This window comes from Homalodisca vitripennis, chromosome 4, assembly GCF_021130785.1.
Source record: "Homalodisca vitripennis isolate AUS2020 chromosome 4, UT_GWSS_2.1, whole genome shotgun sequence".
In the NCBI taxonomy this organism is placed as follows: Eukaryota; Metazoa; Arthropoda; class Insecta; order Hemiptera; family Cicadellidae; genus Homalodisca; species Homalodisca vitripennis.
Window position 1 is genome coordinate 67908203 of NC_060210.1, and position 252362 is coordinate 68160564.

Genomic DNA, 252362 nt, shown 5'->3' on the forward strand with positions numbered 1-252362 from the left:
GCTTGTCCTTTCGACTATATTAAGCTATGTTTTAAAGGTTATTTGTAGTACAGTTTATCATGTTCTTTTGATCTTTATTAGTTTGGTTATATAAATTTATGGTTCTGAAATTTCTTCCCAAACATTTGCTGCTCTACAAAATCTGCCGCTTCTTATATAGCCCTTTAAGCCCATTTATAAACCTAGTCCTGCCAGAGGTTACATTTCCGGGGAGGTCAAAAACATTTGCGATTGTCCCTTAAAAACTTTTGGTGTGACTGATTAAAATGCCACTGGCGTAGAAAGAATGTATTGAAATAATGAGAGGTACCAAGCTGAAACCATTGTACGTGAGTTTCAAGGAATGGTACCCACTTTTCTACCTTCTCTCAATAGGCGCCTTCTTTTGTCTTCCCCGAAAAATAGGTGGTCCTAAAGTTGTATTGCCAAGTTAGTTATGGTTATGTCATATTTCATTCCTCTGATTCTTACTTCTGATTACCTAACTTACTACTGCCTCATAAAAATGTATGAAATAGTGTTATGAACACTAGCATCTCACTTCCCCTCCGTTCTTATGATCTTCCGCTAAACCTATAATCTCCACTAGTGAGGTAATTATATTTTCTTACGAGCTCTATGATCAAGGCTACATAACAGATAGGATATGAAAGTCTTGCATAAACACTGTTTACAGCGCTATCCAATGGCATATGAACTACCTTTGGCGGGACGTAGTGCATCTCTAGTTAATGCCATGGACTGGTCTTAGGGTAAGAACAGAACAAGTGGGTCGCGGTAGAGGTGGAGGTCGCGGTCGCGGTCGATGTCGACATCCATGTAAAACAAACACGTTGTAGTGAATGGAAGAGAACAGAGCAGGTAAGTCGCGGTGGAGGTTTAGCGCGATGCCATCCCGGAGGTTTACATCGATGCTTTTGAAAATCAAATGAGTTTGTTTTACATGGATGCCTACTGCGCGGTCTTCAAGGATGCTTCGCTGTGATTGGCAGGTTCAAGGCCAAGTTGTCAACCCCCCTCCCCTACACCACACACCCCAACAGCTCGCATGTAGTCTGGCGTCTGTCATCCCGTGCGGTAATGTACACTTAAATCTTTGTTGCGTTGTTTTGTTCAAATCAAGTATGAAGGAAGAACTCATAGCGATTGTGCATCTCACTCCCGTATTGTGGGACAAGACCCACAGACATCATAACCGGCATGTTCTAGAAAAGGAGTGGAAGATAGCAACTCAACTTGGAACGACAGGTAATTGATACAAGTTAACAATACACAAAATAAAAGGTATCCAGTTATTATAGAGACATATTATATAAGTGTTTTTATTTCAATTATCAACAAAAAGATTTTCTATAGTACATTTATAATAGGCTATTTTATTATTTCATAATTTATATTTATTTAACATTTTTAATAATACCGCGGAACACGGAGTGGGCTTCGCGGCACTCAAAGGGTTAATCTAGAGTTGTTAAATAGCAGTCAACTGTTCTTAAATAATTAATAATTTTTATTAAATTTACTGTACAGCTGTATTACAAAGGTATTTTTACACACTAAATTGGCCTATCTTTCTAGTGGATTGTTTACGAAATAATTTACAAACTTTCTTCTTATACTCTTTGCTTCTTTTGCGGCCGCGTTTCTTGATCTTCCTGCCCTGTTGAGGTTTGATCTTGCTGGAACAAGTGGAAGGTCTTCAACGTCACCACAGAATCCATCCATATCAATAACTAAATTATGTAAAATACAAACTGCTTTAATAATATCATCCGCAGTGGAAGGATTAGTTTCAATACAATTACTCAGGATACGCCACTTAGCAAATAAGATTCCAAAAGCACATTCGACAGTTTTTCTAGCCCTTGATAGTCTTTTGTTAAAAATATCTTCAGCATCGCCTAGGTTGTTTCTTCCAAAAGGTCTCATGTCTCATGATGTTTTCTTTTAGTGGGTAAGCTTCATCTGCTATGTACACATGTGGAACTTTGATATCGGTAAAGGGAATCTCCGTGTCCTCAGGTATAGGTAATTTATTATTTTCCAATAAACGACCAACATCGGAAGCAGCAAACGTACCCCCATCACTTTGTTTCCCATAACCTCCAACATCAATACACACGAACTTGTAGTGGTCGTCGGCTACTGCTTGCAAAATAATAGAAAAGAAATGTTTGTAGTTGAAATACATGGAGCCAGAATGAGTGGGACACTTTATTCTGCAATGTTTTCCATCGATTGCAGCAATACAGTTTGGAAAGTTCCACACTTCATTGAACCGTTTAGCGATGCGTTGGAAATCTGAAGTAGACGGTGCAGGCATGTGGAGAGGTTGCAGAACCTGCCAGAAACACTTGCAGACATTTTTCACTATAGCAGCTACAGTTGATGCGCCCATTCGAAAGGAAAATGCAAGGGATTTAAAGCTACATCCTGTTGCTAGATACCTGAAACAAAATAAATTCACTTTCAATTTACTATACATACATATAAATAAATTTATGTATAGTATAAATGTGTATAAAAAATATATATATTTTTTTATTCTTTATTTTCAGATAAACAAGTGAGACATGTATGGAAAAACCTTCGCCAGGAATTTGGGAAGCAGCTAAGGAAGACCTTGAAGTCAGGATCAGCTGCTCCAGATGAGCCCTCCTCTCATTGGCCATGCTTTTTTTAACTGATCATTTCATTCCTAGACCATCCAGTGGAAATCTTGCCACTAACTACGATGATAGCAGTGTTATCGTATCAGAAGATGGGGAAGAAGAAGGAAATGGGGATGATATCCAGATTGAACAGTTAGAAACTATAGAAACAGTTAGAAACAGTTTCACCCTACAAATGTAGCCTCAGGAAATCTGACTAATGTAGCAGAATCCCGAAATGTATCAAAGACAAAGACTGGATACATCAAACGAGTAATACCTCAAACTGTTATTGGACAACAGCTGTTGGAACTAGAAAAAGAGAAACTGAAAATGAAACAGAATAAAGCAGCCGAAAACCCGAATGATGAGGATATTGGTTTCTTTAATTCTCTGTTACCACACGTAAGAAAACTGTCTCCACGTGACAAATTACGCTTTCGGATGCAAGTTCAAGGGATCCTTTTTGACATGGCCTACCCACATCAACAACCAATGACAGCCTCGAGTACTCCATACATGGCACTTTCCCCACAACATTCCGCAACTTCAAGTTCAACTTCGTTTTATCCACTTTATGAGAGTGGTCACGAAGACGCCACGACTGGTAACACAGCTGCGGATGGTGGAAAGTATTATAAGTTGTAATTAATTTTACTGTATCAAAACTATGTCTCAAACCAATAAACTTGGGTTTATAAATTAGCGTTTCATTATCAACCATAAACTAAAACTCTTATTGGCCAACCCAAATGTAGCTAAAATATTAACTAAACCTAAAAAACGTGTACAATAAAAGCCATAATTACTATATAAACAAATTATGTTAAACCTAGTTTGATTTTAAAAATCAATAGATTGAAATGAAAATTCTTTTCTTCTGAAAATTATTGTCAAGAGCTCGTCAAATAAATAAAATCACAAAAGTCTGAATAATAATAAATGACTGTATGACTCTGATTTTATAAATTACTGCATTACAATAGTAAATAACTTATAAAATAAGTACCGTAGCCTAGGGGCGTACTTTATAAACAAATAATAATTTATTCTCATTTTTACAAACTAGGTATTAATGTTATTGACTCAAATGATCAATGTTAAATTTTGAAATAATATAGTTAACCAAATATTTATAATATCACGTATTAGTTACCTGATTGTTACCACCAACTTTTCTTCTGCTTCAATTGGAGTTCGATGAAAGTTGTGGTGAGAAACAGAGCAAACCAAAAACGGAACGGATGTTTCCAATAAGTACGAGAATGTCACAGGCGTCATTCTCATATAAGAATGAAATCGTTCCGAGTCATTTTTCAGTTCGAGAAAAAGACGATGGTATTCCCCTGGACTGCTTCTTCTCAAATTTATTGGATGCACTGGAAACCGTCTGTTGGGTATATTACCTATCAGCCACCACTTGGTGACAACTGACATTTCATCACTGTCATCACTTGACTCACAAAGCATAAAAGCACAATCTAGTCAGTAAAATTTTATCAAACGAATTCACTTGACAGTGGTCGTAGCTTGACTGAGCAGCGTTGGTAACCTCCTTGCTATGTGCTCAGTGCTGTCGACATCGACCGCGACTTAACTAGTAGCATCCACCGCGACCTCCACCTCTACCGCGACCCACTTGTTCTGTTCTTACCCTCAGTCACAATAGTAAGAATACGTTTGGAAAGTGGGGCTGGGATTGGATTGTCCTTGGTCTAGGCTGTAATAGGCTTTCCCAGTATAGGGTGTTGTTCGCAGTTCACTAAAGTTAAGAAGTAACTGATTCTGGAGCCGTGTATATTTTCCTAATAAAGGAAATAAATGTTGTATATCCAACAACATTTCTTAACACAACATTTCTTTTCTTAATACAATTTTCATTTACCTACACTATAGTAAAGTTGTAAATTTGCTCATAACTAAAATGTCTTATCGCTCTTGGTGTTAAAGAAATAATCAGGCTACAAATCTCTACAAAGACAATTAAAGAAGAAAAGTAAACACCCTGAAATTGCATTGGAATGGAATGGGGAAAGTTTGTACTGCTTAGTGGCGTTGATCTGGCCTGGCCTGAGGCCTGACTGGTCTGATGTGCTGTGCTGATACGTGTAAGATTTAGGCTGAGTTCGATGTGTTACCACCTTTGAAATGTCATATAACTTACAATCCTTGAGAGTTAATTTATAAAAGAATTCTTAATTTTGATATGGCAAGTATCAACGATTATTAACGTTCTTATCTACATACATTTATTATAGTTAAACATCTCTAACCTCAATAATAGAATTGTTAGTAGTCCTCAGTAAATTAATTTTATAATAGTTTTTTTGAGTTGTAACATAATTCTTTTGTAAAATTATATTTTAAAGGTACAACTTATATTGACCACTATTTTCATTGATTTATGTAGCCTAGGTGGATGCCTAGACTAAATTGAAAATTAACTGTTGCTGATAAAACATTTGATTAGTTATAATTTAAACCACTTGTGCACCCTATACTTTAGACACTAATCCTCTTTTTCTTCTTTTTTATTGTTTTGAAAATGTGCCTAGCGTATGTGAATGCTTGTATAAATGGGCTGTTTAAATGATGGTGCATATTTGTTTCATATCTTGCATAGGATTCCCTGAAAAGATTGGTCTATTTTACTGGTTTGTTATTTTTTACTATCTATTGGGATGTACAGTGAACTCTTGATCTTTGGGTTAGTCAAGATTAATCCTTTACATTCAAACTCTTTCTAGCCACCTACCCCATCAGTTCAGCTCGTATTTATTTTGGTATATTTACTGTAAGCAAGAGGTAGACTTTAATAAGCAGCCTACACCCTTTATTTGGTTGGTTTTATCGAATGGTTTGATTGTTTTTATCCAAATGAATAATTCAATATTACAATTTATATAACAAAACATAGGATCCCTAATTTTTAATTCAGTCATTTGTCTTGTAAAGGGAAGGGCTGCAGTATAATAAGCTCCCACCAACATAATCAGATGATGATTATCTTATCGAATGATTCGAATCATCAATATTCATTACCATGTAAAGGACTGAAAGCAAAATGTTGGGTAATTCTAAGCAATATATGGGTCAACCTCGATTTTTCTCATATTACAATATAATGTTCCAATAGTCAATTAGAAACGGAAATGACTAGAATTTCTTGCCGGAAAGCAGTTATAGGGAGCAGGCAACTCATATTACAATATAATGTTCCAATAGTCAATTAGAAAAGGAAATGACTAGAATTTCTTGCCGGAAAGCAGTTATAGGGAGCAGGCAACTCATATTACAATATAATGTTCCAATAGTCAATTAGAAAAGGAAATGACTAGAATTTCTTGCTGAAAAGCAGTTATAGGGAGCAGGCAACCGCGAGAATTACCTATTAGTGATCAGGGGCACTGACGTGATCTGGGCTTCAAATTTGGAACTACTCGAGTTAATTTTTTTCCTAAAAGAGCAAGCAGCGCGAAGCGCTGCGCAGCGGGCAAGCATCGTGCGTGATCTTTGTCTATACTGAATTGATTCAGGCCAAAGGAATGACACAGATTCCTTTACCAGATTTTTACGGAGATTTTGTATTGGGCGGATTATATTGGTTTACTTTGCTTTCCAGCATGTAATTATGTGTTTAAAATTGTTTTACATACATTACCTACATTAAATTGTAATATGTAATAACAATTTATCAGAAATTTTTAATAAAAAAAAGGATCACGCACGATGCCTGATTACATAATTACATGCTGGAAAGCAAAGTAAACCAATATAATCCGCCCAAAATCTCCGCGATCTGTGTCATTCCTTTGGCCTGAATCAATTCAGTATAGACAAAGATCACGCACGATGCTTGCCCGCTGCGCAGCGCTTCGCGCTGCTTGCTCTTTTAGGAAAAAAATTAACTCGAGTAGTTCCAAATTTGAAGTCCAGATCACGTCAGTGCCCCTGATCACTAATAGGTAACTCTAAGCAATATATGACCGTCTGGCGGTTGCCTGCTCCCTATAACTGCTTTCCGGCAAGAAATTCTAGTCATTTCCTTTTCTAATTGACTATTGGAACATTATATTGTAATATGAGAAAAATCGAGGTTGACCCATATATTGCTTAGAATTACCAAATGTTGGACCAAATAACATAATAGATATTTCAAAGAACTATATGGTTTTGCTAGTTTCCACTTAGAAGTAGCGTAGTACTTAGCAATCTGAAATGGTATTTCTGAAGGTACTTATGTTGTTAAAAGAACACTTATTAATTAAAAAGTCATAGTTTGTTTGATTGCAACTAAAATAGTAACTTACACGATTTTTCATTATATTCTTAATACCAAATGTAGAATGTTCCAAAATGATCTACTCAAGATTGTTTTTAGATACTTGTGTTTCTTCTTACTTTTCTTGCAGCAAAACACTATTTGATTTCCTTTAATTCTAGGTTTTATCTCTTCAATACAAAGTAAACAATTTGGATTTTAAAGAACAAGGTCATATATATATATATATATATATATATTTATTTATTTATTTATTTATGACCTATATATATAATATCTGTATTCTCATACTAATGACACGGTGTGACACAGGCACTTCAGAAGAAAAATGAGCCATGAGCAATTACTAGCACACAGAGATGTGAGTCTACTAACAATAATTATATTTCAAAATATTCTAATGGATTTAATATTTATAATATCAGACATATTATCAGTAATACTGAAGGCAGACAGACAAGATGACAAACTGAATCATAATGGGTTATGCTATATATTTTTGTTTTAATTGCTTGATGGGTAATTGTAATACTTGTGTTACTTGTAGGGAACTGGGACAGATGATGAAGTAACCCATCCGGTAGAGGGTTCACCGAAGCAAGATTCTCTGTTAATGAACAGTATGGAGTCTGGGAGTCCAGCCACTGACAGCTCTGGGAAACGTATGCGGTCTGAGAGTGATGAGTATGAGAGCGATGACTCTGCTGAACTGGTCTCGGACAAAGCTCCTGGTCCATCACCTCCAGGTTTGTTTGAATTGTTTTGTATGTTTAACAAACACTATGGAGTCTGGAAGGCCCAGTCACTAACAGCTTAGGAATATATATGCGGTCTGAGAGTGGTGAGTATGAGAGCGATGACTGCTGATCTGGTCTTAGTTAAAGCTCCTGATCTATCACCTCCAGGTTTGTTTGGATTGTTTTGCATGTTTAACAAACACTGGAATATAGGAGGCCCAGTCACTAACAGCTGTGGAATATATATGCGGTCTGAGAGTGGTGAGTATGAGAGCGATGACTCTGCTGAACTGGTATCAGACAAAGCTCCTGATCTATCACCTCTAGGTTTGTTTGGATTGTTTTGCATGTTTAACAAACGCTATGGAGTCTAGTCACTAACAGCTGTGGAATATATGCGGTCTGAGAGAGGTGAGTACAAGAGTGATGACTCTGCTGAACTGCTCCTAGACAAAGCTCCTGGCCCATCACTTCCATGTTTGTTTGGATTGTTGTGCATGTTTAACAAACACTATGGAGTCTAGGAGGCCCAGCCACTGGCAGCTAATAAATACCTCACTCTCCGTGAACTACAATCGTTCATTATCTTTTTGTAAGCAGTTTACCTAGAACAAGTTTGTCCGTGTGATATAAGATGTTAAGCTTAACCAATCAATGGCTACTACGGTTTCAGCCATGTTGATTAAATTTTAGCCAATCACGATAAATCCCTGCCTCTTCAACTCACCTGTATAGATGGATGTGTCATTGGCAGTTGCGGTTTAAACTCTATTGATTGAAATAACTCTGCATAGCGAGGTAAAAATATTATAAAAGTTCAATTGTGGTAGTAATGTTTTGACTTGGTGTGAGCTGGAGAAATTGTTATTTTTGGGTTACATGCCCATTTTAGATTTGTGAATATTATTACTTTTCAGATGTATATTCAGTTGTTCTTGCATATATCCTTCCTAAAATCTATATATGCACAAAAATAATAAAGTGTGACAGGTTTTATCAATCTTGGATTTTAGCAATTCGGGATGGACAATAATTTTAAACCATAGTTCCCTAATTTGTAAGGACTTTTCAAAAATGTATTTAAAGTAATATTTTAGAAATTGTTTCAGATCCATTACTAATAGAGAACTTTGACGAGCACTTGCCTCCCACTGTATCCTTGCTACAGAATCCGAAAGGAGCCAAGGTCTACCTTGTTGGCACTGCTCACTTCAGTGTCGAAAGTCAAGATGATGTCTCAATGGTGAGTCACTTGTGTCCAGGCCTCACTTAATATAAAAATGTTTAGTGGACTCTTCCACTGATTTTTTTACAACCAGAACCAAATATCAAGAGAAGGGATGAATGAATAACAAAATAACTTCAGTGAAGGAATGGATATTCTAAAATATGAATGTTATCGATAGTTTGAATAAGATATTTGTATGTGTCTTTGATCCAGAAATAATAACTGGAAAAATTGGTAGAGAATTCTGGGACACCCTGCATGTACAACTCTTTACCCCTACATATAGGTCCAGCAACGATAATCCACACCGGTTTATAATTCCTTTGTACCACTGGGTATTTTTTCCTATAAACTGAAACAGAGTAAGGTCATACCTATTCATAAGAAAGGATCAAATAGTGACTGTTCACATTATCGTCCGATCTTCATTGTGCCTACAGTATCAAAGGTCCTTGAGTGCCTATTCACTCCAAAATAGTTGAACATCTAGAGTCTAATAATTTATTTTCCGAAAGACAGTTTGGTTTTAGGCCTAACCATGGTACCACCAAGACTGTAAACTTTTTGCTTACTACTTTTTTGAAAGGCTTGAAATCAAGAACAGTTCTCTTTAGATCCTATGACATGTCTGAGGCATTTGACACTGTAGCGCAGGTAATTCTTTGGAACAAAGTGCTCTTGTACTCCTTTGAAAGTGTTGTTGATTTTTTAACATCTTATTTAAGTGATAGGAGGCAGTCTGTATATTTGAATGGTTCCTCCTCTACTATACAATTTGTAAATTATGGTGTGCCCCAGGGATCTATCTTGGGGCCTACTCTGTTTATATTATAGTGTATATTAATGATCTTCCTTTTAGTTCGAGTTTGCTAAGCAGCCCCAAAGCTCAATGATTTTTGTTTGCAGATGACTTAGATCTATGTGTACAGGACACCTCATTGTTTTCTGCCAATGATTTCATTGACACTAAATCTGAGCTGATCACTGGCTGGTTTAATGCAAATAAAATCAAGTTTAATGATGACAAGGTTCATGACCTAACACTGTCTTAGTAATAAGCAAAATGTGACATTCATTACATTTTTGGGTGCAATTGTACAATGTAATCTAAATGAAAACGTCACAGACTCAATAGCTTCTAAATTTTCTAAGGGCATTTTTATGGTGAAATCCTTAAATAATAGTTTAAGCCTTGTCATTCTCCATATCATATATCATATACATGTACACAGTCATCTAGCATAAAAAACTGCTCTGTGGGAAAATTTTGGTTACGCTGACAAAATATTTATTTTGCACTATTACCTACAAGCAATTTATTATATTAAAAAAGTTCATCTGACACTTAGTAATACTTCCAATCATCTTAGATAGAATAAGTACTAGAGCAATAGGACTAACAATATATAGTTATTTATATTGTTCTTTTCTACATTAAAAAAAAAATTTATTGGTTTTATTAATTCAACTCTATTTGTAGGTTATCCGCAATGTTCGCCCACACATAGTGATGGTGGAGCTCTGCCGAAACCGAGCTAGTATTCTACAGATGGATGAAGAAACAATAGAGAGAGAAGCAAAAAATATAACCTTTGGTAAGATTTTTGAAAATTGGTAATCTAAATTGTGACTAGTACATTCAGGAGCAAATGTGTTACTGTGTGGTCTGAGTGCAGGGTTCTTTTCCATTGTATCAGTTATGTTGGTTAATGGTTATGGAAACAGGTAGTCTCCCAAGACTGGCTATGCATTTTAAATTGTATGTAAATAAACCGATGTATCATTTCCAATTGGCATTAGTAAATGTTTTAGTTAGGTAGTGTAAGTAGTGGTTCTAATTTTTAACAGTTCTAGAATATGGCTATAAATGTAACTTTTAATAATTCTAGAATATGGCTATAACTGTAACTTTTAATAGTTCTAGAATATGGCTATAACTGTAACTGTTTTGTATGTTCTGCAGATTTGTCATAATTAATCAGATTTAAGTAACTGAACCCATTGAAGACATTAACAGCTTACCATGAATTCGCTGATGTACTACTGTAACTTTGTTAATGAACTTGTTTATAATTATAAATTTTTGAAATTTTGAAAAAATAACTTTTCTCACTTGTTTTACCTAAATAATGCTGTTACTATGTTCCACCTTCAAGCAACCAAGCAAAAACATTTGTTACTTATATTCTTTTATAAGCTTATTAATATTCTTATTAATAACTTACATTTGTCTAAAAACGTCTTTTATCACTTCTTTCTATATAAAAAAGTAGACAATAAAAAACAAATAATTAAAATTTTTCTTTCATTTTTAAATTTGTCAAAAGTGTTTATTGTTTAAGGTTTGCGGGGAATGTTCAATAAATCAAAATACTAAAAGTGTAGTTTATTTTTTAAATGTGTGTTTTATTGGTTCAACGTTAGGAGGAGTATCCTTTGTCAGTTCCTGATGATGAAATCCGACATCTGTTTGTCTGTACATATGATTACTGTAGAACAAAGACATCTAGAAAAATGAAATTTTTTAGAAAATCTAACTCTATTGGGTCATTCCATATCAAATAACAAAGGGGAATAAATCTAACTACCTCAGAATTTGATGAAATTTGGTATGAAGATAGTCTTCATATAGATTATGAAAATTGCCTATTTTAGGCCAAATATCCCAACGTTATCAAAGTTACGGCTATGTAAATTAATATGAATTAGTTTGACATATTATTTGATCAATATGTTTATTCCAACTAAGGTTAATATAAAAGTTTAAATTTAAAAAAATTGTATTTTAAGTTTTTAAATATTATTGTTATTTGTAAAAATATGAGGCTGAAGCATATTTCTATTTTATTATGTTGAGAAGCACATAAAGTTTGGTTTTTCTATGTTCAATATTAAATCATTGTCCAAAAAAATACTGTTGGATACTTGACAATAATAAATTGTGTTTAAACAGTTGCTCCAAGTTTTCGTGTCGAGTCTTTGCTGATACTATGAGGTTCGAATCATCTGCATAAAAAGACAGAGCTAGCTTTTAATTTAATCAATATTATGTGTAACCTCAGGCATACCTTGAATATAGCAGGTATACAACAAGGAGCCCAAGATAGATCCTTGTGGAACTCCATATTTTAATTATTTTTTCTTTGATGAATACTTTGTAAGTTTGAAAGGAATCTAAGAATTTTCAACTAATTGTTATATGTTACAAATATAAGATCTAAACTAACTGAGAGAATTTTGTTTATACCTAAAGACTGTAATTTATTTAATAATTTTTCATGAGAAATACTATTGAAAGCCTTTGAAGTCCATGAATGTTCCAACAATTTTATAATGATTTTCAACTAAATCTACAAGAAATTTAGTTAAATTTACCAATGCTGTCACTAAAGATTTGTTTTTTTTTCAGAATACATGCTGTTGCTTATCAAAAAGGTTATAGTGCTCTAAATATGCTACTAATGATTATACATATCTTGTGTAAAAATTGTTGATATTGATGGCAGAGAGGAATAGGGCAATATTTAAGAATATATGTGGTTCCTTCTTTTTTAAATGTAGAAATTACTTTACAAATTTTAAATAAAAAACTAACTGAAATAAAGAGGGACTTTACAAGATAGACTAAAACTTCTTTTGATCATTTAATTAATGTTATGAAAATCTCATCATAACCATTGGATAACTTGTTTTCAAGAGAATCAGTGATTACATAATTTGTTTCAGTCTATTGAAGACATGTTGTATATTAGAGATTTTGCACCCCTGCATAACTACTGCATTTTATACAGGTTGTTTATGAAGCAATAATACATAAAGTAATCATTAAAAGCATCAATGACTTGTGTCGGATTGGGGATATGTCCATTCCCTAAATTAACAGATACGTTATTTTTTTACACCATCCTTCTTTTTTCCTGTTTCCTTATCTATAATATCCCATTTTGTTTTATAAAATTTATTTGAACTTATTATTTTATTATGAAAGAATTATTTTTTTACATTGGTTATCAAACCTTTGTACTGTTTATGTTTGTTTTGTATTTACATAATTCTGGGGAGTTTGTTTGTTTTCTTCATGTTAAATTTAAAATCTTATTTTTTCAGGTTTAACTTCATTGGTTACCCGATATAAATTAAATTTGTTTTTTTTGTTTGTTTTTTTTTTTTTTTTTGAAACTTTTGTGAATACCAAATTAAAGTAGTCCATGGAAATGTTACTGAAAACTTCAAACTTTTAATATACAGGAGCAACATAGACAGAGCTCCAGTCATCATGTTGCAATAAATTTCCAATTTTTTGTTATTTAAACCAAATTTACATATTTTCAATCCGCTTGAAACTGCAAAAGTCATACAAGGCTTTTCTGCAGTTCCAAATAACATAAACTTGCTCAACAATTCCAATTATAAAGTTCATTAAAAATGCTGTTATTCAAGATAATGACTAGAAATCCTATTACACTACAGATTCTCCAGAAAATAAACAAACTTAAAAATATGTTATATCACAAATCTTATAATATCAATAACAAAGTAGATCATAAAGTTATAAGAAAATAGATGAAAATCCCTGAAATATTTGTGAAATCCTCACTAGACTGTCCCAGATAACGAATATAAAACTTTAACAAAAAACATTAATAGGGAATACAAAATCTGTAGCAACATAACAAAAGAGCATTATAATAAATAACAAAATATAACAACAACTAAAATATCCTAATATAATAAACAACAATAAAAATATGTTTCTTAAATTACCATTTCAAATTATACTACAGCATAACGTCAGTAACTTTATCTCAATTAATATTTTTAAACGTCCAAATAGTTTCATATATTACTATTTGAGAATTTACTAACAATGAAAGATTAACCTTATTTTTTATATCGTTGTGCCTCATACCCAATTTACTCAATGCAAGAATTTGACTATTACGGTCAGACAATGCTGTGACTATTCCAGAAACATTTATGTTTTACTTGTTTTTATTATTTAAATATAATGTTGTTCAAACAAGATGCAGAGTTCGCTATGACTCTTGTTGGAAAATCAATTAGTATGTTCACAATATATTTTTTTATAGAAAGTTTTTTTTTTTAAGTAAAATCGAAAATTTTATTTTTTTAAGTTCCTTTTTGAAAAATTTAAAAATAATTAAAAAATTATGAAATTATGAATTATGAAATTTTGATACATCATTCTCTAAATTGTAATGTGGGAGGCTAATGCGTTCATAGTTAAATAATAATTTAAGAAAGGGTGTTTTACAAGTTTTAGTACAAATGTAATACTATGTTGCCTTACTTTGCATAATTTATTTTGGATTATGATTATTATCTTAATTATTAATTCAGTACTTGAAAAAGGGTTGCTCCTAAGACAACAATTTTGTCATTTACAAATAATTTGTTTAGTTGAAAATAGTTTGATTATTTTAATACTTGCCAAAAAATATCAAATTTCCACCTACCTCTACACCATACCACATAATATGAAAAGAAAGCATCCTACATCAGAAAAAGTTATTCAACAATCTATCAGAATTCATGAAGACTCTACAAGGGTAGAAGGAGAAGATGGCCCAGACAAAATGGCTAACTAGCAGGCCATTCTACTCCCTAGAGGATTTTTTTGACTGGAGAAGAGAAACCAATACGACTTGAATTTGTTATTTAGATTTACGAAAATTGACGCATGTACATTTCTCAAAGAAATTGTGATAAAGACTTGACCATCATGCGTTTTATTTGAAATAAAGAGACGCTTCTAAATAATAATTCAGAGATTCTGATCTACACCATTCATCAAATGGGTGCCAAAAAATCTTTATTTCTCAGGCGGATGTGCTGCACAGTATAAAAATAAGAACTTTATTAACTTATGCTATCACAAGAAAAATTTCGGTGTGGAAACAGAGTGGAATTTTTCAGTTACTGCCTATGGAAAAGAACCGTATGTTACAGTCAGGGGCTCAGTGAAGAGGTTGCTGCAAGAGCAAGTCTACCACGTTTATATGACAACCAAATTTTATCTCCTATCCGACTTTATGAATCAGTAGTTGAGAATATATCTGGAATTAATTTTACCTTTTCCACTGAAGATGAGTATGTTTAATTTAAGAAATTTCTTAATAATTGTTTTAACCAAGTAGGAACTATTAAGAGAACACAGCAGTAGCATGCCTTTATCTCTGTAAGTTCAAGTATGCCAACGATGTGGGTAAACATATTCTCTGAAGAAACAACGGAGAAAAGTGTGATCATCCAAAAAATGCTCTAAAAAACTAAAAATGACAAGCTATCCAATGCATATAACAAACAAGAATATGTGCTGGAGAAGAATGAAGAAGAAGGTAAAGTAATCTATGAAACCAAAAATATTGTGGATACCACTGAAAGATGTACTTTCTAAATGTGGTCCCACTACTCCCACAGGAAGGATTTATATAGTAACAAGTGAAAAAGCCATAAAAACTTCACAAATCTTCAATTCAGAATAACCTTTGCCTGAACAATTAACAAACATAAACATTAAACATTAAGTTAAGTAACATTGTAAGTGTTAAAAATTTATCTTTAAGTTCATGATTAATGTAATGCAGTAAAGATATCTGTTGTAGGTAGGCATTTAGCATAGTATAACCTAAACAAAGCTATAACAAGCTGTAAACGAAGATAATAAACCATACCCATGATGTATCTCTAATTTTCAAGATGGCTAGATGAAGACAATATTTCTGGCAAGTCACTGTAACGTCACTATTACTAAAACAGTAAAACAAATTTCACCATTGAAATCAGCAATTCTTTCTGTTTAAAATAGTATATAAATAGAAGTGGTAGTGTTGCTTTATGTACTATATGATCTGTCAAAACGTGTGTTAGATTGACATTATAATGTCAATTGCCACCCATAACTCGATTCAGGTCGACATTATAATGTTGATTGACAGTTCTAGGGTTAAAGAGAAATAACAAATGCTACATCTAATTATAAGCCTTTTGATATAATTAATTTAACAATTAATTACTAACAAACGGATCTAATGAAATTTAAATGAAAAAGTTCAGTTCCAATGAAAACTGAAGCCTGAACTGTGGCCTCATGTACAGTTGGCAAATTCAGGTTGGGTGTGGATTTGTGATAAGTGTACACTGATGTTAGCAGATTGGACACGGACTAAGATTGGAGTTGTGATGTGTTGCATCATCTGAAAGACACCTGTTTCTTGTTAGGTGCACAAAGCGCTAGATTACTTGATGTAATTTTGTCTTGTTTATGTTTGTACAATTATATTTTTATTTAGTGTCATCATTTTTGTGTTATTTAATTTTTTTCTTTAAAATTTCCCCTGAATTGATTATAATTTTCTGCAAGCAATGCTTGTGATATTGGGCATATTCTGCACCTGCAGAAACATTGATAGTAATATTTTATTCATATCTCTGTGCTCATACATTATCAATATTATCATCTGTGGGAAATGGAGGCACAATCAAGACAGTTTACAGTTGATGTAAAGGCCTCCAACAACAATAGAAAGAATGTCAGATGGCCAATTGCTTTCATAAGTTGTGCTTGTAACCATAGGAAGAGACATTTCTAGCAAACCTATGCTTGTGCATAAGTTATAATTGCAGTAACTTTTCGACTCCACTTCGTTAGATGAGATAGAGATTTAATTAGGCTACAACCATTAAAATTTTATTACCTTATAGTTACAAAAATGTATTCTCTACATAAGGATAAATAAATTGGTTTAATCTCTGTTTAGAGAAGATCATGGCCACAATCAAGGAGAATGGGGTGTTCCAGGGATTGATGTACACTCTGTTCCTAAACCTGTCAGCCCAGCTGACGAGGGAGCTTGGAATGGCACCAGGTGGCGAGTTTCGCAGAGCTCTCGCTGAGGTAACTTTGCCACCACACTTCATCCTTTCATATCTGTAAGAGAAATCCCATTATAAAGTATCCCGCACATTTTCCTGCTTATAATGCCTATTAAAATTTTTATCGCTGATATTCACAGGCAGCACTCACGAAAGGAGAGCAGTGCAAGGACCTGGACAGTGACTTCGGTGATGGTGAGGTGAGGTGATTTGCGCCCAGTCTCCATGGCCAAAGAGCTTGAAAGGCTCCAGTGTCAAGACTGCTATGCAAATACTCTTATTCAATTATGGCAACCATGAATAAGTTATGGATTCTTAAAAAGTTTTTAAATGAATGAAGCCCAAAAGCTGAAATTCATATTATTAAATGAATTTCAATTATATATTTGAAATCTTTGGGTGTGGTACAAAGATATATAAAACCTGATGTAACAGTTTATTTATAATTTGAATTAAAAATATACAACAATTTTACATGCGTGATTGTTACAAAAACGGTTTGCAATATTTAGTTATCACACAATAAAAATAAAGATATGTTTTTATTTTATTTTTTTAAGACGTTCTTTGTTTTCACTGTAATGCCTAACCAGAATCTACATGCTTAACATACATAATAGTACAAATAAACTTAATAACATTTAATTTTAAAAACGTTCCTTTTCACCAAAAAGTAAATGCAAGTACAAAGGAACATCAGGATCCATGAAGTTTGAGTGGAAAGGTTTAAACATTTATAGACATAGGAAAAAGTGTTTAATTGTTTACATTGTTTTGATTAAGATCATGGTAATACTGTTCCAGGTAAGAATGTTGCAGAACTGTGTGATTCACTTTGGTGACCGACCGATCCATGTGACTTTGAAGAGGGCTTTGACAGTGCTCAGCTGGTGGAATAGTATTCGACTCATCTGGTGCCTCACTTTTTCCAACAAATATCCTACGTACGTTCCATTCTTTTCTGTAAATTCTATATTTATAATAAGTGCCCCATGTATATTATTCAATGTTTAAAAAACAAAGAATCCTATGTTTATTACTTTATTCACGGAACATTATAATTTACGAACATATTTTTTTTTTTTTTCTTTTTTTTCCCTTGGGGCGGCCTACTGCCATGCACTTAAGCCTCAAGGGCTTTTTGCGCACCACGGAAACACCATGAGGCCCACCAGTCTACATCTTCAGCAGTTCAACAAACCGCCGAAAACAACCTATCAAGTCCTCCTGGGAAAATTCACCACCCCTGTCCAAGCTACCAAAGATGGCATACCGCTCTCTTGCTATTGCAGGGCAATCAAAGAGCAGGTGCTCAGCAGTCTCCTCCTGCTCATTACACCTTCCACAGAGCGGATCCTCCTGAAGGATGCCAACTCTGTATAGGTGATTCCTCAGGTGACCATGCCCCGTAATGAGACCAATGACCTTAGAAGACATTGATCTGTTTAATGAGAGAAGGTCCAAAGACACCTTGGAGGAAGGTGACTGTAATACCATTCTACTCACTCTCAAACCCGGATGCAACCTCCACCTTCTCCCATGCTCCGCGCGAATCCATTTCGAGACAACCCTAGAGGATTCACACCTTGGAACACCGCAGAACGGTTGAGGGCCCGTCAAAATTGTTGCTGAGCCCTGGTTGGCCAGGGCATCAGCTCTTTCGTTCCCAAGAATCCCCTCATGACCAGGAACCCAACAAACGGTTACATTGTTGATTCTGGCAAGGGAGGAAACGGTCTGATAGCAATCCCAAACCAGTTTGGATTTGATTGTGCAAAACAACTGCCTGACTGTTCGTGAAAATGTTAATCGTCTTGCCCCTATATCGCACACGAAGATTCTCACGAGCACATTCCATAATGGCTGCGACCTCCGCTTGAAAGACTGTCGGATACGGACCCATAGGAACCACCAGCTCCCTACATGGTCTCACTCCCAGAATTCCATCGCCTGTGCCACATTTTGTTTTGGAGCAGTCTGTGTACCATTCGAGCTCCGCTGGTGAAAGAGGTTTCTTCCCCTCTGACCAATCATCCCTTGAGGGTAAAATAATCCTAAAGGGTTTGTCAAAGGAAAACTTTTGTGGCATCTGAACAGAGATCATGTGCAAGACATCCTCCTGTATCAGAGTGCTAATTCTGCAGTGCCCACCGCTGCAGCCCGACCAGAGTCCCATCTGCTGAAGACAGTAGGCACTCCTCCTGGCCATAGCTCGAATGACAATGTCCAGGGGGTGAAATTAAGACAACAGTCCAGAGCCGCGCCTGGCGCACTAGGAAAAGCCCCAGTGATAGCAAGGCAGGCCATCCTTTGGATACCTGTCAGACGTGCTACCACCGTCTTGGCTTCCGTTTTTGGCCACCATACGACAGCTCCGTACATTAGTGCAGGTCTGACCACGGAATCACAAAGCCAGTACAAGAGCCTCGGCTTCAGTCCCCAGGGCCTACCTATCACACGTCTGCATTGCATTAGAGACCACTTACCCCTGGCAATGACCCTTTCTAGATGAGGTCCCCAGTTTAGAACCCTATGTAGGATCACGCCCAGGTACTTGACCTCAGGCTTCAGCTCAACGGGTGAGCCTTTAAATAGAAAGGGACCAATACCCTCCATCTGTCGCCTTCTGGTAAAGGCAACCACGGCAGCCTTGGTGGGGTTGACGGTGAGGCCAACCTTATCACACCAGTTTCCCACCATGTTCAGAGCAGCATTTGTCAGTTCTGTGATTGTTGTGTTGAACTTGCCACTCAAAAGAATCGCAATATCATCTGCGTACCCTTGTGCAAAGACACCGCTGCTATTCAAAGAATTTAGCAGGTCATCCACAACCAGGTTCCACAGAAGAGGAGAGAGGACGCCGCCTTGCGGACAGCCCCTCGTAGCCTTCGCACTAACACTTGCTCCCATGAGGGTTGTAACAACAACCCTGTCCGTGAGCAAGGCCCCTATCCAGTCGCACACCTGACCATCAATGCCACGTCTTGAGACCGCATTGATAATCGCCTGAGTGGCTGTATTGTCAAAGGCACCTTCAATGTCTAAAAAGACTCCTATGGCTACCTCTTTTGCCGCCAGCGTCTTCTCAATCCTGCATACCAATTGATGCAGGGCCAAGTCGCATGACTTTCCTGGAGTGTAGGTATGCTGGTTAGGATGCAAAGGTCGCTCCAGAAGAGCTCCCTCCCAAACAAACCTGGCAACCATTTTCTCCATGGTTTTGAGAAGGAAGGAGGACAGGCATATCGGCCTGAAAGACTTCGACCGATCCATGCCCGCCCTCCCCTGCTTCGGTATGAACACCACTCTGGACACTCTCCAGGATAGTGGGATGTACCTGAGAGCCACGGAGGCTCTGAACAGTCTGCACAGCTGGGGAAGGAGAATGTCCAATCCCCGCTGCAAGCAAACCGGTCTCACCCCGTCGCCCCCAGGAGCCTTGTAAGGACTGAATGAGTTAATAGCCCACTCAATCCTACTGAAGGTAACAATACAGTGCGCCAGACTCCACTGCAAATGGGTGGCGCGACCCGCATGTCTCCCCTCACTTTCGGGTGGTTGTTCACCCTCATGAACAATACAGTCCGGGAAGTGTGTTCCCATCATAACTTTCAGAACTCCTTCCGGCTCAGTAATGTAAACACCTTGATCGTCCTTGAGACTACCAAGTGGCGAGATGGGATTCTTTGCTAATAGCTTTTGTAGCCTTGCACAGCCCCGCACACTGTCAATATCGGTGCAGAGCTTCTTCCAGGCTAACCTCTTAACCGTACGAACCTTGCGGTTGCACAGTGCAAGAGCCTCATGGTAGGTGTCCCAAGTGCCCCAAGTTTTGGCTCTCCTGAATAGAGCCCTGACCCTCTTCCTCAAAGAGGCCAGTTCAGAGCTCCACCAGGCTACCTTTGATCTGTTTTTGTTGATAACCGGGCAGCTGAGATCGAAGGAGCCGACAATCGCAGAAGTAAGACCGTCAGCAGATTCGTCAAGCTGCGCCGCGCTGTGAATCCGTTTCCCATCAGTGGAATCAGAATCCAGCCGTGCCCTGAGGTTTTCCTTGTATGATACCCAGTTTGTGTTCCTCGGATTCCTATACTGAACTTTTTCCAGCATCTGTTCACCGATCTTAAAACAGATGTGAGCATGATCAGAGAGGGAAGGCTCGTCAGACACATGCCAGCCATGCATCCGACCAGCCATACCCTCCGACATCATGGTCACATCTAGCACCTCCCTTCTTGTCCTCGTGCGAAACGTGGGCACATTTCCCACATTTGCAATCATTAGACTACGGGACATTATATATTCTAGAAGTAACTTACCTCTGTTATTGGTGTTGGTGCTGCCCCACGCCTCGTTGTGCGAGTTGGCGTCGCATCCCACCACCAGTTCCGCTCCACTCCTCCCAACATGGTCCACCAAGGCAGCCAGTTCCCTGGAGGGCGTAGACTCCACATCATCATACGATAGATATGATGATGCAACTAGCAGGGCTCGTCCAGTACCAGCCACCATCAGCCTGACTGTGGGAGATCCCTGCAACAAAATTCCAGAACAGGAATGCTGTCCACCTTGTTGCTTACAACAATACATGTCCTGGGATTTTCAACCTGGGCACTAACAATTTTCACCCCTGTCATTGAAAGCCCTGATATTTTTCCCTTGCTGATCCAAGGTTCCTGTATCAGAGCCACATGAAAATCTTCCGACAGGAAGCGTCTGCAGAATACAGCCGAGGCAGCCTTATTGTGCTGCAGGTTGATCTGAAAAACCTTGATCCCCATGATCAGCCGCACCACCCCGCGCCCTCAGCTGGACCTGCTCCACACCAATGAACACCCTCCAGCCCCTCCCCTTAAGAGTGGCTGAAGATTGTTCATCTATTAAAATTACGAGTGTTCTGGAATCTCCCGTGTGGACATCTCCAACAACCCTCCAGTCCGACACAGAGATCCCAGCATTCTGTTGAGTCCTTCTCGGCCATGGGACCATCAACCCTTAAGAAGACCTTGGTAGATCTTATGAGGTCTTTGTAGTCCCCACAGATCACCCCTATTCCCCCAGGGCCACCGATCCCCAGCCCCGGAGCCAGACCCCGCAGCCAATCCCTGGTTTCGTCACTGCCACACAGCATGACGAGAGCCCCCCTTTCCGGGAAACACCTCTTGAACTGCAGGCACACACCCTCTGCTGAGAGTATCTCGTCGAGAATGCGCCCCCGAAGCTCCATAGCCTCCTCCTCTGAGAGGCGCCTCTCAGGAAAGTTCGCAGGGACCAAGACTAGTTTATGTCCTGTCAGAACCTCCCTGAATGTTTCTCCCAATCCCTCCTCCGTTGAGGGATTGGTACTCCTCGCACGTACGAACATATACCCTATGCATTTCCTTTACATATCAACTCTTGTTTTATGTACATTACATATTGTCATGTATATTCTTTATAAAAGCATCCTTCATGGAAGGTTTATTATATTATACAATATATTTAGATTCAATGGAAGAGTGTTTAGTGAAGTCTTTCTTATTTGTCTATGATGAAATCCAATTTCTTTATATTTTTACAGTATGAATAATAATTGTCGAACAAATTGACCTAGAGAGTTGTAATTTGGTGTGAAAAAACCACATCAATATTGAAAATAGTTAAAATTGGTCCATTGGGAATCTTGATTTCAGCCTCTCAAAAAAGTAATCCTGGTTAAATTGGTTGAACGGGTAACCATGTTGGTATTTGATTCAATATATCCCACGATTTCAGTAACACTTGAACTATTTTAGACCAATCTATAGGAACTCCAAAGTCCAAAGTGTAATATAATAGGGTCCTATGATATTTTTTAAATGGAATTAGTCATTGTGCACCCATTTCTCAGGGTTCATGATTAAGAGGACCAGAGTTTGAGCAAAATTGTGAGTAATTCTTATTTTAAGTTTCCACTTCTAGTTCAAATTAATTATATTTCTAATGCAAAATTGTAGGTTGCTATTTTCCCCCGAGAAACAATATATATTGACTTATATATATAATTTTGCAATGAAGTTGTATTCAAAACGGTACTGGTTTTCTAAATTGGATGGATAAAGTTATTATTATTGAAAATTAAAAACTAAAATCAACATAAATAATACTAACACATTTCAATACTTACATTGTGACAGTTATCCATTTTTACGATGTAATTGTCATCCATATGTAAAGTTAATACATGATGCAGTAAAATACATGTTCTTGCTTCCAAATCTATGTTCGCAATATCGTACTATTTCCTCGGTCCTGTGTAGGAATTAGCTGTATTTATATACCTTATCTGCATTGTATACCTCCCCCTCTTGAATTTCTAACCAGAAAGAACATAAGATGAGTTATGCAATTATAGAAATAATAATAAGATGTACACATCATAGAGATTCATGAATACAGTTTATGATGTAATGTGTTAATCTCAATACGTTCTATCAGGGATTTAGTGTTGGATCGGTATGATCAAGATTTTTAATATCACTCACGTTAGAGATGAATGTAAGAAAGATTAAATTTTAAAATATTCACACACACACACACACCCAAATTTGAAATTAATGGCTGAATACGATTATGTTGTAGTAAGGAAGAAGTGGAACAGTGTAAACAGAAGGACTTGCTGGAACAGATGCTGAAGGAGATGTCGGGAAAGTTTCCCGAACTAGGTAGAGTGTTTGTGGAGGAGAGAGACACTTACCTAACTTACTCTCTGCAGCTGGCCTCGTGCCATCAGCCTCGCAGGATGGGACCTGGAGGTACATAACCACACTACCTTGCTCAGTACTAGTAAGTAGCACCGTATACTAGTGATTGGGCAAAGCTGAATCTCAAATCCACTGAATCTTCAACAAAGATTTGGATTCAGAATCGATCCTCATGATTCGACATTTGAATCTGCGGAGATTTACAGCATCATTTATTATCAGCTGATGGACAATACACAAATTACCGATTGCTAAAATGTGTTTGCCATATTTTATCTTTTCAATACCGTAAACTCATTACCTAACGAAATAATTATCGTACTTTTGTAAATAATATTTTGCTTGTAGTTACACAAGTATTACCAATTGCTAAATTATGTTTTGCTGTACTTTGTGTTTAAAAAATGGTAAATAGATAACCTAATATTTTGTTTTGCAATTAGTATTTTCTGTATTTATGTTTGCATGAGTCTGCTGTGTTTATTGTTGGACAACAGCTGATTGATATTACGCAAATTACTGATTGCAAAAAGTGATTTCTTTGTACTTTGTGTAAAAAGCTCCTAAAAGAGTAACCTAAGTAACAAACTATCGTACTTATGTAAATAAGATTGCAATTAGTATTTTCCATATTTATATACTCCCAACATTGTGAATCTGCCTCATCTGTTTTTGGACAACTTCTGATCAGTATTACAGAAATTACTGATTACTAAAATGTGTTTTTGATGTATTTTGTGATTAACTGTAGATAGATAAAACATTATCATGCTTTAGAAAATATTGTTTTGTTGTAGTTCTATTTTTAATGTTTACGTTTCTTCAATGCCATGTGCCTGTTGCGTGTAAGTTCGTATGTTAGCAGCTAATTTATGTTCTCTTCATAATTTATGTAGTTGAACAAATAATTTTATAAATTATCTTATATTTATATTATCATGACTAACTGAGGTTGGTTTGACAATTTTAAGATTTTTTTTATTTAAAAGAGATTTAATAAACAATACCAATTTATGCCCTTCTTTGCAGATTAAATGCATATATTCTGGAAGCTAATATAATCTGTCAAGTTACCATATTGTAATCTATAAAATTAAAGTAAAAGGTAGGAGATAATGATTTTGTTCTACAAATATAACTGCTTCTCTGAACTTCTGAAAATCCATTTACAAAGTAGTGGTATTCTTTGATTACATTTGATATATCAAACAGTCTTTAAAAGTTTAAGAATGGCATAAATTGGATTGATGATAATTTTCTTTAATCATACTTAGGTTAAAAAAACGCTACTAGAATTGAAAGTTTGAGAGTCGGGAATTGATTTTTAAGATTTGGAATTGAATTTGAGATTGAATAATTCTAGACTTTCCCATCACTATAATACACTGAACACTGGGTGAGTAATTATACGTAGGATTACTTCATGATCAATGTTTGTTTGAACCACTTTATATATTTACAATATATGCTGTAAAAATCATGCACTGAAGGTTTTACTAAATTATCCAAAAGGCAGAAAACCTGTTAAAAAAAATCATTTTTTTTAATCCTGTGAAATTTTGTTATTAATTTCCATTATTTAAAGTTACTCCTTGGTGCTGGACTTTTGAAACAGCTATATTAAGGGTCTATGCTATATTTTTAAATGGTAAAATCCCATCTTGAATGTAATGTGTTATAAACATTGTTAAACATTTAAGTTGTTAATTTTCCTGCAGCAACTGAACCAACCAGGGTGGTGGGCATTGTGGGTATGGGGCATGTGGCAGGCATCACTAAGCTCTGGGGAACTGTCAAGGACTCTGACATACCTCCGATAATGACGTAAGTCTACATGTCTGTTTCTCTTTAGTTTGTGTATCACCTTCCAACTCTTATCCTAACTACATTTGTGTATTATCCAACATATCGCATATTTTGTTTAAATCGGAACTGCTAATTTAATTTTTTGGCAGTAATTTGTAAAATTCGATTTTTATGAAGTCCACTACACGTTTCAGGTGTATGTCATATAAATAATATTGGTGTATTATAAAGTTGATGTTGACTGTAAATTAATTGATAAATATCTAAAAGAACAATATGACTGTGGTGGCTATCAAAAACCCTACATGGCCTTCTTGAAATCACACTGCCTGTCTATCCTTTATTGTCCATCCATGCGATAAATATCGATAGAAAGGTCTCAGACACTTAAAACTTTACTGTAGGTTCTTCTTGGTCCAAGGAAGAGCTCTATTGACTTTAGGGTTAAAAAATAAAAGGGCAGTCTTTCTGTCTGTGCACTACCTCTTTGTTACATTCTGTCGGATCCTTCAACACTCTGTTGTATTGGTTTATTTGACATTTTAATTTTTAAAGAAAATGAAACAGGTTTTGAGAATAACTGTCTACACTAGTATTTAATCAAGGAGAAAGCCTAAATATAATGTTTAAGAATACAACAAAATAAAAAATTGTTTTCATGAGGATAGCAGTGATATTATATTGCTATGTAACAGTTCCATCAACTGAGAAATGCATAGATATTAATGTTTCATATTCTTCCACATAAGCTTTGTTAATAAAACATGAAACATGTTTTTCAACAGAATTGCTAATATTTGTTACATCTAATAAATTTTAAATTTCATATTAGTTAATGTGTATCAAACTGAACATGGTTATTTTGTTTATTACCACTGCATGTAATTTGTATGTAATAGGATTCCCCCACCATCGAGATCGGGGCAAGTGGTGAAGGCAACTATTAAGGTGGCAGTGGCAGGTTTGGTGTTGTGGGGTGCCTACAAGTTGTTCACGCCAAAGGCAAAGGCAGTGTCGGAGGCTATTGGTAAAGTGCCTAGGTGAGCCTCATTTTATCAATACCATGCATGTTTGGTGCACTTTTTACAAGCTACTTCGCATGTTTCTGAAGTTAGCGAACATACAACACAAGATATGTTCCCTCTGTTGGTGGGTGGGTGCATCAGGAGATGTTAGATCTCCAGGTAATTCGGTAAATTCAAGTAGTGTTGCATCCTTGTACTACTTCAGAAACAAAAGTCACTTATATTTTTTTTAACAGACACTATGCTTTTGACACAGAAATTGTATGAAACCATGCAATAACCAACACAAAATTCTTGGAGTGAAAATAATACTTTTGATTCAATAGTGATTTTTTATAAACACATTCTCTCCAAACTTGAGTCCTTGAAGGTTTGAAAAATCTATCATTTGAACTGAAATGCTGTTGTAATTCTATTAATATATATGACTTGTATATTAGATCTCCAATTTCATAGTATTAAGAAAGTACCATTTTAACAAATGTATTTTGGTTTGATCTGTTGCATGCAATGTGTTTAAGGATTATTAAAATCTGCTTTGATCAACTAAATTTGTAATTCACTATGTTTTTTGTATTCTTTTGTTGTTGTTGTTGTTGTTGTACAATATTAAGTGTATGTGTCTTGACAGAATGTTATTTCTATAAAAGTTGAATGAATTGCCCACAGATAGTTTTGTGATAAAATTTTGATGCATAAATTAATAAAAACCATCAAATTCAGTTACAGATACAGTTAATTCAGTTGGAAAGATACAGGCTAACCCAGTCTATTTTTTAGTGTAGAAAATTAAAAACAGTTGTTTTATATTTTATTTAACACTTTGTACCCTGAGCCCGAGTATAGATCGGGCCGCGTCGGCAGCGCCTGCTACCGGCGCCCGAGTATAGCTCGGGTCATGTTATTTAATTGCATTACTTAGCTCAGTCATCTTATTTTTGGATTCAAACATTTTGATTATGTTCATTGGTTGTCTAAGTTCGTTTTTGTTGGTTTTGAGATCCCTGGGTCACGTTTTAGTAATGAAATACGTATATTTATCGTTGTACTACAAGCGAGTCTAGACAGCTGATCGTAGGCGCCGCGGCTGATCGCCGGTACTGTCAGTTTGCTTTGTAGTGTTTCACGTTTTGAGTCTTAGTGATGTCTTACTAAGTTTTCTACAAATCTTGCCGACAAATACTGAAGCAAATGTTATTATAATGTATTATAAATGTGAATTTAACTGTTTGTAAATAATCAGAACTTTAGTTTCTTACTGAATGAAGTAAAGGCAATGTGAGGTTATCCGTGTGTTTTGTTTTGTATTTACACTCGCTTTGTTCTTTTTTCTCGACTTTCCGTTGATTTTCTTTTATATTCTTTACTTATTATTTTCGAGTTTAAATAATATGGGTGATGAAATCAAAAGTGATGCAATTCGCGATCTTTCGTTTGACTGCGAGTTGGAAAGTGATGATGATTTTGATACACACCTGGGACCAAATATTTATTTTATGAACGATCTAAACGAAAATGTGCGAGATCCTGTATTTGATTCAGACCATTGTGCTTTAAAAATTACCACACTAAGGCGAACTACCTGAACTAACAAGTTATGTAGCAAAAACTTTTTTTGTATTTTTTACATAACATTCAATAGTATGTAATAATTTTATTTTGAAAATAAACTTTATATTTGTATACATTTAAAAAAGTATGTATCTCTATCTTTAAAAAGATATATAGTATGAGTTCATAACATAATTACTGTAATAACACAGAATTTTTAAAAGCATCATAAACCCCCCAGGGAGCCACGCGGAAACATGTATTAAGGGCCCAGGGTACAAAGTGTTAAATACCACATAACAATGTTTGTAGTTTCTAAATTTACTGAAAGAGGAAGGTTAATCTCATTGAATCACCCATTGCATACATTATAATATATAAAAGTGTTTTCTTATAAAAATAGCAAAAATACTTCAGAATTATAAACATATTAACACAGAGAGTGATGGCTTTGAAATGACATAGCTCTTTATAGAAAACTGGTTAATTATTAATAAGAAAATATACATTTTATATAGTTTAAGCCTTATATTATTAGAATTTTCTTTTTCTTCCTGATGGTATTAAAGTTATTTAATCACATTAAAATTATGGTAAAAATGTTTGAATGCATGTTCTTTGAAACAATATTTATAAAAGTAATCTGAAAGTAATCTAACTATATTTATTTGCAACAGTTAACCCTTTTAACCCCGGCCATTAAATCAAGTGATGTGCTAGAAATTCCAAGCCATTTTCAGACAAAATGTAAGGGTTTTGTAAAAAATTCATAACTCAGTTATTTTTTAAGATATTTAGGTAATTCTTTTTTTGTTTTACTTCTTTATACATGTAGCTTACAGAAATATACAAATAAAATTATTTTGAAAGTAATTTTTGTTACATACATATACATATATAAAAAATAAATAAAAATGAAAAGAATTCAAGTTTGATCATGGAAACCATATAGATAAAAAAATATTTGACACAAAAATACCCATTTACTTTATGATATATTTAATCCTTAATAAAAGGAAACAAAAATTATAGGCCTACCTTATTTACAAGTGGAGTAACATCAATTTTTGTAAAGCCGTGTAAATTTTTCTTTTTGCCATTTCTGGGCAAGGCAATGTAACAAGACCTTTGAAATTCACAGTACTTAAAATAAACATAAAACCAAAATTATTTCTGACAAAATAACTAAAACTGTTTATAATCTAAATTTTAAAAAAGTTTTAAAACAATATTTACATCAGAAGAAATGTTTTCAAGATATCCATCACTCAAATCGTCGTCACTAATCACATCCACACCATTTGCAACTAGGTTACTAATTAGTGTATTTTCACTTACGGGAGACTTTGAACGATGTCTTTTACTCATTTTGAAATCAAACAAATAATAAACTAAACTTTAACTGCCGTACTTTACACTGCTTTAACCTAAAACTGTGAAGAAAACGGAATATTCACAACCACGTGATATACAGCTGTCTGCAACAAGCATAAGCAGTCAGTCGAGACGAACTGCAATTGCTCAGTCACAGACTGACAAAATACAAAGTCAAACCATTACAAACTAATATATTTCGATGCAAAATATCTTTGTGCACAAGTCTGTGAAATTTCAAAGCATTTGGTGAAATAGGTGGCCAGTAAAGAAATAAAAAGTGCACATCCGCACTATACGGACATCAGGACGCCATATTTACGACGTCCTTATAGTACGGACGTTGGGGTTAAAAGGGTTAATTATTGTTTATATGCATACAACTAATTTAAATACAATTTATCAACAAAATGTGCTATAATATGCAATTTTGTAATGATTAGGTAGATTTTTAGTATTTTTCATTTATTCGTAAAAGCTAATTTTTGCTTCTATAATTCACATATATAGTTTAAGGAAGTTTATTTATAACACTCGGGCTCTATATCAATATAACAGCTTCACTTAGCACGGTTTCATAACTTTTGTTGCATAAAATGAGCACTCTTAAAAAATATTGTCCTTGTTGAATAATTTATTTTATGTACATATTCCTACTTTTTAATTAAGTATAGATTTGAATAAAGACAGTTCCATTATAAAATACTTTTTTATTTACCTAATGTGATAATATACAGACAATTACAACATAAGTTTGAGAAGTGTTAAAACTTTTGTTAATTTAATGATTTAAAGGATTTGTTATACTTTTTTATTGTTTTTTAGTGCATTTAATTTACTATAAAAAATCAAAATCTCTATGTTTATATAAACAATGTACACTGTTTGTAAACAAGAGTCTGCAAAACTGTAAAATTTCACATTTTTACATCTCAACAGACTGCAGGATTGAGTGGTTAGCGCTCAAATGGTTAAGTAAATGGCTAGACCAAGTTAGTTGTTTGGGTTTATTAGATCAAAGGAGTCATAGTACCAAAATCACTATATGTTTTCATAATTAATGTAGACACCTTATAGTTTAATGAATTCTATTCACAATTGGCATAAACACTGTATGAAACAAGTTTTATGCAAGTACAGTTCCAGATCCAAACTATTTTTCCTATATAATATGACTGCTCGTGCTTGCTAATAAACCATGAATTTTAGCCAAAATTAATAATGGTATCAGAATAAATGTTGACCCTAAATAGTTCTTTAGTGCTCTTTAATCTAAGGAGGCTGTTGTTAAGCTCAACACAGTTTCTTAACAACAATCCTGAATGTATTAGGGGTCCATCAAGGATTAATCAAAATTAAGATTGACTTTCTGGGGACAAAACTCCAGATTAGAGACCATTTTTTACAATAGTCCTGGAAGTCTGATGGAGTCATAGATTTTGATGAACATTAGAGTGGTTTTCTTTAAAGTAAATTATAATCTTTAAAATTTGGTGCTTTTAGGCTTTTGGTAGGTTCTAGATGTAGGAATCTGTCAGAGGCAAGGAAAAACCATCGGTAGAAAACTTTGAAATGTGGGGAGTTTTGGTCCACATCATTCAAACAAAGGCCATGAATTCTTAGATGCTTGACTTTGTTCTAGGAAGTTTTAGAGTTAGAAATCTCTCAGATGCCAGTAACTTCTACAAGTTAAAGTAGTATAAAGGCGGCAAGCTTCCAGAGGCTAGTGTCTTCCAAATACCAAGAGTTGGCAGAGATCAGGAGTCCCAGAATCCCAAAATATCTACAAGCTCAGAACTTGCTTTCTGAGGCTGGAACATTTTAAGTTCATTTTGAGAGAATTTGAGTTCTAAAGAAAAGAAGTTTTCAGAGATTGGAAGCTCCTTTAATCCAAGTGACTCCAAGGATTGAGAGTTGACAAATGTCAACCAGATTTCAACCAAATCTTTGTTGAAGATTCTTTGGATTCGAGACTCAGCTTTGATAAATCACTTCTTTTAACTATCTAACTACAGTAGCAGGACTACAGAGAGTGTGTAAACTCATTCTATACATCACTTATCTTATTTAAAGTGTTTGAATACATCTTGATACAAAAAACACAGCCTTTCCAATAAAAAAGTCTGTTATTAAGCAATATTTTTTATCAATCATATTTTTAACTTATAATCCTTTCAAGAACTTTGAGTGTAACATACAACGTTTCTTTAATCTACCCTTATATTGTAAATAATGTTATTAATCATGTATCACATAGATAACGAATAATAGTATCCCAATGTAATAATTGTGTGTTGATTACTAGTGAAATTCTTTAGGATGAGAGTACAATCATGATATAATAATTTCTCATCACAATAGATCTAAATTTAATTGTGTTAAGGAATTTAATAAAAGATTATTCGTAAAGATGTTTGTACATTAATAAGTTCTATTTTATATTTTAGGAAAATCAACTCCTTATTGAAACAAGTACAAGTTTACGAAGCATCCTTGGCAAATCAAAAACTAGTTTAAATATTTTCTGTGTTTAACTCTGTACCTTTGTGTGACATGTAATATAATAAAACTAACTGATTTAGTAGTTCTATAATTGTTTATTATTTTGTATATTGTTTGTGGTAGTTTTAAACATTGTTTGTGCTGTATATTTAAACCCACTACATATAACAAATATAAAAAAAAAATACTAATACACCACACAACAATATGTCACAAAAATCCATTGTGCGCTAATAGAGCTGGATTGTACCTTTAATTTGGCATAAATATTTACCTACACATATTTTATGAATTCCACTTTACTATCATCTAAGTTTTCCAATTAATATAGTGTTGAAGCCGTGTTAAGACAATTCAAGTCTTGAAATATTTCAGCCTCTCTATAAGATGACTCTCCACACAAGGCTGAAGTATTTCAATATTTTATTTGCATTAACATTCTTTTGACACAGTGTAAACTGGAAAATTTAGCTAATAGTCATAAAACTGGCCTTGTAAGCCTAAGATCTAAGATTCCATTTTGTTTTAGTATCTGTATGCGTATTTGTTTTAACTTGAGACTCCAAAAATTAAATGTTTAAGTTTTTTAAAGTTGTAATTTTGGATTAATCTTTACCTCACTGTAGGACCTAATTATATGAAATTAAATTTTAATATTAGTTTAAAAAGATGGCCATGTTAAAAATTATTTGAAAATTAATTGAAACCTTCATTCATAGGAATTAAAAAAGTTTTCCAAAACTGGACAAAAAGTTTGATTGTCACTAAAGCTGATAAAATTTATTGAAGAATATTTTTAGCAACATTGAAGCCACTTTTATTATATTGTCTTATCTTGCACTGATCTTCAAAAAAATAATAAGAAGACATTATAAACAATTTCTATATTTCGGTTTAAACCAGCTTCAGAAAATTAAACAAAGTTATAGGAATAGGGCCATAAGAACATTAAAAAAATAAAACATAAACATCAATAGAAAATCAAAATGAAGAATTAATGATGTAGATTTTGTAACATATAACTTGATTTTATAAATTCACGTTGTTAACTAAGTCATCTTAAATTTAATCCACTTTGAAATTTTTATTTGGTGACGAGCTGGTGGGATCGATCCATGGTTCTTAGGTTGTCTGTACTTAAATTTTGTGACATTTTTCTTATTGGTTTGACTGAATATACTTCTTCAAAATTTGAATTATGCATCAAGCCATGTGCCATTACAGGTTGCTCGGTCTTTTTATGTTTATATGCATACCTATGCCCTGTCATTCTTGTTCTCAGAGAATTTATTGTTGAGCCAGTGTAATCTTTAGGGCATAACTTGCATTGAATTTGGTAAATAATATTTTTTGATTCACAGGATAAATCTTCAAATATTCTGTAGGATTTTTGTGTAATACTACTTGTAAAAGTTTTTGAAGTGGAGCACATGTTGCATACTAAACATCTGGGTTTGTTGCAAGGATGTGATCTGACTGTTATACTTTCTTGTTCCTTGTGTTTATTATGTTCAGGTAATTTTGGGTGCACTAAAATGTCCTTTAAAACTGGTGGGATTCTGAATCTTATTTTTTTAATGTGTTTGAAAATTTCTTTAGTTGAAGCAGAGCTGTCCAATAATATATATATACAGTAGAGTCCCGTTAATCCGACCTAATTGGGACCGAGCCCTATTCGGATTATGTGATTGTTCGGATTAGCCAGAATTACAGAAAAATACGGTTTTAAACTTGAGATGGGTCTATTTTGTTATAGAATTGAATTATCAATATTGTTTATTAAAACATGTTTTCTGACTGTTGCATTGTATTTCTTGACAAATAAACGTGTTTGCGAATACTAAGCACGTTTACCGTATTTAGTGTGAGAGTTCTATTGTTAAGCAATGTGAGCGTACTGGATATTGTACGGGTCCACGCGTTCAATAGTTGTACGAAACTACGCGTCATCCAATAGACTCCCTTCAATGCGACAGAAGAGAATAACTGAATTTATGTCTTTTAACATTTAATATTGTACTCAATAATAATATCAGTACTGTAGTCCAATTTTTGTTTGATTTCACTTCTTAATACAGTAATTTAACTCATACTTAACCTATAAGTCTTAATTTGGTACTGTATTTAATTTCATTATTTATGTACTGTACCGTACACAATTTGTCTATTTAATTAAAGTTTTCTTTGTTTATGTACGAAATGATGCACCCATTTTCATTTTGTATGTAATTAGTTCCTATAACTGTTCATTATCGTTATAAATAATTCCTCCTGGACCTGTTCGGATTAACCGACATTCGGATTACACATGTTCGGATTAGCGGGACTCCACTGTATTCAAATTAACAAGCTCTGAATACTGGAAGGAAATGTACTTAATTTTACTTTGCTTATTAACGTAATTCTTATGACAACTGTTTCTATAAAAATATTTTCCAGGTTACAGTTTGTGATAAATCATGTTTACATGTTACAATTAGGTATAAATGGTGTATATTTTACTAAATAATTGACATAATAGGACACTGTGTTTTGGAATGCCAACTAACATCTCAGAACTATAACTTTATAAATATAGTAGTATTGTCAAGCACCCTATAGCTCGACACACTGGGTAATCCAGCACGCAACAACGCAAAACATCAGTCATTTAAGACACAACTATGTTTTTTATCCATTCGTGGTGGAGACAGCGCAAACAAAAAATAGGCTAGGCATCATATTTGGCCAACTTCTGGTGATATCGATTCACGTAACTGACCATGGCCGTTGACTATCACCGAAGGTAACCAGCTGCACTTTCGTGATAAGACAAGTATCAACTCAATTGAGTCTAGTAATGGTAGGTCAATTCCACAGTTAATGTGCTCAGCACAGGTTTGAGATGGAAGGACGACTCTGAACGACTGACATCTTAGGCAAGCTTAGGGGTTGTGATGAACCGGAATGGTTGTGATGCAGAGACTATGCACTGTAATTAAACCATTACAAAAAATAGTTTCTCTAGATCCACATATAATGAGGGTTATTTGAAGATTATATTTGAATTTTAAATATATTATATTTAAAAACGTAAGCAGATTTGGATTTTGCTCTTGCTTACCTTATTAAAAAGTAAGTTTTGTATCCTATTTAATAATGGATGATATATGTAAGGTGTGCAGTTTAACTGAGCAAAGGTAGATTGGGGGATTCTTGTTCTTCGTTTGAGTATCCATAATTGAATATGTAAGGTCTGCAGATTTACTCAGCAAAGGTATATTTGGGTTTTTAATATTCTCTGCTTAAGCATTAGTAATTTATTTTAAGTCTGCTGTTTAACCAAGCAAATGTAGATTTATATGGGATTCAGGTTTTCTGAATAGTATATTGATTCTCACAAACCTATACTACAGGATGAAGCAAAAGTCCGGATGCACCCTTATAAAAGTTTAAAAGTGCAAGGAATCATAATGGTATCTGGTGTGAAGGATCTGTAGATGGGGGTTTGCAGGTTTTAATAGCTTTGGTCATATTTAAATCTGCCATCTCGGATTTGGGTAGAATGTTTCAAACAGGAAAGTGGCATGTGGCACATTATTTTGATCTGCTTCATTTTCATTAATTTAATATGAAATTTTAAAAGATGTATTTATTTGTATATTAGTTATGACTTTTAAATTCTAACTGGTAGATTTTAACAGGTTTTAACTCCTACTAAAAGAAAGATATCTTCAAACAGATTTGGTATTTGTATTCCTGAGAATTGTGCGTTTAAAGTAATGTACCACATGACTTCTCATTTGACCAAAATCCAAGGTGGTGGATTTCAAGATGGCTGCCACTGTCGCCATACCTCCTAAACGTTGTGTACCCACCTACAAACAGACATCAGTATCACTCCTTGCACCATTAGACTTTTATAGGGGTGTATCCAGAATATTGCTTCATCCTGTAGTTTCCTCTGTTCTACAGCTCCTGATTTAAGTTGTAATAACTTGTGTTAAACACATAGTTAAAAGAAATATGCTGGAACTGTTAGTGTGATAAAATTTAGTATTTTTGTAGTAAATTATTAATACTGAAAATATTTTTTAATAGTAAATAAAAGTTATATAAGCTTAATAATAAATTATTTATCTCTTCAGAAATGCAGTTTAAAAATTTGACCTACCTGTGGTTATTAAAGAATAGTTTACCTTCTCTTCTTAGTAGTGTTGTTTGTTATGAACACAAACTGTGCAATACTGCAATCAAATTTGGTGATATATATGATAAAGTATTTTATTACAAACGCTAAAAATGTAATAAATTTGAAATATGTTATAAACTAGATTTAAAATTATAACAAAAGACGTGTTAAATACTGAAATTAATGGAATATTTATTCAACTACGTAAAATACTTCTTTATTAAACTTATTAGTATTACTATGAATAACTAATGTGAATTTTTCTATTTACAATAACATAAATGAAGCAGAAGAGTAGAAGAGCTAATTGGCTGATCCTTACAGTTCTGGTGATTATTTAACCTAATTTTAGATGCCTTAGACAGACCTTTAATATTTCTCTACTGCTGAGATATGGAGGCAAATCCGCCATGGAGAAACAATCAATATTCCCCAGAGTATCTAAGTTTGGGGGAAGTTAAGGAAGCAGTATCTAGGCTGGCCAGCATCTACAGGATGGTCTGTTCGGCCATTAAGAGAGTGCTCTCATCGTTAAATGTTATAAAAATAGAGCACTAAGTTTCGAAAACTTTTTGTTCTCTTAGGACAATATGCTGAGAAACCTCTCACTGCTCTTAGTCCTAAAAGGAACTTAAGTCAATCAACTTGAAAGAAGGGGAGACCAGCTCTGTACCAGCTTCTGCAGACAAAGCGGGCTGGGGTAACACTCCCTTATGTCCAGGCTAGCAACTGATTGTAACACTTAGGAGACCCACCAACTCCCAACAGTCATCCTCTGCAGTAGACTAGACCTATTGATCTACTCTTGCACCCTAATATACCCTTGCACATCTGTGGTCAGTGATGTGCCACTTTTGGACATCCATAGGGTTATCCAGATTTAAGACATTGATTTTTCTGTACTCAGTGTAGTTTCAACTGTGAGGTTTAAACCAGCCAGAAGTGAACCCTCCTGGGTGTGTTTTGAGGATTCAAATCCATTCTCTTTTTCTGGAGTGAAAAAACCTAAACTACAAGGATAAGCAAGTGCGAATGACGCAGGAACAAGCAGTACATAAAAAAAACTCATGCATATACATGAGGATCCAGCACAACTTGTTCTGTTGTCAGCTGTTATTGTACATCTCTAAAATCCTGTTATCATTTTAGATCATCCATTGTCAATCAATTTTAAATAAACAAGTGCCCCAATGCTTTCCCAAGTACTGCCTTAGAATGCTGACTTAAGTTTGCTCCGTGCATATTGTAACCAAGGTTACCTCTAGAAAAATTGTATGTTGTGTTTAACAGACTCATCCCTTAACCCTTTGACCGCCGTGAGCTACTATAGTGGCTCGCTGTATGCGGTACCTTGAGCGCCGCGGGCCACTATAGTGGCTCGCCGTATGCGGTACCTTGAGCGCCGTGGGCCACTATAGTGGCTCTGTGAACTTTACGTCTTTGTCCTTATAGTTTAAACATAATATATATAAAATATATTTATATCAACTTTCAATTGTATTGCTCTGCTTCATTTCAACTATAAAATATTGATATTTACTTGTTTCTATAGTAACAAGTGTATCTTCATCCTACAGCGAAATTTTTGAAATTTTATTAATTTTACTTAAATTACATTATTTTATGCAATTTCTGTGGAATATATTTGTAACTTTTAGTATATGCTCAAAACAATACGTACTTTTAGGTTAAAAAACGTTATTTGAGCCCAAGTTACTTATTCAGTGTGTTTTTGGACCTCAAACTTAAGATTTTTTATTTTTTTAATTACGACAGGCATACATACTACTAAACAAATGTAAAAAAAAAAAATAAAACTGAAAGTACATCTCTTCCCCTCAAAAACCAAAACCAAAACTAAAAGGCTAGCTCAAAATTTACGAAAGTTATGTAATTTAATATGTGACCATGCAAAAAGGGGGATTTTGCCGTGGCGGTATTGGATCCGTGCGGTGCTCAAATGTCTGGCGGTCTAGCGAATGACGGCGCGCGGGAGCGGCGGCGCACAAAGGGTTAATGCACAGTGATCCATGAAGAATATGATGTCTTGCACCTAATCTCTGATCAAATGCCTAAAAAATTTCCTTTGACAGGTCCCTCAGGGTTGTGATTCTCTCAGAGAGGATTGCTCCAAGGAAAGTGTACTGCAGCTACTATAAATATTGAAAATATTAATAAACAAGAATTTTAGATACCTTTAGAGCAACAAAGTGCTGAAGATAACTTTGGGTGCTGTTGAGGTCTTTAAAATGTTTATTTAATAATCTTTAAAATATTTATTGTACGTAAAGTAGACACCACACCAACAAATGATCATTGGTTCAGTACAATATTGTTAGTGGTATAAAATTGATCTCATATAATACAAAATAATATTTATATAAATTAATGTTTGTTTTTTTTTCAGTAGATATAACAGCTAACAAGTGTACACAAAATATCAGTTTTGAACTGAGAATAACATGTATTCTGTACATGCTGCTATTATTGTAAATAACAGCATTATGTTTAAAGGTTTTCTAGGGGAGTGGACCAGAACGGTTTATTTAACTATTAATATACAATATTGAAATGTGATTGTTATTTATATACAATGAACTCGTTTTCAGACGTTGGTACTTAAAAAAAAGTTGCACTTTTTGTTTGGAAATGATTAATTATTTACAAGTATAGTAAATCAACATGTTTCTAGTTTAGTACTTGTAGTTTTATAGTAATTTCTGTAGTTATACACTTTAATAAAAAAAATGCTGTCATTTACACAATTTTTATATTTTACACACATATTTTAACTTCAAATATGTTAAAAACTTTTAGTAAGATAAGCTGTTAGATTATTTTACGTTTCAAATGTTTCTTTTTAGACCATTTAGAGAACAAAATAAAATTGCTTTATTTATCTCTTAAAAGAAATGTACAGTATGTTTTTAAACAAAACCAGCATATTGGAATTTAAAAAAATTCTGCATGGCATGTCTAGCTACCACATCATTAAGCAGTTGGCGTCAAAAGAATATAGATAGAATAGTTTTAGTATGAATCTCTGAAAAGCAAGAAGAACATGAAACAATTTCTAATAATTTAAAATAAATCAAATTTATCATGAAAATATGGACATTATAATTTCAAAGAAATACAAATATACACATTTTTGGGTGCACGAAAACAGTGTTATATAATTATGTAGCACTTGTTGCTAACTGAAATGTACTCCCTTTAGCATAAATAAACAAATCCGTAAATATTGCATGCTTTTTTCAATCACTAAACAGCATCTACACTTGTTTCACCAATGTGTAATTTCATTGATTTGTGACTCTTGTATGTTTCAGAAAGTTGTCAGTACTTATAACGGGGATAATTAGACAGTAAAAGACAACAACACAAATTTTCTCAGAGTTTAACACAATGGCCGATATGTACGGAATGGATAACTACACTCATGTGGACCCAGCAATATACTACAGCGACACTAACATACCAGGGCCGGGCGTGGAGCCAGGATTGTGGGAAGTTTCACTATGTGTCCAATGCACATGTGTGGATGAGTGCGGTACGACCTGCGCATGCTTGGAGGCTTCAGGAGGTCAGAACTACATCAATCGCCTCGTATCGGATGAAAAGCTATCAGCCAGTTCACTCTTGCTGGAATGTAACGATCTTTGTAAGTGTTCGATAAACTGTGGGAACCGTGTGGTACAACTCGGTCCTAGAAGATCGCTTTCCACTTTCCTCACCAGTCTACGAGGTTATGGCCTCAAGACTACTTCACATGTCCAGCGAGGGAGTTTCATCTGCGAGTATGCAGGAGAAGTAATCAGCCGGGAGGAGGCTAGGCGTCGAGCTCTGCATGACGGTGTCAACTATATATTTGTTTTAAAAGAACACACTTCCAATTCTGTCTCTGAAACAATAATAGATCCTACTTGTATCGGTAATATCGGCCGTTACGTGAACCACTCTTGCCAACCCAATGCTGCCGTTGTCCCTGTTTATATAGACTGTCCAGTTCCTAAATTAGCGATTTTCGCACTCTCTGATATTAAACCTGATGAAGAAATAACGTACGATTATGCCAGTGGAAGTGCCGAAATTGGGACGTCTCCATGTTTTTGTCAAACAAAAAGTTGCCGTAATTTTCTTCCTTTCAATAAAGATCTTTTGTGTTAAATCCACATTCCACAACTAGCATGTATTATAATGTAAATAAATTGCAAAGTTTTATATTTTTACTTGTACGTCTGTATTGTTGTTGATGAAATAAAATTCTATCTTATTACAACTGATAAAAACATTGTTTTGTTTTTATTAATTGCAATATCCTCTCATTTAATTCTGCAAAATGTATGTTGTTTATGCTGTTTGTATTATTGTATAAAAAATAACTATTATATGTGAGTATTTTGTAACTATTTTGAGAACAAAATAGTTTTCACATTGGATTTTGGGTTTTTCATGAGAAATATATAGGCTGTCATATTTGTTGGTGTCTGTGTTATCCAACACATAATGTAAGGGTAAGACAAAAAATCTATGATTGAGCAGTTACAGATACATTCTTGGAAGGATTACATTTATTAGTTTAATAAGTTTGGACTGTTTCTCATTAACACATTCAGTGCGGGTGGATCGCCGGCGCTACGCGTTGCCTAGGAATGCAAGACTGCTCAGTTTTTTCAGTATCCAGTGATCCTTATAGGCGAAAATTTCGCAGTCAATGAGTTAAAGCATTCAATTGATAATCAAATTTTATTAGCATTCCATTTTTCCTATTAAAAAATTATTTGTAGTCCAAGAATTCTGTGATCATCAGTGTTTAGCATTTAGTAGAAAGGAATAAATTGTTACCAATGCCAGACTTCAGGTTAGCGTAAAAGGCATCGTATTTGCCCCATAGTTGCCAATATCCTGTCCAAGGGAGTGACTCCCAATAGACCGATGTTTACCATTTTTACTTTTGATATAGGGAGTAGAGGTCCATGGGCTGGGTTCCAAATTTAAAGACTAGTTTTTTGAAAAGTGAGTTTAAAATTGATACAAATTTGAATATAACAGACAGACAAGAAAATGAGTTAGTAGAACTTTCAAACTACCATAGGTGACATCTATACTCTGTCCATTCCATTTTTTATCAGTAATCGCAGTCAACAAAACAGAAATATAAACTGTTTACTGTTTAGTTTGCAATGATAATGACATTGCAGTTTAACACCCTTACTGTGACATGGATCATGTACCGACTTAAAACAGTTGGTAAAGTAGTGGTGTGTATGTCCCCCGTGGACAATGAGTTAAACTGTGATACATCTCTAGATATATTATATGTTAGTAACACCTTCATTGCAACAAGTCATGTACAGACTTAAGGACAGGGAGAGCAGTAGTGATGTGCATCCACAGCAGTCAGTGTGTCAACTACTTGTTGAATACTTCTTGTAGTGATGTGCTTCCACTGCAGTCAATGTGTTAAATACTTATAGAATACTTCCTGTAGTGATGTGTGTCTACCGCAGTCAATGTGTTAACTACTTTTAGAATACTTCCTGTAGTGATGTGCGGCCACCGCAGTCAATGTGTAAACTACTTGTTCAATACTTCCTGTAGTGATGTGCGTCCACTGCAGTCAATTTGTTAACTACTTGTAGAATACGTCCTGTAGTGATGTGTATCCACCACAGCCAATGTGTTAACTACTTGTAGAATACTTCCTGTAGTGATGTGTGTCTACCGCAGTCAACGTGTTAAATACTTATAGAATACTTCCTGTAGTAATATGCAGCCACCTCAGCCAATGTGTTAAATACTTGTTGAATACCTCCGTAGATGCTTAACATACAGAAACAATCTGTATGGGTTACTGGTCTTTGGGAAAAAAAGTGGTAAAGTCAAGATGGTTTGTAAATTCTTACATAAATGTAAAATAAATAATTGTTTTGTACATTACTCTTTTTCTCTTTTATAAAACAAACAATTCATATTTTTCTACTTTTTACGGGATATACAACCAAACTATTATTGTAAAATAAATTTTAATCGAGCAAAAATAAAATAACACGATTTTAAATTTTTTTATCATATGTTAATAGCTTCCTTAATGGTCCATATATTTTACTTACTGTGAACCTCTAGCAACAATTTACATAATAAACAGACTGTCAGCACCCTTGACTGGTGGTTTATATCACAATAGTCATGCACCAAAAAATCAAGTTTAGTTTTTGACTCACTAAAACTAACAGGCTATGGTGTACAAAGGATAACTCTTAGATAAAATAACTGTCTGTTTTAAATTAAATTAGTATTTTTAATTTTTTAATAACAAACAAAAATACCAAAATTTGATAAATGAATGATTATTTGTTAGTAACTTTATATATATATATATATATATATATATATATATATATATATATATGTATGTATGTACTGGTGAAAGACTCAGAAAGATCACTGGCTTCTGTAAATATAGAGCAAACATGTACCTTTTGGAGATTTTAATAATGTTAGAGGCTTGGACGCATTTGGAAATACACATCACATTGTCAGAAAATTCATTTGAAAAGATTTTCTTGCTTTATTCTGTACAATAATAATATTGCTAAGCAAATTTTATTTCCTAATGACTTATAGACCATAAATTATTCCATCCACCAATTACATAAAAAATAGTTCACTATGTAAGACAAATGTAAATAAACTATGAAATATAACCAGGTGATTGCTGTTGCTAGTTTACTCTTCTGAAACATATGACAAGTCACAATGAATCAGTGAGGAATTAAAATTGAAAAGAAAATAAGTAGCTGCACTCTGTTAGCCTGTACAGAATGGACGAAACATGTGGGGTTGGAGATCTCTGAGGTTGTAGTAATAAATACTTGATATGCAAACTTTACTTATAAGTTTAATTATGGTAAATAAAACCTACAAGCAGCACTTTTAGATGTAAATAATAATATGATTCGCCAAGTTGTTGCCAAAATAGTGTTATATGAACTAAAATTATATCTGTGGTGGGAGGGGGTCTAGTGGTTCCAGTATTCTTTGAAATTATGCCTATGGACTTAATCGTTAAAGAAACTTTAAAATTAACTTCCTTCACGTTGCTGTTGACTTACACGCATGCTGTCTGTGTCTTGGCTCAACATTGCAGCTGTACTTTTCAGAAGGATGTTACTACAACTTATATCATATCAGTCTAGCAAATAAAAGATCACAAGCAAGTTACTTTACTATTTACAAATTTACTTTATAATATATTCAAAATAGAAGTTTTACATGAACGGGCTAATTTATAATATGAAAAATGTTAATTTTAATTACAGCCAAATGGTGCATGAGAAGTTTCTCGGCAGCCGGTTGGTTAATAAGGTATAAGGTTCAAGAGAGAATAAAATTACTACACACGTGCCAATTAGGTTATTATTTAGTTCCAAGATCATCAGAGAAACATAATACTAACCAGTAACTAGTAACGGGGCTGCGAAAATATACATATAAGGGTACATACATACAACTAAATAACAGCACAGATCACAGTGGAAACTACATGAAAGTGTTTTTAAGTTCTGTGCTATATTGTATATGTATTCAGGTAAACAATACAGGAACTTTTTTTAGTGATGTAAAGTATCCCACAAATCAATCAGAGCTACTTCTTGTGGCACAGCTTCTTCTTTACTTGACTTAAGAATAGTTCTGTAGTTAGCACCAGCCACTAAGTTGCGAGAGGCATACAAAACAACCTTTTTTTCCAAGTATCATAACAAAAGGAATTTTTGTTTTTAGAGAATTAAACTTACATCATTGAAAAGAGTTCTTTCAAAATACATGGTTATTTATTAGAAGACTAGGAGTTTTCTTTACACTATTAAAACATATGTTTCTCTGTGGCCAGGAACTTATACTTAGCCGTTTTTGTTTTGCTTAATAAAATCTGAAAGGATATATTTTTTAGGATGAAACTAACATATTTCCATAGTAGAAAAATTTATATAGTAAATAATGTAACATATACAGGGTGGCTGGTCATCAGTGTTACAAACATTTTTGGGTGAAATTACAAAGTAAATGAAGTGTAATGATGCATGCAAGAGGTTCCAAGTCAAAAGATTGGCTTCAAAAAGAATTATTTTAATTTTTTCTAAAATAACCATGTTTTTATACATATTACAGCAATTTCTCAACTACCTGTAAACAGATATGAGTAAATGACGTAATTTTCGTATTATCCATTAAATTTTGAATAGGAATAAGTGAAAATTTTAATGGATCAATAATAAAAACTCCATTGCTAATAGTTCCAAAGTTTAAAATTTCAGTATCTGTTAAAAATTAAAAAAAACATTGGTCTATTGTATTTTTCTACACCCTGTATACAAGAAGGTAGCTAAATATTTTAAAAACTGCACCATTTTATAAGCTTTCCAACCATACACTACTATTGAAGTTTGAATCTGAATATGTTTGTTTCAGTGGTTTGCATACAAGAAAACACAGGGAACTTAAAAACTGTTCAAACTATAACTAAAACAAAAGTTTCGCTGAATACATACTTACTATTTAAAAAAAATCTTAACAACATTTTTTTTGAAACTCTTTAACATGTTAAGACAAAGAAAAAAAAATTTAAACATTAATTATTTTGTATTTATACAATTGTTATTATAATTGCACATGATTCAAAAAATCTAATAGTTCGCTTTTAATTGGATTGGGCCTAATGTTTTTAAAAAAATACTTGATTATGCATGAACATTTACCAAATGGGCTTATATTAAAAAAATTTTATAACTGGTTAAAAAACTAAGTATACACACATTGTATTTATTCATTATAAAAGACAAGCAAGCAGTGAAAATACAGTATGATTACAATCATATCGATTTGAGAACACTCTCTACTTTATTTTATGTTCAAATTGCCCTCCATTTTCCCGAACACAGGCTCTTGCTCTTTCCCGAATGGCACGCACAGTAACCTTGTGAGACAACTCATCCCTCACTTTGTTTGCAGTGTCAAATATACGGTCGTGCAGATCCACTTCGTTGGGAACGACTGTCTTGTACACCAGGCTCTTCGTGTACCCCCAAACATAAAAGTCTATGGGGTTGAGATCTGAGTCGCCAAGCAACAGTCCCTCCTCGCCCAATCCAAGTTGGATAGTTTTCATTCAACCACTGCCTTACATTGTTGGAAAAGTGAGGAGGTGCACCGTCGTGTTGAAAAATTAACTCTTCTCTTTGTTGTCGAGTGAGTTGATCTAGAAGTTGAGGCAAGTTATGTTGTAAAAAGTCAAGATACTTTTCTCCAGTTAAGCTTCCATCAATGACATAGGGTCCCAAGAAAATATCACCAACTACTCCCGCCCACACGTTTATTGTGAACCGATGCTGAAAAGATGATTCTCTCATAGCTCTAGGATTTTCTGTAGCCCAAACATGCATGTTATGGGAGTTGAAAACACCCTCTCTTGTAAAACTGGCTTCACCTGTCCACAATATTTTTTTCAAAAAGTGATACTCTTCAATGTCTTTGTTTAGGAGCCATCAACAGAACGTTCTTCTCGATTCAAAGTCATTTGGTCAAAGGGTGAAATGGTATAGGTGAAACGTATTAGACTTCAAAACATTAGAAACTTTCCAACGAGTAAGGCCAGTAGCTGTATCTAGCTGTCTAGTACTTAGTTCGGGATCATCCTCAACCCTCGCTAAAATATCTTCATCTGCTTAAACATCAATATTAGGACCTACCTCTCTTTTCAACTTATGGAAAGATCCTGTTCCTGTTAAGCGCCGGTGGAGTCTGGAGAACACTTGTGAACTAGGAGTAACACGGTCAGGATAGCGAGACCTGTACTCCCTCTGTGTCGCTCGTGCATTACCGTCGCACAGCCCGTAGATGAAGTGCATGTCATCGTATTCGCGATTTGAGAAAGACATGGTTCTAGCGTCACTGACAAAGAAGAACTGACTGACCACAATGTTTTATCTATGCAGGTATTTGCTTGATCAGAAGATAAAAAATAACATGAAGAAGAAAGCAGGAATAATACATTTTATCTTATCATTATCTAATAGATAAGAATAATTCAAAATACCAGTGTTATCTTGATAGTTAGATAACGATTTATGGCCATGAAATGAATAGAAAATTAGTTTTTGATAATCAAAATAGATTAGTATGACACTAGTAAATTAATACAACTTCGTACGTTAGATTACCCCTGTTTTGTTATAAATTGCCTTTTAGCAGTTTTTCTGCATCCCGTGTTTTGGAGATTTCAAAACACTAAAACGAAAATATGCAGATCTAAACCTCAATAGTGTAGTGTATGGTTGGAAAGCTTATAAAATGGTGCAGTTTTTAAAATATTTAGCTACCTTCTTGTATACAGGGTGTAGAAAAATACAATAGACCAATGTTTTTTTTATTTTTAACAGATACTTAAATTTTAAACTTTGGAACTATTAACAATGGAGTTTTTCCTTTAAAATTTTCACTTATTCCTATTCAAAATTTAATGGAGAATATGAAAATTATGTCATTTACTCAAATCCGTTTACAGGTAGTTGAGAAATTGCTGTAATATGTATAAAAACATGGTTATTTTAGAAAAAATTAAAATAATTCTTTTTGAAGCCAATTCATTTACTTTGTAATTTCACCCAAAAATTTTTGTAACACTGATGACCAGCCACCCTTTATATTATGTGTGTGTGTGTGTTTTACTATTATCATTTAAGTGTTTTTTTCACATAATTTGTAATATCAAAATTTATGTATTTTTATGCTGTGGTGTTTTAATTCAATGTTTCCACCTTTATTCAGGTGAACATTTACAGCATGTATTATATATAAATGGAAGCCTTACGTTCTACTCTATGTGATAAAATTATTGGTTTTGCAAAAATCATTTTTTCAAAAATTACCATTATAGCAGATTTTTACCTGATATTTTATATTTTTGTAATCAACAGTTTTTTTTCTTTTTGTACCAAGACTTGTAAAGTTACATTTAATTGATGAAACACAAGTTAGGGATTATATGATATAACACATGTGTTTAACAGCTTAGGTTGAGTGGTAGAGAGGGCTTAATAGCCCTAACTCCGCCTCTTTAATAAAGGCATTTTTCATTTCATTTCATGTATTAAACATGTTATGTTGACCTATAAAAAACCATTACGTTATGTTTGTATAGTATGTAAATCTTGTATATTTTTACAGTGTTACATATTTTTTTATTGGGTGATAGATTTTGTGTCTTTTGGCTATTCTGGGTTTATCATAACATTTTTGGAACACAACCAGGAAACTCAATATTTATGCTTTTGCTCTAAAATTGGTCGGCAACCTGCAGTTGTTGCAAGGTAATTATTTTATAAATGGTAATATTTTTTCCAGTTTGAAATTAAACCTGGCAAATTTTGGCAACACACACACACGTCTACATTTGCATAGAGTATGTATATTTTATAACAGTCTAGACTATAACTTGCAAATCGTCTGAAATGAGACGCAGTACAGAAGTTATTAGGCAAGATGGTTTAAAGCAAATAATTATCGTAAATCCAAACGATAAAATTTATATTTTGTACAAATTACAACGTTCTACGTGTAAAAGACAGAACATGTTCCAACATTTTTTAACTGTCTGAAAATTATATTATGGCTGAGCACATGAGCGTGCATGTATAGTGTCAGACTAGTCTTCAGTAAAAATTATATCTTTCAGTATTTGGTGAATTTTTTCTTTGTACCCTATAGAAAGAAGTTAAAGATGAAGATCTTATTTTCTTTTAAAATAAGTAATTGTTATTTATTAAATAAACATTTAATGAGAATACATTATCACATGACTCATTGCTATGTTCATTATAATTATAACTATTCAGTTTGAATGAAACACATGATTCTGACAGTTCATTCCTGAAATTGACAAATGCAAGGTGACCTAAAATGATTTTTCCAGTAATAGTTCCAGTAGCAATCGAAATTAGAAACTATCAATTATTCACATCAAATCTGTGCAAAATAATAAAAAAATCCTGCAGTATTAGTCTCTTGATCGGTTTTGTAGTGCTCTTTACAAGTCTTATTGACTTACTGTTTAAAAGTTATGACAATGAACTCTCAGCGATATACTTGATGTGTTCGTTTCTGGCAGGGTTTGCCTTGTTTTCATTCCTAGGAGTGATGGGAGCTGTGAGGAGAGACAAGTGGATAATCTTGGCTGCCTTCGTCACCTGGCTGGGGGTCCTGCTCCAGTGGCTCTGCATGTGTTGTATCTTGTTTGCTATTTGGGACAGCATCCCGAACATTTGCATCAACCGGCGTTGTCCAGACAACTTATGGATGAGTGACTTCTACTGGCAAGCTTTCCGACCCACTGAAGAGTCTTCAAGCTTTCACAACTATACTTCAAACTCCACACAAACAAACATTGCTCTAAAGAAGAACTCATGGTACCTCAATCTCTCCATCTTGATTTTCTTGAATTTCATGTTTTACTTGTCAATGCTGGGCAGTATGCTTTGGAACTACTTCCAGGCCCTCTGTACATGCATGGATGAGAATCAGCAAACAGTGGATACTCCAGTTATGTATGTTTTGGTCGGACGGTAAGTACTCAGGATTTCTCTCACTAGTATTGATATCTACAGGCATTATTTTCTTCCTTGGACTGAGTGATTGTCCAATGACCTACATGCATGAACATTTATTCAACTACTTAAAATGTTCATATGTCATTTTTATCAGTTAAGTTCTTTATATCATTGAAATTTTGATACACTAGGGATCCTGTGGAATTTGAGTCATTTCTACAACCTTTTAATTTTTTTAAGGATACAACACACAATCTTCAATTATATGTATGTAATAACTTCTTGATACATATACTACTAACACATAATTTATGTGTGTGTGTGCTTAATAATGGTGGTTATTGAATTATTTTCACAATTGTCACTAGTACTGACGCACTACGTCATTTTATTACATTCCTACTTGAGAAGAAAGTTGTGTATGGCTGTTTAAAGACTAGCCATCCCCCTCAATGGTCAAGAAACAACTATCGATGTGGAAAGTAATATACATACTTTTCTTCAGAAGCACGAGACTGGCTATTAAGATGAGAGAGAGAGAGAATTTTCTTTATTCCAAAACATACATTGAGCTACATTAAATATAAACATAAACTGTACATGAATAGCGTCAATATCTATAAAAATCTAAAACAAACTAATACTAAAACTTATATTAAAACTAACACTAATATTTACAATAATTTTTTAAGTAGTTCTCTGCTGATTGTTTGATAATAATTCTCCGATTGAGTATAAAGCTTTATTTGTGAAATATTTCTTTACTTCACTATCAAACTTTTTGCCATTGTAATCTTTTATTTCTTCAGGTAAACATTTAAAACATTTTTTCCCCATATATTCTGTTTTCATTTCATAGAATGTCAAGTTATGTTTGTCAGTGCTGATTTTATTACGTATATTGTAGTCATGCTTTACTGTTAAAAATTTTGTAGAATTACTTTTAACATACGAGTATTTAATGACCTCCGTAACGTAAAGACTATAAATTGTTGGAATTTTGAGCTCACTAAACGGGTGTTTTACTGAATCTTGTCTGTTTAGGTTTAATATTATTCAAACTGCTTTTTTTTGCATTTTTAGTATCATGTCAAGATTTTGTGTTGGATGTTGCTCCATAGATACTTATTCCAAATGCTAAATGTGAATGAATGAGTGCGTAATACATTTTTTTTAGAGCACTTTGGTCACATAACTTTGACATACGCCGTAAGGCCAGATTCCAGATGAAATTTTATTTAATACATTGTTAACATGTTTATTCCAAGAAAGGTGTTCATCTATGATTAAACCTAAAAATTTTGTACAATTTTCTTGTGTTACGAGATCATTGCCAATTATAAGTGATGGTTCAATTTTGTGCCGATTTTGTTTTGTCCAGAACGTTATGAAATTGGATTTTTTAAAATTCAATAATAGATTATGATTTTTTAAGAATTCTTCAATGGCTGCTAGCTCAATATAGGCAGACTTCTCTATCTCTTCCTTCGAATTGCCCGTTACTACCATACTACTGTCATCTGCATATACACATTTTACTTTGATTAATATTTTTGGTTATCCCTCCAAGATAGCAAATAAAAAGTAGGGGTCCCAATATTGAGCCTTGGGGAACGCCTTACTTGATTGTTTGTTGGGCTGAGACGACCTTCCTTAAATAAATATTGCCCTTGATATTTTCTGTGAACTGTGTTTCCACATATTGTTGCCTATTGTTAAGATAGGAAGTAAACCAATTTAGTTCTTTTTTTACTATTCCTAAATTTTTTAGTTTGTTTAACAACAGCACATTGGATACACTGTCAAAGGCACGTGATAAATCAAGGAAAATACCTGTAACTTTTTCTGGCATAAACTGAATTTATAATATTTTTAATGAATTCTGTACTTGATGTAATAGTTTATGTGCCTGGTAAAACACATGCTGTTCTTCATCTAATAATTTATTTGATTCTAAAAATTTAAGTAATTCATTATAAACAATACGTTTGAAGATTTTTGAGAAGGAGGGTAGAATCGACACTGGTCTATAACAAGAAACTTCTTTTGTATCATCTTTTTTAAAGATTGGGATGACTTTTGATATTTTTAGTTTTAAGGGAAAATGTCCTGAAATAAGAGAAGAATTAATTGAATGTGTTAAAGGTTTCCTTGATGAATTCTACTGAACCTTTAATTACTGTCATTGGAATTTCATCTACACCAGCAGAGTACTTACTTTCAAAAGAGAGAACGATCTTTTCTACTTCTTTTTCAGTTACTGGTTTAAAGGAAAATGTCTTTTTCATATTGTAATGAAGTGACAAAGGACTATCATAGCAAGTTGTTACAGTGAACAATACTTGCCAGAAGTTCTTCAGGACTTGAACATCAAGGGTTTAATTTTGCACCAAGTCAGTGCCTCTTCTCACACTGCTGCAAAAACTTTGGAAGTTTTTGCCAAAAATAGCATCAAAATGATAGAACACTCCCTTTATTCACCCGATCTTGCTATGTGTGACTTCTGGTTATCTGAAGAAACATATGCACAGTTGTCGCTTTTCTTCGGAAGCCGAATTTGATGATGATATTTTTAAGTATTTTGACTCTATTCCAAAAATGGAGTGGCTGGTTGCTTTCAACAAGTTGAAAATCCGACTTTAAAAGTGTGTTGAGGATATGTAACTTAAATATACCTAACATTTGCAAGTGTAGCACAAAAACTATTCATACATCTCAAAATTTTCAGAGTGATCCTTGTATGACCTTTCTTAAACCAGTAATTCATTTTCCACGCTGCTGCAGACTTTAATCCTATCTTGTTAAAAAATACAATTTGGTAATACAAAAATTGTAAATTAAATAAGTACAACTGAATTAGGTCCAAAATATTTTGCAATCTTTTATTTCAGGCAAAGTTTTATTTTCAGAGCTTTAGAAGCTTTGGAGGTACCTTCCAAAACAGAGGAGAAGACAAGGACTCCAAATGTAAAGGCAGTAGATGATTCCACATCAAAGGCACAAGTATAAACATAGGAACTGAGGTAAAAGTCAAAGGGTGATGAAAAGCAATTTGTTGTAAAAATAGTCAGTAACATACTTTTAAGTAGTGAAATCAGTTTGTTTTGACCTTTTTACCTAAATTACTTGGATTTCAATTATCTGGATCAATTTGAACCTGGATATTAAAATATACAGTTAGTTAGGTTTCAATAAAAAAAGGAAATATCTCAAGAAAATATTTACTCATAAAATTATTTACTGAATTTAACAATAAAAACAACTGTTATATAAACAATGATGTAGCGCTACTGGAATATATATATATATCGGTCAAAATAAATTGTTTTGCCTCATTCATTTGTTTCCTCCTCACATCCAAATTAATATATTCTTGATAGTGACTCTTGGCTGTTGCTTTATCCATTTTAAATATATGGTATGGTATACAGACGACTCACTATAGATGAGCCGCATTGAAAGCGACCTGCACGAAGATTTCTTGCGCATGGGGGGGTGGAGGAGGAGCAGGAGCTTGACAACGATTACCGCCACGCCCTCTTTCACTGTTTCATCTATTTCTTGCTCTATATCTTGGTGCTTTGCTTCCCTGTGTTAGTGTTTTGGAGCTTCACGCTATGTTTTGTTGTTCTCGTTGTTACATAATAATAGTGCATTGCGATTTAATATGTCAGTATAATTAGGAAGTATTTAATAAATGTTTATTGTTAACATGTTATTATTACTAGGTTTGTAAAACATCTGTTATATAACACATACCCTAAGAGTGGTAAAGTGGTGACTGAGGATTGGTTGGTAAGGAATGTGGAGGGGGAAGTGAGTCCGTGCTTCTCCTTCTCCACATTTCTCTCTCATTCACCCCCCCCCCCCCGCACTGTACACTTAATAGGTAATTTTCAAAGCAGCTCATCTATAGTTAATGTTCCTACATCAGGTTTGTTGAAAATATTATCATCCTCTGGTTCCGCACAGCTGTAGATGTGAGAACAAGAATACAAGTCATCGTTATGTAGGTAGCATGGTATTGGTATACTATTTTTTCTGTGGGACAATTATATCTTTTAAAGAGCGATTTGATTATTGATGTCACCCCTGATTATTGATGTTCCCGATAATGAGTTCGGATGATTACAGTTCAACAATAAGTCTTAAAATTTCCTAAAACATAAGGTTAGAATTTGACTCTGAAGACTCCCTTTGAAGCAGTCGACGACAAGAACTATGCTAGATAAAATTTTGCTGGACTGTCTTTTACTGTAAATTTATAGACTGATATAAAACCCTTCTTAGTTCTTTTTTGATAGAAGTGGGCTTCTCTGATCTGTGTTATATATTTTCTTGATCAGGAAACAAAACATAGAACTAAGTAAATTACAATGTTCATAATTATAAACTTATTGACATATTGTATTGTGGCAACAAGCAAACTCAAAATTGGCATAGGAAATATAATTCACTCAAACCAGCAGTGGTCATAAACGTGCAACGCTTACTAAACTGCGTGCAAAGCAGCGGGTAACGCTAGCAGTGCAGACGTAAGAGACAATGTTTTCTATCTTTTACTATACATTTAAAGACTATTATGAAATCTATCTAAGTTGTCTTTTAACAAAAGTAGACTTCTTAGAGCTGTGTACATATATATATATTTTCATAATCGGGAGAGAGGCAAAATCATCTTTGGGACAAAAAATACTGACTGGAGTAAATTAAAATGACCATAAATATACACTTTTTTAACATGTTTTCTTGATTGTGGAAATAAGGCAAACCATTCAACATTGGCATCAGAAATATAATTCACTTGAACCAGAAATGTTTATACAGATGCAAAACATGCAAAATTGTGTGCAAAGCTACGGGTAAATGCTAATTTTTAAATAATAATACAAATTTTCAATCGGTTATCATATGATCAGTGGCGTAGCGAAGGGGGGGGGTCCAGGGGGTCCGGACCCCCCCCGAAATTTTAAGACATATTAAAAAATAAAGCATGGAGTAGGAGAAAAAAGGAGAGTCATATCATTTACTCTTGTCTACAAACATTAAATTGATTGATTTAATTGATTAAAGTGACCGTTGTTAAAAATATATATTGTCCTTTCGTTTAAATCATAAAGTATCAAACGATACTTTTGGGCTCGGCCTTTCGGATAGTGTAGTCTAATCACGGTATTGCTATAGAGCGCGGTCACGTGACGTCGTAAAGCAACCTAAATTGTAACACAGCGGAACATTCGACATCAAGCGCTCGTTGTGTCAACAACTCCTGGAACAACATGAGTGACATCTTCAAGAAGATGGGACAGCGTGCCTTTGGAAGCCCCGGGCAGCCAGCTAAGAGGCCTAGCTCTCCACCTGCCAGCTCTAAGAAGGTCGCTGCTCCAGCAAAGGGCCTTTTTAAAGGCCACAACGTCACCACTGCTACTGTGACATCTGACCAACCTACGGCTTCGGTTTCTACGCCCAGGATACCCTTGCTATTCCTGGACAGTGTTCCGGACTACGCCAAGAAGTTGGAGGAGTTGGCGCGGGACGGCCTGACGACAACGTTCCGCGGTGTTCACTATCGGTTGAAAGTGACCACCGTGGAGGACTTCAGGGCAATTCAGCGGTACCCATGTTCCAAGAAGCTGCCCTTCTACACTCACAAACTTGGGCGTGAAAGATCGCTTAAGGTTGTGATCAGCGGACTGCCCGACACCGATGATGTGGAGCTCTTCGATGTGTTAACTGACGAAGGCTTCGCCGTCGACGAGGTTGCACGACTTCGGACAGCCCGAGGACCTACCAGGAGCTGGCTGATCACGCTGACCAGGGACAGTGAGCGAGAGAACCCTGACGCCAAATCTACAACGTGACAAACCTGCTCCACGTCAGGGTCTCAGTCACTGTCTACAAGAAGCCGGTCGGCCCGCCGCAGTGCTACCGGTGCCAAGGTTTTTTCTGCGTCTGCTACGGGGAAAATCATCTGAAGATGAACTGCCCCAAAGTCTCGACGGAGAAGGGTCACTGCTGCAATTGTGGCGGCGATCACAACGCCAACTATCGTGGGTGTCCAGCCTACAAGAAGGCCAGAGCGGCAGCTGTCCAGTTAGGCCGCAAGTCCCGGCCAACCAAACCAGCGGCGAGGCGATCAACGGCCCAGCCGCCCAAGCAACCAGCGCGGGACGAGTCACCAGCGGACTCCGTATCGGAGAGTGAAGCTGAGGACGACATACCGCAGAAGAAGAAGCGCCGGAGGAAACCCCAGAACCCAGCCAACCGACTTCATCGCCCGCCAGCATCTTTGGCTGACCTTCCGGTCACACAGAGGCCAGGGCGACTCCCAGGCAGAAACTAGAGTGGCCACCTACACTAGCCACTCCGCCGCAACAAACGGAGGCACCAGCAGGTGATGCAGCAGCAGAAGCAGCCGCCCCCGCCCAGCGCAGCCTACAAGCCGTCTTGAAATAGCTGCGCAGCTGACCGCCTTCACCCGGCTCTCAATGAAGCAGTGGTCCTCAGTGGCACACCGACCAGCTGGTAGACTGCTGCAGGAGCAAATTATTCCAGTTGACAGGCAAGTCTTTGAGCTCAACTGCTCAGATACTGCACACAGACCAGGAGGAGCGCCCAGAGGCCATCCTAGCGACCCGACTTGGACTTGGACAGTTTAAATTAGCGACCACTTCGTTCAAATTCGTCTTGGGGACGTAAAATGGCTGCTTAGAATTGTCACGACGTTGGTTTTGGTGTCATTAAACTGTAGACGTGTGTAGAATTATCGAAAAAATATAAAAAATCACTTTCGGTTGGAAAATACACTTTAAACGCTCTACTGGTAAGAAGTTCCGACTACTTTGGATTTCACTGACTGAGATATTATTTCATTTTCCTTGGTATATTCCGATCGGAAGTGATTATTTTTGTTTTTTTCTCGATAATTATATACGTATTAGTCAGCGTTGAATTAATACCTAAAATCAATGTCCTAACAAAATTATAAATACCACTCTTACCTCAAACCACTCCACCGGTGAAATCCAAAATCGTCAAAACTTGAATCTGTAGAGCTTTTCTTCGGTATTTACCGACCGGAAATGATTTTTCGTCGATAATTATATAGGTAGTCGAGTACAGTTTATTGATAACAAAAAAATCGTCGTCCTAACTCAATCAAAAATACCACGTTTACCTCATTAACTGAAGTCCGAAGTAGTTGAACTTCTAATTAACCCGAGCAACGCTACGCTCGAAAATTGCCCTCCTTTTCTAAAGGGTTTCGGCCGTCAGTGGCCCAATGTCCCCGAAGGGATATTTAATTTTTTCCACAGAATATAGTTGTATCAATTATACGCTTGAGTGAAGCTCTGTTTTGTTCTTTTTCTTTCTTATCCAGTGAATCCAACATCACTTTGGTGCCTTATACTCGGCCAGAATCGAACTTTGTAAAGTTTCTGTAGCTATACACGAAAATTTGTGGTACTAGAGTTGCTGTGAGAGTTGAATTTGCCTATTACATCTTTACACTTTCTATAAGGCGTAGTTACTAAAGCCCATATATTTGGTATTTACCTTTTACCAGTGAATTCATTGGCAAATAACACACAAAACTTCCCCCGGATCCCCCGGTTTCGGACCCCCCCCGAACGAAATTTCTGGCTACGCTACTGCATATGATTTTTGTTAGTGTCTTTGTGTTATGTGACATTCATTATCTCTACTGCTCAGTGCGTAATATCAGAATTGCTGCAGTAGGCTGTGCTAGAGTCATACATTAACACTTCTCTAGTTACACTATACAATGTTATACAATCAATCTGATTACAAAACGCTGCAGTATCTGACACAAACATTGGTGTAATAATTAGTGGTTAGCATGTTAACAATGTAACTTGGAAAATACTATAGAATTTTAATTTGAAGTGTTAATCTTAAAATTTGTAATAACTTAGAAATTTAAAGTGGAAGATAAATGGATATTTTAGTTGATTATCATGTATATCTTTATTAAAAGTACAAAAAGTGATTAAAAAATTATATTTTTAAAATGTTGATCTGGCAGTGAACACTCAGCTGCCTTTTAGACCACACAACTATTAATTTAATTTGTATTTACTTTGCTGGTTGACCTTTTACTTCTATTAACTTGTTCTTTTGAGCCTATGAAACGATGGTGTAAGGTATCCCCAATATTCCACGTGCAGTCTTGCTTATTGACTTTTCGCACAAGTAAGAGCACTTTCTTTCTCACTGCATGCATCCTGTTGTGACTCATTGAGCCACAATCTATTCCTTGCAAGTTTCCTTTTGAAAACATTACTACATTTTGTTTGTAAATCATTAAAGTTAAATAATGATTTCCCATGAAGAAGAACAGCATGGCTGTTTGATTGGTGATGTGCAAAAAGAAATAAAAAGATATCAGAAAAGCTAAAATCCAAGGTGATACCTGTGTGATTTACATATGCTGAGAACACTCGAAACTTTGTGTATTGTATTGTTGTGATGAAGAATCACAAAGTGATTAAAGAATGATGATATTCAATATAATTATTGCTGCATAATATTTATAATTTTGAAGCATATTCAGTATGATTAAAAAAGGATCCTTGATTTGTATTTATATTATTATTACTGTATTCAAATGGAATATTATTACTTCTTAAATGTTTTTTATATACTCATATTCATCATAATTACAATATTTTATTTTAACTAACGTTATTTATGTAATATTTTACAAAACACCAATAATATTGCACTCCAATTGGACTTTATAGAATTACTGAAATGTTTAATCTTTTATTTTCAGTCATTAATTTAAATATGCTTCGATTTTTTATAAATTTGTATTAAATCTCATAAAACAAAGAAAATGTTTGCTTAGTCTAAAAGAAAAGTCTTTTGTTACTGCAACTTATTTCCTAAAGCATGGTCAAAAAAGTAAGCTTGCACTGGTGGGTCAACTTATATATATTTTTTGAAGTTAACTAATTGGTATTTAGATAATTTATTATTAATATGTTTCGTTCACTTAATTAATATCCAACTATACGATCCAATATGCTATGTAAATAAACCTAGATTACGTTCACCCCACAAATGACAAGTGACATTTTTTGGGATGAATGAAAAACAACCGTACATAATTACAGTTTTATTGGCATTACGTAACATAACAATAATAATAAAGAACACACAAACATACAAGAATCAGCAGAAACTTTCACTCACAGACTCAAAGTGAACAAACACTTTATCAGCAGATAAGTCAGTGAATGGGCAAGAATTACAATTTATACCAACACATTAGAAATGTGGCTCGTCTTTCATAAACAATACTACCATATTGGTTATCAGAATGGAGATCTACGCAATCATAAACTCATAGAAGTTTGTGATTGTTTAATACTATTTATGGTTACTTATACTATACAATATTCATGATAGTTATTTTGCAACAATATTTACTTTTGTTCATGAGGCTACTGTTGTATCACTGAACAATGGGAAATGTTTGAAAAATTGTGTTACCTTTACTATTCTTTCATAGTAAAAACACAATTTAATGAGAGAATATATTATTAAACATAATTTCCTTTTACTTTTGTGGTTTTATTATGAGATTTTGATACATAACAAAATTTAGAAGAAATTTCAGGACAGAACAAGATGAGATATGCTGTTTTGTTATTATATCTCCATAGAACCTAGAATCATAAAATTGTGTATAGTAAAAAATACTTGTAGGATGATAAGTTGGCACAATTCAAATGGACCACATTTGTGTATTGCCACAAAACTGTAGTAATGTTCAGCAATATTGGCACCATACAGTCCAACTTATACACTCCATGTACTATATATATCAAAAGTGATCTAACCAAATCTTGTTTCCACTCACAAAACTGATAATTATTTTGAGATTGGAATATTTAAAACTTCTTTGAAAGCAGCAAACCTCTATTTGAAAACAATCCTCATTTTAGAACTAATCACCATACAATTGCTATTTTAGAAATGTTAAGCAAAGGTTTTTTTCATTACAAACATACATTTTAAATTTGTATTATACGTTTTTTAAGTAATAAGTTTGGTGTCCTAAACATTTTGCTTTGTGATATGAAAACAAGAATATATTTTGAAAGCTGTTGCCAATAGATTAGAGGAACATGATTAAATATTCAGCACATTCCTCACAGCATTCTTGACATAGATTGTTGAATTAATCAATTAAAGTTAGAAATCTATATAAACAAATATATTAAATATTAGATCCATTGTTCCACTGTAGATTTCACGTCAGCAGAAAATAAGCTCTCAAGTTTCAGTATTTTGCTAAATTCTTTTCATAAATCATTCTGGGAATAAATAAATAACACAAACACAATTATTCACAACACAACACTGATTCCACCAAATTCATAGAAATCAATCTGGATCAAGGTTTTTCCTGGGATAACAATATTGAATGTTAATGCTTCAGATTTCCTTAATTATTTTATGTTCTGTGTTATTTAGCTAGCCATTGTTAATCCAAAGTCATTAGAACAGTTTATTTCACCCCCTTGTATACAAAATTTGGCTGGAACAAAAGTTGAATCTTGATCCGGCATTGGATTAAATACAAGTCATAAGTTGCCTGGCCTGCTGAGAAGAAAGTGAAGAACAAACAGGTGATCCATTTAAGTTGTAAATGTGGCTTTGTGTGGTTACAATTAAATATGGAGTAAGCAAGAAAGATTTGAATGTTGGAAGTCCATACATTAATAAAATCAATAAGTAGAAAGGTCATTACCAAAAGCATACAAGTATCTGCTGACAAGGTATTTGTTTCTCTTTCAACTTTATATTTTTATAGCTAAATGTTAAAAAAAAATCACAATAGATTTACAAATAATGTTGCCACTGCCCAGCCTATATGCATGAAGATGACAATAATTTATGTTGGAGCAACTATAAACACTGAACAATTTTGATTAAATAACTTTATGTGAGCAAAGTACAGTTAAACTAATGACTAATCTTACTATAATAGTTATAGTTACTATACAGTACACGCACATAGCACATGAGTTAGAGCTGGTTTGTACATGTTTATAAAGGCACTTTATCACTTCATTAAGTCTTAAGTACACAGATATTAATCGATTTGGAAATATAAAATATACAGTGATTGATAAAAATATTTACACTAAGATAGTTAATTTATTGTTGAAAACGTGGTTTAAATTTGTGAATTTGTGACAACCTCTTTATTTTCTTATACAAGTAGACCTATATTGTACTACTCTGTTCATTTATTCATCACGTGAAATTAAAATTACTAAAACTGATAAGTTGTAACATTTAAATTTATAAACTCTATTTCTAAGACTCGCTTTCAACTCTGACATTTATTAATTGGTTTAGGACTGCCAATATGCAACAAAACGATCTTTGATTTTATTCAAATAGTCATTTTCTTCAATCCAACTTTTTGTCATCCGCTTGTAATAAAATAAGTAACCTTTTAAAGGTTTGAAAAATTAATAAAATGTAACACTGTGTTCATTTAGTTAAATGCATTTTTTGATATGCTAAATAAAGGATTCTTGCTGGGAATAAGAAAAGTCAATTATGCACCAACAAATGTAACAAGGAAAATATACTTACAGTATTAAGTACAAATATTCCTACAGAATAAAATAAAACAGAAAAAGAAAAGGTGAACAAATAATATTACTTTAATTAACCTCTTTACCCTGTTCATTTTGAGGTAAATCAAATTATATTTCTGAGGTTTTAACTAAGTTTTCACTTTACAAACAATCTTTTTGTATAAAACCAGAGATAAGAAATGAGGACCTAGATCACATTCCAAAATCCTCGGAAAATTAAATCTGTATTTACAAAAGTATTCTATGGTAATAACGTATAAAATATGCTCTTAAAGGTAATTGGTAGATGAGTAAAATATTAAAAAGAGACGTCCGCTGGATAGCTTTGAGGTTCCGCCCGCGATCGAGGGGTGGGTGTGTCCGGCACGGCCTGACACGATTTGGCACCGCGTTATGCGAAGTCGCATGCGCCTAGCCGCGTTTCATCTTGAGTACAATGAGACTTATGGAGAGAAACAGCACGATCCAGGTGATGGTGGAGAGAAAGCCCATCCACACGTCAGGTTCCGTGATGAACCAGCCTCGTGTGAGGATGGAGCGCAGAGACGTTGTGGCCAGAGTCAGCGGCAGGCAGGCTGAGATGTACTGGAGTACTATAGGCATCCCCTCCACAGGCCAGATCACCCCTGGACACACCATCATACCATTCATACACTGGTATTGAGAGAGTTTTATAATATTGATACAGAACTCGGCTATTTTCCAAATGGTACAGAGAGGATTAGAGAAAGACTTTAGTCAATGTAGAACACTCTTAAGTGATGGAATGCATTAATAATACATTGAAATACACTTATTCCAAAAGTACATTGCTTGCTGTGCCAAGCTTAGACACAACACAGCTTGCAGTTAGGAATTTTCATTGTTAGATTTCTTACAGTTTATATTAGATGGTTCTGTCAGCATGTAAATATAACAAATGGTTTAAAGTTTATTCAAAATCTTCCTAAACAAATCCTTTGGAGGAAAACATACTTCATTTTATTGCTTATTAATGTTAGCAGATTACCATCTGTAACTGAACAATAATATATTTTAACATGATAGGGATTCCTGCCAGTTTCCATGTAAAACGTGCATGTAAAGCACAATAACTGATTTTTTTACTGAATTATTATATAATATAATTATTATATTAAAATTATGTACGTTTAAATCCAGTAGTAAATATAAAATTGTTGAAACACGTATTCTAATTATCCTGTTAAATACAATAAAGCTGAGTTACAGAACAGTGTCATGCCTTCATATTTTGTAATCAATAAATAAAATAACAATATTCTGCATAATGTGATAAATTAATTGCATAGTATTAAAAGATTTATTACCAAAGAGGTCATTAAGGGGAATGTTGTAATGTCACTGTTAGTATTTACAATTCCACGCAATAATGCTTTTTACGAAAAAATCATTTTACTCATAAAATTGTTTATGTTCAACTATTATAATGATGTATAAATTTACAAAATCTTTTTGGAACTATGTGTTACCACCCCTACTACATATACTAGGCTGTAAAAAAAAAAAAAAAAAAAAAAAAAAAAAAAAAAAAAAAAAAAAAAAAAAAAACTGGAATATGTTATATTGTTAACAAAAAATACAATCAACCAGACAGAGTCAAGTTTAACACAGTGACAATGATATGCACCAGACTTTGATGACATAATGGTAGCTCATGGCTCATTGGTAAGAGTGATAATGTAATCATCAGATATATCACTCTAGAGGGAAAATATTTTTCATGTTGGGAATACTAGGACTAAACATCCAACAAAGATGAGAAAATATCACTGTAGGTCCATCTACAAGAAATCAAGCCTTAAAATATATTTACTCACTGAATGTAGATGGTCAGTAACTATGTAGTCAGCATCAATCAATAGTTTAATATTTCACTGGATCATGTCTACACATCAATTAGTTAATGCTTATTCAAATTAAAACTATCTTTACTGTACTTCATCTTTATATACAACTTACATTGGAAAAGAGCCAGAAAGAATTTGCAACTATAACTAACTTAAACTGATTACAATATATCCCTTTTGGGAGTCAACATTCTGATTAAAAAAATCCTCAATTAAATAACAAGGAAATAATCAAATAAAACTAAAAATATTTTGGAATTATACATAATATTTTTAAAATTTTACTGGATTATATTATTCTAGAAACTTTTATTCAGTATGCAAATATTTTTGTATAGAATCCTAAATTATATTTACTGACTTGAAATCAGATATTATAATTTTTAGTATCAGTGGCAGATTTACAAATAGGCCCACTAGCCTGGACCTATTGTTGCAATTTTGTTGTTGTTATCAACAGTAAAATGTTATCAGTAAAACTAATCAGCAATATCTATTTAAAATGTATATACACACATGGTAAGGAGCCAGTTAACTACAACTTATGGTGTTTGTTTGTTAGTAAACAAACACTCCTCTCCAACAGTTAGTGTGTTCACATCAAACAGTTGATTATTTTGAGGTTAGATTATTGTACAAACAATAAAAATGCAATAAAGAATTGAATTTTTTCAACATAAAAATTCAATACACCCCATTGGGCGTACAACACGCCTAACGTAAAACTGGTGTGTACGGTGTGTAACGCCTTATCTGATGCACGTTGTTGTGAACGTGTTAATATCAATGATAAATTTTGGTATTTATTTGTTAAAATGTAAGCAGCTAATGAAATAAACACTTTTAAGAATATTAATTTAAAATAATATGGGTTTTGATACAGAAATTATTTGGTAGAGTACAAATTATTAGAGTACAAAAATTACATTGATAAACTTATAAAAAAACATGTTATACCAGATTTTAAACTGTAAATTTGGTTATAAGGAAGTGTTTCTTCAGTGAATGTTGCAGTTATTGAACTTCTATCTGTCACAGCAAATTACAAAATGTACATTTAAATTGGCATTAGCAGGGTGTCCTGTCACACTGTCTCTTACCACTAAGTAGCAATGTGGGGTAGAAGCTGCCGAGGGCCAGCTGGATGGCGTTCCTCTCTAACTCACAGATAGCAGAGATCACGAAACCTGCAAACAAATTGCAAAAGTTATAATGTTCACAGTACAAGAATAATACTAAATTTATTTTTTTATAACACTGAATCAAGATTAAAAGAATAAGAAAAACCGTAACTGTGTATTAATTGTAAAATTAAAACTTATGAGTATCAAATAAAACATAGTATACACTACTAACACGTTTATAAATTTAATAAATATTGAAAGTAATTCGGCCGGTACTCGAGGTGTGTTTGAAAGGTATTCACCCTTACTTAATATTACACATGAATATGGCTGGAATGAGATATGTACTAGCACATTAGACGCAATCAACTGTGTGCAGATGCGCAGGCCGGGCACTGTGGTTCAATAGTAGCATTCTCGTCAGCCAAGTGAACGATAGAGTGATCATGGCAACTCTCACGATGTACCACACTCTATGGCGTCTGCTGCAGTCATTGTGTTAATAGGGAATATTTGAAAATGTTCAAAATTAATAAATTAGAAATAGATAAGAGGATTGATATATTGCTGGCTTGTTTTGCGTCTCTCTACAATTTTATTTACTTTTCCTTGCCAGAAGGATTAGAGGATACAAAATTTGAGAGTGCACATCAATTGAGCTCTGGTGGTTATCTTTTGTTATACTTATGTTGAACTGGATGTCTTTAGTTTGAATCCCCCTAAATATCCAATTGCAATACTCACCGAAGCACATGCCACACAAGCCCTGCAGTATGGTGAGGATGATGACCAGGAAGATGTCCCCTTTGCACTCCACCTCGAATACCAGGATCATGAAGATGAGCACCAGGGCTGTCTGGCCGCACATCACCACAAACTGGGTGATTACGTGGGAAAACAGTATTTCCAATGGTGTTACACCTGCCCAATAAAAACATTATAAAATACAATGTTTGATGCCAATACTGGGCTAATTTTAAGTATAGCCACAGTATTATAATTTTAAATAAAACTCCAGGTCTGTCTGGATTACTTAATAAGGTTATCCAACTCCACCCACAATCCAGAGGAGAAAACAAGTTACACATTGGAATCTGTTTTGATACCAAGTATATGTAAAGTATGTGCTTTTCAACTTTATTTACACTAATTTTTTTAGTACTAGTAATGTTTTTGTTGCTTAAACAAGAGATTTATCAAAGACAATGTAAAACAAAATCTATTAGTGCCTTAATATAGTGGATGCTATGATAAGAAGCCGAGAGGAGGAGGTAGGAGTTCCGATGGCCGAGTGGATGTCAGATTTTGAATCTGTTTTAGACACAGTGCAGGTTCAAATCCTGTCTGTGACAATTGGTACCATCCACCTTGTACTGTGTTGACTTTACCCTTTATTCTGTTTAATAAGATACCTCACACAGACCAATAGCCCATGGGGACAGGCAGAATAAGGCTTAAAGGGGGAATGGCTAAAACTAAAGATATTAAAAACTTACATTCATAATTTTTTGACATGGTACATAAATACCACATGACCAAGTTTTACTAACAACTTTTGTTTATGTTCTATTTTACTGTGTTTCTTTCCAAGTACTTTTACAATGTAGAATTTTTTTGGTCATTAAAAAAGTCTTTAGAGAAGTATTTAGAGTATTTTCAGGATATTGTTTATTGTATTCTGCTGAATCATAATTTAAAAATTTATTGTGGAGGAAAAATTAAGTAGAACATAAAACGAAAAGTAATTTTGTATCTTTTACGTTTTAATACAACATATAATTTTTGTGAGATTGGGATTTATATGTGAGAACCAACTAAAAGGTCTGGCACGGAAGCAGGACAAGTGCTAATCTCAGCTTTCTGCAATGCACTCACATCTTCAACTAAGATATACTTAGTTACCTCAATTCAGACACGATTTGTTCAAAATCACATCTGATGTATTTGATTTAAATTATTTTATCAAAACTTCTGTTAAATCATCCTCTGAGAGGTGGATTGATAAATATTATATTAAAGAAAAATACTTTTCGTTGAGCTTTAGATGCATGTCCTAGAAATTAAGGATTCAAATACAATCTATATGAGAATTTGAATTTACTTTAGATACTTAACCTGTAATGGACATGGAACTGGAAAAATTCTGAAATGTGAAGATAATACAATGGATAATAATGGCACGGAAAAAACGAGTGCATATCAATGTATGATTGAAACTAGCTGGAATTGTACCTGCAACCCAACTTCTGTCCAGGAGACCTTCAGTCCGTTCGATGATAAGAGCCGAGGATGTCAGAGCAACCGCCAGGAAAAACACAATTCTGAAATATAAATTCACATTCCATTAAGTCATGTTTTAACCATAATGAAAAGTATTGAATCATCTTCGGATAAACATTATATAACTATAAAAATTTAATGGACTTGCCTAGTTGCATAATCACATTATCAAACTTAATAAGCCTTAATCACATCTGATGAAGTTTTTACAATTTGTGTATAATTGAAAGTATACTGTAAACATTTTAAAATCTAACAAACAAGATTGATCTTTACTCTATGTTGTTGAGAGTTTAGCTAGTACATAATTATTACAAAATTAAAATTATATTATCTGTACAAATCAATAAAAAAGTAATGCAGGAGTAAATAGAAATAAAATATAAATAACTAACATGGAGTAAAAAATATAACAGTGATATAAGATATATGTGTAATGACAAGAAACAACATAAAAGAGTAATAACAGAAACAAAAATATCAAACACCATTCCTTAAAAATGTGAACTCTGAAAATGATTGTGGAATGCGAGTGAGAGTGTGGCCCATGTGTAGTCTGTGTTCATATGTGTGTTGTGTCCACTCATGGTCACTTTTGTATTATGGTTGTGTACGTCATACGTGGAGTTGGATCCGTCAGTTGACTTCAGATTGTAAGATTTTTTAATGAAGATGACAATGCATTAGGTTGAAACAGTCAAGGACATGGTGCAGATGATTTCCATTTAACTGAATCCTCAACAAGTATTATTGGAACCATACATTGTGGATACAGATGGCTTTGGAGTAAAATGCTTGAAACCGAGAGCCACTAGTGATCGTGAAGTTTACAATAGCAAGGCTATCAGTTTTAGCATTAGCAGATGAAATAGCAATATCACATCCTGGGTAAAGTGTCTGACCTCTTGAATTTTCAAAATTGCATCCGCTACATCTGTTGGAATATCCAAATAACTATAACAAGTTCACGCTACAAAAGGAAAGAACTGTATCTGCACCAGTTAATTTATAACATAAAGCTTGTGGTGAGATCATACAGCACTGCAATATTTAATGTGTATTCGAACTAAGGAAAAGTAACATCTGTAGGTCATAGAAAGATTTACAGTGTCCAAATAAGATCATAATTCCAGGTTTTGGTGCAGCTAAAATTGTACTTAAATCCTCAGTTTATCTACAGAGAATTGTTAGCAACAGAGTAGCGAAAAGCACAGAGGAAGTCTTACGTTAAAGGAAATAATCATGCACTTGACGAAGTTAAACAACATAAAGATCCAGTTACAGCACCCTGCCTGCATTAGAAGATCTTACTGAAAGAATAAAGCATCCTGAAATGACGAGATTTTATAAAACAGTTTAAGTACTCTATAAAGAGAATGTGACTGTATAAAATTATCTGTTGACATTAGGAGAAATGACTGAGATTGAGATTTTGATCAAAATTGTATCAGACCCAATCAAAGATTTCCAAGTAAGAAAGTTGGACACAACTTATTGATTGGGCTTTATTATTTTATATACAAACAATGTCTATGTTTCAAATATTAATTTTGTTAATAGTTTGAAGGTTTAACCATTACTCTTCTCAACATATTTAACTATATAGGGATGAGTGGATTCAGTTGGCAAAAATAGCATTCTTCAGTAAAAAGTATAATATGTAATCATTTTACTCCACACAAAAATAATAAAACAAAGAGGTGATCAGGTCAACTGAAAAACTAATTGTGTAACTCTCTGTAAAACGTTTCAAATAATTCACAATTTATTCCTTACTAAATAAAGGAAAGAGTTCTATTTGAAAAATTAAATGATTTAATTATTGTAAAAGTAAAAATGGCTAAACAAAGATAAAATCAAACTTACGTTAAAATAACACCTGGAGCTACAAAGTCAGTAAAACTGGGATCATTACTTCCATAGATTGGTTCTCGGAACTGAAACAAATATCTGTTATGAAAAACCTTGCTAAAATTTATTGTCAACTTTAATTAGAATAACACCATTTCAGAAATCCTATATGCTACTGTTCAAAATCAGTGTAGAAAGTCGTAATCACTGTTATAGTGATATCCTTTCAAATCATCTATAATCAATAAACTGTAGAAAAGAAACTTTAAATTTTTAATAAAGAAGATATGACCCATATAAGTTATAACAGCTTTACTGTCAACACAGAAGACTAAATGTTAGTGAAGTAGGTAAGTAATCCCAATACTTCTGTTATTGAGGCAGTTTATACTGGATTTGCCCATCCTAGTCTGTTAAACTCTCTCTATGACATGTTGTGATCTGTGTAATAGCTTTTTACAAGATTAATCATTGATTGATATTATTGATTTATTATTGTTATATTTTCTTTCTTACCTAACTTGATTCCAGATATTATTTAAGTATAAAAGATTAATGCTTGTTCCACATTCACTCTAGATGGTCAGTTGCTGTTCAGTATTTACATAATTAGTAGATCTACTTAATATTTTTGATTTTACTGTTACCTCACTTGTCAGTAAGACTATGATTTAATATTAGTGACTACATATATTGTATAAAAATGCTTAAATTTGTCATGATTGTTTACTTAGTTAATTAGTTATTACTATTACTTTTTTATTTTATTGTACTATTTATTATTTATGTATTAATTGGCACATAACTTAAAAAAAAATATAAAGATTGACATATATGAGTATATATATTTGACAAATGTAGAGGCTGTATGTAATCACTACATCTTCATGCTGAATAAACACGTTCGGAACTGAAGCAGGAAGTGCAAGAGAACCGCCTCATCGGTCTAGCAACTGGCTTATCCGTATTGTATCTCTTACTCTATTAATATTTAGTGTTCTGTGACTGGGAATGATAATAACACAAAAAGAGTCATTATAAAAATCTGTACCTGTATTGGGATATCTGCCAGTTTGGGATTGTTGCCACAGTCAGACAGCAACTCCTGCGCAAAGTCTCGGTAGGCTACCTGTAGGTCTCTGTTTAACATTAGTCCAATCTGCTGATCTGTCAACATACCACATCAAATCCATCAGTGCAAAGCCACTTTAGTTTTTATTTTGCTACACATTATAAGTTACTTATTTACATTTAAACACATAAACCAATATTTAAAACTTATTTTTGTGAGGCCTTTCGATAGCAAGGCTATCTTCGTTAGACACATCACATAAGCTTCTTCATCTCCGACTTTTTTTAATTTTTCAGATGAATATGACTTCAGATTCCAGAAGAAGGGTGAACAGGAGCTAAACTTAACATTCGTATTATACTTTTCATGATATCTCAACTGATGGATTGTGTCACTGATGACACATTACAACTTCTTGAGTGTGCCTTTTGCAACCAACTCTAAATATGTCACTGCTTACTCAAAATCTTGAACACTATAAGGAAGTACAAATCTTTAATGCATGGAGAAAGGCAGCTAATGACGTAAAGCTAAGGTTTACAACAGGAGAGGAAATTAAGTATAGGCTATGGTTTTAAAGTGTTCTTCAATATAATAAACCCCATTTTTCATGGACTCTTGAGATTTGTTATATTGAGAGTATAGTCCACTAATGTCATTCCAAATTTAACAATCGATAAGCTAATTGAAAACTACAAATATGAATTAATAAAACCAGCTCACTTGACATGTCAAGCCAGACACGCATCTCGCTTTGGTCCAGGGTTTCGTTGTCAGCTTCTTTGCCAAGCGCCATGCGTGCGACTAGTGCGTCAGTGAAGTTCTCGGTGAAGTACAGTGCACCCCATGCATCTCCTGTCTCCACCGCATATATCGCACTCTGTGGTGTGTTGTAGTATTCCTTTGTGACACAAAATGACCATTATGAATCTATTTACACCACATCCTCTCAAAGCTTCTTTATAATATACATGAAGAGGTTATGCAGTTGTTTTAAATAGATATAACAATCATATTATCACCATAGATTGTCCTAGGAAGCACCACTGATGCTACAGCACCACTTTACTGATATATTTATATATAAGTATAAGTTCTGTGATAACATTCTTATTAAACCAAGAAATATATTAAACTTATTATCTTTAATATAGCTGCATCACATACTCACTGAACAGGCATCAACTTTCAAGTCAGTGAGTGCCAATCACCTGCATAAATACAGTTAAACCTATGTTTCATGATTTTTACAAATGTACCATTGTAAAATGTATAACCTTCCATGTATTCATAAAAATGTTACTGGAAAGTCAATTGATCTAATATTAAATGATTTTAAGAATGCTAAAATCAAAGAGAAGAATATAAGTTTAAAATTTATAGTTGCATACGTTGCCTGTCAATATTCTATGTTTGTTGGGCAAAAACAGAAAATCTTGTAGTAAACTTTACAAGATAAAAGAAAATTCAAGCAGTATTTTCATGAAAATATCTTTGCTATCTTAAAAAAATTATCTTTTTTCCAAAATCACTTATATAGTTCCTAAGAACGACGGTATTTATTTAAGCAACCTGTCCAAAGTAGGTGTGCTTTGAAGATATGAATTTATAGAGCCTTAGTCGGAAACTTGGCAATGATCAGTAAATTCATCAGAATACAGTGACAGTGGAATTACCATCCAGAATAAAATCCTTAATTTTCAGAAGTGGAAAGTCACATGTGTTTAAGAGACATCTGTTGGTTCTGCTTTAAAAAAAATTGTAATAATCTAATTTTGGACCATGTTGTGGATAATTTAAATTTTCAATTTGCTGAAGTGTTATCTCTTAGTGACAGGAGAAATGAGGAATTGATAAGAATGTAAAATTAAGAATCTTGACATCTTATTAAACAATATTAAATGTCAATGCTGCAGAATTTAAGAACTAAATACAGAATTTAAGATGTTAAAAATCATGGAAACATATTGAAAGTGATCTAAATTATCCCCTTACTGATACAATTGATTATCAAAATTGCAATGAATTTCAACCTATGTAAATTGAAATAAAGTTAGTTATAAAGTTTACATTATACTTGCAGTTAATAAAGGTAGATTCTTCTCAAAGATGAGTGTTAAAAATTTAAGATCAGATCTACAAGATGTCAAGATATATTTGCAAAACTTAACACTGTTTATCGAAAAAAATTAGCTGGAATTGCAAGAACATGATATGTAATGTGATATTGGTAGTTGAGTACAAACCGTGTCGATAGTGTGAAATTTTGTCATAAAGGTAAATTTATTACCATCATGGCTGTGTTAATTTAATGATCAATTCATTCATACAAAAGGAAAGGGAAAAGATTTATTAAAAATTAAAACGTAATTGGATATTTTAACGTAAGGAATAATTCTGCTCACTTTGACTATGGTATCGTTGCGTAAGTGTTTTATGTATCTACAGCTGAGAGAAGTAAGGTTACAGTTGGGATAGATGGGACAGTCCTGGGTCTCCCAGTTCATCTCATGGTTGACAATGGCTATGTGGAGGCCAGTGGGGTCCCGACCGATGGCCAGGCAGAACAGGATCACTTGCATCACCGGGAGAGCGAAGATGAACAGCATAACACTGTCAACAGAACAGCTCTTATTCTGTTTATTAAGATCTATATCAAACTAATCTGGTCTATTAGTCCTGTATATTAATTTTATCACATTTTAGCTCATATGTAAGACTAACGTATTTAACTAAACATGAGAGTCATAATATACGTATAATAGAAGTACATGATTCTTAGTTTACTCAAAAGTAAATAAAATAAGCTTTCTAAAATCTTGTAAATCAAAAGGTACACTCAGATTGTTTAAAAAATAGTCTTCAGAAAATTGGAGTTAAAGTTTTTTAAATGATCTATGGATGAGTTAGTTCACATTCAAGTATCAGTAAGAATTAGTATAATGTGCATTAGTAATTATTTTATAAACCAAAATGTTCAGAAATGAACTTATAATACGGAAAAAAAAACTATTTAAAAGGGTAATAGTTTTTTAAATGTTTATAGAAATGTTAGTTATAGAGTATATTCAATCAAAATCATTAATATCTAATATATTAACAAAATTATAGTTTTCTGACAGTTCAATGATACTTTAGATAAAAAAATTAAAATGCCTTTTATTCAGCGAGTGTATTTCAGTGATACATAATTGTTTTGCAAATCAACTCTTGTCAAATCAAGAGCTATACAACAATATATGGATTAGAGTGATTTAGATAACCGTAATTAATAGAAATTACACACAAACTTAGCAACTAAGTACTGATTAACTTTCATCCAGTAGCTAGGAAGATTTTAGAATAGTTATGATTCTGTCAACTAAACCTGTCTGGGGGCAGATTTGGAATCCCATATAAATATAAATAAAGCTTGATTACAAAAAAAAGGAGTAATGGATGTTATCTCCTGGTTGCTTGAATTGGTTTTGTCAGTTGTGGTATTGTGATAACACTGACTGCTTTGATAAAATTAGTTAATATTGGACAAAATAATGTAATATTGACATATGTTACTGGTATGCCCATCATAATAGTGCCTCTCCACTAAAATGGTCAGAACTGTCCAGAGGTATATTGCTGTAATATTGCTGTCTTTACAATGTTGAATACTGTTATAATTTCTTCTTGATATTAAAAATATTCCAAATTCCTGTACACATTCAAAGAAAATAATTTCAAAAATATAAATAATAACATAGATTTTGTTTGTGTACAATTGGTAACACAACTTTTTAGATCACCTAACTACAATTTTGCTGGATTATAATTTATTTTTTTGTTTCTGTTTGTATATGGGTTAACTTAATGTATACATTGACCTTCTAATCATGCATTTTATTTTCAAACATATATTTATAGGCTACAATCATAGCTCACCCTACGTTCCGCCACATCCTCAAGAAATTTTTCTGTAGCAAAGCCTTGGTCTTGCCTTTGGTGGTGAGATGGCAGCAGTCAGTACAGTCATCACACTGGAGGGCACTGCTGCTGCCTGCTCCGTGGCCAAGCTATGTACAGATACAACTATCTCTCAACATCTACTTATCCATCCCTTCTCTCTCTGTGTTATCATGCATTTACATTCTTAGAAATCCCATTTCATAGGTACAATTTGTAGTTCATAGAAAAGGGATAGATTAATTTTTAGTTTCTTCTCCATATATTAAATACATAAACATACTGTGAGCTTGTTTCAGTGAGAAGATTTGAATTTGAAACTCCATAGTCAAAAATGTATTACTGGAAAATGTCTTCCGGCATGTTCATGGAGCCAAACAGAACGATTTTCACAAATTTGGCATGTGAGCCCACAAGTTTAAAACCCAAATAGATTTGAAAATTTTATTTTTACAGTTTGTATGTAAAAACCATGCCTGTAGTCTTAAAAATCATTCTAAAATATAAAGTGAAATAAGATGAAATACCTGTTTATTATAGAAACAAAATTAGGTCTTAAAAATTCTCTCTGCCACTTAACCTAAAGAGTCAAAGTTTAAGAAGTCAAAGACTAAGTTTGTATTATTTATAACCCAGTAGATGCTTAACAACATAACACAAACTTTATCTCTCAAAAACAAAATTGTTACTCAACATTTGCAAAAATATATAGTCTAGAAGCTAAAAGCCGATTTACACTGTAAAGCACACAAGCTAGTTTGGTCATGAAATCGATTAAGAAATTTCCCCCAAGAAGGAAATAGATCGTCAGGTACGTTAATTTTGGTGGAGGTCAAAATGAGAGGGTATCAAAAGGGTTAAAAACATCAAATGATAACTGTAAATAAATGTTTAATACATTTTACTTGTCTAAATTTCTGAAATGGTTCTGACATTTTATTTATAACTTGTTTTATTTTGAAGCCAAGCTACAGAAATAGAAGAAATTAAATTAGAAATTGATATTTCCTTGCTACTTGAATATTTTTAAAAGAAAGAAAACTAAGAAAGACACACTTAATCAATTAAAGGTTACAGTTTAATGATGCCTAATGTGGCTTACCTCATAATGTCCATTAGCGTTGTCTTGTATGAGAACTTCTTTGGACTGATGAAAGTTGAGACCCACAACACCACTTTCCTCCGTTACATAAACTGGCTCATCTTTTTTGCCCCATTGTAGTGTTGCCTAAAAGCACAAAATCCATGAAATAAACAACTTTAATAAATTACATAACTGAATATGTTACATGTATTTTATACATGTTTGTGTGCTTGTGTGCATGTATATTATGAATACTTGTAACAAAATCTATTTCCCACAGTTTCATATACACTTTTTTATTTGTTGTCGAATTTTTCAATAATTATGGCAAATAAGTGTAATCATTTTTGTTTACTTTAAACGTTTAAGTGCAACATGTAGGCTTTGCAATTTCACACAAAAATTATCATTTCAATATGTTTTTTAAATTTTTCTACATGTACCCCAAGGGTACCTAAAAAACCTAATTTAATCACCATAAAACTTAATCAATTGTGTGCCCGACGGGGTACACAACATTCTGAGGTATTTATTTAAGTGCGGAATCAAATTTAACAAACCACCAAGACACGTAAACAATATAATTGCAATAAGGAAATGCATCTTAACGTGTACTCCATTGTGCGCACGACACGCTTTACGAAAGCCTGGTGTGTACCCAATTGGGTACACACCAGGTTCAGTTGTGAAAGATCATATGAACGTATTTAAAAAATGGATACGTATAATAAATTTACTATTTGGAAGATTTAAATTCTTTACAGTAGTAATTAAGAATGATGTACTACTAAAATGATAGTATATGGAGAAAAATATTAGCTTCATGTATAATTTAAATATATTAACAAATACACTATAAGCAAACACATAGCAATCTACATTATGCTTGTATAGTTATAAAACTATGTACTGTAAAATTAATACAGTTTACAAATTGGATTTTGTATTTCAAAGATAAAGAAATGAATAAAATATTTCATTGACTTAATATTTTATTTTCGTATTTGAAACATCAAATTCTTGATCAAAACAAAGAAATTTCTTTTAGATAGCCTTTGTGCTTAAAAAAAGATCCCACTCTAATATAAATATTACTGAAAAAGTAGCAATAAATTTGTATGAAAAAATTCTATTCTTGTGTAAAATGTAACATACCAGCTTCTTAACACCTGTTGCACAACTCCAACAGTAACACGAGCAATTACTAGCTGTTTCTTACTCTTACTCAAATATGCTAATTTATGCAATAACACAGTTTAACAATTAATTTTTAATTCTGAGATTCCTGGATGGAGTGAAATGGTAGGACATACCAGGGAAATGTTATTTGAAAGGTTGATGTCTTGGGCTGTGTCATTGCCTTGCTTACGGCTGAGCTTGAGGAACACCTCCTCCAGGCTCTGGCAGGCGTACATGGACAGAAGCACCTGTGGAGATTCCTCAGCCAGGAGGCGGCCACTTCGCATCAGACCAATCTGGGAACCCAACAATTTCTTAATAACATAGGTCGATTTTGAAAAAATGCAACTAAAAAAGTACCATCCTAATTAGATTATAGGAAAGGAAGATACTTTATATGTTGTTAAACTTGTGAAGGAGTCAACTCAAAGTATATTGAATACTCACTCCTTTACTACAGAAAAAATTCCCGGTTTTGGCACCAAACGGCCTGAACATATGGTATGAAAGTGAAGGCTACTCACCGTGTGGGCCTGCCGAGCCTCCTCAATGTAGTGGGTGGTGATGATCACAGTCTTGTTCCCATCCTTAGTAATCTGCACCAGGTGGTTCCATATACTGCCATAAGACAGAAACAAGTGAAATAATTAAAATTAGGCTTAAAATATGAATAAAAACTAATTTCTTCTGTACCTAATAAAGATATCTGTACCTTTTAGAAACATTCTAAATGCTGATTTTGTAAGTTTTAAAATAGCAAAATTTTTTTCTGTGATTCCAAATTTTTTTTTATTTAATTGAGTCACAATAAACAGTTTTATACATCACAGTTAAATTTACAAGTTAAAACCAATAGCTTCCTTCATGTAGCCTACCGTAATACAATAATAGGACATTTGGCAGGTATAGAATGAACCCTATTGATGATTGGTGGCACAGAAGTTTGTGTGTGCCCATTGTGAACCGTTAAGGTGTTACAGGCATCAGCCAACTTTTTGACCTTCTTGAGCAACATCTGCTCAAGGTATAAATTAGAATTCTTGTACTACGGTTTATACATCTCATAGTGATCTGATGATGTGGGGCATATGGGTAACTGAGTATTCACAAGATACTAATTTTTGTTCAGTTTTATTTTGTAGTTTCAGTTTTTGCCAAGAACTATTGTAGTTGGAAATGGATTATGCACTTGTGTATTAATTTTTGTATAGATCAAGACACTTTTTGTAGTATAAAAAAAATTAAAAACAACAAGAAATACTTTTTACTTTATTAACAAATAAAATATGTAGATCCAGAGTGATTCTTTTATTTACATGTCTGTATTTACACCAAATAAAAAACATAAATAACTCATCATATAATCTTAAACATTTTTTAATGTATAATAAAGGAGTTACAAAAGCAAAAAAGACGGTTCTATTAACATAAAATGTATATGTATTTAGGTTAGGTGGTATAAACTATTCAATTAGATAAGAGCAATATTCGAGATAATTAAATATTTTTTGAAGGCAAACCATTGTATAAAAAATGGACTGGAATTTAAGAGAATTGTGTACCAGGACAACATACCTCTGTCGGAGAAGAGGGTCAACCCCTACTGTGGGTTCATCAAGGATCAGCAGCTCTGGATCATGCATCAGCGCCACAGCAAAAGATACCCTCCTTTGCTGTCCTCCACTGCAACATTGATACAAATGAGATAAACCCCTTCATTAACAAGTTATATATTAATCTGGTCTAAATAACATTTGATTCTGATTTCTTTATGTCTAATCTAACTTTGTAACTATGACTCAAAATAGATCAAGATTTGAATCAAGGTTTCCTCAACAGTGACCATCTATAATTTTTAAAAACATCATATATTTATAATTATCCTAATCTAATTGTTGTGCATGCTAGTAAGCTGATGTTTTTAAATGTAAACTTTTGAATTAAAAGCAGTTACGCTTCTAAAACCCTAATTCCTGACTCCTGGTTAGATGGTTGAGCCACTCCTTATAATACATTTTTGATGATAACTTCAGTGTTTCATTGAGGTAACTACCTCAATTAGACATGATATCTTTACTCAAAATTTTTTATTTAGTAACTAGTTAATTATATTAACTGAACATTAATGAAAATTAACATTTTTTATCCAACTGGTGGAGAGGAGGATTCTAAATACAGATATATATTAAAACAGATGTTTTCCTAAGTAATAAATTAATGCGATGAGTTTCCAAAAAGCTATTAAATTCTAGCCAAGGCCATAATTTCTGATTTCTGTCTAGAGAAATAGTTTTAAATTACTTACCTGAGATTTTTAACGAGTCTGTTTTGACTAGGTAAATCAAGGAAATTCAGCAGGAATTGTAGCCTGTCGTTGATTTCTGTTGTTTCCATTCCAAATATCCACCCAAAATACATCATTGTTTCTTTGATTGAGAATTCTCCATAAAGGGCAATTTCCTGAAATAAATAGAAGTTTGTGTAAAATATAATACAGAAAAGTTCTATTCAGCTAAAAAAAGACCAAAATAATTCTGTGTTGGTAGGGTAATTACACAAATTCCCTACCTCTTTGTGAAACGTTTGTTGTTTCACAAACACAGAAAAATTAACACTCATCGACAGTAATAAAACAACTAAAACTCATTAGAAAAAGTACAAAAAACCTTTTTTATATTTTAGAATAAAAACTAAATTTTGTCACTCTCTTAGCCATTTAGTAACATTGCATTTTTCCTACGTAGGCTAAAATCTACTAACTATGAGAGCTAATTGTCGGCCATTGAGGGGATGATATCATAATTAGATTTTATTTTTATATTTTGACCAAAGGATGATTTTACATTACCTGCGCTTGTTTTATTTTCCTGCTTCAGTCAACAACAGTACTATAAAGTTTTATGTAAATAGGTACATAATTAGAAAATATTGCTTCTGAATACACAAATTGTTTAAGTTATGTTACTACTTTGTTGTGGGTTGCCTTAATATTATGAACTGTTATTTTAACATCCTTATCTTTATCTTTGTGTGAACATAACAGCCATTCTTCAGAGTTTCCTGCTAGACCGTTTTTGTTAAAATTTGGCCAATGTGCTAGTATGTATAATCTGTACCCTCAGGCTGTTTATTGTTGACCTCAAGTACTTTGTTATTTGGAAACAAATATTTTTCTCAAAAATGGTCTAAACAATTTTTATTAAACTTTCAACATTTAAAAAGTAGTATAAACCATAGTTTTCTAAATAGTTGGTATTAAAATGACATAATGATTAAATTTTGTTTGGTTGTAAATTAAATTCAACCATGGTATAGAGACCATATGGAAAAGTTGATTTTGATTAAATTCAACATGTAGTACTAAGAGAACACCCTCTAAGAATGCATTTGAATAAAAACATACCTAAATGCCAATCTGTCAATCTGAATAGACTTTTTTGAACTAATTAAAGCATTACATTTATTTTATAAAACATGTTGTTAGGGTGCAAACATTATTTCTCAAAAATAGTGCTAATATATTTTCAAAACAATAGCTATTAAAAACCACGTTTTTATAAACATTCCAATTAAAAGACACATAACTTTGATATTATATGCAAAAAATTAGAATTATTGGGCTTTGGATAATACCCTTAAACCGACTAAAGCTTTCCAAAAGACGTTGTTAAGTACGAAACACAAGACAATTCGAAGGGAGAGTCTTTCTGTATTTTGACACTAATTATTAACATTGTATACTGTAAATGTAAACATGTTATAGTCAATATTGCTATTCTATTTAAAATTGCTCAATGAATTTCTCATGGAGCCATTTCTGGGATAATGCTGTTAAAATAAAAATGCAGGTTGTGTTTCAAAATTTCCAGTTGTCTGAGACCCAGCAAGTTTAATATTTCAAATTTCAAAACTATTGTAAAGCATCTAAAAGTTTGTGGAATTAAATAGTTAAGTCAGTCATTGGTATTGCAGCACTTTATAATATATTAAGAAACTGTTTTAAAACCTTAAGTTGGTTTTAAATTATTATAATGTGTCATAGTTTTGGTTGAATTTTTAAAAGCCAAAGGTTGATAAAAGCCAGAATCTTACAGGCTATTTTTTAGAATGCGAAGTATATGAGTCTGACCTGAGGCATGTAGCCAACCCGTCTCCCTGGCACGCCACTGCCCTTGGTGCCAGGCTTGCCACCTAACACCCATATCTCCCCGGTATCCAGACGCCGTCGCCCCACAATACAGCTGAGTAGAGTTGTCTTTCCACAGCCACTGGCTCCCAGTAGTCCGTAACTGTCACAGAAACACAGGTTGAGAGTCTTCAAAACATAGTTGTATATATGTACAGATATATAGTTTTATATACAAAATTTAAAATGATTAAAAATGTGATGTGTAAAACAACAGCTATATTAACCATACTGTGAAATATTTAACACTTGAACTTGAGAACATACATAACATCGTGAGGAACAACATTTAAAAGCACATCAGCAGTCAACAATTATAGGTATACTAATGAATGATTGGCCAAAAATGGGCAGATGGCATTCAAGTGGTGAGCAAACCTTGAGTGTGTATCTCCATGACATACTCATTTACATAAACAAACAGCTGGAGTGACTTAGCTGAAAGATGTGAACCACTTATATGTGACCTCTAGAATAATTTAGAGTTCATAAGAGTCACACTATTTTTTATATGTGCCCAGATGATATGCATTCTGAGATAATTTTGCTATCCTTACGTATTGTAAGAGAATCACAACATGGTTTCATTAGAGAAGCTTTCCAGCTGCGCAAGATATGCCAATTCATCACTTCTGAGTTCATAACAAAAATTTTTTAAGTGATCATTTTTAGCAATTCAAAGTTGATTTATACCAAGAGGGGTGAAAAAATATTTTTCAATCTCGTTATTGATATTGAATTTGTGTTATTCTGTGTAGTGGTACTTTGGATTTGAAGAGGTCATGAGGTCATTCCGGAATGGGAAATAAGTTAAAGGCTATAATGCACTGCTTAGTAGGAAAATTAGTAGTCGAGTTTAGTCTCCAAAACTGGCTGGGATGGTACTCAAAAAAAGTTTGAACTGCACAATCCTCAATTGAGTACACTGTAACGCAGTGACAGCTGAAATCCGCTGTCTATCTGCGTCTGAAGAGACAAAACAACGTTGTTTTTTGATAGCTTTTTTATACAGGAACAATCCGTTTTAACTCTGAGGAGCTACGAAGGAGATTACAAAGAAAATCCTCATCTAGTGAGCAAGAGGACAGCTTGAGCACGACCAGGTAAGAAAGAGTCTAAAATTGCTGTATTTCTTGGTTACTAGAGAAATCCCCACAACCAGAAGATTGTTCATCATGCTCGGGTTCACACCCTCCAGATGGATGGGCCACTAAAGTGATAAACTATGCCGGCCGCCACTTAGTATGATTGCATAGGGGCACCAACCCTGTGCTATGCACCCAGCTTGCTTGGAAAACTAAGTTTGAGCAAAGGAGTAGATACTCCGTCTAGTGAAGATGTTTTAATGTTTTTTTATCTCCAGACACAGATAGACAGCATATTTCAGCTGTCATTGTGTTACAGCGTACTCAGTTGAAGATTGTGTACTTTGCACTTTCTTCGAGTACTATCCCAGTCAGTGTAGGAGACTAAACTCTAGTACTAAACTTTCCTGGCTAAGACAATTTTTGGGAAATCTGACATATTGTTTCTCTTAGGGTAGCCAAAAATATGACAGAACTCAAGCTTCGTTTAAAAATTGATATTTATTTGATTTTAATGTCAAGTAATTTCAAAACGTTAAAAATTTAAATTAAAAGTCTGCTGGAATTACTTTCTTGTACCATACGACCAAACATTTTGAATAATCCTTGTAACAAGAACACATAACACAACACATGAGAACATTTTGTAAGAAAAATAAATAACTATTGAACTAAATGAGAGGGAGATGAGAAATGATGAGAATCAATTGTTTAATTGAACTAGCATTTACAGAAATTCACAATTATTACTTTCCTAAATCTTTTAAAATGTAACTTTCACCCCATTACGCGATTTCCCAAAGTAGTTTTAAAAGACTTTTATGGTTTATACACAATATCTTAACAAATAAACTCCCTTAACTGAACATTGAATGAAGAAGTGTTATCACTAGGAGTAGATTTTCATGGTTACTACCTTGTACACCAAAAAATAGAAAGCGACAAAACAGATCTTTGACAAATTTTTTAGGTGAAGGTGTAATTAAGAGTATGATAGATTTGTTTGAGCTTTAACTGCACCTGGATAGTATAACTAACCTCACGGCATACCTGTAAAGTATATAATATTAAAACAAAATTGCCTATTAAACTTTAGGAAAGTTGTCAAAATAAGCATATAATATGATGATGATGCGTTTCACTATCTGGCTACATGTATGTATAAAAAAATACTTAGTATTTAAAAATATAATGAATAATAAATACTTGTATCAAACATACCAACAATATTATTTTAAAAGATAAACATAACACTTTAAGTTGTCTCTCTGTTCTAAAATGCAAGGCAGTTTTCTGTATTTTTAGTAAGATAATTTATTTCAGTATTTTACAGTGTGTTTTTGTTATTAAATAATTGATTTAGCAATGAGCTCAAATTTCATAAAATATAAATGTTACAAGACAACAATAAATAATAATTTATTGAAGACAACAGTCTTCAGAGACCCTATTTTTAGATTATAAACTTATAAAAAAATTTATTTTAAAATGGTTTTTGATGATACTCGTGTAATGCAAAGCAACAAGGTCAACTAATTTCTTACTAGATATACTGCACAAAGGTTTGCCTTTTAGAAGGAACTAGTCATAGTTTACATGTTATTATTTCCATATAAAGCACAGTTTAACATAATTTACCCGAAATACTAAAACTGCAATAAAACCCAGAGATTTTTAGCTAAACCAATTATGTCTTAGTGCAAAAAAATATTCCATAATTATGAATAATTATCATAGGTTGTTTTCTGTTTGACGTAATTTGATCTGTTAGCTCATTTAATTAAAGGTTATTTTCCAGCTGTGGAACTAACAAATTAAAAAGCAAACAAACGTCAAACATTTCACATGTCAATGTCATCCAGATGAAAATGAATATGGTGACTCACATAGTCCCCTTAGCAACAGTCATGTTGAGGTTGCTGAGGACGTGGTTGGGGTTTTTGCTGGGACCGTAGTGCTTGTAGGCGTGTCTGACGCTGACAGCATTCTGTCTGCGAGTCCACACCGTGCTCTGCTGGCTCTGTAGGGGCGGGTGTGTCTTGCCATTCCGCTGCTCTGTTGTCACCACGTCCGGCGAGTCCATCATCGTATTGCCTTCCCTGCAACACAAAACAGGACGAGGGTTATATATTTCTCAGGTCATACCACAAAGAAATGAAAGGAGTTAAATCTGTTTTATTGCATGTCGGTTGAAGTGTTATCCAAGCAAACAACCTCAACCTATATGTGCCAGTGTTAAGTAAGCTAAGTTTTTACAGAGTCTGCTAACCCTGTAATGTACATTTTACAAGATTTTGTATTTTGTCACGTTAATAAGAAGCGTGTGTGATTTGATATTCTGAACGAGAAATATTTTGATACTCCTTGTCTCTCACGAGTATGAAAATCGTGTAATATTATTGTTCATAAAGTCCAGATGACGATTTGGTGACAGGTGTGAACGTGTCATCTGAAATCTGCATTTATATGCAGTAATGTAGAACAGGCTAATAAATTGGACACCGATTTCAAATTCTTGTTGTATCATAACATTATCCGACCTCTTAAATTGCACTCAATTAAATGTTGTGCGTCTTAGAATAATATTTGGTGTTGCTTGGTTTTGCTTCTCTGAAAGGAAGCTGATCCTGCTACAGTAGGAGACTCGATATTGCATGAGCTAAATTGTAAAATTGTACTTAAATATGCATACATTGTTATACATAATGTAAACATAAAAAATCAGTTAGAAGAAAAAGCGAGGGATTGATTTGGGGAAAAAAATACTATAGACGTTAGATCATGCTTACATATTTGGAACAGCTATAAAGGCAATGAACAAAATGTCTTTTTAATAACGATATATACCATACTACAATATTTAAAATCTGTTAATTGACAACTAAACATCATAGAGGAAAATATTTAGAAATTTAGTACAGTTGTTAAGATAGTATCATGTATTATATAATTTACATTTCTTTCTGCTTTGGAAAATTTCGAGATAGGAATAATATGGTGGACGCCATGACCAAACCACAACACCGTTTAGTTGTATGTAGGCTTTTCTTCATGAAGCCCATTCCTACGTCCTCTGTTGTTTATTACTTACCTTTAATCAGCTGGTGTGACCCTGACAGCCTGTTCACCTTGGCTGCTGGTTATTCTTCTAATTGTACGTTATTATAATGCTTTTCGAGAGCGTTTTATCACGCGCTGCTCAGGGAATGCGGATTCTGGCTCAGCATCGCCATTTTTTCGGCCACTGCACTCTGCGGAGAGGGGTTCATAATATTTCTGTCCTTAAATGGTTTTATTTCATACATGTAAAAGTTTATTTAGTCAACTTATTTAAGTTAAGATTAGTTTATTTAAAACAGGTATTGTTGTAGGTATTTAAATGCCGTTATAAGAACGTAGATTTACATTTAAAGTAGCTGTTACCCATGGATACGCACCACACAATTTCCTGGTGAATAACAGGGATATCATATACATCCGTTCTAAATAACATAGCACCCCTGAGTAAGTATTGTGTAACCTAATATAGACACATAAAAACATGATTCAGATTATTAGTATTATTTGTAATTAAAAGTAGTCAAATCGATAGAGTCGTTCTCAAGTAATTGCTTACCAACGAAGAGCATTGGATTTTTATTTATATCAATAAAAGAAAATATATTGTTGTTATCACTGAAAAGGTTGTTGTCATAAGAAACACATTCAGTGACAAAAAGATCTAGAAATAAATTTCTTATAAAATCCCCCGGCTCATAAGTACCGGTACACAACGTATGCTTTTGTCAATAATCGCTTTACCACAGATCTTTTGAATGGGTAACAAAAGAGCTAATCATGCGTGAAATCTAAAGTACGGGCACGTAATATTACTTATTAGTAACAATGATAAGTTAAGCAAAATGGAAGCGAAGAACGCTCGACCAAGGGGGTATTGCCAATCAGGAAGAGTGGATGTCGTGAATATCGGATTAGTCGACATTATTATCATAGCAAACGATCATGACACTCGGCGCGCAAGCCAGCCAAGGTCATTCACTGAACTGCTGGTTGGAGCGCTAGTGAAACATCTCTACTGATTGTAGTGACACCTAGTAGCAATTGCAAAAAGTATCATTACTTCCTCAAAACTCCCTCTATTTTCAAGCCAATAAATTAAAATAATATACAGTACTTTTAAAATTGTAATTTTACCTCTGTCAGTTCAGAACAGTTTTCGGATCAACGTCAACAGGAATTCTACATCTGTATATTATAGGGAATCTCTCTTCTTTTAGTAATTGTTATACTTTACTGTTGTTTGAGCCTCACACTTGGCAGATAGGTTAGGGAAAGATGAAGTCAAAATGTTACGAAAACAAATACAAAAGTAGTTAATAGTGAACAATTCTGTTGATGGTCTTTTCAAAAGCTACGTATATTATTATAGCTATGTATACTGCATATAATTTTTTTTTACTGTCAGTGAATGTAACATTAGTGGATTTTTGAAGGCAATAGACAGGTCGTTTAAACAGTTCTCAACTAATAACATTTACACTGTGCTTATTCTGCTGTTTTTTATCTTTAGCCTACTATATTGCACGCTTGTAGTAATGTAAACTTCTAAATGACGTGATTGATGAAATATTCAAGGACAAAACGAGTGTAGTTTGTTGGGTTATTCGACATCAATGATAAAACTATGAAGTTTCTCTTGGATTCTAAAATAAAGTATTCCTAACATTAAAGTTGTATTATACATTCTAAACTATAAGCAAAATAATAAACTTAATGGCCATGCAGCTCCCAAGGAAGACTCAGATGGCGGTGAGAAATCTATCACTATAATTATACTTACTTTTCAGTATAGATAGTAATTATTATTTTTTTAAATTCCAAAACAACAAAGTATCAGTATAGATAGTAATTATTATTTTTTTAAATTCCAAAACAACAAAGTATTTCCATGTAAAGCTTATGGGCCACTCAGGATTTTTTTTAACGACTACACAATTATATGTTATGTTCAGAATTAAATATAAGGTTGCTTACATGTAGAGAAAAAATATAGTTGAATATAGGCTACCAGTAAAGTTCACTCTTTAAGATGATTTTAGGTAAAGAATGGTTACTTGTTTACGAAACCTCTGAATGACATACAAATATTGTATTTAGCTCACTTGAATTTAACTGTATGGAATAACTACAAACAGTAGTCGGATAATTTTCTCGCATTGCCATCTTGCTTCTATCGTTCTTAAGATCTACGACAGCGTGAAATGTTAAACAGCAAAGAAAATAAAAGTTGATATTCGAAACCACTCAGCGTGTACTACCACTTTCTACAGCAAAAGAAAATATATCCCCTAGCTCAGGCAACACTAATTATATTTTTAGTAGTATCCAGTTTTGCTGAAGTAGCAAAAAAGTGACAATTTTTCGTTTTACGGAAGTGACATGGTTAATATCTTCAAAATTATCAATATCTGAAAATCGCCGTATCCGGCTTCGTAAATCATGTATATATCCAGTTTTGAACGTTGCCTGGTTTCGAATCTTCACTTTGGTCTTGTATTAGTGGCTAACAGTTTGGGTGTTGAAGAAAATTCGAAGTCGGATATAGAATAGCTGACTTCTTCATTAAATGCTTGAAATCCATTCTTTTTTGAAGAAGAAAAAACTCTACTAGAATTTTATCAACTGGGTGTCGGATTTAGTGATTATACCTCTATGTACTTGGACTCTATGTATCTCTTTCCAAATAGGTCTGATGGTAGCGGCCTCTAAAATGCTCACCTAATTGACTCGTTATCATTACACAATGCCATCTGAATCTGTGAACAGTATATGGTACGGCACGAGGACTATATCAACTGTGATGTTTGATAGTTTTTGTCGTAGCTACATATAAAGTAGTCCAAGGCAATCAGAGGCGAACCTTGGACCACCTGTTTCGTTCCTCGATCGCTTTCCACAAATACCAACATTCAATTAAATTGGAGGAAACTTTTACGGCTCTGTTTAATATTTGGATTGTGGCGGCCATCTTTTTCAGAGAGTGTCAATGCTAGAATATACATGTCTTTTCCCGCATGTTTATGTCATTAATCATGTCATTTGAGGCATATCCGTATCTGTACTAATTTGTGCTCCTCTTCCTAACAACTACCATCGTGCTTCTGTCAGGTGAATTGCCGCAATGCCATATTGATTTTTTTTCAGTCTCCCACCTTCTTCGGTGTGTGCAGTACGTGTTGTGCAGTACGCCTGTATTATGCAGTGATCTATTTCGTACTGTTTTGGATGTTCAGGTTTATGATTTTTGTTTACGTAGTCACCAAATAAATGGAAACCGACAGAGAAAAAGGACTTAAATAGGAAGGAAATGCCTGATAGTATGATGTTCCTGTCCACAACACTGACCCATCCATTCATCCTATGGATCCATCAATTTTCCTCCACATTGGTTGGATGGAAAAAAAACTATCTGAAACCGAGCAGCCCCGGCAGCTCTGGCCGTCTTCTTGTACTACATACTCATGGTAGATCACTCACTGTCACGGAGAAACTTATTCGTAATTGCCCTAAGAAACCTACCTATCAGACAATCTTTTTTATAACACACTCATACACTTTGAGATTAACAAATACCATAATAAACCAGATTTCGGACGTAAATGCAATTGTTTAGGCAAAACACTACACTTCTGAGACAAAATATGTCTTGATAACAGGTTACCACGATAATTAGCCAACTTTACAACGAACAAACCGATGAAATAATAGACTCCTCTCATTGCCATGGTGCCAATAAAATGTAGGTTGTCGCCCTTTTGCAGACGGAATCGGACTTACGCCTTTGACGCTCAGGAGGCCACAATTCTAAAGAGCTACGTATTGTATGTGTTCACTTTGTATTAAAAGTAGTAAGATGTGTTGATATTGTATAGAAAAATAAGGGAGAGAAGTAGGAGGGAGAGAATTGAAGCGAACGGCTATCTCTACTCACTACTCCCTAGACGGAATGGTTTTTACTTGTACAATAATTTTTTTTACTTTTTATGGGTAGTCATAAAATCACAATTGATATAGTCAAATACTTTTAATATGTCTAATTACTTAAAATACAAATACATTAAAATGTAGCAATGACCTAATACCAAATAATCACACAGAGACCTCACTCATTACCTCTTTAAGTGACGTTTTAGTTTGTACTTAAGATGTGTAATATTTTAATTATTTTCTGGTTTACATAAAGACTACAACAAAAATATGAAATATATGTTGATTTTTAAAGACCACAATTATAGTGGATTGACCAGGAAACAGGCAAGTGTGAACATGCCACTTGAATGGCACAGACCCGTACTAATACACAGAATTTTCCCGTCTAATACACAATCACTGAACAGAAGAGATTTTATTTTCCGATCGTTAAAACGTTTTAACACATCGTATCTGTAAGGAAGTAACAGACATGATCCAACGACACAACCTAACTAGCTTCAGTTGCAAGTCCGCCACTACAGAACTTCGCTAACCCTTACCTGACTTGCCGAGAAAAATTAATGGCGTTTACGCAACAAAACGCGCGCCGCGCCGCAGCGGTACAAAAAAATCAAGGAAACAACTGTTCATACAATAATTTGGCGGTACCAACCGAACACGAGTGGAAACCGTGTAACAAAGACAACCCGTAGAGGTGATTGGCCGGATAACTACGAGATCCGTGACGTCGGACACGGTAACGTTCATCATTTCGTCTGTCGTAGTTATGGTTATTATAGAAATTACCGGACGGAGAAGAGTAACCTAACCTAACTGGTGGCTTCCTAGTGGGCGCCGCGCTGGCGCGATTGCTACGATCAGCTGATTGCTAGTCGGGTATTCAGGTTGTGTCACTTTCGTCTATGATTAATTTACTGTTTAGGTTTACTTCCTTTTTGTTTGATGCAAGCGACACGAGCAGTTCTTTACTGAAAAATATCCTCATTCCGTCTCCTGAATTTCTCACACTAAGCACATGTTAAGTACACGCTTGCTTATGTTACGAGTACTATATTTTTATAAAAAGTGAAATAAACTGGAGCGCGCTCTGGTAATTTTCTCAGTGCAATTCGAATTTGAAAAGTATTTTGAAAGATAACTTCAGTATGCTAATAAACATTTTTGCTTTTATTTGTGAAATTTATTAGTCATTCGTTTAGAGTTACGGACAGGGCCGCATTTACAAATTCGGCGCCCCTAGGCCTACAGACCAAAGAGCGCCCCCCCCCCCCAGAGGACTCTGATTACACTGACGTAAAAATCCAGTAAATTTCTTAATTACGTAATTTTGATGAAAGATAATTACAATAGTATATATATATATATATATATATATATATATATATATATATATATATATATAGGAGTGTTTTGAATAAATAAAAGCAATAAACCAATGAATGAGTCAACGTCGCACCCCGGACCTAGTTGACCTTGGCCACCCGCCCCGCCGAGCGCCAACACCACCCGCCGCCGCAACTTTTTTCTTTTGTGTACTTTAAAATTTATGCGCCCCCTAAAATTTTGCGCCCTAGGCCTGGGCCTAGTGGGCCTATAGGGAAATGCGGCACTGGTTACGGAGGCAATACATTTTTAATAACAGCAATTGTTAATACAGAATATTTAATTTGGGTTAAAAACACCAACCTAGTAATGTTCCATTCTTTGTACGACGATACTATTTTACCAGAACGGACTGTACAGAATTAATAACACAGTAATGGGAAAGATTATTGGATTGAGGTTTTGGATGGCCTTGTAGTGATAAAAACTGACTGGAACTGGAACTACTAAGTGGACGGGTAGGAAGCGGCCATGGAGGAGGCCGACAGGTCTTAACACGCCGGTCAACCCTGGTATCCCCGGAACTGATCATCGCTGTGACTGTGACGTGTTTACATTGATCTGTGTGATACTCAACCTCCCCAGACAACATTACATTGATCTATGTGATCCTCCAACCTCCCCAGACAACATTACATTGATCTATGTGATCCTCCAACCTCCCCAGACAACATTACATTGATCTGTGTGAGCCTCCAACCTCCCCAGACAACATTACATTGATCTGTGTGATCCTCCAACCTCCCCAGACAACAATGTAACGGTTATGTAGAGTGGATCTTAATCAAAAGAAGGTATAGTGTTCTCGGGTATAATATTATTACAATAATATAATATACCTATAAATTATACATCCTGCTAATGTCAAATGTGACAGTCTTGATGTATTCGCCATCCAATTTCGTAAAAACTGATGATTGCTCTCATAAAATCCGAAGGAGTTCAAATTTATTTTGAGTGAAGTTAAATTCAACACAGGAATAATAGGTCTACATAACTTTTGAAATCACTATTGGTATCCTGGATTATGAAACCTTCTAGATTCCATAATCAAGGCTAGTATTTAAATGTCCCATTTGACGATTGGAGACGTAAAATGGTGAAAGAGGCATGTTTAAAAGTATTAATACTTCTTAGGCTATTTAGAACAATTTATCAAATATCAAGAACTTGTCAAGATTTTGAAGTAAATTTGATGTTTCAGTTGAACACTATACTAATTCAGATTTAATAAATATTAATCTTACAGTGTTAAGGGGAGAGGGAGAGGGTTTTCACACAAATGTACTGAGGCGAAACGAACATCTCTGCGAGACTACAGTCTAATGAAACAGGGGAACCAGTTCTTCATGTCTATTTCAAAGGTTACACATATGGACCGAACGCAAAATGAAATATTTCTAGGACCGTGGATTCAATCGTATGCACTTATAGAATGTAGTTAGGAATAAATAAGACATTTAAAACACTTTGTGGAAGCCAAAATAGTACTGAATTTTACAGTAATTGAAATTTACATCGTAGAATTACATATTACAAATTTCTAATTTTTCAACTTCCAAATTTCCTCATCTTTCAAATTCAAGTACATATTTAGTTTTATAACAAACTGGTTATGATTTTGTAGTTTTTTTTGTATGTATCAAAATATTAATCTTACTGCATCTGCGTAACATATAAGGAGTAATGTAAAAGTTCACATTACCGTGGCAACATTTTTAAGATGATACAAAATAAGAGAAATTTTGGGAATATAGTCGACAATCACACCTAATGTTTATTTATATACTGAGTGTCCATAACTGAAAGGAGAAACTGATTTTTTTATAAAGTTATTTCTTTTTTATAAACTGAATATCAAAATATTAAATGACCACATAAATTAAAATGAAAGATCTCGTGTACTCAACAATGATCAGAGCAAAAAAGTGATCAGGGGAGAAAAATTATTCCAGTACCCAAGGGACATATCCAGCCGATTCCCCGGACCTACTCCGGCTCACGCTGCCTGCTTATTCCCTGCCTTTGTAAGGGAACAAATTCATTACACAGATAATGGTGGAGAAATCTTTTTAGAGCCTTATTAACAATTGAGTAAAGAAGGTTCATTATCAAAATTTTACATTAAGGTTCAATGTTAAAATTTAATACTCGGTAAGCATCTCTTTTGATTACAGAGTAGAAATTGTTAATGTAATAAATACGAACCCTAAAATATACCATTTTAGATATATTTCGTAGATTTTATAAACGTCTGAAATGAGTTTTACTGCTTTTTAATTAGATTACATGCATTTCAAAATGACCATTTAAACATATAAATTTGCATTAAAATTTCAAAAGCGCATGCGTTATTTGGTACTAATAGATAAAAAAAACTTGTTTTCTAAAAACCTATCTTCTCATTATACTTGAAGCATATTAATTTTTTTTTATTCGGTTAATTAATTTTTTTTAGGTTTCATAAGCCTTGAAAGTTATAATGATTGTCAAGCGTGATAGTAACACAAATTCACATTATTAACCATGTTTTTTTTTTTTTTTTTTTTTTTTTTTTTTTTTTTTTTTTTTTTTTTTTTTTTTTTTTTTTTTACAAGAAATAACTCAACTAATTAAACATAATCTGAACTATGGGATTTTACAAAGAAATTAATTATTTCATACCCTTAACGGATGGTTGCATTACCGGACGTGGTTACATCAACTGCGTAGCTATAGTTAATTAATCTCGAACAGCACACGCCACCGGTAACAGGGACTATATAGTTAATGGTTGAATGGATTCTGTCGACACTGGTGATTAATAAGTTAGTAATGTGGTCGAGTATAGTTTTGAGTTCACCCTTGGCAAACGTCCTTGTTTACTATGTTGCTAGTACTAATTTTCACAATTAATAATAATTTACGTTCAGTTCTGCTTCCTTTCGGTCACCATTCCAAAGTAACATCATCACCAACAATATTCTTTCATGACTTCAAGAATAACGTGTATCTCCATTAATATAAATTCACTGTCCAAACATCAAAACTGAAGTAATAGTTATAATATACGAACAAAATTTATTGAAAATAATATTCAACTCTGTAAAAATACAGGGTGTTCCTCTATTTTTGGGACACTCTATATTTTTAATCTCACAATGTTCAAATGCAAACACACATTCTACAGTTCTTTTGCATCCTAAAAATTTTGGCGAAGTGAAAGTTTAATCATCTGTATTAGTCTTAAAATGGTAGTATAAAGTATATATGAAGCAATTTTTTGGGGGTTTTTATTGCTACTCCTGCATAACAAACCCAACAAAATAAAAATGTTTTCTATACTTCATGACATAAGCTATTGAATAACATGGTCTTAACATTGTTTTACCAGTGTAAAATTTTGTTTAATATAAAAATGCCACTAACCCAGTTGGGCATTAAAAAAATATAATTAATTGGGGGTTTTTGCCACAGAAATACAAAACTATGCATTGCAGAACTGAATAACTTTCACATTCAAAGTTCTTTCAAAGTTCACAAAAAGCCCAACTTACTGGACCAATGTTTTTAAAGGTGATACAAAGTAAGAGAAACTTGCGGAAATATCTTTAAGTCACTGTCACCTAATGTTTGGTAATTAATGGTAATAAATAATAAAAAATAAACAAATCTGAGAGCTATTAGGCCCAAATCAGAGATTATTAATTACTTGTTTTCTACACGTATAATATGAATAAAAAAATATTAAACTGACATATAAATCAAATCAAAAGACTTATTTCAATGTAATTCAAATCAAATCAAATCTTTTTTATTGCATGGACAGTTCTTACATTGTATGGCAAAGGTCATGGATTTTTAAAATTTCTGACATTCATACAACAATACACACTCACACATACAATTTTGCAGTTACGCCTCTTTCATACATCGCCAATGCTACCCACTCAGTACAGCGGAGTCAGTTTTCTAATTGGGCGGTCTCCCAGACGAATGCCAAAAACTCACCTGCATTATAGAATGCTTGTGACACCAAGAAGCGTTTAAGGCGAGTGTTTAACGCCTAAGGCGTTGGAGAATCTTTAATTGAATTGGGCAGTCTGTTGAGGAAATGAACACCCACCTGCGAGGGCAGGCGTTCATAAACCACCGTTCTGTGTCTTCCAGTTCGGTAGTTTGCTCTACCACGTTGTATTCAATTCAAAATTAATTTAATTTAAAATAATGTTTGACTTATAAAAGAACTTTATTTTCATGTGTTAACGCCAACAAAAGGTTAACAATTTTCAATGACGTATTTTCCTCCTGTATTTTTTATATTAGATATATGTGAAACGCGTGGCGGATGTTGTACCAGCACTTGCAGATTTAGCATAGCATTGTGTACCGAGATGAAGCTTTGAGATGTAATTTTCCGAACGAGTTAGAAGCGAATAGATTGAGCTCGTCATGGTTGCAAAACAGCTGTGAGGGTTCCAATTAAAAATTTCTAGTTGGAAAGCATCTCTCTTTGTGGTACAACTTTTGGATACGCCAAAATTAAAGAAATATTACTTAGGTTATCTTTTTCTTTACACCAACTTTAAAAATTAAAAGTAAGGTTGACTGTTTGGTCATTCTGTATACAAATCTAAGTTATTTAGTAAATCTTTTGAACTAGAAGACAAAATATGTGTAGCTGAAATAAGCTTCAGTTTCAAATAACTTCAATAAATCTTTCGACAAAAATTTCTGGCCCTCTGCGAGTAGTAAGCATAGTCTTAAATTCTATGGACGCGGAGACAAAGTGATAAAGTCAGTTTGTTGAAAAATTGAAATGAAAACCTTAAGAGTTATTAACAAAAAATGTAACACTAGACAGATAATTTACAATTCGAAGTGAGAGAAGAATTTGTTGAGAATCTACTGTAAAAATGTCCCTCTTACAGTTTAATACGTAATTGGTTCCATATAAGTGAAGAAACGTCTTCTTTTGAAGTAAATCTCTACAGTGATGTACTGGCCTAATATAGTCTACTTCAGTGTGTGTCATATTGTGAAAAAGCCTACTGACTTCAGTACACTCTTCAGAAAAAAAATCGGCAATTCAAAATGTTGTACCAGAATAAATAACATTCTTGTTGTCCTAAAAGAGTAACATACCTTGTAACAGAAACTTACGTTTCTCATTATAATAGTGCTTATTTTTAAATCTTGATGGTTGTGGGGTTTTCTGAATGAGCAAACATTCTTTCCCAAGGTTAACTTCGTCAACTCTCAACATGTTATGTTTATTTTAGGCAAATCAGTGTCAACAACACAACTCGCTGTAATTCCCTTCCCGCGTCATACGTTTACATAGCTGAGTTTCCCGTCAACCACTTCGTCAGGTTGTGTCCGCCTGTGTCGAGAACACACGGGTCCACTGCGTACAGACGTCATTCACCCGCCTCTCTTTCGTCGTTCAACGTCAATATTATTTTGACGTATATAAAGAGAATATTTAATTGACTTGTTCGAATTATATTCTTAAGAAAGAATACAATTCTTACTTCACCCTGGTAAGAACCAAGTGTAAAGTTTTTACAAATATCTCAGGAGCGAATGTTTGTCGTAAAGAATGACAAAACGATAGGGATGTTTAATAGATAGATTTGTCACAAAATCCCAGAGCTTGCAAGCAATCTTACGATATAGTTACTGATTCCAGAAGAGGTTGAACTTTTATTTAGAGCCCTATGGATAACGTCTTCGTCCACCTCCCCCCCCCCCTTATGATTCTGACGGTGTCACAGGTTATCCTTTTACTTTGGTGGGCGTTTATTATATTTACACTTGGGGATACAAGACAAACTTCTGGAAACTGATCAACACTACATTGCGCTAAACATATTATCGTCGTCATGCTATGCATAGTGGACGCCAGTATATTGCTCGTATGTACACAATTGCTGACGTAAGACGTTTTCGAATATAAAATCCCAGAACTGTCGGCTGTAGCAATCTCTACACAGCGAGGCAGGATTATTTCTAGAATTTATTGCGTAAACAATACATCTCTGGGTGTGAACTGGAAGATGTTAGTTTATGTTTATGTTAGTTACGATGTCTGCCGCGTTAAGTCCCAGAACTGATAACATACAATAGCAGAATTGAAAAACGATATGTATGAATAGCAAAAAAAATCAATAGCCTATTGAATCAGCACGATTGTGCCGTAGTTGTTATTAACAATTACGACGTGCAGATCCAGGGTGCAGTTGCATCATTGTATGACTTCAGTTCACCTTTATACTTTACTGTAAGCAATCAGAATGAACGATCCAATTAAGTGACGTAATTTGTAATGGTGTTAATGAATGTAGAAAGTGAAAGTACAGCTGTTGTGTTGTTAACTGCGACACTGTTCCAGAGAACTAATTCTCGAATTACTGCTACCGTCTCCGGTACTCGCGCGTGTGCCGCTGAGCGCGCGTGCGGAAACAACTCGCGACAAAAACTACTCGAGCTATTTTGTATTTGCATTCGTACCGTATCGAATTACCTATCTATAAGTGAGTACCTACGGATTTGCATGTAATTAAATAGATCATTTCCTGATGTGGTGTGTATTCTGCTTATCTCTGGTATAACAAATCTTGCTAAATAACAACAGTTAAAATATGTCATGGACGTTATAATGCTAAAGAAGAGAAGGCAAGCGAACCCAGCGAGCTAGCATTGCCGATCTCCCAATAAAAATCTCTCTTTTATAAACATAGTTATAAAATATTATTTAGGGTTACCCTGTACATTGTTGGGTAGTTAGTTTAATCATCATACTCTCTGGTCAATACAACTACTGGGTAGTAAACTTGCCGTTCTCAAAGTGCTAAAAATTCAAAAGCATGATTACACCAATAACACAGATATTATATATAATTTTATCTATAATAATTTACTCTAAAAGAATACGAACACAAATCACGTTTCATTTTTAAGTATCGGCATTGATTCCAATGTAGTCATAGTCTCCTTTTGACCCATTGGACCACAGTCCTATGGGAGGATCTCCTAAAGCAGAAAAAAATAAACCAATAGTATCGATGGACCCGACAAAGCATGGGCAGAGCGAACGAGTAATCACATAGACGAACAGAGACGGTTGGGTTGGATTGATTTTATCTTTGTCCCAAAATCAATAGAGTTCTTTTTTGGTCCAAGAGGTACTTATGTACCTCAAATGTCTGTGTTTCAAACGTAGAAGACTTTTCTGGCGAGGATTATCGCACAGACGGATAGACAATGACACGTTTAGCACGAAAGCCTAATCTGGTCCTTGCGGTGTCATACGGTACGAGTTGCACAGTATTTATTTGAATACACGTAAAATGTGTTCCTGTCATAAACATGATTTGAACATGAGCTGCAGAAATCTTTGAATCTCAATCTGATAGCTTAAATCGAGTGGTGCTTGCTCATCTTTTTGGTTCTGAGAATAGCTGCACGCTACTAAAAGACACGTCTATTTTTTGATGAATGCTGGAAGTCTATAATTTTAATATGTATATATATATATATATATATATATATATATATATCAATTAATTATATATAATATATCATATTGAGTGATTAACCTTTTAAATTATCGCCCACCGAACAGGGGTTGAATCTGAATTTGTATATTATTATCATCATGCATTGTGTGCACTTAAGCAAGTTTCGCCGAAACACTGTCTAACATATGCAACAATTGTGTTTCTCTTTTATTGGTTGAGCGTTAGCGAAGCCCATCACTCCAGGTACTGCAAACCTTTTATTTCTGTAAGTCTGTCTGTCTTCCACACGATGTGAAGGAACTGACCTATAAACTTGAAGCTTTACATGAAGCTTCATTTCTATATAGGCAACACAGCGTTCGATGGTGGTGCTCACTTTATGGCTGAGCGTTAGCGAGAACTTTCACATCGGTCTTTTCGATTACAAACTGAGAAAATTGTAGGGTAAATAAATTTCATAACGAATTGAGTGCAATCGTATGATATTTTAACATGAGGCGTACTACCACACGTGCCCTAACTAAACCACACATTGGAGTACAAGAATGTTAAGAAATGGTGTATGGACTTTTATTATTTAAAACCTTCTATAAAATCCAATTTAATGAACAAAAAAGTCAAAATATTATGTGGCAAGACATCTTGAGAAATATTTCGTCTTTAGGTTTTAAATTTTACATGACACTTTATTTCTGTATCTACATAGACAATAATGAGTTGTATAATTGTGCATGCCGAACCATGGCTGAGCATCATTGAAGCCCATCACTCAATAGGCTGACACAATTTCTCTTCAGTCTGCCGGGGGATGTGAAATTTCTATTCTGTATGTTGAATGTCTGCCCGTCTGTCCGCATCACACCGATAATGAAATGAGCTATAGATTTGAATATTTCATGCAACCTCTGCGAAGCCGGTTACGCGACAACGGGTTGTAATGTACTCCTGTCTTGTTAATATCTACAACTATTTTATTATATTTTCGTAGTAGCTTTAACTTTATTTATTTCACGCCTCCTACCTTCATTTATGGCGTTGTCGATTAACAACCACCGTTTTCTGTCGTGCTCCTTATCTAGTTTATTACTCTTGTATATTTCATTATCATTCCTACAAAATACAGTATTTTTTTCATAAAGGCAATAGTGTTGTACACAATTAAAGTTTTGTTAATGTTCATGTGTTATCAATACACAATCCCTACAATAAATACTGCCATGCACAATAGTTAGATCCAATTATTCTAATAAAAAGTAACAAAAACTCAAAAGATTACGAGCTTTGTTGATAGATTAATTCAATAAATATCTAATCTATCTATCTTTTCTCCCATCCTATTCAGCATATCTTCCTTTCTTATTTTCTTAATCCATATTGTGGCCTCCAATCTCTTCAAAATCCACTTCACATTTTTTCGCCTTTCCTCCCAAGAGGTATATTCAACTCCATGCATAGTGCAATACACAGCAACTTAAACTTGATCTCTTCTTTTGCTTTGTCGTTGGACTTATTTGGACAAAGATTTATCAATTCTTCTATATCATATATCACCTGACCTTACGAAACAGGGTGGAAATTACACAAAGTTAGAGCATATACGACATAAAATACTGTGGAAAATCTAAAATACACTTTATTAATACACAGCTACCATTGCTAATCATTGTAGCTTCCATCACATTGTCAAAGATTATCTTGATCTAATCTCAATATTAATGATGTAGAAAAACTGGAGAATGAGGGAAAGTCCGTTAAATACAAACATTCCGCGCTCTAGATACAATCATTATTCATTACACTCAGGGAAATATTTGCCACCACTTGTTGTATCAATCATATTAACAAGTAGTTTAAACGCGAATCTCTACAATCTCAACGTTTGGTAATTGTCAACTGTATTCCCTTATCTTTTTTGGTAAATCACAACTGTTGTCACGTTTTTATTAGGCCGTAAAACGTGAAAATACGTATTTAGCAGCTATTGTGAAAAGTGCATTTGATTACGAGTAGTATGTGTTGTGTTTTGTATTATTTTACTAATAATTCAATTCTATCTTTCCAAAAAATTCATCCTTCCGCCCATAGAGCATGCACGAATTCACCTTAGGGAGGGAAAGGCCATGTACACTTCCCTGATAGTAAGTAGCCTGATACAGTATTTAAAATAGGCCTACCAGATCCTGAATATGAAAATGAGCCACTCAACTTGAACTTGTTAAGTACCAAATCAAACTTAATTACTTAAATAATTAAACTGATTACGGAACAGATACGGAAGGACAAGGTCGCCAAAGTTAACTGGCCAGAAATCTGTGCAAACTGGTCAGAAACCGGAAACTGAGGTCATAGGCCGAGGTCAACGGAAAGCGGACTCCGAGTTTGCGAGTTTAGCAACAAAACCGCGAGTCAAAAAAAAAAAATGTTAATAAGCAGCTGCATTACTGATAGCAATTATGCATAAGAATGTGAATAAGCTACTATCGTTATTTGTTCCGAATATGCCAGCCAGATTGTAGAGCGATAGACGACGACACATGCATAAATACGTACTAAGCTTAGTAGTGCTAAATATTTCATTTCTCTAGATTTCCCTGGATACAGAGAGACTAAACAGAGAGATTAACTGTTGAAATAAGAAGTGTTGTTATTATAAATAATATATGCCTTCACATAACAAAAGTAAACAAATTGAAAATAGTATTTAATTTAATTTAACATACGGTTGTCCGGCCATAAAACAATTTTTATACTGAAAAATTAAAAATGCACATTACTTACATTTAAAAGATTCTTTCAATTAATATTTTGTAACTTTAGAGACCAAAATGGGATTTTTCGCTACTTTGGTGGTGCATAGCCAGGAAGTTTTAAAATAAAAATAAGCCTATACGAATCAGGGAACCTAAGTGTCCATGCAAAATTTCAGTACGATCGCTTGAATACCCGTGAAAGCGTAACACACAAACTCACTTTCGCATTTATAATATTATTTAGGATTGTCACTCTCGGTGTTGTTGAATAAAACAGCGAGGCATCACTCAGGAAGAAGACTTGCACCGAGCGTGGTGCATTGTATCAGAGCTCAGGCTGTCTACTGCATGTGCAGATTATATGTGACAGTTTTGTTGGTTTTTGTAAATTTTATTGTACATCGACATAAATATTCCATTTCCACTTGATCATTTCATTGCTGCATTATAATCGTAGTTTTAAAAGTAACATTAAAACATGGTGTTCATTTTCAGGAAGAGCAATATTAGCAGGGTAGAAACAAAGAAAATAATTACAAAATAAAACACTTTCCGGCTACTATAACTAATGTTAATATTGCTTTAAATCTGTGACATACGAGTACATGACATCATTTATCCATCGTCTTTAATCGCAAAAATAAAGAAAAGCACTTTTGCGCATAACATAGGCTAAATTATAGAATTTAAATTATAATAGGATGTATAATAAAGGTTATGTTTTTGTAAAATAAAGAAACGTAAGGAAATCAGAAATATACCTGTTTTAGAATACCGTAATCTATGTCGATAAAAATACTAATCTATACGATTTCACCTGTTATAATTCAAGGGAAATATTGTAAGACTAGACAAAAAAACCTTGATATCGTTCTCTAATTCAAGGTTTATAGTGAAGGTTTAAACTATTGTACAAGAACTGTCTAGCTATAATACGTGTAGTTAATGACAAGAATATATATAAGCACTTCTTTCGTAGGAAGTTGTATGTGGAGGTTAAATAGACCGACTGTAAAAAGCTGCCGGTACTTTTTTCATTTTTAAAGATTGCTTCCAAGGTAAGAGAAGAATTAATTGAAATAGCAAATAATTATGTTGGTGAATAATTAGAAATCACACAAACTTTGTGTTTTCCTTCCCTGCACAAACGTTGTAAATTATGTATTATAAGGATAGAATAGCGTTAACAGGAAGGAGACAAGGTGGAACACTTGTTAGTATCCACATGTGTTACAGTTATCCTACAGACGTTACCCGAATAGCTAATCCCTAATCCACTCCCCACAGCTGTAATAGTGATTCCAGAAAACACAACTGAGGTGTGAGGTCTCCAGGCATCCAAACGACCAGATAGTCTAACATGTGTACATAACGCATACATACAAGTTGTAGACGATTGGTTGCAGCATCTGCAATATTTCTCCATGTAGTAAAACTACTTGCCTAATAATTCTCCCTAGATCTATATTACGATTTTAAGAATACAACTTTACTGAATAATGTGTTTTAAAGCAGTCGTTAAAATATTTAATAACGTATTGACATTCTCGTAAAGTGTAACTTTTTGTGGATATTTAAAAGATGCAATATTTAAAAGTTTGAGATGTTTTTTTCTTAGAAACCAATAAAAATGTCAAAAATGTACAAAGGCGTTTCGATGCGTATTCATTTTTAGTTTTAAATGAGACACCTTCCAGAGTTCTACAAGCATACAACAAAGGGATAAGCGAGTTTGAGATTTAACGCGTTCTTCTGAGGCTGAACAATGCTGTAATTAGACTTACGAACTTTGAGAACCTCCTCCTGTTCTCAGAGAAGTGAAATGTTTCTCAATGTCATACCTCTCTCAGTATAAATGTCCTGAGAATCCTAGATGGGACAAAAACTGGAATGGTATGACAAGTTGTGAAATAATAACATAATGACGGCACGGTAGTTAATATCTGATTACGTAAATGACAACCGCGACACAAGGTGACTTCGCAGTTTCGCAGGATTTGCAACAGTTCTACTACGCACGCTCGGTACACTATCTTACTAAAAAATAGTTTTAGATATTTAAAATGTCGTATTTTCGTGAATGAACTTTATTTTTAACAGACTGTTGCTTGGAAGAGCATGTATTTCCAGTGTTTCTTAATAACTTAGTTTTATTCAGATAAATGATTGATTACAATTACTTTTAAAGTTATAATCCAAACTGCTATTACTTAAGTAATTGATGTGTTGATAATAAACTACTCGCCCTTTAACGAACAGCTAAAGTAGTAAATGGGGCTAATCTAATGTAAGTTCAATAAGTCCGTCACCTATGATAAAATAACGTTGGAACGTTTGCAGACAGTTCACTAATACTTGGATGAAAGTTTCCAAGTTGCAAGCTACTTAATATTATAGGAGACAACCATTCCACTTCACGCTAGAGTGCACGTCTCCCGACTCAACATTTTCAAATCGTCAGTTATCAACACGAAAACCACGATTTGGGGAGGGGGGGGGAATTCAGGTGTATCTGGTCTTTTCGAGATATTGAAGGTCATATGTTATTGGGCAAATGCAAATGCTCAATCTTGCAAGTTTTTAACGTGATAACTGTGTTAGCCTATTTGGAATATTTCCTTAAATAACAATAATGCTTTAGACAATTAAATGGATTGTGAGGAAACTGGGACTCCTCAGCAGTATCTGGGAGAATCTAGAGACCGACAAACTATAGAGAGTTCCCACACACAGGTCATCACAGTGGTTTGTGATCCGAGAGGCTATCAGACATTCGACGGTCCAGGAAGTTAGGGAGTTCTAATCTCTCGGTAACAGACGGAGTCTTCTGTAGGCATGGTGGGGCCAGAAGGTAGTACTCCTAGGGACACAAAACGACATGAAATTGCTAAAGAGTAAGTGATATTATAAAGTAAAGGAGAAAATTTTACTTTAAAGGATTGTATTTACTGTATGTCGGGGCTCTCTAAAGACAGTTTGTCCTTAGAAGTGCATCCTATACTAGATATTTGGAGAACATTGTGCAGCTTCCTGGCCAATTCGTCTTAGAAGCAGACAACTGTTAGAGTTCAGTAGCTCGTACATACAGTAATCCACGGAACCTGACATCCAAGGGTCTGGATGCTTTCATAGTCTGTGACCGGAGGTTCAAGAAACTGGTTAAACAACTTAATCTTAAACACCAGTGGGATGAGTATATCATAGCCTATAATGTTAAGGTTGTCTAAGGGTGGTGTACACTCAGACATATGAATCTTTCAAGCGTTACGGGGTTAAAACGAAATCATATTTAAAGTCATTTATTTTTTAAGTTACTAAAATATTCTACATTTTTTACCAGTAAAGATTGTCCCATGACTCATAGTTGAATCTGAGAAGCATCATCGAAGGGACTTGCCATTTAATTAGAAGTAACCGTTACTTGTTTTGTCTTGAAGTAACCAACATACTCGTCCTTCAAAATGTGAGGAGTTTATGAAGAGCCCACACCTCTCCTACTAACTACGCTCCTGTTGCCTTGGTATCATCAGATAACGACTAATACTCGTACGTTCGAAGCCTCACCAAGGATCTTCCGGCGTAGAACCAGCGTAACTAATTAAAGTCTGAGAATACTCGTATTTCTAATGTATCTTAATTAATGGTTTTTACCTGTTACATATTTATTTATTAAGACCTCATCCATTACGTCAGTAATGTTCTTTTTATGACATCAGAAGAATAATACAACGTACTTACAGCACCCGCCGAAAGAGTTCAAGTCCAAGACCGTGCAATAAAACTCGCTTATCAACTCTCTATAGATGTCATGTGATTCAGGTTAGAAACCAAGAATCATAGCTGTTAACACTATCGGCCTTGGCACTTTCACTGAGGTTAAGTCACCGACATGACTCGACGCCGCGGCGTCGTGATCTTCTTAATAACTGCCGCCATTTTGTCTGTACGCTCTAGCTGCTGTCTCACTTCAGATCTCTACTGAACGCGGACACTGTGGTTACGTCTTAGTACAGAGGAATCCACAAGAAGACTCCCATGACTAAGAGATTCAAATGTATCAAAGAGTATTTGACTTTGACTATTCTTTGCTCTCATAAGGTGTGCATTGGGTGCAGAGTTTACTTAAAAGTTTCTATTTGTGGTCAAACCGTTCTGTCTTTGAAAGTCATTTAAGTAATACTGAAAAATGTCGTAACAGTATGAGAATAATAAAAAAATAGACTTTGGCATTAGTAGTATTGCAGCAACATAGTAATTTGTAAATTGCCTTGGTTCGAGTCCAAATTAAAGCTATAAGACACCTTTGCTTGTCGTTGTTTCTTTGAACATTGCTATCAATCTCAGAACGTAGCCAGAAAAAAATTGGGGGGGAGGGTCCAGGCAACTGATATTTTTTCCCGAAGTGGACAGAGAGTAAGGCCCCATTTTGTTCCTTAAAAAATTCTTAACCAGTTTCTTTGTTGAGAACGATATTTCAGCAGTACATGTAAGTTATGCTAAATTATTTCAATTATAATAATAGTTTACTAAAAAGTAATTGAAATTTTTGAAAAAATGGGGGGGTCCAGACCACTTTTGACCTCCTCGCTGGCTACGTCCTTGCCATCAGTGATACTTTCTCAAAAGAACGCCTGCAACACCAATGTTAATGTTTAATGATCATCCTAATTTTGATTTACTTGTACTTTGGATACGAAACTGATTCGATACTTGCTTCAGATGGAGATCCTTTTAACACAACCAGGAAGATGAATGGTGTAAGCTCTCTCTACTTAAATATCAATTTATTTAATGCGTTACTTCACTACATTAAGTGAAGTAACTTCCAAACAAGAATCGTTCAAATTTTAATTATGTAACATGACAATTAAACAGCACAATACGTTTGTTTATATTAGACTAATAATAACACGATGTCTTTGAAAAACGAGAAATTGACTGACTAATGTTCTATTTAATATAAATACATTTAAAATCAAATACAAACATTACAGTTGTATTGATCTTTCTTTCAAAAAGAAAATTTTGTATTACTTCAGTTCAGTTTATTGTAATTTAATAATGTAGTATTGACTATACAGGTAACTGTAGGAGGATCGGCATCTTACAGTCAAACAAAGAACTAACCTCATTTCCATCTCTGGCGGTAACGACAACAAAGTCTTGTGCTACTATAGTCCTGGCGGCCGCAGTTGTAACTGACAAAAGAGTTGAAAACAGTACACAATTGAAATATTTCCACTCGGATGTATCCGCTCCGGCGGCATCGCTAGTGTTCGCTTTTCACTCGAATGTCTCATTATTGCCTGTTTCCACGCCAATGGCTAACCCAAATTGTCAATCTATGTATCAAACATTGCCAAAGCTTTTTATTTTCAATATTTTAAACAGATAAAGAATATATTTTTTCAGCATCGAATATGCGTTCGACAACGGCGTAGTTTGTTGTTTTTATGATTTGTGAATACAATGTTTCCGTTAGTACCTAGCTTTTTATTTATTGTATAATTTGCGTTCATTTGCAGTTATCATTCTACTAAAGATTTATAATCTTTACTAATGGCGAGAATACATTTAATGTCGGTGTTAGTATCGTTGTTTTATAACGAGTATCGATGTCTATCACTCAATCCAATCGAACAATTCGGCCTTCAGCAGAGATGAAACCGCATCGAGAGACCCATACAATTTAAATTATTTTTATGAATACTTAATTAAATCGAATACCTCACAATTGGATAGCCTAACGATAATAATAAAGCCTTATGTACAGTAGGTAAATTCATCCAATCTTAGTTTTATCAGTGGTTTTAAATAGGATGTCAAAACTATAAGGTTATTTATGGAACTAAACGGGTTAATGAAAACATATTTCTAAAACTGCGAATAAAATGTTATGGTTGTTTCTCTCAAGCATTGATAAGGTACATGAGCTGAGTCAGAGATAATTGTGTCTTACCTAAAATTACTGAAAGAATCTGGCTCATATTTGTGTGAAAAGCTGCATACACGATATAATGCCTACGGTTCTTTTAAGACCTTGTGCACTAGGTCACTTATTGCATTCTAATTTGGGGTTTGGGTTGTGTTATAGGTAAATAAAGAGAACTTGAGTAAGATTTTGTGGAACTTTCTGTCACTTATTGCATTCTAATTTGGGGTTTGGGTTGTGTTATAGGTAAATATAGAGAACTTGAGTAAGATTTTGTGGAACTTTCTGTCACTTATTGCATTCTAATTTGGGGTTTGGGTTGTGTTATAGGTAAATATAGAGAACTTGAGTAAGATTTTGTGGAACTTTCTGTCACTTATTGCATTCTAATTTGGGGTTTGGGTTGTGTTATAGGTAAATATAGAGAACTTGAGTAAGATTTTGTGGAACTTTCTGTCTCATCAGTTTATGAAGTAGCGGCAGAAAATAGTAGAGACATACTGTAGATGTCATCTTCCTACAAGTACGTAGAGTACCTGATTACGATTATTCTAATTATTTTATTGAATGGTTGTATTTTTAATGTTTAATAATAAAAATAATAAAACTAGAGCTTCTAGTTTTTATATGGCGACTATAATATAGAAATCTTGAGAAATGATGGATGTTAACACGCATGTCCTAGAACATTTATTGATTAGTTTTAATTCGTAAAATACAGTATGTAAAGTAACTAGACCTATCTTATCGGATGTAAGTTATGTACGTGTAATTGTAATATCTGCCTATACATAAATAGTATTGTATCTGCTACGGTAGAACCAATTTTATTATGTGATTGCCATAAAATTGCAGTTAAGAGTAAGCTATAGTTAGTACAAATTTGTAAATAATTTAATGTCAACGTGATGAGTGTTTTTAAATACTTGCGTTAGGAATAGTTGATACAGCGTTTCCACCTATGATAATAAATGAAAGCCTGATAAGCCAAAATGATAACTCTAGACTCGAGAAAACTCAAATAAAAATGTCTGTTAATGAATAAATTATTTCAGAGTACTGTAAATGTAATTTTTGTAGATTCTTACAAGGCATTCAGGCCACGTTACAAGAAATATGTTTGGAAGGCGAAATTGGCTTTTAATTGTAATATAGCACTTAGAGCTAAGGATAGACCCGAAATTGGACGATTTTGAAGGAATGAGGGGCCATCAATTAGCAAAATAATTAACGAACTTGTAATGGATTAAATATTTATTTCCTTAACAATATTGCATTAACCAGAAGCGATTTACTGTACTACAATATCAATATGAGTATTGCATAACTGAGTAGAAATTACATAATGTGGTAAGTATAGGCTTAATGTAAAGATCACTCAACCTGTGTATGTGAGTGTATATAATGATTAATGAGGGAAATTTGACATAATGACCATAGGCAAACGGACAAGACAACTCGCGGCGGGAACCAAACACTCAAATCGTGCACCTATCACCCACTGCGACGCTTGCTCAAACTAAGGTCCTCTTCTCTGTAAATGTTTGTTTCTCTGATACTTTACACAACTGACATCCCTAATATATTTACATTTATATTAAGTTATACTTAAGGTTTGTGGTTGTAGTCGAAAAATATCTGTATATATTTTTAAATACTAACAATTTCAGTATTTAAAATGCAATTACTGATTTCCTCTAACACTTTTTCCTCTTATTTATAAAAAAAGTCATCCAGAACTACCATTTTTAATTACCGTGACATTTATACACAGAAAGTTTAATTATTTTATTGTGAATCAGAGAAATAGGATTTAGTATTTGGCTTAAAAACGTTATTTACAGAATTGTATGTTTTAAAATTTGTACGATAAAAACTAAAAAAAAACGAAAAAAATCATAAATTTAATTTTTAACTTCTGTGTTTGTAGTTACCATAAATTCTCTAATTTAGTGAACTATTCATTGAAAATATTAACAAAGTTAAGAAAATAATAATGATAACAAGTTTGGTGATGGTGCATAACCCCTCAAGACGTTCGAATAAAATTTACGCAACCGTTACCTCCTACCCATCACTGGATAATCATCTTAATATCCATGCCTATGGTCAATCTCAGACCCTCTTCCCGTCGCTCAAGTGTTGATCCGAACTAAAAGATCCTCAGAGCCCTGGCGGGTCGTGCTACACGAAGAGGCGAAGGAAGCGCACGCAACAGTTGCTAATTGCAAGATTTGTTACCACACACGCGCACGCGCGTACAGTAGCCACTGGCCATTGAGCATGACACTACACTCGCTCTGTTAGGTTAGGTTACATAAGTAAGTCCACTACAAGTAGGTCACCGCGCGCGGGAGTAGGACACCTACCTACATTTCGTCAGCTGACACGCCGCCACAATCAGCTGATCATTACAGTAGTCGCGTCATAACAATCACTTTGTTAGGTTAGGTCTGGCGGGTGCAAGTCAAAAGAGAGTGCGATACAAAGAGATAGATATAAAACACGAGATAATAATTTGAGTGCCAACTGTTGTTCCGTAGTTACAAATATGAAATGTTTTTCTTATTGTTCTAGTGTTATTGAAGTAACTACGTCTTTTGGCGGGCTATGGATGGATGTATGGTTTGCACGGGGGAAAACTTTCGTTTCGCGTCACGGAACGCCACGCATGTTTATGTTTTCCATATGCTTTCAAAGTAGAATGGCAGCTTTACCGAAACGTAAACAATTCGTTATATAAACATCTGATCTGAACTAACATGACATTTAAAGCATGTTTTACTGAAACTACCAGCACTCAACAAACTAGGCAATGAAAATGTAAGAGCTGTGACGGAGCGTATATATATTATTATTGTTATTTGAATTCATATGTAGTAAATATTTGTATATTTCTTTTTCAGCTTATAATATTGTAATGGAGGAAAACGAAGACAATTATTCCGATTCATCCACAAAACGAAATAAAAATTTGATGAAAGTTCTGAAAACAGCGAAGCAGAATTTGTGATTTCTAAAAGGCAGAAAACAGAAGTAAGTGTAAATGAAAATACGACTGACGAAGTGAAGCAAGCAAGGCAAAAACAGTTGGTTAAATTACGTTGAAAAGAACTTTCAAGACAACGTTGGTAAAGCTATTCGACTACTCATAATGAAATTATAAATTATACATTATTAAAAAAAAATAAAAATAACCATTTAATAATTAGCAAACGTACTTTTTCAGACATATATTAAGAGCCAGATATAAGAAGTAGTCACTTCTGTCGGTCAGTCCCGCGAATGCCTTACTATTTCTTTTTATATCAAAACAGTTCTCTATTCTATACTAATATATTTATTATGTTCCCAAATTTATGTTTGTAAAGTGGAGTAAAACTTATGGAGTAAAACATTTGAAAAGCAAATACCACACTTACACTAAACAGGCAAAATATTTTAAATATCAAAACTGTAAATTAATAAAGGCCTACTGTTATAAAAGCTCAGTGAACACTGATAAAGTAAATGTTCTGAAACACCCATTATGGGCATTTTATATTTACTCGTACAATACACATTAGTTGTATTGAATATAACTAGTCACTAGACACTCAGGTCACGTTGCGTGTGCAATTAATTGTATGGATGCTGTATAACGGAAACAAATGTTTGCACATTTACTCTCTCCCAAAACAGGCCTATAGCAGTCTTGCTCTAAGAATTGAGGCCAATGTTAACCGAACGACTTGCTAAATGTTGCGGCTTACTTTCTGGCGGTGCTTTCTACAACTGTCAACATCGGCCTGCCTTAGATAAGTCGTCACCAGCCAGTGGATGTTGTTTGTTCGAACGCGAGGATGTCAACATCGGCCTGCCTTAGATAAGTCGTCACCAGCCAGTGGATGTTGTTTGTTCGAACGCGAGGATGTCAACATCGGCCTGCCTTAGATAAGTCGTCACCAGCCAGTGGATGTTGTTTGTTCGAACGCGAGGATGTCAACATCGGCCTGCCTTAGATAAGTCGTCACCAGCCAGTGGATGTTGTTTGTTCGAACGCGAGGATGTCAACATCGGCCTGCCTTAGATAAGTCGTCACCAGCCAGTGGATGTTGTTTGTTCGAACGCGAGGATGTCAACATCGGCCTGCCTTAGATAAGTCGTCACCAGCCAGTGGATGTTGTTTGTTCGAACGCGAGGATGTCAACATCGGCCTGCCTTAGATAAGTCGTCACCAGCCAGTGGATGTTGTTTGTTCGAACGCGAGGATGTCAACATCGGCCTGCCTTAGATAAGTCGTCACCAGCCAGTGGATGTTGTTTGTTCGAACGCGAGGATGTCAACATCGGCCTGCCTTAGATAAGTCGTCACCAGCCAGTGGATGTTGTTTGTTCGAACGCGAGGATGTCAACATCGGCCTGCCTTAGATAAGTCGTCACCAGCCAGAGGATTCGAACGCGAGGATGTCAACATCGGCCTGCCTTAGATAAGTCGTCACCAGCCAGTGGATGTTGTTTGTTCGAGGATGTCAACATCGGCCTGCCTTAGATAAGTCGTCACCAGCCAGTGGATGTTGTTTGTTCGAACGCGAGGATGTCAACATCGGCCTGCCTTAGATAAGTCGTCACCAGCCAGTGGATGTTGTTTGTTCGAACGCGAGGATGTCAACATCGGCCTGCCAGTCGTCACCAGCCAGTGGATAGGATGTCAACATCGGCCTGCCTTAGATAAGTCGTCACCAGCCAGTGGATGTTGTTTGTTCGAACGCGAGGATGTCAACATCGGCCTGCCTTAGATAAGTCGTCACCAGCCAGTGGATGTTGTTTGTTCGAACGCGAGGATGTCAACATCGGCCTGCCTTAGATAAGTCGTCACCAGCCAGTGGATGTTGTTTGTTCGAACGCGAGGATGTCAACAAGGTGTTTCGCACCTTGAACTAAGAAATTGAATTAGGAATAAAATACTAATTTGATATTCTAAAGCCTAGACTGAAGACTTGCCCTGACATTATTCGAGATGCTTGATGTGCGGGAGAATTGTGTTACCCTAAGCAGCACCTATAGCTCTGGTGGTTATCTTATTCAAGCTACTAAAGTAGGAGAATCCTAGTCCATGATTCCAATATGCGACCGAGATTTCAATCTCAACAATGTGACAACTTGATTATTCGCCAAATTATAAGGCATGATAATAAAAACTATTATTATATAATATATAAATACATCCTGTTTACATTATAATTATGAAAATTTGTCATGTCAAAAATGTATCTGAAACGTTATAACGTACAGTGTAAAAAATTAGCTGAAAATAATTTATTACTTTGACGTAAAATATATCAACAAAGTATTTTACAAGATTGTGGTATTTACAGAAACACGATTAGGCTAACAGTCGTGGAAAAATACAAGAAGAAAACGCGGGAAAACCCTACGCCTATAGGTCCTTGATGATGCCATTGAAGTTATACTCGTACATTAAAGTAATAAACAGTTCAAGAGGGGTTCTTACACGTTGGAGCTTGGTTATGCTATACAGGTTGACTTAGAAGTTACACTGTCCAGCCATTTATGGATTCTAGTTTCAGTGTCAAATATTACACATGTTTTATTTTAATTCTGCTTCGTTTACTATCTGCCTGTCTGAAAAATTAATTGCAGAGAACGGTTAAATAACATTGTTCTAAATTTGTTCAAATAGAATTTGGATTATTCTTCGTTTGGAAATGGGAGTCATTGTATGATTTTTAAATTTCACAAATACTGAAACAATAAAAAAGTTATTACACACAAAGTAAAACCATTGCTAAAGGGGACTTTTAATCATTATTAACATCTAATTACAAATGGCAGAACATGCACTATGATAATCAGTTCCACGCTAAAGCGTCCTATAACATTAAACATGTTTTCTCATCATTTTCGACTAGTAGCCTATAAGGTGGCGAAGATATAGTAACTAGTTCAGTTATTGGTCTATAGTTGTATTATTTAGACACCCTTATAGTTTTACGGCTTGAAACTGGATGTCTATGATATTGGGTGCCTTAGCCTATTCTTAAATTGGTGTCCATACAAATCGAGGAAAGTCTTTGTAATTGATAAAAAATTACCTACTATTTTAATGGTATATTGTTAATAAAGGTTACTTGTTACTCGCAGAGTAAGTGTCTGACGATTTTATCGTGTGTTGACAAATGTCAATGTTCACTTATACATTACGACGTTTCTATATTTTATTACATAGATTAGGCTATATATATATATATATATATATATATATATATATATATATATATATATATAAAACAGTTCCAGGTAATTTTTAAAATCAGATTGCGCGATTGTCTTCGAATCTGTACTGAAGTAATGACTTATATTGCCTAACTACTTCCCTATGTTCTTAATTACGAAAGTCTAACGATTCGAGCTTACTTAATAGTTCAACCTACCATAAACATGTATTAGGGACATAATATGAGGAAACAAACATTGTTTTTCTAGCTCTTCTCCATTTGATGTTAATAAATGATGTTACATTTATTTTTGTAATAATTTATGTCAATCTCTCAATTTTTTATGTAGGATTGATAACATTCGACAGTAACAAAAAGGTCACCAATACATAAAATGTACCTTAAATTTGTCCTGTAGGACAAAAAACTTTGCAATTTTATATATAGGCCTACTTAATAGTTTTCAGTTGTTTACCAATTATTTTGTATACACATGCAGAAGGCTCGTGTTTTTAACATTTATACATGGTTTATGTTATTTTGTGTTTATTGGATTCAATTAACATTTTCAATAATATTATGAAAAGAGTACTAAAAATTCCTGCTCAAAGACCTTTTATAGTTAAGTAGGCGTGATCTAGAAGAGAGTAAAGGTGGTAACGTATTAGGCATTTTATGGTGGCAAATAGGAGAACTAATATAGAATCAGCTGATGCAGACAAACATAACCCTACTTTCACTGTGGTTGTGCAACGCCAGCAAACATTCCTTTTGACTTGGTCAACAACACTGCTGAGTCTTAGCCTGTGCTGTTTGTCTGTCAGATAGTTGGCAGAGGCCAGGATAAGTAGTAACGCGCATGCGCGCACGTCCGCGGCCAATGTCTCAAGACCTCCTCACCTTGTGCCTGCTGCACACGGCCTCGCCCTCGGCGCAGAGGTTGGCCCAGCTACTCAAAACGAGGAGTTCAATGTCGAATTTCCACACTTTCGTGAAAAACTGGCATTTCTAAAGTTTCTACTTTGAATATAATTCGCGGTATTGCGCACTTAACACTGTCAGGACTTGTATAGTAACAATTCCTGACACTCTCGTCTGCCGAAGACAAACGTTAAGTTTGGTGCATTTGAAAAGAAAATATATACCTCTGGAATGAAAAAAGTGATTCTGGATAATCTCTTTTTATCTGAAAGATATAACTTAAAGGTTTAGAATGTTATGTTTAAGTATGTTTTAAAATTACCTCTTCCATCCCCGAGGTAGACATTTCTTTTAATTCCAATACATCAAACTTTAGGTTTCGTTTTTGGCAGACGAGAGAGTCTGGAATTTGTATTTTACGCGACCTGACTGTATTAAGTGCGCAATACCGCAAATTATATACAAATTACAAATTTCAAGACCGTCAGTTTTACACGAAACTGTAGAAATTAAAATATAAACTGACATAATAATTGTACGGAAACTTGGAAAACCTCGTTAATGGTTCAGGTTGCGGAACACTGCCACTATGTCTGTAGCCAGTAGATATTTTTTTCCGGCGTCGGTTCACATAGTTGTCAACTTGCCTGTGCCTGTTTAAATTTTTTTATCCAAACTGGTAATATCGAGGTAGTGTATTATTACTTCATAAAGCTGTTCCACGAGGATTTAAATAGGCTTTTGAAAACACACACACACACACACACACAACAAATAGTGCGATAGTGCTAGTGTGTGTTTCGATCAGAGAGAGATGTGAAAACCTTCGCATTTTCCTTGAAACTAATGTTATGGCCAGAAATTAACCTCCATATTATTGACATTATTAACTACCAATACAGGATTATCTTGAGATCTGTATCAAAAAAGGCACCTAAAACCTCTTTAAAAACATTTTATTTCACATACACATTTTTTTGGCATTATACCATATTTGTTGTACATAAACCTCTCCTTATTAGTTACACATAATAAATCTAGTTCAGTCAACAAAAACTGTTGTCTGATATTACGCAGAGAAATTGAAATGTAGTCAGTGTTGTATACTGGTTTACGGATCTATAATGTAGTTTAGTAGCATGACGTAGAATTGTCACTATTACTACCTACCTGATAAAATTGCGCCAATCAAAGTGACGAATGCGATATGAGTAAAAGAAAGAGAAAGTAAATCTTTCCCAATTCATTTCCTCTGTCGTCATGCTCAGTTGCGACAGTAGATTTACGAGCTTATTTAGAAGAAATAAGTTTCAGTTGAGTTTCCACAACAATGGAGAACAGAGACTGTATGTGGAGGTAGCTGGGTAATATCTACTACATTATCTAGCGTTCATAGTCCGCATATTCCTACCTTTCTCGTTTTTGATTCCTTATCATGGCATTTAATTCCAAAATAGACATAATGGGTAACCTGCCACCTTAAATAGAATAAGAGCACTATTGACTAATAATATTCCTACAAGTGAAAGTAACAGATGATATCTTGTCAAAAATAAACAAGGAAATAACTTGCTTATCTGACTTCATTGTTGTTCTAATCAGCTGTGTCAACATGAAAGCAGATTCAGCTGTTTAAACCATGAAAGTTGTGTCATGTAGATTGTTTGTTACAATATCGTTTTTAAAGTTTAATAATAATTATCGTATTTAATGTTTTTTTTTTCACCCGAAATAACTTTTTATTTTTATACTGCCTAAATACTTACACCAACTTTTGAAACAAGAAAAATACTTTAATTTTCTGAAACTTGCAAATATGATAATTATGTTATTAGGTTAAGAAAAACGCCACAACTTTTTTATCTCTTGAGCGATTTCAATAAATGAGGTACCGTTTGTTTTTGAATAAAATGTATATATTTTTTAATTGACGATCTTTACTAAATTAGCATATTCTTTAAAATTTTAACTTTCTACCTTTAATGGTTGTTTAGAAAAACCTTAATGTGACAAACACAAACAGATGGATAGACAGGGTACATTTTAGGAGATACATTTATGGGAATTTGGTTTGTTTTGACCTCAGTAACAACCTTCTGAGGTTTGTCGGTGTATTTCGGTTACACTCTGTATATAAATAAATAAGTAGCGTAACTTGTTTAACATATCCCATAATTAGCAAAGTAAACTGGGACTCTAAAAATGTAATCTATCAAATTACTTGCAAATTTTGTAACAATCAGTACATTGGGAAAACATCTAACCACCTTAGAGTCAGAATAACAGGGCATAGATTTGATATTTTCCATAAAGACAAGGAGAAACCATTGGCCAAACATGCTGCTGAGCACAAAATTGAAGAGTGTTATGATCGTAAAGGGATTAATAAGGTCTTCTCTTGCCCGGAATAAAATGTAAATATTTTAAAATAAACAAATCTCGAACAAGCCCATCAGTTACTTCTAAAATCTAAATACCCAAATGGTTAAAATTTAAGATAAAAGTAACATTTCCAAATGTCCTTCTGTGCCAATAATGATGTAACAGCTGGGACTGAATGTTTCAGTTGCGTATTTACATTTGTGGTTATTTTCTTCTTATTTGTTGTGTTTCTTGTTCTTTTGAATATTCTTATTTTGCTTCCTGAAGATTGGGTATAGACTCCCACGAAATATAGAAGCTTTATATCCTCGTTTTTATTTAAATAAGTGAAACACTATATATATATATATATATATATATATATATATATATATATATATATACAGACTATAAGTCACTGTTATAGTATAAGTATAAAGTCAGTCTAATAACTAATAACAGACTAATAATATATATATATATATATATATATATATATATATATATATATATATATATATATATATATATAAAACGAGCGTATCTTCACAATACTATTTAATGGGGATTAACATCTTTTAAACGTGCTGTACAATGTATATGGAATGACAATATATGATACCGTATAACAGTATCAACAGGGAAGATTTATTATTATTAAATAATTACAGTAGGTAATTAGTTTAATTACATTTTTTCATAGTTATTCTGTCGGTCTTATTCTATGTACATTATGAACTAATTTCATTTGTTTAAGACAACTTAAAAATAAATCAAAATTACATTAGGGTTTAATGAAAGCTCAGAAAAAAATCGAACATAAAACTAGTGTTTTTGCGGATAAGAAAAGCGTCTGTTAATTTTCAGATCAGTAAAAACGAACGGCACGATAACGAACACGACTTGAGACAAAAACTTGGCCGTTGACCGCAGGATGGGAATCCCACAGGCGTCACTCCAGTCCGAACTGTCGGTAATAACTGCTCTCAACCTCTGTGATCACAACTCGTAACCTGGGCTAGAGCGCGCTTCAAGTCCATTTATTTAATAGCAGTCATCTACTTCAGACAGCATCACACCATCAGCGCTACTGATACCACCAAGAAGATAGGGGCTGAGTGTTTTGACGTCATAGACAATAATTGTATAGTACTGTATGTGTATAAGTTAGTTAAATAAAGAACGTTCTTATAATTTATATGCATATATGTCGTATACTTTTTTGGTTCATAATGAATACTATGGGTATAATATATGTACTGATTCCAAAGCCAGCATGATTCCATTGTAATCACCATTTATAAATGTTTTGGTGAGTTAGATATAAGATGATTAGATGCAGTTAGAGTTAATTCTTTGTAGCTGTTGACTAATGTCAAGACTATTTTTTGAGCGGCTTTGTCTATTATTATATATTTGTGATTGTTGTAACTATTTTATTATGTATAATCTTACAGATTTAATAGATCGATAATTTATAGCATGTTAGGATTTAACAGACAATCGTATTAAGAAATGAATTTCGGTTTATTTATTAACTGCTCATATAGGTTATTATATTACGATTTATTAAAAGAAAATTGCTAATTTTATAAACATAATAAAAAGGAACGTTTAGTTTAGGACTCTTTCTGAATGAAAATATTTGATATTTAGGCCTTAGAATTTATTAAAATAGACACTAATAAAGAATTATTGTATTGGTGTATTGATGACAATTTTATTTTATGAGAAGTTATAATCATGCGTTTGTTATTCGCATTATGAGAACAAGCTGTATGCATGGGTTTGTTATTTGCATAATGAGAACAAGTTATAAGCACAGGTTTGTTATTCGCATTATGAGAACAAGTTGTATGCATGGGTTTGTTATTTGCATAATGAGAACAAGTTATAAGCACAGGTTTGTTATTCGCATTATGAGAACAAGTTGTATGCATGGGTTTGTTATTTGCATAATGAGAACAAGTTATAAGCATAGGTTTGTTATTCGCATCATCAGAGCAAGTTATATCCATGAGTTTGTTATTTGCATTATGGGACCCTGTTATAAGCATTGGTTCGTTATTCACAGTGAACACCTTCACTGCAACTCTATACTGTCATACTGAGTGGTGTGTTCCACAATCTGACTTTGTAACGCCGTCAACGTGTTAACCTAAAAAAGCTATTTATAAATTAAATAAATAATCTTTCAAACTTAAAATATTAATAAATAACAGTGCTAATATATATTACGCCTTCGGAACAACCTAAAGTTCAATTCACTAAACTAATGAAGTCCAGAACAGAATAATAAACAAGATGAAATAAATAAATTGGTGTATTAAATACATTATACATTTATACGAGGGTGTAAATAAAGTCCTGATACGCCAGGATATATTCCAAACGGATTCAGCTATCAATGTACAACCTTCACCATACTTATGAAAATACTTTTGTGGCTTTCTGGAAGATAAAAATCCCCCCCCCCCTCTTTTTAAAGGAGAATTGAAGGGGGTAACTTTAAATTTTTAAATTGCAACCCCTATCTTGTTATCTGTCATTTTAATGGTCTATTACACAGTGACACGAATAAAACATGTTTACAGATACTTTTTACTATTCATTTTTTCAATGGTTACAAAAAATTCAAAACTTATGAATCTTTATGTATTCTATATTATTCCGTGTTTTAATGGTTACAAAATCAAGACCACTGCATTTCTAGAAACATTTTTGTATTTAGTATTATCCCATTTGGAAAATTTTATAAATTGTTTAAAAAAGATTAAACCTTTGGCGCATGGTGTAATAGGACCGAAGGAACACGCACAATCGCGTGGTTTATACTTCCGACTTCGCAACAATCGCTGGCGCTGGTGTTGTCAGTTATCTAAGAGTCGGACAGTTGAGGTGTAGAGCGTTCTTATTATGTCATGCAGCGCGGCTGTCCGGGCCTCTCTCACTTACTTGACACTATCATATAAAAACAGTAATAAAAACTGATGTTGCAATCTAGATCAAATTAAACTAAATGTATCGAATTTCCCGAAATTTGTGAGGTTTACGCCATTACATATAGAAATGTATGGTAAAGTCCATACGCAACAACGAAGCTACGTTAGATTACAATACAATAACTAGTCTACAGTTAATAAGAAACTATATTATATTCTTAGTTAATTATATACTATTAATTATATACTTAATACACACAAAGTCCATGGGAACCTAAAGTAAAGTTTTTCATTACGAACATACATTATGACTCACCTACATTATGTATGTATGTCATTAGAAGACAGGTTGTAGTCCTCTACACATTGTTTTGTCTATTTGTGTAATGTATAACAAGAGACAAATCCTGTTATCCGTTATCCTGTAAATTATTGATCTTTTATTATAAACTTTGAACAAGGAACAAGGAACCGTAAGTTAATTCTGGGATTCCCATTGACGCTTCCAGAGAGCTCACGGATCTGGCCCTGAGTTGGAAAACTTTCCAGATGTCCTTCGCTGGCCTGCGCGACGTACACGCGATATATGCAGGTCTATTAGATACACTACGATAATTAAACATAACAGGCGTAACTTTATATTTTCCAAATCTTTAGTACGGTAAACATCATCCTTTGGGTTTCAAACTTCGGTGATTAAAATTAAAAGTTTTTATTTGCTTCTTCAGGTGTTTAAAACTCGCTTTGAAGAAGTCAACCTTGTTAATATGAAAGGATCTTTTTCATATAATATGCAATAGACGTAGATTGAAAACAAAAAGCGAAGTATTTAAAGCGTGTATTTCCGACGCAACGTATGAAAAACAGGAAGAGGTTCCCTATATCTTAATATCATAAACAAGTTCTGGAATAATACAATTATATTTGCCATATGTTTCTATGGTCAAGTGAATATCTCAATAATGTTTCATGGCAATAAAATTTGCCAAGCATGAATAAAAAAAAATTGTAAAGACGCCATAGTAAAATGTTAATCCATTTAAATAAAACAAGTATTTTAATGTGTTTAATTAAATGACTCAAAATTTAGTTTTTTTAATTTTTGAATGAATATTTACAAAACGGATTCCAATGTTTTGAATAATAAAATGTATAAAATCGGTAATTTTTAGTAAATTAATAAACTCCTCTATAAATAGAGTTTATGATTGACTAGCAGTTACCCGCGGCTTCGTATGCAAATTGGCACTGAAAAACAGAGACCTAGTGGCATACTTTTTTAAATGGTATTGTAAACGCTCCAGAGTAAAGTCATAATTAACTGAAAAATATTCCAATGTTCTCATTAATTTTAGATTTAAGTATAAAGAGCAAGTTTCTGCGACCCTCAAGTCGGAGAGTAAATCAGGTTTTATCAGAATCTCACCAATATTTCATGATATACGGTTTCTGTAACAATTAAACTATTTTAGGTCAGCATGAAGGAATCCTAAAGTCGAGTTCTTATCAGACAACATACTCATGATGTAATGAAAATGGATCTTGATTTTGAGTTGATTCCCCGATCAAGAATATATACACGTACTACAGTCTATTTTGGTCAAAATGTATACATGTATTCCCATTGTAGGTTATTCTGATTTAAGGTATTTCTAGTGCTCTAATTAAGTTTGTCTAAAAGGCCTATTCCAGCAAAAAATTACTAAGATGTGTGTTATAGCAGTTTTTAAATCTTTAAAAAATGTTACATAGTGTCTTTGATATCTACTTACAGTACTGATCAAGTACAGCATACTTAAAATTTGATGAAATGTACTATTAAAAGTATATGTTTACTAAAATTATTACATCGTTTTTTAGGTAAGATTTTTGATAGACATATAATATACTTTTTACTAAAACTTCATATTTTATTACATTAATAACCTGTGTGCTCATCAGTGATTACATAAACGATTAAAATAAGAAGTCTTGTTACTTTTAAACTTACTGTATGCTTTTAGTACTATACACGTAAAGACATTTAAAATTATATTTAAATAAATTAAACATATGATAATGTTGTCATACTATAATGCTTACGAACATTTACTATTTTCTGACTAAGCCGATAAGGGAGTCTTCAAGACCAGTGGGCCCGGACGTCATATAATTTTATTTGTATGTTTGCAATCACGTATATTTTTTCTAAAATTCATATTATTAGCAATCACCATAATTTTTAATAACAAGTGTATTTCTTTATTGTTAAGATTTCAAAATTTTCATATATATATATATATATATATATATATATATCCTAATAAACTGTCCCGACGGAGCAAGTACTTTTTGCGATTCAATGTTTATTGAATAAGGCTCTTGCCATTTATACAAATTTAATGTATATATATATATATATATATATATATATATATATATATTCATGTTCCACAACAAAAGCGTTGTCTATGCTTCCGTAAACTTTCAGTTATTGTTTTCTACTCTCAATATTAGATCCCAAACGCCATAAAACTACAGTGTTTATTCTGACGAGCCTTACTTAATACTATTTTACTTTTTTTTAATTTCAACAATAAATAAAGGGCTCAAATAATTTCGATCCAATTATACGGATTAGTAAGTAATGACACGGATTAGAGTTCCATCTAAAGGACGTCATTCTGTGATATAAATGTGTTCCAGACATAATTAATTAACAACCGTATAGGATAGGTAGTTTGTGTTTTTATTGTTTCCTGTGGGAAGGTTACTTTTTCATAATATCAAGGACATCAGCTTAAGTTTTCTCTCTCTAATTTATGAATAATAAAACATTATACAGATAGTTAGTCATTTAATAATTCCATCAACAGCGACGTTCTCAAGGTTAAATTGCATAAATTTTATTCTATGAACTAATTCGTACTTATTAATCTGTCATGAATATTCAATTTAACTGGACTGATGACATGTTCTGGATATTTAGAGGTCAGGTTTGTGGATTGATTGATGACTTGCAATTGGTCTATCTGACGTCCTCCCCAACCCTTGGTTATGAAAAATTTAGCAATATTTATCCAAGTCACATTTGTGTTATAAACGCATGTAATTTAGCTGTTAAATTTTTATTTCACCAATCTGCCACTATACAAACCAAAATAATCTCGGTTCGGTTTCCACTTAAAATTATAGAGCATTCTGAATCGGTAATAAACGATTCAATTTTACAATCATTCAGTATGCATATTGTTCAATATTATTATATTCATAAGTTTAACAGTTTATAATTCTTTCTTTAAAGTTAACGTGTAAACACATAGCTTGTGTATGAAGCATTACATAAATATTAAAACATTGATATATCTTGAGATATCAGCAAATACAATACATCTCTGAGTACAATAACAATAGATTTAAGTGAGAAGAACTTAAATGAATACAAATGAACCTTATTGTCGTTTTAATCTGCCATCCCTTACATGTAAATCATGAAGCGTAAGGAACGCATTGTTGATTTTTTATACTGCCAATGGGTTCAGGACAGAAAAATAACAAAATATAACGTGTAATATAATATTAATCTTTATTCAAGGTTAAACCATGGGTAGACGAAATTTAGACCAAGAAAAATATTTAAATGGTGGGAAACCAAAAAGGAATAAATGACGAAACCTCTACTTATAATTCCGCGTTGACTTTTGCTTAGATTTTAGAATACTGGTTTAAAATCTATTCCATGTATATGTTATGCATGTGATTAATCATTCCAAAAACTACTACTATTTAAATTTATACATTTAAAATGGATTAAAAAAATACTGTGCCCTTGATTTACCACAGGAAACAGTGGACGTTCAGAAGTTTACCTTGGCCCCGAACCATTTCAGGACAAACCATATGATCATTCTAATGCGGGTAATCCCATAGCAGGAGAAGGCATTACAACGCCCGCACTTCTTCTATAAATGGCTTTACTTAACGGTTATAAATACCTAAGTAAAGGAAGATTATAAACTTCAAGATCTTTCTAGTTTCTTTTCGTTAAAAATTTGACTACTGAACGGCGCAGTATCTGCTAGTGATTGGTCTTTTTACTAGATCAATATTTTAGTAGTCCTGATCTCAGCAACTGTATGCTGAGGGAGTGAATGTGTTAATGTTAAAAATTTGACTACTGAACGGCGCAGTATCTGCTAGTGATTGGTCTTTTTACTAGATCAATATTTTAGTAAGTCCTGATCTCAGCAACTGTAATGCTGAGGGAGTGAATGTGTTTAATGTTAAAAATTTGACTACTGAACGGCGCAGTATCTGCTAGTGATTGGTCTTTTTACTAGATCAATATTTTAGTAGTCCTCTGATCTCAGCAACTGTATGCTGATTTGTGGTTCTTAAGGAGTGAATGTGTTAATGTTAAAAATTTGACTACTGAACGGCGCAGTATCTGCTAGTGATATTGGTCTTTTTACTAGATCAATATTTTAGTAAGTCCTGATCTCAGCAACTGTATGCTTTGAGGGAGTGAATGATGTTAATGTTAAAAATTTGACTACTGAAACGGCGCAGTATCTGCTAGTGATTGGGTCTTTTTTACTAGATCAATATTTTAGTAGTCCTGATCTCAGCAACTGTATGCTGAGGGAGTGAATGTGTAAATGTTAAAAATTTGACTACTGAACGGCGCAGTATCTGCTAGTGATTGGTCTTTTTTACTAGATCAATATTTTAGTAGTCCTGATCTCAGCAACTGTATGCTGATGGGAGTGAATGTGTTAATGTTAAAAATTTGACTACTGAACGGCGCAGTATCTGCTAGTGATTGGTCCATTTTTACTAGATCAATATTTTAGTTAGTCCTGATCTCAGCAACTGTATGCTGAGGGAGTGAATGTGTTAATGTTAAAAATTTGACTACTGAACGGCGCAGTATCTGCAGTGATTGGTCTTTTTACTAGATCAATATTTTTAGTAAGTCCTGATCTCATGCAACTGTATGCTGAGGGAGTGAATGTGTTAATGTTAAAAATTTGACTACTGAACGGCTGCGAGTATCTGCTAGTGATTGGTCTTTTTACTAGATCAATATTTTAGTAGTCCTGATCTCAGCAACTGTATGCTGAGGGAGTGAATGTGTTAATGTTAAAAAATTTGACTACTGAACGGCGCAGTATCTGCTAGTGATTGGTCTTTTTACTAGATCAATATATTAGTAGTCCTGATCTCAAAGCAACTGTATGCTGAGGGAGTGAATGTGTTAATGTTAATAAATTTGACTACTGAACGGCGCAGTATCTGCTAGTGATTGGTCTTTTTACTAGATCAATATTTTAGTAGTCCTGATCTCAGCAACTGTATGCTGAGGGAGTGAAATGTGTTAATGTTAAAAATTTGACTACTGAACGGCGCAGTATCTGCTAGTGATTGGTCTTTTTACTAGATCAATATTTTTAGTAGTCCTGATCTCAGCAACTGTATGCTGAGGGAGTGGAATGTGTTAATGTTAAAAATTTGACTACTGAACGGCGCAGTATCTGCTAGTGATTGGTCTTTTTACTAGATCAATATTTTAGTAGTCCTGATCTCAGCAACTGTATGCTGAGGGAGTGAATGTGATTAATGTTAAAAATTTGACTACTGAACGGCGCAGTATCTGCTAGTGATTGGTCTTTTTACTAGATCAATATTTTAGTAGTCCTGATCTCAGCAACTGTATGCTGAGGAGTGAATGTGTTAATGTTAAAAATTTGACTACTGAACGGCGCAGTATCTGCTAGTGATTGGTCTTTTTACTAGATCAATATTTTTAGTAGTCCTGATCTCAGCAACTGTATGCTGAGGAGTGTGAATGTGTTAATGTTAAAAATTTGACTACTGAACGGCGCAGTATCTGCTAGTGATTGGTCTTTTTACTAGATCAATATTTTAGTAGTCCTGATCTCAGCAACGTAAGCTGAGGGAGTGAATGTGTTAATGTTAAAAATTTGACTACTGAACGGCGTCAGTATCTGCTAGTGATTGGTCTTTTTACTAGATCAATATTTAGTAGTCCTGATCTCCAGCAACTGTATGCTGAGGGAGTGAATGTGTTAATGTTAAAAATTTGACTACTGAAACGGCGCAGTATCTGCTAGTGAATGGTCTTTTTACTAATCAATATTTTAGTAGTCCTGGATCTCAGCAACTGTATGCTGAGGGGAGTGAATGTGTTAATGTTAAAAATTTGACTACTGAACGGCGCAGTATCTGCTAGTGATTGGTCTTTTTACTAGATCAATATTTTAGTAGTCCTGATCTCAGCAACTGTATGCTGAGGGAGTGAATGTGTTAATGTTAAAAATTTGACTACTGAACGGCGCAGTATCTGCTAGTGATAGGTCTTTTTACTAGATCATATTTAGTAGTCCTGATCTCAGCAACTGTATGCTGAGGGAGTGAAATGTGTTAATGTTAAAATTTGACTACTGAACGGCGCAGTATCTGCTAGTGATTGGTCTTTTATTTACTAGATCAATATTTTAGTAGTCCTGATCTCAGCAAACTGTATGCTGAGGGAGTGAATGTGTTAATGTTAAAAATTTGACTACTGAACGGCGCAGTATCTGCTAGTGATTGGTCTTTTTACTAGATCAATATTTTAGTAGTCTGAATGACTCAGCAACTGTATGCTGAGGGAGTGAATGTGTTAATGTATAAAAATTTGACTACTGAACGGCGCAGTATCTGGCTAGTGATTGGTCTTTTTTAAACTAGATCAATATTTTAGTAGTCCTGATCTCAGCAACTGTATGCTGAGAGGAGTGAATGTGTTAATGTTAAAAATTTTGACTAACTGAACGGCGCAGTATCTGCTAGTGATTGGTCTTTTTACTAGATCAATATTTTAGTAGTCCTGATCTCAGCAACTGTATGCTGAGGGAGTGAATGTGTTTATGTTAAAAATTTGACTACTGAACGGCGCAGTATCTGCTAGTGATTGGTCTTTTTACTGAGATCAATATTTTAGTAGTCCTATGATCTCAGCAACTGTTCATTTTTTTTTTGCTGAGGGAGTGAATGTGTTAATGTTAAAAATTTGACTACTGAACGGCGCAGTATCTGCTAGTGATTGGTCTTTTTATCTAGATCAATATTTTAGTAGTCCTTTGGGGGGGGGGAAATATCTCAGCAACTGTATGCTGAGGGAGTGAATGTGTTAATGTTAAAAATTTGACTACTGAACGCGCAGTATCTGCTAGTGATTGGTCTATTTTACTAGTTCAATATTTTAGTAGTCCTGATCTCAGCAACTGTATGCTGAGGGAGTGAATGTGTTAATGTTAAAAAATTTGACTACTGAACGGCGCAGTTATCTGCTAGTGATTGGTCTTTTTAACTAGATCAATATTTTAGTAGTCCTGATCTCAGCAAACTGTATGCTGAGGGAGTGAATGTGTTAATGTTAAAAATTTGAACTACTGAACGGCGCAGTATCTGCTAGTGATTGGTCTTTTTACTAGAATCAATATTTTAGTAGTCCTGAATCTCAGCAACTGTATGCTGAGGGAGTGAATGTGTTAATGTTAAAAAAAATTTGACTACTGAACGGCGCCAGTATCTGCTAGTGATTGGGTCTTTTTACTAGATCAATATTTTAGTAGTCCCTGATCTCAGCAACTGTATGCTGAGGGAGTGAATGTGTTAAATGTTAAAAATTTGACTACTGAAACGGCGCAGTATCTGCTAGTGATTGGTCTTTTTACTAGATCAATATTTTAGTAGTCCTGATCTCAGCAACTGTATGCTGAGGGAGTGAATGTGTTAATGTTAAAAATTTGGACTACTGAACGGCGCAGTATCTGCTAGTGATTGGTCTTTTTACTAGATCAATATTTTTAGTAGTCCTGATCTCAGCAACTGTATGCTGAGGGAGTCCCTTTTTAAACTAGAATGCTGAATGTATTTAAGTGTTAATGTTAAAAATTTGACTACTGAACGGCGCAGTATCTGCTAGTGATTGGTCTTTTTACTAGATCAATATTTTAGTAGTCCTGACCTCAGCAACAGTATGCTGAGGGAGTGAATGTGTTAATGTCATTGTCTTAGACGTTTTCGTGCTTTTATTAAACATAAATTGTTTCATGAACATAGTTCAAATTTTGCAGGGAAAAGCTACAATATATCACCATGGAAGTAATTTTATGAATGCTCATATATTGGACTACCGATTAGAATTTAGACATACACGTTAAAGGTAAAAAACAAACACAACATTTTTGAACTAAAATTCAACCAAAACACAAATGTTTTACGTTTTTGGACAAACACTATCGAGAATTTACGTTAAAATAAATGCATTATACTTAGCTATTCATGATAATAATGATTAAATACATTCTGAGAAAACTTTGATATTTGTACAAAACACAAAGAAATATAGTTTTAGCTTTCGGAGTCTAATAGCTGTAAACCGTATATTAATCTTAAACAAATGAAAAGAATTGATACGGATATTAGCAAAATACATATGAAAATATCTATTTGGAGGTAAGTCGGTGTTGTACCTTTACTTTCACACGTGCACTTTCTTTCCTATAAGTTTTGTATACAAGGCAATTACAAATTACTGACTTTATGCGTCGTAAGAGCTGGCTATAGTAAAACGACCTTCATTTTAAACCCGTAAGTGTAGTTTCACACTTCAGGTCCTTACTGTTTGTTGTAGAATACCTAGATGTATGTGTGTTCTTAAAGGTACTGTTGATACGCATCAAAAATGCTTTAAGTTTTCTTGTAAAGTGCATACGTTTTCAATATTTAAATACAAAAAAAATTGGGATTAAAAAAATAACCAATAACAATTATTGAAAACATTATAAGACTATTGGATGCATATTGAACATATCATTAGAATGTGACATATCCTATAATTGTGCGACTGAAAATAAGGGCGTAACAGTTTTTTGAAACTAAACATTGGTCTTATGATGTTGGAAGCCTGAAGCTAAAATTAAGAAACAGCGAGTACAGCCGACTCTTATTGATCAGAATTCTAAATCATTATTAGGCTAAGATTCAATTTAGTTGCTTACTTAAATTATCCATTCATTCTATTTGAAATCAGTTTGAAAAAATAACGTTTTAACACTTTAGTTTCCAAACACATTTTTACATAGAATTTTCTCAAGTACAGTTCACTGATCACAAATAACATTTTAAACTGTTAGGCAATAGTTACTTAATAGTTGCCACTTCGTCTGGGCTATTGTGGCAGAGCTAAGTAAACCATTTCCTGCATGTAGTTGCACATGTAGCCTTGCCGTCTCGCGACCCGTCATCGTCACATAAAGGCGTTCTAAAGTTCCAAGAGGATGAATGACCAAGGTCACTTCGTTCAAAGTAAAGAGAACCAGTACAGAAGAAAGTTACCAAGGATATTTGAAGACGAAAAAAATATGCTCTTTCTATCTTTTCATGTGTAAATCCACAAGATATTATATTATTTTTAGATGACACTCATTTTAGCCGTTTCATCGGTCACCTTGAACGCCCTTTGGAAACTCTTTATCTTTTGTACCCAAGAAAGCCTCTTTGGTGTGTTCTTAACCTCGACATAAGTTTCCGCGTAGGGCTGAAGGTCAGTTGCGACATACTCCACGCACAAACGGTTTCGTCTTGTACACAATGAATGAGCGGAAGTTCTCCTTGATATTTGGGCGTCAAAGGCGGGCCACAGACCCAGGATATGAGTGTCTTGTGGTTCTGGCAGCGCTGCCACTTGTCCTGGGATTCTGGACACGATTGTGGACTCTCGCTCCCACAAGGCCTTCCGTCCTTGGGCCCTCGACTACGGCAAAGTCAAGGTAGTCTACAATTATTATGACAGGAAATTTGTTTAACAGCTTAATTAATTATGAATTCCCTTGGCAAAGAACTGGATCTCCTGTCAAAAAATAAAATAATTTTAAAAAACCTGTGTTTAATAATATATTGTACCTTTATAAATCGTCCTTTTCGAGATTATGTAACTTTGCAGAGTTTTCTGTAGTTTCGTTCTTAAATAATGAAGTCAAAAATAGATACGAGTGCCTTATTGTGTTAATTACTTATGCCTGATGAATGTTCGCTTGAATTTTTCAGTTTACAAGCCTTTACAGGATATGCACCTTACTGAATGCTGCGTGACTTAAATTCTTTTACAGAGTTTAAATTGCATGTGAGAAGTTTCCTCTGTAAGTGGTGGGAGTCATAAAACAACTGTGTATTTAACGATTTCGATCAAGCTAAAATTAAAGTCCATTAGGTCGTTTTTGCTAGATGTAAGTTCAATAAATTTGATTAAGTTTCATCATTTTTTTAATAATTAAAAGGGATTTTTATTATCAGTGAATGTTTTATTATGTTTACAGTACCAAAGATATGTACGAAAAAAGCAAAGATACTGTTTAGAAGTTGGACCTAAATCTACGAAGCGCTCCAAGCTAAGGGGATTGAATATTTTATCACGTGATCGAGCACAACGACAAGATGGTGTTATTAGCCTCGACACTGTACTTCTGACACAGAACGAGTCTCGTGATGGAATATCTCGATACTTTCGCGCATGTAAACTTCACATACAATGTATTTTAGAACCTGAATATCAATGACACTTATGTCGAATCTTGTACAAACCACTATAAGGCTGACAACGTTGTTATTCAGTGTCCTCCGATCAAGATCAGACAAAACCTTACTCACTGACTCGCATACAGGTTTAAAGCGATTGCACGCCCGTGTGAATCCTAGTAGTGCTCTTTGGCCGTTTGGGCACACAAATTTAATAACAAATAAAGGAAAAAACTGCCAGATATCACAAGTGTGGCCTGTATCGTGGAACAGAACTCATCCCGCACTCCTTCATTACCAAAATTCTCACAAAAACTTTCAAAAAGGTTGAAAGAAACGTGTTTGAATATCTCATGTAATTAGCGTTGTATGATTAGGTTTACGATAATTCTTTCATAAAAACGTTAGTTTCAACTATATTGCATGCCTGTAACGTTCAAAGGATCGACGATTGTTGGTTTTTCCAACAATCAAACCTTTCTAACAGCTGTCATTTTTGTCACGATCATAGAAATATTATTTCCTCAACCTACTTTAGAACATACAACTTCATTCATTCACATAGGTTTTCTCGGATCTATTATTAATGAAACATTTGATAGCTTCCATACAAATACAACGACGGCACTGCAAGTACTTTCCAGATAGAACATTATAATTGAATATCGAGTATTGAGACATGGAACTCATGCCAGATGGTAATCAAGGTTATGTGACATATCAGTCATAATTAGTGTAATAATGACTTATATGCTCATATAACCGATTGCTCCATGATAAGCTTAGAGAAGGTGTCTGACTTCTTCACTTATTCTTGTAATGAATTGATCAAAGCACCATCTGGGGGAGGGGCGTCGGTTTTCTGTTTTTTACTTCATGTGTTTTAATCTGATCTTTATTATATTTTCTATCTAAGTGAAATTTATAACCGTTTGTAGGAAAGCCACTATGTAATATCAAATATTAAACCCGAAAATATATGTATATTTTAATTAATTGTAAGAATTGCGTTAGAACAAAGTTTTATTATTTTTAATACTTTACACTTTATTCAGATACTTCAGTTTTCCAACCTGCATTTAGAACGTAGGCTTGTAATTTGTTGTTGTTGAAGTTGTATATGTGCCTATTGCAGTCGCCTTCATGACGGAATTTCCGTAACAGTTTTTGCATTTTCTCCGATCATGACACACTGGCTTCTTATTGTATGTAACATAACGCAAGTTTGTGAACACGGTAATTGCCGCAATTTCTAAAATATGAAGGCTAAACTTGGTACAGAGACAATATTTGTATATATCTTGGATAAGTTCATCAGCTAGTATTAACCAATAAAACATTTAAATATGGCAGCCATTCTCATTCGAGCAAAACTGGACTAATTCACAACATAGACCTAACACAGTACACAGTTTAAATATATTAGTCAATTATAAACAAATTTTACTCACTCAATTTTTCGATACCCTCTTAAGGTTTCCTCTTTAAGATTCTGAGATGTTTAACATTCTCAGTACAATAGTTATAGTCAAATTGTGTATACACTGAAAGTGGCTAAGACATCCGTAAAACAAAAGAGTTTTGGAATTTTAATCATTTACAACCAAGTTTATTGCTATTGTAATCATTTTTCCATCTTTGAAAAGTATAAGTTAATAATTGAACACGATGGCTACTGCAGTTCTCAATTCCAATACAATTAATATTAAAATGGATGTACTTGCCTGTATTTTTTGACTGCGTAGATTATCATTGTTTCGTTAAAATGTGTGAGACAGCGAATATTTAAATAAATTTGTGTTTCATGTTGTCTCCGTCTTCCTTCATCATATACTAAAAATATAACTCAACAGAGAAATCTTATTTTATTTAATATATTTTTTGTTTCTCAACTTCACTATATTGTAAAGTTTCAAGATAACGACCATTAAATTACACAAAAAGTATACAATTACTTATAATTGAACAAAGCACCTTATTTTTCTTGGTTGTGATAGAACATGTACTCAAGCCTGGAACATTATAGATCGACTGACCGCAAAAAGCACTGATAATCATCGCGATAGAAGCATGTTATCTATAAAATATTAAAATAAAGTATAAACAAACTCCAGCCTATCTTAAATTCCCGGAAATTTCCCAAGACACTCCACGACTACGAAGTTTTAGTCACGTGTGAAACGGCTTCTAATTATCAATAGCCATATGACGGACAGTCACTATCATTGGGCAATTAAACGAAGCATTTTCCGAGAACAGCTTACTGAAGCTATTATCGCGCCATCGCAGCAGTTCACTACCAGTGTTCTTATCTTACAACCATCTACTCAGTCTGACTGTGACTCATTCAGGGCGGTAGAGTCTCAAGAAGTTGCATGAACTCCGTCGACGGCACTTACATTGTTTCCGACATTCGATGTATCTATAAATTGATACAAACACGTATATTTTTCAGATTTTTTGTATCACATAGCAAAAATGTTATACTTGATGTAAATCTGAATGAACTTTAATTGAAGAAACGTGATTAACATCAGATATACAGATGCTGAAAGGGATTATATTATTCCTCTAGCCTTATTACGTGTGGGAGTTTTTACAGGCCCGGCATTCAAAATTTCAAGTTTATATTTAGCTTATTTCATTAGGCTACTTGTGTAAGATACCATGATGTTAAAATGTCATCTAACCGTACTGGGTTTGTTGACAAATTTATTTATTCCCATAAGACACTAAGAAGATTACCCATAAGGCCAATGTAGAAAGTTTTCACGAACGCTCAGCCAAATTCTATGGAAGGACTGCACCATCATCGATCGTGTTGTTGCCTAGGTAGAAATGAAGCTTTGTGTAAAATTTTTATAGGTAGGTAGTTCGTTTACGAGATGCCGTGTAGACTGATTGACAGACAAGCAGAGAGAAATTAATTTTTCCAACTCCTCGAGTAATAAATAGGCTTCGCTGACACTCAGCCAATAAAAAGTGTGTCAGTATTGAATTTCTTATCATTTATTTAATCACCTACGCCATCTGTTTCCGTACATACTAACCGTTTTGAATGTAAAACTGTCAACATAAGGGAAGTACGTAGCGTCAATTGAATTTAAACATTCAGCCCGAATAGTTCTCTAAGTGTAATTTATAACAGATACAGACAGACAAACAATTGAGACACTTCTTGTTAAATCACTTGAGCTAATGGCTTCAGTAACTCTCATCCAATAAACACTACACAAAACTCTGTTGATCAGGGATTTCCGAATCTCTTATTTTCTTGCGTGAGTAAATAACTCGTGATTAATTAGGCAGTCATTCTATAACTATGAGGCAGCCAAGGAGAGTGTTAATTGGTTAATTAACAAAACAGTGAAACAATATCTCAGTACACACATAATTTAATTAATTAATTACTCATCAGGGGAAGGTCAAATATATTTTTACTATTTTATCCAGAGCTTTGGCGAGACTACTTCATGGAAAACCCAGAAGACCAAATTGTGTAGTTATGCGGTACATAGGCTATTGGTCTTCGGTTCATAGACTACGGTTTGTCGCAGTGAATGTGTCAACGGAAGCAAAATACTCCTCGTATAGTAATTTTGTTTCTTCTTCTCGACTTTACCCAGCAAAGGTTAACTGCCGTCCTCACCTTTTACGAGTGGAGGTTAAGGTTCTAGACCTTCCTTTATAGGTTTATTGTCTGGACAATACAGAGGCTCTCGAATGAGATCTTGAAACACGTAACGTTTTAGTTTCGAACAGTAGCAGGAGCCTAAGTATATATACCTGTTGCCTTATCATCGTGTCATCATTTACGTATTCGGTTACTCTTAACGGATGAGACTTGAGTAATAGTCTTCCGCTCAAGTGTCGGGAGCTGTGGCCTTGAAAGATAGAGGAGGCCGTCAGCCGTCTACGATGGCCTCATAGTCTGTAGCACAGATTGGGCAACAACCCGTCCTGGCCTTCCCCGCTCGCGCCCGTCTATCTCTGATATCGCTCCACTTTACCCGGCTGCAAGAGAATAGTGGAGACTTCGTTACCCGCACATTGTGACGTCACACGCCTCCACACAGTTGTCCTCATAGTCTGTAGCAGAGATTGGGCAACAACCCGTCCTGGCCATCCCTCTCGCGCCCGTCTATCTCTGATATCGCTCCACTTTACCCGGCAGCAAGAGAATAGTGGAGACTTCGTTTCCCCCACAACGTGACGTCAAACGCATCCACACAGTTGTAAAACATACCGCTGTATATCTGCTACTAAAAAAATATATTTGTTAAAGCACATATAATTTAGTAACGTTAAGAAACCTAAAGATCTTTTGTGCCGTTTAAAAAGGATTTTATTTTATGTTGCAACTTTTTGGTAACAATTCCGATAACCTTGCCTACAAATAAGCAATGAGGGTACAATGAAAATTAAAGGTAGGATACCTACCTCCATATTAAGCTTCATTGTAATCAAATATAACCAAAAAGTTATAAAATATTAAATTCTAAGCAAATTATACAAGAATTGGCTAGGTAACTCTTCTGATTTGACTATGCAATATTTAACTTTTATTAGTACATCTGTTATACTATTAAACACTGCTACGTTGTAACAACCAGATGCTTTGATTGTGTAACAGTATTTGAGGATAAATTGCGTTCAATGCTAAAAACTGTTCTAAAACGCACAATCTGAAGGAAAACGAAATAAAAGCGGTTATAAATGCATTACATAAGAGTATTAAAAATCTATATTGAGTAAACTATAACAATAATAAAACATACCAACAGTACAAATTTAATTCATGAAGTGAGGTAGTTACTATAAGATTAAAATGGATTACTTAAGTGTTAGCAAAAGCGCTGCTGAGCAGAACTAGCTCTACCGAACAAAATTACTGCCACACAATGCCCATATGGGTGCACGATCTACCGATCTTGAGCTTGCTCTAGAGACTGAAAGCCACAACACAAAGTGTGTCTTACGATAGGATAGGTTAATGAGAATTGTAGAACTTTGAGGGTGTCGTAAACTAAACCCAGGTAGCTGCGATATTATGTGTAAAGTGATAAAGTTCTTTACTTTATACTCGTTTATACTATTCAGAACGCTGAAAAAATATGTATTTCAAAATTTTATTAAATTAATATCTTCCAAAAAGCGACTAGGTTCGCTAATCTAGGATGCTCACGATGTAGAAGGTTATGGAACAGCCAAATTATTATATAAATCAGCTGATTGTGTAACGTAAAACCTGTGTGTTAAGTACTTTTTAACACAAGGTAAGTTACACCACACAATTTGAGAGCCTGATACAAGGCCGCAATAACAAAAATCATAGGAAAAACATCGCTAACCCGTTCTGGAACTTTTGGCCGTCGTTTTTGGCTTCGTGATCTTGTGAACTTCTTTGTTAGATTTGTCAAGAATCATGGATGGATCTTGGTAGGTTTAATTCCCACAAGTATTTAGTAATAGTCCATTTAGCGTTCTCTACTTTTTGTTATGATAATCAGGCTTTTTGAATCACCGAGCTATTATACGGCTTGTTTCTTTATTCTAACACAAACGTTTTTAATTTTGGTGTAAATAGGAATTAATTTATTTTATTGTAACCAATTAAAGTTACATAAAAGGATATTTATTTCTCTGAGTGGTGATAAAAGAATGTTGTAGATACATGACATTTACGTAAGGTTTTTTGTTCTCAACATTACTCAAAAGACGAACATAAAGGTACACATCTAAATTTATTTCATTTTGAGAGCTAACTAGGATCATTTCAAAATGTTAACTGTTAAAAGTTAGCTAGCCACCTGGTAGGAAATCTAGTTACTGTACTATAATTCATCGGTTTGAGTCGTCAATATACCACATTTCTGAGAAAATTAAACGATCGCGGCACAGATGGTAAAAATTCAAAAAATTTTTACAATCAAACAATCAAAGATTGCTGTGAGATTTTTGTGTTGCTTTTTTATTTTTAGTAGGTGGTGCTATAAATTTATGAATGCGTTTCTTCTATAAAAGGTGAAAATTGGTTGCAAAAAGCGTGCTGAAATTAAACTTAAAAGTTGTCTTTACTTTTCTGTTACCAGCTTCTAAAAACCTTATGTTTAATAATATATTATGAATATTTTACGTGGTATAAAACGATAAAATAAATACTTAATTGAGTTATTTATTGCGGTATACTTACAGTACGTTTAATTATTTTAATTGTAAATAAAATAATATGTAGGGCTAAATTTTCTGTTTATTACATTTATCACATCCATATATCACATTTGAAGATACCAAGATGGGATCGGTTGGGTAAATTATAAGAGTCACATACAACATTAAAAAAATTAGGTTTTATAATTTTTAAAATGTTTGTCTTTGTATGGAAATGAACTTATATCTATACGACCTTCGATGATTTAAAAAAGAAATATGTATTACAAATCAATATTAGTAAATCGACCTCAGCTAATACGCGCATTTGTTCAACCATCCCTGTTATTTTGTATTTAATCAATAACTATTCCATATTCTCACACTAGATAAGATGTTGACACCGCATGTTGGTGGTGCATATCCTTATCGATATGATCCTTTTATCAGCCTGCCAGTGGGGCATGGTTTTGTTGATTTGCTAAAACAGGTAGCATTAGGTTCAGGTTTGATAGGATTATGGCATCAAAACCTAAGCCGTCGGGAAGGCTACATAGTGCACAAATTGTATCTCAAAATAGGATTTTACCAATTTAATGGTAAAGGTTGGACTGGAGTGACTAAGAAATAGCATCACATAATCTTACCCAATATCACCACTAATGCTATCCCACGCTCTTGTACCTGTTGTAGGATCCTATAGTGTAATCCAAAGGCAAGTGAAGCACTCAAGTCACTGATCACTGAACGACGCGGGCCGGACCGCGGTACTGAGCGCGGACTGACTGACTGACTGACTGGCGGTCGCGGGTCGCACCTCCCTCCCTCCCCCCCTCCCTGCTGGCTTGCACACGTCACAGCGTCCGTCACCAGCGTGTTGTCAGCTGTCAATGTCAATATGACCTGGAAGCCGAGTGGTTCCCGAGAATTCAGACACGGATGCAGCACTTCTTACTAATTACTTGGTTTATTGTGAGTGTGCAAAATCGTAAGTCTGCAAGACCTTCGTGGTAGTGTGTGTAGTCAACTCAATCGAGAGTCTGTGTGTGGTCGGTTGCGAGTTGTGGGTCAAAGGGCGTACTAAAATATTGTTGTGACTTTAGACGAGATGATGGGATACAGAAACTGAGAATACTCAGAAGCTGGGGGTAACTACAGGTTGTGAGTAGAAAGAGATTAGAGGTACCTAAAGATTGATGGTACCTAGAGATTACATGTGCCCAAAAACTTGGAATGCTCAAAGTCCGAGATGCAGTAACCAGAAAATATGGAACTTCCTTCTGGTGGCAACAACAAAAGCATGGGGGCAAATAAAATCTGGAAGGGTGCAGAAAAACTGGAGTCGTCTAGAATCGCCGTAGTTTAAGAAGCTGGGATGCCTTGAGCTTGCAGTCCCAAAGTGCTGAAAAAACGTATCAAGAAAGTGGGATTAAGAAGTTTGGAGTGAGTGAGGTTGAGAGAGGGTTCTGCCAAAACCTGAAAATGTCCAGTAGCAACCCTTGACCTTTTAGTGAGAAATTCTTGAGTAATATCTTGACTGTTCATTAGATTTCATGTTCGAGGCATTTTTTGTTGTGTTTCACTATGATCAGTATCCTTAATCTAAAACCACCACAGTGCGAAAAATTGTGTATTTGTGTATGGGCTTATGCAATATGATATGGAGTTGTGAACACGATAGCTGCCTTGTTTTGCAGACTTGTACAGATGTACTATTCACACATAGCTTGTATAAGTTCGTTAGGCAGTTTCAAACAACTCAAATTGCCAAAACTGCATGGCGGAATTCGCATTTTTGCAAAATATTTTACAAACTATTTCTCTACATAGACCCAATTTAACCCAATGTAACTAAGAATGGTTATATATTAGTGATTGAATATCGCAGAACAAAATGGAAAAGTGCTTTAGAATGAAAACACAGGTCATTTACAGCAATGTTTGTTTTAACGTTTACAAAGTTGTTTTAGATAACGGCCGTATAAAAATTCCACAAGTTTACACTAACAAAGCGTAAAATACGATTAAAGGCAATAAAACTGATTACCGTAATTTATACTTGAAACTGGTATAAGGTACATATTAAAAAAACTGCATATTAAGGTAAGTATATTAACCTTTGTTAAAATCGTATGTTGATCAGATATAAAAGTATAAAAATGAACATCATCATCGGGAAAAAGTCTGCTTTACAATATATTTCTCGGCATCTTGTATAAATTGTACAAATATTGGTGAACTATACTAATTTAAGTACATCTCACTGCTAGTAATGGATTATTCAGAATTATTATAAATACATTTATTCAAAATGTGATATAAGTTATGTTAATACGTAACAATAAAGAAGTAGAACTTTTGAATTGCATAGGTAAGGTATATGAAAGGTATAACTCCAATGTAATAAACTTTCCAACGCCTGTGCAAGGAATGGTGATACGTAGATGTACAGATCAAATCACTGCCTAATATAGCTATTTGACAATGAAGGACGAGATGACGACGTAGGGAATGATTGATGCAATGAAGAGTAAATAAGGAAGAGAAGGCGAGGGCAGAGAAGGGAGCCGTGAAGGTGAGTCCAGCCGGAAATGACAAAAAGATGAAGAGATGACATTTCATTTCAAAATGCTCCTGAGCACATGCGGGGCTGTGAGGTGGATTCATTGCATGCAATTTGTCTCCTTTATTACCGCTTGCATATTACACAGTAGAACTTATGTTCCTACTATTTTGAAATACACGTTTTAAACAACTGTGTTTCCACTTAAAATGCAGTTGCAATTTAAATCCCGTAGAATACAGTGTTTAGACAGCATTCACAACCCTCATTCTGGATTGAAATTAAACGTTGAGAATTCGAGATCTCTGGTCTAATTACTAATTTACTTGAGTGAAGTTTTCACTTGAAAACGTGTTGTGGAACAAACACGGCGATTAGCCGTCGTTGAGATTGGTTTTCATTGTTGTTCTGGTGTTCGAGCCGAAATGTATAGGTTATGTGTCCTAGAGCCAGCTGATAAATGGTTTGGCTTTCGCACACCTATAATATTATATAAAAACTTACGTGTGCGCGCGTGCGTCTGTGTGTGTGTGTGTGTGTGTGTGTGTGTGTGTGTGTGTGTGCGTGCGTGCGTGCGTGTGTGTGTGTGTGTGCGTGCGTGTTTTAATCACGCACAAACTACTAGAACAATTGAAGGGTCCAGGGGAAAAACGATCAAAGTCAAAAAACAAAAAAAAATTGACATATTTATGTTTTTGTAAAGCTGAGTTGGAACTCTACAACACAGCACTGCTGATTTTGTGGAAAAAACGATCATAGTCTAAAATATTAAAAGAAGAAAATAATACACACAGGGACAGGGGAAAAACGATCATGGTCACAGCGCTACTGTGAAAAAAAAGATCATAGTCAACTTCCTGCCACCTGGTCGGTCGTGATCACATGATTGTCTTGATTTGTTTTAACACGTTGCATTTAAGGTTAAGTTGGCTCGCTTACTTACAGTGCACTTAAAGTGTTTACTATATTGGTATTTTAGTTTCTAAGTGCAGTTTTTTAATAATGAGTAGTGAGGACAGTGAAGAAGATCCTTGTGTTTCTATTACAGTCTACAAAAAAGAGAAAGAAAACTGGCCGACTATCAGAGGTCAGTAAGAGATTAAAGTACCAAACTTTGGAAACTGGGGACCCTTGTAACTGCAAACGGTTTAAATGCTTTACAGAAAATAAACATCAGAAGAAAGAAAACAGGATTATTCAAGACTTAAATTCTCATGTCTGGGTATAATGAACAGAATGCGCATTTGAGTGGCCTTATTTCCATTCACGAGGTGAGCAAACGTAGACCTAGGCCAGAATCTGAAAATCCTAGACCTAATGATTGCTCTTATTCATACAAGGTTGGTGTGAAAAGAGAAGGGACAGTAACAGAATTACCTGTTTGTCATAAAGGCTTTATGTCACTTCATGGCATTACAAACAGAAGAACCATAACCTTAAAAACTGCACTTGCAGTTCATGGAAAAGCACCCATTGATAACCGTGGCAAACATACGAACAGACCTCACAAAATAAAAGGTTCAACCTTCAGAAATGTGTGTGATCATATAAAATCGTTCAAAAACCGTAAGGCTCACTACAGCCTTCACGACAGTTCAAAAACCTATTTAGATGAAAATTGAACATTAAAAAAAATGCATGATTTATACCTTGAAGGTAATCCACAACTAAAAGTTTCTTATGAAACCTACCGTGACTTTTTTAACAAACATTTTATATAAGTTTCGGATATCCACGAACTGATACTTGTAGTCAATGCGACGAATGCAAATCAAAAATAAAACAACTCGAGGTCGATTTGAACAAAAACAGGTATTTCAGAAGAAACAAAAACAAAAACTGTCTGAAGAAATAAAGGCCTTAGAAATTGCCAACAGGCGTTCACAAAACAAAAGCTGAAAAAATTTTACAGCATTAAGAGGCAGTCAAGAAAGTCAATTATGAAATCTAATGTAAACGATTCAAACTTGTATAGCTATGGATTTCCAAAAATACCTCCCGATCCCAAACTTAAGCACCAAAATGACGTGTACTACAGAAGGCAATTGTCTTTTTTCATGTTCAATATTCATGAACTCCCCAGTAAGAAATCATTTTTTTTTTCACATATGATGAAAACAGTAGCCAGAAAGGGATCAAACGAAGTTACGTCAATGTTGTATCACTATTTAACATGCTTAATGAATCCTAATGGTCGCCATTTAAACATTTTCTGCGACTCGTGTGGCGGGGCAAAACAAAAAAACTATTGTGTATTTAAGTTTTTGTATTCAGTTGTGCATCACTTAGATATCTTGGATACTGTATCAGTAATTTATCCTATTCGGGGACACACATACCTCGAATATGACAAAATATGGCCCTTATTAACCAAACATCACCTTGTGAGACTTCTGATGATTGGAGGGACGAAATAAGAAAATCCCGTTCAAAACCTGAACCCTTTGTTGTTATTGACTGTAAGCAAGACATGTTTTATTCGTGGAATGAAAAACTTATCACAATTTTTTCCCAAATCTTGTCCTTTTCCAACACGACCACTTAGGGAGTTAAAAGTCACCAAAGAAGAAGTTGGACATTTTTTGCACAGAGACTCATTTTCAGGAGCATTTACTGCAAGTAGTGTGCTAAAAAAAAAAAACCCGTGAGAAGATCTAAACAAGTGAAAACTTCCTCTAACCCTAATGTTGAGCCAACACCATACAACACAGATCTCTTAAAACCTATGTATGCTGGCCCGTTACCGGTAAGCCAGGCTAAGTTTCAGGACTTGATGCATCTTAAACGCTTCTGCAATCCAGTGGGAAAAGAATTTTTGGAAAATTCTTACCCCTGCTATTCAAGTTGAGAGTGAATCCGAAGTGGACGACGAAAGACAACTAAAAGAGATTTTGTCTATGTGTTTATTTTACTGAACATTTGACTTGTTTTTTTACACTATATGACTTAATATATTAATTATTCTTTCTCTAATTTTTTAATGCAGACTGAGTTTTTCAATACAACCAGGAATATGTTATTGAATTAACCTAACCTATGAACCAACTTAAATAAAGAATACGATAGACTATGATAGTTTTTTGGCATTTTTTCATAGACTATGATCGTTTTTTGCCGGTCTGAATTGTAGTTTGAGAAGAAAATGCTGTTTCATTCGGCTCTTAAAGTGGTTTATCAAAAAATGTTTTCTCTTTTTTTGGTAATAAAAAGATATGTATATATTATTACAAATTTGATCATACAAAATTTTACCACTAAAGTACAATTCAAACATTATTGCAAAGTTTACAAATTCATATTTCTCAAAAACTACTTTCGGTGACTATGATCGTTTTTCCCCTGAACCCTTCAATTTTAATGGAATTTTACATGGGCTACTTTAGGGGTTCCTGGTTAACATATAGGGTCATTGTTATTTCGAAAATGTGTCCGGTCTATGCCCCACTAGTCTCTGAAGTTATATCACAGCAAACAAATATTATTAACCAGCATGTACCCATGGCTTCATAATGTAATCAATTGTTGAGTGTAAACATAGTTTTATGACAGCACAAAAGTATGTTTAACTAACTCACCACTATTATTAATTTGTTTACATCATTATATTATTGAAAGCATAGAACAAGTATGATAGTAACAACACTTTTTATTTCAACCTTTTCTGCAACCGCTGTTGAGCACAGTGCAAACTATGTAAAAGTTTTAGTAAAAATATATTTTTAACTGTAGATTTTATCAAATTTTAAGTATGGAGAGCTTTATTGATACTGTAATATAGGTATAAAAAACAAAGTTACTGTCTAAATTTTGATATACATTTAAAGACAGTTATAAAACCTATTTCTTATATAGGCCTACATATTCCTTCATCTGGGAAACATTGAAAAATCTACTATGAGGCACAAATACTAAGGCTGGAGTAAATTACAATGGCCATTAATATTCACCCTTTGACATATTTTCCAAGTCAGCATTGGCATCGGAAAATCTAATTTATGTTAACCAGAAGTGTTCACACACGCGCAAAGACTACGGAATTGCATGCGAAGTTGCTGGTAACTGCTAGTAAACGTATAAACGGCAGCTGTATATTAAGATTCGAACACTGAGTCGAAGTTGTAGGAGTCCTTAGAAAACTCCGGATTAGCTGTATTAGATAGTATCGACGTAGAGCAGGAGTAGACACTATAGCACCCAGTCCCCACATTTCACGGAATTTAGAACTTCCAAATCTGACTTACGAGTAAATAGGCCGTTTATTATATCGTAGTCAAAGACGTTTGCTACCTCTTTACTGACTCGAAGATTGAAAGTACGTTTTAAAGTTTATGAGAAAGGACAAGGAAATAATTTCAAGTGAACACAGATTTTTGTTTAAGAAACCAATCATGTGTCACTATGAGGATAACATACTGAAGCAACGGCTTCAAAATCAGAAATACGATGAAAGAATTCCACTAGGAATTAGTTTTCATTCGATTTTAACTTCGAGTACCACGAGAGTCCACTCCAACTCCATTATCAATGGATTTCAAGATTTTCCTCATCTCTATATTGAATATTATAGGCAAAGTACAATCTGAAGGTTACTTGAGGCACAGAATGATAAATGGCGAAAGGTGGCGCGTTCTTTTCCGGTGCGCGGCAGACGGGACGAGCGCAGTGCGGCCGTGGAATATCAATGGCGCATTTATTAGTTATAGCGACCACGCGTTCACTGTTTTATGATCTGTAGGAAACCAAGCGAGTATTGAGTATCAAATGGAAGTAAAAGTAGTTTTCATACAAACTCAAGTTGACAACAAACCGGCTGTCACAACTAAACCAAACCGGTCCGACAATTAACGAACGTGCATTGCTGCCTTGTTAATCTTTCAGAAAGTGAAGCAGATATTTAAAAGCACCCTTCTTCCAACATGGTAGTCAACTTAAATTTTATTTTAATACAGACTGATTATTTTCAACACATTCTCATTTCTCAATAGGGGGTTTTATTAGATTTTTGTAAACATAGCCTGTGACGTTTAAGTAACAGATTGGAAAGTGTCGGTTGGTAAACTATGCTCTATCGCTGTTAATAATGGATCGTTAAGTATCAGCAACAATGCAAACTGTAAATTATGCCAAATATACTTAGGGGATTTATTAGACACCGATGCAGATATTTTTATCAAACAAGATTGTTTTACATGAATTCCATATTTTATGTATTGAGCATTACAGATAACCGATTAGAAATAACTAGAGATATGCTTAAATGATAATATACGCAGATTAGAGTGTATTACATGTTCTTATATTTACTTTAAGTCGCATGACTTTAATAACACGTTAAATATATTTAGCCCAAATAGTCTGATTAGACATCTAAAATTTACCTCTTTAGCTTAACCTAAAATGAAAGGTAGTTTCGAGTATGGATCCCAAACAGCCATCGGGGAAAGAATAAGAGACAATAGCTCAAGCGGCATTCAGTCCCAGCTGTTGCGTCAAGTATCTCGCAGGATATCCCTGATAGCATTAGTGAAACAGATCGAACTTGATGATTTCTTATCCAACTGAACCAACTGAGTTCATTATCACTTTGGTACTTCCTTGTAGAAGTCTGTCTATGAATTTAATCTGAATGCGCTCTTCAATGATAAACATCTAGGTCATTACAGTAAATCTTCGACTGCTCGGACATTCGTGAAGAGCTGCAGGGACATAAGAGAGACCAATTAAGGATTAATTTGAGTAAAATACGGTTTTGGGAGTGATCTCAGTTTTCTGTGAACTCTAACTTTTAAAAGTGTTCATAGGACCGACCTGTGGAACCTGGCAAACCACCACTAGTTTACGTTGCCAACATGATGCAAAAACATTCGATGACGAGAGTCAACGTAATTTGATGATTCGATGACTTTGATGAGTTACCTCCAACTAGACGGGTGTACAATGCTGAACATTGGTAACAAAAACTGTCCAGTGTTGAATGTCACAAAAACTTTAAGGGCTCATGAAGAGCTGGAACCCCTTTGTGTAAATGAGTACAGTAAATGAGTAAGGTGTACATTAATAATGTGCGTAGTAACAATCAAAAGTTGGTTAATCCTTAGAAAGGACCTTGCCTAATGGCGCAATGACCCAGATGTGATGTGGATTCCGAACCACTTAAGTATTGACTTGTCGATATTCTGTATGTCCCAGGAAGTAGTTGTGCGGGTCGATATGGAGCGATATGTCGCAAAAGTGGAACCTTGAGGTGATCCAGCTTTCTCAAGTTCAAACATAGGCCTAGCATTGTGCAACCAGCTTTCTCGCATTGGCAACCACGGCCCTGCAAGATCCAGCACAAAGGAGTATTACCAAACATCCAGAGACGAATACACAACGACTTGAGGAGGAAAAATAAGCTCTTCTAGTTCGGATACTGCTGGCCTTGAGTGAGCTGGTGTAGGCTATGTGGCTGTCGAATATGTGCAATGAAATAGAGAAAGTTACTGAGAGATGAAAATAATGAATACATGAATTCTGAATGCGTCTACTAAGTAATAATATAATGTATAGACACATGACTAACTGAGATTAAAGTAAAAATCACTCCCCAACTATTAAAGTTTGAACTGAAACCGATTTTTGCTACGCAAAATTGTTTAGTAAGTTGATACATTTTGCAATAGACATACATATTTTGCAAATAAAGCTTCTATGGCGATTAATATTGTCATCGATAATTAGTTCCTACTAGTATTGGAAAAAACACAATACGTCACGATTCGTCGTTATTACAAACGACTAAACAAACGAGTACCTCACACAATACAAGGTTTCCATCCCCATCTCCCGACAGAGAGATTATTAGTTAACAGTTATCCAACTAGATTTACATTTTTCATACAAAATTGTGTGTTTACTATTAGGTATAACTAGGATTACGCTTATTATCATCTTTGCGTACTTAAACTATCCGCTACTGACTGTTGCATTAAACATAAGTGTGAAATGTAGTACATCTCGATACATTAAGTGGTCTCATGCGATTAACAACAACTTTTGATTTTATACATTATACAATAAAAATCTAACGGATTTTTGGAGAAGTTCTAACCTTTGTTATTTTGATAGTTACAAATTAATAATTGTTCAACAGATGACACAAATCCTTTACTTTTAGATAAAAGAACATGTGTTGGAAGAACTGATGCACTGTGTGGGGCGTCAGAATATTGATTTGAGTTTAAAGAGAGTGTACATTCGATCCTGTCTATAGCGTAGCAATTTATATCCAAACTGTCAACCTTGTATTGTACCAACTCTCCTCCTTGTTCTGTTTGATAAGATCTGCGCACAGGCTAATGGCTCATGAGCGTAGACAGAATAAGGTTAACAGGTAATCGGCCTCCCCTTACAAACTATATCATTTTTTTTAAATTCCGATGGCGATGACGATGTTCAGGATGATTTTTATTTCTTAACTCCAACTTCTATTCAATAATGACGACATCGCGACTACGCTTCCGGTAACAATTCCATCTCTACCCATCTTCAATGATTGTAGGACTGTAGGTCCACGCCTAGTTTGACGAGGGTGGCTGACGTCACTTTTCTGCAGGGTAGGACAGTTAGTCCACGCCGACACCTGTGGACTAACTGTCCTACTTTTCAAAACTGATCTGGCTGTGCATTAGTTTTTCTACCTGTACTTATTCTTTACTCTGGTCAGTGATGCTTCCACTACATTCGCACAGCGTACTGCTAAAGCAGCAAATATTAACAATAGTTTACTCAAGCTATCACATATGAAGTGGATTACTAATAGGGAATATATCTTAACGAATTCCATATAGCATTATATTACTATCTGATTAATTTGGCATTGTCCTAATGAATCATAAACATCTACAGTAAGTTTGTATTAGTTATTCCTTATATTGGACCATCGTTTGTATAATACTGTCTATACCAGTAGACACTATAATGGTTAGACATTCTTAAGTTAGAAATGGCGTAACTAACCTGACTTTATTTTATGTATATAATTTCGTTTCATTCTTTTTGCAGCTGTCTTATGTAGTGTACTGAAAATTATTTAGCAGATATAGAGTTTAGATTTCGAAACATCCATTTAAGTGCTGCAGTGTGAGTACGACGATCCCTTATCAACCCCTCGTCAAAAGAAACCCGTGAGTCGGACAGTGAGTCCCAGGCCGGTACCGTGGACCTACTGTCCACCCCTTAAGAAGTAGGTATGAAATGCTTCCGGCAGTGTTATGACGTGGACCTACAGTCCGTTTACCGGCCCTTTAACCCTCTAACTGATAATAAGAAACTCCCAGAATGATTCCATGGTTTTTGTCTTTGCGCAGTATATTTTACGGATATTTTTTTTTAATATCTGCTAAATGCTGAATAATATCATTTTTTTTTGTTAGAAACCAGAAAGAAATTTGATAATAATTCAAATATTCATTTACTGTATTGTTTTTTTTTAATTGTCCATAAATTGAAAAATTGATGAACGTCTGTGCCGACGGTCAATTGTAACTAAGGCTTTAATGAGTAATCCTCTCGGGTCGAAGAGACCGTAGTATGGCATGTTAGCAGACTCCATACTGGAAGAAGTCAATAATTCAAAATTCGTTGGAATACACCTCGATCGAGGTTTGGCATGGAATCACGTTTGCTTATTTTTAGCCTCTGGCTTTTATGATTTAAAGTCGTTAGCCAAATAGTACAGTTGCTGGACTTTACCAGGCCTTTACATTTTGGGATCAACTTTGCATCAAATGTCTGAACTTCCTAATAGTGGTCGAGATATACATTGGTATACGTCTGGAGGCAGAGAACTTCCTGTGCGGAATAGGAGGTATAGGTGTATGAACACTTGCTCTCACAGGCAGGTGTTCATTTTATCAGGTTACCAAATTGGTAGAAATTCCACAAGTCACTTGACATTCGCCTAAAAAGCTTTTTATCGTCAGTATTTGATAACCTGAACGAGTTTTTGGCATACAACCGGATTGCACGTAGGCTAAATTGTATATTCAACTGTTCACTTTTATGTAATGCAAATGGAAAGGAACATAAATTTAAATTACACTCGATGTGTCTTTTTTAATACATAGTTTGACTGCCTAGCCTGCAAAGGAGACCAAACCATATGTTACGGGATTTAAAGTATTTCGGTTTAAAACAATTTGAAGATTTTTAGGATTCCTAATTAATTGCACTATAGGAAACAAAACAGAGCTGCACAAAATCGAATCGTTAGTGAATTTATATCTACTATTTTAACCGGCTTTCTGAAAATTTCTCAGAAATATTAATTAACAACATGGTTTGATATTTTCTCTCTTTGGCTAGACACATTTAATTTACTTATTTTCTAACTTAAGAAACACATTGGTGTTTTTGTATTTAACATGTGCTGAAATGTCGTCTGTATGCCACTAGCGCGTATTGATTAAAAAGTATTTAGTGCTTTATAACTACCAACAATCATTAATAAACAATATGGCCACAAGTTCCAACAGACAGCAGTGTAACCATGGAAATAAATGAATAAAGTATCATAAGTTATAGAAAATTAAACGTCTTATAAATGTCATAAAATTTATTTAAATATACCTTTCCCAAATCAACTCCGATGTACAAAAATTGGTGAACTGTGACTAAGAAAATACTAGTAAGAACTTTACCAACACCTGCTGAAGAACACTAAGAGAGTGACTAAATTACCACAATACAGAGATCATGAAAATCAACACAACACTCGTGGACTGGAAGACACAGAGGTATGTCACGTAGATTAATGGCCGTTTACACTAAGTTCTACCGAGGACGCTGGTCACTTGGTACCAACATTTGTCGAAGTACATCCACACTGCTCGTCCCATTTCCAAGTTCTACCGAGGGCGCTGGTCACTTGGTACCAAAATTCGTCGAAGGACATCCACACTGTGCTCGTCCCATTTGCAAGTTCTACCGAGGGCGCTGGTCACTTGGTACCAAAATTCGTCGAAGGACATCCACACTGTGCTCGTCCCATTTGCAAGTTCTACCGAGGGCGCTGGTCACTTGGTACAAAAATTTGTCGAAGTACATCCACACTGCTTGTCCCATTTCCAAGTTCTACCGAGGGCGCTGGTCACTTGGTACATAAATCCGTCGAAGGACATCCACACTGTGCTCGTCCCATTTGCAAGTTCTACCGAGGGCGCTGGTCACTTGGTACATAAATTCGTCGAAGGACATCCACACTGTGCTCGTTCCATTTGCAAGTTCTACCGAGCTGGTCACTTGGTACATAAATTCGTCGAAGGACATCCACACTGTGCTCGTCCCATTTGCAAGTTCTACCGAGGGCGCTGGTCACTTGGTACATAAATTCGTCGAAGGACATCCACACTGTGCTCGTTCCATTTGCAAGTTCTACCGAGGGCGCTGGTCACTTGGTACATAAATTCGTCGAAGGACATCCACACTGTGCTCGTCCCATTTCCAAGTTCTACCGAGGGCGCTGGTCACTTGGTACATAAATTCGTCGAAGGACATCCACACTGTGCTCGTCCCATTTGCAAGTTCTACCGAGGACGCTGGTCACTTGGTACCAAAATTTGTCGAAGTACATCCACACTCCTCGTCCCATTTGCAAGTTCTACTGAGGGCGCTGGTCACTTGGTACCAAAATTCGTCGAAGGACATCCAAACTGTGCTCGTCCCATTTGCAAGTTCTACCGAGGGCGCTGGTCACTTGGTACATAAATTCGTCGAAGGACATCCACACTGTGCTCGTCCCATTTGCAAGTTCTACCGAGGACGCTGGTCACTTGGTTCCAAAATCCAAGTCGATGTCCTTTTATACTGTCCTCGGCCATTTCCAAGCATTTTTAAAAGCATACACTTAGTAATAACTGTGTCTTTCGCCCGATGTTTGATCACTGTAATCACTTGTATTTTCGTGCAAAAATAAAGACATCTAAAATCAGGAAATTACTTTTCTAACTTTATAAATAAAATTGAGTTATAGCTAAAATTATGAATAACAAATTTGGAGTGATACATCGAAAACAATTGTTCACAGGCCTAAAGCTCAAGATTACCGTAGTTTTCAAGATTATCATTTCAATTCATAAGTGAATGAAATGTTGGATGAATTATAATTAATTCTTTAACGTGTCACGCTTCATTTGAATTTGAGGCCAATCGCACCATCTATTTGTTTATTCCTTGTCAATCCTGAATGAGTGTAGGTGACCTGTGTAGTCTTGATACTTTATAAGGTTTACAGAGGATCATTAAATTAATAGCCCTGTAGTCAGAGAATTTAAGGACCATAAATTTGAATTGAACTTCTAACAAGCCAGGGATTGGTAAATTTGGTCTGATTGTGTTGGCCGAGAGACAAACCCGATTGTCAGTTCCTACGCTGACTCTGATTGAAATATCGCAGTCAATCTAGAGTTATATTCCCTTATGTATACTGGCTGGAAAGTGGGCGCATGGATGAATGAGCAAAGTCTGCACAGGGCAGTCTTAATCAAACCTAAAAATCTCATGCGATTCGACTCATACAATACATCAGCCATTCGACAGTGACTCAGTCTATGGACTATAAAACCCACATCTAGACGAGGAAGAGTGCTGCTCTATTAGCATCTCGATGCGAACATTTGCGCATGCCAGCAGCACCAAAAGGTCTTCCGGAAAGGTAAGGATAGCCGCAGGTCTCGTAAAGGGTCCGGTTCGATTACACCACCGATCGTTGGCCCAACGACCCAAACATTACTTTAGTTTAAAATAAGAGGGTCGTTGGCCCAACGATCAGTGGTGTAATCGGACTGATTTGTTTCATAAAGTAAAACATAACTAAAATGGGTCGTTGGCCCAACGAACCGTATTTACAATTTAAACAGTAAATTTACAATCAAGGTTCGTTGGTCCAACGATCCAAAATTTACTTACAAATACTAATAACGTATATGGTTCGTTGGGCCAACGACCCTATTGCAGTAACAAGTTAAATTGTAGAATGCAGGTTCGATTACACCACTGTTCGTTGGGCCAACGACCCGTTTTATAATTTATAGAGGTTCTATTAGTCCACTGGGTCGTTGGCCCAACGACCCGATCAAATAAAACATTGCATTTCAAATGAAAAGGGTCGATTACTCCACTGACCGATTAGTCCACTATGGACAAGGGCAGGCGGTACGGCAGCCGCTCTTCCTGCACTGTTGGAATTTTATCTTCATTATGAGCGTGAATACATTTGATGAAAATATAAATATATATAACTATAAATGTTATTATAAATTATATATTAATTAAATGCAGGTATGAGGTAACTTGTACATTATTAATATTTTTGTCGGTAAAGAAAAAATTACATTGGTTAATATAAACGTATATTTTTAGTTATAATTTCTTCTACATCATTGACGTGACTAAACAAATATATGTTTATATAAAATTTGTATAAACGGCAAAATTGTGATTTAATGTTTATTTAAACTACATTAGTATCGATTTTTTATCATATACATATACATGTACAAGTAAAAGAACTGGCCAATTCTCTTAAAAAAGCCAATGTATAATGTTCTGAAGCATTTAAACATTTTCGTGTATCTGGTACATTTCTTCAGATGGATATAAACTACATTTACAGTACATATTAGAGGTAACTATCAATCATTAAAGCTTAATTGAGAATATGTTGCCAACTTTAAAATAGAAGCCTCTGAAGAAGTAATGTTGATTGTTAATGGGATGTGAGAGAAGGCATTACATTATCCTATACCGGGTATTCTATATGAGATAATCTATAAACGTAATGCACCTGTTAGACTCTTAGTTATAAGTAGAATAGTGTAATTTGTGGTAATATATTAGAAATATAATTTTATTAGTGATGTCGCAAAAAGAATTCAAATTTCACATGCAACTGTGAAAGTACAGTACTACTAGAGCTTTAATTTCCCATAAGTTCAACATTATTCTTTTGATGGGGTCTTCTTCAGTTTATTTCCAAGTTGAAACATGCAAACTTGAATTGATGTATCCGTGACAAACCTTGTTATAATTATTAATAGTTTTAATGTGAAGTAAACGTTTTCTTTGGCGTCTTCATTGTAGCTTTGTACGCTGTGATGGCTGAGGAGAATAGTGATAACTATCGACCGTGACATGAAGTCGCAGTCATTTACATGATTTTATTAAGTTTTCATTGAGCCCTGTGGTTTACTTTTACAGTTAATTTACATAATAAAAGATGGTAAACGGATTAGGTCTTCGGTTTACACGGCCGGTGTCATAACCAACTGTTTTGGTCTAACCGTGGAAAGCTACCCTCCACCACAATATTTTTCCGGTTTAAGATCTGTTGTTTAAGATAGTTCCCCACATAAAAACCGATACATTGTAAGAATTTAAGTATCGTTTCGACGAGGTGTAAACTGCACAACACATCAAATATTATCAAATCATATAGCTCGTGTTTTAGTATTTAAGGTTATTTAACAACTATCGAGAAGTCTTCCATGAAATTTTTAAAACCTTCAAATTTGTGTACATTATTTACATTTACTCTATATCATTGTCCAGTATGACTTAGACAGTGAAGCAGTGGACCTGTACAGAAGGAGAATCAATCGTGGCCATTAGGCAAACTAGGACGACAGCTTTAAGGGGTGGCTAAAAGAAAACAATTACAAGAATGTGTATAAATTACTTTACAGAAACCGAGCCAAAAAATACATAAAACAGGCTTGTGTCACTTTAAAATTCAACCTTTATCATATCAAACATTACTTAAAGTGTCAGCGTAAACCTTAGGTAAATTGAATATAGTACAACAAACATTTGTAGTTACCCTCTGAATGTGAAATTGAAGACGGCAACAGTTTTAGTGTTGAGTTCGGAGTTGGGCGTGATGTGGCCTCGAAAAGCATATTGTCGCATCGCTTCTATAACCCCATTACTACTACTTGTCTAAACCTTTACTCAAGTCGGAGGATTGATCAGTCATTAGGCTAGTTTTGAGGGTTTTTTATCGACTCTGTGTAATTTTTATTAGCGGTATCTAATGTTGCTTGATTATGCGAGCATCCCGTATGTAAGAGGACACGCTAGTGGATGCTGCCTGCTCTTCCGAGGCTCTATATTTAACATGGAGCAAAAATTCAATGGAAAATAGGCACTTGACTTGTCTCAAACTTGATTTCTCAATCTTTCATTCCACAAACAGACTTTATAGTTGAACGCCTGGGGGTTTTGACTTCGGATTACAACTACAGTGAATGCATTTATATGGTCGATGTGGTATTTTGTTTTTCAGACTATAAATTGCAATGTTTATCAAATTCTTTATCTAGGTTTTTTCATTGTTTAAACAAATTACTATAAAAATTCATCTTTGAGCATCTAGTTTTGCTCTAAATGGTATTTTTCAAATTATATGTGAAATTTCACCTAAATAGATGTAGAGAAACATCTATTAAGAACACCACTACTCTTGGTGTGTTTTTGATTATATTTAGGGTTGTCGGGCTCTTGAAATGTAGTAAAACGTGGAGGGAAGAGCGGAGCTGCAGGTGCAAAGTACAATGGAAATATGTAATATAAAAGATAATATACATGTCGCCTTATTTTCAGATTTTAGGACTGTACGTCCACGCCTAGTTTGACGAGGGTGGCTGACGTCACTTTTCTGCAGGGTAGGACAGTTAGTCCACGCTGATACCTGTGGACTAACTGTCCTTCTTTTCAAAACTGACCTGGCCGTGCATTAGTTTTTCTACCTGCACTTATTCTTTATTCTGGTCAGTGATGCTTCCACTACATTCGCACAGCGTACTGCTAAAGCAGTAAATATTAACAACAGTTTACTCAAGCTACCACATATATTAACGGGATTATATCTTAACGAATATCCATATTTCCATTATATTACTCTCTGATTAATTTGGCATTGTCCTAATGAATCATAAACATCTACAGTAAGTTTGTATTAGTTATTCCTTATATTGGACCATCGTTTGTATAATACTGTATATACCAGTAGACACGTTACTCGTAGTACACGTTAATTGAAATGGATGGTTTATTGTTTTATTAACATTGTTAATAGTTAAAATAACAATTTAGTTCATATCTAATATATCATTTTTTAAATTGTACCAAATTAAGTTAAATAGATACGAAGACAAAATATTTTATTACCTTAAATAGTGGCTCTTGGCATATAATCCAAACAGTAAACAAAACATCTTCCTACACAGACATACTAACTTACATAATAGTGACCTGATGTCGCTAACGATTCGTTGTAAATATCACTCAAACAGGAATTCGATGAACGGCTAAAAAATGTGTCTAGTTTCATTCAAACTTCCAATTGCTATTCATCTCTATATCCCGCTGCGAAAAAATTTAACGTTATTTCAAATAGTGATCCCGGAACGACAGGAGATAACATGTTTAATTACTAGCAGTTATAAGAACTTCGAACGCACCAAATTCTTAAATTTATTCTTAAACCCTATTAGTTTTATTCTCCTTTAAAATAAACCGTTAAGCGTTAAAAGGTTTAAAATTTGGGGTTTAGTTAATAAAAAAAGCCCTAGTTAATGTTGCTTTATTTTCTCGAACAAGGTACAAACAAACTTCTGAGAAGCCTACTTCTGTCAAAAGTCAAATAAACTATGCGTTTTATAACTATATAACAGTTATATAGTACATTCCTTTGATGTCTGCATACAGAACTCAACATGCATACTCAATATTTACTAAAGTGTACAGTTAAAAGTAGATTTGTAATAAAACTTTTAGTTTTCTTATCTAAATATTTGTCTTACTTGTGCTCAACAGTGGTCGCAAAAAAATGTTTAAATAAGAAGTGTTGTTATTATCAAGCTTACTCTATGCTTTCACGACTAAATGTAAGGTAATTTATGATTGTGCTACTATAAAACAATGTTTACACAGGACAATTGACTAAAGTTAACAGGCTCTTATACTATTATATAAATGTCTTGTTCTCTTTACCTGATTTTTCTGTGCATTCTTACGATATTTTAATCGTTGTTCTCCTAGTCGGAGCGAAAACATATTCAATAAACCAAAGACCACTATAATCGTTACAGACATTCTTAAGTTAGAAATGGCGTAACTAACCTGACTTTATTTTATGTATATCATTTTGTTTCATTCTTTTTGCAGCTGTCTTATGTAGTGTACTGAAAACTATTTAGCAGATATAGAGTTTAGATCTCGAAACATCCATTCAAGTGCTGCAGTGTGAGTACGACGATCTTTTGTCAACCCCTCGTCAAAAGAATCCCGTGAGTCGGACAGTGGGTCCCAGGCCGGGACCGCGGACCCACTGTCCACCCCTTAAGAAGTAGGTAAGAAATGCTTCCGGCAGTTTTATGATGTGGACCTACAGTCCGTTTACCATCTTCAATAGTTCTTCCGTTGTTTAGAACTTTGAAAGTAAAATACCAATAGATAAGCAAGCAACCTCCTAGCTGTTGGTAAATAAACAGCGTTATCTGAAATCAACCGGAACTGCCACTGTGAAAGAGTAGAAGTTCCGTAATAAATTAAATCGTAAACATAGGAAATGATACCGGAAAAGCTCACTTGGACAGAGAAACAGCTACATTGATGGGGAACCTCAATTTAGAAGTTGTATGTTAATGCGTGGTAAGGCGAAGTGGAAGCGGCGGACTAGGAGGGGGCATGGTCCGACAAACAGGTTCGCTAGGAAGGTCATTTGGTGTAATAAACATGGGAGCGGGGATCCTTCGAGGCGGGAAGGTGAACGTCTCTGGGATATCAGTGGCAACTGCTGTTTCTTCGGCCTTCCTACACTGAATCCTCCTGCGACCTGCAAGGAATGCGGGTGCATATGGGAAGGTACAGTCGGTGTAGTAGGAGAGTTTCAATTTTTGGGAAAGAATCTTGTCAACACGTCGGGTAATGGCATGACGTTAAATTTGCGTACACCACACAAGAATTTTTAATATCTCTTTTTAGTTTGAACATAAACCTAAAATTTTAAACTATCACAAAGTTAAATTTTGTGAAGATTACGGAAGATAGGTACTTTCCGTCATGGCACACGCCATTCATCTAATGTATAATTACTACCATATACATAATACGCCATACTGACCTACGTGTAGATCATTCACCCTTGAAGTCGTACCAGGAATTTTAAATACATAAATAAATATTGCTGGCAAAGGGCACAATAAATCGTACTAATTCAAATAGTCGCATGGACTTGATATGAATAATAATATCTTCAGTTTACTTGTATTCATCAAATTTCAATAACAAGTTCTATAGCAAGTTATAGACTACAGAATAGCATTATGAATTTAAACATTTAGAATTATCAACTTATCTAATTATCTTATCTTGCAATGGATGTTACGGATTGATCTAGTACAATCTGGAAAACACCTTAAGCAAAAAAACTTGTAACCCCTTTAATTGTTTTTATTTTGAGTAAACTCTAAAATAGCCAAAAACAAAGGAGTTTAAAATTTGGTGGAGTAAAATATTGGTAGATTTACCTCTTGCGACAAATTGTAACGTTTTTCTGTCCCCTTACTAAAGCCGTACAATACAACCCGGATATAACGTCCACGCAATAATGACACGGATTTCCGGCTGTACCAGTGGGTTCCAAATACATTGATCGTGTATCTAGATTCAAAATAAGCTGCATTCAAATGCGCCTACTTCAAACTATACAAATGATCGTTGCTAACTTCATTTACTCTGGTAATTCTATTATTTATCATTTTTAGTTTACTCACGTATAAGAAGTAAGCAGAAATGTATACTCACCTGCAACAAACATACAAAATTATAATCAATTCCTTAAATTGAATCAATCAAAATCAATGTCAGTAGTATAACAAAAGTAACACTATAATACATTTAGAAATGCCAAATCCTTATGTACATGCAAGGATAGCGAAACATTTTCCAACCCTGTCTGTTTAAAAAAACTGAAACACGACATTTACCATTAGTTCTCAATTGCGTAAGAGACCAGATATTTAATACAAAAGCCAGTTATCAGTTTTCGAAACGTTGTTTTTCGGTGTTTATTGTTGTTTACAACAAAACTGAACATTGGTAAAATGTACGCAACAGACCAGTTCCTTTGCAAGTTTAAATCTGCAGTGAACAAAGAAAGACAGACCTCGCAATCTCTGTTTTTGATAAAAAGGTTAGAACGATCAGAACAAAATGTTCCCTTTGACAACAAATACGTCACTTTGTACTACGTAACTGCGATACTATTTACGGTACCTGTTTTTGACAGTTTTTATCACCGAAGTACGTCAAACTAAAATAAAGATTAATCAATCAATAATAATTTTAAAATCTCGTGGAAGAAGATTTACAGATAATATTCATTGGAAACTATCTTATCTTTATTTTCCCTAAATATAACTGTGCCAAAATTGTCTATACTTTTGTATATAAAGGAAGTTAAATGGCTGCCTTAAGGATGCCATATCGGCTAGATACATCAGCGGTATGGAATTTATTGAATTGGAAAACTATTTTCGTCATACTGCAGTCTTTTCTATACTCTGACTAATTGTATGTACTTTTTGCTTGCATTTGGTATTTATAAATCAGCTGATTGTCACACAGAAAGGAAACTCATGTCTCAGTTTAAAAACCTTTTCATTCACAGATGTGATTGTCGTACTCGTGTAATTGATGATCTATGCCAAAACTTGTTTCGCGTAGGAACACCTCCCAACTCCCCACTTACTTGTAACAGAATACAAGTATTATTTTACCACAAAAGTAAAGGGCCATTTCTTCAACACTCACTTATGGCTTAATGGTAATTTCCAAACCATCATCGTTCGTTGATAGTGATTATATGAATACTGGTTCTGTATAGACAGCAAATAGTTTTTGTCTTACATGCCTAACCTAAACGTGATACAAAACAATTTTTTTGGTGTTAGTCCTCCAGTCGTATTAAACCATTGTATAGTTTTCTAGTACAACTTTTTCAATGGTATGCATAATTTAAGTGAGTATCGTCATATTTTACTAGATTGTTTAATTATTTGTATATGCGTGCTTTATGCCTTAAGCTTTGTTGACATCAAATGATGAGAATAGATTCCAATATTCGAGGGTACCTTTGTTGTATTTTTGTAAAATACAACAAAATGGTGGGTTATATTTGCCTGTAGTTTGAAACATCACTCCGGTTTCCAGATTTGAAAATTGGTACCAAGTAACTGTTCTTGAGATTGGCAGGAAAAGTTCCATTGGATAAAAGGGCATTAAATAACAAGTTGGGTGATCTTTTGGTGTTATTTAACTCATAAGTATGGATTAGTTATTGTGCTCAATCTGTTATTGTGTGTTGGGAATGTTCACAAGAATTAATTAGTGTTAATCTGACAGCTTCAGAAGCCAACTTCCTGTTCTGGAGAGGAGAATGTTACATCAGCGACTGGGAAATTTCGGGGAAGTCTCTTCAGAATGTACTTCGAGTCACTTCAGTGAAGGCCCAATTAGTCTTTTTCATTTGTATACTTTGATTTCCATTTAAACTCAAATGTAGTTTGGTTAACGAAGTATTAACTTTTCAATCATAATTATAATATTTTTGGAGAAGTAGTTCTTACTCTATATGAAAACACTTTCCAAAGTCGAAAACGAACCGACTACGTTTTCTTTTTATTACCTTTTATATCTACGAACTTTACGCATTGTTATAATTCGAATTATCTCGTAACTCACTAACCTCACTACATTGGTATGTATAAAAAGATTTTGATAGTAAAAAATGTGTTACCTATTTTATCCAGCTAATTATTTTACTATTTTGTACAGTACTAGTGTAAATAAATAGAGTTTATCTACATATATGTAAGTTGAACAAAATGTTTTGTAGAGACTCGCATTAGATTGTTGAAGTATTATCACAAACGTCACTAGACATTTAAACAGTATGACTGCCATTTTTCACACAAATAATTAATTACTCTGTTGTTCAGCTGACTTTACAGATGTTTGTGATTAGTTACAGCTGTGTGTCTTTTCTAGTTTATGTAAGTGTTATTGGGTTACTTAACCATATCGATTCAAACCATCTGGGAATCTAATTATGAAGTCCCACATTCATATCCAAAAGTTTGTGGGGCGGAGCCCTAATGTTACAACTTTTTGAAAACAACAAAAGACACATCAAACATTTACATATGATATGAAACCGGGGGATACTACCCTGAAAAAATCTCATCATATTAATAAATATTGGGTAGCAGTCATGACATTATTATTAACATGGTAGGAGTACGCCACACCTATACACCATGTACCGCGTAACAGGCTTCTCTGAGGTTCCATACAAAATTTCTCATGTCTAAAGCGTATTTCATTATTGACTGATAGAACGACAGACAATCATACGTCACAGACATTTTTACTTCCCTTGGAAGGTAGAAGAGAAATTGTCAGCCTACTGAGTGAAAGGCTTCAACAACGCTCTGACAAATTCCATGGTTCGACATGCAATATCACAGAACTCATCCTTGTCTATGTAGAAATGAAGTTTTATGCAAAAATTCAAATTTACACATGAATTATTTTGAGATATTGATATTTTGCTACATGATAATTTCAAGTTTTTGTACTTTGAATTTAGTTTCATATCAGTGTTTAAATAATAAAAGTCTTCAAACTAAGTGACCATAAAATGATCTTAGATGTGTTGCGATAGTTATTCTACATGTGTTAATATATTACACGTTATAATCCCTTATGAGTACACCGTGTTGTTTAAATAATAAAAGTCTACAAACTAAGTGACCATAGAATGATCTTGGATGTGTTGCGATAGTTAGGCTACATGTGTTAATATATTACGCGTTATAATCTCTTATGAGTACACCGTGTTGTTTAAATAATAAAAGTCTACAAACTAAGTGACCATAGAATGATCTTGGATGTGTTGCGATAGTTAGGCTACATGTGTTAATATATTACACGTTATAATCCCTTATGAGTACACCGTGTTTGTTTAAACATTTATTTACATTGATATTTTTTCATTGCCATCATAACCATGATAACTTTAACCATCATTCTCATAACCATCAGAAGAATGCAAAAATGTTTGCTACCACTCAACCAAATCTCATGAAATGATATGCACTATAATAATTGAACCCAGTGTTCCTCACTGTCTGTCTCTCTATATGTCCGCACAATATCCCGAAAACGAACTGCCCCATATTATATTGTGGAATCACTTAATCAGTGTATAATCTATTATATAGCCAGGACATTTATGTAACCAGGTATAAAGTGAACAGTTTAAAAGTGTGTATGTCAAAAATTGCTTTAACGTCTCTTGTATGTTTCCCAAGTCTTCAACTGAACTGTTCCCTACTTTCGGTTCGCCGTCCCGTTGGTATGTAAGGGATTTCTTTTGGAAAATTCAAAACCAATAACATAAACCACTTAAATATAAAAGGGAATTTACTTAACAGAATAAATAAAATCAATTATTGTATTTTTACAAGTCGATCACGAAAGAAAACATCTTGCCGCAGGAAACTCTAGCTGTCTTTCGTGGCTTTGGGAATGTCACCGCTCTGTTCGGATTGAGCAACTCTCGATTTTGTAGATTCGTCAAGCTGTTACCGCGACCTTCTAGCTGTGGCTTGACATTTCCCTACCATCTCAGGGCAATCTCTGCCTGTTGCTCCCTTGATGTGTCGTGGATCATGACTTGGACCCTAAAGTATTACTAAAATGTGAAGTACGCTTTGCAGAAGAATTACCTTATTTTCATATTGTGAATATGAAGATGAAAGTGATGAATATTGAATTGAAAAATGAAAATTATTTAATTTCACGTGTTTTATGGCGCATTTTATGTTAAAACACCTTACCTACGTTTTAATCTTTTTTATTCTGTTTACTTTTATAAGATTGGAAAATATACTTTATGAATTAAAATGTATAAATTGTACATTTTACATCCATGATTTCTTTAAAATATTTCTCTTTTAAAGTAAGAGAAAAGCCAGTTTTACTCGAAATCGTTTAAATAATTTGAAAGATACGAGTGGTAATCAACATAAAGAAATAAGCTGATTGTTGGTTAGCCGACTGATTGATAATAACTGCCTTGTTCAACACACATGTTTTAGCAATCAACTTAAGAAAAATACTTTTTTAGGACATTTAGGAAATATGGGCATTCAACATTTGGAAGCCCGTGGTGCAGAGCCGCATATATTTCAAATCCACAAAAGGCACATCTGGAGTATAAATAAGAGCTTTCGATTAATACCAAATATGTAGACTATATAACATAATAGTTTCGGATACTTAAAATCACCATACATAATCACTAAATTGTAGAACGTGTGTAGATGAAGTTAAAAATGAACCATATGAGTTTTAAACATGAAGGTTTTCTTAACTATGTTGATCAGGACAAGTGCATGAACAACAACAATGTATTTGACCGGATTAACAGCCACTGTATTTGCGGCCATGTTGATTTTAGCGCCATGAAAATATTATTCAAACACAAACAATTTTATACTCTTAGTAGAGTTATGAAAAATCTCTCACTTTAAAGATATGCTTAGTACGCATGTAATGAAGTTCCTTTCATAACTTCATTCGTTATTCCGAAAATAAAACCTAAAACTTTGTTGTGCTATATTGTTCGAATGTCGAAAAAGTAACAGTTTACAAGAAAAACTAAAAAGCGTTTGGAATATTAATGAAATGCTTAAAATGATATATTGCCAAAATTCTTCGACCATGGACTTAAATTCTTATTCTAATATTGTTCTCATGGGGTAAACACAAAGTAGTTTCACTTTACCTGTGCTGTCGTGACAGTTTTTGGAACTGTTTTTAATCATGAATTGCCTGAAGATCCCTCAAACAAGAGAAAATAGTTGATTTGGTCATTTTCAATGTAGCATACCCATAATCGGGACACGTGGCTCCCAACACATATCCGCAATAAGGCAACACTAAATTACGATAGTGAATTGTACTAAATTTCACCACGAATGCTGGATAATTTGTGACACACGCGCTACTTCAATCTCTCATAATATGGAGGCACGATACATATACTTGTTACTCATTTTAGACTCGTATTCCTATATGCCATAATGTTACAAATGGGGAAAGTGAATCAAATTGTGCCCTTGGAACATGAAGATAACGCAACTGCTTTGATGTTAACATGATAACACTTTAGACTGTGCATACTCTGCGTAGCCATCGGTAAAGCAGTGCCGCTATAAATGAATTATGATCGCTTTCCGAAGGCGATGAGCCGAGATCTCATGGAAGTCCTGGTCACCACTGATGTTGGCCGAATGGATTAACAGAATCGTAATTTTTACTGGTGATGCACACCCACCACCTAGAACACACAGTCAGTTGTGGTCATGAAACAGAACCTGGAAAGCTCCGATTGCTTGTCAGGGAACATACAATTACCAAGTTGACAATGAATTGAACCAGAGTATGTTTCGGCAATCTACTAAATATATTCTTGGTAGGATTTTAACTACTACAGTCATTTGTTGCTAGTTTGTTTCAACTTCACCAGGAGATCACTGATTTGTTCGGTTTGTGCCCGCGACACTATCGCCCTTTGTGGTGATATGACGCGACGTGTGGTGTCCAGCGACCTTGCTTTGCTGTCTTCACGCTTTCTCGCTCTTACTCCGACACTTGGTGACGAAACTCCGGCGTCGGAGCAGACGCTGCTATACACGAATTTGTACGTCCAGCGATGGTCGTGAGTTGTCACTTAATGATGAGCCACCTTATCTCTCCGAAGACACGATCGCGAATCGCTGTTTTGACAAGGCACTTAAATGATGATGAATCTTCCGAGTTCAACCTAAAAATTCCAGATTACTCCCATCATCATTACAGAAAAGCCTGATACGATAAGACAATATCTCCGACAGCATATTCCAATTTTGGAAGATGGATGACCGAATCTGTTTCTCTTTCTTTTTACATTGAGGAGCAATGTGTGGAGGTTTACTGCTCGCTCTGGATTTGGAAAAGTTACTTGGCATAAATATAAAACTCAGAGGTAAGATAATCTTTCTGGAGGATGGGGGCTATAAACACCGTGCCGGGACGTTAAGAGAGCGGGGCAGGTAGCTTTTAAGAGATTGCGATTAACCCGTGTTCACATTTTTTTTAGAGATGCACACTTTGCAGAACCTGGAAGCTAGGAGATCTAGCTAAACCTAGAGTTATTCTACTATGCTTTTTTATTAAAAAAGGCGAAAATATCTAACAATCGGAACGATAAACTTAAAACATCTAAAAGCTTCCAGAACAAGGTTAGCTTCTAGAACCAGCAGACGAAGCGACCAGCTGTAGCTAACACCAGGAAGAAGGATTGGTACGGCTTCCGGATCAGCCCAACCACCATCTGAGGAAATCAAAGTGACAGATGCCACTTTTATATAGATAATATCTAAATTTATTTAATTTGCCTCCTAATTAGTTTATTAGATGTAAACCTCGAAAATTTACGTACTAATAAGAAATAGTAGCAGTTATACGAAAGTAAAATTAAATATTATTGTGAACAAATATGAAATAGAGAATTTGTATTATTGGCTAAATGTTTAGGCAATCCATTCCAAATAAAGTGTGGAATACTCCATGTCTTTTTTGTATATTCTTTTTTTGCATCTGCCAAAATTTTCAGCGTTCTGTTAATATCAGCGACGAGTCTAAATTGAGCATGATTTGAGAATTTATTGATTTAAAAACATTTTTCTAAAGAAAGTTATATTGCGCCACCACTAACAAAAATGAGAGTTGTAATAGGTTTTGAATTGCCACTTTGGAACTCATAAATCCGTTCTACGCAGTTCCAGCCATTCTTGTTCACAAGATTAAAAGCTCAGCCTTATATGACAGAATGAGTTCTAGAATCAGATGATAAGAAACATATCTGTTTGTTTGTGATCGGGCTTCAGAACGAATTCTAGCAACTGACGGAAAACTAGAGAGGTATAGAAACAGGCCAAGGTCAAAGTGAGCAAATAAATATCTTGGACCACCAAGCGGATACGAAGTGTCCACTAGATATCTCTAGGACCATTAGTGACTCTTCAATGTTGGTTGTCATTTTTTACACTAAGAGTCTTGCAGGCTGGTTATTTAGAGAACAAATAACACGTAAAAATACGGATCACGAGAATTACGAGTAAAATATCAGTATAAACAAAAGTCAAGCTGTGTTTAGTGTTATTCAAGATGATGATGGTGTTGACAAAGAAAACAGTGAAAACGTTTATATATGTGGCGTTAGTTTAGTATATGTGGCAGCCGCTAAAACTCTGGTTGTTGTGTATTTCGTAAACGCAATTCCTAGACCTACACACCTGGGGCTTTTCTTGGGGAGATAGAGCTTTCAATTAAAAGAGCTTATATCTCTGGAAATAACTCACTTTTAAAGATTAACACAGACAAGACTTATCTTAGACATAATGCTAAATGTCCGAATATCACAGTCTTAGATTAGATTAATTCTTACATTAAAGATTTAATGTAAGAATGTGTTTCTAAGAGAACGCCTTTTAAATTTACCATCACTGTTTATTTACTTTGTATGCGTGTATACCATTAAACACTTTATTAAATTTCCAGTTCATCAACATAAGGATCCAACTAGACATCTGCTCATAATGCCATGTCATGGTTAGGACATCCATTGCTTTCCTCGGTCCAAAGTATTTTAATAATCTTCCGGGCAGGGTTAAGAGCTGCCCCAGCATTAATTTATTTAAAAATTATCTAAAGGCGTTTTTGATTAAACAAGTTTTCTGTACTGCCGATGAGTTTTTTTTTACCAAACCTGATTTAACATGATATATATAAAACTCTTATAATTTAAATATTGACCATATCTGAAGCTGTAAGCTGTAAGCTGTACTATGAACTGTAAAGACTTATTATGATTTAATGGGAAAAAACAGGAGAGAAGGTAGTGGTTAGAAGACAAAGAAAAGCTTAATATTTGGGCCATTCACGCCCAAATATTTATCAGACACGGAATTGACTGATATATTATTAATCTCCATTTATTACAACCAATAACAGATCATAAATAATAAGCCTTCCTGCGAATCTTTAAAAACAGATATATGACTATTGCATTAAGTGGGACTGGTCCTTGGCCTGTATTACAGACCAGAAAGGAAGGAATTATGTTCTCGATCCACACTACCACTTCCCTGATTATTGCGGTTGCTTCCTTTTACTGCCACAACGAGGACACTGTTTACAGGATGTCACTATTTGAAATAAATGTTTATTGATCTTAATACAGAGTGAGTTTTATGTCCTGGCATACCTGGATATAATTTAAACGGCCCGAGATATCTGTGTGAAACCTTGACCCTACCTATTATAAAATATATTTTTTTAATTTTTCAAGTTGTTGAAAATTTTGCCCCCCTTTTCTGAAGGGGGGTAAAGGGGGGCAACTAAACATTTTCAAATACAAACCCCTATCATGTGACCCCTCATTTTAAAGAGAATAAAAAAAGAAATCCAATAATGCAAACTAGAGGTCTCTATGTTTATTTTAACAGATTTTATGACAAATTTACAATAATAAAATCAGTAACTGTCTTGTCCTGTTTATCGTAACATGAGTCAATACTAAAGCAAATTCAAAAAGCAGTTACCTGTTTTAATGTAGCAGGTGTTCAAACTGTTCACCTTCGGCTGTTTGACAGTGTGCTAGACGTGTGTAAAAACTTGAGCAGCATTCAATTCAAGTATATAAATTAGACGTAACTGAAAACTTGTCAAACTTTACTCGTATATTTGTAGTTACCGTTTGGTGCTCTTAGTAAGAGAGTCCGTAGTGGATATAGTAAGAGCCGGTAAGAGGCTTCATCTTATGTGCGTTAGTTTGGAATTACGGCATTTTTTCCGTCCATATTCTTTTGATTTTGATGTTTTACCCGAGGAGTTATCATAGTTTGTTTCGTTCCAGATTGTTTGATTTTTGCTTTACCAATGTAAGTGTAGAGTGAACTCCATAAACATACTTCTCATATTTGATCACCATGGGTGATCATCTAATTGATTTCCTGACATTGATTTCCTTTAATCAATAGATGTGTAACTTGGTACTTATATAGTTTGTGCCAAACAGTTGTTCGCACATCTAACATGCCAATCTCACAATATCTTACTAGAAGAGTTATTTAAAAAAGACTTTATAACAAGAATTTGGTTTAAACATTCATGTATAGTTAAAAAACACTGTTTACATGAATCCAGCTTAAGTTTAATTAACATATTACATATACTAAATAAAACTCACAATACAAAAATAACGGATACGACGAATCTCGCATCTGAAACTTAAGGAACTGGTTATATAGTTCTTAGTTAACCTTTTGACCTTCAAACCTTATGTCAAGTTTGAATGTCAGTCAGCTAAACCATTTTCGCTAAAATTCTTGAGTTCCATCTATTCTGCGACAGACTAAACATTCTCATGAGATATTCTCATAACAAATCTTATCTCTAGAATTGATCTTGTCATGCCGTTTCTAGTAAATGTCTCCAGGATGTGTTTCTTCGTCAGTTAATGATGGTTAACATTCATCATTTGTATTTGTGGAACACCCTCCTTCTGTACAAGGTATTATTGGTCATCCACTTACTCTACAATCCTGTAGTTCTACATCCAATCAACATGTTGTTTTCATTTTACACGTTGACTTCAATTCATTATTATAAACATATCTCGTCTTATTGTCTATTTATATAGCTTTTAATATGGACATGGTAGTCAATTTTCTCTGCGGTATTTTCAACAAGTACACTATTTCTTCATATCTACTGTTGTTGGCCGATTCTAGCACGGTGTCGAAATGTCCGATTCGTTCCAGACCTATGTTTTAACAATGTTAACATGTGCACTTCAACAGTGCTGATTTGCGTAATTTAAACAGACAATAAGGTAATAGGGGCCTTACGTAATTTTTAAGTTGTCTCTAAATAACATGCATGCTACTTTAATTCTTGTTACTTATCACAATGAACTTCTTGTTTTGTTTACAAGCACTTCGTTTGAAAGGTTTTGAGTTTCTCAGAATCCAAAGTTGATATATTTAGTAAGTATTTGATTGAAAGTAAGATTTGTACAGTGATGTTACATATTGTCCTTCAATGAGAATCTCATTATTCAGGATTTCTTGAACGAATCAAGACCGAGATCGTACCACGCGATTTCTTTACATTGTAGAGAAGGAAAATTGCTCTGATTGGCAAATTCTTTTTTTCAATCAGTAAATGTTGCGAGCTGTATACGGCACAAAGATTGCTTTTCTTTATGCAATTGATATTGTAATACCAAATGATTTTTGTACTAGCCCACTTAGAAGAATATTCGAGATTTATTAATACATTCGACAGTACAGGTTCTGCTTGGTTGTTAAAATGTGTATTTGACATATTTTCTTTCAAGAAAAAGTTGTTTTGAATTCAAACTAGAAATCAATAAAAATCTCAAATATGAGATTCCTTGAGTCGAAACTGTCTTTTGACAAAATATGTGAATATTGTAAAGGTAAACCACAGCAAAAACAATCTAAAAGGATACATTCATAGCTAATTTATAGTAGGAGCAGATGTACGTCACAAAACTTGATTATACGAACAATAGCCACATTCTACCTTGCAGGGGAAATTTTGGGCTTGTAAATTTCGTTAAGAGGCGTATAACAAGATAATACTCATATAATAACGTTAGGACTTATACGAGTATATAACGATAATGTCATCTGAAAAACAATAAGTTGACAAAACAAGGAGGCGCGAAAGTATAAGTAGCAATTTTTACTTTTAAAAGGGCATTCTACGTTATTTGGTTACTGAACAAACTTTATACAGTATTACCAAAAATTTCTTGCAGTACAGAGTTTGAAAGTAGTCTGCCCCCCCCCCCCCCCACCAAACAGACACCGCCGTGCTACGCTGCCAGTTGCGTTGCTCTAAGGTATCACCTAGACTTTAAATACTACCGCTCCCCTCCCTCCCACAACATTTATTTTATAATTAAATAAAGTTATTTACTGTTCAAAAATAACGTGATAGTTCACTGACCTCGTCAATGTTCGTGGATACAATATTTTTTTTACAAAACAGCGTAATTTGTGTGACGCTAAAGCTGCAAAGATTATCTCTTACAAAAAATAAAGCAAGAAGATGGCAAGCCCAATAAACAAACAGGTCCTAAACGAGATTCCATGTCAGCGTTATGCTAAAAGATGAAACAGCCAGCGCACACCGGATACTGGTTTTATATAGACACTAATAACAGAGAAGGATATTCTCCACAGGGTTCAAGGCTGTTGAACTCCAGGTATAACGTTACAAAGAAGACGTCATATTATCTACTTTAATTGTGAAGGAAATAGGATTTTCCGGACATTTGCCATCGTTCATTGAAACCAGTTCATCAGTAACACTACGTTTCGATGGCAAATGTCCGAAAAAATCATATTTCCTTCACAATCCTTTCATCGTCAAAAATAAACTTCAAACTACTTTAATTATTTAAAAAATGTAAGGGTATTAATTTTAACTTTAAAATTTAAATAAATACACACTAAATGGATGCAAGGCATCTGGAATCGCTAGGCACCCCACTTGATCTGTTCAAGAAGTAGCACACACTCGAAGATCTTACCTCACCATTACAAACCAACCAATTTTACTATTGACCCATCAACAATTTGTTCATCAATACATTATTCGGAAAACAGATAATGCGAAATAACTTATAAAATCAGCACACAAGACTGAACCATGCATGAGAGTTATGTAAGATCAGAGTTAATTTGCGCTGTTTAAGAACGAAACCTAGTTTTTCGTGAAATAAAAAAAGGAATTTCATTCAAAAAGGAAATCTAGAACTGTCGCGTGATTATCTCCCTTTATCTTGGTTCACTAATGTTAATATCATGGGTATGATAGGGTTGGCTTTGAGTGTATCGAGCTAAAAAGTATACAAAAAATTTACCATTTATTTGGTATTTTCGATATTTTCTCTTATAAACCCTCCCATTTCGACAACCACCAAAAGTAATGAAATCGACAATTTATTTTTTATGCTAAATTCAACTTTTTATTTCACGAAAATCTAGGATGCGTTTTTATACATGTAAATTGTCTCTTTCCCCTCGGACTGATTTTGGAAGACATGGTCAGACCACCAGAGGATGTCGGTCAGCTTGCTTAATACAAAATCCGAGATGCCTGACAGTGACCACTATTATATAGGATCGGGTCAAGGTCGCAGCCAAGGGTCAACAACAACAGCTACCACAAGGATATCGTGCATCTGTGACCCGCTTAGTCTGACTGTTACAGCATACGTCTGTCTCAGGACGGCCAAACCATCTCCTGAGGCTGCGCTCGGGATTTCCTCCTTATTATCGCAGCCTCAAGTCGCTGACTTTCTAAGAGTCTCTGAAGTGGGCCAAGGTTGTTCTTACACTATCCGGGACAAAAGAACAACTTGGTCCGGATTAACAAACACACTTTTACTAATCCACAGCCTGAAATATTTTTAGCATTAGTCAAATTTTACGTAATTTAAAGGTATTTGGAGCAGATGAAAACAGCGATATGACAAAATTCACTCTTGTTAAACAAATATATTGCAGAAGAATTGAAGGAGAAATTAGTCAATACAATTACAGTAATTTATAGTTATTGTACTTTGACTACTTAATAAAGAGGCGATATTTCTTTACATTACATTTATTAAGAATGGATGGAAACATTAATTTAAAATTAATAAATATGGAACAATGTTTGTCAAGGGTAGGGTACGATAAGCGGGCCTGGTTTTTTATATCGAAATTGGCAAACGATATTACTCAATCATAACCATGGATATAATCAATCGATACTGATTAATTATTTTTAACCATTAACTTAAATAATCTACATCAACACCCGTAAACACGTTCAAATAATACTGGTAATGTAATATTTTAATTATTTATAAGTAACATTTTATTATTAAAAATGACAGTCAATTTTAAAAAACTAAACGACATTGCTTTGAAACATGATAAGACATGTTTTTTGTGACTTCAACATGTGGGACTCGTACCGAAAAACCCAATATGTTAAATTTGTGGGAAAGAAACAACTGTGACTGTGAGAGGAGCAAATTTGGTCGTCTTCAGTTTTCCTAATTTTGGTTATAATAATTTGCTTGATCAATGTAAATATTAAATTCATATTTTAATTTAAAACATATAATTGTTATTGAGGACTATAGACACTTTTATATCGATTGATAGTGTAGGATTTGAGATGGAAATATTAGGTATTACATTATTAGGATGATTACATTCTTCGATATAAAAAAACCGGGTCCGCTTATCGTACCCTACCCTTTGTCACAAGTTGGATTTCTTAAAAATTACTCTTTACCATCAGAGGAAAATATCCACAATCACTAACTAACCTTATCTTTAAATAAGCTTATTGACAATTGATTGTATTTACAATTTTTGACAAAGTGAATTAGCACTAATTTTACATTAAATTGTATTCCATTCAAAATAATTTTTAATGTACCATTCATCTTAGATTATATTTAACTCTGTCTACTTTTCAAATATAAAAATTCTTTGGTATTATAATATACGATAAATAATTAAAATATACAAAAAGGTTTATACAAACGTTTATGGAAATATTAACATTTAACGTGTTTTATATAAAATTGAAAACATATTAAACATGATATAAACCATTCTTTTCTAAGTATTACATTTGGAAGTGATTCTATATATTTAAATTGAAATTTCTAAAGAATCGTATAAATAACAGACAGGAGTTTTTCGATAATACGAGCTGAAATGAACTGGCATTGAAATAAAATTGTACAAGTGAGTTTTAATATGTCGATTTTGAAACGATTGTGATTGTACACAGATTTAGTCTCCGGATTTTGTTGTAAGATATTTTAAACTATTTTTAATTAGTAAAATACAGGAAAATATTTTTAATGCCTACTATTTTAGTCTTCTGAAATCCCGAAAATTGTTTTTAAGGCATGCGGATATTTTTAAACTCTTAACTAAACCAGGAAATACAGCATACAAATTGAAAACACATTTGTTAAAATGACTTAAAAGCTGCAAGAATAATTTTGAATTTAATAATAGTTGCTTTGATTTTCCTTTTCCCAAAATATTTTTGAATATCAAGAAATTCCACAATATGCAGTTGTATGTCTAAATAAAATATATTAAAACATTCAAAATAACTTATGTTCAACACATTGAATTCTTTTAAGGTTTTTTTGAAAGTTTAGAACATTTGAGTTCCTTGTAATATAAAACAATTACGTAGGCTGAACATAATAAAAAAGTATACACGAGAAATGATGGAATGGTCGTGGACCCTCGTGTAGTTTTGTTGTGTTTTAAGTCCACTGATCACAGGTAGGTCCTATTGTTCTTTCAGTAAATATATCTGTATGAAATATATAATTAAATAATATTTGTGATTAAGTTATTACTCATTTCCGGCAGAAAAGAAGCAACACAAAATACGTAACTGAAAAATTAATTAGCTAAAAATGTGTTTTACAATCATGTAACAAAGCGGCTGACAGGCCAGACATTAATTTGTCTATTTGTACCTACGGTCGTTTTGTGTTTAACTCCTGTCTACTGCAACCGGGTACTGCAGAGAAGTTGCACACAGGGATGAAATGAACATAAAAATAACTTTTTTACAGCATTGAGTTAAGTATGTAGCGCTTATTTTATATGCAACGTAAGGCTTGGCTGCGAGTAACAAATACTCAGAAGAAAGCACTAATACAAAAACCCCAAGATGCAATATACAATGAAAAATCATGAACAGTCAGCTTAATGACGCAACTGACAATTAGCGTCATGACTCGCATCAAGATGGCCTCGAACCTGTTACAAGCGTCCGACCCGCCTGGAACAGGACTTGCTGGTTGCTTGCAAGACATTAACATCTTTCACAGGACTGAGGAAAGAGTTAAGATATTTTATGTTCAAAACTTCAAAATTACAACTGCACTCTACAATTAAACTTCATTCAAACTTAAATGATTTCTATAACATGGGTTATGTAACCTATATTTTAGTGTAACGCAGTTGAAATGTATAACAAACATTTGGGAACTTGCTGTTCAGAGTTGCTTAGGAGGCTTATCCTTTTTACATAAAATGGGACCAAGTATTAAAACCAAGTTTGTTTATGTAACTGAACACCTTGATACGTGATGATAATCATTATATTTTTTACTTATTTAGCACTAAATTTTAATCGACATCAGTAATAATTAATATTCATTATGTTCCAAACCTTTAACTTAATCTAGATTCACAAAATCACGGTTTAATTAACATAAAAGTGATATGGTCCATATTAATGAGTATACAAATTCATACAATAAAACAGTTTCTAATATTTGATTATACGCATCAATGGACACATATAACGGCAAACGTTTGATTGAATATTTTTTTTAATAAGTATGGTATTTTAGTCTAAAAGAAAATACCACTGCATTAGTCCGATATAAAGAAGGGAATTACCGTTTTTGTGATCTCATTAACTCCGCAAAGACAGCCCCTGCACAAAGAAAAATAATCTTATCTCGGTAAGTTGCGTCTGTCTGCGTCACATGACCTTGAGCCCTGGTCTCAACCACAACTCATGCCCGTGGTGACTAACGAAGGACACAGGACATACCACAGCTAGATTACTGTGGAATTCGCGGGGCCGGAGGCTGCGGTTCTAGGGGTGGGCGTAAACACCACTCAATACTGGAATATTACCAGTAGTGTTACGATGAGGTGCTTCTGATAAATACTATGTATGACGTAGTTCAACATATTAATTTATCTGTCAAAAAATGATCTGACGTCCAAAAAGAGTTCTTTTCCTCGAGAATTTAATTTGTTGAGGAAACGATTTTAATCAAAGTTTCTTTACAGTTGGTATAAACCCAAATTTCTCAATTATCAAGAAATACACGATTAAGAAATGTTTAGTATACACTCATCATTAGACAATGTAATGAAAATTCTAGAAGTTAAGACCTAACAAGTATTTTTTATATTTAATCTAGCATTAATAAAACCGTGAAAATTATTATAGCATTATAATATGGAATTGTTTAAACATAAATTAAATATACTATACTTATGAAACTGAATTGTATTCGGGGTGGGTTGTACTTGAGGGTATACTTATGCTTATTAAGTATATACTTATTATATCATATTCATGTGCAATTGCTTTACATATGCTTTAAGAAGTACTCTATTAATCTTCCATAAATGTAAAAAATAGTAACTAATTATACAAAGAATACAAAATATCGTCAATTCTTTCTGTAAAAACACCCATGGAATAATAAATAATTATTTTTTTATTTATTTCATCATTAGCATTGTTGTCAGGGTCGACCAAAAAGTGTAAGATTATAGTTATAAAATACCCTTGTAATATTTGTAATATACTTAGTACATGACAGCAGAATACTGGTGGATTAATAATAATACAGTCGTGAAGATTAATAACAATTAACGTGTAATCTGTACGTGTAGTATATAAGGGATATGTTTAATATGTTTAGGTACTTCCATCTCCAAAGCTACAGAAGCAAATACCTCAAACTTTGTAAAAATACCTGCTACCTAGCGGACATTTTCCGAGCAGTCGTTATCCCTGACTTCAGTTTATCACACTTCTGGTGTTTAAAGCTAGAAACGATTTAAATCGCATAAATTACTGGAATAAATAACATGATATTCCACACAGACTTGCCTCGGAGTGTCTGAACATATTTATCACTATTATTGTAGTAATCCCCGACCTCAGGATCCACCTTTGGTATTTTCACCTGCCTCCGACTTCTAGGCTCTACTCCAGGTGTTTTACCGGTTCAAAAGTAACTAACAGGATAGTCTATGTGGAAAGGTCTCTGTTTTTTTAGGTTCCCGGAGACCGCGTTCAGCTTTACTTTAGACCTAACTTAGGTCAACAGAGAGAGTTTGGGTTCCTTCCTAGAGTAATAAAGTTAGACGCCGACTACTCAGCTACAGGCGCGTTTGTTCGTTGTTTTAGTTTTCCACGCACTTGTCAAGCTTGGCATACTTTTTCTGTTGACGAAATCCATATAATAAGTCGAAATCCATCACTCGTCCTGTGACAAACCTAACGGTGCGAGATCTTCCAGTTTAGTTCAGTTTTTAGGACCTTCAGAGGTGCCAGACAGGTAGTCGTTGGATTCAACCGTACACGAAGACTTCAAAATAATATTAGTGTTGGTTTTCCTCGAGCTATCAAGTATGCTAAGCTCCGTGACTCCGAGCTATTACGTGTCAACAGCAGAGGTCACTGGCATTATGCTAACTCTTCTACAATGGGTTATCAAAGATAACTTACCCCATTATCTGAGCCCACTGCCTTAATCCAAGGAGCCATTACAGCATCTCTCTCCTTTGTGCAGATTCAATTCCTCCTTGTACCACTTGATGGCTTTCTCAACAGCTGATTGAGGTGCTAATGCATCTATTCGACGATTACGTTTGAATGTCTTTGGCTGAAGAAGGGCGAAGAAGGTGAATCGCGAATATCCAAAGATTGCTGTCAATCCGACAAAATAAATATCGTATGTTTTGATCCTTAATTACGTGATGTAATGGATGTTTATTAAGAAAATCATTAAAATGTGTAACATTATTTTTTAAGAATATGTATTTCAAGGTGATGTTTTAATAATTAAAGAAAAGTCTAAATTTCCTGACTTTGATCCGTACCAGTTCTTTATTACCTGTTCAATAAATAAAGAACACAAAATCGTGAAGAATTTTCACAATACAGGCATTATGTATACGGGAAGAAAGTATGTACACAATAGAGTGTGAAACTCCTTATAAATAGATCTAAACATAAGCGTTCTAATATTGTGAAAATGTCAGCATTTTGGTTCATTTCGTATATTTCTTAATCCTGCTACACGAAATCTATGTTTAAGAATAATGTTGAGACGAAATTCTCACACCAGGTAGATATCCACATGCGGACTATGTGCTGACGTCATGTGTTACGATATAAAGAATGTGAATATTCAATGTGTGTACAATAAATGTTATTGCCCTCTGCCTATTAAGATTTGGCCTTCCCTGAAAATAATCTTGGTACTCAATTATCATAATGATAAAAAAATAAGTTATGTTCGTTTTTTCCAGGGAAGCGCTTAAAAAAGTCGTAATGTGCAATTTTTTTAACAGACCCAAGATAAAATAGTTGAATATAACGATATTAGTATTTTACTAAGGTGACTCCATTTTTATATAAAATAGTAGTTATTCAACATATTTCATTATTTGACCTAGCTGAATTTAAGTTATGAATATAAAACCCATATGAGTCCTCCATTATGCTAATGGTTGGTTGGTAATTTTTTGTCGAGATTTCTTATCGAGTACTTGACAAGTTTCAAAGGCCGTTGTCCTCGACAGGAAGAGACTATTGTATTTCTCAGATACAGTGTTTTTGTATCAGTTCCTTGGCCTAAATAGCTAGGACCTGCCCCGGTATTTCTTAAGTGATTATATCCTAAAATGTTGAATGGACATTAGCCTCATTTACATTACTAATTTATTATGTTGGCACGCACAAACGCGTAAAAACAGAACGCCGAGAGTATTGAGAACGAAGGTTGTGCGTCATGGACGAATGATAATTTAGAATTGTTTCTACATTTATAAATACTGGCAATACGCTTGTCTGTTTCTGGGGAAGAAGCTGAATGACTACAGGTATCGAATAAAATACGTCACTTTTACAACCACAATGATTATTCAAAATAGTATCATTCATTATTATTAATAATACTAAAATAATATAATATTAAAAAGACAGTTTTGGCTAAAAACACTAATATGCAATCAATGTTTTCCCTCGCAACCAATTTAAACATGGGCAACCAAAAAATATTAACTCAAAACTATTAACTATAAACAAGTTTTGTTTGAGCTAGGATAAGTCTGTCCATCTGATAAAAATATCTATAAATATCAAACAGTATAAAGGTTATCAAGCTTACTGTGTTGTAATCTTAAAAAAAACTGACATATAAGCATTTACAATATCAAAGTTGACAGTAAAATTGCTACTTTTATGGGGTTTTTGTTTCAGCAATGACAAATAATGAGTCAGCTGCAATAAAATGACTTTAAGGTCATAAGGGCAGTATTAAACCTCAAATAATGAGCTGGCTGTAGTAAAATGACCTTGAGCCTTTCCCCATAAGGACAGTATTAAACCTCAAATAATAAGCAATGAACTAATGAGGCTGTAGTAAAATGACGTTAAGCTTTTCCTCATAAGGACAATATTTAACCTCATGAAGTTTTACGCAATTATTTTTGATTGTAGTATTGTAGAAGAAGTCTCATTTTAAAGATATACTTAATACGCACCGAAAAGTTTTTTAATATTTATACAATGCAGTATAACACATTTTGAGATTGAAAAAATGAATTCATAAGAATTTTTAAAAAGACTAAAACACGTTTGGACTAAATTCTAAATTAAACATAATTCAGAATTCTACGAATCAAAATAAGGGGATAAAACTGCACGAGGTTTAACATTATTCTTATGGGGATAATCCAAAGGATATTTTTCTACTGCCGGCTCTTAAGAAAACTATAAGGTAATGTGTAATGTATTCATACGAATACATTAAAACACTGAAAACCCTGACAACTATAAACCCAGCCGCGAAGATGACGCAGGATGAGTTGGTGGCGCGAGATTGTCAGGTCCGGGCGCACCCACTGTGTTGTTCCCGGCATAATATTGACTCTCAGGATAGCCAACGAGTGCCAAAGTGCATCGACATTAAAGCATGGACGAATCCACCAGTCGTCAAGGACGAGGTCAACTCTGTGTCGAGCAAACTTTAGTGTCACGTACTCTTCTGCTAGTTCTGGACGTTATTGTTGAACATCATCGACACCCGGGAAGATATAAATACGAACTGTTTTGTAAATCATTAAACCATACCGTCTGAATAGCAATATTCTTAGCATTCAATAAAATGTTTATACTTCCTTTTATATAGTTAATATTGTGCTGACATTTATAATTCACTTATAATAGCTGACATACTTAAAATGTACTTACAATGAACTCACGAGAAAATAAATAAATAAACTGTCACTTCAGTATTTAGTTCATGAGTTGAATACTGATTGAGGCAATTTAATGCGAATATTAAATAGGAGGTTTTAAAGTGGTAAACCTAAACGCCATAAATACATTAAACATAAAAATTATCTCCAAGTATGGTTTTGGTTCTCTGTATCAGTTACATTTCACAACATTTTATGGCGTTAAATGTTACAAACCTTTATATAAGATGAATTCATATTTGCATAATCTTTACGAGAACGATGAGGGCGTCTCTTGTGCAGTCGTGTTACTAAGCAAAATCGACTAAACTTAATAAAAGTTAACTAATTAAAAGTTATCAAGAAAAAAATTGCATTTATTTTTAATTGCAGTGATTTGACTATTCAATTTAGGACTAAAGTGTATGGGAAATCATCACGGTTTGTTTACAACAGAAGATTATAAGGGTGATCAAATCTGCCTTAACTTACTGTACCTTGTCAACCAATACATCACGTTTCATCCTTTGGTCTGTCTTCGCCTTTGCATGCACTGCACTCCATTCATAAACGAAGAAGTATGAATGGACCGTATTACATATACTAATACATATACTAATACACACAACGCGTCGTATAGCAAGTCTCTAGCTACAAGTGTTACTGTATCACATGTTAAAATTTTATATGACTGTATTCCGTTTTTTTAATTCTGCAATTTTTCATTGCCACCACGGTTACCCTTAAGTAAAGATGTCCGTAAACGTTCAGCTAAATCCAATAGAGTGATATGCGCCATCATCCATTGGAATTATTTAATAAAAATGAAGCTTCATGCAAAATATAGAGTCTAGACGCCAAGTCGTTCTCGAGATATCGCGTGGACAGATAGAAATACAAGTTTTCCAGATCCTCCTTTAATATGCTTTTTTAACGCTCAGCCAATCAGAAAGAACAAACCCCACATCTGACCTGTATGACTTGATAAATATATCCATTGGAGGAAATATCCATGAGAATGTTATCATTCACCAATAACCTTGGCAAAATGTAGAAACTGGATAGTTTATTCCCTTGACTGATTTGTCCAAAAATACCAAGGATACCATGTTAAGAATTGTATACTGGAGGAGAAAAGTAATCGATCGCAGAAGGTTGGGTTCTAGAACGGAAGTTCCAAGAGAGGTGAGTGTTCCGTGGTTGATGATTGACACCATTCTGAGGCAGGCCTTTAGAACATTACGAATCCAATGCTGCGTAAAGAAAATGATTTACTCTGAAGGTTTCAGAAGACATTCCGAATTTCCTTTATATGTATATGTACAGCTAGGTGTCAATAGGGTCAGCTGTATACAATAAGATCGCCCTTAGACTGTTCCTGTTGTCTGAATACCTTCGGCATGCCTCTTACTCTCTTGACGATGTTGATGCATGATTAATCCCCTTCTAATGAGGCTATTTACAGCAGCTTTTACGAAAGAAGAAAAGTTTTCCGATTGTTTACAAAAACAATCTTGACGGTGTGATTTTAATAACTCACATAATAAATAGATGCGGTCCAGGTATTTACATATACTGTTTGATAACGGAGGGAAAGGAAGATGAGCTAATATAATTATCGCTACCTATCCCACTGCAGCGAGAATTGTGACACTGCCCTACTTGTGAAGAATGCGCTGAGCGGACAATGAGGTCATGTTATGTAAGGCAGGTTACTGCACCGACTGCCACAGCCTTAACAATATCGTCGCATGCTGTCGCTGACAGCTACTGCCAACCCGCCATTGTTCACGGAGCCACTGCCTGCTTGATCTCTTTGTCCCTCTTCATTGTTGCTCACCGCCACTCGGCCTTCTGAGACTGATTGATAATACCGATCTTGCAATCTGCCAACGACGTGATGTAGGTATGTGGAGGAAGGCTTTGAATAATTCACGATTTATTACTGGAATGGAAGAATAGATCCCTGGATACCGTAATTGAATTGAACAATGAGATGGGGCCGGATTAAAAGAAATATAAAATATTATGGTTTATGATAACCATCATAATACAGACAAGAATGCAGTATTCTTACAGCAATGATCAAACGGCCTTACAATTTTGTTTTGCTTAAGATGAGTGTAGTTCACGGAATAAGTAAAAAATATATATAAATTAAATATATTGACAAACTGCAATATAGTTTTATGGACAAGAAAATATATTGTAACATTCATAAGTGACATGGTGATTTTTATGGCTAATTTAATAAGCCCATAATAATGTTAATGTACCATTCAGCAGGTTCCCATGAAGAAACTGATCCGGGAAATCCGTGGCCAACAGGTTACGTACACCACGATTATTGAACCCGGACTTGTGGTAGTACAGATAATGTCCTTGCCTTACTTATAAACTCTATACTGGAGCTCATTACTAGCTTTATCGGCTAACTCTGGTTGGCAACTACCCCGAACAGATTACAGATTGACTAATACTGTGAACACGCATCTCTTAAAAATGACAAAAACAAACATTATAATGAGTGGATCGGTGTGAAGCTTCAAGACCGGAGCGTATGGTGGGGGAGAGGATCTAGAAAGTCACCTGACCACTTTCTCCACCTTGCGTCAGCGAAACATAACTTCGCTCATTACGAGAAGGATACAGGTTTCATAACGTGCAACGGCGGTGGCACAGCAGCAGGGCGAGGATCCTCCGGAACTGAGGGCTGGAAGTCCTGGAAGCGGGAAGCGGACCCGGACTAGGAGGTGCAGCTGAAAGTGACAGGATCTTAGAAGGAAATCACCACAACCTCATTCACGTTCTTCCTGAATCGTAGTTTAAGGCTTACGATTCATTTAGGATTCTTATTCAACCCTAAATTTGTCTTGTTATTTCGATAAATTTTCTTAAAATTTTACATTGTCTGACTGTTTGTATCTGAGCAATAACTCTTGTTATTGCGGTCCTAGATATGTTGAACAACAAAAACAATACGTCACAAGAAGTTTGCAAAGAGGTCTTATCCAAAAACCCAAAGTTAATAAACTAGCTTTCAGGCGTTCGTTTTCCTACATGGGTCCACATTTGTTTAATCAAATTCCAAATAAAATTAAAACCTTAAATTCTTTTTGTAATGCTATAACTAATTGGCTACTTAGTCAAACTGAACAGATAGATATCATACACAACAGATTAGTCTAAAATATTCTTAACTGAATTCTTTCCTTTTCTCAACTGCAAACTAAAATTCGTTCACTTTATAAACAATTGTTTTATTTTATTGTATTTCTCTTTTAATTAGTAACCAATATAACAAAACATTTTGTAGAATCTGAATATTATTTCCATTTGTTTAAAATGTCAAGATAATATTGTAATTATATAAATTGTATTTATAAAATAAGATTGAGTAGAGTTTAAATTGATTAAGTTGTGCTTTCATCAACGTTGATGTATTTTCTTTTAAGGTTAATTTTGGTTAAATGTAATGAGAAACTTTCAATACACCGCAGTGATCTGCACATCAAATCCTTTTCAGAGAGAACCGGACTGTTATTAGACCTTTCCATGTCTATTATTTAGTTTTATCTAACCACGTAACTTGTCAATATGGTTAGATTATATTCCTTGATAATCTTGTATTATAAAGTCTATGTTTTTTCGGAATAAATCTCATTATCTCAGAGACTTGACACTTGTTACATAGGTTCCTCTTGGCTCACAGAAGAACCCAGTTGACCTAAGGGTCAAATGGTCAAAGTAACGTTCTGTCGAGTCCTTTGATATTCTACTCTATCGGTGTATTCCTCTAAAGGGAATAATTTGTTACTTTTTTTCTTCGCTGGTGGATACAGAGCGAGTTTAAACGCTCCTTCACACAATTCTCACAACCATTTGTTCCACCAGACCTAATATTGCTCCGGATTACTTCGTTTAGTCCTGGTTTTAGTTTACTTTAAGATAGACCTAAGATACTTGTAGATACTTGGTTTATGTCATAGTCTACTGATGTAAGCTAGAATGTTGCATTATTTTTGAAAGATTAAAAACATACAAGATTATTCAGGGTAAAACGTGAAGACATAACATTAGAGTGGTAATTACTCATACTGAAGAGAAATTGTCTAAAATAAGTGATAGCTCTCTGAACGTTAGCGAAAGTTATCATTCGCGGGGCTGGAAAAAATGTATTTCTGTCTCTCACTCTGTACGTTCGCACGATGTCTCGGAAACGAACTGACATATATACTGGGAACTTCTGCATAGACAAGCAACATTGAGTTCGATGATAGTGCATGTCAACACCATGAGATTTGGCGTTAGCTAATTTTTCACACTGGTTTTATGGGTAACCAAGACGGCAATAGCAGATTAAATAAATGAGTAAAAAAGGTGAGTATAATCATATGTGATTTTAACAAGCGATTAACTTATTCGTACAGTTAAAGGAAAAATAATAGAGTCGAAATTTAATGATAAAAGTAAGTAACAAGATTTGATTTCTGAGCACTCTTGCGTTGTTACTAAAGGAGAGGTTACAATTTGAGATATTAGAGGTTAAGTGGGATACAGGACTTTTAGTCCTAACTTTGCCTCTATAAATAAAGGAATTTTTCATTTTATTTCAATATGACAAGGAACTCCCTTTCAACTTCAACTTTACTATTTAAACACTGTTATGAAACCCAAATTAATGAACAAAAATGTGAAAGAATAATGTAGCAAGATGTATTGAAAAATATTTTATCACTAGACTTTAAATTCTGCACGTCATTTCATTTATACATAAACAAGTATGATATTTATGACAGTGCATGTCTAATCATGGAATTTGACACCATCATCAATGGCTATGACTCAGTAGGCTGACACATTTCTCTTTGTTCTGTCGGGAGGATGCAAAAATGTCTTTTCTATATGATTGTCTGCCTGTCTATATATCCGCAGGACATCTCGAGAATTATCTATGGACGATATTTTGCATGCAACGTCAGCGAAGCCTGTTAAGCGACATGTGGTGTGATGTAGTCCTACCTTGTATCTACTGTAACTCTGAACGAGAACATTGTGAGTTTGTGTAAATTATCTCAGTCTACAAGAATACACTTGTTCAAGTCACTAGTTAGTAGACCATTTTGACACCTATACAAACTATGAGTTAGAATCGCTCTATGGCGTACAGTTATATAGGCGAGTTCGTTGATATACATAAAACTAAATACAATTAGGCCAAAACGTTGGTATTGTTGCTAAGTTTTTCTGGAAGAAATCTTAACGTACTCAACCTTTAAGCCATTATTTTTCTATACTGGTTCAAGGATGTTAGACAAGCTTGGATACGCATATAAGGCTGTGTTTCCCTAAGAATACATAGAATATAGTGACAAGTATATACACTTTTTTTTTAAGGAAAATTGATTATAATAACAAAAATTAATAAATTATTAATCCTACTCGATTTTATAAATATCACGTTGAACAGTTTTGTCAAGTTACAAAACAAAATATTTTACCAATATCACGATCCAATATATTTCCAAAAATGGAATCGTTCTGTGGCTTTTCTGCAACCTTGGTATAATTACCGGTATTTTGCAAATTTAATGGTCAAGGTAACGCGGTAGTGTGAAGAGATTATGGAATAATGAGGCCTTGGGTCAGTAATTTGGCCACTTTTAAGGGCTCAAATTATCTTATGTCCTTTAAAATATGTAGTTGTACATAGGGGTTATGTCCCCAGACCGGAAATGGTATTACATTGTAAATTCAGAAATAATTATAAAAACTAACTTTCACCATTGAAGAATCTAGTATAAATATATAAATTAATAAGAGTATATTATAGCACTTAATAGTTTCAAGTTATATATAACAACATCAATGAGGTTTCAATTAACAGGAATATTTGTTTTTTTATATATTATTTGTATCACGACATGGCAGATTTAACTTTCTTATTCTCAGTTTTGTATAAAGTTTGTAGACTTTGGAAATTCGAGTGATGTTAACATTTTATTTCAATGCCGACGTAATTCCAAAGCCTTGAGAGAGATAAAGGAAGTATACCATTGCACATAGAGTGGGGAGAGAATCGGCCACTTCTATCGTGCTTCTGTATGTGGGCAGATACCCACCATATTCTGCACCATGCATACAAGAGGTCGAATGGATATGTTTGAGCACTAATTGTCTACTGGTTGTGCTTCTGTATGTGGGCAGATACCCACCATATTCTGCACCATGTGTACAAGAGGTCGAATGGATATGTTTGAGCACTAAGTGTCTACTGGTTGTGCTTCTGTATGTGGGCAGATACCCACCATATTCTGCACCATGTATACAAGAGGTCGAATGGATTTGTTTGAGTTACCTAAATCCATGCGTTGAAGTCACTCATACTTATATTTACACAATATATAAACATCTTACACCAGACGAAAGCACCAGAGAAAATCTTTATATTGGTACGACATACATTTCTTCAAGGAGACATTTTATTTATTAAAAACATTATGGACTTGAAATTATATTTTCAACAACCAAACGCCGTTTGACATTATTTATTAATATTGTTAGACAAACAGTCGTTGTTGGTGCACGGAATATTGTATTCAAAGGTCGTGGGTTCAAGTCGACTGGCTGTAATACCTGTGTGGCTGCGAAAATTATCACTGCCTTGTGATATACTCCAAAACTGGTACGTACACTTTAGAGAGATCTGAATATTTGTAATACGGTCTCATTTGATTGACTCACACCTTGTGAATTTTGATTTTCTTTGTCTCTCTCTCTCTCTCTCTAATACGCCTAAAATAATGGATTTATTCCAGTGAAATGCGTACGGTATATGATTTGCAGGAAATTTCCAACCTAATACTGTTTTAATTCCGTGCATTTCGCCCAAGGTTGTTTATTCAAATAATTTTGATCAGATATGGTTCGATATTGTGTTAGGTTCAAGGCGCTTGGCGCAATTGCGATTCGTTTTCCTCATTGAGCTCTAACATTTCAATGTAAGTCTCCAAAATTTATATACTAATAGATATATCAACTATATGATAATAAAATTCGTCATAAAACCCTACAGTTTATTTCAGTTAGAGTTTTTGAAGCAGTAAATTTATTTACCTGTAACGTTAAAACGGTTTAAAATGATACAGACTATAATATAAGAAACAATCCAGAAAGAATTGTTTCAAAACATTGTGGTACAACAAATAATAAATATCTCCTACTAATATCTTTTAGCGTGAGATGATATAAAATAAATTGCAAAGCGAAGGAGACCCTATCCAAAACTATTGAAATATCAGCTCCCTTTTGTTAGAAACAATCGGTAGAAAAACATCCAAGGTTTTGTCACTAACTGGAGATCATTCGAGAATTTTTTATTCAGAAAATACTAACTACATATAAACCGTTAAGACTTGCAATCTCTGTTTTCAACATAAATACACAGCATTCAACAAAATATTTGTTTTATCATAAAAGAAAATGTTACAGCTATAATCCAAAGATCTCTCTGTTCTTTTAATTAAAGCATGTTCAATTTCAGGAAAGACTACAAGAGTTTTCCTAATGTCATAACAGAAATTTGTACCAACAGTGAGCATTTTAGACCTTATCAAAATGTTTAATGATTATATTAGGTCTAATTAAATTTCAAATTTTTAAATTTAGGAAATTAGTTAAAATTGCTTAAACTTTTACCAAAAATGTACTCATTGATCTTTCGAAATATTATCACAGATGGATGAAGATTGCTGCTTGGCAATGTATTTCTAGAAAATATCTAAGCAATCAAAGCATACAAACAATTGCAGAGTGTTAGATGCGGATAAGGTTTAAGCAAGATAGTTTATTTCTATAATGAAATTTGTCTTAGATGGAATATTATGTTAAGGTAACCCTATCCGACTAGAGTGGAATTTAATTTAATTTCATGCATGTCCGTTGGGGCAAATCTGATCAAAACACAAGAAATTAATATGGATTAAATTATTTTTTTAATAGAGAGACTAGGAAGAAAACTACTGTAATTTGTAATGGACTTTGCAAAATTATTCCAAACCATGCTACAGACCGCAGCTAACTATGGTCCTAGTTGTACAAAATCTGACGAACGAACTTTTTCCAGATGTTCTCCATCAATTCGAGAGAGAACTTTTGAGTGTATACTCGTACATTCTTTTACTTATTAGAACCAACCGATACAATCTGTTGTAATGTCAGCAGTACAGTACGCAAAGCTAGTTCGGTGATATGCGTTTCCAACACACAGCCATTTGACTGTTACATTAAACTGGTTCTGAATGCGTATTACACGTCAAGGTTATGCCTCAGCTAGAAATAAGCAATTATTTCCAATTATACGGCATTAGATTTCATCAAGCCGTGATCTTGAACTAAGAATAAGCGCTTTATAGGTATAGCAACCGGTTTTAAATCAGCGTAAACAGTACTTATTATAAATCTTTATACAAAATATATAGAAGCATTTATACAGACTAAGCACAATAAGGAGATTTCAATGTCATGAAACTAAGGATATCTTACACGTGATTCGATTATAATGTTACACTATGTCACGTTAACTATGGGGAGAGGTTTTGTAACTATTAGGTGACATTATCCTTGTTGTTAATTGGTGTATTACTTTATATTACTTTCGCTTTGGACATACTTATAGTGTTACATATTCATTAAGATAACATTTGATTTGAACTGTAGAAAGGAACAATTTCTTATTCTTCTTGAGTGGTGAACATTGCATTATTACATATATTTATTTATATTAAATTTTTTAAGCTGATGCGTCTTAGGTTAAACATAACTTGGGAGTGATTATCAAGAATCTGAGGCTGTGTACCTAACTAGTTCATGTAATACGTCCAGACCTGGTCACAATTCACGGAAATCTGCCACTTAAGAACGTGTTTCACGATGATCGGACAAAGAGTAGAGTGGTGACGTAAAATGACAGCAAGTAAATGACCTTGTGGTGTACGAGTCGTGGAACAGCTGTTCTCCTTGGCCACCGGTCCTTCATTGCCACAGCCAGTAGTGGTACTGGTATTGGTGTGGCAGGTACCATTCCATTGACCACGTGATCGGTATTGGTGCAAATATATTAAACACGTTCCTGACTTGTGAGAGGTCTTTGTTGGGCGAGTTTTCTGAAAAATGGTTCCATCATGTTGAAATCAATTATTTTATTTGTTGTGTACGAAAGGGACCATCGTTGTTGTATCAAAACCGTTTTAGTGTTGCAGCATCGTGTTGTTCAGTTTCAAGAAAATGAGCACCAAGATATTGACGATACACGTTGGTTTAATATGTCACCAAAACATTAAAACCTTTTATAGAATGGATCTGACTATCACTAACTATATTTAGGCTAACACATTTAAACGTGTCACTCTAAACGCCCTTTCTTGTAGATTTTTCGCAGAAATAGTAAACGTTAACAAGCTCACGTGTTGAAGTCTCAAAGTTTAGAAACTTAAAACGTAAAAAAACGCTTTGAATCGTCTGTGTGGGTCTGCGAATAGAACGTAATTAAAAACAACGTAAGTTATTTTAATTACTTATATATTACTTATATCTCCATGACAACTAACTGGTCTAGACTTATAAAAAGTTATAATACATGTAAATCAAAATTGAATTTAAGTGTAAGATATGTGTTTATCAATACGAAACTGTATTATTTTACAAGTGATCTTTAGATTCGTTTGCGCTTTACGAGTTAGAAAAATCTATTTGTAGGGTTCAACCTATGCGAGCAGATAGTATGACAACTTGAAACAAAACAAACAACCAAAATTGTAAAGTGATGCTGGCAATGAATAAAATAAAATAAATAAATAAAAACGCCTTTATTTACAGGCGTTTCTCAGTTAAAAATGGTTTTCCGGACAGCTCAAGTCAAATCTTAATTTCTAACTGCGTCTTTTGCATTCTTTTAAAACAACTAATGAAAAAAGGCCTCAATATAAAGGAAGCCATTATACAATGTCGTCCCAAAATATGAAAAACTTTTTCAACCTAACTCAAGCCTCACTCTATGGAAGTGAAGCTAGCTGACACGCTGTGAGACCTCATTCCGACACCGCAGTCTCTCACTCAGGTACTGAGACTCCCTGAGTAGTAAGACTTTGTGAGTCATGCAGTTTGTCAACAGCTTGCAGAAGTCACCCATGGGAAGCATGTTAACAGTATCAAGATAATGTGACGCATGTTCATTCCATCTCAACGGAACACATACGAGCAACCTGTGAACTGTAGCAAGCGTATGGAAAGGTTGATCTGCGACTGAACCTAAATAGTTCTGTAGAAAATAATAATAAACCAATTATTGAAAACCGTCCGGATTATATGCACACTCGAATGCAATATTTCATACAGAGAGAACAATAAATGTAAACCTTATGAATATGTAAGTATGAATAAATGTAAGTTGTCTAATTGGTAGAGAAAGTACCTAACAGTAAAGATATTCCACAGTCACAAGAGGGTTTTTGACGTGACCAAAACATATTTTGCAATCTAGCTACGTAACAGATTTCAAATTCTACGTTAAAGATTCAATGATGACTTTGTTCCTATGGCATCAAAAGTATTACGGAATTTCCCTGGCCATTATTTCTGCCGCACACTCATATGTGTACATAAGAACCAAGATTGATGCCGATAACGATCGCGATGTATATTGCAGTTGTACACGAAAACCATCAGTTACTGCTGATTCCACTGGCCTCACTTACATGACATGGGCGTATAAGATCTGCCATTACTTGTTAGGTAAAAATAATCTTTCATAAAAAAACAAGGAAGATGTTTTTCTGCGTAGGTGAGCCAAGGTTTTACAAATATTTGTATCAATTGGTATTTTGTCAAAATTTGTTTCTGTACAGGGTTTGTATAGGGCTTGTTTAAAATGGGTGAAATGTATTGTTTATGTCTATTAAGAAGTGTCATGTGATGTTCTTGGCCAACATTGAAGCTGTCCTAAGGGTAGGTCTGAGTGCAACGATGAGAGTAAATAAGTATTCAAGTGGATTGTAGGAAAAAGGGGTTAGTGCCTTGTTAAATAATCGTTATTAACAGAGAAATACGTAAGTACGAAATTCGAAATCCACGTTAGTGTCAATGATCGATTTTCACATGTGTCTTGTATAGGCATGGCAGGTAATCAGAATCCTGTGTTTTACTATTCTACGTTTGCTCCGAGGCCGTGCCCCGGGCCACGCTGTGTTTGACTGGTTGGCCAATGTGTTGACTGTCCTACTTTGGCGCGTCCAGGCCTTCGAGACATTTGTCGGACAACAAACAACTCGAAAATATTGTAACCTTGGTTCTCGGTTTGAAAACATACTCGGACGAATTATTTTATTTGTTCCAAACTCTTACTTCACCGGGCGCGATTATCAAATTCGGCATTCAAATTATTTTTTACCACGGTTCCTATACACCTGCATGTAATATACAAACAAATTTAAATAGTGCACATTTAGCTAATGTATAATTCCTAATTAAATACTGCCCTTACTTTGGTTACTCAATCAAATCACCGTGTATAAGAATGTTATACAAATCAACCAGCAGTACTGCTTCAGTATGAAAGTAGTTAATTCACCAGTTAACTACAAAATTTTAACTAAGTAGTACAAGTGAGAATTTGATCGCATTTTGTTACTGTTATCCTCATATAAGGAAAATTGTAAGGTATAAGGTAAATCCTGTTCCACTACAGAAATGCAGTTGATCTAAGATAGATAGATCAATAACACTATGTCAACAAGGCACAAATACTTCGTATATAGATAAAATGAAACGAGTATCTAAGGACAGTAAGTAACGTAAGAGTTAGTGATGAACTGGTTTTTTTACCCTAAAATCAGTAGAACTTCTCCTTAGACCATAAGGCACCTATGTGCCAAGATTCAAATCTCTAGAACCTTTCTATCAAGAGTTATCACAGAAAAGGACGGATGACACATTATTAAAAGCGTGGTCGGATGCTTTATAAGTTAACATTGAGTTTAAGCTAATTTGAAATAACTATACACATGGTCGTGATTGCTATATAGACTGAACAAAACCAGACCATACTTTATACCATCATACGTTACCAATGACATTCACAAATCCTACTATAAAGTTATTAACAAATCAGCCTTTCTAAAAAGATCGCTTATCTATTATTAATCAATGAATAATTCATATAAACACAATCAACAGAGAAAAAACCAGCACACGTGGCGCACATGATAAGTGCCCACTTTCATTGATAAGTTTTCTAGGTTAGAGAAGATACTTTATAAAAAGTAAAAGAATAATCAATGGTATTGTTTTACATATTTTAATTATAGATTAGAATTCACAGATGACTTTAATTCATAAATTGTTATACGGCCTAGAACTTTTTTAATACTATTTAACTCTTTACAGTCACCAACTAAAAGTCACTACTTTTTGAAGTTTATTTTTGACGATGGAAGGATTGTGAAGGAAACAGGATTTTCCGAACATTTGCTATTGTTCACTGAAATACAAAATTGTTAACCATAATTTTAACTTAGTTTGTAATTATGTATCAGATTAGTTATTTATCTGAAGAAGAGATCAGATTGCAGATCTTGAAACGTAGTGTTACTGATTTTTTGTTTCACTGAATACTAGCAAATGTCCGGAAAAAATCCTGTGTCCTTCAAAAAGTCACTAGTTATGCATTTCCAATGATTCATTTATTATAATTAATCAGCTGATATTAATTTGGTTGATAAATGAATTACAACCGTTTGAGCAAAATGAGTGCTTTGTAATTAGGTGTTTAAAGTAAAGAAAGATACCCTCATAATTTTAAACCCGTAGGGAAGAGCCTATTAGTAAAAGAATATTTTCAAATCTACAAAAGGAAATTATATTTTTGAAGCTCCACGAGTGATAGGCCTCTTAAAGTTCAGCCAATAAAGGAAAAATTAACCAGTTGATTATATCTGGTACTATACCTGATGAAATCCGAGGATACAGCCCTCCTTATAGACATTTGGGAAAGAGGTCTTGTGGGAGCAGAAGGACCACCTTTATCGTTGTCGATCTGGTCCAGGGCCGGATACACCCTGGGCGACTTTCTGCCCAGGCCGGCAGTTTTCCGGAGCGAATCATCGTGACTGTCGGTCAGTTCCTCAGGCATCATCATCCTCTCTAGTGAAGACGTCATACCGTACTGGACCACTCGGCCTCTGGCGCGGACGTCCTCGCCACCCTCGTGCCACAATAACACTTTATGCACTGCTGAAGGTATCGACCGATAGTCGAGCCACTTTCAGCCCTTTATTATTTACGAGTTCTTGTTCTGCCAATCAATGGATGGCGATTTGCGTGACAAACAATCATCTTCTGACCTACTCAAACAAGTTTTATGAAGAGGACTTGCTGACCGTGCATTAAAAAATTATTGGAGTACTCTTTCAACAATATACTTGACCCATTTCAGGGTACGTCTATACATCAAACCTACTACGTACAAACCAACTATTGCACCATTTTAGTATAATTAGATAATGAAGAAAATCTATCGTTTTTGTATATCGATTAATATCTTTTAATGTATCCCAATAGATCTTGTGATGTATAGTTACAGTATCTGAATAGATCTTTTAATGTATCGTTATTGTAACAGTTATTATTAAGAGCCTGACAGAGCCTTATGTCAATCGTGTTGTTCATGAATGTTCATCCGTCATCTGTCCGTTTGTATGCACAATAAATCTTGATAGAAAGATTCTAGAGTCTTGAAACTTGACACATAGGTTCCTCTCGGTCAGACGGTCCTCTCGTCTTGTTGGTGAACTGCCTCCTGCGTTATGTTACTTTGACACTTCGGTGTAACGGTTTATTCTGTTATATTTTTCTCCAAACTCTCTCGCTTAATGTGATTTAAATAATTTTCTTTTTTAAGGGACAACTTAAGTACCCTTCCTTGTAGTGCCTACGGTTATCACTTTGAAAATAATATTTGAAGGACAAATTTCAATAACAAAAATAATCTGATCAGTTGAAATTGTTTTATTTTTCACTCACTAACTAGAACAAAAATAGTACAAATATTTTGTCGCTGGAAACGACAGCCACAAAGGAAGTAACCTGGTATGTGAATGTACCACATTTGGATACTAAGTTGTTTGGATTGACTGATGTTTCTTCGCCATTTCAATGTTTATCTTTGACTACTAATGATCGAAGAGCCCATTATTCGCCAAATTTATATTTATATCGGTCGTGAATTAGCATTAATCATTGCAGCGTGTGGTGAAGCCTTCGATAACGTGGTAGAACTGCGACTTTACTATGCAGAAAATTATGATTCAAATAAATTCTGAAAATATCAGTGACAGCTATCTGTTGTATTTCCGAATATCATCCAAAGGAACCTTTTCGCACAACATTCTATTACTTAACGTCACAGTTATGAAGTAAACTATGCAATAACACTAATCATTGATTTCTTACTACGGGCAGTTTTTTATGGCTCCCGTTGTACCTAGACCAAAGATTGTAGCTGTCCTCTCACATGCCGCTGTATAAGTGCGCCACGGTACGTATAAGGTAACAGCTTCGCTGAGGTTGCTTACAAAATAAATATGTTAAATGTATTAAAAAAAAAATTACAAGTGTCATATGACTGCATTCAGCTTGTTCATAAATATATTTATTCCGAAATTTTCTCATTGCCATCATGGTTACCCATACGACCAATGTAAAAATGTTCGTTAACGCTCAGCCAAGTCCCATGGAGTAACATGCACCATAATAGAACTTTATGTTTCGTATATAGACACGTTATAATTTCATGTCTATAAGTCGATTCGCTCTTGAGATGCCCTAAAAGACAGACAGAATTGAAATGTATCCAGCCCTTCGAATGTTAGGCTTCACCTAAGTTCAGCCTATGATTTATGGAAAATATTGTATATTGTACCTTGGGCCTCCGTTATATTAAAAACCTTTTTAAATATCAACTGTGGACTGTAGAATATCCTGAAAATTAGAAGAATAGCGTACAGTCATTTGTATCTATCAATAGGGAATCCTGTAGTGGACTTAGCTTGTTGCATTTTCTCCCGCCACGTCTTTGTCACGTCATTGATAAAACTTATACTCTATATGGTGTATTTCCTTTCTTTTGTAGATTTTCTAGTGACACAGTTTGAATATAATGTGAGCTACACTAAGCAGTTACTGGTTAGGCTCTTATTTAATAGAGGGAGAATAAAGACATCTTTATGATTATGACAATCATCTAATTCCATACTTTGAAATGATGTCATGAAGAATCTGTATCTAGATAGGTCAGGAAGTTTTAAGCCTTTTGTCTGGACATGAGATACCCAAAAAATTCCCAATTTAATCGCAAAAAAGATTTACAGCAATTCAAAAGTCTATGTATACTATACGCCTTTGTGTCTCATACGTGAGAACCGTAAACCCTAGAGCTACATTAGATGTGTGATCAGGCACCCTATCCATTTATATCAATCAGATTAGATTCAGTTGGATTAGGATCAGGTTAGATTGAAGTGGTTTCTTAAAACAGTCCAAGAATGGATTCCAAACTTTGAACACCAAAGACTTCAACCTTCCCTGGTTTCCAGAAAGTTCTTGAGGTGAAATCTCCAATTCCATCGTCCATTCCGAAATTCAATCTTTATTTCCGCCATCCAAAGGAATGTCTTTCTCACCAGTCTTAGAAACTCGGACATCCCACTCACCTTGAAGATGACATACCCTCAAGGTTCTCTGTTTTTAGTTTAAAATACTATGACAAAACTCATCAAGGTCTATTGTTACTTTATGTGTTCTTGATACAGGACGAAAACATAGTAATCCCAGTAACCACGTTTGATCACTTCAGCATTTTCAGGTTTAATGATGTAACGGTTTAAGATGGAGATGTGGAATATCTCTAAATGACCATCACTTAAGCAAGGAATATTTCCTGATCTGGATAAGGATGCCGAATAAAATGTACTCTGGTTGAATTCTCCGAATTTCTTAATCTGTACAGTGGGGATTATCCCATTAATGACCATAGAATAGGGTTGCTAAATCTCTCAACCCAGACAATGGAATTTGATGTTTGTTACCTGTATTGCAACTTGCCTGGTGCAAACAAGGTTTTTGCACTACCTGAGAGATGTCCTATAACGTCTCTAGATCACACAACCTAGGAGACCTGGAGCGTGATTTTCTTCTATTTAATTCATGGGAATATCTCGCTGCCCAGTTAAAGGTGTAGAGTGATGCTCTTGTTCATTACCATATGGGATTGGTACATTGAATTGATTTGCCTTAAAGTCATAACTGAGCTCAGATATTATTGTGAACTTTCATTGCACATATCCAGAAATGGCATCAGAATGTACCCGTTTTGAGGGCCACTACATCCAAGACTCGAATAATATCATATCCTACAGCATGGATTGCTGTGATGTGGCGCAACCAGCATACATCTATAGTATACTCAGGACCATTTCACTCCTGATTAGAAATTTTTAGGTTAAAATTCGTTGTTAATAACCATGTCGGAGGAGTAATCAATGGTATCAGCAGGCCTTTTACCAATTTTTAATAATCTTTTCACATCTTCATGTAAGATGGAAAAATTTGAATCATAACAAACTCTAATCATAATACATTTTTAGTTATTTCTCAGAAAAAATCAAACATGTTTGAATTTTACGAATTGGTTGTTTAAATAGTACCGAACAGAACCTAAATTATAAAAATCCTAAATTAGAACATTTTATTTAACATAAAATAAATTACGAATTTATCAAAGTTCCCGAGTGATTTACCATGGCAATTACACGGGTAGACGTGTACAACACGTTCCACTGACGTGTTGCTCTTCTACTTTCAGAAATAATTATGAAGGACATTTGAATCATAGATCACTACTGTCCTAGACAAAAATACGTTTAAATATTTATTGTGGCGTTTTTGACCGTTTCTAATATTTAAAGAATTCGATCCCTGCTTTTCGCATGTCTGTCTCGTGAATAAATAACATAAGGCCAAATAACTCAAGCAAATTCATAATTCATCACAACATGGCCACATCGTCTGGCACCGACATCGAAAATTCAAACCAAAAAGGTTTTTTTGTGAAGTAGGTACTTTTTAAGGGGATTAAAGTTCAAATGTAATCGTGAGGTAAGTATTACGAATGCGTTTGTTGACAAATCTTGTATCTATGATATTATATAGCTTAGAAGTCGAGAGCCAGTTTGCATTGTACAACCAGATTCTTAAAATCTTTCTTAAGACAGAAGTCGATCGTCAGCCGTGCTAATATTGGCGGGGATCAAAGGGGTTTCAATATCAAACAGTAATATGGCTTAGCTTTACAAATTTACAATTAACCACTACACACGTAAATCAGTTCTGATTAAAAATGGTTTTTTTTTACTGTGGAAGGATTGTGAAGGAAACAGGAACTTTCCGGACAATTTCCGTCGCTCAGTGATAAAGGATTAGTAGCAGTTTCGAGATATGCAATCTGATCTCTTCCTCCGGTGGCTAACCAACACATAACCACAATTTAGGTTAATTTACACAAACCATAATAAATCATCGTCAGGAATAACAACAACCATGTTGTGTGTCAACTCCAAGCATACTATCTTTGAAATATGCACTTAATAAAAAACAAAACAAATCACAATATGTCTACACTAAACATATGGAGAACTTTCAGATCTCGAAACGTAATGTTGCTGTGTTTTTGTCAATACTAAACGATGTCAATTGCCAGGAAACTCCAGTTCCCCTTAAGTAAATTATTTTAAATCGGCATCAGATAAATGCATGCAGGCTACTACTCTATAGGACGAATTTTATAGCAACAGAATAATAATTATTGAGCTCCTTCAGAGCCAATAGTCCATCTGCGTTAGATATATAAGTTTACACTGTATTATATTAAACGTCATACGTATAGTACGTCAAGGATGGGATTGCTATTTTATGGTATAAATGTTTAAAAAGTAATTATTAAATGCCTACGAAGTAGGTGGAATTTCGAAGAATACAAATTTACAATTTAACTGAGTTACGGATTATTTGGTTCTAACTAAATTTACAACCATGTAACTCGGAAATCTGAAACCTTGGGATATAGACAGGAGCAATTGGAGCCAACCTATTTAAGAACAAGGAGATTCCGAGAGGTCAACCGATCCCAGAGACCGAAATCACTCAAAGAACAGGAGCTTCTTGTAGCTAAAGTACTAGTGAGTTGAGGATCCAAGTGTATCCAAAGATCAGTAGCCTAGAGTTGGAGGTTTCTGGAGGTAACCTAGAGTTGGGAATCAGAGTCTGGGGATCCTTTATTTTATGGGCTGTCAGAGATACATTTATAACGCCTACATTTATAACTGGATATCCGAGGGTATCCAGTTAGGTTTGGATACTATTAGCTCCAATTGCTTGGTAGATCAAAATCTTCACAGTGAACTCCAGGGTAATATTTGTCCTAGAGAACAGATGTTTTAAGAGGATTTAGTTTGGTGACACCATAATGCCGTGTCACGTCCTCAATACTCTGCAGCAGAAGGTTTCCAATGATTTTTAGATTCCTCAATTGTAACGTTTCTTCTAGTTTCTTCGAAGAAATTTTTACCAACTGCAGTAATTGTATACGTTCCATAAAGGGAAGGTAAAATCAGGACCATACCCAGCTGTGGTGGGCTCCGTTATATACGCCGCCCCTCCCCGTACAAGTGTGACATGGCTGGCCCCGGTATCCGAAAAAATCGGTCTGAGTACGGACCTGGGTGGAATGTAAAAAGAAAATAGGGGAAGCGTAGGCATTTTAATTCATGCGTAGGCATGAATAGGCAATTTAATTCATTAGAATTTAACTAGATCAACTTCTGAATCTCTTTACAAAATTTTATGCCCCTAGATTTATTTAAAAGGCTACTAAGATTATTTTACACCACTCAAATTTCATAATAACTTTATTTAATTTATCATTCAGTTTTTCAATGATACAAACGTTTCATGTTTAAGTCAACTCCATAAACCGGAAGTTTAAAGAGAGAGGAGCTTACATAAGATATAAGTTTGTAGAGCTATAATACTCATAGTTTATTTCATCCTTATATGCAATTGTACATATTTTTCTAGAAGTCTACAGCGGACATTTGGTTAACTGAATAAAGCCATGGAATTCCAATTTATAAAGCCACAGTTATAACTGTTAATTAAAAACATATTTGTAGTGTAGTGTAGAGAGATGGATTTTTTGGAGAATGGCATTCAATAACTTTAAATTAAACATTTATACCGTAAATATTTAACTGCAAAATGTGTTAAGGAGGCACCAACAGGTCAGCTTAGTTATGGTTCAATCTCTAACCTGGTCCAATAAAATAATTTTTGTTTTAAATAGTTATCATAAAGTTTGTGTTCTTATAAAAGGAGAGGCGTTAGATATTAGGTGAATAAAAATTATAACCTAACTACAGATAACTTGCACCACAAAAACAAATTAGGAGCAATAATTACTGTAGGCGTGAACGGTCTTTTCTGAGCTGTTTCATTAATGAATATTCTAATACGAAGTCAACATTGAACGGTTTGACCTTCGAGCGATTGCATTGAACGTCAAACACTCATCGGTGGCCTAAACGCATTAATCAAACATACCTTAACCTTGACTGGACCATCCGCAATTAGCCGCCATCTTGACGTAAACGTAAACAGCTGATCATATGTCATCTGCAATCAGCTTTTTAATGACACCTGATGAAAGACCATCATGCGTTCGCGACAATCACATTTAATCGCCAAGGGTAATGGTGTTAACCCTTAATTAATGGGATTATTATTGTCCAAACAGGTAAATTATTTTAATCAGGTTAGGGACTTTCCAGTACTAAGAAGTTATAATTAATTGTAAAAAAATTCTGTAAAATAAAGTGTATAAAAAAAAGTGTTACTATAAGACAATGCTGAATGATTGCTGTTGAAATGTATTTTAAGGCCAGTATATAATATATGCTCGAAGTTGAAATTAGAAGCGTATACTATCTAGTTCGCTCTTGAGATATCATGGGGTAGACTGACAAACAGAAATGAAATATTACAGCGATTGCTTTACAGCTTCTCTAACTCTCAGCCAATAAAGTGGCTTAGTGAAGATATTGATGACATGCTACTGTATTGTCGATCATTTTCTAAAGCACCCTGCATGACATTAGAAGCACTAAAACCTGACGGATGTATACTTATAATAAAGAACGACGTCAAGCAGATTTAATCTGTTCTACTTTGAGGGACAAGAACAGGTTCTAAGCCACGCATTAAATAAGAATGATAACATACGTCTATAAAAAGATGATTCATTCAGGAAAATTAGATACGAATTATTAATACTCAACTAATTTTATGTTATACTTTTGTAAAGTTGGTATAACAATAAAAACATTGGTGTGTACACAATTTGATAAACAGTCCCAGGTTTATTGTTTTCACAAGAAGCCGAATCTCACAGGATGAACCGTAGAAAACTTATCTAGGTAATCGTATACAATATACTTGACTGTCATATTCTTGCATTTTCTTTGATAAAATGATGCTATTTAAACATGTAAACGCAAACAGCTGGTTATATGTCATCTGCAATCAGCTGTTTTAATGACACCTGATGAAAGACCATCTTGGTGCCCGACAATCACAGTTAAAGCGCCAAGGATAATGGTGTTATTATGTGACAAACAAGTAAATTGATTAAATCGGGTCGGGGCCTTTCCAGCACTTAGTGGTAATAATATCTATAACTACAAGAGTACATCTGTAAAATATGCGGTAGACGTGCATACACTTTTAAAATAAATGTACCTCATTACTAAAGGAATCTTGCTGCATTGATTCTTAATGTGAATATTTCTTATACTTCTAAGTTTAAAAAATCTTAAACGAGTGATATGCTTTGCTAACGCTCAGCCAATTAAGATGAACTTTTGAGAACTAGCCAAGAATAGGATGATTTTATTTGTTAAATAATCCTGTTTTAAAAACCAACAACCAAGACTAACATCCGTACATATTGTAACAAACTTTACATTAATACAGCAAAAAACCACTTCCACCGTTAAAAATCTTCCGTGGGTCAGCTCAGCATATACCACCTTAATATGTACAGATTTAAGCGTACATGATCTGAGAGCCTTTCGGTTAATGCTTTTATTTTGTCGATTTTGAAAACCGGGTTTCCAAAGTATTTTGTAAACTATTTTCAATTAATTACTTTTGAAGAGGGAATAACAATCACACTGTTTCGTCCAATATGTATATTCCTCGCCATAGATAAGTTTTTTCGATAAATCATTTATACTGTATGTTTGCCGTTTGTGAAATTCCCTCTCAGCTTTTAGAAAAGATTTAGAGAGTCGGAATCGGTTAGTTTCGGCTATACTTTAGTCTTGATTTTTTGCGGGCAGAATAAATTTGTGAGTAAACATTGTCTCCTAAAAGTTATATAATAATATAATATATAATGTAAGTTATATAATAATTGTAATGCAGTATATCTGGTCTTGTTTAAGAAATTGTGGTAAATATTAATTTCTGATATAGTTATGTTGCCTGAATAGTCCATTTTGTGAGTGAAGTATTTTGTTGTTAGGTTAAGTATTATCGATTCATTCTAAAAGTAGTTTTTATTTTTTTAAATTATAAGTTGCATTTTTGTCTTGAGAGTTACAAATAATTTTTAAACTTATAATTTATCTAACGTCAAGTGTAAAAAAGGCCCCTTTCAGGTTCATTATGTTTCTATAGATATGGCAATGTCATCAAACACGTTTAAATAATCTTTTATTTACTTTAACATTTTAAAGGAGTTGAAATTTAACAACAAAATTAAAAATGTTTAAAACAATGAATCATTTACTAATCTTCATGAATGAAACTGATTCTATGAGGCATACATTTGGAACTTGACTTTCCCATTTTAATCAGTAGGTGAGAAATGTTGATAAGAACTATATAACATATATTCTCTGTCACGTGGTTAACATTTTGAGGTAGAAAGAGGTATAATTTAATCAAACCGTTTTTCATATTGTTTTCATACTATATATGTGGTCCCACACAAGTTTTATAAACATTGTTGGTAAGTTACAGTTATAAATAGCAAAATGAGTATATTTATATAGATATGAATGACCCAACCAGACGCAGTAAAGTACCTTAATATTAATATAGTTAATTTGATTAGGCAGCTTATAACAAGAAATATAGTGCACAGTAATAATATATAATTATTAATAATAATTTATAATAATATATTATACAATAATTATAATAATTTATTAATTTTAACGGCATGTATAAACCACTGTATAAAGAAGTGCGACATAGAATAGGTTTAGGTCTACATTTGAATTTGTTCAATGAAATAAACGAGCTATATTTAAACCATGTAGAATTATTTTGTTAAATATTACGTAAATATTTTAATTAATTCTTAAGATTTGATTAGATTAAGATTCTATCTAAACTACTATGTAAGTTAATGTGTAAAGGTTTAAAACAGTAAACCTATGCTTCCTTACACCACAAACAAAACACTTCTGTAAGAAATAATATCGGGCTTCATATAAAGGGTAGAAATAAATCCTCTATAACTCTTTAAATAATGTAAATGTTCCAACCTAATAGGGAGAGTTCTCTTGAGCCTTCAAATTGTTTATATTTTTCCATTGTCTCATTTGAAAGTTACTTACATTGTAACTTATATGTTTTGGACTAAATAATGAAGTCTTTTCCAAAATCGTAGGTACTGAATTTTAAATACTTATCGTAATTACAAATTTATCACTCACTAGATTATCACTATTTGTTATGATAAAATATGGTTTGCCTCCTTACAAAATTAACATTGTTATTTTGAAACGCAATACATAATACAACAGTTTAAATCACACATAATATTTTATTAGGACAGCATATGTAATAGTTTGTGGTTTAGTTTGTAATGCTGCATAAAATTATGCTACTAGATGAGAACTACTAGTTCAAAATATTGAGAAGGCTTCACCACCTCATTTTGTTTCATCATGGCGGACTTTTGAACCTTGTTAAAAATGCACAACTTCGTTATTTACAAACCTAAAGAACAAACTTAAACTGTTCTAATGGTTTTCGGGATATTGAGTACATTTAAATCCTAAGAAAATAAATTAATGATATTTCGCTGGTTGTCACAAAATCTACCTACTTCTTCCGGCTGAGCCGGAAGGAATATTTGTAGTTGTTTTAGAACTTGCAATTGGTTTTTAACACTAGTGTTCAATATATTTTATTATTCAATATTGTATTGTGTTGAATTATACGGTTACAATTTCTTATACTAACTGATGAACCGAAGTTCAAGTTACTCTACAATAATAACAGTGGTTTGGCTAATATAGTTAAGAATGAAAGATTCTTCCGCGAAAAAATAATAACATAATAGGTGTCTTTCTAAAACTTCCTTGTAGACAAGTATGAACAATGTGGTGGTTGAAGTGTTCTTAAACTTTCAGAAGATTTTATTATTGAGCTAGCAGCCGACAACTAACTGGCCATGAGAGAAGCCGTCCTATCATACCAGCACCGCCCGTTTTCACTTCATGACCTTGCCAAATATTAGTTATTGTCACATCAAAACAGAGTTTGACAGGGAACTGAAGTCTATGTAACTAAATGTTAATCCGACGGAATAAAGGAATTCAAGGGATGAAGACAGCCCTCTCCCCCCTACTACATGCCGTGTATTGTACTAAAATATAATGTGTATTCCACACTTCACAAAGATTAGCTGACATCAATATCCACATTAAGGTTGTGCTTCCTTCAGTATCGCAAACTCTGACCGCTAGATCACATGAGCCACATTGTTTCCTGTTTTTTACCGTTTCTGTGATAAGCAGCCCGCTGGCCCATACCCCTTCACTCCAAGTAGGCACCGGGAATTAGTTATCTGTCCCACCTGATCATCTCTCTCTTTCAATCCTCCTGAACCCTAGATCTGGCAACTTCTGAAGTAGTAGGGTACTGTTTCCTGTTTTTACTGTTTCTGTGATAAGCAGCCCGCTGGTCCATACCCCTTCACTCCAAGTAGGCACCGGGAATTAGTTATCTGTCCCACCTGATCATCTCTCTCTTTCAATCCTCCTGAACCCTAGATCTGGCAACTTCTGAAGTAGTAGGGTACTGTTTCCTGTTTTTACCGTTTCTGTGATAAGCAGCCCGCTGGTCCATACCCCTTCACTCCAAGTAGGCACCGGGAATTAGTTATCTGTCCCACCTGATCATCTCTCTCTTTCAATCCTCCTGAACCCTAGATCTGGCAACTTCTGAAGTAGTAGGGTACTGTTTCCTGTTTTTACCGTTTCTGTGATAAGCAGCCCGCTGGCCCATACCCCTTCACTCCAAGTAGGCACCGGGAATTAGTTATCTGTCCCACCTGATCATCTCTCTCTTTCAATCCTCCTGAACCCTAGATCTGGCAACTTCTGAAGTAGTAGGGTACTGTTTCCTGTTTTTACCGTTTCTGTGATAAGCAGCCCGCTGGCCCATACCCCTTCACTCCAAGTAGGCACCGGGAATTAGTTATCTGTCCCACCTGATCATCTCTCTCTTTCAATCCTCCTGAACCCTAGATCTGGCAACTTCTGAAGTAGTAGGGTACTGTTTCCTGTTTTTACTGTTTCTGTGATAAGCAGCCCGCTGGTCCATACCCCTTCACTCCAAGTAGGCACCGGGAATTAGTTATCTGTCCCACCTGATCATCTCTCTCTTTCAATCCTCCTGAACCCTAGATCTGGCAACTTCTGAAGTAGTAGGGTACTGTTTCCTGTTTTTACTGTTTCTGTGATAAGCAGCCCGCTGGTCCATACCCCTTCACTCCAAGTAGGCACCGGGAATTAGTTATCTGTCCCACCTGATCATCTCTCTCTTTCAATCCTCCTGAACCATAGATCTGGCAACTTCTGAAGTAGTAGGGTACTGTTTCCTGTTTTTACTGTTTCTGTGATAAGCAGCCCGCTGGCCCATACCCCTTCACTCCAAGTAGGCACCGGGAATTAGTTATCTGTCCCACCTGATCATCTCTCTCTTTCAATCCTCCTGAACCCTAGATCTGGCAACTTCTGAAGTAGTAGGGTACTGTTTCCTGTTTTTTACTGTTTCTGTGATAAGCAGCCCGCTGGTCCATACCCCTTCACTCCAAGTAGGCACCGGGAATTAGTTATCTGTCCCACCTGATCATCTCTCTCTTTCAATCCTCCTGAACCCTAGATCTGGCAACTTCTGAAGTAGTAGGGTACTGTTTCCTGTTTTTACCGTTTCTGTGATAAGCAGCCCGCTGGTCCATACCCCTTCACTCCAAGTAGGCACCGGGAATTAGTTATCTGTCCCACCTGATCATCTCTCTCTTTCAATCCTCCTGAACCATAGATCTGGCAACTTCTGAAGTAGTAGGGTACTGTTTCCTGTTTTTACTGTTTCTGTGATACAGTACAGTACAGGTATTGGTTTTGCTGTCTTCATGAAATTCAGAAGTTTATTTATGTACCAATAAATACGCACTTGTCAATACAAGTAAAGTAAAGTATACAAATATAACATTTGTAAACGAAAACTTCAAGTTTGGCAAATCAATGTGAGATAGCAAAATGATGTTAAAATTGGTGTTAGGAACTTTAAAAACAAAACATGTATAAAAACTTATTTGTAACTATTCTTTTACCAAATTGTGAATGGCCATCATTCGAGATCCATATTGTAAATATAGATTGAGTGGTGGAGGATTGTGCTTGTCCTGGATTTCACTACAATTTACAAAACCAATCACAACCCCTCAGCACCGAGCATCGATTTTAAGTTTTTCATTTTGCCTCCTCGGTAGTTTCTTTGATAATGTGATGTTGATATTCGCCACAGTTTCCTTACCCGATATAAGGACGGTTCTTTCTTTCAGGTATTATGAACCTCACGTCAGTCGTGTCCAATACCAGAAAAATCACTTACAGATTGTAAATAGGTGCTCTTAGTTTGTCAATTGAACGTTTTTTTCGTGTCATTGTCGAGTTTAGGCACGTTTTCAGCAACAATTGCAGATAGATGGACCGTGATATACAATATTTGTCTACTCGCTGTTGATTGTTGAGTTAGTGAGTTGGGCTTATAACTGTATTCAGTTGCCTGATGGACTGGTTGAATATCAAGATACCAGTAATATAAAATGCTAAATAAATTAAAATTTAAGCTGGAATATTTATATTCAATTTGTCTCTTGACGTTCTCTTGACTTTCAAATGACTTTATTTGTATCATATATACAAAAGGGCAAATTTAGGGCCATAAGGCCCTGTCTTACAATTAACCCTAATATAATAGTATTATAATACTTAATTCAAATAAAACTTCACTAGCACCCTATCCGTCCTCCAAAACCTACCCCAACTAACCCATCGCTGACATCGTTTCTAGCAATTTAGCTTTCAGTAAGGCTGCAAACCGTTCTCTTGACAGTTTAATTACATTAAGAAGAAAACCAGTGTTTAGGTCCACTCTATAATGTTACTGTCTACTGTAAAACCACACTAGAAAATCTTCGAGGGCACTAGTTTTTATTCAAAGTGACAGTGGTTTTCAGTTTTGATATTTTTTTGTCACTGTGATGTGATCAACAGCAAACTTGCTCGATTTAATCGTAAACTAATATTTTTAACGACTTGTGTACGTGTACGATTTTTACATATCAATAGGCTGTTATTTCTAATTGTTTGTAATGGTCCAATAACATTGCATCATTTAGCTTCACTAAAACGTGGTCAAACATTAACTCATGTATGAGTTAAACCTTCAAAACAGTTACAGTATTTTAACATAAAAATGTAATGATAACAGCTGCAAAGAAATCCGTGCCTATCATACAACATTTTTAGAATTAATATTTTTAGTTCAGACGTTTAAATTTTGTGTTAAAAAATTATGACTCAATAATAAGACTAATAACCTTTTATAATCTATTTTCTTCTTTGAAGTTTGTCATTTATGAAACACAACACGCGAACACATATAGAACTCACATAGAATTTTGATATTATCATTTAACTTGTTGGCGACATCAAGCTCAATGGGTCAACGGTTCAATGACGTTTATTAGTTAGTTCTACACGATGTTTAGTTAGGCTGGATTGAAGAGTTTTTAGTTGGACCTCTCTTAGCACATTCTTTTACATTGCCATGGGTAAATTTTGGATACCTGGACTCATGAGGTATCGAAAATGAAATTGTCTTAGACAAAACTGGAAAGTAAAAATTAATATGGCATGACGTTGTATAAACTAGCATAATTGTATAAACAATAATTAATTACAATAATTTTTAAATTTGATGATTTAATTAATACACTTTTATAATGTACCCCTGATAAGTCGAGTAATTATGAATTGAACATAAGAACATAAAATACACGCTACATTTGTTATACATGTGTCTAAAATTGAATAATAAATATATTACATACTTTTTGACTATATAATTATCTATTATAATTACTATCATTAACTGAATCATTCACAAATATAACATATAAAATCAGTTGTTTTATAATTATTGAAATATTCTAATTGAATAATTATCCAATATTTTTATAATTATTAGATAACATGTGTTGTACAAGTAATTGAAAACAATGTACAAAAATTAAAACTTGTAAATTATTTAAATATAAGTGAAATTCGAGTTTCTCTATAGTTTGCATTTTTTGTATTTTCCGTGCACATAGAACGTGACAAGAGTGCCATGCTACCACAGGTTGGCAGGCACTAGAATGGCAATACGGCTACGACAATGTTATGCGGGTATTGCGCATAAAAAGTGCAGGGGCTAAATGTAATACAATATTATGTGTATAACGCGTTGATTTTTACCGATGCCATAATATTCATATGGATTAATTATTAAATCAAGTAATAATTATAATCTTATAACTCTGTAAATATACTAATTAATTAGTAGCAGTTCGAAATAAAATTAGCAATAATTGTTAAAACACATAACATCATAATTGTTTAAATTTGAGAATTTATAGTAAACTTCTTGACAAATAATTAATTATTATCTTAACCAACCTTAACTGTTAATATTGTTCTTAATCAATAATTTATTTAAACTGTCTATAGTTTATATACGAGTTTTTTTAAAAACGTAATATGATGACAATCGGATCTATTCAATACAGCCTTCATCAATTATTGTAATATTTTATTAAGTATATTACTAAGTTTAGTTCATGCATACCTAAACTGTTTTAAGAACTGAAAATATAAATTATGAAATAGATTTTTATTCATTATTGCCTAAAAAATGCTGCCTGATATACCTCTTATACCAAATATAATAAATGCATAGAATCTAAACTATTATCAGGCTGAGCATCGTGATAATAATTTTGTTGCCATTTATTTTCATCTTACTTATTTGTTATACTAGATTTATACATTTTAAACTGTATTTAATTTGCAAATGTTCTGAAATTCGTCGATTTTCTAACAATTACCATTGTACATTTTCATACTACTAAATGACGTCTGAATTTATTGCCCAAAAACTTTTATACAAGGGTATAAAATCAACACTATGAATATTGTAAATTAAAATAGTAACTACAGTGTGAAATTATGACAAATTAACACGTCGTAACTTTTTGAAAGAATCTTGCATTTACAGGGAAACCGCCTTTGTATACAAAGAGGTTTAAATGAAACTTAAATTAAGCATACTTGTGAAATAATCAGTAAAAATGGATAATTTGCCTTACCCTTTAATTTCTTTACATTCATAGGTTTCTGTATATTATGCATAAGTAATAAATAAAAAAAAAACTTTTTAAGTATCTTGACAAAGCTGAAGTGGAAATATAAGCTTAACCGCCTTTGGGCAATTGTTTTAGAGTAGTCTAAAGGACGATCACCTAGCTGCTCAGACTATGACCTCAAGGCATGGATCCATAATTATTGTCAGTAAACAATTTCGTCTAGATCCAACTTTAAGATAAAATGTAAAGGCTATAATAAATTATTCTAAAGAAGAAATGCAGGAAGCGCATTGAAAAAAGAGGTTTCATGTTAGAGAGAGACTCAAGCACTGTAGTACGGCTGTAGCAGTGAGCAAAAATATGTGTGTAAAATTGAATACGGTTGTTTTTATTTAAATGTTCTAACCGTCGATTACCACTTAATAGATATCACCCAGTAGTTATGGAATCATTTATTGCAAAAGAGCCGAATGTATACGAGTACAGACGAACTACAAGAACAATGTTAAACCTCATGCACTTTTACACGGGCTGACTTTTCTTTTAACGTGTTTCATTTCTTTTATTTTTTTCGAACGTTGAATTACAAAAAAGTTTGAGAATCTTTTCTGAATATCTAATAACAATTTCGAAAAAAGTGTTTGATGCGTATTATTAAATCTTTAAAAGGAAAAATCTTCATGAGGTTGCGTGGTTGAGTGGGCTTTACAGACCTAACTCCGTCTCTTTAATAAAGGCATTTTTTATTTCATTTCATAGTTCTGCCACTAAAAACAATACTGTAAAAGTGCATAAGGTTTAACGTTGTTCTGTTGGAGTAAAACTCAAAATGTTCGCCACTATAGCCGGCTCTTAACAATTGAATATTGTATTGTATTGTATCTCACTGAATATTGTATTTAGTGTTAGAATACTAAGTATGTTACTAAAGCTCTTTGGCAACTAACTTCAACAACTAAAAGATACTCTAAAAGATACGCGTCTCCCACGAATGTTTAACTCAGGAACCAAATATTTATCAATTATGTTAATGAAGCAACTTTTTGAAAATACCTTTGCTAAGGTTTGACTTTAAGAAAAGGTATTTTCGTATTGTTTTATTTATATTCTCTGGATTCTAAAATATAAGTTCAAAACCACACATAAGATACTTCGATACATAACGATAAGATACTTCTATGAAAGATAATTAATTCAGTAGAATAAGATATGAATTATTGATATCAATTTAATTTAATGTTACACTTTTGTAAAGTTGATATAATAATAAAAACATTGCTGCGTACACAATTTGGTACACAGTCCCAAGTTATAGTTTTGACAAGATTTCGAATCTCATATAATTAAGCGTAAAAAACTCGTATCTTTTTAGTCGTACGCAAAATATTGATCGTTATATGCATTTTTTATTTAATTTTGGAATTTACGTTATTTAAAAATGAAGTTAAATTCCACTATATATATATATATATATATATATATATATATATATATATATATATATATATATGAATTGATAAACTTACTACTATGTACATTGATTTATTAATTCCAGTTTGATTTTCTTATACGCCCGACGATAAGAGATGCTCATTACAGTACAGAACTGTACTAATGCTGCTTCATATTACTGAAGGCGCATCCATACAACAGATAAGTCTTGAACGTAATATGTTGCAGGTTGGTTGGTTAATAAGGTCCAATGCTACGCAAAAAAAATTAAATGAGTACTTTTTACAAATAAATATTGATTTTACATGCAACTCTTATGTAATACGAATCTCCGACCACGTAAACAAAAAATAGCCACAGTCCAAATTTACAGAACATGTATAGAAGTTAAAAGAAATTAAAAGAAACCTTATTTATTGTTAATGGTTTAATCATTGTATCTGCAACTCTTATTGAAGTCATAAACTTGTATAATATTATGTAATGTAATGATTTTTAAGATTTAACGCTTAAATTAAATGAACAATTGAATTTGAAGAACCTTTAAATTAATTTCCCTTCAATTCCTTCTACTCCCAACCGTGATGGATACTCACCGCAGTGCATAACTGTTATAATATTGCTTCCCCATTGTTGAAGGCGCACCGAAAAGCAGACAACTCAAATTATATCTAAACTAAAATATTAGTTGACATTAAAATTAAATCTCTCTTAACTTCTAATATCTAACCTTAATTTAATAATAAGTGTTCATTTTATAATCAACCGCTACAGGTAATTTAACAAAGTGAACTTATAATGTTGACTGTTTCGTTGAATTTGGCATTGAAAGAAATGAAATCTTTTGAAAATATCTTTAAATGTGCTTAAACTGAGTGTATATGTTTCTCAACCACCATCACGGCGTAAGTTAGGATCGCGGTAGAGAATTTACCGTAACGAGAAATATTGTCCCAATATGTACAGGGTGTTTCAATGCTCATTACAAACCATCTTTTTCGTTTACCGTCTGTTCTTTTATATGCATTTTTATTTCAAACATCGTATTTTCAAAAGTAATTGACCAACTTTTACCAAAATGTAGAAAACTCTTAATGTGAACAGAAACCATTACTAAAAATGTGGTAGATATTTCCAAAATGTACCAACGCTAACGTTCGTTTCAAAATGCCAACGTTTAAGTTATTTTTACCAAAATATTCATGTTATTTACACATTTATCAACTAATAATAAAATTACACTTTCAATGACTGAAATCGGACTACAAATAATTGACTTGTTACAAGTTTAGTCAACCATGCATATCCAACCGCAAGTTTATTCACAAGAAGATTCAACAATGAAACAAGTAACTGCTAATGCAGGGTTTAAATGCACATTTGTTGCTATGTATTAAATACTACCAGTAGCCTAAATAAATGTCTTGTTAACTAATCTTCATCAAATTTGAAATATTTCATAAATTTTTCTCTCGATTTACTTAAACGATATTTCGTTGGATTGTTAATAAAGTGGTCTAAACAAAGTTTTTATTGTTATATATTTGTTAAATGATTGTGTATTTAGTATTTAAAGTCAAAATGTTTAAATAGTCGCTCTCTTGAAATGGATAAGTGTACAAAAAGCCTTAAAATATTCAAATTATCAACTCTACCGTGCATTTGCAATTTGTAAAATTTACATTATAACTTTTCAAATAGCCATTATTAATGTTAATATTCGTGCAAAATCTGGTTCAAGTATGTGTAAGGGTTTTAAATAAAAACAGGTATTTATGAAAAACACATGTATACATACAGAATACTTAAAATTGAATAAAAATAAAAATGTGTTTCCTATAGCCATAGAAACGTTACCCTTACATATCAGATGAGTTTTGAAACATCATCATCGATGTTTCATCGACAAAAATTCTTGTCCATTGTGAACACCGATCTAATTCTGTGAACAGCTCAAGTTCTATATTGATAATGAATTGAACTTAAAGCTTGTCCAGAATTGGAAGACACTAACTTACTGGTTACTGGGGTATTATTCGTATATGTTACTCGAGTATACGAATTTATGATTTAACTAAATTCGTGTGTAACATGACAATGAACGCATTTATGAGAGAGTAACAAAATAGTGATAACAAACAGATACATTTAAAAATCATTTGAGTTTCGTTACTAATATTTATGATAATTTCGTGTACAATAATTACTACAAGATTATAAGCAATACAATGTCAGCGACTTGGCTAGTAGTGCAGAAACTCTAGCTCATGGATATGAATTGTTCTACAATTTAAATATAAAATACAATATATATTTAGTTATCAACACAATACATTTATTTTCGATACAAAATAAACAAATTCCAGACTGGAAGATGTGATAGTATTCACTAACACATAATACTGTTGTGTACACTCTAATAATTACAGGTTATATTATGTTTGGTGAAAACACAAGCTTGGTCCGGTAGCAGCGGCGCATATGCCCGCTTGTGAACCGGACTTGTTTTCCCTTTCATCGTGAACGTCCTTGTCGCTGCCTTCCCCCTCCTATCATTTAGCCACACAACACGCATCTGCCCCCTCCCCCCTCTTCAGCTGTACCCCTTATCAACATTGGAATCTGTGTCAAAGCTGACTACTTCCGCTTTTTTATGAAACCGGAAGTATAAAAACCAGAAGTATATAAAAGCCACAATTATTTTTATAGTTGCCATTGAATATTTAATAATCCGTACTCAGAAGGATTTAGTTATGATGGCTAACACAAGTAATAAATAGTCTAGTCAATGAAGGTAGAATCTACCCTGTGTTGAGGGTTGCTCTTTTTTTAGGGGTAAAAATCAGCCCTATTCGAAAATAGTTTCAACAAATTTAGATTAGAGCCTGTAATCAATTGAAATCATATTTATATCAGTTAAATGAACGTCAATTGACCATTTTTTAAATAATTTATGATTCATTCATCAGTTTTGGTCCCTAACAGCCACCCTTTATGACAGAAATCAATACAAAATAATAACAAACATGTTATTAAGCAGTTATTTAACTGATTAAACAGTATCGATTTGCATAAACATTTGGATTTAGGTTCTATTGGCCCTAATTCTCTTGATTTACTTCAAAATTGACCCTCTGCCGGGTGTTGATTTTTATTTATTAGGGGTAAAAAGTAACCCCATGCGAAAAAATCATATAAAGCTAGTTTCGAGCGTGCAATCATCCGTAAACACGTTAAATTAACGACCATAGACAATTTCTTATATTACACATTTTCGATCCCTAAAAATCATTGTGTTTGTTTATTATTGACCTATTTTATATCCTCTTCAGAATTAAATTATCTACAACAAGTTTGCGTGTTTATTGCTCATTTAATGAAATTAATGTACTTCAAATCTAAACAAAGCAGGTTTTTAAAAACTAAATTTTTTCATATTTTGTCTGATATCTCAACTACAGGTCTAGTATGTATTTTATTCAATTTTTAAATTCATTTTACATAAAATCCGGTAAATTTAACACGTATATTTGCACCATAAAAACATTAGTTTCGCTTTATTTCTGTTCTTTTACAGAAAATCGGGCGAAATCGTTCCGCACATATGTTTATATGAACTTTTTTCGTTATTTTTAAGAGAGGAAACCACCTAAAATGTTTGTCGGGTTACTCGTAGGACACTCTGTATATAAGTGACTTTCAGAAAAAACTTTATAGAACAATAATTGCTTAGAATTAGTCAATTTATCGATTTCCGCACTTATTTTCAATGGAATTGCTCATCCTCGAGAAGAATGGCATCCACTCCCAGGGAAAAATCAACCCTCAGCACAGGCTAGACTTTTAAATAGAAGACAAGTAGAACCTAAATCTAAATTTTTATAAAAATCGGTCCTGTATGGGATAAATACACGGGAAAATAGCAATTGAATGGACTATATTTAAGTTATGTGCGTTTAAATACGGGTAATTTAGTTACGGCTTATTTCGGACAAAAATATCAAAAAAGGTAGTATGTGGATACTAGGCTACGAGAAAACAACCGGTTCATTCAAACTGCAAAACTAAACGTTTGTCTTAATTACCTTGTTGAAATTGAACCTTAAAATAAACCTATTCTTACAAAAAGCCTTAAAAATATTCAAACTTCCAACTTCGTGCCACTTGGAAAAACGTTTTGAACTTGGAAACGTATGTTCCAATGTGCCAATCTGATAAGTGTGTGTATGAGACTTAAGGCTTAAGTAACTACAGAACCGGGAGGCACAAAATAGTAGTTTATAAACATTTGCCCTCGAAAGTGTTGATTTCCTTAACGAATTCCAAAATCGAATAAAATTATCACAACGCCCAAGGTACAAAAGTCGTACAAAGCATTACAAACAATCTTGTATCACGAACAATTTATTGGCTGAGCGTTAGCGAAGAACATTAGAATATTTCTCTTCAGTCTGTATGACTGTATGTGCGCTGCATATATCAATTACTCATTGAGATAACAATTTGGAATTTTACATGACCCATTTAGGCACGACCCAGTTCAATGATGCCACGTGTAACCCCGTGGGACTTGACTGAGCGTTAGCGAAGAACGTTAGAATATTTCTCTTCGGTCTGTATGACTGTATGTGCGCTGCATATCTCAATTACTCATTTAGATAACAATTTGGAATTTTACATGACCCATTTAGGCACGACCCAGTTCAATGATGCCGCGTGCAACCCCGTGGGACTTGACTGAGCGTTAGCGAAGAACGTTAGAATATTTCTCTTCGGTCTGTATGACTGTATGTGCGCTGCATATCTCAATTACTCATTGAGATAACATTTTGGAATTTTACATGACCCATTTAGGCACGACCCAGTTCAATGATGCCGAGTGCAACCCCGTGGGATTAGACTGAGCGTTAGCGAATCCTATCGTACAGAGGGCTGGCAACATCTTCCACCACGGGATGTTAGTCTAACCACGTGGTCTGGCGATTTCTGGTATACTACAAGGAGGCTGTTATATAATTGCCGGTCTGCCGTTGGAACTGAGAAATGTCAAATACGGACATATAAATTTAGAGGTAGTACATTTTAATGAGATTCCTTGTCACAATAAATATCAATATGTCAAACTTTATCCGGAATTATGTTGATTTTTACTATCAACAATAAAAAGGTGATTTAGATTTTACTGTCAAATTAAAAAAAAAAAAAAAAAAAAAAAAAACACTGCTCATTGCCAAGTCTAAAACTTTGTTTTTCTAGTTTTCTTCTCAAATATTGTAGATTTTAGGCCTATGTCTTGACGCCATTGACATTTATCTTAAAATATTCTGAAAATATTGTAGTTAAATACATAAGAGTGTTTCACTGTTTCGCCATTTTTGTTTTAGTATAGTTTAAGAACCTCATATACAAACTTTTGAATTTTAAAGAACGATCTTAGTTGACTTTAAGTAAAAGATTACATAACTACGTTTAACATGAACTTTATTTAAAACAAGTTCTCAATACATTTAAATTTGTGTTGCTCGATATCTGTAGTGATAACTGCATCACACAGGAGATACGTACATTTTTACTAATCTCAAACCCTTTACTCTAATAAACTTAGTGTATAAGATAATCGTTATGGAACTGATAGAAATATATAGATTTATTGCTTTGAACATTTACTCTGACTAACCGATACTGACGTTCCAAGTGCGCAAACTATCATTTCAAGGGACACTCAAGCGGTCTTCCCTTCTAACCACGGTCATCAGAATAGATTGGGGCAGCCACAGTCGTAAAAGTTTGAATGCTGTTGCTCGATCCACTCGACTAGTATTTGGTGACTTTGAGACAACGAATTGACTGCATGACTTGATATTGAGAAGAATAATATCTAATAGTTATGACTTTACAAATAGTCTTCGTGACAAACAAAACAACTTCAGTTTTACTGCAGTCACTCTAGAGATTGCCGAACCGGTTTCTCAGCTCAGGTTTATACAACTGCAGCTGTTGTGTAATAGTAGACTGTATTCTGCCTCTGCTGAAAACTGAAGCTGGAAGAGACGGACGTGAAGCAGAACATAAACCTTGATTATTGATTTTTGAAATACTTAAGCCACTGATCGCTATTGTGATATTGTGAATTATTAAACTCCACATCCAGATCCAATACTACATTGCGCAGTTGTAGCGAATTCTATTGATTATTCCTACTAACTACATTCAGTAGGCAGTACAGGCTTGGAATACCCTTACTCTAAACGATTTAGTTCACAGTGTTGCAATTTTCGTATGATAGATTGTACAAAAACTAAAAACTGGAGGACCAAACAATGTCGTGTAGAGAAAAGAAATAAAATGAATGAATAAGTTATTTTAGAATAATTGTTTTTAAAGACGTTCGGAAGACCAGTCGACAAATTTAAAGGAAACAATTTAAGGATAGGACATTTTATGGAATGTGCTAAAGACGTCATTTACAAAGAGCATTTGTCTTTTCCGAACTCCACTCACTACAGGAGGAGTCGTCCCTCTTGCGAGATCAGAGGTAGGAGATACCAGAGAGAGGTCCATGGGTGCTTCAGAGGTCCACACTGAGGGAGTTCACGTTCGCAAGAGAACATCCTTTTTAGCACGCACAACGGGGTACATAAAAGGTAAACAAGGGATAACAAAATAAGGTAGAATAATGAAGGAGAATGATGAGGTAGACAGGGTGAGATGGGATAATTTATCAGAGAAGTGAGTGTTTGCAGAAGGCACATACACACAGGAGTAATGAAGGAGAGATACTAGAGAGTAGAGACCACACCGGCACAAGAGATGCCACCCCACTGGCAGCCTGAGAGGTGCCGGCACACGGTGGTTCAGCCGTGATAAGAATTAGTGTTTAAGGGCTAACAGATGATCTCTCTCGCTCACTCATTGATTAACTAGTAATAAAATAAAAATACTACTAAATGTAATTAAAACTAAACAGCAATGGTAGCTATTGAGGAAAGAGTTGATAGCGATGGCGAATATTGAGTTCAAATCCATTCCACCCTCCGCTTACTGCAGTGTCTGAAATCTGAGGACATCCAAAAACGTCGGCGACGAATTCGTGTATCCTTTCACTCATTCCATGGATATAAACACTAATTGACATCTAGCAGTTAAAAATTAACCACATAGTTTCAAAATGGCCATTTAAGAGTTTATAGATCTATTTAATACATTTTTATTCAACATTTAACAGCAAAAGAAACCGATCTAAAAACAAACATGTATCAAAAGTAATTAAAAGACAAAAATTTCGGAACTTGCTATTCTTGAACAGTGGTACTTTAAGGAAGGTTAAATCCGATTTACGTATGTAAAGATGAATTTTCCCAATTTGTATCGTGATCGTAAAAAATTAAATGCAAAATATTTTTTGTATTTGCTAATATATATGGAACTTGACAAATGTTAATTTTTAAACTGGGTTTTACAGAGCAACGTACACTTAAATTTAAGTGAAAAACGTATTTTTGTATTTTTATCATAAAGGATGATGTATTAATATAAGTACCTTTGGCTGACTGCAACACACTATAAGTTAATCTGTTCAAGATTCCTGGGGGTTTCCAACGAAAGTGTTTAACAGACAGAGATGAAAACTAGGCTAACATATATTATATAACAATTTTATTTATTTGAACTTAACAAACATTTGGCAAAGTTTGATGCAGTAATGTATGGACACCCTGAAAAGAATCCTTTGAATCGCGTGCCAGTTTCTGTGCCCTTGACATCGTTGTTGCGAAATTACTTTTCTGAAACAAGATGAAAGTGAAATTCTTCTCACGGACCGTTGACAAAAGCACTATTGTTGGCTAGCCTTTGAAACAGTCACTAAACACTACAAACAACACAGAATAACAATGGAAGGACACAGAGGAATAGAGGAAACTCTAAAGATGTCATAGAGAAACTCTTGTCATCGTGACCTTTGCCGCATGAAGGACAACGCGTAATTGACAACCATACGAGTAGTTGGTCAACTGTTATAAAATTGCTACGTTAAGTGTTGTTGCGCGTAATAACCTGTCTGTAAGTGTTTATCTGTATAACAAATAAAACAATTCTCAGCTCACCCATTTCCTCATTGTGTTTATCTTTCTTAGTTTCTTAGAAGAGTTTGAATAAACTTTCTGAATTTACATGGAACTCATCTAAAGCAAACTGTTCTTCACAGTTAGTTCTTTGTGAAGGAATTGAACTATTGCTTAACAATATTCTACCGTATACATTCTATATTATCTTCACCGTAGAGATCAATGAATTATAAAAATTAACCAACTACTGTTATAATTATATAACTTCTTTATTTGCTCCAAACTCCCTGCTTGATAAGCCTTGCATTTATTAATGAGCATTGATGCGTAAACCCGTGTATGGTATTCAGTTAAAACGTTTAATGCACTGTAAATCAAATAGATTACTCATGTTTGTTTTTACTCTATAGATTAATATTAAAAAGCGATTCATTTAAATGTCTTCTTATTTTAAACTCGCATAAGACATAGGATAAGAGAACATCACTTATGTTTCTCTACGAAGCCTTAAGATATTTAACGGAAAGATGCTGGCATTTTCAATATTAATCGCATCAGTTGATGAAATTCCCGCACCGTGGGAAAGTTGGGCATAAAATCTGACACCTGACGTACACCTGCTGCAGCAGCTGCTCTAGGAGTCGTCTTGGTCGCACACCCACGTTCCCTCCAAACTGTAGAAACTTCCCTTTGAGACATTCAGATGTAAAGACCAAATTAGTTAAAATTCCTACATTCTATGGAAACTATACTGAACAAGTCTCCACGACAAAAAAGCGATACTATTGTTTTATGCTAATTGTTTTCACTGGCATCTAGACATTTGTTCAAATAGGGTACTCCTAGTAGATATGGTTTCTATAAGATAAAATACAATGCGAGTACAGTACTCTTATTTCACTCCCGATTTAAGCGTCAAAATACACAAAGGTTGATCTCTTGCTGGCGTTTCTGATCGGATTTTAACTCCTCTGCTATAACCGCTATCACCAATGTGGCTTGTGCAAGACGCAGAGGATGTTGTGCAAGCGGGTGCCGACGAAGAGCAGATAACAAGGACAGGTGGTGGCGTGACTGTGATGTGGAAAAGTAATTAGAGGAGACTAGGAAAAGCACGCGTGGTTGACTGATGTGTAAGAAACATTACGACATCGCCCGCTTCCCAAAGTATGCTGTATATTTACAGAACGCCCAATAATTAGTTCCACATTGGAAGTTGATACATGCAGAAGTAAAAGTGCCGAGGATTTTTAGATATTACATTTCCAGTTAATGCCGCGTAAGCTATTGCTTACATAAATAAATACATTCTTGATATATTTTGGCTTCTTCAAGGAACAGGTAATATACTGAAATCTGACACCTGACGGAGCACCTGATGCAGCAGCAGCTGATCTATGAGTGGTATATCTTTATATATATATATATATATATATATATATATATATATATATATATATATAATTTCAATAAACATTGAATCACAAAAAGTACTTGCTCCGCCGGGAGTCGAACCCGGATCTCTCACTTGCCGGGTGAATGTGCTACCATTACCTGGCATATTAACGTATATATATATATATATATATATATATATATATATATATATATTTCCTGTGTATGTGACTGAACTCCTCCTAAATTACTGGACCGATTTTGATGAAATTTTGTGTGTTTACAATGGAATTCGAGAATGGTTTAGATTCACAATTTGGTCCAATTTAAATTGTTTAGTTAATCAATATTTAATTTATAAACTGTTATTGATTTTGGAATATTTTACCTTCGATCCGGCAGACTGCGCTACCACACGTAATACAAAGTAAACTGATACTTAACAGCTGTTAATACTTTCAGCTGAAGTTCATCAAAGAGGCAGAAACATTTGTTTACATTTTTAAATTTAGAAAATTATTGTTATTGTAAAGTGCTTGATCAGTGGTGTAATGCAGGTTGCATAGAAGACGTCATTGCCTAATTTTAAATTTAGATTGCACCAATGATCAATAAAATATCTAATGCAATGAAAATACTATTTCACGCTATTATGAAAACAACCTCATTGTACAAATCCGTGAATGTTTGCACATAAGGTAATCGAATTTGGTTAGATCGAAGGTAAATGAAAAGAGCCGAAAGAAGAAGCTTTATGATCGAAATTGGTTTTCGTTGTTACATTTTCTTGAAGGCACACTCCTCAATAATACTGGAAATATCTTAGACAGAAAATTAATTTTAACATACCGAATTTGATTCTTTATAACCTAATTAGTTTACCGAGATTCATCCATATAAATTAATTGTTCTGAATAACTTATCAACACCTAGCAAAAACCACGAAAGATAGAGGCAGGAAATATGGTACATACGTACCTTCATTATGCGCCCAAGAGGCTCACGAAGGAGCGACTATCAATTTATCTCAGCAATGTTTAGAATGTGATAGAAAAAGAATACGTGAATATAGCGTACTGTTTTTCAACGGGAAATTGCGTGCGAAGCAGCGGGCAACTGCTAGTTATATATTATTTTCGTTTTTCTCTTTCTGTTCATAACACTGCCACGTTAGCCTAAGAAATAAAATTATCTCTTTTACAATATTCAATAAAGCAGTTGTTCTGCGTGTTTTCTCCATACGACCATACATACGTAAGTGATGTTTAAATGTGCTGAATAATTGTTATTGATCTGAAATTGACAACCCATAACAGTTTACAAAAAATACATGTATCTTTTAGGATTTGTACTACTATTTTATGGTGTAAGTTACATTTTTCTGTTCGTAATCATACTTTTTGCCATACTTCTCTTTTCAGCACCTCACACAATTTTGGACCTCGCCATTTTTTACATATATAGTAATAAGTACCTGTCTGCTAAATGTTTTCAAACTGGTTCGCCTGCAAATACTTTCTTTCGCAAAGTATATTTTGTTTTGGAATCCAGTGTTAAGATGATCTACATACTCTACCCACCTATAATAGTAACCTAGTATTTCGCAGAAGTATTCTTATTTTTGATTAAACAGCCTCTCTTAGAATTTGGTTACTGAGCTGTTTTTGTAGTATTGTTGTATTTTTAGTATTCGAAGAGCAGTAGCTATCCATTGAAAGTGAAGACAGACTGATTTATTACTACGTATGTCGAAACTGACTCTAACTATGCAACCTTATGACTTTTTGACATATTTCTTCCTTGGCGGAGGAAGAGTAACAAGTTTCAAGCTTCGGGAACCTTTCCATCAAAAGGTACCACATATACGGACAAACAGACACGTGTTTAAGGACATACCGTGTCCTTAAAAAAGTGTAAATTGTATTTAAACTACCCTACGCATCCTTCCACAATTAAAGATACTGTTACACATACGGAAAAACTAATAATATAATATTAAATGAAAGAATAAGAAGAAAGTATAATATTAAATTATATATAATATTACAAGTAGGCCTATTGTCTACAGTCAGTGACAGTTGACTGCAGCCTGCAAACAAGCTTCTTTCCAGTGTTAATGCTTTCATTATTATTATACTATTGCCTGTATTTAAAAAAACTATATATTGTACGTTAAATATTCAGCCATATCGTGGATTGTAGTTTATTAGATTGTATCATGTCTCTTTACTGTATTGTACAGCAAGTTTAATTTCATGGCATTAGTAAAAACCCAAAATTAAACTACCTAAATGATCGCCTTTTTTAAAAATGAACCGTTCGTAACTATTTTGGGATTTTCAAACCGAGTATTTGAGTCTTTCAAACTGAAATATACAACATGATTCAGTTCTACAGGTATTAAAATCCCTGTTCGATGATTCCATTATGTTTCTCCGTAAATTTGGAGGAAAGCTCGTTGCCGTGTAACCTACAGTTCAGTATTAAAGTTCATTTAAAGTTTATTCCATAACGTGTATAATCCGTTAATACCTAACGTTTTAATAACGATATATTTTTAAACAAACCCAAAATTGTGCTAGAGCAGGGCTTCTGGATAGCTGGCCACTCACCTAGAACAATAAAAAACTATTAGTGTGTTTTTTTATAGTTTGAGTTAATAGTTTAACATAGTTTTAAGGTTACAATTTTGTTAACAATTTTCGTATGTGGTGTGATCTTTAAAGATGGACGAGATTACATTTAGAATAAATATAATAAACCGTGAATCGTAACCTGAGTATCGAAGGGCTGTAACGAAAATACTGAACTGAGTTTAAGGGCAAATATGCTGCCCTTAAACTTGTTGACCTCAAAATCAATAGAACTTTGTCTTGGACCAAGAGGAATCTATGTGCCATGTTTCCAGTCTGCAGGACCTTTCTACTCGTACCAAGAGTCACCACATCAACAGACAGACAGACAAACGAGACGTTTTTAAGAAGGATCCTTTATAGATAATTGGTGGAGTGTTAGCGAAGCCTATCACTCGAGGTTCTGGATAATTGCATTTCTGTCTGTCCATTTATTTGTCTGTTTCCACGATAATTCGAAAAGGAGCTGGCCTACAGACTTGAAATCATGCTTGAAGCTTATTTACAAACTGAGCCGAACGATAGATTAATTGCGCACGTCAAACAATGGAATTTAGCTGATCGTTAGCGAATATTGTTACTTTGGTCTCATTAAACCCATGATGGTTACAAGGAAATAGCAGAATACATAAATTTGTAAACAATATGTAATCATATGATATTTTAACTCTGTAACATTTTTATTTATACTATAAAAAGAATTATAAGCAAATTTTGTTATTTGAACACCTATTATTATGAAACCTAACTTAATGAACAAAACTGAAAATGTATCATCTGGTAAGATATTTCGAGAAAGATTTCATCTGTAGGATTAAAATCTTGCATAAAACTTCATTTCTACACAACAATGAGTTTAATGACTGTGCATGTCCAACCATAGAATTTGACTGAGTGTCAATGAAGTCTTTTACTCAGTAGGCTGACAGAATCTCTCTTTAGTTGCCGGAGAGGTGTAAACATTTCTAATAAATACATTTCTAACTAATACATTTTTAATATGTAATATTGTCTGTCTGTCAGTCTATCTGTTCGCGGAACACGAAATGAAATGAGCTATTGATTTGAAGTTCTGCAACCGACTTTCGAAACCTGTTACACGATATGTGCAGTGGCGTACACCCACCTTGTATTATAAAGGCTATTGGTCAACATTGTTCTCGTCACACAATGCTGGTTTCACATTAGGTCAGATTAACTGTTTCCCCCATTTTATACTTTTAAATAGAAGCAAGAATGGCCGTCATGAATACGATCGACTGAGTCAGTCCATGACTATAATTTCGTGAGTCCTGCAGCACGGGTATTGCTGGCCTTGAGGCCGACAACCGCTGTACGCGCCTCGCAAGTTGATGGCGTATATCGCCGAAATTTGCACCGGCAGCTCGGTGAAGTGGCGAGGCGAGTGGCATGTATACGGCGGCGTTATGTCACGGTAGAAAGTGGCTGGCGGGCCCTGCCTGCCAGGGCCTGGGTCTTCCTTCCTTCTCTTCGCTTCAGCGCAGCGGTGGATTAGCGGGTACGTCTGGACTAACCTAAGACCTCTCGAAAAACCTAAAGCTACCAGAATATATATTATACGTGATAAGTGACTGACTATGTGTTGTTAGGTTACTAACTGATTTCAAGTCTTGTTTTGTTTTTATTCCGAATCCTAATAAAAATGTCAACTTAATAGTTACTAGAGTGTAACAAAAATTACCCGAACACATTTTAACATGAAATATGAAATACAATTTGATAATAGATTGAGAAAATAGTTGGAAACGTTCAGTTTTTATTAATAAGGGATATTTTTTACTTAGTTGAGAGCTCGTCAAACTAGTAAGTTCTATATATAAAAAATGATATTTTTATTTTTTTTTAAGATTTAAGTTCAAAACGTATTACCATTAAACGTTCAGTTAGATACAATGTTAAAATAGTAATAGGAGTAAATATACAGTACATTGTTTTTTTTCGTGAAACAATACTAGCATTGTTATTATTCTTTTTTTAAGACTGCCAATGTTTAATTTCTTTGCTGTATTATGAGTTTGCTGACTAATTGATATTGTTTTTATATAAATTTAAAGCTCAAATCAAACTATTTTTTCTTTTTACACTGAATGTCTCCTTTTTTCGCTAACTTGTCTATAGCTTTGTACGTAATGTTTTAGTACATATTTATCAATAGTACATTATGTCAGAATATAGTCTTTTGTTTTATTTGAACCTTTGAAAGTCACCAATTTAATGTAAGCGCTTTTTCATGATTCTCTTTAACGGGCATTTTCTAGTTTGTTGCTACGTACAGCATTTTTGTGAAAATCGAGAAAATAAACGTATTATATTATAGTTGGAATCGAAAAGGAGAATTCTAATTCTGCCGAAAACGAGTTTACCACTTCAGGCGACAGAAAATGACAATATTCCACGTTTCAAAGTAGGGTATGGAGTTGAGGAGTCTGGGATTTTCACAACAATGATATCTTTACACGCTACAGATAAAACACGCACCAGCCGTGAAACACGCCTGGCAGTGTAATGTTACAGAATGCGCTGTTTTCCACGCAATGGAAGCGCAGAAAAGTTTTACATGACAATAAACCATTCCAAGGCTACAGGCTAAGAACAACTAGGTGCGGTTAGACTACGAAGCAAATAATCCACCATACTAGAAGATGGATATAGTTATAGATGAATGTAGTTTTATATTTCTCGTTTTTACTCTACCTCGTAGTCAGTGCCGGCTTTAGCACTACTAGCGCCCTGGGCGAGATATCTTCGGCGCCCCCTAACTGAAATTCAATTACATATGAAAAAAGGCTACCGGCGCCCCTTTTCGTCCGACGCCCCTGGGCGGTCGCCCTACCCTAACGCCGCTCCTGCTCGTAATAACTATTCTCCACTGCCTGAAACTAGAACATGTTTATTCCATCTGGACATCTAAATATTGTTTTTCTTGTAACAAAACCAATTAAAACATGCCACAGTATTCGTTTATTACTTCACATAAGAGCAGCGCTGTAGTCAACTTTGGCGGGCCCCGGAGAAGATATTCGGCCGGGCCCCGTCATGTCCCGCTACCGACATGGTCCCTTCAAACAGACGTATGGCGGGGCCCGATCCGGGCCCCCTGAAGTCCTGGGCCCAGGTAAAATTATCAGAAAAAACCGGCCTGAGTACGGGCCGTCCAAGATGTGTTAAAAATCACTTCTAAAAATTAACTGCTAAAATACTTGCCTACCTGAATTCTTAAGGATTGTTCAGTTAGAACTTCCAACATATCCTCCGTCTATATCTCAATTTTGTCCCTAATACGGGCTTAACCTCGCCCTTTAGATGGAGTGACTTGTTAGTGCTCAGAATAAGACCTACTCATCCCATTTTTCTTTATTTTACGTTTGTTGGTGAAAATAATATTTTACAGGTTCTGAAGAGGAGCCTTAAGAATAGTTTTAAGGTTTGTATCAACACAAGTAATACAATTTAAAATTATTAAAGGAAGGAGGAGATTCTGTACTTTTCATGAGCAGAATTCAAGTAGTAATAATGATTTTGCATAAATGCTCTCATATGCTTGAAGTTACAAACATCAACTATATTCAGATGAGATAAATACATTGCAAAATACTCGGTGTCCTAATTTACTTTATTTTATAATCATACGGAAAAATACATTTTTACAGTACAAATACAAAGTGTTAGATGAAGAATGAAATAACAAAACTAAACAGTCTACATGGCAAGGCAATGCTACAATCTTCTATTAAGAAAGAAATTACTGGTTGGCCTACACAAGTTAAATGGTAGGTATTGGAATGCTCGGTTCCCCTGACAGACTAACTCGCCACTTAGAAAGACGGACTCAGTCACCTTGTCCTGAAGGAGATTCACTGATGTAGGCCTGAGGGGCCACTGGACCACTTTTAGTGTGCCACTAAAGGAACGACAAGGAAACAACCGAAATAAAAAGTAGATAATAAACTCGCTAATTCCAAGAGACCTTAATTTTTTCTTATTTTCCTAAAAATGTTAATTAAGTGCAGTGGTGTAGACAAGGCCATGGATATGGAGGATGTTTAAAATCTTTTATCCTCTTGAGGGGACCAAAATATAATCAGTGTGAAACATTAACTAAAAATATTAATATATGTAATAATGCCATAGCAACTAAAATTTTCCAACCAGCTAATATATGGACGTATTGTGACTTAAATGAAAATCACGGGATTAAGACATTATTCCACTGTTTATATGTATAAATTCCCTCAGTAAATAATTTTCTTTCTGTTGTAAATTGGACAAGGAGTCCTGGGGAATCGATATGAAATCTTAAATCGAAGCATACGTCAAGTTGCACATGAAAGTATATAACAAATCGATCTTGAACATGCCTAAACAAAATATTGAGCATTTAAAGCTTTTGAATATTGAAACTAACTTTAATATATTCAATTAGTTTTCTTCAAAGCGATATTTAAAAAATGAATATAGAATAAAGATAGCTAAAATGCAGTTTTACGAGTAGTATTACAAACAAAAATATTAGGTTTTACACCCTTTTAATATAGTTTTACACAGGGGGGGAATGGGTTTGAAAATAATAATATTTATGGGTCAATTACCATTTTTAGTGAATTTATTAACAATTTTGCAAAAATAAATTATTTTTATAAAGTTTATACTTATTACGATTCTTAAACTTTTTCACCTGATTGTGAAGTTTTTCAGTTAACTTTATATAATGAATGATTAAGATGAAAATCTTCCACCATTTCTCAAGGGATCGATTTTAACTTTTAGTTCGATTATCTAGCTGTTTTTCATTTTTTCGCATAATTAATTTAACTAAAATTAAGTACGACCAAAACTTTGTGCTATAGCATGAAATTATAATTCCTTGGAAAGAAATCAGTATGCAACAGTAAACAAAACTACACAGTTTATACATTTTTTAATATAGCCTGCAGAGGACAAACACTACTTGCTATTGAAGTTGCCTCTCCATTAAACGGTACAAACATCAAAGTTATAAAACGTACTTCGTTTGAGATACCTGTTTCCATTATACTTTAGAGCAAATGAAACATTTATTGGGCGTGCTGTCATATATTTTTATTTCAATACCTTTTTATTAAAACCTTTTCGCAGATTGGTCAGAGACTGCACTCGTAGGAACGGAATCCTGCACTACTGCTAATCCGTAAAACTTCTAGAAGAAGTACGTTGCGTCGTCGATGTGTTTTACATTTCTTACAAGGTCAATTATAATCTATAACGTTTACTTAGAGAAAATGGAATTTTGACATTTAGACGAGTGCTATGAAAGCCTGTTAAGTAATCTAGGAAACTTTTTACCATTTCGACGTGTCCTCGCACGCAGATCCGGTTCTTGTCGATTCCCCTGTCCGGGCGGACCGGTTCCATCGACGCTATGTCCTCACGCTGACCACTTTTCTTTCGGAACGGCCTTCTTTCACTTTTTATCAAATGTATTCAAGGATACTTATTTTTGAGAAGGTAAGTTCAAAATGCAGAAATGTTTGACTTATATACAACACTCTAAAATAAATACAAAACATTGAAGACTGGAGCAATTGGAAAATTCTTTAAATATTACTAAATCTTAATGAAAACACTACTTTTCCAAATTGTTTACTTTTTGGACTAAAAATAAACAATTTGGAAAATTAGTGTTTTCATTAACATTTAGTAATATTTAAATACAAAACAATTTAATTTATGGGAAGAATCCATATTCATTGTTTAATCAACTTTTAAATGCTCATAATTATAATTTAGAACAAATACATTTTAAATGAGCAATTGTTATACCACCAAATCATCTAATTTTACTTTATTTTATTTTATTTTATTTTACATTTCAACGGACATCTCCATTTTTACAGTTTTGAACTGTAAAATCTAATTCATGAAATCTAAAAACATAGTACAGATTACAAGGGAAAACTGTATAAAATATTAATTAGACCACTTCAAAGACACGTTTTTTAAAAGATTTTAAATCATCACATCAAAATTGGCCTGTACATCGTATTAAACATAAAATAATTATATAGCCTTAAGCTTTTACTCATTAAAACACGTGCCTGTGAATTATTAAGATTTTGGCTAAAAAAATGTATTAACCCACCAAAAACTCACAACTATTATACTACTAGCTACTCGAGCATCCCGCATCAAAATACAATAGTGCGATGACATTTAAAGCGGTGTTGCCATATCTCAGTTGATCATCAGCTGTTCCCTGTAGTTGAGACGGATCAGTAACTTTTCATACATGCAAACTGACAAAAGTGTGTGGCGAAGGATATAGGGGCGAGATTAAAATGCAACAGCCATCTTAGGACTATTTAGAAGCGGGCTGATTTAGCAGTTTCGCAAATCACGATCGTTCGCGCCTGATACATCCGTTCTACCGGTTGTTAAAGTCTTCCGAGGCGAAACTGCCGTAATGTTAGGTAACAGCTATTGTATGTATATGATCTCCGCTTCGTGAATGTGTTTTCGAGTTGATCTTGAGTTGTTGGCAGTGTCTAGACGATAAATTGCGAATGAGTAGGCATTGTTCACTGGAGGTTAGAAAGTAGAAGATAATTGTAGATAGACATATACTGTACAATGTGAGTAAGAGAAGGTATCTCTAAATCAAGCAATAGTGATTGTTAATGACTGTAACACAAACACCACCTTACAGTATTATTTAAGATTCATATTACAGATAGAAAGTACTTAATGAGAGAAGGCTAACATGCAGTAGTTGAAGAACTTTTATAAAACAGGTAGTTCAAGCAAGCAGTAGTGATTTTTAATTACTGCAACACAAACACTACCTTACAGTATTATTTAAGATCCATATTACAGATCATAATTTCTGAATAAAAGAAGGTTCACATGCAGTACTTGAAGAAATTTTATAAAACGGGTAGCTCGAAATCAAGCAGTAGTGATTGTCAATAATTACTGTAACACAAACACTACGTCACAGAATTATTTAAGATTCGTATTACAAATAATAATGTCTGAATAAAAGAAGGTTCACAGGCAGTACTTGAAGAAATGTTATAAAACGGGTAGCTCGAAATCAAGCAGTAGTGATTGTCAATAATTACTGTAACACAAACACTACGTCACAGTATTATTTAAGATTCATATTACAGATCACAATTTCCGAATGAGAGAAGGTTAACAGGCAGTACTTGAAGAAATGTTATAAAACGGGTAGCTCGAAATCAAGAAGTAGTGATTGTCAATAATTACTGTAACACAAACACTACGTCACAGTATTATTTAAGATTCATATTACAGATAGAAATTGCTTAATGAGAGAAGGCTCACAAGGCAGTAGTTGAAGAACTTTTATAAATCAGGTAGCTCGAAATCAAGCAGTAGTAATTATTGACTGTAAGACAAACACTACGTCACAGTATTATTTACTCGTAATATTCATATTACAGATCACAATTGCTGTCAAAATGTATATACAGTATGTATGTGTTGGTTAAATGTCTGTACGGGGGTTTTATGGCTGCACCGTGTTGCTACTCTAAGTAGAATCTGTGTTCACCGGGGAACTGCTATCTTTCACGATAAGTTCAGTTATTTAGCCGTACACCCTTTCAGATCTACCAAGTTCACAAGTATTCTTCACTATACAGCATTGTCAACACAGTTACGTTTTGAGTTACTGGATTTGTAGTAGGCTAGCACATGGATTTCTTTTGCATTATTCTCTTGCTTGCTAATGTGAAGTACCTCACCTATATCTTAATTTCTCTGATCTCCAGAAATGTATGTAAACTCTTATAGCTAATCTCTAGATATCTCTATGCCTATTGCCATACATAAAATGTTATACTTCAATGTTTTACATATAGTGAACATCTTCTGTCATTAATTCATGAGCTACCATCAAGTTTTCCGGTTCAAACCGCATCACAAACTTTCTGTCACAATTCACCTTATTGCTGATAGTCATGATACTGCATAAGCCTTAAAATCAAAATTAACTTTATTTTTTGAGGCAATGATTTTTCATCGTCCCCTTATATTTCAATAGCTAAATATTCAAATGCTCACAATTCAAAGTCCATAGGCAATATTGGTTACTTACTACCCACTGCTTATTTCGTGTTTATACCTAAAGGTGATTACATATTGAAACCCACACATTCGCACATTTTGCGACAACACGTCAATCTACCGTTAATCTATTACTTTTAAAGTAATTTTTTTAAATACAGGAACGTGTTTGAAAAACCATAGTTACGAATTTTACTTAGTTCTGAGTTTTCTTTTTAATATGAGCTGGTTTTAAAATGTAAAACTTAATAACTTAATGGGAGGCGAAAGTATTTACGTCGCAAATGTCAGTCAATTTTACTATTACCTATATTTTTCGGTTCAGACAGTGTGTTTTACACCTATTATTATAATAGGTTAACTATTATTGTTTAAATATTTTCCATGGTAGAAAATATCATTATTCTGTCTCATTTAATCATCATTTACTTATAACTAATTTGAAAGTTTAGTTAGTTTTATCATTACTCCAGTCAAATTATTCTCTTTTAAATATTTATCAGTAAGTGAGATAGATACTAATAAGGTAAAATCTCACCCGTATACAGATACGCAGATGAAATAATTTCATTGAATACTTAATTTTCAAAACAAATTTTATTAAAACAACCTAAAATTAATTTACATCAAGATAAATGAATATATTCCCCAAAAACATTATGCTTACATGTTGAATGGGATAAAAAATAACAAAAAACTTTGATTTTACTTTAGAAATTATTTTAAGTTTGCTGTAGCCTACGACTTTTACTAGACCAAAATCTGATTTTTAAATTTATTTGTCAATTGCTACTAATCAATAAACTATAACCATTTTTGTCTTTTTGAGACGTCTTGCTTCGTTTTTAAGAGTATGAGATGACCACCATTTTGAAAACAACAAAGATATCATTTTAATGTTAACAAAACTTACGTGAAAATAAAGCAAAATAATACGTATGCCAAATTAATACTGTAATCTTAACTGCTATTATTTAACAGTTATTAGTTATGAGTTATTTTATTGTACATAAAAATAAATATATACTCGTACAGTCGTGTTCACGTTGTATGATATTTCCCTTGGGCAAAAGAACAATTTAATAAAATACGACCAGAGAGTTATGTAACATCAAAGTGGTAGGCAGGCGTATGCCCAACATCAGAGCAGCGCAGAGGTTCATATTTGAATCGTTAATACCGACCTCTTACTCCACACACATGCCACATTCATAAGTCACACATTTTTATTTTGTAATCATAGAAAATCATACTACATGAGTATCACTGGAACAGCTGTTCGCAGCGCTATTCGGCGACCAGTTCTAATTCTATTGACTGGCCCTAGTTATCAGTATAAGTGAGTCATGTTAGTTTGTATTGTACTTGCTCATAAGTTCGGTGAGTAACTATGAAGTCTCACGAAATTCACTAGCGCAGCGACCTTCCCGCCCTCGGAGGTCTACCATCAGGCTTTCTCTGATGGCCGCGTCCACTAGCAAGCGATCTTCTAACTCAACAGTGAAATTGTTTTGTGTTCATTACAAAATTATCTTACTGCGCTCTTTTCACCTCAGTCCTTGACTGCGAGCATCCCTTTCATGTAACCATTGTGATATTACAATTTCTGATGGTACGTTAGGGTATATGTAATAGTTAACTGCTTACAGTATGTATTGTTAGATAGTTCCTGCTTAGATCTTCAACTGCATTCGACAATTTTGTATTCTATTCATCGGTGGAAAATTATTACCATCATTTTTATTTTTAAGGTGTGAATTACCTCTACACCCCACCCTCCCACCGTCGAATGACACTCGGTCTGTATAACTCTCGAAGATCGAAGAACCCAAAACAACAATCTTAAAAGAGGCTGATTATGAGTAAGAGGTTACATCGTCGTAACCTACATCTGATTTTATCGTTTCATAGATAACAAATAAATAACTACAACTTGTTAAAAATGATTGCGGTTACAATACTTATGTTTTCTTTAAGATACAGAATGTCAAGTTAAAAGGGTAAATATGAGATAGATTCAGATGGGATGTATGACAGTACGCTGCGAAGTCTTCTGGGTCTAAGATCGATTGATCGATTAGTCGTTAGCTAATATACCAATGACAAGGACCTGCAGTTTAACACGAGCTAAGAACCAATTAGATATTGGTCTGACTGAATCAATTGAACGACAAGGCCGATTCTCATGTTCACTGTGGTCCATATTGACATAGTTACCTCATCACCTCAAATTTCATAAAGACTTCATGGCCTCAAAGCAAGTCCCGGACCGACAACATATATCACATACTATGGTCACAAGCCCAGAAGTAAGAAATTTAAGAAACTGGTATACGAATTTATTTGTGATAGGAAAATCCTGTATGTGTTTAAAGGTGTTAACTGCTATAGATTAGATAAAAATGGAGAGAAGGTTTAGGATACACTCTTGGAGGAACACCTGACCACTGTTCTCCCGGCTCATTTACCGTCCCATATTGACCTCATCTCCTTGAGGTCTTGTATGAGACGCATCAAACGACGATAAGTAACTCGACCGACGATTGCATATAATGTTTGTCTGTTATTTGCTGTGACAGGTTGTCTCTAACAAGTAAAAGTCACTCATGACGAGCACCTTTTAATATTCATTGTTGAAAATGCATGCTTCTAGATTAAAGCACAACTATTTTATCAAGAATTTAGACATTTCTTTAAAACGGTATGAATTGTTTTACAACGCGTTAAAATACTTAATAAAGATCGTATTTCAATAGGCGGGGGTAAGGGTAAAAGGCTCCCTCTAACAAGTGATCTAAGAGCCAACGGCCAATCACCAACGATTCGAGCTTGTTGCCAAAACAGGAGAAGCCACGTGTCCATAGCATCGAACACAAGCACGCTCATGTCAACAGCCACGTAGTTTGAATTGATTTGCTGTGCGTCCAAGCTGAATTTAAATTCCAGATTACAATTACTACAGGGGGATGAATTTGTAAATCCAAAATGCAAAAGATGTGGTTAACAACCGGCGCTAAGCGGAATTTTTTAAATTAGTGACCTTTTTCTTTAACTGAAATTCTTAACTGTTGAAGATTACAGCAGTTAGATTCTTTAAACATGCGAAACAACATAAATATTCAAGCGATCACACTAGGTAACTCTGTTTCCGACTTCGCTTCAGAATTTCTTCCTTCTTGGGGTGGGGGGAGGGGATAGGGCCAACAGTACGTCCCCGTGTTATCTTTTACAGTTCCGGACACCGGAATGTTCGCTCCCTTTCTCCATCCTAGGTAACCGTGTCAGTCAGTCTCTCACTCGGCTTTACATAACTCCAGTTTGCCAACATATCGGTATGTGTCGGTTTCACAAGTGATATGTGTACATGTAACACTATCATATGTATACGTTATTGTAGTGACGAGGAGCTTAGGAAACATGGACCTAGACAAATCCAACGAAGAAACATTGAAACATTTCAATAAGAAGATTCAAAACTAATTCCTGATACTTTGTTTCTAAAATTTCTGTCTAAATGACAATTTTGTAATTATTACAGTCGCAGCTACAATTTCCTGATGGGAAAAAGAGTGGCTCACGTTTATAAGAGAAACAATAAAACATGGTTTTGGAGCCAAAGATAGGACGGTGAGTCCTCTCAACAACAATAACAATGGAAATTTCCCAGCCAAATTCCAAGATTGTTGAATTATAACAATCGAACGTAAATTGCCTATTAGGCAACAGTTTTTATTGCATAATGTGTATTAAATTTTCCCTATTTTTTATTCTTGATTAATTTTTTGAACTTCTCAATGGGACGTCACGTAGGGAGAGGGAGGGGGTTGTCAAATTAAATAGTACCAAATTTATGTTCAATAAAGTATACAAATAATCAAGAATAGAAAGGAAATCATGAAACATTCTCGGCAAAGACCTATAAGTCTGCTTGCAGGAAAGAGCTCACCCCAGCCAGTCCATCCCTTAAGGCTCTCATGGCTACACACCGATTACAGAAAGATTTCCGACAGAAGTATTCAATCTTATAAGTAATAAAATAAATGTTACATCACAGTATCGGTTCTAAAATATTCAAACTATGATTTTAATCATTCAAAATTCCTAGAAATTCAGTGAAGCGCATGCTTTAAGTATGCAATCGTGTTTATTGTTTTATTATATGCCAACGATATCTTAAAGGTACTAATTCTACTTCAAATCTATTATTTTTGGCGTAGACAGTCTTAATTTAGTTTTAACATGTATAGGATTATGTATATCCAGGCACCAATTTTTAAATATGAAGCTTTAATTTTGATCCCCTTGAGCTTAAATCAAAACAATGGTTTGTTTTACATATTTTTAAAGAACAAGAGTGATCAGTCATGTATTGTAAAATACCTATTTACAACTTCATATCAATTCTATGTTGAATAAATTAAACAAGACGAGTTCTTTATTTATTTCGCGTGTTTGTGCAATGAAGAAGCACATTGAAACTGGATCCGATGTTCAATTACGAAATCGAAAATAAGCGTATTTTGGTAAATGAATAAATTTGTAATCGATCCACGCTATGTACTAAGAACAGGAAAGCAACATAGGTTTGATAAATTAATTTTGCGTGGATAAAAACTTAATCAAATTTTAGATACGCGCCATTCTATCAATTTTGAATCAAAACATTTTTTATAACAAAAAATTCCTCATTTTTGTTTGAATATTTCAATTTTTGTTAATTAGATGTTACAATATGTCTCGTTTTATACATAAAAACACCTAAATGTTTTTAATCTAAGCTGGCCTGGTGAAGTGTTTTTTAAATTGCGAAACAATTGACAGCGGTAACATAGGCTGTAGCCTTCGGACTTCGGACACCAAGTGCTAATGGTGGGCACCATAATTAGCGTGACAAACAAGAAACGACGCGCCAGGCACAATAATGACACACTTAGGATAGCGGACATCTTGCATCCGCCTTTGTTGTAGGTCCATCATTACCACTTGAACATTATATCTGGAGTTACGCTGTACAGAACTTTCCGAGCTTGTACACATTGGTTGTCCTATGAGCGCCAAACACGTGATGAGTAGAAAGAAATTACCTATTTGTAGACAACACCAGTCTCCAGCATCAAATGCCACATCCTAAGATATCTTGCACCATGTATATTCTTTATAAGTGTTTTCACTATAATCTAAATTTTTTTAGATTTTTCAATGGTAGATATTTAAAACCCAAAGGGTTTATCGAAAAATACAAAATCCGGTCAAGCCGTATCGTATTTCCTTCCGTAACGGAGAGCAATTGGAAATTTTTGCAATTGCCGTCTTAAACAAAGATCACGAAATTTCGGGTCATGTATGAATGTAATGGGCTATAATTAAGGTCTTGAGAGCCCAAGGCAAGTAGCCAGCTGATTAAAAATAGGTAAATGTTATGTCCATCGTATTTCACCCCTAATTATCCCATCATAAAAATAATTTTCTGTGTTTAAATTAAAGCAAGGTTTTTTGACACATCTGGATCAGATTGTTCTGGAGAATTCGAGAAAGTCGTTAATATTTTATATAACTTCTTAGTATGAAAGTGAGCCTTTTGAACTATCAAGTCAGTGTGAAGAGTGACAGTTCAGTTCAAAATACTCTTGATATGTCACTGGCTACCCCATACCCCACCAACCCGTGACTAGCCCCCGTACCACAATACTCTTAGTACGAAACTGACTAGCCTGCATACCCCTCCACCCTTGATACGCCACTGATAAGCCCCCATACCTCACTAACTTTGGTATGTCACTGGCTACCCTCGTACCATACTTTTCTTAGTACGTTACTGACTAGCCTGCATACTCCTCCACCCTTGACACGCCACTGACTAGCCCCCATACCTCACTACCATTGGTACATCACTGGCTGGCCCTCGTACCATACTTCTCTTGGTACGTAACTGACTAACCCCCATACCCCGCCACCCTTGGTACGGCACTGACCACAATGCACTGTAAGTTTGCATTTAGCACGTCTGTCGTTTAGTGTAGTATTGGTATCGACAACACTGTAAAGCGATGGCGAGCACCCTTCTCTGTTATCGCGGATTCGCAGGCGCGCGTCCTACGAACGTTCTTTAAAAATCCCATAGGTTAATATCTTTTCCTTGCGACAGTTATTAATGTTCATAAAAATTGCGTTATTAAACCTACTTTTATAGTACTAACTATGTCAAAATAATTCAAATCGACAATTGTAAGTAATTATTCGTTAAAACAAAATATAACATCAAACATATTGCTTGTACCTGTTACTATTTTTCAGGACCATTACTTCTCCGACCAAAAATATAGTTTTAGTCATTCATGGTCATGAGAAAACTTCTTTAATGTCAATATTTCTAATAAGTGTTAAATATATTTTGAAGAAAAACTATGGTTTCCAGAAAACCCCTAGTTATGAGTCATCGTCAGACCGCTCACTTATGGAAGGCGGGATGAGATAGTGTTCCCACGCGTAGCCAAACTGTGCAATTCCGAAGTGAAAAGTTAGGACGCATGGAATGTAGCCCCCATCTAGCCCTCATATCCCACCACCCTCAGAACGCCACTGACTAGCCCCCACACTTTACTACTCTTAATACGTCACTGTCTAGCCTCATCCAGTCACAATTCTACCATTACTCGACAAGGTTCTGATTGAGTTTTAATTGGACTCAGATGGAGATGACTTGTCGTTTTAGTTAAGAAAAACAACCTGAAGCTCGTCCATAGCAATACAGTCTGCGCGTCATCATCCATCTCTTGTGGCCATCAGCTGTTATGTCACTGGCATTGAAGAGTATCGAGACATTTGAGTAATAATCGTAAACAATTGAGTATAATGTTCACAACTAATTGATAGGCCCATTACACAAAGACAATATGCTGTTAACGTTCGTAACCGTTCTTATCGTATTTGGCAATTTATGGGACGATTTGGAAAATGAGCATTATTATAGCTTGCGCTAATAAATCATTGTAAGCAGATCAAAGAAAAGAGAAAAAAGTGATATCTCAATTAAGCATCTGTTGACAGCACGTTTCTACGGTCAGACCTAGCACTGCCGTTGAAGGGATACATCACAACACCAGCGAGTCTTTTGACTGATCCTTGTTAATTATCTCAGTGAAACATTCGCGTTTAGATTGTGTTTAAGTCGTACATTAAAAAATTAGGGGAGTTAAATTTATTATCTCAAAGTATTACAAATATTTGTTATTATCAATCCAGTATGCAGCGAATTTATATATGCAATATAGTAAAGTAAGCATGTACAAGTGCCAAATTGCAATACTGTAACCAAAACTGCAAAACAGTTACGATTTTGTCAAAGGAAAAACGCAAAAAACATATGTAAACCTAAGCAAGATAGAATATTCACGAAATGGCATAGCTTATTTATTTGAACTTGACAAATATACATTTTGTCAAGATTGGTAGAAAAAAATTATTTCCACTCTGTATAATTAAATATATGTCCGTTTACTTCCTGAATGGCCATATACAAAGAAAGAATCAAAAATCCAAAACTAGTGTGACACATTTTATACACATTTGTTCACTAAATTCAACCAGATTAAAATGTATGACTACTTGACTGCACCGATTTTAGAATACTGATTCAGAGTCACACTTGCTGCAAGTCAAATCTCAGTTACAACAATAATTATTAATAGAGGCCGGCATTGAGTTACAAGAGTGTCTCGATATCATTTAAACAACTACTCACATTAATTAATTACATTAAACTACAGCCGTTTGAAGAGTTCCTAACAACGGAAATCTTAGTGCAATTGACAGAAATGTGGCCCTGATAAAGCCTCGTATGAACCCCAAACGCCTTCTACTTCCAACAGGAAGCTATCAGTCTAACATGAAAACCTAGAAGATTAGCAACTGCTTAAACCCTACATAAGTTGTTGTATAAAGTAAAAGGTTTAAAGCTCATAAAAGGTTTTGTTTTCTTCTTTATTTCCTATATTAAAAATACGGTATAAAAATATATTTCAACCTAAAATGATATTGTTTCGACCACGTAAATACCAGCGCCAGAATGTTATCATGTTTGGAGACACTGTTGAATGATTTTCTTCTTGTGTATTCAACGGTATAAAAATATATTTCAGCCTAAAATGATATTGTTTCTACCATGTAAATACTACCGCATTCCAGAATGTTATCATGTTTGGAGACACTGTTGCATGATTTTAGGCATGCACAAAATAGGTGGCCTATTTTTTGACATTGCTAGGCCAATATTAGTGAAGTATAATCACCAACCCATATTTGGTTGAGGTAAAAGATCTACGTCAGGCTCCAAATATTATTCTCCAAGACAATAATTTATTTATATCCATTCGTCAGTCTATAGTTTGAAAATTTTTTTAATTTCATGTTAAAAATAGTAAATAAACCGTTTATTGGGTTACTTCTAATACGAACTGTGTCTATATTATAAATGAATAAATAAATTAAAAAAATACACAAGTTTAAATGTCCGAAACACTTTTCATGGTAAATGACGATAAGGCTATCTATACATTTCCAATATCAATTGATATAACATTTTGATCACGTCTTCAATACGTCATACATCCGCTTCTTTGTTCATAACAGTTTAAAAGGAAACTAAACGAACAGACACAATTTAAAAAAAATACTTTAATCTTTATAGAAAGTAACTGATCTATGGTTATTGCAAATGGTATAATATTGTTCTTTTGAAATATAGATACTCATATATGACAAGTTTCTGTGTCTTTATATAAATTTGGAGATTCACCTTCTACAAATGATTTATTTATTGAGCGAGTGAGTAGACAATACAGTTTTGACAATACAACTTTAGTAAAATTCAAGAGATTTTATCGAATCCACTTGAAGGTTGTTTTTAATGATTTATTCATTTTTAGATTTCTTTCTTTGTTCTAGACCCTTAAAATAATAGATTTTTTATTTTTAGTTATTATTTCGATACAATTTAAATAGACATTTTACGTAGCCTGACATATATTTTTCAATTTCTTTCGATTCTACAATTATGTTTCTTGTTGTTTTTAATCTAAAATAAGTTTTCCTTCTTACGTTGAATACTATTATTAACACTATTACGTTAATAATGTTATTAATAACTATATTTTGTTTTGTATAATTCTATGATAATGACAAACATTACTATCATATGTAAAGTTGCCTGACGATGGAGTCTTTGATTTTGAAAGCCCTCGAAAAATAAAATGTTGCAAAATGTGTGGTAATTTACTAATGGTATTAAATTACTGTCATCTGTTTAAATGAGTATAAATTATTATACTTATTACTCTTGCCACTGACAGATGATTAAAACACATTTATTATCTGTTGATTAAACCAAAAGGGAGTTTTCAAGACCAGTGGGGCGTAGTCCGGAGGAATTTTCGAAATAGCCTATGAATCACCCTATACAGTATGTTAACCAGGTAACCTAAGAGTGTCCATGTAATGTTTCACTACAATCGGTTCAGTAGTTTTTACATGATTACGCAAGTAACATATACGAACTCACAGACAGACATCATTGTTATATAATAGTAAAGATAAATGAATTTGACGGTTTGGTAGCACTTCTTTTTCAACAATATTTTAAAATCAAGTTTTATTTTAAACTTCTTCTTTGGAAGATTTGACAGTTTTATTTGATAATAGATACATTGTTACGGTTTGCTATCTAATGCTTCAGCCTTCTTGAATAGTTTGAATTTTAAATATGTTTGGTTATAATTAGTCTCCTTTGTAAGTGTAAATGTTTTAAATGTGTTTTGATAGGATAAATTTAAATTAACTTTATTTCTCGTCTATTGTTTCATTATTTAAGCAATAATAATCATATTAAACATATCTCGTTTAGAATAATTAAATGATTTAATTTAAATGAGTGGAATAACATATTTATGACTTATATTTCATTGGTTTTTATTGTTGGGAGACTTTAATTCATCAATTTCGAGTATGACGATATGAGACCATAATGATCCAGATATACCCGTAGCTTTAGTCTTTGCATTTTAATCCCTGACAATTATTTATTAATACGACCTAAAAGCATTTTTATTTTTTCTCCAAACAGTATTTTTATCTGCATCAATGATTATACACATCTTGTAATTTTGCGTTAATCTATAATATGCCTGTTGAATAATGGTCAATTGTAATATCCCAAATTGTTAAAGTGTAAATTAATAATATTTAGGTTTGTAATAACACTTCCTATTCACAATCGTTTGACCTCAATACCTCGCAGAAATTGTCCTTACAGAAGACTAGCAATACTTGCTTATACTTAACAAAACAACGCACATCCCAGGTTTCTCTGATCGCTCGCTCTGTTGTAGCCTAAATGAGAAACCGCAACAGACTGTTAAGCTCGGTTTACACTATGTAGCTGGAGAGCTATATAGCTCTGCTATATAGCAGAGCTATATTAAAAATTAGCTATATATAGCTCCATGAGCTATATATAGCTCTGCTAGATGTAACTCTGCTACAAGTAAAAAATTTTATGCCATTCCGTGTAGCAAAGCTACATCTAGCTTGGGAGAAACCGTAGTTCTCATTTCCCAGCCAGATGCCGAAGAAGAAGGTAGTTCTTGCAGCAGCCGCTGCTTTTGCCGCAGCTACTGTGATATTTTCAAGACAAAGAAGATAAAGAAGATATTGGATAAAAGATTCTCCATTACTGCACAATCGTACACGCATAAAAGAACATGCGAACACAGCCTGTACAAGAAGCACTCTGACTACAAAATGAGTAGATCACAGTAAAAACATGTGACATCAAAGATGCCGCGGCAGCCTCTAGGGAGGGGGCAGCTACATCTAGCTCTGCTAAAACAAAAATGCACGTGTAGCAGAGCTATATGTAGCAAAACTAGATATAGCTCAGAATCCCTTTGATGTTTACCGAAACTTTTGGATAGCACGTTTTCTGCTATATAGCAGAAAAAATAGGCTTAAATTTGCTATATAGCCGGGCTATATAGCAGATCCCCAGTGTCACTTTTTGTACTTGTAGCAGAGCTATATAGCTGTGCTACATGTAGCTCTGCTGTATAGCTCTGCTACATAGTGTAAACCGAGCTTTACTTCCGCTCGCGGCTAGAGCATGCCCCTGTGCTCTGAAACCGGTTGCGAAGTTACGTGTGCTATATTACGGGACATGAACATGTCAAACCTCTCCAGTAGGCTCGGAACACAATGGATGTTCTATTAACTATTAGAGTGAACAGTTCCTATAACCACGGTAGTATCGTATCCAGGATTTTAATATGGAAAGTAGGAGGCAAACCAATTATGTCATATATCCTGTTGAAGGTAGACACGACTTATTATATTTTTAATATTATGTAGTAAAGGTAAACAGTGTAACTAGAAATTGTGAACCAAAGTATCAAGAAATAATAAACTAAAGGTACATTATACAAGTATAATATAGGCTAGCTTTTACTACTAATAATTATGATTATAAACTAACTATGCAACGTAGGACATACTATGCCTCCTTCACAGATACTCAGTAAAGGCATTGTAATAATATTTTATTGCAATCGACATTGCTTTTATTATTCCATTGCAACATTTATTGAAGTGACTACTTTATTTTCCGGGCTATGGATGTACTGTTTTGCACGGGGGAAAACTTTCGTTCGCGTCACGTAAACGTCACGTCACGCCTGTTCGCTCTGTAGCCGCTAGGGGTGGGACTAATTTTTATTCCTTATTTCGGAAAGACAATATTTAAGTGAAAATGATACTGACCAAAAATGGAAAGGCAGAAATAATTACTTTATTTTTATTGCTATTATATTCTAAAAATTAAATTATGGGTTTGTAATAACTGAAATAAGAAATAACAATTTTCTAGAATAAAACCTTGCTATATATCTTGTTGTTCCATATCTCGTTGCACTTATGCTTTATCTTGGACATTGTTAAATATAATTTATGCTTTAAAAAGTCAATTAATGGTTTTAACGTTTCTTCAGCAAAATTTGTATTAAAGTCTGTTTTTACGTAAATTATATTTTAAGTAAATGTAAGTTAAGCGCAATGTAGTTGTGTAGAGGTTACAAAAAGATTAATTTTCTTCCAGGATTAAATTACACTACAGCTTAAGGTACAAAAGATCTAATCAATTTATTTTTAATCTATTTATAATTTCGTTATGACGAAACTAGTTGCCAACTTGAATAGGAATTAATATTAACCATGCTAAAATTCAATTTAGAATCCGATGGACTTTAAATACTGCTATTGAATGATGCAGTAAGTTAATCAATTTTCGTTAGACTCATGAATAAATGAATTAGTAGTTAGATTTTTTTCAAAGTAGTATCTTACCATATATTTTAGTCTGTGTTTGATTTTATTTTCAGAAGTAGTCACTTCTATCGGTCAGTCTATTGGTTTCTTTCGGTTTGTGTACTGCCTTTCCACTTGTTTTATAATGAACATAAAGTATGTGTATATAATTTAAGATTAATGTATGATTTATAGAAATTGACATTTATCTTTTCATTTTGACCGTTTGGACCATAATGTCAATAGAGTTCTTCCTCCTTAAACCAAGAGCAACCAATGTACCATGTTCAAGGCTCTAGGACCATTCTACCAATAGTTATCGCATGCATGGACAGACGATGACACTATTTTAATAAGACCCTGCCGAGTCTTTAACAAGGGGCAGACTTTATAGTTGGATTACGGACATGTATGGAGCGATTTAAACATAAATTTTACATTCTCTTCGGAAATAACATGTATTCACATTCGCCATATTTCACATGCGCCAATCATATTGCAGTCCAGTCCCGACATAGGTCGGACGGGTCTACTTCCCACTCATGTGCCAAAAAATCCATCTACTCTGTAAAACTTCGGAGACATACGAAACAGTTTTGGACGGGTCTGGAATGACTTAGTCGTAGATGCAATTTTTATTGAATATTACAAACTGTACGCCTGCCTGTGGGACAACGGCATGAAAGTTTATTAGTAGTAAATTAGCCTACTGTTAATGCTGATTTTTCTAAGTTATATTATATTAATCTCCTTGTATACTATTTATTAAATTTAAACTGCTTGTTGCTGGTTTGTAAATTTTGTTTAAGTGAAGACAATTTAATCGGAATATAAATTGGACAATGAACACCAAGATAATTAATTGTAATTATGATTCAACTGAACTCCCGCACGCGCCGCTTGAGGTGCACTGGGAGGTAAATTGTATGTATATATGTATTTTGAGAAAATAAAGAAGATTGAACTTGAACATGAAAGTATCCATGTCCTTGTTTGTGAGTTCTAATGATAACATGAACTGACCAGTATATTAACCTTCCTTTATCTTAAGAGCGATGACCCCCTGTGAAAATACTTCCGAATCAGGTTTGTATTTGTGATATTTCTTTAAAACTAAATTGCGGACAAAATATATTAAAAGCGTGCAATGTATAATGCCGGATTCAAACTAACTTATTTTATTACTGCATATTCAACAGTGGCGTTTCGTTTTTAAAATCTGTAGAATTAAAAACAATTAAATTAAAAAGTGAATAATTTTAGTTTTGTTTTAACATTTGAATGTAATTTAGCTCCAGTCCAACCTTCCTTTTATTGCAGAATTGTCTTCGTCGCAGACTTTCTTTCGATGTCTTCAGAGGAACATAACTACAGATTCCAGGAGTCAATCTGAGCCAATGACAGATACCAGATGCTGCAATAAAAGGAAGATGAACTGGATCTAAATTACATTCAAATGTTGATTGTTTTTTAATTTAATTTAGTCTAAGATACGACTACTCTGTTTTCGCCGAATATTACGCTTCGTTTCGAATGCTCATTGGTTGTGCCAACCGAACAACTACCAACATCAGGGATTTTCTTGACAGTCCTACGGAAGTGAGGAGGGGAAGTCTCCATGCCACATTTATCACTCATAAATGAATTTTGTATTGAGTTTGAAGAACGCATTCATAAATATGTGTGACATTTACAATTTGAATTAATACTAAAGTTATTACCATGTCCCTATCAAAAGTATTTGATTATTTTTCTCCAGCGGCTAGCCGGCAAGACCAAGAGTTCTCCCCTCTCTAGACAATGGCCACTATGACTTCTGGGTAAATGACATAGTAAGGGAGCCAAGGTATGACTTCAAGCTCAGAACGCCTAGAACCTCGACTGGCACACACATGAACCTAATTTATTCATTTATTCAATAAAAGTTTCATATCGTCTTTACATTCTTTAGCAGAGCTAAAATAAACATGTGAATAATTGTCACAGTCAAAACAACAAATTAAACGAATGAGAAATCAAAAGTACAAATTACACTTTTGCTCAAAAAACTTACTTAAGGCAAATAAGAAATATAAATAGGTAAATTAAGTATTTAAGTACTCTTCAACAGAGTAAAATGCCCGGTTTATGAGGTAGTACTAATGGTTTAATTAACCACACATTATGAATAGAAAATGCAGTTTTGCAGTGCAGTTATAACTCTCGGTACAACTCGTTAAATTTATCACCTAAAATTGTGTTTAACCCACTAAATACCACTAAAATCCTGACAAAAACTTAGCCTTCATAAAATTGTATCGCTGTCCGTCCATCTATCTGTCCTCCGTGCAATACTCTTGATATAAAGTCCACAGAACCTTGAAATTTGGTACATAGGTTCCTTTTGATGTAAAGAAGAAATCTATTTATTTGGGGTTACAATGTAAACTTAGAAATTATATAATTTTTATTGGTCTTATGAATGATAGCAACGAGAAAATCGTTAAATCAAAAAAACTCGTAAACAAACCAAGTACAATTAAATGTTATTTTATCACGGGACGTAGTAACACAAGTCACTTTGTTGGGTTAATTGATAACATTTGTCGAGTTCTTATTCTATACTCCGTTGTATTGGTTTATTATGTGTTATAATAACATACAAATTATACTAAATACAAAAATTACAGCTGCAATGGAATAATAAAAACTTTCTATTGCAAGTTTTTTATTATTATTACTATGGTGGTACCTAACACATGTAGTGAGTTACTTTGTTGGACTGACCGGTAACAGTTTAGTTACAGATCCTTAGATACTCCGTAATATCAGGTTATTTTTGTGTGAAAGAATCTTCACCGAGTTATGATTTATTTACGCAGCCAGCTATACAAAATGTATAATATTTTTGAAATGGTCGAAATACAAATATATATATATATATACATGCGCGCGCGCGCGTGTGTGTATGTGTCTGTGTGTCTGTGTGTCTGTGTGTCTGTGTGTCTGTGTGTGTGTGTGTGTGTGTGTGTGTGTGTGTGTGTGTGTGTGTGTGTGTGTGTGTGTGTGTGTGTGTGTGTGTGTGTGTGTGTGTGTGTGTGTGTGTGTGTGTGTGTGTGTGTGTGTGTGTGTGTTTACATAGTTACAGTGACAAAAACAGTTTAAGTATTCAGTTGAGAAGAGTTGAGTGAAGAAAACATAAATAAATCAGACTCTGACATCTTACGTTATTGCATCGTATGCTATTGTTATATAAGCATAGACTATTATTGTATACATACGTTATGTTGCTGCTCCAGCTAAACATCCGCTTAATTTTCTCGTTCTGCGCCTCGGAATCCATTGCGTCACAAACTGATTCGAAAATCCGTCAAAACAAACAAACAAACAACGGCGATCACTACCCCGAAGTGCACTGGAAACACAACAAAATACTTGTGATTATCAGAAAACCATAACGAAGTCTGACAAGTCGGCGTAGCAGACTCCACCAGATGGGAAACTGATAAAAATTGAGCGACGCGGAAGAGAGGAAAGTGGTGGTTGCGGTCTCGTCCAGAACAGGTTTTTTCTCTCAGTCAAGGTAAGACACCGCCCGCCAAGCCAGGCACAGACACAGTCACTACAGGACAGGTTTCTATGTTGGCGTGGCGCTCTACAGTGGGAGGGGAGGAGAGAAAGTCAGTCCGGTTCACAGTTGAACATGTTCACAGATCTCCGGACATTCTCGCAGCGGCGTTTCGCTTTAACTCGGATATCGATAACTTAGTCTTTAGCACCTAATAATACAGAATAACGTAAAATTATGAATGGAACTAGTGGTGTGGACTTATACCTGGAGTGTTTGAGGCTAGAATGTAAATTAATGGTGACCGATCCACCATGTCGGCTGAGGTCCATTGAAAGCCCTTCCCTAAAATATCACTGTCAGCCGTTGTATAGTGATGGTATGGAATTTATAATTGAAAGTGAAGTTTGGCAGCATATCAAAACAAAGACCAAACACCCAATTTTAAGACTACATTTAATATCAGGATAACAGCAGAACTTCCTTAGCTGGTGGTATGGGACCACTAATTAATGATGTTGATAATATTAATGAAGTCAAACTTATTACGATTAATAGGCTTTCAGTTGGTTATTTTGTATTCATTTTCGACTTTGGAGCACACAGCACACCACTGGCTTTTAAGGTGTAAAGATAAAGAAGTTGTTTTATATTTACTTTCACATTGAACTGAATATGCACATGATATTCTCCAGGAGGTCTCTTTGCTCTTAAAACCCATATTTTCAAAATTCAAAAAATGATAAAAATATAAACTATTGTATCTCAAAAATTTTCAAATACATATTCATGCATATTACATGGTACGTTTTAGCAAACCAAACAATTTTTGCACATGAATAATTTTCTACCACTAATATCATTCAGGTTTGAGTAAAAAATGCGGTTTTCAGCTTAATTGTTACTTGTTCTTAATTTGATAATACATTTTTAGGTTGACCATTGAATTTTAGTTATTTAATTCAAAATTGTTGAAAATCAGTCTAAATTGTATTGATAAATATAACATATCTACATAGATAATTGTATCATATCAATACAAAATTGATTGTATGGTTTTACCATTTTAAAAAGAACAGATTGATACCTTAATTCATTTATATACTTATAATTTATTAATGGAAATTATATTTCATTAAATTGAGCTGGTCGTAAAATAGCCACAATTTGTTCTTCTAAAAAAAATTATTCACATGACACTTGGCTTACCTCTTTAATAATTATTACATAGAGGCCTAAAATTAGCATACATATTATGAATGTAAGGTTGGAAAAATTCGTGAAACCTCTCACTTACGGATTTTGACACATGCTATATTTTAAAATTCAAGAAAATATGTTTAAACTTTTCACAAGTGTAAGTGTGTTTGGGAAAACCATTTAGATTATTATTCTGGAAGAACCCGTTCTCTCATAACTGTCTAGAGATACCTTGTATGAAATGATTGATATTGATTAGAAAATAACAATAAGAGATTGCATCAACTAATTGACTAAAAATGTAAAATATGGAATTAAGACTTAACAACTCTTACTCATAAGTTACATCCAAAAATATATTGTGACAATCCAGTTTTGAATTGTGGTCCCAATAAAATCTGATATGCAAAAACAAAGAAATTCATTAAAAGTTTCATCAAAACATGTACATGAATATTTTATGGAGCGGCTAAAACGGTATAATACAATATATTTTAATAACACAGTAGTTATACTTATTTGAGTTTTATTTTAAATAACTTAATACTTTGGTATGGGTTTAATTGTTACTGAATGCAGCCATATTTTCTTCAGTGAAACTAATAAAATTAAAGTGAGTTTTGGCAATGGCAAGTTTTGAAAATAAATTTATGAAATTATAACAGTTTCTCATATTGTAAAAATATTGTATTTTTCAACAATAGACATCAAACAGACTCGTCTGACAGGTGATAGAATGGATAACCAAATATAACATGAGTTATTAACCGGCACTTATTCTCAAGTATTGTCAGACTGTAATAAAACACACTGTTCAAAATCTGGTCTAACTAACCCCACTTCTCTACCTCCACAACAGCTATTCTGTTTCAAACTGGACCAATGCCGACAAGTCCCATAAAATAATTACTGCAATCTTCCTTTGTACCAGATTTAAATTCTTTTTTTTAGAATATCTTTTTGTCTTTTATCAATTGCAATAGACAACATCAATGAAACTAATATTTCATAATATCATGCACCATTTAACAAGTCATTCAATCGTTTTCAAAAGTAAGAAGAGAAACTCTGATGTTTTCTAGACATTATTTATATTTTTAAGATAACAAGAAAAATTTTATGTGACCAAAAATTCAATGGAACAATGATTACACTCAAGAACAAATAGTAAGAACAACGGTAACACTCAAATACCTTCATCTTGTCATTTTTAGTCATCAAATTATAGGAAATGTTATTTTTATAACATATAAATAAATTAACATCCAAATGCTGTTTAGTTTGTTTAGTATTGTGCAATGCAGCAAAGACCCCAAACTTGTTTATTTTATTATTTAAATAATAAGATTTACGCTTTAGAAGAAAACTTCAAAAGCTTTGGGATACATAATTTAATACATATATAAAATGACAAGCTTCTTAAACTCTACAAAAAAAGCTTATATAAGAGTTTAAGGCTCAACGTTGTGCTTATTGGATAAAACTCAAGGTATCTTTACTATGCATAAATCAAATTTCACCAGTTTACAAATTGATTCAAGATAATTAAAAAAATGGTTGAAGGTATAGGTTAAATTGAAATTACATCAGACACACTTAGAAAACACTCAAAATATGGCTTAGAGCCAAGGATTCAAGTCAACTCAATTCATTTATTGTCAAAAAACATAAAATGCATGGACAATCGTCAAGATACATGTATATACGATGTGGTATATAAAAGTAATAAATCAAAACAGAATCATCCAAAATAAGGTAAACTAATTATGGAGGTCTAGATTTTTTTCTATTCAAGGTATTCTTGAACACTACAGATTCTTTAAAAATAAGAAACATTTTAGGTTTATTCGGGAACTCCCTGTCATCAGCAACACTTTTCAAGTAGAGACAAAGAGTTAAAAAGACAAGTGCAGACATAAAAGCTCTGATTTTCAAATAATTTTGTTTTGCGGCAAGGTAAGATAAGGTCATTTCTAATCCTTGAATGGTAATTATGGTTAACATTGTTGGTGACAGTGAAATTTTGTGGATACTTTTTGTAAAAGGAAAGACAGAAAAATGTCAATAGACGGGAAAGTCAGAATATTGTTTTGGCGAAAGACATTTTTACAGGACTGCACACGACTTAATTTGAAAATGATCCTTACAGCTCTTTTTGCTGGCGGAAGATGTGTTGAGTTTTTTTACTCTCAGTTCTCCATACAAGCAATCAGTTGCTTATATCTCTAAGACGTTGGCTTACTTTTACAGTAAAGGTATTAAAGCTTTCAGAAACTAATTTTGGATTTTGTATAAGATTTTCATTTCCTTCATCAAGCACTATATGTTTAAAATTGCTAAGTTTTTTTACTTGTAATAAGATCCTTAACAACATTCCAGGCAGCTCTTTGTTTGTTGGAAGCCCCACTGATCTTAGTCAGATATTTTATTTGCCTTGGCAGAATGAATTCTCCCTCTGAACACCCTCTTGGTTTTAAGGAAAGACACTTTCAAAAGAGGAGAAGATTCTAGGTGTTTGGACAAAGAGTAGAGAAGAAGTAGTCGATTATGCAATTGCTTTAGATTTTCATCCAAAGAAACCTTCATCACTAATTTTGGATTTTGTACAAAGAGACCTTAGTACCATATAAGCTAAATTTGGATCTTTTGTTCAGAAATGCACAGTCAAGACAAAATGATATGGTGGCAAGAAAGGAGTTACACTTTTCATCAACACCTAAGCTGCAAACAATTCATGCCATTCCTCATTTTCTAGAAGTCTCCTCAGAACCTGAAGACCTTGCAAAGTGTAATGTCGCTTGATTGTAGATTTTACAATACTGTTTGTTAAGGGGTGTAGGGATAATAAATCTCCAAGTTGCATTTAATGATCTGAAATTCCTGTGACCAAGACATAAGGTGAAAACTGATTTTTTGGAATATTACTAAAAATGTTATCTAAAATAGAATTGAATCCATTAAAATATCTACTAAAGCCATGTATTGTGCTTGCTAAGCCAAATGAGTTCATTAGATCAATACACACTGTAGATGAAAGAGTAAATGTGTAAACATTTATATTGAAGTCCCCAGAAAGAACAACATAACTATTTAGATGGACAAACGCTTCCAGGCCATTTTGGATTGACACAAAACATTCTTCTAGTTCTGGAGAGCACTGATTAGGAGGTCTATAGAGACAAATAAAGATAACAGAATATAAGTCACAGTCCACTTTGACAGCACATAGCTCACATACACCTTCAACTGAGAACTCAGATAGGTCGACCGGACAAAAATTGTGTAAATATTTTATTAAAATACAAATACTTTCACCTCTTTTTACAGACAACAGTAACCTGAAGCAACATAGTAGCCCGGTAAGTTAAAAGTGTCAAGTTCAACTTGACTTAAGTAACCTTCTGAGACTTACAAAATACATTAGTAGAATATAGGTCTAGTGGAATTTCAATTTGAGGCATTTTAGCATTAGGACCTTGAACATTCTGATGTATTACTCTGAGATCTCATAAAGAAGTCTTGTCTTTTGACAAGTGATCACTGTTCGTCATAATGATATCTTCTCATGGCGCGCAGTCCACAAAAAATTGACTGTTGTTTCGAAATGGGTACTTCTTTGTTTTAGACTTTTACTAAATGTGTGAAATTTAGAAGATGGATTATGTAAGCAGTGAACATTTATAAGACCAGGTATAACAGAGGGTTGGGTAATGTCAATGGTACTACAACCGATATATATCATTTGAGAAATGAGACTAACAATTCTTTTACCTTTAAGATTAAAGTGAAGGCCAAATTTAGTGTAAAGTTGAGATTGAAAAATGGAGCCAAGTGACAGGAAATGTGCATTGTCAAATTGAGAGACAATATCATAAATTTATGTGTTAATCTTAGAAATCAAACATTTCTATTATTGTTAGTTTTCTCCATTTTCACTGAGGGAGCCACAATATCTTATTTTCTCTATAATATAGAGAATTATATTATAAATTTATTTGCTAAAATGTGAATGAAATATAACAAAGTTATTATTTTTAAAATAGAATGAGTTTCTTACTATACACTTTATGATGTTTTTGGCAATAAAATATTTAATTTGATGTTTGAAAATGACACATCAGTTGAAAGTTGATTTTTTTTTAATTATACATAATCTATTTTATTGTAAACATGCAACCCAGTCACTGGTGAAAAACCTGGATACATAATTTTCAACTTTGCAGTTTAGTTTTTATAATGACATATGAAGTAATTTGTCAAAAAAATAACCAAAGTTGAAAAATATGATGTATTTAAATACAGACTAAGAAATTAATTAATGGATGTTTGACAGTTATCACTGTTTGTTAGTTATAAAATGTCAAATAGGAAACTGTCAGAAACAGCTGACTGGAAAAAACATTTTCTAGTGATAGATTACTTCACCCTTGATATTATGTGGACTTAAACTTATCTGGCTTGTTACTACTGTACTCTGAATACTATATCAATGTTCAGATGATAGTAGCTCAGTGGTAAGGTGTTGGACAAGTGACTCAACTATACACTGTCCAGAGTTCAAATCTCAAGCCTCAGAGAAACCTTTTGCTAATCTGCTAAAACATTTTGCAACAAATTGCAAAAGAATTGTGAATCAAACTCGAGTTTTATTGTACATTTTTTTAGTAAAAGATATTATTTTAAATATTGGTAGATTTAAAAAATAATTAAAAGCATTAAACAGCAAATCTTAATTTAGCTTTAAGTATTCAATTTCCTTCATAACAATTGTATTAAACTAAACCTATCAGTGTAGTGAAGAAAGTACAGTATCCGTGTAGAAATTGCTTGACAAATTTTAGTAAATCCTGATCTATCCTATATACGAGTATTTTCTCTAAATGATACTATCTCAAATGTACTTGTCTGTCCTTGGTTGAATTTATTAAACGAGTCATGTAGTAGATGGATTTGTGACAGTGTATGTCAACCAATGTTATACTGGGTCTGATGTACATCGATGTTACAGAAAGGTCTACATCGTAACAAAGGTGATTTAAACTCAAAGCAAAATAATTAAAACCTTAAATGAAGACTTTAATTGTATGTTAGTTGAGGGTCAGTTTCCTAGCTGTTTAAAATTTTCTAAGGTTACCCATATATTTAAGAAAGGAGACAAGAATTTACCAGAGAACTACCGTCCTATTACAATAGTCCCGATAGTTAGTAAAATAATAGAATCCTGTTTAATAAGGCAACTTTTTCAGTATTTTACATCAAACAATTTGATCTATCCTTATCAATTTGGCTTTAGACCAAATCACTCCACTGTAATGTGTGTTGAAGCAATTATTGAGGTTGTATTGAATTGTTTTGAAAATAAGCTGGTGGCTGGAACTACACTGATCGATTTGAGCAAGGCTTTTGACACTGTTAATCACTCTATTTTATGTAAAAAACTTGAATTTTATGGAATAAGGAATTTGGAATTACAATTAATTGAAAGTTATCTAAAAGACAGAGAACAAAAGGTTTATGTTAATAACCGTTCCTCAGAATTCTTAAGTGTAGTTTCAGGGGTACCGCAAGGCTCTGTTTTGGGACCCTTTTTATTTTTAGTATTTATTAATGATTTTAGTATAAATTTACCATGTTTTTCAATGTTATATGCAATGTTATGCAGATGATACAACCTTGTTATGTTATAATACCGATCCTATTAATGTTAAAACCCAGCTTACAGATTCTCTAGAACAAGCCAAAATCTGGTTCTATGTAAATAACCTAATGATTAATGAAACTAAGACTGAACATATACTATTCTCACTAAAACATAATATAGACATTTTGTATGATCCTTATTTTTATCCTGTCAAGCTGTTGGGTATTTATCTTGACACTAAACTAAGCTGGGACGCACATGTTAACTATCTTAGCAAAAAACTATCTAGAGTAACTTGTCTCTTAAGAAAGTTAAGATCATGTGTCAGCTTGGAAACTTTGTTAATGGTCTACTTTGGTCTGTTTCATTCGCAACTCAACTATGGTGTAAGACTCTGGGGTAACTCAAGTGCAGCCAAAAAAGCTTTTGTTTGGCAAAAAAAGGCAATAAGAGCTATCACTGGTTTATCAGCTTCTGACTCTTGTAGAGCAACTTTTCCTGATCTCAACATCATGACATTGAGTTGCATGTATATATATACACAGTAATCTGCTACATGTTAAAGAACATTTTGGTATGTTTCATAACCACAGTTTTTATCATAATTATGAGACCAGACAATGCCTTAATTTAGTGACCCCAAATGTTAAGTTGGACAAGACTCATAAAAGTTTTAAATTTCAACAGTACATATTGTTTAACAAGTTACCATTAGCAGTAAGGCAATTACCTTGTAATAAATACAAAAGTGTGATATGTAGTTGGTTAAGAAGAAAATGCTTTTATACCACTGAATAATATTTTAACTGTGATTTTAATGATCTAAGAATTTGAATGTTGTTGTAATTTTTAATATACAATTTATGGTTGTAACATTATGACTTAGCTGTATTAACTTGATGAAGCTTATTGTAATTTGTGTTACTTAATAGCCTATAAAGAATCTGAATCTGAATCTGAATCTAGTACACTCAACATCTTATGGTAGAAGCAATACTGAAAACAATTATACTGACAGTAATAATAAAAGCGTGTTAAAAATGAACCTTTCTTGACTTTTAAAAGGTGGAAAAATTCAATCACTAAACCAGATAAAAACAAGTTGAAATTTGTATAAACTAGAAATCAATATGAATTTCTTATAGAAGATGAGGTAATGCCAACAAAAAACTATTTTTAAATTTAAAAATTGGACTTTACATCAACCAAAGACTATGAAGTGTTAAGGAGAATACTTGATCAAGACATCTTTTTTGGCAATAATGTGTGGAACCAACAATGTTTCAAATAATGGAGCCCTAGAAGTCTTTGAAAATTGTTATCAACCTTATTACACACACAAATAATACTAATATATTCTGGAGAGTAAAAAAGGTAATCATCATCTAGTTGATAAAAAGAACAGTTGTGTATGAATAAGAAAGTCTCAGAGACCAAGTCTTAAAGAATTTTGTTGAAACTACAACAGTTTCAGTGCTTGAATCAAGTCAAGCAGGAAGACAGTTACGTACTCAACAAGGACTTCATCTTAAAATCAAAGGAAATGTGGTTGGCTGATCTCTTAACCAAAATATAGCTGACAACAACTATTAAGAAAACACCTGAGTTATGCTCAAATAAGAGCATTTTGTGAATATCAGCCTCCTGCTGGCACGGAATACTAATCAGAAATCTTTACATACATAGACACAGATCCACATCCTACCTGGGAGAGAATAAGAGACAAGAGACAAGCCCTTGCGTACATTCTATTTAAATCTACAACTAATTAGGAATAAGATAGATTTATTGGATTATTTTTACTGTGATATTCTGAAAATTTGTGAACATTAGCTGCGTGACTAAGAGTTATCTATCTTTATTCCCCATGATGATTGATTGATTAGCTAGTCGTTATTCTAAAGTAAAATCCAAGAGGAGGTAGTGAATTATTTGTGAAACTATAACAACTATAACTTCCAGTATAACATTTTTTAAGTGTCATGATTGATTTTGCCTTGTCTCAATGAAGAAAATATATGTACATATGCAGGACAGAGAAACCTACTTCTGTAAAAAATCGTCTACTTCAGGCCGTTTTCACTTCCAGTCTGATATATTTACGATGTAAAATTTGATTTTGCTTTATTTTTCCGATCAAGTCAATGTCAGATCATAAGTAGATCTCAGAAACCTACTTCGGTCAGAAAAGAGTCTACTTCCAGCTCTTGCAATCTTCTTTCAGTCTAAGATATTTCCAGTGCCATAGTTGAGTTTGTCTTATTGTCCCTATGAAGAAAATATACATGCATGCATACATAAAAACATCTACTCCCGATTTAAGGAGGAAAGTTCATGCAATATTTAAAAATAATTGTATATAATAGGTTTAGCGTTGTAGATGTCGTGCTGTTTTTCAGACCTATAGTTTTGGGAAAGAATGGCTCGTTGAGGCTTGGTAGTATTCGTTCCTCTATTGTTCTGAACAAAATTAATCAGATTTATGTTTTGAATAGAAGAGTTTTATGTTTGGCATTCTCAAGCAACAAAACTCCAAACATCAGGAGGCCACATCTGTATTGCATGTTTAAGTTTAATAACAGTGTTGTAAGCTTCTGCTTTTGTTGTTGCTCCTTACAGCTTAAAGACATCACTACTTTATACCCTTTGCATCACTAGAGCAACTTTAGATAGACATGGAGTTTTGTAAGTCAAATTTATACAGCAGGGCACAACAATAAGTGCAGGTGCTTATACTGTGTACCCTGAATAACCTCTATATGCTATACAGAACAATGACTTCTGCCATCAGCAGTTTTGATGCATGATGTTGCCAGATCCCATTCTTCCATTAAAAGCCAAAATATCATAATTCACACAGAGCCAAATTCTATTTCTAGTTATAAAACAGCAAGCCCATACATAGCCAACCTTAACAAGAGGTTAATATTTAGTGCCTTGCTCTTTGGAGAAATTTTATGCAGAAACATCTAAATAATTCTTGTTATACAGAATAAAGCAATTAGAATTCTAGTTGAATTCCAAAAAAGGACATGTGCAAGGAAGCTTTTTTATCCACTGAAGATTTTTTTTCAACTATCAGACTACATATTCAGGAAGTGGGTTTGTAAGCTGAAAGGCAAGACCCTTTGAAAAGCTATGACCACTCAAGCACAATATGCAATGTTGATCTTTACAATATTCCAGCCATATTTTTTTATCATCAATCAATACGATGAAAAATCAACACACAGGTGCATTACATTGCTCAATCATCTCATTAGGAAGTTAAGAACAAGTAGGGAAAGTAAGTTGAAGCCGATATCACATACTGGCTGATAGAACAACCATTATTTTCTATGAATTTATACAATATAACCTCGATTCTTGCTATATTACATGCATATTTCACCAATGTCGACTCTGTAAACTTAACCTTTGTAAGATTTTACATAATTTGTGTTCTTTAGGAATATGTTTAATGTGCCATGTGTAATCCCAATTATATTGACAATTTACGGTTTGAGGATTATAGTTATTTTAACCATCTTATTATGGGTTTACAAAGGTAAAAGTACTATCTTTCACATTATATGTATCAATATAATCCTGTATGTCACCTCAATATCCTTACTTTTTTGTAAAATGAATAAATTATTTACAGTTTTTAGTAAGTTACTTTAAAAGAATGGATAATTTTAATATGAAGAATCTTACAGCTGAGTAAGTATTCAGTGTACTTCTGTTGGAGATTGATACATCAATGGATGGGATGGCAAGTTCAATGCATATTTTGTGAAGATTTCAGTAATTATATTTATAACTGGTACATATTTTATTTCACTAAATGTATATCTCATGTATATTTATGGAAACTCTAATGGATGTACAGGGGTGTACAAATATGCATGAAATGGATGTTTGGTGGATATTCTAAATATCCATACTAGAACCAGTGGATATACTCTGAACATCTGGTGGACATATCAAATATCTATGGATGATCTAGTGTATATACAGTGTACATTGGTGGATTTATCAAATGCACATAGAATACTCACGGAAAATCTGCTGAATAAACATTATGGATTTACAGAATCCGAAAATTTGGATATCTTGTGTATATCCTGTAAATACCACTGTATATCCAGTGTATATAGTTGATATCCATGGTGGACAAACAATGTATATGGTGGATTTATTGCATGTACACAGAATATCCATAGTAAAGCCACAGGATATACATAATCGGGACATTTGGATATCTTGTGTATATTCTGTGGATACTACTGTATATCTGATGTATACCGTAGATATCTATGGTGGACATACAATGTATATACAATGGATAGGTTTGTGCTCTGTGAGTATATTTTCGCTTAGCGTCCTTTTGTCTCCTTCCACCCAATCACGTGGTCAGCCTTTGACTCCCGTAACCTTCACCATCACATGTTGACAATTAAGGCTTTCCATTTCTACTCCCTACAGTGTGGGGTACCATACGTAACAGCGGTACATAACACATCTTGTATCAATTGATAGCAATTTCTTTTAAGGTCTCTCAGTAAAAGATCCATTTAGGTTCAGTTTTTTTTTTTTATATATATGTATGTGTTTGCCGTGATTGGCGGTACATTTCTTCAAACATAGCAGTGTGGATTCCACTATGTAAAGGAAAAGAAGAATTAACAGTCTCAGTTCGATGA

General features: G+C 34.1%; 4 protein-coding genes across 7 annotated transcripts; 3 read left to right on the plus strand and 1 right to left on the minus strand.

Moving 5' to 3' along the window:
* The first annotated feature begins 4608 nt into the window (after positions 1-4608).
* LOC124359461 (traB domain-containing protein) lies at positions 4609-40237 on the plus strand. 3 transcript variants are annotated; one of them, XM_046812216.1, is made up of 10 exons: positions 4609-4860; positions 7481-7679; positions 8780-8913; positions 10379-10493; positions 16680-16816; positions 17599-17738; positions 23395-23567; positions 25235-25340; positions 26222-26362; positions 31720-31862. In XM_046812216.1, exons 1-10 carry the CDS (start codon positions 4858-4860, stop codon positions 31787-31789), a joined length of 1218 nt encoding a protein of 405 aa, XP_046668172.1. In that variant the 5' UTR covers positions 4609-4857; the 3' UTR covers positions 31790-31862. The 3 variants fall into 3 exon arrangements, with proteins under 3 accessions (XP_046668172.1, XP_046668173.1, XP_046668171.1); XM_046812217.1 differs by lacking the exons at positions 4609-4860; positions 31720-31862 and adding exons at positions 7247-7294; positions 39278-40237; XM_046812215.1 differs by lacking the exon at positions 4609-4860 and adding an exon at positions 7247-7294.
* Positions 39354-40115, plus strand: LOC124361052 (histone-lysine N-methyltransferase SETMAR-like). The gene has a single exon (XM_046815089.1). The coding sequence runs from the start codon at positions 39354-39356 to the stop codon at positions 40113-40115; it is 762 nt and encodes a 253-aa protein (XP_046671045.1).
* Positions 40238-47862: 7625 nt separating the features above from the next.
* Positions 47863-51875, plus strand: LOC124361447. Its single transcript, XM_046815497.1, has 2 exons — positions 47863-48568; positions 51463-51875. Exons 1-2 carry the CDS (start codon positions 47907-47909, stop codon positions 51560-51562), a joined length of 762 nt encoding a protein of 253 aa, XP_046671453.1. The 5' UTR covers positions 47863-47906; the 3' UTR covers positions 51563-51875.
* A 5805-nt stretch (positions 51876-57680) lies between these two features.
* Positions 57681-240890, minus strand: LOC124359462 (ABC transporter G family member 23). Of its 2 annotated transcripts, none has more exons than XM_046812218.1 (17): positions 240550-240890; positions 81753-81965; positions 78725-78884; positions 76901-77055; positions 76171-76278; positions 75120-75213; positions 74730-74891; positions 73435-73560; positions 72312-72442; positions 70799-71006; positions 69117-69294; positions 68373-68488; positions 67337-67407; positions 65423-65511; positions 63935-64111; positions 63167-63253; positions 57681-60824 (listed from the first exon to the last, which is right to left on the minus strand). In XM_046812218.1, exons 1-17 carry the CDS (start codon positions 240609-240611, stop codon positions 60610-60612), a joined length of 2352 nt encoding a protein of 783 aa, XP_046668174.1. In that variant the 5' UTR covers positions 240612-240890; the 3' UTR covers positions 57681-60609. The 2 variants fall into 2 exon arrangements, with proteins under 2 accessions (XP_046668174.1, XP_046668175.1); XM_046812219.1 differs by lacking the exon at positions 240550-240890 and adding an exon at positions 134268-134400.
* Positions 240891-252362: the final 11472 nt, after the last annotated feature.

Bases quoted from the DNA above. Each gene is read 5' to 3' on its own strand.
- LOC124359461 (XM_046812215.1), top strand. From the start codon at position 7,262: ATGAGCCATGAGCAATTACTAGCACACAGAGAT. The intron at 7,680-8,779 runs GTTTGTTTGAAT...AAATTGTTTCAG, and splicing joins TCCTGGTCCATCACCTCCAG to ATCCATTACTAATAGAGAAC. The intron at 16,817-17,598 runs GTAACTTTGCCA...ATACTGTTCCAG, and splicing joins TTCGCAGAGCTCTCGCTGAG to GTAAGAATGTTGCAGAACTG.
- LOC124361052 (XM_046815089.1), top strand. From the start codon at position 39,354: ATGGCCGATATGTACGGAATGGATAACTACACTCATGTGGACCCAGCA.
- LOC124361447 (XM_046815497.1), top strand. From the start codon at position 47,907: ATGATTTTTCCAGTAATAGTTCCAGTAGCAATCGAAATTAGAAACTAT. The intron at 48,569-51,462 runs GTAAGTACTCAG...TTTTATTTTCAG, and splicing joins ATGTATGTTTTGGTCGGACG to AGCTTTAGAAGCTTTGGAGG.
- LOC124359462 (XM_046812218.1), bottom strand. From the start codon at position 240,611: ATGGATTCCGAGGCGCAGAACGAGAAAATTAAGCGGATGTTTAGCTGG. The intron at 68,489-69,116 runs GTGAGCTGGTTT...GTATGTTGACAG, and splicing joins TGTCTGGCTTGACATGTCAA to ATCAGCAGATTGGACTAATG. The intron at 65,512-67,336 runs GTAAGTTTGATT...TTTATATTTCAG, and splicing joins GCTCCAGGTGTTATTTTAAC to AATTGTGTTTTTCCTGGCGG.